Here is a 288,358-nt window from a genome sequence, read left to right on the forward strand (position 1 = left end):
TTTAGTACCTTACTCCTCATAACTTTATATTTTTATTTTGCTTGGTTTTTTAAAGCCAGAACATTTATTGCTTGACTAATCATTGAAATTCTTAAGATGAACTGGATACTGCGACAGTTGCCCTCTTGGGTTTAGGTGTTGCTCCTCACGGAATCCATGCCTGAATCTGCTGTATACAGATTTTAGGTGCTGCATTCGACCAGGCCCGGTGGTATTTCGTCTTTTAGCTTTAGCACTCCAGCTATACTTTCTCTTTGGTTTGGCAGGACAGCCACATTTGCCGCAGGCTGACTTCTGAAGGTGGCAGGCTTTAGAGCCACAGCAGGGGCACAGCGCGTGCATCTTATTCCGATGCTTTCCAAATGATGGCGTTCCCTCTGTCATCTTGCTTCTGCCCAACTTTCTACATTTTTAATATTAACGTTAACAATGTATAAACACTTGAATAAAAAATTGCCCTCTGGAGATTTTATTGTAATCAAACCATAGTTTTGATAGTTAAGCAACTCCTGAGCTTTAGTTTTCTCACCAGCACAGTGAGGGGTGGACTCGAGAGCCTCTTCTGGTTGTGGTTGGGGCCCCCGCGAAGGAAGAACACGGGGGATCAGCTAGTAAGCTCCTTAGTCCGTCCTCAGCTTCAATACAAACCCTTTCTGATTGAAAAAGTGTCAAAACTTGGCCTTAATTACCTAAAAGCTTTTTATATAAGTTCCTTAAAAGATTATTTATAGTAAAGCCATTTAATATCATTAAGGTAATTCCATGTGCATTAAAAAAAAAACAAACTTATTTTAAATTCCAGTGATGGCTCAAAATGTCAGTCCTACTTTTTTAGGTTCCACTTGCTTAAAATAGTATTTAAAATAAAAATTTGAACCAAAGGGCCAATAGGAATTTAGAAAAACAAGTGTGGATAGAAAATTAAGAATGTGTAAAAGTCCTGTAACTAAATCCTAATCAGTAACATAATCCTATCAGTATTATGGAGAAAACAAAGTTATGTAAGCAGCCTTTAGCAAAAGTGCAGATAATAACCTCAACCCTTTTTTTCTAGAATTGGAGAAAATGACTTAAAGCTTTAATTTTTATTATGAATGTTCGTGTATTTTAAATTTTTAAAAGGCCTTACTTTGGGAGAGATATGGGGGTTTCTAAAATATATAGAATAATAGCCTATCTTTGTTTTTTATTATACATGATAAAGTTTTAAATTTGTATGTAGTGAAATGTAGAATTCCCTGCTCTGTGATTCCTTTTAATCTTTGCCTAGAACGTAGATCCTCATTCATTTCTCATTCATTTAATTAATCTCTTTCATTTATTTAATAAATATTGAACAGTTAATATGTGAGAATGTTCTAGGTATACATCAGAAAACAAAATAGACAATATTTCCTGCCCTCTTGGACCTTACTTGTAGAGGAAGTAGACAAAAAAACATAATTTTTTTTACTTTTTTTTAAAATTTAAATTATTTATTTATTTTACTTTACAACATTGTATTGGTTTTGCCATATATTGACTTGAATCCACCATGGGTGTACATGTGTTTCCCATCCTGAACCCCCCTCCCACCTCCCTCCCCATCCCATCCCTCTGGGTCATCCCAGTGCGCCAACCCCGATCATCTCGTATCATGCATTGAACCTGGACTGGCGATTCATTTCACATATGATAATTTACATGTTTCAATGTCATTCTCCCATATCATCCCATCCTCGTCCTCTCCCACAGAGTCCAAAAGACTGTTTAATACATCTGTGTCTCTCTTGCTGTCTCGAATACAGGGTTATTGTTACCATCTTTCTAAATTCCATATACATGTGTTAGTATACTGTATTGGTGTTTTTCTTTCTGGCTTACTTCACTCTGTATAATAGGCTCCAGTTTCATCCACCTCATTAGAACTGATTCAAATGTATTCTTTTTAATGGTTGAGTAATATTCCATGGTGTATATGTACCACAGCTTTCTTATCCATTCGTCTGCTGACGGGCATCTAGGCTGCTTCCATGTCCTGGCTATTATAAACAGTGCTACGATGAACATTGGGGTACATATGTCTCTTTCAATATGGTTTCCTCAGTGTGTATGCCCAGCAGCGGGAGTGCTGGGTCATATGGCAGTTCTATTTCCAGAAAAAACATAATTAATAAGTATATTATATGACATGTTAGAAGGTAATAAGTGCCATGAGGGGGAAAAAAGGTAGCGCAGAGTTATGGAGATCAATAGTGAGAGGAGGTGGGCGATTGTGATTGTTAACAAGGGAGGATCAGAGTAGAACTCATTAAAAAAGGTGATATTTGAACAAGATACTTAAAGGAAGTGAGTGGATAAGGCACGCAGATATTTGGGGGAAGAATTTTCTAGGTGAAGGGAAATAACATGCACGCAGTTTCTGAGGTCAGAGGTTGCCTGGATTGTTGAAGAAACAGCATGGAGTCCACCATGGCTGGAGCAGAGTGACAAGGTGGGAGATTAAGAGGGGTAAGGGGACTCTTGTGAGATACTGTAAGGAGGTGAATAAAACGGGAGCCATTAAAAGACTCATAATATAACTTGGGTTTTGACAGGGTCACTCTAGCTGTTCTTCTGAAAATGACTGTAGGGGGACAAGAAGAGAAGCAGAGTAACCTGTTAAAGGATGATTACAATAATCCTGGCAAGATGTGAGGGCGACCCGGGTCATAGTGTGACGGTGGAAGTAATAACAAGTAGTCAAGTTTTGGATATATGGTGAAGGTAGGATTCCAACGGAAGAATGGATTTTTTATCAGCTGAGATGAAGAAGACTATGAGTGGAGAAGAGATGGATAAAATTAGTTCAGTTTTTGACATCTTAAATGAGATGCCCATTTGATATTACAGTAAGTCCCTTTTGTACACACAAACCTTCAAGTTGAGGACTTTCAAAAATGTGATCATGCATTCCATCAGTGCCAGGCATGAATGAAATTGCAGCTTGCCCTCCATGAACTTCCCTGGTGGCCAGCTGGCAAAGAATCTGCCTGCAATGTGGGAGACCTGGGTTCGACCCCTGGGTTGGGAAGATCCCCTGCAGAAGGGTATGGCTACCCATTCTAGTATTCTGGCCTGGAGAATTCCATGGGCTGTATAGAATGGGGTCTCAAAGAGTCAGATATGACTCAGCGATTTTCACTATTCACTCTGTCTCCTAGGCTGACGATCCTTCAGGTCTACCATCTCCCACCTCTTCTCCCTCCTCTAGTCATCACTCTTCTTGCCTGTTCACTTGATGCCAACCCATATAAGTCAGCTGTTTTACTATACTACTGTACTTTTTAAAGCCCTGTACTATAAGGTTAAAAATATTTTCTTTACTTTTTGTGCCTTTTTATGTATTATTTGTGTAAAAATATTAATAAACCTATTAAAGTACAGTACTATGTGTTAGTTGGGTACCTCTGCTACCTTTGTTTGACTTACAATTAAGCTGGATTCACAAACACTTTAGGAACTGAACTCCTTGAATGTAGGGGACTTACTATAAATGACAATGTGGAGTATTGTACTGGACTGAATAGCATCCTCTCAAAATCATGTCCACTCAGAACTTCAGAATATGGCCTTATTTGGAAATAGGATCTTTGCAAATGTAATTATTTAAATTACATTCATCATACCGGATTAAGATCAGTTCTAATCCTGTGACAGATGTCCTTATATGAAGGTGAGGTGAACACACAGGGACACACAAGGGACAGTACAATGTGAGGACAGAGGCAGAGACTGGAGCGACGTGTCTATAAATTATTAATAAGATATGCCCGAGATTGACTGCAAGTACCAGCTGCTCTGAGAGAGACAGAGCAACTTCTCTCTCAACGCCTCCAGCAGTCAACCCTGCTGATACCTTGATTTCAGATTTCTGGCTTTCTGAACTGTGAGAGAATAAATTTGAGTTTTATGCCACCCAGTTTGTGGTAATTTGTTAGGGTAACACTAAGTGAACAAGTGAAAACATGAGTAAAGTTTAGGGAAAGGATCTGGACTGGAGATAAAAATTTGTGTATTGAAATCATATAGATAATATTTAGAGCCTTGAAATTCAATTTCAAGTAAATGATATAATTAGGCTGGGGAAGAGATCCAATTCTGAGCCATGGGGTCTTCAACATTCATAGTATGAGACGATGAAGAGGAACCAGGCAAAGAAAGTGACCAATGCAGTAGAAGGAAAAGCATGAGTGTGGTATCCTCAAGTTAAATAGAGTCCATTTAGGGACTTCCCTGGTGGTCCATTGGTTAAGAATCTGAGTTGCAATGCAGAGGACATGGGTTCAATTCCTGGTTGGGAAACTAAGATCCCATATGCCTCAGGGCATCTAAGCCAGCGTGCCACAACTGCTGAGCTTGTGACCCGCTAGAGACCCCACGTGCTGCAAATAAGACCGGGTGCAGACAAATAAATAAACAAAAGAGTCTATTTAGATGGAATACCATCAGTTAAAACAAGCAAGATGAAAAATTGGAAATTAACATTGAATTGATTGATACAGTGGTCATTTGGCAAATTTCATAAAGAGAGTTTTGTTGAAGTGCTGGCAGATAAAGCCTGATTTGAAATGGATTTAGGGGAGAATGTGGGGGAAAAACTGTAAACAATGATTGTAAACAAGACAAGCAGCAAAACAAAGTAATTTTGTTTTAAAAAAGAAGAGTCAGGGAATGGGTTAAGACTCTGCCCTTCCACTGCAGCAGGTGTGGTTTCATCCCTGTCAGGGAAGTAGGATCTGACATGCCTCCTGGTGCAGTCAAAAACAAACAAACAAAACAAGAAAACAACAAAAAAAAAGAGGAGTCAAAATAGAGTTTATGGGAACATGTCAATAAGTGGGGTCATGAGAGGACTATTTTAAAACTAGAAAAATAATAGCATGTTTATATGAAGAAGAGAGTGATGCAGAAGAGAGATGAAAACTCATCCATGTAAGAAATGTAGGGAATGAGTGATGTCCTTGGATAGGGGAGAAGGGATGATATCTGGGACAATACGGTCCAAACTGGTAACAAGGAACGACAGCTGGCTTCTGAGCACTTGAAATGTGTCAAGTCCTAATTGAGATGTGCCGTAAAGCATACAATACATACCAGATTTCACAGACTTAGTATGAGCAAATGAATGCAAAATATCTTGTTAAAAACTTTAATGTTGATTACACATTCAAATGATATTTGGGATATACTGAGTTAAATGAAAGGTACTATTAAAATTATTTTCACATATTCTTTTTACCTTTTTTATATTGGTACTAGAAAATTTTAAATTCCACATGTGACTCACATTACATTTCTTTAAAAAAAAATTTTTTTTTTTTCATTTTTTGGCTGCATTCTGTACATGTAGGATCTTAGTTCCCTGACCAAGGGTTGAACCTGTGCCCCCCTGCTTTGGAAGCATGGAGTCTTAAACCACTGGATCACCAGGAAAGTCCCTCACATTACATTTCTATTGGATGAGCTGCCCTATGGTTCAAGTGAAGGAATTGCCCCCGGAGAGTAGCAGGACAATTTGTCTCAAATAATAAGAGCGAAAGTAGAGTATAGGGGGAAAACTGCTGGCTGGTGAGTAGAGGGGGTGGTGGGAAACTGAAATAGCTTCAGTTTTCCCAATGAATGAAGAAACAAGAGTGTCCATAAATTGAGTTCTATTAATTTGTATTGAAGTCATTTTGGTATAGAATATAAAGCAAGAATCTAAATAGATTTTTTCCCCTCAATAATGACCATTTGTTCCACACCACTTATTGAGTAAGGTTTCTTCCCCTTTGATGTGTGATGCCCTGCTTTTCATAATATAAATGCGATTTGTTTGGGAGATATCTGTTTCATCAATCTGAATAGGCTCATACCCATCCCATATTGATTTAATTATTATAACTGTTGAAGGGATTCAGAACATGACACTTCAAATATGCCACTTTGGCGTATTAATTACTTTGAGTTGAAGGCACTTGAGAAACACAGATACATAAGGGGTTCTGTGCTCTCCTATTTTCTACCTAAAAGCAGGTCACAAAATTTCCCAAGAGAAAGGTGCCCTCACTGTACCAGGAAGAGAAGATCATTCATAGACTGGAAAGCCAACACCGAAATGGATCTGTATAAACCTACTGAAATAACCCTGATATTCCATTAATTTTCCCCATATACTTCCTAGTCACTTTCTCACAGCTTATTGTCCCCAGCCCCCTTTGTTTTGTCACTTCCCCACAAATTTCTTGTTTCTTTGTTTAAAAGCATATAAGCTCTCAGTTCTATTTCTTTTTCTTCATGAGACTCCCAGGTACATGCAAAAACAGTGAATACAATTGGTATGTTTTTCCTGTCTGTGCCAGTTTAATTTTCAGATGCAGGCACAGATCCTGAAAGGGTAGATGGAAGTTCTTTCTCCCCTATACTCTATAATATGCTCTGTATGTTAGGATTGTCTCTATCCCCCCTTCTTTTTCACAAAAGTATATTCTTCAGTATACTTGCTTGTTGTATAATTCCAAATGAAATTTTAAGATGTTTTTCCAAGTTCCAAAAATTGTAAAGTAGAGATTTTTGCCTCAGTTCAGTTCAGTTCTGTCGCTCAGTCAGTTTTGTCAGTTTTGTCATGGTGGAGAGTTCTCACAAAACGTGGTTCACCAGAGAAGGGAATGGCAAACCACTTAAGTATTCTTGCCTTGAGAATCCCATGAAGAGTATGAAAAGAGATTCTGCCTGGAATTACTCTAGTTTAGAAAAAGTGACATCTCTGTAATATCCTGTTTTGCCATTCAGTATCTTGGTATACCTTTCATTTTCTTCAAATTCATTTTCTCTCTCTGCAATTTTATAGTTTCCCTCATATAGGTGCTACACATTTCTTTATATTTCTTGGGATTTTGATTTGGTGCTTGTTATGACTTTTACAAATGTATCCTTTTTTCCCCATTATGGTTTCTATTTGGTAAGTTCTGACGGACTGGAAAGTGCTGAACTTTTGTATCTGAAGCTTGTATTTACTCTCTACCACTTGTCAATGACCTGTTATGTTCCATGAGGAAACTCAGGTTAATTAAAGTATTATTTTAATAGTTTTTTAGTTGATTTCCTGAGGTTTTCTCTATATGCAAATAAGTGATCAGCATAAAATGATAACCATGTCTCTATCTCTTCAATAATCACATCTTTTACTTCCTTTGTCTTCTTTCAGGGCAAACTGAACATCATTTAAACCTCTTTTAATCTCTGGGGCACATCATTATGGAGATAGCAGTAGTGATAAATTATACTGGGCTGTTCTACTCCAGGTTGAAACTGCTGCCACTACTGTTAATTTCTCAGGTATCACATCTGTTGTAGTCACATCTGTTGTAGTCTACCTTGCTTATTCTGTAGCTTCTAACCTGATAAATAATAAATTGTTAAAACAATAGGCTTAATTTTAGACTACTTTCCCATCTGGGTGGGTGGAGTGTTTCACTGGAAAGTGGTGTCCCTGGCAGCAGTTTTATGTGCAGAGACACCTTCCTGCTCACTCTAAACACTTTAAGTTATCAAAAGCACGCCCTCTGGACAAGGGAATGTTCTTGTACGACTGTGTTTCATTGAAAAATCACCAGCATGTGAGTTAGGAGACATGGATTCCCAGTTTATTAATTTGCAATAATTTGTCACTTCATCCTTTGGGTTTCTCATCTATCAGATGGCTATGAGTAGGATATTATTGTATTAATATTGTCCATTTGTACAAATAGTATGTCACAGGTTTCTAAACTTTTTTCACACACATTATTCATTTTTTCCTTCTAATAACCTGTAAGTGATCAGATCAGGGACTATCATTCCCATTTTACAGATGGGAAGACTGAGCACAGGAAGAGAAGTTCACAGGGAACTGGGTTGTATAGGAGACTGTTGTACAGACTCTAAGTTTCTAGATGTTGAGCCTGACCGAGAACCTGTTTTCTAGTTCACTGTGTTCTTTGGATGAAAATCTTTAAAATCCATCAGAGCCTATTCCTTTAGTATGTCTAGTTAGCTGGTAAATCTACCATTAGTAGACCTGCAGACTTGCATGGGGATATGCAGGACATGGTTCCCCCTCCAGCACCCTAGACTGGGGTACGCCTAACCTCATTATAGATCCTTTCCAAAACACAAACTAGTTCCTTATTCTCTGGGCCTGGGGTCTGGTTTTACTGGGAGTGTGTGTGTGAGGAATTTAGGGCCAATTGAAAAGTGGGAAGGCACAGTCCTCAAGATAGTCCTCTCTTCTGACACCAACTGCAAGTTCAAGGGGCTCCCCCAAACCACCCTCTGGTTTGGAATTCTCTAGAAAGATGCACAGAACTCACGGAGAAGTGGTAGATTCACAGTTATGATTTATAACTGGAAGGGATACATACATTAAGATTAGCCACAGGAAGACACACAAAGAGCAGAGTCTAGGAGGTTTGAAATGCAGAGCTTATGTGCTCCTCTTTTCTCTCTGGGGAGCCAGAGGCATAATAATACCAACATGTGATGATATGCACAGAGTATTGCCAACCAGAGAGGCTGAGGTGTCTGGTTTTTACTGAGGTCCATCACACAGATGGTAGCTCAACTTGTAGCTCAATCGGTAAAGAATCTGCCTGTGAGTCAAGAGACCAGGGTTCGGTCCCTGGGTTGGGAAGTTCCTCTGGAGAAGGGAATGGCAATCCATTCCAGTATTCTTGCCTGGAGAATTCCATGGACAGAGAAGTCTGGCGGGCTACAGTCTGCGTGGTCACAAAGAGTCGGACACAACTGAGTGACTAACACAGTCCACAGTTCACATTACATAAATGTGATTGATCAGTTGCCCACGTGGTCAGTGTCCAGGTTCCTGATCCTGGGGAACCCAAAGCCTCTGCTCTGAGTCCTGCGGTTGGTCATTCTGGTGTGGCCTGCCCCATCCTAAATCACTTTATTGGATGATCTACTGCCCGCAGAAGAAGAAAGACATTGGAAATCACCTCCCAGCAGCTGAGGACAAAGGTCAGACCTTTTGCAATGGAGGTTAATTCTTCAGTACACAGGGCAGCTGACAGCTCTTTGCTTCCTGTATAATGAAGAAGAGCGCTCAAGAGCTTCAGCTCAGGGGATCAGATATTTTTGAAAGAGAGTTTGCTTTGGCTGTGCCTGAAATGCTCTGCTCTTCAGTTCTCCAAGGGAAAATGAGCTCACCCATCATTAAAAAAGCCCTTAACCAATCAGTAGCACAAACAGCATACCCCAGGAGACCTCAGTTCTCTAATCAGCAACCTGAATCACACTGAGGAAATTGCCCTTAATGTGTCATCCAAATTTTATGTAGACCGAAATGTTTCATTTAAATGTAAAACAAAGATAACAGAGTGTATCTGAGTGAAATGTGCCTCTCTTCCAATAATGCTGCTCTTTCCCTAACACTCACAATTCGAACCCCACTGAGAAGTTACCCTACATCACCTTCCCAGCCTGCAAAACTCCCACCAGAGAAAGCCAACTCTTCTTGAAACATTTTTCCAGCACATATCTCCAGATATAAAGACTGTCAGTCAATGACAAATAACCAACTTGGTAACAGGCCCTAGACTAGCACTGTGGAGAACACAGGGGTGAATCAGTGAGGCATCCTGCCCTCCGAGATCTGGCAGTCTAGAAAGGCAAGGAAACACACAAAAATGACCTGAGGGTGGAGGGAAAGGTGTTGCCAAATAGACTCACAGGGAAGGGAAATAACTTCTCCATCAGAGCCTGGGACTCAGGCCCATGTCTTGTCCTTTCTAAGGCAGAGAAGTCTTTCTCTGTGACCTCATCCTGGAACATCTATTTTTCTTTGCAACTGAAACCAAGCCGTGGACCTCACAGGACCTGATACTGAGCAGGGCCCTGTGGGGCTCCTGGGCACAAAACTTTTCTGTGTCCCTCTTTTCTTTGATTATAGAAAACAGTCTTCATTCAGCTTCCATGACCTTCCCTGAGTTCTAACTGGTAGATTCAAGCAGTTGTTAATTAAGGAAGGGAGGGGAGGAGAGACCAGGGAGAAACAGTCAAGAGCAGTCCTTGGGTAAGATCCTGATTCTCCATCTATGCATACACATATAACAATATCTTAGGGTTATTTTGCAAACACTGAAACCCCCTCCAGGTGGGAGAAGTTAATGATTAATGATGGTAGGATGCCCACAAGTATATAGATGCCAGACCAGTTGGACCTGAAGGTTGAAAATTCTCACTCTTACCTACCTCACCACCAACCCATCAGAAAAATGTTCACCATCTGATCACTCCCTCTTTGAACAATTACTATAAAACTTCTCACTATTTTTGTGGCTGAGTTCAAGCTTGCTCTTCTAGCCACATGATAGGCCAATAAAATAGGAGAGGAGGTATTGAGGCAAGGAATATAAGTTTATTTGGAAAGCTGGCTGACTGAGAAGATGGCAGACTAATGTCTCAAAATAGCCATCTTATCAAGGTCTGGATGATAGTTTCTTTTATAGAACAGAGAGAGAGAAGAGGTGAGAAAGTAAAGTAAAAAGGCCATGAATCTTGCAAAATTGGAGGGTGTGTGTTAATTTCTTCTTTTCTGCAGCCATTCACAGGTGGGCTGGGTCAGACTGTCTCTAACAAAAGCACTTTAACAGTCAGGTAAAGGTGCTGGGTTCTCTGAGGCAGGCCATTATGTGTGATTAAAATAACAAAATCAACAAAAAGCAAAGAATAAAGTTAAAGAAACAGATCCAACATGGAAGCAGAATTGGCTTTTCCCAGCAACATCTTCTCCAAACTGGGGCACACAGTTTTGAAGGCATTAGCCTGCTTTGGCTGGAAAGTATATTCTTTTCTACCTCACCAAAAACTCTGTCTCCGAGATTCAATTTGACATCAGTGTAAAGAGAAGTTGAGTTTTCAACATCAGGCCTCACTGAGGTGTTTTTCGACAAAAGCACCTCAGTGCCCCCTGTTTCTTGTTTGAAGATAAAGGCTGTAGTCTCCTTGGTCTTTCCTGAGTTTCAAAGAGTGGACTTAAGCAGTTGCTAGTTAGGGACTAAGAGAAGGCAGAAACAAAGGAAAAGCAGTCAAGAAACAATAGTTCAGTGATAAAAAGGGTCCTAGTTCCTCCTCAGGGGAGGAATAACAATTTGACACATATCTGAATTGTTTTTCAGGAATGAAGGCCCCTACACTCAGATGGGAGGATGGTGACTTCCTGCTAAGCACAAGTAGAGAGACCCCAAACTGGCTGAAATCAGGCTGATGATTAAAGAACAGTCCCAAACCATCACCCTGTTATCTCATCACCAACAACCAATCAGAAAAAAGTCATGCTCCTTGAATCCCTCACTCCAAATGTTCTTTTTAAAAGTCCTTCCCTGAAAATCACCTGGGAGGTTGAGGCTTTGAGCAAGAGCTGCTTGTTTTCCTTGCTTGACATCTGCAATAAATGCTGTGCTTTCCTTCACTACAAACTGGTGTTGGTAAATTGGATTTTCTGTGCAGCATATGAGTGGATCCAGGTTTGCTTTTAAATCGAAAGCAGGCTTCTTTTTGGAAATTCCAGCCAAAAAGTCCAAGACACACCAATTCTATTAGCTGGAATATGTTTCCATTGGGAGTGGGAGTGAGTTAGGTTTTCTTAGCCATGCATTTCTTCTGCATCTTCAGGGTGTCAACAGTGCCTGTGGTGGAGGGCTTAGCACTCAAATGCAATTGGACTAGGGTTGAATGTGATGCTGAAAGCCTACCTTCTCTATATGCTGATGCCAAATCAAATCTTGGAGACAGAGTTTTTGGTGAAGTAGGAAAGGATAGCTTCATTACTTTGCCAGATAAAGGGGGGGCCACAGTAGGCTCATGCTCTCAAAACTTTGTGTTCCAACTTGGAGGAGATAGTGAGAAGTTTCATATAATTGTTCAAAGAGAGCATGATCAGCTCATGGACATTCTTCTGACGGGTTGGTGGTGAGGTAAGTAGGAGTCAACATCTTCTATCTTCAGGTCCAACTGCTCTGGAGTCTACATGCTTGTGGGTAGCATATCAGTTCAGTTCAGTTCAGTTGCTCAGTTGTGTCTGACTGTTTGCAACTGTATGGACTGCAGCATGCCAGGCTTCGCTGTTCATCACCAACTCCCGTAGCCTATTCAAACTCATGTCCATTGAGTTGGTGATGCCATCTAACCATCTCATCCTCTGTCATCCCCTTCTCTTCCGCCTTCAGTCTTTCCCAGCCTCAAGGTCTTTTCTAATGAGTCAGTTCTTCATATCATTTGGCCAAAGTATTGGCGTTTCAGCTTCAACATCAGTCCTTCCAATGAATGTTCAGAATTGATTTTCTTTAGGATGGACTGGTTTGATCTCCTTGCTGTCCAAGAGACTCTCAAGAGTCTTCTCCAACACCACAGTTCAAAAGCATCAATTCTTCAGTACTCAACTTTCTTTATGGTTCAACTCTCACATCCACACATGACTACTGGAGAAATCATAGCTTTGACTAGATGGACCTTTGTCGGCAAAGTAATATCTCTGCTTTTTAATATGCTGTCTAGGTTGGTCATAGCCTTTCTTCCAAGGAGCAAATTACTTTTAATTTCATGGCTGCAGTCACCATCTGCAGTAATTTTGGAGCCCCCCAAAGTAAATCTCTCACTATTTCCATTGTTTCCCCATCTATTTGTCATGAAGTGATGGGACTGAATGCCAAGATCTTTGTTTTCTGAATGTTGAATTTTAAGCCAACTTTTTCACTCTCCTCTTTCACTCTCCACTTTTCACTCTCCACTTTCATCAAGAGGTTCTTTAGTTCTTCACTTTCTGCCATAAGGGTAATGTCATCTGCATATCTGAGATTATTGATATTTCTCCTGGCAATCTTGATTCCAACTTGTGCTTCATCCAGTCCAGCATTTCACATGATGTACTCTGCATTTAAGCTAAATAAGTAGGGTGACAATTTACAGCCTTGTTGTACCCCTTTCCCAATTTGGAACCAGTCTGTTGTTCCATGTCTAGTTCTGACTGTGGCTTCTTGACCTGCATACAGATTTCTCAGGAGGCAGATCAGGTGGTCTGTTATTCCCATCTCTTTAAGAATTTTTCACAGTTTGTGGTGATCCACACAGTCAAAGACTTTGGCATAGTCAATAAAGCAGAAGTAGATGTTTTTCTGGAACTCTCTTGCTTTTTCGATGATCCAACGGATGTTGGCAATTTGATCTCTGATTCCTCTGCCTTTTCTAAATCCAACTTGAACATCTGAAAGTTCATGGGTAGCCTATAATTTGTCATTAAATTCTCCCACCTGGAGGGGGTTTCAGTTCCAGAAAAATAGCTCAAAGATATTTTTGTGTGTATCCATTGATGGGGAACTAGGATCTTGCTTCAAGGCTGCTCTTGACTGTTTCTCCCTTGTCTCATATCCCCTCTTTTCCTTATTTAACAACTGCTTGAATCTGTCCGTTAGAACCCAGGGAAGGTCATGGAGGCTGAATGAAGGCTGTTTCCTGTAATCAAAGAAATGAGGAACACAGAAAGGCCTTGTGCCCAGGAGTCCCACAGAGCCTTCCCAGTATCAAATGAAGCCCTGGAGCTTTCTCAGTTCAGCTGCCATCATCTTTGGGGAGTCGTGGAAGACAGAGAGTGTGTGTTTCTAGAAAAACAAGATGCAGCACTGAGCTGTTAGCAAAGACACTCGCTTCTCTGTTTGCTTAATGGATGATAAAATTAAGTTCAAGGGTAAAGAGAGAACTGTTTTACTTATTAAATTCCTCGTTAAAATTTGCATATTAGACGACCTTTCTCAAAGGCCACAAAATGGTTTCATTTTTCTAGTAAAATAAAATGTGGTTAAGGTGGATCTGAAGCGGTGAGGAGCTACTGCTACTATTAAAAACAAGAGACCCAGAAGCCCTGTCTCAGTACATAAGCAAATTGTGGGCAGTCGCTTAGCTGCTGCCTCAGTTTCCCCATCTGTCAAAAGCAGCCCAGAGCTCTGGACACCTACCCCATCCCCACATCAACCAGCCACAACTTTTCAATGCTGTCATTTCCCTCCAGATCAGTCTTTGTTCTTTTGTTTCTTTGTTTCTTTTTTCTTTTTTCTGCGATTAACACTGCTGTGGACATGTGCTCAGGTGCTCAGTCATGTCCAACTCTTTGTGACCCCATGGACTAGAGCCCACCGTGATCCTCTGTCAGTGAGATATCCTAAGGAAGAATACTGAAGTGGGTTTGAAGGAGGAAACAGACAGAGCTGGACTCCGTCTTAGGCCAGGCTGCGAACATTAGGCTACACGCATGGTCATCCTCCCAATGGACTCTGAACTTTGTGCCCGGTGTCTATAGAAATGGCCTCCCAATGGAAAACCAGACCCCCGGGATCAAAGAGCCTCAGGACTTGTACTTGGACTCTCCATTGCCTAAAAGAATATGCTAATTATCTCTGTAACAGAACAAGGTTGTAAATTCCATTATGTTTATTGGGATATGACCACAGGCCTATTGATAAATATCCACTGTTTATCTAGTCTTGAGACAGATGAATCATGGGTTAGCTTTGATCGTATCTCTCTTTCACCTTGTCCAGACTAGTTTCAAGGAATTTGGGGAGGTGGGTTTGAGCAAGTACACTTAGGGTATATAAGGTTTTCACAAAAACTGGTCGGGGTCCTTGGCTAAGAGGAGACTCTGCCTTGGGCCCGCCAGTGTAATAAACTGCACTCCACTATCTGCATTGTCCTTCTGAGTGAGTTTGTTTCCCGGAACGTGTGGCTACAACAGGTTGCCATTTCCTCCTCCAGGGTATCTTCCTGAACCAAGGATTGATTCTGCATCTCCTGTGGCTCCTGCATTGGCAGACAGATTTTATTTTTTTTACCACTGAGCTACTGGGAAGCCCTTAACATTGTTACTACTGCTTTATTTTTATTAACATTTGTCTCATTGTCTTTTCCTTTCCCTTTATTTTCAGTTCTAAGACATGGCTGACAATGTGCTTCCTTCCCAGGGCTTACATTCAGCTTTCAAGGATGAGCTGGCTACTCACTCAACCCTGTAAATGAACTGGTCCTGTTATCTAAAATCTCGGTTCCTCTCGGTGGGTGAGGAGCCAAGGGACACGACCAAGCTAAAGCACAGGAGAAGGAAGGGTTTATTACTACTTGCAGCAAGTAAGGAAAACACTAAGGATCGTTCCCAAAGCAATGTCTCCCAGACAGCAAAACTAGGGAAGTGTTAAGCTAAGGGAACATCCATATTCATGAAACGGCCTGAGCAGAACTGGGGCCAAGGTCAATAGAATCCAGCTTTAGTTGACTGAAGTCAGAAGGGTCAAAAAGGACTTCACAGGTGGTGCAGTGGTAAAGAGTCTGCCAGCCAATGCTGAAGACATAGTAAATCTGGGTTCTGTCCCTGGGTTAGAAAGATCCCCTGGAGGAGGAAATGGCAAGTTACTTCAGGATTCTTGCCTGAAGGATCCCATGGACAGAGGAGCCTGGGCCATTTTCTCCTCCAGGGGGTCTTCCTGACCCAGGGATCAAACCTGCATCTCTTATGTCCCCTGCAATGGCAGGTAGGTTCTTTACCACTAGTACTTGGGAAGCCAAAGCTAAGTCTGTTACTATTACTTTGAGCAGGGAGAGAACATCTGTAGGGGTCCTGGGCCTCAGTCTGAGGAGATGGAGAGAGGGAGTTCTGGGGCTTATGCTTGCTGATGTTGGGAGGGGAGTGATCCAGGGAGCTGGGCTTGCTGTCAGGAAGCTGGGATATTCTCTGATGATTATTTCAATAGGGCAGGCTAAAGGCAGCCTACAGGTGAAAATGACAAAGAAGCACCGTCCCTAATATTAGCTTGGGGCAAGGATGTTTGTATTTTGTCTGTGTTCACACTTGATTGCTGTAGGATCTTGTCCATATCTTGATCCATCACGATCACAGAGGACCCTTGTCTGATGCCGCCTTTTGGTGTGGTTGTTGGCCTTCAGTGGGAGAACAGTAAATCCTTGCTGTCGTTGTGGCCAGCTGAGAGCAACTCCAATTCCACTCCCCAATATCAGGGACTGCTTTCTCCCTTCTCAGCCTGGAGGGGCTTTGTGTTGTCTTCTGCCCAAGTTCATCCCTCCCCATCCTCAGAGCTGGAGAAACAGGAAGTGAACAAAATGGAAGGTGGTGCTTATGGTCAGGAAGCAGCCGTGCCCTTGCCTGACCTTGGCTGGGGATGCTTCCTTACCTGTCCCTCCTGACTCTCCTAGGGTGCCTCACTTCCATCTGGCTCCAGCAGTCCTCTGTCCTTCCTTCTTTTCTCAACCTCAACCCTACCTAGACTTCCCAGGTGGCTCAGTGGTAAAGAATTTGCTTGCCAAGGCAGGTTCCATCTCTGAGTTGGGAAGATCCCCTGGAGGAGGAAATGGAAACTCACTCCAGTATTCTTTCCTGGAAAATTCCATGGACAGAGGAGCCTGGTGGGCTACAGTCCATAAGGTCACAAAGAGTCGGACCCAACTGAGTATACACACAAACCCTATCCAGACCAGATAGAGACATACAGAGACCAGTGATGGGGTTCAGGATGCCAACCTCAAAATATGGCTCCTTCTTATATTAACTATTTTAAGCTGAAAAAGTTTGAGAAAATGGCCCAAACAAGAATGTTACTCAGCTCCTTTCCACCTCACCCTGCTTCCTTGAGACAGGCAAAAAACTCTCATGTGAGACATTCCCTCCCTGTACCTGGAGGAGAGGAACACGCTTGTCTCCAAAGCAAGACAAAAGGATGCCAAGGAGAATCCTAACAAACAGGTCTTGCTGAGTTTCCCCAGTTACTACACTTACCTTGCACTTCTTGCCCTATCCTCTTCCATGACTGTCCGTTCTTCTCAAAGCCAGCACTGAAACACTCAAGTCTAGCTCTTTCCTTGGGTCTTCAATTCCTTACAAAGACTTCTGTGTCCCATAAAACTTATACTAAATACATTTCTATACCTTTTCTCCTGTTGATCCGTCTTTGCCAGTTTAATTTTCAGACCCAGCCAAGGACCCTAAGAGGGCCCGGGAGAACTTTTCCTTCCCTACACCAGAGACAGCTTTCTCCTCTCTGACTGCTGCTGAAAGTTTGGCTTCTTTGTACTCCGGTGCTGTATGGAATCTCAGAGACAGAGTTTTGGGTGAAGTAGATAGAGTTTATTACTTTGCCAGGCAAAGGGGACCACAATGGGCTAATGCCCTCAAAACCATGCATTCCAACTTGGGGAAGATAGTGAGAAGTTCAATAATAATTGCTCAAAGAGGGTGTGATCAGCTTGTGGACATTCTTCCGATGGGTTGGTGGTGAGGTAAGTAGGAGTCAGCATCATCAACATTCAGGTCTAACTGATCTGGGTTCTATATGCTTTTGGGCTGCCTGCCACTCATCCTTAGCTTCTCCCACCTGGAGGGGATTTCAGCATCTGCAAAATAGCTCAGAGGTATCGTTCTGAGTATTCACTGATGGGGAAATAGGACCTTGCTCCAGCACTGTTCTTGACTATTTCTCCCTGATCTTGCATCCCCTCCCTTCCCTAATTAACAGCTGTTTGAATCTACCCATTGGAACTCACAAAAGGTCATGAAAGCTGAATGAAGGCAAACCATCAAAGAAATGAGGAACACAGAAAGGCTTTGTGCCCCGGAGCCCCACAGGACCCTGCTCGGTATCATAACTGTGGATGCTGCATGCTTATTATGGCCGTAATCCCATAGGATAGCCCCTAATCATTTGGTAACTGCTCTAAAGGATTGGTTTTTCCAGTTGCACTGTAGGTCTTTGTCGGACTGGTTCTTTTTCATCATTCATGTCTCAACTTAAATGTGACCCTGAGGAAGGACTTCCCAGCCCACCTTAAGAAAAATATATTCACCCCTAGGCATTCTCTCCTTTAGAGTGTGCATTCAGTTCAGTTCAGTTGCCCAGTCATATCTGACTCTTTGAGACCCCATGGACTGCAGCACGTCAGGCCTCCCTGTCCATCACCAACTCCCGGAGCTTCCTCAAACTCATGTCCATCGAGTCAGTGATGCCATCCAACCATCTCATCTTCTGTCTTCCCTTTCTCTTCTTGCCTTCAATCTTTCCCAGCATCAGGGTCTTTTCCAAAGAGTCAGTTCTTTGCATCAGGTAGCCAAAGTATTGGAACTTCAACTTCAGCATCAATTCTTCCAGTGAAAATTCAGGACTGATTTCATTTAAGATTGACTGGTTTGATCTCCTTGCAGTCCAAGGGACTCTCAAGAGTCTTCTCCAACACCATGGCTCAAAAACATCCATTCTTCGGTGCTTAGCTTTCTTTATAGTCCCACACTCATATCCATACATGACTACTGGAAAAGCCATAGCTTTGACTAGACAGACCTTTGTTGGTAAAGTAATGTCTCTGCTTTTTAATATGCTGTCTAGGTTGGTCATAGCTTTTCTTCCAAGGAGCAAGCACCTTTTCATTTCATGGCTGCAGTCACCATCTCCAGGGATTTTGGCCCCCCCCCAAATAAAGTCTCTCACTGTTTCCACTGTTTCCCCATCTATTTGCCATGAAGTGATGGGACCAGATGCCATGATTTTAGTTTTCTGAATGTTGAGTTTTAAGCCAGATTTTTCACTCTCTTCTTTCACTTTCATTAAGAGGTTCTTCAGTTCCTCTTTGCTTTCTGCCATAAGGGTGGTGTCATAAATGTTTGCGTGCTCAGTCGCTAAGTCGGGTCTGACTGTTTGCAGCCCTGACTGTGCCTGCCAGGCTCCTCTATCCATGGGATTCTCTAGGCAAGAATACTGGAGTGGGTTGCCATTTCCTTCCCTATGCAACATTTTCTTCATTCATTGATCACTATCTGAAATGATTTTTACTTATTTATTTTCACCAGCCACCTGAATGTTAGTTGTTTATAAAAGCACTATTTTGTCTGTCTTGTTCATCCCTATATCTCCAAGATCTATTTTTAAATATATGATTTTCTTTTCTAATTTTACCAAATTTGTGAAGTTTTAAATTATAAACTGGAAAGAATTCTTCACAGGGTTAAATTCCTGATTCTACTGTTTTCTGAAGAACTTAATCTGATGAGGCTGAAATGAAAATAACAATTGTGGGGAGAGGAAGCACTGTCAAATAAAATTTTCATTTGCTTATTTAGGTCTTCCCTTTCCTATTACTGTCTAGAGTGATTTTTTATAGTTTTTTGTGGTCAGGAAGTTCTATTTTCATCAGCTGACCCTGACCTCTATATTGATTCAATTCAACTGCTATTTATCAGGAAAATGTGTACAGAGTTCATAGCACCAAACCAGGCAGGGGCCAAACCATGGACAGAGTGTCTCTGCTCCTGAGACAAGGGGTCTTATCATTCATGGGACCCTTTATACTTTCAACAAATGATTCTTTTGGCCTTTCAATTATCTGCTTAATTGTTTAGCTTTTGTAAGCATTCAGTATCTGTGAGTGGGGAAATGGTTGCAGATAGTTTTGAGATGTGAAAAATCTCACCTACCTACATCAGTTTAAATGGTTCTAGGTTGCAAAGTACTAAATATGGCTGTTTATTCATAAAAAACAATAAAATAGAACTCTATATACACAGAGAAATGGGTCTGGAAGTTACCCAGAATGCTCTCTGGGAAAGAGGCAAGACTTGAAAAGGAGAGTGAAGGCTTTTCCTGTGAAGTGTGAATTTTTTTCATAGTCAGAATACTTTTGTATGTTATTTATATAATTAAAGTAATTTTAAAAAATAAGTGTGTGAGAGGAAAATTCATGTTCAATGTCCTATTTTCAGATTCTATACCAAGGTTGAAAGTGAGAGATCTCAATCTCAATGAGATAGTACACAGTTCCATGAAATTCACAACCAGGAGAAAGGAGCGAAGTGATCCTGGTGGTCTTTAGTGATTCTTTTTTTCTTTTTTTTAAAGTGATTCTTTTGTAAGAAGCTGTGTGTTCCCAGGAGATGTTTTATTGATGACTCATGGTCCGCATCTCATTCCCCAAGCACTTTCAGTTCCCTGCTGAGACTTTCCATGTCTTCCCCGATGCTGCTTTCCCCTACTCTACAAAGCTACTATCTTGTACCACTGCCAATTTGTGACCTTTACTACTGCTGCTGACCAGACATTAATGGGAGGTCAGTTTTCATTTTTGTCAGTCATCTTGCCAGCCAAGCCCCTAGGATAGGCTAAGTCACTTCAGTCATGTCCGACTCCTTGTGACCCTATGGACTGTAGCCCACAAGGCTCCTTTGTCCGTGGGATTCTCCAGGCAAGAATACTAAAGTGGGTTGCCATTTCCTCCTCCAGGGGATCTTTCACAGCCCCGGGGACTGAACCCACGTCTCTTATGTCTCCCGCACTGGCAGGTGGGTTCTTTACCACCCAAGCCCCTATCTCCTCCTACAGACACTAGGTGTACCCTCAGCTCTTCTGGTGACTAGACCAGCCTGAAACCTTAACTCAAGGGCGGTCAAGACATATAGCCTAGTTCACTGTCCATGATACTCTGGCATGAAAAGTCTTTCCAAACAAGAATCAGCTAGCTTCAGCTATCTAACTTCCAGGAATTAGAATTAAGAAACATTGAGAGAAGGGGCAGCTTGCAGTGAGAGCTGTTCAGCTTATGTAAAAGCAGGAGGCTTTGAAGTAAAGCAGAGGCTGTGAGAAGCCATGAGCAGGCTGACCTCGAGAGGAAGCAGAATCGATGGGCACACGGACGCTTTAAGAAAACAACAAAATTCTGTAAAGCAATTATCCTTCAGTAAAAAAAAAAAAATTAAAAAAAAAAAGAGAAAATATTGTGAGCAAATGTGGGAAAGGCAATCAACAGTGAAAGAGAACCAGAGTTGCCTAGAGGAGCAAATCTGCAGACAGTAAATGCGGCATGTTCCGGAAGACACAGAAACTCCATCACCTGACCTCCCAGAAGGCTCTTGGCATGTCCATGAGTTGCTCATCGCAGTCTCCTCCAGCCTGGCTCTGACACTATTCACACCTTCCTGAAACCGGGGTGTTCTGCTTTTCTGGGGTTCTCTGAGACTTGACCATGAGGCTGAAATCACTGTTTCCTCATTTTTATAGGATTAAATGTAGCACATTCTTCATGACTTGAGGTGATCTGAGTCTTTGGAGAAGGAAATGGAAACCCACTCCAGTATTCTTGCCTGAGAAATCCCATGGACAGAGGCGCTTGGGCAGGCTACAGTACACGGGGTTGCAAAGAGTCAGACACCATTTAGTGACTGAGCACGCACGCGTGAGTCTTATTCTCCAAATCTAGAGAACCTAACTCAAATGGTCCCTTTGCCCCTCAGCACAGAAGGTGGAATGAGCAGCATGGAAAAGGCATGGTCTTCCAAACATATCGGTCTGAGCTGCAGGCCAGCATCTGCCAGTGTGCGCTGTGGAGGCTTTGGGCAGGTTACTTACCTACTTTTAGTATTTGTCCTTCCTACCTGGAAATGCCTGTGGCTCAGGATTGCTGTCAGTCCCAAGAATGGTTATGTCAGGGGCTGGCATGATGCCCCACACCGTGCTTGGTACAAGTTCATGCCCTTCCTTCTGTCTAAATGCTTCCCTTCTTGCACAATAAAGCCCCACCCACCCATGGCCCTTCAGGGCAACAGCTATAGCTAAAATTGTCTGCTTCCTGTCTTCCTGGGTTCTGCGGTTTAACTCTTTTGTGCTCACATACTTAAAGAGTAAAAGTCAGTCTGGTCCAAGCCATAAACATAAATTTGAGGTCAGAGTTTGGGCCCATTTCATATGAGAGCTACCGAGAGTTCATTAGAAGAATATGGTTGGAAGACCACTATAATCTAATCAGTTTCACAGGGTATTGGGGACAGGGAGTTACCTTTTTTACACCTACCCTCAGTCAAGCTGCCATCAACAATTTCTGCACAAGATATGCCAAGATCGGAGGACCACAGCACTGTACATGATGAACTGTGGCACAGAGTGATTAAATCACAGTTTATTCCAAATTTCACTTATTTAGGATTTACAAACGTATGATGATTTTTGAACAGTGTGATTAAATACTGTAAAGATGGTGTTTAACTCACTTGTATGTGTTGGGGGGTGGGTGGGTGGGTGGAGGGAGTCAGTCATGTTTGGCTGTTTGTAACCCCATGGTCTGCAGCCCTCCAGGCTCCTCTGTCCATGGGATTTTCCTGGCAAGAATACTAGAGTGGGTTGCCATTTCCTTCTCCAGGGAATCTTTCAGACTCAGGAATCAAACCCACTTCTCCCAAGTCTCCTGCATTGCAGGCAGTTTCTTTACCACTGAGTCACCCAGATCTTAACTAGGACTAATTAAGATTTAATCTAAAAGTGTCTCCTGTATGGGGCCTTATTGTCCCGCTCCTAGACAGGGTTAAGGATTTATGGGCAAGTGACTCAACAGCTGCTCTGGCTCTCCAGAAATCAGCAAACATCTATAAATCTTGCTGAGCTCCAGCAGAGTATTACTATGCAGAAAAATATACGGTGGTATTGTGTATATGGTATAGCCAGATTACCCTAAAATCATAACATTCAAGACAAATCTAAACATATATTCTTCCTGAGAAACTAATCTGCCTGTTTTCCCTGCTTGGACCTGTTTTTCCTGCAAACTTTCTGAGTGTAATTTTTTTTAAGGGACCTGTATAAATCTCTCTGGAGCTGTTCATTCTAAATTCTTTATTTTCTAGCAATCTCAAAGAAGTGGCTTTCTGTGCCCTGCTGACCTCCTTCTCTCAGAACAAAACGAAAGAAAACATAGACCAGAAAACTGAGCATCCTCAAGAATCTAACTAGGCAATGTGAAATATGCACATTCCACAAGTTCCATCAGTTATTTCTTAGGCATAAAAGACAAGTGCAAGTATTCCACCAACTTAAAGATCTGCCTTAAAAAATACAAACCACAGCATCAATAATTCTCTAAGGACAATGAAATGAGGAAATCTTTTATGACAAACCAATGGGAGAACTTGGTAGATTGTTCGTTGTCCTTCCTACCATGCACAAATCTTCCCCCTAAATACATGCTGAGTCAGGGTAAATCCCAGTTTGAAAAGACAATAACACACCTTCTGCAGGAAGTTCACTATGACTCTCAGCTAAGTGATGTAAAATTAGACAGGGTAGAGATAAATCTAGAACTGAAAATAATATTTCCATCCTCTAGGAACCTTGTCATCTACCATGTAATATATACGTATGTTCTGTGCCTTTGTCTAGATAGTTGAGCAGAACTTGTATAAATCAGTAAAAATGCTGTTAATTTAATAGATAAAATGATGGACTGACTTTTCAAATGGAAACCTTTTCTGTGAGAAGTTTCGTATCAAGGACAATCCAAAATAGCTTGCTTAGGTTGCAACACAAATGCCAGTACTCAAGGGGAGAATATGCCTCAAGAAAAGGTCAAGTTAAACTTGAAGAGTTAAGACATGGCATATAATTACCGTCTCCCCATGTGGCATCTAGTTGTCACAGAACTACCATCAGACAAGATAATAGATGGAAAGGAACACCTGAAAGGGGAAGAATCAAAATTAATGAAATTGTTCAATAAATAGAATGATGAGAATGCTGTCTTTAGCAGTGTCCATGAATCCAGTGTCACACCACGAATCCAGTGTCATTATAATGTTATGCTATATAAAATCCAGTTATGTCTCATGATTAAATGACTTGGGATGGGGACTAAGACATACCATTTTCTCTATCATTTATAAGACATTTTTCTTCCATCACTGTCATCATTCAACATTGAAGAAATAACTGTGTGTTTCCTAAGAGGAGGAGCCAGGAGGGCTACCTTCTAGCACAGTAAAAAGTGTCACCCTACTGCTTCAGGTCAAAGTGTTTTTTATTTTCTTTGAGAAAAGACCCATTCTGTTCCCTTTGGCTATCTGTCCTGGGTTTGGTGTGCTTCATGGGACTCTCATACCTAAAGTGATTCCTGACCTTACATATATTTTCTACTTTTCTCAGTTCCTCCAGGACAGTGCTGAGCAAGTTCCAGACATTGACGGAAGTGAAATCAATCAAACATCCCATCACTCAGGCTCTCCTTTCATGATTAAGGATGTTTTCCTTCCAGAATCCTAACTCTTCCTTTTCTGTGTCTCATGAAATGGTAACATCATCTTTCCCATCAAGAATCATTACAGTAAACATGATGGATTTTTTTTTTCTCAGACAAATCACCCTGAGTTTTTCTCTGAAGTCCCTTTGTTTTCTTAGAATTCTTTTGTGTTCCTTCAAGTAGCCTTAAATAACTGAGTGGTATGTATGCCTGTTTATTGTGTTGTCTCTCTGGCACTCATCTTGTTTCTTCTTGGAGCTCCTTTTGAGCTCAACAGTCTCTATACAGAAAAAGTCATTGTGTGTGGATAGACACGCTGCCTGGCATGATGAAAAGCTCTCAGAAAAGACAGCCTTTATTTTTCCTCGGAAATTAATCTGTTTAATTGTAATGCCATCATTTTTTAAAAACAGCACCTCCAGGAGACAAACGGTATGAACTAAGCACTGCTTTATGGAGTTTTAGAGTTGCAAAACATTCACAAGACTGATTATAATCTCCAGAAAACTAAAGTTCAGAAAGCAGTTGTTGGCGTCCAGATTGCTTTACTTCCCCTCCATTGGATCATGTAGAACTTGCCTATTCCTCCTGAGGGTCCTTGGCAAGACCCTCTTGTTCATTCTTCTCTGACTATGTGTGGTTATTAATTAATTAGTTCTATTATGTATTAATTTATTCACTCAACACCTCCTCCCAAACCCTGCTCCTCATTCCAGAAAGGATTTAAGGTAGATTGCCATCATTCTTGTGGGAAAACAAGACGACTTCTCTGTTCCTTGGCGTTTTTTCACAAAGCCCTTGTCCCCAAGCTGGCCTTCTGCTCCTTATCTCTCTCACCTAAGAAGCAAGGCCTGGTCTTTGGAGAAGGGCCCTACTTTTCTCCTCTAAGGCAGTTTTGAAGTATCTGGTTGAACAGTGGCCAGAATATGACTTGCTCTCTGTCTAATACTTCACTTGGAAGAGAAATGGTTTGTATCTCCTTTGAGTTTAAAATCCCATATACAAACTATCTAATTTTTTAAAAAATTGAAGAAGGACTTCCCTGGAGGTTCAGTGGTTAAGACTTCACCTTCCAACGCAGGGTGTGTGGGTTCGATCCCTGGGTCAAGAGCTTAAGGAGCAGTCAAAAAATCAAAGTACAAAACAGAAGCAATATTGTAACAAATTCAATAAAGTCTTCAAATTCAATTCACATAGAAAAAAAAATTCTTTGGGAAGAAACTAAAAAGAAGAAGAAATTTCAAGTAGCTGTTGCATAGAGGCAGATTAATTGTCCATGCATTTAAAATGAATCCAAATCATGACAAGAAATATCACGAACTGGGCCCATGAGAGCTTGTTTCAGAAATGGAAACTGATAACTAAAAATGTATCCATACATTTTCTACTTATATTTGTTCATTTCATGTGTGATGCTTCTAGACTGTCTGCCATTACAGAAATAGGTGATTTTTTTTCAACCCTTTCAATTGCCATAGTGAATTTTAAATTCCTCCCATCTGTGATCCAGCCATACCATACAACTGTTTCTCATGTCCTTCTGTCTGCTTTAGGAAAAAGCCTCTAGTTTTCCTGGGGATGTTTTTCCTATAGGAAGAATTCAGAGAGAAAATAACTCGGTTGATAAACGTGATCAAAATGGACCTAGTCTTTGCCATATGGTGGGAATTATGGAGAGATTCTTTATCATCCTATTATACTCAGCTGTTGTTTACTTTTTGTGAATTGAATGTTGACAGTTATAGTTTGAGGGTTTTTTTAAAAACAGCATATGCTGAACAAGATAAAATATTTAGAACAACTTACTCTGGACTTAGCAATTATACTACATTCTTCCAGCCCATGTATGACTAAATTAGAACATTTAGTAATGTTTGGAGACAACTCCTACACTTTGTAAGCACCAAGGGAAAAAAATATAATTTATTTAATTGGTTTTCATTTGAAAGGGAAATAACCCCATTTCAAGCATCTCAGTGTTAGAAAAGGCACTGTGTATTCCCCATGAAAATACACAGATGCTCATACATTTGGGAAATTAACATATATCTTCCACAAGGAAACATATGAAGGTTATTTCATTACATTACAAGCATTCCTTTCACCCACATGTTTTTGCAGAATCACTGCCAGTCACCTCACCTTCCCCTCATATACTCTTTACAGAAGCCCTGAACTTCAGACCAGAGATGAGGCTTTTAAATTATCCTTGGTTTCCAGTGTCACCATTGACAGACATCATTGATTCAACAGGCATTTAAGGAAAGCCTCCTCAATTGTGCCAGGCCTGTGCTGGGCACTAGGAATCTGAGATGAACTCAGTGTGATCCCTTCTTCAAAGACCTCTTGACTTAAAGGCAGAGTCAAGGAAGAAAATGCACAATTATAATGCTGTAGTGGAGAGGGGGCACAGACAGACACCTCAATCAGCCAGAAAGGGAAATGATGGCAGTAGGATAGTAAGAAATATTACCAACAGCAGGCAATGTTTGAGTGAGCAAGGTGGAGAGAGAAGCTTCATGCAATGATACCCCTGACTCAAAGGTTCAGGGGCAGGAGAAAGCGCCCTGAGTCAGTGATCACTATTAGTTCATTGATGAGCTGAGGGAAGAGGGGAATCAGACTCAACAGTTAGGCGCAGAGCAGATGGTGTTGGGTTTTGCATTTGGACTTTACCCTGAAGGCAGTGGGGAACACATGAAGAATTGTGAAATTTCTTTGGTGTTCCATCTGGGAGGCTGGTGAAGAGCTGAACAGAGGGCAGTCTATGCTATATGAACCTGAACCAGCACTGTGGAAAAGGACCTGAGTGAGTGCTCAGGGTGGATCAAATCTGTCTGATGTGTGGGAAATCTTGTTTGCAGGAGAGCTTAGGTAGAAACCCTGGAGAGGAAAAAAAAAATTGCTGTGTCTCTGTGGACTTAAAAATGCACACCGTGAGAGATGTGAGTTAAGTTTTATCTGGGGCAAAATGAAGACTGTAGTCTGGGAGACAGCACCTCAGATAGCTCTGAGAAACTTCTCCAAAGAGGCAGGGGGGACGGACAGTATATATGAGATTTTGGTAAATGGGGAATACATGCAATCCAGCACATATTTTTTTTGTAGAAATTTCTGCTCATCTTGTGAAGCTTCTGCTAGTCATGAAAAATAGTCATCACCTTGAAGGATTTTAGTGCTTTTTTAGATATGAGAAGATATAAGAATTGAGCTCATAAAATCAGCTTCTGAGAACATCTAATTATCTGAAGACCTGTTCTGCCAGTTTTCTTCTGAGCAGAGTGCTTCATTTCTACTTTCCACCCTGAACTCCTTCAGGGGGTGTTGAAGGTCAGCAGCTGCAGCAGCACATGATTTAATCCTTGTAGATGTAGAAGGTAAGCACCCATGGCAAGTACCAATTTGTAGTTGACAAGGCCCCCTCATGGTCATAAATTTGACCATGCTTCGGGAGGTATTTTACAACCATTTTATCCTATATTGCTGGGAAGGCTCATTTTTGGGTTTGGCAAAGGTTTTACTGAGAAACCACTTAATGTTTGTTATTGGACTACGCTTTTACAGTCAAAGATATTTGGACACCTGTCTTTTAATACGGTCTAGGAAAAAATTCCCTTTTGCTTTATCTTTTTATATTTAGAGTTATATTATTACATTCATTGATTGCATACAGAACTGTGTATTTGATTAACTGCTTTAAATTGGCTAGTCATCATTATTTTCATTGGAGGTTTAGTTACACATTTGGCAATGAGAGAAACAACATTCATGAAAAATAGGCAAAGTACAAATAATATAGCTAGCAGTGTTATTAAAGTTGTAAGTAAGAGTTAAGCCAAAAACTTTCATTAGGTGTAACCCAGTATATTCTTATGTTATTTGACTTAATCCAGTGGGAAATTATATACTGGCACTGTTCATAATGTTCTAGCCCAATTTTTTAGTGTGCTAGGCTGTTGATTCTTAGTATAATTTAATTGTTCCCAGGATAAAAGAAGCCTTAAATTATAAATGACCATAGCCTGGTGTTAACTACATAAATCTATTCTATAATTATGCAATCCAGCACATATTTTTTTTAAACCTCTATGTAATTGTGAGAGGTTTTATCTTTTTGACTGAATTTTTGCTTGTTGCTTTTATTGAGCTTGAGTTACTTAGAAGAAAATTCATATTATGGCCAGAGTCAGAGCAGGTATTAATTGGCCAGGTGAGAGGATTCCACCTAGTAATATTAAGAGTCACCTGAACAGGACTGAGCTGTTTTGTAAAATAATTTTTTAAGGGTGATTTAATTAGAGCCTTGGAGTGGAGAAATCCATCAGGGTAATCTAGAGGTACTAGATGCAGGTAATTGGCCAAAAACCAATAATTGGGTTGGTTTTTAAAACTAGCACAGGATCACATCCATGATAGAAAAACATCTGATTTATATGCAAAGGTCTAAGAAGTTAACAAAACATTACGAGTGATCAGACAAATCAGGTTCAGCATTTTGGGTAAGGTGCTTACTTTTGATGTCTTTTTTTAAATTTCCCTCTGTTCTGGTGCAGGTGTAGCTTTCTTTGAGCATTATTTTAAGGTAAGTTTGAGATCAGCAATTCTCTTTATAGACCAGTCTGGGATAGTGGCCTTTAGAAATGAGAATTAATTCAAGAGTCAAGTTCCCTTCAGTTTTACTGTGCATGAGCTAGTTAAGAGCACCTAATAAAGTTTTCTATCCAGGTTGGATACAGCCCATTTGGGTATATATAATTCCCTGTTTGCAGGTCATGGGCATCTGATTTTTATACAAAGATTACTGACACAAGGTTTAGAAACAAAAGAGTGTTGGTTTTTTTTCCAAATAATTTAATTAACTTTACATTAATATAGCATGATAGCAAGGAACTATCTGGGAAGTGAGTTAGTAAATACAGATCTTCATTAACAAAACTGGAATTTGACATTTATTGAAACAATCTTTTTTAAAATTAGCCTTATTTTTACCAGATATATTCAACAAATTAAGACTAATTTGTTGCAAAATAAGTTTGGCTTACAAATTTAATGTTTATTGAAATGTAATTTTATAAAAATAACACTTTTACCAAATATATTTAAATTAAGACTAATTTGCTGCAAAATAAGTTTGGTTTAAAAATTTAACATTTATTGAAACCTAACTTTTTAAAAATAACACTTTTACCAAATATATTTAATTAAGACTAATTTGTTGCAAAATAAGCTTGGTTTAAGAAAAAAACTTGACCTGATAATCTATATAAATATAGTTGATTATATAGGCTTTCACCCTATTAAATTTTTTAATAAGGAGTTTTAAACTGAAGCTTAAAAAAAAAAAAAACCTCTTAGGGCTAGGAAGCATACACCGAGGGCTTATTACATGTTTTACCTACAGATCTAAGTGAATTTCTCCCTTTACAAAGTGCTCAAAAATCCCTTGAGGTTTTTGTACCTGTTGGTGAGGTAGCTTTCCTAATTTATCTGAGAAAGTTGCTGAAAACCTAAGAGTTTACAATCTTTGGAGGGAGCAGATAGAGAAAAAAGATTAATGTCTTAATTTTGCTTACAAAAGTATGATTACCAGATTACTATAAGTCGTAATTAATTTGAGGGGAAGGTTTTCCTTACATCTGGAAAACACAGATTCAACCCAGTAATTATTTAGACAGAAACCATAAAAATTATAACTATTTTTACCAGTGTACTCAGCCCTTTTGTTAGCTTACTTTTTCTTAACAGTTTATGAAGCCATCAGGTTTCTCATTAGGATTTTTAAATTTCTTACCCAGTTCAGCATTATGGTCTGAAAGTTAGAAACTTATATTTATTTAAAAAAATTTTTTTGTTAATCTTTTTGAAGAGGAAGCGTTTTTTTTTGCAAAGGCATCAGAATAAAACCATAACTGCATATCAACAAAAAACTTAAGTCACATTTAACTTTAATTACAATACAATCGACAAAGTAACTTGGTTACCTGCTGTGATTTACAACACTTGCAGATAATAGCTAGAATTATGACTGATAACATTTTACCAGGATATGTCAGCATTTTAGGAACTCCATATAAATTTTAGAATATTTATATTAATAACGTTTACCATACAATATAACCTGAGAAGATTTATTACTCATTTGACAATACTTCTCATGTAATTTAACATAGCAAATGAACCTAATTAGTTTAATATCTCTCATTGGGATGTTTCAGGAGCACTTTGAAGCATCCCAAAGTTAGCTAGAGGTCAAAAAGACTTCATTAGAATTGGATTTAGGAAACCTTGTCAAAGAATATTAAAAGGATTTAGAACAATTAGTTAAGATCATAAGTTACTGTAAAATAATAGTTATTTACTTAGCCAAAGTAACAATAAGAGATTTCAAAGGTATATACAGAGCAGCTAGCTTAAAAGTAAAAAATTTAAAATCTGATATTAAAGGCAGTTGAACATTTTAAGAAAACTTGTACCATGCACAAACTTTTTTTTTTCGGGGTCCACTTTCCACAAACCTTTTTGCAACCATCACTTAATTTGCCCATCCAAAAACAGTCACCTATAACTCAAATCTATTTCCTTCTTTTAAAATAAAATGCAATTCCACTCCTCACACCTTCTTTACTGAAAACACAAATCCTACTATACTTAAGGAACCATGAACTGACCTTTATATTAGCATTTTGTAGATTGGTGAGCATAAATACCAGTGATAGTTTAAAAAAATTTTTTGCTTTCTTACAGAGAACATCTTAGGATGGCACCAAACATATTTATTAATAGTTGAAATATCTCCAGTTTTTCTGTAAGAGGAAGCCAGTATATAGTAATTAATGTTTTGTATCTTATTTTATTTGGGAGTGACCTAGATGTTCAATGGGCTTCCTTGGTGGCTCAGAAGGTAAAGCGTTGGTCTGCAATGCTGGAGACCTGGGTTCGATCCCTGGGTCGGGAAGATCCCTGGAGAAGGAAATGGCAACCCACTCCAGTACTCTTGCCTGGAAAATCCCATGGACAGAGGAGCCTGGTAGGTTACTGTCCATGGGGTCGCAAAGAGCAGACATGACTGAGCGACTTTACTTACTAGATGTTCAATAAACTTCCTTTACTTAATTTAGCACAGCCCTAGAAATTTAATTTAGCAAAATTTAGAGAGACTAAATAGAAATCTTTAAAGCATAATTATTTTTTAGTAGAAGTTATTTAAAGCTTTTATTTTATTTACATTTTCTGTCCTTAAAAGTTTCTTTACACTGAGTTTCTTTCCTTGCTAACAAAATTGCAACAGATATAATAAGATTTTATTTAGTTATGCTAAACCTAGGCACAATGAAAGTATTATAATGGATTATTATATTGATGACTTTAAAATATGTTTATATTAGATTGACAAACTTTAACATTAATACCAGGTACTAATTTAACATTGGATATTTTTCAGTTTATATGAAACTGAAACTTATTTATTTTAATTTTCTTTTTTTTTTGGTAAAGACTTTTTATTTTTTCTTAATATATATTTATTTTATTGAGGTATCGTTGACTTGCAATGTTTCAGGTATATAGCAAGGTGATTTACTTACATGTGTGTGTGTGTTAGTTGCTTGAGTTGTGTCCAACTCTTTGCGACTCCATGAACTATAGCCCACCACGCTCCCCTGACCATGGAATTCTCCAGGTCAGAATACTGGAGTGGGTAGCCTTTCCCTTCTCCAGGGGATCTTCCTGACCCAGGGATCGAACCCAGGTCTCCCACATTGCAAGCAGATTCTTTACCATTTGAGCTACCCTGGAAACCCCAATTCAGTTACACATATACACATATATTATTTTTGAAATTATTTTCCATTATAGATTATTACAAGATATTGACTACAGTTCCCTCACCTATAAAGTAAACCTTTGTTTCTTTTTGCATATCTATTTTTTTAAAATGAGAAATCTAGCATTCTATTCATACTTTGTCAAACAAGCGGGATCAAAATGTCATAAATTTTTCAGCTAGGCAGAAATTCATAGTTTTTTCTAAAATATATATTATATACATACTTTATATATATATTTGTATACAAAAGCTTTTTTTTACTATTCTTGATAAAGGCTTGAGTAAGAACGTAAAAAAAAGAAGAGATGGAGAAATTGAAAAAAATGAAATGGGAGCACTGAATATGAAAGAGGAAAAGTGAAACAAGCTAGATAAAAGTAAAAGATCATCATATAGTCCAGTTGTTTTTAAACATGGTTGCTCACTAGAAACACATCTAGAGCTCTGGAGAAAAAGAAGCAATACCTGGGCATTTGTATTTTTCAAAAAAAATTCTGATACGCATATGGGTTTTAAAAAGTGACTATAGGTTTTTCCATTATATCCTAGTTTTGGTGATACAGAGGTCTAGACTTATTTTTCTGTTGACCAATCATGATACAATGGTCTTAAGTGATTAATAGTTACATAATCACAATAGCAAAAAATGCTTATCGGTTTTCACAATAGCCAGACAAAAAATAAAAAATAATTATGATTACAAGCCATAATGGGATAATGATTAACCTAACAATATAAAATACTTGCATACAATTTGGGAAGTCAAGCAGAGTGATGTGGTAAATGGAATTGCATAAATGCACATGTATTCATCTCCCCAGCCAGTCTATGTCCTTTGGTTGGTGCCTTTGGTAATTATCAATGTGTATCCCATTACAGTTTTCTTAATTGTCTTGAACTTATTTTCTGTAGGTCTTTTCCATCTCTTGTGTTTCCTGTCTAAAGAAGTTCCTTTAACATTTGTTCTACAGCTGGTTTGGTGATGCTGAATTTTCTTAACTTTTGCTTACCTGGAAAATCTGATTTCTCCATCAAATCTGAATGAGAGTCTTTCTGGGTAGGGTGTTCTAGGTTGTAGGTTCTTCCCTTTCATGACTTTAAATATATCATGCCATTCCCTTCTGGCTTGTAGAGTTTCTGCTGAGACATCAGTTGATAGCCTAATGGGAGTTCCCTTATATGTTATTTGTCGTTTTCTCCTTGTTGCTTTTAACATTTTACCTCTGTCTTTATTTTTTGTCAGTTTGATTACTATGTGCCTTGGTGGGTTCCTCCCTGGGTTTTTCAGCTTGAAGTGAAGTGAAAGTCGCTCAGTCATGTCCGACTCTTTGTGACCCCGTGGACTACACAGTCCAGGGAATTCTCCAGGCCAAATACTGGAGTGGGTAACCTTTCCCTTCTCCAAGGGATCTTCCAACCCAGGGATTGAACCCAGGTCTCTCGCATTGTAGGCAGATTCTTTACCAGCTGAGCCATAAGGGAAGCCCAGTTTTTCTTTTATTTACAATTTTCTTATATTTTTTTCAGCTAAATTTTCTCGTATTTAAAATTGTTTGATTTGTAAATGTTTACTTTTTTCTAGGCCAATAAAGTTAAGCTCATTTACAAATTAACTTCCGCAATACTGTCCAAATGTTAGGGGAAGAACACTAACTAAAACCGCCCACCTTGGCCAGGCACCATAATAACAATTTGCATGAGTTATTTTATCACAGGAGTTCCTAGTAAGGAACATGGAACTGATACGCCACCACCAACTAGAAGAGTTCAGGAAAGGTCAAAAGGAGACACCATGTGTCTGACCACCTCCCAGAATCCTTCTTGCTGCATCCATCTTGGCTGAGCAATGCATGTGCCATCAGGAAGGACTCTTGAGTCAGAATGACTGGCCAAAGAGAATCCAGAAACTAATTCCATTATCATCAAACCAGAGACTGTGAGCCATGAGGCAGAGCAGTTCTCCTGGGTTCCCTTACCCCACTGCTCTCCACCAGGGTGCCCTTTCCAATAAAATCTCTTTCTTTGTCAGCTCATTTGTCTCTTCAGACAATTCACTTCTGAGTGTGAGATGAGAACCCACTTCTGGGCCCTAGAAGGTGTCCCCTATCCTGCAACACAAAGACAAAGAAATACACATACTGAGACATACATATATTCAGACAGACACGGCAAGAGATTTGGCTGTATTTTTTTAACTTAGTTTTGAATTAGGTATCTTAATATAAAACTCACTAACTTATAAGAAAGATTTTAAAATGCTTTCTCTGTTCTGTTTTGCTATTTTCAGTTTTAGGATTTAGAGATGGCCTGGGTGGCACAGTGGTAAAGAATCTGCACGCCAATGCAGGAGACGCAAGAGATGTGGGTTCAATCCCTCCCCTGGAGAAGGAAATGGCAACCCACTCCAGTATTCTTCCCTGGAAAATTCCATGTACAGAGGAGGTCTGGTGGACTGTAGTCCATGGGGTCGCAAAAAGTGGGACATGACTAAGAACACATGCACAACTCATAGATAAGATAAGTGATCATGTTCTCCTCATTTGGACTTATTCCTTTAGGCATCTGTGTGTGGGTGTGTGCCCATGCTAAATGTTGTCTGACTCTTTGAAATACTACGGGCTGAAGCCCACCAGGCTTCTTTCTCCATGGGATTTCCCAGGCAAGAATACTGGAGTGGGTTGCCATTTCCTCCTCCAGGGGATCTTTCTGACCCAGGTACCAAACCCACATCTCCTGCATTGGCAGTTGGATTCTTTATCACTTGAGCCACTTGGGAAGCCCATATTCCCTTAGTACATACATACATATATATATATATATATTTATTTTTTTTTCAAGCCAACTTTCTCTACTGGTTGGAATTAAACTGGTTCCAATCAGTAGAGAAAGTTAGCTTGAAAAAAAAAAAGGAGATCAGTCCTGGGTGTTCATTGGAAGGACTGATGTTGAAGCTGAAACTTCAATATTTTGGCTACCTGATGCAAAGAGCTGACTCATTTGAAAAGACCCTGATGCTGGGAAATATTGAGGGCAAGAGGAGAAGGGGACGACAGAGGATGAGATGGCATCACTGACACAATGGACGTGGGTTTGAATGGACTCCGGGAGTTGGTGATGGACAGGGAGGCCTGGCGTGCTGAGGTTCATGGGGTCGCAAAGAGTCAGACATGACTGAGTGACTGAACTGAATTGAAACTGGTTGGGGGTTGGTTAACCTTTGACTGACATTGTGCACTTATATTGGTGCAATTAAAGGTTGATAACTTTTATAGATACCCCCTTTTCTCTCTTTTAATGGTTCTGAAAAGTTGGTCAGCCAGTGTAACAAGCATTAATGTGTAACACAGACCAACCTAGATTGTTTTCTTTTGACTAGAGTAGCCAAATCCTCATCTAAGCCTTCTAAGAGGCAGACTAGTAGAGGTGATGGAATTTCAGTTGAGCTGTTTCAAATCCTAAAAGATGATGCTGTGAAAGTGCTGCACTCAATATGCCAGCAAATTTGGAAAACTCATCAATGGCCACAGGACTGGAAAAGGTCAGTTTTCATTCCCATCCCAAAGAAAGGCAATGCCAAAGAATGCTCAAACTACCACACAATTGCACTCATCTCACACGCTAGTAAAGTAATGCTCAAAATTCTCCAAGCCAGGCTTCAGCAATATGTGAATGGTGAACTTCCAGATGTTCAAGCTGGATTTAGAAAAGGCAGAGGAACCACAGATCAAATTGCCAACATCCACTCGATCATTAAAAAAGCAAGAGAGTTCCAGAAAAACAGCTACTGCTTTATTGACTATGCCAAAGCCTTTGACTGTGTGGATCACAACTGTGGAAAACTCTGAAAGAGATGGGAGTACCAGACCACCTGACCTGCCTCTTGAGAAATCTGTATGCAGGTTAAGAAGCAACAGTTAGAATTGGACCTGGAACAACAGACTGGTTCTAAATAGGAAAAGGAGTACGTCAAGGCTGTATATCATCACCGTGCTTATTTAACTTATATGCAGAGTACATCATCAGAAACGCTGGGCTGGATGAAGCACAAGCTGGAATCAAGATTGCTGGGAGAAATATCAATAATCTCAGATATGCAGATGACACCACCCTTATGGCAGAAAGTGAAGAACTAAAGAGCCTCTTGATGAAAGTGAAAGAGAGTGAAAAAGTTGGCTTAAAACTCAACATTCAGAAAACTAAGATCTTAGCATCCAGTCCCATCACTTCATGGCAAATAGATGGGGAAAGAGTGGAAACAGTGGCAGACTTTTTTGGGGGGGCTCCAAAATCACTGCAGATGGTGATTGCAGCCATAAAATTAAAAGACGCTTACTCCTTGGAAGGAAAGTTATGACCAACCTAGACATCGTATTAAAAAGCAGAGACATTACTTTGCCAATAAAGGTCCATCTAGTCAAGGCTATGGTTTTTCCAGTAGTCATGTATGGATGTGAAAGCTGGATTATAAAGAAAGCTGAGCACAGAAGAAGTGATGCTTTTGAACTGTGGTGTTGGAGAAGATGCTTGAGAGTCCCTTGGACTGCAAGGAGATCCAACCAGTCCATCATAAAGGGGATCAGTCCTGGGTGTTCATTGGAAGGACTGATGCTGAAGCTGAAACTCCAGTACTTTGGTCACCTGATGTGCAGAGTTGGCTCATTTGAAAAGACCCTGATGCTGGGAAAGATTGAAGGCGGTAGGAGAAAGGGACAACCGAGGATGAGATGGTTGGAGGGCTTCACTGACTCAATGGACATGAGTTTGAGTGGACTTCGGGAGTTGGTGATGGACAGGGAGGCCTGGTGTGCTGCAGTTCATGGGGTTGCAAAGAGTCGGACACAACCAAGCGACTAAGCTGAACTGAATTAAAGAGGCAGACTTAAGCAAAGGATCATTTTGGTGGTTAGAGAATGACTTAGATGTCATGTCAGAATATTGCTTCAAAGTTTTTGTTTTGTTTTAATCTTCCTTTCCTGGGGACAGGGGAGCAGCAGGAGGTAGAAGAGTTGGGAGAGATAAAAAAGAAAGAGACAGCATCTGGCCAGGCAATTCAGATTGAAGAAAATATGAGAGTGAGAGACAGAATCAGTGACAGACTGTTAGCAGCCTTTTTTTGTTCTACAGTTTTAAGAGAAGCTTCTAGATACCAAAGTAAGCATTCCATCCAGTCTGTTTGACATTATGACCAGCTTTTTCTAACTCTGTACCCGTAAATATTAATTTTGGAATATCAAAAGAACTCCAATTTGGTCATTTTTGGTTGGGATCTCTTTTAGTATAATTTCCCCAAATAAGTAAGTACTTGCAAGTATAAGTTTTGTACATACATAACCCTGGCTGAGGTTTTAGTTAAGAGGCTGGCTTTCTGATGCCCCTTGTAAAAGCATCAGATCAGCCTCTTAAGTGACCATTCAGCACTGACAAGTCAGTCTCCTACAGCTGAGCAAACCCTGGTATCTTTCAACCAGCCTCCACCAGTATATTTTAATGGAGTGGGTATTCCTTGGCCAAGCCCAAGCCAGTATCTTTCCCCTGGATGATGGGTGGGGGTGGTATTCTCCTTGTATCTTTCATGGTATTCTCCTTGTATCTTTCAACCAGCTGGTCATGTAGTCCTCAGTATTTTTCAACCGAACCCCATTCAGTGTTTCCACACTGACTTTCCACACTGACTTTCCACACTGAGTTTCCACACTGACTTTCCACACTCAGTGGGTATGCCCCAGTATCTTTCAACTGGGCCACCTGCAGTATCTGTCAGCTGAGAAGAGGGCAGGTTATCTGCTCCACTACCAAATAAAACTCAGGATCATCAACCAATACGGGAAATCTGAGAACCAGGAGATACTTACACAGTTTGTCTGGAATGTCCAAGGAGGCAGATGGGCAGATGGTGCGAAGGCTCTAGTTCCTCAAAGAATTTAGGTGAAGGGAAGTCCACTCTGGGTCCCTTCGTCAGTTGCCATAACTGTTGACTTAAAGGAAACTGCAACATGAGAATTGCGAGTTAAGCTTTATTTGGGGCAAAATGAGAACTATAGCCTGGGGGAGCAGTTTCTCAGGGCTATCTGAGATGCTGTCTCCTGGACTCCAGTCCTCATTTTGCCCCAAATAAAACTTAACTTGCAACTCTCACACTGTGCATTTTTTAAAAGTTGACATTCCCTTTCCTTGCTGCTATGGCTGGGTTCCATGACTACAATGGAAGGATGTATTTTGCTCTAATAACAGTTGATTATCCAGCACTTACTGTGATCAGACCTAGTGCTAAGCACTTTTCATCGAAGGGGATCAGAAAATGCCAGTTTGGTATAAGGATTACTTTGAGCTGAAAGCAACTGAGATGCAGCAGATGTGGAAAGACTTCTCTGTTCTTCCTTGTCTGCCTGAAAGCAGGGCACCAATTTCCCTTTATGAAGGTGTCCTCCCCCACCAAGAAGGGAAGAGTGACTCTAATCTCTGGAGATGGAGAGTGACATCGAGATGAGTCTGCATAGACAGACCTTATTAAAACACCCCTTATCTTCCGTTAGTTCCCCCATATATCTCCTAGTTACTTCCCCACAGTTTATCATCCCCTGAAGCTCAAATCTCCTTTCCTTTGTTAAAATGGGTGTATAAGACCCCCAAGTCTAACCAATTCTTTGAGTTTCACTTCTCTTCTGTGAACTCATGTAAATATTAATAAAAAATTATCTTTTCTACTTTTAATCTACTTTTCATTAGTTTAATATTGCACAGCCCCAGGCAGTAAACCTAAGAGATTAAAGGAAAAGGTTTTCCTCTCTGACAAAATACATCATCATGTCTTTGAATCCTCATCCCTTTCAGTAAAGAAGGTTCTATTATCCCAGCATGAAAAGTGAAAGTGAAGAGTGTTAGTAGCATCTGACTCTTTGTGACCCCATGGACTATAGTCTGCCAGACTCCTCTGTCCATGGAATTCTCCAGGCAAGAATACAGGAGTGGGTTGCTATACCCTTCTCCAGGGGATATTCCTGACCTAGGGATTGAACCTAGGTCTCCTGCATTGCAAGTAGACTCCTTACCATCTGACCGTCTGAGCCACCAAGGAAGCCCCAGCATACTGATACAGAAACTGACCTAAGAAATGTTAAGGAACTGAACCAAGGTCAAGTAGCTAATAGGGAGCAGGTCCAGAATTAAAAGACAGGTCTATATGACTACACAGCCTGTTCATCTAACAATTATGCTGTAATCCCAGCATGATGGAAAGATAGTCTAACAGTGCCAGTAGACACAGATTAGGGTGCCAGGAACCCTGTAACCTAATACTGTCCTGCCACTATCAACAATAAAGTTAATCATGTAAATGTTTGTGCTGTTTTCTGTTCTATTATTGTTCAGTCACTCAGTCGTGTCCAACTCTTTGAGACCTCATGGTCTCAAAGCATGCCAGGCTTTCCTGTCCTTCACCATCTCCCGGAGCTTGCTCAAACTCACATCCATTGAGTCGGTGATGCCATCCAACCATCTCATCCTCTGTCATCCCCTTCTCCTCCTGCCTTCAATCCTTCCCAGCGTCAGGGTCTTTTCCAATGAGTCAGTTCTTCGCATCAGGTGGTCAAAGTATTGGAGTTTCAGCTTCAGCATTAGTCCTTCCAATGAATGTTCAGGACTGATTTCCTTTAGGATGGACCGTTTTGGTCTCCTTGCAATCCAAGGGACTCTCAAGAGTCTTCTCCAATACCACAGTTCGGAAACATCAATTCTTCGGCACTCAGCCCTCTTTATGGTCCAACTGTCGAACCTGTACATGACTAAATTGCATGAGATAAAGTATGGCTTTGGATTATGGGCTGAATTTTATTTCCTCCAAAATTCTTATGCTGAAGTCTTAACTCTGAACACCTTAGAATGCTATTTGATTTGGAGATAAGATCTTTAAAGAGGTAATTAAATTGAAAGAAAGTAATCGGGTGAGTCCTAATCTAATCTGACTGGCATCCCTTTAAGAAGATGAAATAAAGACACAGATTTACATAGAAGAAAGACCATGTGAAGACAACCAACTATACACCCAGTGGAGAGGCCTTAGAAGAAATTACTCCCGTAATACCTTGATCTCAGGCTTCTATCCTCCAGAATTGTGGGAAAAGAAGTTTCTATTGTTTAAACCAGTCCATCTGTAGTACTTTGTTATGGCAGCCTTAGTAAATGAGCACAATCATATAATCTATCTGCCTTATCAACACACACTTTTAAAATTCCTGTTATGTCCTAGGCACTATTCTAACTTCCTTTATCTATCTTGAAATAGCAATGATTACTACCTTCCAGTAGTGAGCCCACAAGCCAAACCACAGATATTTAAATTCTGTGGTTACAAGAAAATGAAACAGAGGTCCTTTCAGTTCTGTTAAATGCAAAACAAATACCTATGCAACCAGGTGTGGACTGCAAGGGCTGCATTTGACATGAACCAAGGTGGTCAACTGCTTTAATTTGAAAAAGGAAAAGTAAGCAGCAGATCTCCTGCTGATGGCTTTATTTTGAGCAGGTAAATACTCTCTTCTTAGCGGGTAACTCAGTTGGCTCAGACTTAACAAAACTGCAATGACCAACTTACTGTTTGCATGCGCGCTAAGTTGTTTCAGTCGTGTCTGACTCTGTGCGACCCTATGGACTGTAACCCTCCAGGCTCCTCTGTTCATGGGATTCTCTAGGCAAGAATACTGGAGTGGGTTGCCATGCCCTCCTCCAGGAGGTCTTCCTGACCCAGAGATCTCTTACATCTATTGCAATGGCAGGTGGGTTGTGTTTTTTTGTTGTTGTTGTTGTTTTTTATCACTAGGGCCACCTGGGAAGCACCCAACTTACTATTTACCCAATCTCAAAGCACTAAGCCACTGAAGGAGGCCCCATGGAGAGCCATCTCTGATAGAGAAGATGAGAAGAGGGTCAACTGAACTCCCCAGCTTATGTGGAGAAGGTTCAGGAGAATGTTGTGGATGAGCTGAGGTGGGGAGAAAAGATGAAGAGAGACACATTAGCTATGGCAGGAGAGAAATGTAAAGAAATGGTAGAGACATTTAGAAAGGTTTTTTGGTGTGCGATGTTACAGCCTAGAAATCTCTTCAAGAAAATTAGAGATAACAAGGGAATATTTCATGCAAAGATGGGCACAGTAAAGGACAGAAATTGTATGGACCGGATAGAAGCAGAAGGCATTAAGAAGAGGTGGAAAGAACACACAGAACTGTACATAAAAGATCTTCATAACCCAGATAACCATGATGGTGTGATCACTCACCTAGAGCCAGACATACTGGATTGTGAAGTCAAGTGGGCCTTAGAAAGCATCACTACGAACAAAGCTAGTGGAGGTGATGGAATTCCAGTTGAGCTATTTCAAATCCTGAAAGATGATGCTGTGAAAGTGCTGCACTCACTATGTCAGTAAATTTGGAAGACTCAGCAGTGGCCACAGGAGTGGAAAAGGTCCGTTTTCATTCCCATCCCAAAGAAAGGCAATGCCAAAGAATGCTCAAACTACCGCACAACTGCACTCATCTCACACACTAGTAAAGTAATGCTTAAAATTCTTCAAGCCAGGCTTCACCAATATGTGAACCGTCAACTTCCAGATGTTCAAGCTGGTTTTAGAAAAGGCAGAGGAACCAGAGATCAAATTGCCAACATCCACTCGATTATCAAAAAAGCAAGAGATTTCCAGAAAAAGATCTATTTCAGCTTTATTGACTATGCCAAAGCCTTTGACTGTGTGGATCACAATAAACTGTGGAAAACTCTGAAAGAGATGGGAATACCAGACCACCTGACCTGCCTCTTGAGAAACCTGTATGCAGGTCAGGAAGCAACAGTTAGAAATGGACACGGAACAACAGACTGGTTCCGATTAGGAAAAGGAGTACATCAAGACTGTATATTGTCACCCTGCTTATTTAACTTCTATGCAGAGTACATCATGAGAAATGTTGGGCTGGATGAAGCACAAGCTGGAATCAAGATTGCTGGGAGAAATATCAATAATCTCAGATATGCAGATGACACCATCCTTGTGGCAGAAACCAAAGAAGAGCTAAAGAGTCTCTTGATGAAAGTGAAAGAGGAGAGGGAAAAGTTGGCTTAAAACTCAACACTCAGTGCTCACTTCTGCAGCACATATACTAAAAACTGGAACGATACAGAGAAGATTAGCATGGCCCCTGCGCAAGGATGACATGCAAATTCATGAAACGTTCCATATTTTTAATCCATGGCTGATTCATGTCAATGTATGACAAAAACCACTACAATATTGTAAAGTAATTAGTCTCCAACTAATAAAAATAAATGGAAAAAAAAAAAAAAAAAAAACCCTCAACATTCAGAAAACTAAGATCTTGGCATCCGGTCACATCACTTCATTGCAAATAGATAGGGAAACAGTGGAAATAGTAAGAAACTTTATTTTAGGGGGGTTCCAAAATCATTGCAGATGGTGACTGCAGTCATGAAATTAAAAGACACTTGCTCCTTGGGGAAAAAAAGCCATGACCAACCTAGACAATATATTAAAAAGCAGAGACATTACTTTGGCAACAAAGGTCGGTCTAGTCAAGGTTATGGTTTTTCCAGGAGTCATGTATGGATGTGAGAGTTGGACTATAAACTGAGCACCAAAGAATTGATGTTTTTGAACTGTGATGTTGGAGAAGATTCTTGAGAGTTCCTTGGACTGCAAGGAGATCCAACCAGTCCATCCTAAAGGAGATGAGTCCTGAATATTCATTGGAAGGACTGAGGCTGAAGCTGAAACTCCAATACTTTGGCCACCTCATGCAAAGAGCTGACTCTTTTGAAAAGACCCTGATGCTGGGAAAGATTGAAGGCAGGAGGAGAAGGGGACGACAGAGGATGAGATGGTTGGATGGCATCACTGACTCAACTGACATGAGTTTGAGTGGACTTCAGGAGTTGGTGATGGACAGGGAGGCCTGGCGTGCTGCCGCCCATGGGGTCACTAAGAGTCGGACATGACTGAGTGACTGAACTGAACTGAACTGAACTGTGACATACAGATTCCTCTTTAATCTGTGTACAAAAACATTAATAAAGCTCTTCCTTGTTGAAGGGTGCACTGGCTATCAGCCTGTTGACTCTGGACCCATTCCCTGCCTGTGCTCTCTCTGACTGTCTTGAGCTATGAGTTCTAGGCGCTCTTGACCACCAACTCTATGTTGGGTTTGCCGGTGAGAGGCACTGGTGGAGGTTGGGGTTTGGGAAGAAAGGAGAAGTTAAGGTATTTCTCACCTTTTCCTCTGTATTGGGAGGCATGCCTGGCAGCAGCTGCAACTCCTATATATTAATAACTCCAGCTCTTGCCCTAATAGAGCCCTGATGATACTAGGGTTTACTGAGTGGTCCCAGCTCTTGGGCTCAGGTAACACTCCTTTTCTATTTGTTCTTCTAGCCCAAAGACAGGGTAGTGACTTCCCCGTTGCTAATTTGGGAGCTGCCTCATCTACCTAGGTTAATCTTTCAACCCCTCTAAGACTTTTATAACTAATTCCCTCTGTTTAATGCCCTCTGTTTAATAACCCTGGTGTGGATTTTCTTTTCCTGGAAGACCCTGATTGATACAGAGGAGAGACATCTTTTCCCTTGGTTTCTATAATGAGCATTTCTCTAAACACAGGCTTTGTCTCTCATTGCCCCTTTACTTATTCCATTCCTGGGACTCTGGAGTGAGTAATCTGATTATAATTTTGGAAGAGTCACTGGGCCCGTCGGATCAGTTCTGATTCTTCGTTTTCGGAGTGAGTCTTCCAAGAGAACACAATGTCTCTCTGTACTGAAAATCTTGCCTGTGCAGGCCTGCTCTGGTCCAGTAAGTGTCTGCCTATGGGCAAGTCTGTCTAGTTTCAGCCCATTTGACCACCTGACCTAAAGCCTTGTCTTCTAGCCTGGTCTCTAGAAGTAACAGAGGCGATTCCATTTGCCTTAACTTTATTTCCTCAACTTGCTCCACATGGGAAAGAGGAATACTGTTTATTGAAGCTTCTTCTGAGACCCTAACATTATTCATCAATTGTTTTGGAACTGAGTTTATAGAGTTCTTTTTTTTTTTTCCTTTAAAGATGCTGCAAGACCTAGAGGTGTGGGCACCTGGGCTTAAATGATTGGCCAAAGTTCCCCTCCTCAGCAATTTTTCTGAAACTCTCCAGTTGGACTCACATGTGTTCCTGAATCAGCCCTACTTCTTGCTCACTTCCTGACTTTGCAGTCCCTCACCTGACAGGTCTAGAGTGATGCCATTGAGCGAGAATATATTTCATAATGCCATGTTGATGTGTCTGTCCATGAAGTTGGAATCCCACCATATGTTGTTGTTGTTATAAGCAGAGTCCTACTGTATTTGGGTGTCAGGAAAGCTGACATCTAGTGTAGGCTTCTCCTGATTTCTAGAATCACCAGTACACTGAACTCCCAATACTAGAGTCCTGCCTCTCTTACAACATGTTCTCCTGTAGTGGTCCCTGTTGTTCTGCCTGTAACCTAGCTGCTTTGGAACCATCAGTACACTTTGAATACATACACACATGCACATACACCCTTAATCCCATAGGGCATACTTTGTTCAAGTCTTTTTCTTCATAGACTTCTCAGCTCCCATGTATATCAAGGATGCAAATACATGAACCAGGGATTATAATCTCCAAAATTCACTCTCCAGAACTATATCTGAGTCTCAGCCATGACCTCTTGTCTGTGTATGTTTTAAAACTTGAGCCCCAGGAGAAATGTCCTGCCTTCTGGATACCCCTTGGGCTCTTTGTCTATTTCCCATTTTATTTGATAAATTTACAGGAGTATAGTGGAAAAAATATGAGCTCTTGGAATAAAGTCAGAAAAGACTATCTTACAAAAAGAGCATATTTCTTCACAGTTTTATTTAAGTCCCATGGTGGGGCCAGCCTTCCAGGTCAATAGGTAGCTAAACTGAGGAACAGATTAGTTAAGGAACCCTTGTGCACCACTGGTGGGAATGTAAATTGGTACAACCACTATGGATGACAGTATAGAGAACCCTCAAACAATTAAAAATAGAGCTACCATATGATCCAGCAGTTCCCTCCTGGATATTTATCTGAAGAAATGAAAACAGTAATTTGAAAAGATATATGTACCCCTATGTTCATTGTAGCATCATTTATAAGAGCCACGATATAAGAGCAACCTAAGTGCCAATCAATAGATAAATATATACAATGGAATATCACTCAGCTATAAAAAAGAATGAAGTACTGCCGTTTGCAGCAATGTGGACAATTTAGGGAGGATTATGTCAAGTGAAATAAGTCAGACTGAGAAAGACAAATACTGTCTGATTTCACTTATACCTGCAATCTGGAAATAAAACAAATGAAAAAACATAAAACAGAAACAGAGTTTTCAATACAGAGAACAAACTGTTGGTCTCCTGAGGGGAGGGAGGTTGGGAGAAGAAAAAAATATGTAAGGGAGATTAAGAGGTACAACTTTCCAGTTGCAAAGTGGATGAATTACTAGTATAAAATGCACAGTGTGGAGAACATAGTAATATCTGGGTAATATCTTTGTATAGTGACATCATAACTAGACTTACTGTAGTGATCATGTTGAAATATAGAGTAGTATCAAATCACTATATAGTGTAACAAGAACTAACACAGAGTTGTAGGTCATCTATACATCAAAACAAAACCAAACAAACCCATATAAAAGGAAATCAGATTTGTGGTCATCAGAGATAGTGGGTAGGAGGTAGAGGGAAGGGGAATTGAATGAAAGCAGTCAAAAGATATAAACTTCCATTAAAAGACAAATAAATACTAGGGATGTAATGTACAACATGATAAATATAATGAACAATATTGTGTATTATATATGAAGGTACTGAGAGAGTTAATTCTTAAGTAGATTGATAAGAAATCTGGGGTCTCTGAGGAGGAAAAAAGGGTCTGGGGCTCTCAAGGAAGAGAAAAGGACAAGTGTTTTTTTCCTCTAAGCACTGAGCTAATGATTCCACAACAAAACAACTCATCTAGCTGAAGGATATGTTTTTCCTTAACCTCTGTAGCAATGATTATATAACAGCATGTATCCTGCTTGAGGACAAGCTTCTCCTTCTTAAGACCCTTCTGACTAACCCTGTCATCTTAAAATGCATGTAATGGGAGTGGGTCTGGTAAGACCTTTACAACCTTGAGATAGTCTTTTGATTTACTGCAATAACCAATTGTGAAAGTATACAGCCCCCTTGCTAAGACTAGCAAGGGGGGCACTCTCCGTCCCCCTTCTGATGTCTATGTCAGAAACTTTCTCTGTCCCTTTTTCACTTTAATAAAACTCTGCTACACAAAAGCTCTTGAGTGATCGAGCCTGGTCCCTGGTCCCGAAGCTAAAGCTTCTTCTTTGGAGATCACAAATCCAACATTGTAAGCTATCAGTACTAAGTAAATCCTAAGAGCTCTCATCAAAATGAAAATTTTTTTCTATTTCTTTAATTTTATGTCTGTATGAGATAATGGATGTTCACTAACTTATTGTGAGAATCATTTCATGATATAGGTAAGTCAAATCATTATGCAGTATACCTTATACACTTCTCTATGTTGATTTCATCTCAATAAAACTGGAAGAAAAATATTCACAAAATGTCAAAAAAAAAAAAAAAGAAAGAAAATCCTCCCAAAACAAAACCTTAACCACAAAATAACTATCACACTAAAAATAAAAAGGTTTTACTAACACGAGATATCTAGTTAATGTTTAAATTTCTCCAAATTTAATTTTTATTGGTATTTGATCAGATTAGGATCCAAATATGATGCATTACATTGCAATTAGTTTGTATGAATCTTTTAATGTATAGTTTCCATGTCTCTTTTTCTCTTTCTCATTTTTCTCAACTAACATGTAAAAGAAATTAAGTCTTGTATGTTCATTTCCCCACAGTCTGGATTTTGCTGATTGTGACCCCATTGTGTCATGTAACATATTCCTTAGGTCTTCTGTTTTCAAAATGATTTGATTTAAGAATCCTGAAAAGACTTGATTTTTCTAACAGAGAACACTTCTTAAGAGGTAATAAGCTGTACTTCTATTAGGAAGAGCCTGTACATCCCTTTTTGAGAAGTTTCATCCTTTGATGATCATGGCTTAGATTATTACCTTGAGGGTGTCAAAATTATAATATTCTATCACTCATTCAGCTTCCCAGGTGGCACAGTGGCAAAGAATCTGCCTGCCAAGAGATGGGGGTTCAATCCCTGGGTTTAAAAGATCTCCGAGAATTAGAAATGGCAACCCACTGTAGTATCCTTGCCTGGAAAATCCCATGGACAGAGGAGCCTAGTGGGCTACAGTCCATGGCGTTGTGAAGAACTGGACACGACTGAGCATAGCCCAGATCACTCATTCATTTATTAGTTGAAGTTCTCCTAAAATGAGACATTTCCCCTCATCTGTTATTATCCTGAAGTACAGTTTATCTATAAAGGCAGGATAAATGCTTGATTCTTCATTTGCTATTAAAAAAAAAAAAATAGAAGCCTGGTTCTCTAGCACTGTCCAGAGGTTACCAGGGAGGGTGTCTGTTGTGGTTGTTTTATTTGATAGGTTGTTTCTGAACATAGACTCTGAAGCCCAATTCTCTGGGATCAGGATCCCAATTTAGCTGTGTGACTCTAAGCTAGGCATGTACCCTCACTTTCCTTATTTGTATATTGGAAACTTAAAGATGTCTTCCTTCGTCACGGGGTTGTTCTGAGGATTAAATGAGAATCTACATAGCACTTGGAAAAATGTTTGTCAGCCCAAATATAAGTGTTCCTGATCATTAGTGCTGTTCTTATTATATTCAAATAGTCTAGAGTGGATTCTAGGCAATGGTATTTTGTAAAAGGTCCCCAAGTGAAGCCAAGTAGGGAAACCACAAGATGGTGAAGTTTAAAGAGATAATGTTTACAAAGCAGAGAAGATGACTGTATTTGTTTTTGGGTGTTTTTAGAGTTAAGATTAGGCTCAGGGTTAGAGTTTTGTTTCTAATTTTAAAAGACAGCCTAGGAATTAATGCCCTGCTCCCTTCTTCAGTGTAAACCTAACAGTGTAAGGTTTGACAAGCAAATTAACATCTCCAAACCTCCAAGTTCTCAAGGGAAATAAGATTAATGACAGGGCAGGGCTCATGGAGTGGCTGCGAGGATCAGTGATCCTGCACAATGCCTGGTTTGTAGGAAGTGTTAGTGGTGATGTCAGAAAACTTCACCAGAGACCACTGTCTGTGCCCAAATGACACTCCTCTCGCTGCCTAGATCTGTCTCTCCATAGAACTAGTTTTTCTGCCTTTTCACCATTTCTTTATTCAAATAAAAAAAGCAAGCATTAAAACCTTGACAAAAATATATCCCACAAAAATAGTTGTACTAGAAACTATTTCATGTTCAGGGCAATGAAGAGCTATATAAACTTATACTCCAGTAATTCATAGTAGAACATTTTAATTTAAATGATAGTTTAAAAGAGAGAATCTTCAGGGCTCCCCTTGTGGCTCATGGTAAAGAATCTGCCTGCCAATGCAGGAGACACAGATTTGATCCCAGATCCGGGAAGATCCCACATGTTGAAGAGCAACTCAGCCCTTGCACAACTATTGAGCCTATTGAACCAAGAGCTCAGGCACCCCAGCGCCTCTGCTCTGCAACAAGAGAAGCCACCACAATAAGCCTGAATATTGCAACTAGATAGTAGCCCCCACTCACTGCAACTAGAGAAAAAGCCTGAGCAGCAATGAAGATCCAGCACAGCCAAAAATAAAATAAGTAAATAAAATTAGTTTTTTAAAAAAGAGAATCTTCAAATCGGCTAAACACATAAATGAAGGCCCTTTGAACACAAGTCCAGATGGATTTTCTGTTACCTTATTTATACTTCCTGACTTATCAGATCTTTCTTCCTTCCGCCTGTTGCATAGCTTTATTTGTTTTGGTTATCTACACACTATAAACTTGGCATTTCATTTGAGATGCTGTGTGCTTTAAAAGAAGGTATTTTGTTTTAAAATAAATTAAAAAAAAATAAAAGAAGGTATTTTGTTTTCCCAATATCCTAATTTGTCATCCATAAAGACAACAGACAAGACAGTCTTTAAGAGACAGATGTTAAGGGATGAATTATTGATCAAATCATAAGCAAGTTAGAAGATGAAATAATTTGCTAAATCAGTTTTATTTGAATATTTTCCAAACTTTTCATCCTCCAACCCTAGACATGTATCAGTAAGAGAGAAAAATGCCATATACATAGGTGGAACCAACTAAAATAAACAGAGGCCATATTTTTTTAAGGCAGTGGTTTTTAATATGGAGATCTCTTTTACAGCTTTCCATCCCCATGGGTCCTATGCTTTGAAAAAAGCAAACACACCAAACTGCACTTATCAATATTTAATTTATCTTCCCATTTTTTATTAATCAAAGTCATCTATAACTGCAAACCAGAACATCCAATTGGTATGAGACAACCTAGGTTACTACACTGAATTGCTATAATTCTAGCTAAGAGCAAGAAATTATTTGAATGGAAAACATCTTTAATATGAAAACAGACATTGTGTTTTCTCCCCCAGCACGAAGAATGGAGATAGGAATCTTGATATTCAGGGTCCTTTAATCTTTGATTCCAAACTCTGATAGGCAGAATGGCCCCCAAAATGTCCCCACCCTATTCCCCAGAACTTGTGAATGTTAGATTTAGTGGCAAAAGAGAATGAAAGTTGCAGATGGAATTATGGTTACCAATCAGCCGATTTTGAGATAGGGAGATGATACTGGATTATCCAGGTGGGCCCAATGTAATCACAAGGGTCCTTAATTAAATGTGGAAGTGGGAGTCAGAAGAGACAGTGTCAACGTGCTGTGATGTGTTATGAGGTGAGAGACACAATCGGCCTTGAGTCTTGAAGATACATGGGGCCAGGAGCCAAGGAATGTGAGCAGCTTCTGGTTGGAAAACGCAAGAAAGGCAAGAAACTGCGAGGACTTCCCCAGTGGTCTAGTGGCTAAGGCTTCAAGCTCCCAATGCAGGAGGCTTGGGTTTGATCCCTGGTCAGGGAACTAGATCCCACATGCCACAGCTGAGTCCGCATGCCCAACTAAAAGCTCTTGCATGCTGCAACAAAGATTGAAGATCCTGTGGCCTCAAGTAAGACCCAGCAGAGTCAAAAAAAAAAAAAAAAAAAGGCAAGAAACTGGATTTTCCTTTAGTACCTCCAGAGAGGAACGCAGTCTTGCTGACACCTTAACTTTGCCCAGTGAGACGAATTTCAGGCTTCTTGCCTCTGGAATCATGATACATTTATGTTACCTTAAACCACCAGTTTGTGGCAATTTGTCATAGCAGCCAAGAAAACTGCTACCCAATCTCTTAAATGTGGAATCTAATCTCTTTCCTCAAATTATTGACCTCTACTCTCCTTATGAGTCCTATGTTCTGGGCAAAGTGACCTCATCAGCGGTGTGCCTGGGCAAGCTTTTCCATCCCCTCTGGATTCTTTTTTATGCTCTCCCTCATAAGGATGTCACTCCACTTCATTGCAGCAGAGGCAAATCCTGTCCCTCTTTCAGGATGCATTTCAGATGCCTCCCCTGCTACAAGCTCCATTGTCTGCCCGTTGCCGGCAATCTCTCCTTCCTTTGAAATCCTGCAGTGCTGTAGTTGTCTCTCCCTGCCCTGGCACTGACTGCACTTTTTCCTGAAATAAACTTATTCATTCACATACTGTATCTTCTCCACCAGATTTTAAGTTCTTTGATGACAAGGCTAGTGTTCGACTCATCTCTAAATCTTCCATAATGTTTAGCCCAATACTTTATGTCCTATGAACTTTACATGTAATCACAGTCCTGGTACTAGTGGTAAAGAATTCACCTGACAGTGGAGGAGATGTAAGAGATCCAGGTTCAGTCCCTGGGTCAGGAAGATCCCCTGGAGAATGAAATGGCAACCCACTCCAGTATTCTTGCCTGGGAAAGCCCATGGACAGAGGAGCCAGGTGGGCTACAGTCCATGGGTCACAAAGAGTCGGAGTCCATGCGGCTGAGCACACACACACACACACACACACACACGTGTGTGTTTTTAGTAGCTCAGTTATGTTCGAGTCTTTGTGACCCCATGGACTGTAGCACACCAGGCTCATCTGTCCATGGGCTTTCCCAGGCAAGGATACTGGAGTGGGTTGCCAGTACCTGTGCATATATGCTTGTATGTATTTATGTGTGTATATACATGTATGTGTGTATATGTGTATGTACATATAGGTAAACGACATTATAGAATGTCATATAGGACCGTATGCCCTCATAAGAGTAAAAGGAAAAAGAAAACTAAGGTTTTTCACTAGCTGCCACACAAATGGCAAGCATCCCAGACACATCGTTTGTAGGAATAGCCTAAACCCTTGTCCCTTCACAGAACGGTTATCGAAGAATGGATGAGTTACTCAAAGTTAATCCCCTGATGGAGGCGATGTGGGGTAAAAATGGAGAGCTGTGCCTGAGAGACCCCTGCGTTCGGGAATTGGATCTGAGCAAACAGAGGAAGGGGAGGTCCATGAGCAGGAGTAAGGTCTTGGGCCAATACCATACTTTTAAATTTTATTTGGGATTCAGCTATCCTGAAATTGCATTTCAGAAAAAAATGCAAAACGTTTTTTTTCTCCCATGCAGATGTTGATCAATATCTTTCTAGGAAGAAAGAATCTAAGAATGAAACTAAAAAAGCCACAACATCAAATAGCTGATGATGCACTTGGCTTGTACATCTGTGAGACAGGGCCATTCTTTTAAAAATAATAAATGTTCGGTTTCTAAGATAAAGAGGTAGCTTTGTGGCACTCTAAGTTCCAGTTCTGTGAAAATAGAAAATTGTTGTTGTTCATATTTTGCCTACTAAAGCAATTACTTTAACTATTTTTTTCTAGCTTTTGTCCTTCTAAAATAAACATTAGGCCCAAGAATACACATCTCTCCAAAGACTATTCTAATTCTGGTATAATTTTAGTTCTTTTCCTCTTAAGAGTCAGGAAATGATAGATCACAAATGCATTTTTAATTGTTTTTTATTCCTGTATGTCAGACATTATGCTGAGTGTTTATAGATATTCTGCCATTTAAAGCAAGCTAACAATTGCTCCCTGTGTTCATAGCAGCATTTTTTCAATTACCAAGATATAGAAGCAACTAAGGGTTCAGTAACAGATGGATGGATACAGAATATGTGGTATATAAACAAAATGGAATACTATTCAGCCACAGAAAAGAAAAAAAATTTCCCATTTGCAGCAACATGGAGGAACTTGAGAGGGCATTATGCTAAGTGAAATAAATTAGACAGAAAAAGAAAAATACTAAATGCTATCACTTATATGTGGGATCTAAAAAACACAATCGACTAGTGAATATAACAAAAAAGAAGCAGACTCAGAGATACAGAGAAGAAACTAGTGGTTACCAGTGGGGAGAGGGAGGTGCAAACTACAGGTGCAGGAGAGGCTACTAGAATGTATTGTACAACATGGGGAGCAGAGCCAATATTTCATAGCTATAAATGGAGTGTAACCTTTAAAGACGGAATAAAATTTTTTAAAATTAAAAAGAAACAAGCAATTCTGTGAGGTAGGCATTCTTATTTTAAAGTTTAGGAAGTTGAGCCATAAAGAGTTTAGGTTCTTATACAAACTCTGATCACCAGTAAAGGCCACGAGACTCCATGTAACTCAAGGTGTCTACTCCTTCAAGCCCATGTTCTTGACCTCAGTCCCATCCAGAACCTCCCTGCGGGCTACTTACCAGGCAGAGGAAGCAGCTACATCCTTCTTGTGCCCAGAGGTCAGTGTCTAACCTTAGATATTAGAATTTAATGAAATTCCAGGGCAGAACTTTCCAAATTTTTGGACAACAATCCATAATAAGAATTAACTTTTAACACCTAATCATAGAAAACACACATTTTGAAACAATATTATTACTACTGCATAACGAGCTCTGATATATTTTATTCTGCTCTTAAGTTTTAATAATTTTGGTCAGGTACCACCAGATTGTTATCATAATTCACTAATAGGCTATTACCTTTATTTTAAACTATGTAGTACATGGATAGTTTACCTTACACAATTAATTACCTTAATAAAAATATGTTTATTTTTGGCTGTGCTGGGTCTTTGTTGCAGTGCAAAGGCTTTCTCTAGTTGCAGAGTGGGGGCTACTCTCTAGTTGTGCTGCAGTGAGAAGCCTGCTTCTCTTGCTGAGAAGCACAGGCTCTATGCCTGTGGGCTTCCGTAGTTGCAGCAATCAGGCTCAGCTGTTCTGGCTCATAGTCTTAGTTGCCTGGTGACACGTGGGATTGTCCTGGACCAGGGATGGAACCCGTGTCCCCTGCATTGCAAGGCTGATTCTTAACCACTAGACCAACAGGGAAGCCCCACAATTACCTTTCTGAAGAGATATTTATCATCTTAGGCAAGTTACTTAATTTCTGAGTCTCCAGTTTCCTCATCTGCAAAATGAGAAGACTGGACCAGATTTGTGACTCTTAATCCTGACTGCACATCAGTAATGTTTAAGAGCTTTTATATACACTTTTGTCCAGGTTTTTGCGCCCAGAATCTCTCATTTAATTGTTTTGGGGTGGGGGCCTGTGTACTGGTTTTTGCTGTTATCTTATTTTTGCTTTTTAACTCCCCAGGTTATACCAACTAGCCACCAAATTTAGGAATTACTGAATTAGATGATTGCTATATTTTCTTTCAGCCAAAAATGTTAGACTATTTTGACTGGTGAATGGGCTCACATCCAGCAGTTCTGTGTACATCAGGGTGGGGTCACACACTTTGTGCATTTTTAACAAATACCTGAGTGATTCTGATGTGAGTCATCTCAGAAACACTGCTCTGAGTCATTATCTCACCAACTCTTTATTGTTTCCTCAGGCCAGCACTTACCAGGGCCTGTGGCCGGTGCTCTGAAATGTTTGCTAAGTGGCTGCCTCACCAACCTGCCTGGCCACTCCACCGTCCTCTGCCAGGGCCATGGCTTCATGACTGTTTTCCTCTGTTCTTTGATCCCTTTTCTAACTTGGCTCGAGTAAGATCACATTCTCCGCTTTCTCCTATTCCAACCGTACTTATGTCTTTCAATATTAAAAATACAGCAACTAAATTCAGTATTTTGTATTCACCTATAATGATACTGAGCAGGGTTCTGGGGGGCTCTTGGGCACTAAGTCTTTCTGTGTTCCTCATTTCTTTGGTTACAGGAAACAGCCTTCATTCAGCCTCCATGACCTTCCCTGAGTTTCAGTGGGCAGATTCAAGCAGTTGTTAATTAGGGAAGGGAGGAGCTGCAAGACCCGGGAGAAACAAATTCTCCAGGGCAGTCCTAGGGCAGGGTCCTCTTTCACCTCGGAGGTGAAATACACAATATCTTTGAGCTGGTTTGCAGATACTGAAATCCCCCGGCAGGTGGCAGAAGTTAAGGATGAATGATGGTAGGCTGCCCACAATCATGTAGACCCCGGACCAGTTGGACCTGAAGTTTGATGAAGCTGACTCCTACTTCAGTTCAGTTCAATTCAGTCAGTTAGTCGTGTCTGACTCTTTGCGATCCCAAGGGCTGCAGCACGTCAGGCTTCCCTGTGTATCACCAACTCTTGGAGCTTGCTCAAACTCATGTCTATTGAGTCGGTGATATCATCCAATCACCTCATCCTCTGTCATCCCCTTCTCCTCCTGCCTTCAATCTTTCCCAGCATCAGGGTCTTTTCTAATGAGTCAGTTCTTCGCATACAGTGGTAGCTAAAATAGTAGGATGAACTTGGACAGATCTTTAATTTTATCTAACAAATATTTTATAGTGTTAACTATGTGTCAATCACAGCTGTTAAGACTTTATAAATACTAACTTTGTTGATGTACATAATCATCCTATGAGGTAGGTGCTACCATCCTTCTATATTACAAATTAGGACCATAAATCCCACTTAATTTTTGTGGCACTGATACTTATTTTGAAGAGCATTATTTTTTATTTTAAATTATACAGACTTGGACATAGTATTTCAGTTAATATTTTATTTTTAAATTTTTATTGAAGTTTAGTTGATTTACAATATTTTCAGAAGTACAGCAAAGTGACAACTGAATATATATATCTATATATATTTTTTGTTGTTTTTCAGTCACTAAGTGGTGTCTGACCCTTTGTGACCCCACAGACTGCAGCACACCAGGCTCCTCTGTCTTCCACTATCTCCTGAAGTTTGCTCATATTCATATCCATTGAGTTGGTAATGCTATCTAACCATCTCATCCTCTGTTGTCCCCTGCTCCTTTTGCCTTCAGTCCTTCCCAGCATTAGGGTCTTTTCCAATGAGTGAGCTCTTTATATCAGGTGGTCAAAGTATTGGAGCTTCAACTTCAACAACAGTTCTTTCAAAGAATGTTCAGGGTTGGTTTCTTTTAGGATTGACTGGTTTGATCTCCTTGCAGTCCAAGGCACTTTCAAGAGTCTTTTCCAGATTTTGATCAATTCTTCTGAGCAATATAATGATATCAATATATATTAATCCTGAGAATACACACACATATATATTCTTTTTCAGATTCTTTTGTTATAGGTTATTACAAGATACTGAATATAGTTCCCTGTACTATACAGTAGGTTCTTGTTGAATTTATGTTTACTAGTGTGTATTTCTTAATCCCAACTGTAAATCTGTGAATCTGTTAATCCCAACCATAACTGTAAGTTTGTTTTCTATAAGTCTATTTCTGTTTTATAAATAAATTTATTTATACCATTTAAAATTTTTCATTAATTAATAGTATGAGATATGAAATAAATTTAATTTGGGGGGTAGCCTGCTACAAAGAGATCTCCTATAGATAAAGATTTAGCCTCTTCCACTATTAGAGGTTTTTAAGTGGAAACATGAAAATATAGTAATAAGGAATTACTTAATAAAGCATTCTTAATTCACCCAATAGTAATTTCCTTGAATAACTTTACAGAATATGACTTTTTTATCTAGATGTTTATCCTCTAGTCATGAAAATTTAACGTATTGTCCCACGAACATTTTTATTAACAAATATGTATTTGTCAATAAACTAATAGTGTATCATTTGCTAAGTTACATAGACAAGTGAACACTCTCACACTGATGTGTAGTCATTTATTTAAGTAAGATACAATACCAAAATGAAGATGACTTTACATGCAAAGAACTTATTGTCCATTTATTAACTAACATATTGGATAGGTTGTATAGTCTTACAAACTAATCCCCAAACTTTGTCTCCCTTCCATCTGCAAAACCAGAACCATTTGTCCAATGTTTGCAGTTTCATCTCCACCTGGTCTATATCCTTGGTGTTGTTCTACTGTGAGCTCATTTTCCAATATTGATATTGGGGCTTTTATTGGGTTGTTTCAAATACCTGGCTTCCATCTAGAATCACATTTCAGATGATCAGTGTTATGGCTTTTCCTGTGCAGACACAGGATCTTTGTCAACAGAGCTCTAGCTGATTGATGGAAGGTGGGGTGGGCAAAGGGGTCTGAGAATAAAGTCCAGTTGTATCCATTATCATGTCTTATGGTGACCAGGCTTTTCTGTAGGAAATGTATCTCAGAATAAGCAGATAGCACCCGTGGATGGAGAAAACCTCTTCTTTACAAAAGAATGCTGAACTAAGAAATGTGTAAGCAATGGTAAGACTAGAAAAGTCACTATTTTTCTACCCCTAATTAAATCTCCTTTTCACGTAAGAATCATCCACGTGTGCTAAAACCATTTAGTGAAAGATTGATGAGGAACTGGAATATTGACTTTGCACCAATTCATTACTCATAAGACACTTGCTGGTTGCAAGTAGGAAAATATAACAATTTTTTGGCCACACCTCACAGCATGTATGATCTCAGTTCCCTAACCAATCCCCCTGCATTGGAAGCACAAAGTCTTATAACCACTAGACCGCCAGGGAAGCCCCTGAAAAACAGAACTTTAAAATGAAGGCATCCGACTGTCACTTTTTACTTGGTGCTCAATCTCAGCACAGAATCCTGGGAACCATCTTATATCTCCACTGAGGCTGTACAGTTTGAAGCTCACTGCCTTGCCTGTGAACTATTCTACCAAAAATACTTAACTTGTGTCTAAATCAAGCCTTTGGATCTAACATTTACTTTATAGGAAACATAGGAGATGAAGTAAAAGTTAAATGACATCATGAAGAAATCATTAGACTACCTCAGATAACAGAATATTCTGCAGGACAAATGTTTTCAATGAGTCAATGTCATGAAAAAAACAAAAGAAGGGAGTGTTTGGGTTCTCTTCTAGAGTAAAAGAAATTCAGAGACATAACAGCTAAAGCAATGTTTGATTCTTAGTGGGTCCCAATCTGAACAGCTATCTCAGTTCAGCTGCTGTAACCAAATTCAGGAGTTCCACCTTGCTTGCAGGGCATGTGTTCCAAGACACCCAGTGGGTATCTGAAATTTTGGATAGTCCTGAATCCTATATATACTATGTTTTTCTCTATTCATACCTATGACAAAGTTTAAAAATTATAAGTTTACAAATTGGGCACAGTCAGATAACATCCAAATTGCTAGCATTATTCCTTTTGTAGTTTGCACCATTGGTAAGTAAAATAAGAAACACTTGAACACAAGTACTGCAACAGAGTGACAGTTGATGTGATAATCCAGACTGCTACTGAATGACCAACGGGCTGGATACACTGGACCAAAGGATGACTCAGGTACTGGGTGGAGTAGAGCCAGGGGAGTTGGGGTTGGATGAGAAACTTCATCATGCTAATCAGAGGGGCACACAATTTAAAACCTGATTTAAATCTTTAAAGACCTGCAGTGCCAGGTCTTAGCTGCAGCACATGGGATCTTAGCAATCTTTGTGGCATGTGGGATCTAGTTCCCTGACCAGGAATCAAACCCGGGTCCTCTGCATTGGGAGGATGGAGTCTTAGCCACTGGACCACCAGAGAAGTCTCCCACACATGTTTTTTAAAGATATGAAAATGGTCTGTGATTAAATAAATCTTGGAAATCTATATTAAACACCTTTAACCAAGTTTACTTCATACAGAACTACTCAGAGCCTCTAATACATTAAAAGCCATTTCACATGGCCTGACTATAGAATGAACTCTTTTGTAAGCATCCGTGCCCATAGAATTCATGAGGAGTAGAGACCATGGCTCAAAGGGACATGTTTTAGAACATGTTTCTTTAAAGATTTATCAGTAAAGACTTGTGAAAAATTATATTTGTAAATTAAGAATGCAGTGATAATGGCTTTCCTTAAAGTTGTGACATTGAGAATATCGTTTCTAGTTTATAGCAACACACATACGGGAGTAGAAAAACAAGGGTAAATTCTTTCTCTGATATGATCTAAGGTTTCAAAACAACTCACCTTGGAGATCTGTGAACTGAAGTTTCCACAGATAGAGCTGCTGCTACGTATACCTCCGGAACCTAATATGAAAATTGCCTCAGGCTGTCAGGCAATGCAGGCGGTGGGAGGTGGGGAGGTGGATAGGGAGTGATGTGGGCCGGTGGGTGGAAACAAGAGCTCTGTGGCTGACCAGGAGCAACCAGGCTGATCCTGATCCTACAGGAGGATGTAAGGTTCCATTTGTTTTCAAATGCTGGGCTTTGCTTTGCTTATACTTATGGAAAATAGAGTTACAGCTTTCAAGTTTTGGCTTTTGGTATAAGGTCTTACTATATCTTATTATAGAAGATTGTGAGAAATATGCTGCATGGATGTTAATTTCATCATTAAATTTCCTTTTTTTTCCCCCAGAAAACTTGAGACAAGAGTCAAATATAAAGAGCTGTCATTTCTGGAGACTAAAGATTTGGCCAAATGCACCCTTAATTCTAAGTCTTAACAATAGGGCAATAATTTCTCTCATAAATGTTGAATAATTTTGGCTCTTTTCACCAGACAATAGCTTGATTGCATTGCATTGCATTTCTTGTCTTAAGGAGTAGGAGGACAATAGCAAAAAATGGGCAAAGAAAAAAGCTCGAGGCTGGAAGATAAGGCTAGGGTATGTATGAAATTAACTGCAAGCACCCACTGAAGGCGCCCAGTGGAGGTGGGAAGTCCCAGGGGTGTTAGCTTTCCAGATGACTTAGGTAAAGTTATGGGAGAGTTCCATAGAAAAGTAATCAAATACAGCCTCAATTCTGATTTAATCACATTATTACTTAAGGATACAATGTGAAGTGATTGTATTCTTGAACATTTAACCAAACATGCTTGAACATCTTTTTCAGGTACCACACTAGTAGCCATTTGGAATTCAACAGGTGAAAAAGACTCCTGCAGAAGCTAACAAGCAAGCAGCCGCTGATGCCCCTGAGTGGGGAGCAAAACAAAGGAAAGAGAGTGTGTTATGATGGTCTAAATAGCACTTTTAGATTAAATGGTCATGGACGACCTCTTAGGAGATGACTTGGAAGGTGCAGGTGGAAGAATGAAGAGTTAGATATCCAAAGAACTGGAGGGTAGAGGATGTACAACATTCCAGGCAAGTGCGAAGACCCAAGTTACAGAAGAGCTTGACATGCTATATAAACAGAAAGAAGTCTTATGTGGTTGACAGTGTAAAGAACAATGAGAGTTCTGGAAGATAACACTTCAGGGACAAACAGAAGCCTGATCATGTAGGACAGCACAAGACATAGTAAGGATTTTACTCTGGGATAATGGATTTGGACTTTTGAGCTCCAGAGCTGGGAGGGAATAAATATGTGATGTTTTAAGCCACCACCTTTGTCATATTTGTTACAGCAGCCATAGGAAATACAGGTGGGAAGAAGATTGAATTTACGTGGACTCCCAGACGTCTAAGAGAAATAGGACTGTTAAGTGATTGATGTCATTTAATTCACAACATAGTGGATTCATCACTGAGTCACTGTCTGGTGCTCAGCATTGTATATCTAAGAACTCATTCTCCTTGATTCATCTGTCATGATCGGATTAAGGAGGATGAAAAATATTAACTCACAAAAGAGATATAAACCACACCACCAACTCATTGGCTTATTCATGGAAGTAGAAATACTAAATGCATCAGTTTACTCAGATCAGCAGCTAACTGCTGCTTGACTTTGCTTGGGAGTTGTAAAGCCAGAATGATGGCAATGAGCTCATTTTATTGCTTAAAGTTACCAAATCTCATAGCCTGCTGCACTCATCTCTATGGGATGAGAACTTTACACTGGCCAGACGAATCCAATCTCTCCTGACTATGTCGAGACATTCTGACAAATTCTGGCTTGTAGAATTTTCTTTGTAAGAATTTGTAGAATCTTCTTTGTGAAGTCCTCAAAGATTCCTTCTGAGTGCACCACAAGGATTAAATGTCAATTTACATCATCTCAGGTAGTCTCACCAGGAAAAAACATACTTCACTTCATCTTTCACTCACTTACTCTTTCAAGAAATAGTATTCAGAGCTTACTAAATGCCAGATACTGCACTAGGATTTCAGACACAAAGTAAGCTAAAAGCCCTATTTTTATTTCAGTGGATTAAGAGTTTCTATATATTTCTTCTGTAAATACCAGGTCTCACTCATGTGTTAAGATTTCATGAACTCCATTTTTGCAGAATAATGTTTCCTTACCCTCATTGCCAAATTTAGGGATGATCCAACTGAGGACCTATAAAGCAGTCAAGTCAATTCAATGAAAAACCCTATAATCTGGACAGTTTTAGTTATGTCCTATTTTGATCATTTTATCTAAGTAGTAATATTTCACTATCTAGAGTGAAAATTTCAATCTCAATAATTTTTGCATTCCTACAAAACAGAGAAGAGATGGTTGTGGCCACCTGTGCAATTTTCAAGAAAGGGATTTGTACACTGGCTGGTGCCTTGCAACTCCTCGTTTTACTCTATGACACATTGCCACTGAGTGTAACTTAGTTTTTTCAAGTCCCAAACTAAAGACTATTCAAGAAATCAGAAAGTCACAACCATGCCATCCACTCTGGTTGACATACAAAAATTACCTGCACATCTAGCCAATAAACCTCTGGTTATGGAACTGTAGGGGTTTTTCATCATCTCTTCCATAGGAAGACCGTGTTTGGTAAACTTCCCTTCTTGGTTTGCTGTGGTATAAATCAAGTTTGAAAATTCATATAAACTTGAAACTAGTATAAACTACAAAGGAGTAGTGGAGAAGTGATTTTTCTGGGTGACCTACAAGAAGTCACTCAGCTCCTGGCCTCAGTTTCCTTGTTTGTAAGTGTTAAATTTTATGTCTTTAGTTTTCTCAGTTCTAAGATTCCATGATTTTTTGAGACTCTCTGGTAAATAGCACCACAAAAAGTTAAAAGTTATTTCATTTATTTATAAGGAATCAGATCTATTTTATGGAAACCCTTTGGTGAAATTCCATTTTGAGTAGTTTTGAGGCCATAACCATACAGTAGATATTGTCCCTGCTGTTATGAAGTGTTCAATAGAAGGGAGAGGCATCATTAAATACAAACTCAGGAAATCCACAATGACTTTTATGAAAACAACTTTTTAATTTCAACTGTATATTTACAAATAGACAGAGAATAAGGAGAGGGAAGGCAGGAATGATGCCTGGCCACCTCCCAGGCATCTGGGAGTGCAGAAAGAGGCCATGGACAACATATATGTGTCAGACTGATCTTCCCTGCCATCATTGATAACAAAAGTGGACAAAAGGCTTCAGTGAAGGAGGTCAGTCTATTTGGGAAGAGGCAGACCATGTTCAGTCCATGTGCGAGAGGAAGAAGGCCCAAGTCAGTCTATTGAGGTCTTGGCTCTTTATAGGCTGAGGCCCTTCTCTTGGAAGTTTTAGGCCGCCTTCTCCAGGGCATGTAGGGGTCAGGGGGATGGTACCTGGGAAAACCCCTATGGACCGCAGGGACCCGTTGCTCATAACAGGGTGGAGGGAAGTGGGGCATGGGCGGCTGGGGACCATACGGAAAGTCACCTTGGGCAGCAAATTCTGTTTGGGTAGATGGGGGAACATCTGAATATAAATAGTTAAAGGTGAACTGATCCGATTGGAAAGTATGGTCTGAAGAAAAACCGGTATCCTGGGGGCAGAATGGGAATGGGGGCATCACCTGGTGAAAGGGGATGGGATGAGGTTGCGGGGACAGCAGTGGAAACAGGGGTGGGCGGGGAGACGGCGTGGGGAGCAGGGGTTGGCGCCCCGGGAGAGGCAAAGGTCTGGGCGGAGGGCAGGCCGGCTGATCTCCGTAGACCAGGGGCTGCCTCTCAAGCCTCCGGCCAGGTCTTCCTCTCCCAGGGCCATCCGTGATCCACCTGCCCACTGGGTCTCGCTGGGGCAGCTCTACGCCCCAGGCGTCGGCCACGTGGGCCAGCAGGAGCTGGGAGAGGTGGCGGTGTGCGCGCTCGTTCCAGTGCACTCCGTCCGTCTGCAGGAACTTCCCCGTGTGGCGGCGGAAGTGGAAGTGCAAGTCCAGCACATCGAAGCCGTGCTTCTGGGCCTCGGCAGAGCTGTAGAAGTTGGCTTCGATCACCCGGCTTTTCACGGAGGAGGATGCTAACCGGATCTCGGGCGGGACGAAGCGGTTGGTGATTCTGTCGCCCACGGGCATGGCCGTGTTCCACACCAGGAGGCACGACTCGGACAGCACCTGGCGGAGCTGCCCGAAGAGCCTCTCCAGGTTCCGCCGGTAACTAGGCCAGAAGTCCTTCTCGTACCTGGTGATGTCCCAGAGGCACGAGTTCATGATGACCAGGTCCGGGTGGTGCTCGCCGGCCTGCAGCTCCTCCAGCACGTCCTCCAGGTAGTCGTTGTACACGCGCGTCAGGAAATAGAAGCGCACCAGGTGCTGGCCGGAGCAGAACTGGCGCACCTCGCGGTAGTGGGTGCCGTTGTGCATGCGGCCCAGCTGGCCCCCTCGCACCAGCTTATCCTGCTCAAAAGTGTGCTCCCCTTTGGCCTTGAGCTGGCTGGGTGTGAGCAGGCAGTCCTTCTGCAGCAGGAGCACCAGATCCTTGTACACAGCCCTCTGGACCGAGTCCCCCAGGACCACCACGAACTTGTTGTGGAGCAGCTGCCGCACTTCGGAGGCCAGAAGGTGGACCATGACGCCGGTACCGCCTAGCTCCTTCCGTTCACTCAGCGGGTCTGCGGAAGGCTAGGATAGAAGGAAGAGAGCGCATGGGAGGGACCCACCTCGCGCAGGACGGAAGCAGGAAGGTGGGCCCGCCCCGGGAGTGGGCTGGAACTCTGGCCTGGGGCATCTGAAAGGCGGGGCTCCACTACCCTCCGCCCAGAGAGAGGGGAGCCTGGAGTCAGAAGCCCTGGTTGGCGCAGAGGAAGTTTCTGCCTGAGACTTGACTTTGAATACCCAGAAAACCCAGGTCCCATGGCCAGGAAGGGCCCCGCCCTCCCCGGCTGGAGATGCCACTGCCAAAGACTCCCCATCACCCGCCTGGAGACATCCCGGATGCCTGACAAGTGGACAATGGTTAGGCAAACTCTGCAGAGGTTAAATAATGAGAATGATGATCAAGCAAGAACACAGAGCGTGATATACTGTTAGCCGAGAAAGTTACATACCATATATGTGGCCATATCACTGAAATGGTGTAAAATAGATATGAATGCTAAGCTGCTTCCCACCAGGCTCCTAGGGAATTCCCTAGGCAAGAATACTGGAGTAGGTTGCCATGTCCTTCTCCAATAGATATGCATAGATAACATTGAAAGAAAATACACAAAACCAGCTTTAAATACGATAGTAGGATCATGGGTGACTTGCTTCCCCCCTCCTGTTATTTGTAAATGTATTTTACATGGTCTTAAAATCAATTTTAATAATAACTTAATGTTTCTCATCAATGGGACTTGTAAAAAATAAAATTTGAAATAATTCACAAGTGCTTCAGCTGCAATATTCTTTGTTTTTCATTTGAAGGAAATTGGCTTTGGCGTAAGAAATATATTGAGCTAAAGGTCAATGAGACTCAATAGAAGAGTTCTCTGTCCTTCCCTCATGTACCTAAAAGCAAGATATAAATTTTCTGAGGAAGGTGACCCTTCCCCCACCAAGGAGAGATGAGTCAAGAAAGAAGACAAGGAATTGTCAATACAAAGATGAGTCTGCATAAACAAACCTTACTAAAATAAAATAGCCCTTATTTTCCTTTAGTAACCCCATATATCCCCTTCTCCACACTTTATTATCCCTTGAAACACAATTCCCTTTGTTCTCTGTTAAAATGGTAATATAAGCCCAAGTCTGTCTAGTTAAAACTTTGAGTTCCATTCCTTTTCTGTGAACTGTTGTGCACATAGATATTAATTAAAAAACTGTATGCCTTTTCTGTTAACCTACGGTAATTTTATTCACAGGGTGCCAGATACTAACCCTAAGAGTATAGAGAAAAAGTTTTCTTCCCCAGAACACTGAATAAGCTATTAAAAGTTGTGAAACTTGTCTTCAGAACTTCAGATTTAGTTTATCTCAAGCTGCCATTTACAGCTATATCCACTAATGAATAAAAGGTGGAAACACATTAAAATACTACTAAGTGTCACATGGGGAGGAACATGGCACGCCCTTCACACACTTACAAAGAAGTTGTTAAAATCTGCTGTAGCTTGATAGTTGTAGGCTATCATGCATTACAAAAAATTTTAATAGGTGTGGTGGATAGCTATTAATAAATTACACATTTGGTTTTTAAAAGCTATACTCGTGGTTTTAAATGAGTATGAGCCCAAAAATAAAAACATGAAGATGGGTAGAATACAAAAGTGTTCCCCTAAGAACAGTTACAAATATTGCCTTATTTGAATCTTCATTCAAAAACATTTGCTATCAAATAAAAAGCTTAAAACCAGGATTTTGCTCATTGTGGTACAACAAAATTAAACATAATTAAACTCCAAATCCCACTGAGGCTCAGGCATATTCTCTAGTTTATATTCACTTATTCATCCAACTCACACTTACTAAGCACTCACTAAATGCTCTCTCTACATGGGGCTCTCCTGGTGGCTCAAGGTAAAGAATCCACCCACCAAGCAGGAGACATGGGTTCCATCCCTGGATAGGGAAGATCCCCCGGAGAAGGAAATGGCAACCCACTCAAGTATTCTTGCTTGAGAAATCCCTTGGACAGAGGAACCTGGCAGGCTCCAGTCCTGCTGCTGCTGCTGCTGCTAAGTCGCTTCAGTCGTGTCCGACTCTGTGCGACCCCATAGACGGCAGCCCACCAGGCTGCGACGTCCCTGGGATTCTCCAGGCAAGAACACTGGAGTGGGCTGCCATTTCCTTCCCCAATGCGTGAAAGTGAAAAGTGAAAGTGAAGTCACTCAATTGTGTCCAACTCTTTGCGACCCCATGGACTGCAGCCTACCAGGCTCCTCCGTCCATGGGATTTTCCAGGCAAGAGTACTGGAGTGGGGTGCCATTGCCTTCTCTGGCTCCAGTCCAGGGAGTCGCAAACAGCTGGACACAAGAATAACAAATGCTCCACATGGGGGATATAAAGATGCGTAAAACCTGGTCTTGCCTTTCAGGAGCAGATCAGATATATTCATTGATAACTGTAATAGAAAGTTGAGAATGCTACAGTGTTAGTCGCTCAGTCATGTCTGACTCTTGCAACCCCATGGACTGTAGCCTGCCAGGCTCCTCTCCAGGCAAGAATACTGGAGTTGGTTGCCATTTCCTTCTCCAGGGGACCTTCCTGCCCCAGGGGTCAAACGCAGGTCTCCTGCATTAACAGGCAAATTCTTTACCATCTGAGCCACCAGGGAAGCCCATAGACAAATAAACAAAGGATGTGAAACTGGTTTGTAAACAGAGCTGGGCTGCTGGGGCGATAAGGAATCATGTCTGTGCACAAGTGTGCCAGGGTGTCTGTTCATGTCCAGGTCAGGATGTGGGTCTGGAGGTCTGCCAAGGCAGAGTGAGATGCAGGCAGAATGGGGCACTGAAGGCGGGCAGTCAGGAGGAACCTTTGTATCTGTATCTGTCTTTGACTGGCTGTGTGACCCTGGGCTAGTCCCTGCCCTCTCTGGTGCCAGGGTCCTCTCGCGTACAATGACAGTCCTGGATTTCGTGTAGCAGACACTCCATTTCACCTTCTAGGCCAGGCAGGGCTGGTCCTCTGTGCTCCCTGGGATTCAAGTGTGCAGTGAGGAAGAGAGTCGAGAGAGAAGAAATCATCAGAGAAGGGTTGGAGTACAAAGGAAATGTGGAAGAGGGGGTGTACAGAGCATCTGGAGGAGCAGACCCAAGGCCCCCTGAGCCAGGACGGGAGGCGGCCAGAGGCTCTAGGTCGGCTACCTTCAAGTGCCATGAAAACAGAATAAGCAGGTGCAGTGGACTTTTAGGGATCTTTGCAAACAGGACCCCTCTACCCCAGACCCAAGTCTCCAAAGTGTAAAGTGAAATTTTTTCCCAGTGTTTTCAGGGTTCCCGTGCTTGCTCCCTGGAAGAAAAGCTATGACAAACCTAGACAGTGTATTAAAAAGCAGAGACATCACTTTGCCAACAAAGATCCGATAGTCAAAGCTATAGTTTTTTCAGTAGTTGTGTACAGATGTGAGAGTTGGAGCATAAAGAAGGCGGAGAACTGAAGAATTGATGTTTTCAAATTGTGGTGTTGGAGGAGGCTCTTTAGAGTCCCTTGGACAGCAAGAAGATCAAACCAGTCAATCCTAAAGGAAATCAACCCTGAATATTCATTGGAATGACTGATGCTGAAACTGAAGCTCCAATACTTTGGCCACCTGATGTGAAGAGCCAACTCATTGGAAAGGATGCTGATGCTGGCAAAGATTGAGGGCAGGAAGAGAAGGGGGTGACAGAGGATGAGATAGCTGGATGGCATCACCGACTCAATGAACATGAGTTTGAACAAACTCTGGGAGATGGTGAAGGACAGGGAAGCCTGGCATGCTATAGTCCATAGGGTTGCAAAGAGCTAGACATGACTGAGTGACATCAACAAACGCTACCCCAGTTCTATGTGCCCTCTCTGGGTTGGACTCTGGTCATACTGTCCTAGTCCCCTGGGGTAGAGGACACCATTCCTTTCCATTAGAATTCCCTCCCCTAGGGTGGCAGATGTGACAACCGAGTGCTGTCTCCTTCAGCAGTACTGTGTTTACATGGCCCAATATATTCCTTCTCTGAGTGTGAAGTGCCCTGGACTTGAACTCATGGATGTGAGTCAGATTCACTGCTTAAAAGTTGTGGAGAATGGAGGCACTTAAGTATATTTGTGAAGAACAATGCTTTTCATCTGTGATTTTCCTCATCTGTAAAATAGGACTTTTAGCACCCACTTCAGAGATTTGATCTGAAGAAGTGGTTAGAACAATGTCTTGATAAATAGGGTGGATATGAGTTACTATTTGTAAAGCAAGTTCAAGAACACTCGGATAATCATCTGTAAACGAGGGTTACACTATTCATGCTGTAAAGATCAAATGACAAGCAAGTGAGATTTAGAATAAAACAAAACTAATGTTATTTGAACAGATATGGATGCCAAATACTTTGCAAATGTTACCTGATTTGTGAGATAAGAAGGATCTTCAAGTGATGGACGTGAAGTGAAGTCACTCAGCCGTGTCCAACTCTTTTTGACCCCATGGACTGTAGCTTGTCAAGTTTCTCTGTCCATGGAATTCTCCAGACCAGAATACTGGAGTGGGTGGCTGTTCTCTTCTCCAGGGGATCTTTCCAACCCAGGAATTGAACCCAAGTTTCCTGCATTGCGGGTGGATTCTTTATCATCTGAGCCACCAGGAAGCCCACCAGAGAAGATTTAAAGCTACTGATGGCAAACCGTCCCTGTGGGAGATAGCCCTTAGAGCTGAACCCCTGCAGTCTGAACCCAAAAGCTCAGGCTCAGGTCAGGGAGATATTTGAGGGCGAGATGGAAGAAGAGTGTTTCAGTGTTTCATAGACAGGAAATCCTTTGGGCTTCCCAGGTGACTTAGTGGTAAAGAATCCGCCTGCCAATGCAGGGGACTCAGGTTCAATTCCTGGGTTGGGAAGATCCCGTGAAGAAGGGAACGGCAACCCACTCTAGTATTCCTGCCTGGGAAATCCCATGGACTGAGGAACCTGGCGGGCTACAAGCCATGGGGTCACAGTCAGACACAACTCAGCGACTCAAGAGCAGCAGCAGCAACAGGTAATTGTTTATCTGCCTGCTCAGGGGAGATGATCCATGTGATCTTAGGGGCTGGGGGGCTGCAAGTGAGGATATAGATGTTGGGTTGATCAAAAAGTTCCTTTGGGTTTTCCAAGGCTGTTGTGGACAAACCTGAAGGAACTTTTTGGCCAATTCAATAGATATAGACATGATCTCAAGCAAGAGACCTGCAAAAATTAAAAGACCTGGGTTCTAGAATAACCAAAACAAATTTCTACAGATTTCAGAGCCTCACAGTATTTGAGAAATTCTGGCTGCCTTATATGCTGACCAGTGAACCTACCTACCCAGATATTGTTACAAGGGCTTAGAGCCAAAATCAAGCAAAAATGTCCAGCTAAGAATTTCTTGCTGTTCTTCTGCAATGTAACATGCAGATTGGACTGTAAGAAAGAAGGGAGGAGGAAGTGACTGGGAAGAAACATTCCAGTTAGAAGCTGAAACTGAAAGGAAATTCATGAAATTCTTGATAAACTTCCTGTCACAACTGTAACAGGATTAACAAATCAGACCTCCTCAGGACCGTGGGAAAAAATCATTTAAACTAAGATGTCAAGCATTAAAAACAAAACCTAACAAAAACAAAGTAATTTTTTCGGGGGTGGAGTGAATGAAGAATAATCTGGAGAGCTGAATCTTCTCTGGCCTAAAAAAAAAAAGTTGGCAAGTTTCATTTTCAAAGCTCCTTTGATTTATAAAAATGAAACAAAAAAGAGATTTGAAAACTATCGGTTCAGTGATTTTTTCTTTGCTTCAAACTTGCAAAAACTTAACAGCTATTTTATAGATTAATTGACTCGTCATTAAGGAATTTATTGAGAACTAGATATAATGCTAGGTGCAAGGAGTATAGATATAAAAATGCAGTCTCTTTCAAGAGGATGGGTAAGAGAGTGGACACATAAAAATATCACTTAGAACTGATGCATATAAATGAAATATCAAAGCTGGTATGAAGAGTCAAGGAGGAGGGAGGAGGAGATAAATGGATGATCAGTGTAATCTGTGAGTCCAACCTCAAATTAAAATCGATTTTTAAAAGTTTTATGATCATTCCTCAAATTTTAATTGTAAGTAGTTCCATGTTTTTCTGTTTTTAAAGTAAAATTTGGGCTTTGGCTAATGCTCTGACAGAAATATACATTATTAATGGCTACCATTGATGCTACAATAAATTATTTTGAGGCATCTTGCTTGGATTTCTGTTCGGGGATAATTAATTTTTAATGGCTTCATAAACCATCATTTATAAATCATTGACTATTGCTTTATAACTATCACAAACCGAACACACAGCATTTGGTTTTTTATTAATCAGTGTGTTGTAGAAATTAGGTTAGTCTTTTTTCTTTTCTTACTGATTTTTGGTAACAGGAAGAGTGGCAAAGCTATATAGGCCAGTTACTCCAGAGACCCTACGAAGAAGTCTTAAATCACAGAGGAAATCACTAACAATTAGGATGCTGTCTTGATTAGCTGTAGAAGTACTTTACCTAGTTCAGAAGTTTCTTGCACATGACCAACCATCTTAATGCAACATTGTACTAGGCATATTAAATAGATCATTTCCTCCTAACTGCATTTTTGGTGATCAAATAAATCTATGTTTGAACTATCCAAGATTCCCTTAAATGTTAATAGAACAGATGGTGCAAATAAAATTATTTTTCGTCAACTCACCAGTACCGCATACCAGTTCTTGATATTTGTTTAGTTTTCTAAGTGGAATTTAATGTTGTCAAAAATTAAATTGGTATCATGTCAAGTTTTCAAAGAAAAGAAAAGCAAGAGATTCAAACTTCTCTTCTGAGGACGGGGATTTCTCAAGAGACTGACCTTTTGATTTGGGGCAAGTCACTCCTCTATAAACATGAAAATGGAAATCATGCAGTCCTATTATTTTAAAAAGTGGTTTTAGGTGAAATTTTTAAAGCTATATGAAAGTACTGTGAAATACTATGATAAATAAAGCAACAGAAAGTTGTTTTCCAAATAGTAACCATTGGGTAGACCGATTTTAATGCCCCACCCCCACCAACCTCATGTCCAATATAGGCCTTAGCTCTGCAGTTCATTAATTCAGAAAAAATATAGAAAACACTTTGTATACCTTGGTCTGTGAAGCTGTCATTCTGTAAGTTTGGCCACCCCCACCAACCTCATGTCCAATATAGGCCTTAGCTCTGCAGTTCATTAATTCAGAAAAAATATAGAAAACACTTTGTATACCTTGGTCTGTGAAGCTGTCATTCTGTAAGTTTGGCTCACATCCTCCAACAACCCTCATGGCTCCTCTGCCCCATCCCAACACATATGTCATAGGACCCATTATTTCTCACTTGGCTATTGAGTTAGTTATATACCACAGCTAAAATCTCAGAAACTTATGGTATAAATGGAAAATTGAATTTAGACTAACGATCTTCAAACTGGGCTCCACGTAACCATTAAATTCTCCTTGTGGAGGCAAAAATCTCTGTGGACACATTCAAATTTGTATCCATACCATCTTCACTGGGCCACAAACTTAATTTGTGATTTTTTTTTTTTGTAATAAAATATCAACAGAAGAATTACACACATTTGAAGAGTTTGAAAATTGCCAAGTTTAAAAATCCTTAAGGCAGCATATTTTTCGCATAGTAGTAGTCTAATATAAAAAATTTTCAATGGACTATACAAAGAAATGCAGGAAACCTCCTTTATGCATGAAATCCTCACTATTAGGTTCATAGTACCTGATAGGCAGGTAACGTCTATAAAAGCAAGAAATAAACTATGGAGACTTTATTCAAAGAGCCCCATTAAACAAACAAAAAGTAACAAACAAACAAAACCCACAAAACTTGTGTTTTACCAAAGACTAGTCTAAAGTGAAAAAAAAAAAATCAGAGCAAAAAAATCAAAGCAATTCAAATAAACAAAATATGGTTTCAATCATGTACAGCCATTGACAAGCTTCCACATTCTGGTCTCGAACCATTATTTAAACCACATTTGCTAATTCTCTACCGATTAGTCCTTGAACAGGAATGAGAGACACTGAAAGCCAGTGATCCCGCTTTCACTTCCAGGAGAGGACAAAGTCAGAAGTGGACTCTGGCCTTGAACGGCCGTGTGCTCTGGGATGGCTTCCCCCTCCCCCACCCCATCCCCCCCCATCCCCCCCCCCCCCCCCCCCGCGCCACAATATTTTCTGTTGTCAAACCGGGGTAACAGCCCCCCACATCACTCCATAATAGTGAAGATGAAAGATCCACGTCAGCGTCCATCAAGGGCCTAGGACAATACCAGTCTTGCATTAGGCACCTTTCAACCCTTAGCACACCTCCTCCCCTGCGGAGAACTCTAAACCTCTGAGGACAGCTGGCGCGGGCTCCCTCCCTCACACTTCAAACCCACAGCTCCCTTCCTCCCTCCTGCAGGGACCAAGAGGTACCTCCTCCGGTGCGAAGGCGACCCCTCAACTCAGCCGGTCTCCTGCATCCTCGGGCACTTTGCTTCAGGAGGTCCCTCAGAGAGGGGAGAATTGTGCATTCCACGTTTTCTTCCCTCTCCCTGGGCTGGCTCCTTTCTTTAAACCTTAAACATATTCTAGTTTCTCGCTTTAAAAAAGAAAGGAAACTTTGACTCCACCTCCAGGACGGTCCTATCTTTTGTTTCCCCTCCAAGGCCACTTTTTACAAAGTTGTTTGAACTGGCTGTCTGGGTCCTCACCTCCCACTCACTCCTCCGTTTACTTGAAATTTGGCTTCCAGCTCCACCAAAGCGAAGAAACGTTTGTCAGCAGATCCCCAACGATTTCCTTGTTCCTTTCAGCGGCTGCTTCTTGGGCCTTATCGCATCTATAGCCTTCCCAGTTCCCCGGGGCTGGGGCACTGCGGAAGATTCCCCTCTGTGACCCTGCCCGAGTCTGACACCGTGGCCGCCCGTCTCACCTCCCCCAGTGCATCCTTTGCGAGTTTCTCTTTCTCTGGCGATCCCCAAAGGTCGGTCTTTCTCAAGGCCCACTCACTGGCTCCCTCCTTTTCTTCAACATTCTTTCCCTCGGTAAATTCATCCACGCTCTCAGCGTCCACCCGTAAGGTGAAGAGAAAGCCCCCTTTGTCCCCACAGTTCTGGTTTACCTGTTTTTCCAGCCTAGTTGTTAATCGCCACCCTTCTCCTAAAAGTCCTAGTTGGGATGGAAACAAACGAGAAAGTCCCCATATCACTTACTATTTGTAGGCAGATGACTCCGAATCGGTGCCTTAAAGCACAGAGGCTGAGAAGGTGGGCCCTTGAGTCAGCCCCCTGGGTTTAAACCCTGCTCCACTCCATTAGACTCTGAGACCCTGGGGCGATAATGTAATCTCTCTGCACTTAAGAAATCTTACCTACAAAACAGGAATACTACAATGGACTTCTTTTAGAATCGAGGGTTAAATGAACACATGTGAAGGCCTTTGCATAAGGTCTACCATATTTTTAAATGAATAAATTTAGCTATCTCAAACTTGTCTCGAGTTCCTGACGTTCTAGTGAGTAGAATAAGGTGAGTTCAGGTGAGATTTCCTAGAGGGGGGTGGGGCAGGGGAGGAGCAAGAGGTGACTTAGTCTGTGTGGGCCTTTTATCACTTGTAAATTCTCTGGATACCACTATCCTCCCATCAAACTGTAGCTGAATTCCTCACAGAAGACTCCTGTGACCTTTGAACAATCTTTCCAAAGGTAAATACCGATCATCCATGGGAATGACGGTGGTCTATTTTTCTGTGCACTTTCAGAGAACTGCTATATAATTTATGCTTAACATTGGCTGGGGAATAACTTGGTGGAAATAAACTCTGCTTCTAAAATGCTTGGGTCAAGTCATTTTTATTTTTCATGACTGTGGCCATTTCCACCATTCCTAAAACATCAAAATCCTTCAGTGAGTGACAACTTGGATATGGATCAGCTCAACAGTTTCTTGGCAATCAAAAGGAGAAAAAAAAAAGATGTAATTTTAGAAAATAGGAATGAGAATGTTGCTCTATATTTTAGGAAACTGAGCAGTTTCATCTCTTTTAGATTTTATGGCTAACTTTTCTACTTTCCATAGATTTCTGATAATCCTTAAGGAAGTGTGTCTTACTTTGAAACTTTTCAAAATAGGAGAGATTTTGTTTTATACATGTTTTCTCATATTTCTCAATTTCATATCTTCATTTTCATCTGATACACTAACCTAACTACAACAGTTTGCATTTATAGACTTTGTTTTTTAACCTAGGAGATGATCCTTCCTTCTGAGCATCTTTTCAGAGCTTGTGGATGAATTACAGAGCTCATGTATACCCAGAGGGCTTTTTCTTACCCGTTCCCTGCTTGCTCTGTGACTCAGCATTGTGGTCCCTAACCCCGTCCTCTCCTGAAATTCTGTTCCTTCTTTAAGACCCAGTTTAAGATTCAGTTCTGTCTGAGAGCCTTCTTTAGTCCCAGAGAGAAAAATTCCCCCCTTCCTCTGACAGACACCTCTGTTTAGCCCTTGGTTCTGGCTTCCCTGGTGGTTCAGATGGTAAAGAATCTGACTACAATGCTGGAGACCAGGGATCGATCTCTGGGTTAGGAAGACCCCCTGGAGAAGGGAATGGCTACCCACTCCAGTATTCTTGCCAGGGGAATTCCATGGACAGAGGAGCCTGGAGGGCTACAGTCCACGGGGTTGCAAAGAGTCGAACACGACTGAGTGACTTTCTGCCTTATTGTATAATTAACTGTCCATGTGTCTTTCTACTCCAGTACATCCTAGTCCTGGGGGGCAGCAATGGGTCTCACCTATCCTTGTACCCCTCATGGACCAGTGTCTGAGGCAGAATATGGTTATTACCCATTGAGCATTTACCCTGTGCAAGGCCTCTTCTATACTCACGACCTAGTGAAGAAGGAACTATTATACCCATTTTACAGGTAAGTAAACTGAGGCTTGGAGAAGTTATGTCAATCATCCAAGGCTGAGAAGAGACAGCACTCATCCCTTATGGACAGTGAATCTTCTGCTTGATTAGATAAACATAAGATTTTGTTTTGCTTGGCTCAGATGGTAAGGCGTCTGCCTGCAGTGCGGGAGACCTGGGTTCGATCCCTGGGTTGGGAAGATTCCCCTGGAGAAGGAAATGGCAGCCCACTCTAGTACTCGTGCCTGGAAAATTCCATGGATTGAGGAGCCTGGTAGGCTACAGTCTATGGGGTCACAAAGAGTCGGACACGACTGAGCGACTTCAGTTTCACTTTCACTTTCTATACCTATTTAGTGAAATCAAGAGGAAAAAATAATTTTATCTAAAAAAAAAGTTGCATGTAGTTTCCCTTTTTAATTCTCTGTTGATAAACAAAGCAATGCTGAGTGCACAGCTTTAATTTTTCTTTGTGAAAACAGGACAAGTATGAAGTCAACCTAGTTGTTTTTTACCATTTAGAGTTAGCAATTCCTCTGAGTGAGTCGGTGGGAAAGTCAGGGCTGCACTAAATCTACATTTGTGTTTCAAATGTTTCTATACTTACACTGACTACTCTAGATTATAACTACTCTAGATTCAATGGTTGAGTAAGAAGTTTCCATGATTGTAAAGGGTGGGGGTGGGGTGGGTTGCTATTAATGACTAAATTACTTTCAACTGATGAACAGGTTGGATATTGAAAATTCTGTCTCCAGGAAGGGCCACAGAAGCCCATTTAACCAACGATGAAAGCACTGGTCTGAGTCAGCAGGCCAAAGGTTTCTGCCACCACCAGTGCTGACTTTACCTCTGTGTTTAAGCCTGAAATAGGAGAAATGGCCCCTGTGTTCTCCTAGGGAGATTGTCCAGAAGAGCTTTTAAAATGATATTATTTTTATTATTGCTGTTGGTATTATTTTTTAACTGTATTATCTCATATTCAGATACTAGGTTTCTATGGGGAACAAAGGTTTTGAATGGGAAAATGGCATTCTAAGAGCCAGATTCTGTCTGCTTCCTACCAACACTATTTGGTAGAAGCTCTGGGTTCCCACTTCTCTACATGGGATTTCCCTAGGTTTCAAGCCCAAGGCTGGGAACAAGAGGAGGGACCAGGTGCAGAAGGGGAGAGGGCCAAGGGAACTGAACCCACCACCACACCAGGCCTTTCCCAAGTCCTGCTTCCCTCCTTCAGAGCTGAGTTTGGGCCTAAGAGTTTGCTCCCACTGTGTGTTCAGCATTTAATCCCGTATCCCTCATTAACAAAACTAACGGCACTGCCTACCTCAGGGTTAATTGTGGAAATGAAATGCTCTGTAAACTCCATGGATGTTAAATGTTATTCTGAGTCATCTCAGCATATTTGGGGGATGGGACTTAGCAGTTAAAGAAACTGTCCAGTGAAATGAAGTTTTATCTTATTACTTAAAAAACTTAACTTATTATTTAGTGACATTGTTTAGTACCCTCTCAACAGTATGCTCAGTGTTTTGTCTCCTCTATTTATTCCTCTTAAGACCTGGATAAAATTGGTACTTCATTTTCTCCATTTTACACATTCAAAAATGAAAAGATTGAGTCATCTGCCCAAGGTCATCCATTTTATAAAAAGCAGAGCTAGGAGTCATAACTGATGCCAAGCCTTTGTGGTCAACCACAACATACAAGATTACACAGACAGTAGAAGCCTCATCTCTTTTCTCCAGTTCACAGCTCACTGTTTCTCTGCACTGTATGCTTTTAGAGATTTAGTAGCTTATCAGTCACGCACCCTTATTAGACAATATTACAATAATAATAGTTGTCTCTTTAGGACTCTTCAGTTAAGTGGAGGTGGGGCGGAGTAGATTGGGATGGTGAGTCCTTCCTATACATTAAGTGCCCCCAAAATGAGGATCCTAAGAAAGGCTGGTCAGAAATGTGAAATAGTAATGCTTAAAATAAAATGGGAAAACTGAAAGTACTTACTGATGAAAGTAATTGGTGATTTAGAAATGTGCTTCTCAGTTGGTCCTAGATCTTTTCCCTAGAGAGATTCCTTTTTCGGCTGGAGGTTGACGTGTCAGGTTGCAGAGCCCAGAGGCTGGGCTGCAAGGCAGATAAATTCACCTCTGGGGGCTGCTCTGTTTGTGAGCCAGCGTCTGGGGAGAGGAGGCCATTTCCGGTGGCATCTGGAGCAAATGACACAAATCAGCACTTTCTTGCGTTAGGAAGTGGAAGACTAATGACAGAAGCTTTAAGAACTGGGCAAATACGGAAACAAACTGATAAGTAAATCAAACTAGAGCTTCTTCCTGAAATTTGGCTCTTAGCTTGCTTTCATTTCACATTTCTAAGTAATTTGGGTGCAATGTCTATTGACTCTTGCTTTGTTTCATTTTAACGATTCAAACTCTGGGTTCTTATCACACTTATTTGTGTGGCTTGTTCACAGCTGGGAAAGCTATTAGACGAGGAAAGGGGGAAAGAGTGAGGGGACTGGAAGCGGAAGTGAGAAGAGCGATGTGAGAAATGATGAGAGGAAGACTGGTCCCTTTTCTAATTAATTTTTTAAAGTCAGAATCCTGAATTTTTGCATGGGGGCATTAAAGAGTTTACAAGCCGCTTTCAAATCACTTCCCTTGCTCCTCCCACCTCCTGTGGGTGGAAGGATAGACCATTCCGGAGCTGCAGAAAGCAAGGGGTCTCGGCCACAGGCCTCTGGTAAACACAAAAAGGCAAAGCCTCCTCTCCTGCTCCACTGGAAACCAGCAGGTGACAGGAAAGGGAAATAGGAAGTGGTTCTCTGATTGATAAGATAAAGCTTGTTTTGTTTGGGAAGGATCTGACTTGGAAGAGGAGGAATATCACTTGTCCTACAGATGCCAAGAGGAAAGAGAAGGAAGAAATAAATCAGAAAAAAGAAAACAAACAAGAGGAAATGAAGTTTTAGAAGTTTTCTCCCAATAGCAAACCTTATAAAGTATGTCAAACACTTTAGGATAAGGTATCTCTCCATTGCTTTAAATGGTGTAAGATACCTAAAGAACAAGAGTAACAGATTCCAAAATAGTGCTGAAATAATGTCCTTCATCCCTAGATTTTTTAAATTCTATGTTTCAGGTAAATTGGCCTGTTAAGTGATGCATTTATCTTTTCTTGAAAAATACTACTTCACTTCACTGACTGCTCAATGTATGTCTTAAAATTAATCTCACACATTACACTTTGTTTTTATCCTGTTTTCTATAGCCACAAATCAAATTATTTAACACTTTTCCCATGAATTTAATTAGAATCATTATTGTGTCTCAAGGCAGGGGTGTATCTAGAACCCACCTGATAACTTCTGTATTTTAAACTTCAGAGTGGCTTGTGACATCACTTTGAAAATGTGCCATTATTTGATTCTAGCTATTCTACAAATGAGTTCCAAATCTAACTTTAGTATTTTAAAATTCAGAGTAATCTGTGATATAACTTTGAAAACTTGCCATTATTTTGAGTCTAGCAATTCTGAAAATGAGTTGCAGATCTTTCCAGTTCTCTAAATTCCAGCTAGTGTGTACATGGTAAGAATAAAAGAACAATTTAGAGGATGACTAAAATTCACATAATCATCCTAAGACCAGAGAACAGAGGAGCTGTAATAATGCAAATGCTAATCTCACTTGCACTCTTTAAATTCAAAATGAATATTTTTGAGACCAAGCAACAGATTATTTCCCACAGATTTTCTTACTTCCAAGAACTTATTATGATATATGGAGAGAGTTACAATTGCTGTTCTGGCCCCATTTCATGTTCTGTAGCTCAGTGAGCTGGCTTTCTCACCCAGCTTTTTCCTAAAAGATAATGAGAACTATGCATGTATAATGTTTTACACTTAAAATGTGCTATCTCACAATAAATCCTGGTTTACAAAGTATGGCAAGCTCTTATTATCTTCACTTTGCAGATGGGAAACTGAGGCCCTGGGAGAGCTGAAATGACATAAATCACCTCGCTGGATCAGCCCAGGATAGAGCACACCTGACTGCAGGCGGTCATCTTCATGGCCCTCTGGGGGGGGAGTCAGACAGGGCATACTGTCCTCATTGCCATCCTTACATCATTTTGCTTGTTTCTAGAAGCTACTTAATGCACAGCGTGCAAAAGTTCAAAAGGTGTATGAGTGAGAAGTAACTTTTCCTCCCTTCCTTGTTCCCTAATCCCTTGTTCTTTCTAGAAACAATACTGTCACACCTTCTTGTCTGTACTACCAGAAATATTCTATGCAGATATTCTATATCTCTCTGAAATATTTCATTCTCTTTCTTCCTTTTGAAAGAGTCAACTTCCATTTTTATTAAAGGCTCTGGAAAAAATACAAACGCCACTTACAACCGATGGTAAAATGCAAAAAATCTGGTAAATCATAGATTGTTGCAAGCACTCAGATGTTTGAAATGCCATAGAAAACTCGAGATTCACAACAGCCTATAAAGAGAGGTGGGCTACTGTCCTCTTGGGTTTGGCCCTGATATCCCATCTGGGGACCACTCAGAAACCTTGGTCTTGATTTGTGATGTGGTAATTGCATGTCTTTTGATGGAGAGGCCTGGAGCCAGAGCGATGATACTATGAAATAAAGTGAACTGCCGGATGTCTGACTTTGGGGCCAAACAGACTTGGGTTTGAAACTTGATTCTTTCACTTTGGGAGTCACTTAACTCCTCTGTGACTCTGCGATTTTCTCTTCTGTGAAATACAGATAATAATAACCACTACATAGAGGCATGGGTTTAATAAGAAAATAGATCCAAGTACCAGGTACACTGCCGTGGATAGTAAAATATATCTATGTCATTAGCCATGGCTTATTTTATTCAGTCTTTCTTTCACTCATTCATTCAAAATAATTGTGGTAGGCACTGTATGAAGTGCTGGGCAGAAATCACTGTGAATAATACAGGGGGAAAAAAACCCAAAAATACCTTGCCCTCATAGAGTTTGATCTTTGTGTTGGGGGAGGCAGGCAACTAAAGAGCAAGTGAAATAATATGTTAGATAAAAGAGAATAGGAACATGATTGCTGGATGGGGCAAAAGTAAGGACTGTGGGTTGGAATTTTAAATAGGGTGGTGACGGGGTTCATGACCTCTACCCTAGAATGCAGCACCTTCACGTGTTAAATATTTTAAGCAAAAGAATGTGAGAAACGGCAGGTGCCACCCTTCCCCACCCCACCCTGAAGCAAGTCTTAAGACCCTGTGTGGGAGAAGCCCTCTCCATTTAAGAAAGGAGCATCCTTGGACCTCCCTGATAGTTCAGGTGGGAAACAATCTGCCTGCAATGCAGATCCCTGGGAAGATCCCCTGTGGAAGGGAATGGCCATCCACTTCAGTATTCTTGCCCGGAGAATTTCACAGAGGAGCCTGGGGGCTACAGTCCAAGGGATCGAAAAGAGTTGGACATGACTGAGCGTCCTAAACGTACACAGCATCCTTATCTGTGAAGACAAAGGGACCCCGAGGAATTCCAATAAACAGGGCTGGCTAAGTTCCCTCAGTTCACTGCCCTTTGTCCTATTGATCTTCAAATCCAGTTTGAAAACATTCAGGCCTATTCAATGGATGTGAGTTCAAACAAACTCTGGGAGATAGTGAAGGACAGGGAAGCCTGGCAGGCTGCAGTCCTTGGGGTCTCAAAGAGTCAAATTGCCCCAGTGAGGGAACATCAGCAATCCTCCCTTTGGGTCTTCATTTCCTTAGAAAGGCTAATTTGTAACTTTTCTCTTGTTAGTTTGTCTTTTGTTATGGAGATCCTGCTAAGAACCTTGCAATGGAAGTAAACAACCTTGGTCTGGAGGAGGCTGCCTTGAGAAGTTGAGGGTGGGGATGGCGGGGATGGAGCAAACCTTGTGGAGATCTGGTGGGAGGAAGCTCCAAGCAGAGAGAACAATAAGGAAAAGAATGTGACTGGGCTGGAGAAAACAAGGGAGGAACATACAGGAGATGGACTCTCTTCACACTGAGAAGAAAGAGAGGCAGATGGTGATGGAGTCCTTGGGCCTAGAAAAGAAATCAACTGTCTCAAAGGCCCTTGCTGAATCATCTAACCTCAGGGTAAACAAAACTGCTCCGGAACTTAGCGCCTCCTGCCCAGGGGACTTACCACCCCCTGCCTAAAACCTCCCACCCCCTCTTCAACTACAAATGCCATCTCAACTAAAGGTTACCGAAAAAGTCCCGCCTGCCTAACATTTCCCTTATCGCTTCCACAAACATCCCTTTACAGATGAAGCCTCCCTGATCCCTTTCACACTCAGCCTGGTCCTTAGGCCGACTGTTGCCCCTCCTTGCCTGAATAAAGGTAACCTACCTCCGTTGAGGTCGTCTCCTTTTCTGCCTTGGCCCGAACTATACCTCACAGATGGGAATTCCCTGGTGCTCCGGTGGTTAGTTAGGACTCCGTGCTTTCATGCTGAGGGTGCAAGGGAGGGCTCGGGCTCCATTCCTGGGGGGATCCTGGAGAACTAAGGTCACATAAGCTACGTTGTGGGGCAAAAAAAGTCAGGGAGGGGGCAGATTATGAGTCATTGAAAGGACCTGGGCTTGTTATTTGAAAGCCATCGTAAGGGGCTTGAGCAGAAAATTAACACCCGTCTTAATAGGACTGGGATGTGAGGAAAAGCAGCAAGAACAATTAAGGAAGTTACCAAGTAATGCAGGAGTTGAGGCTTAAACCAGAGTGACATTAGCCAAGGAATGAGAAAGGATCAGATTCTGGATATATTGTGAAAGCAGAGGTGACAGGATTTGCGGAGAGCGGATGGGGTGTGAGAGAAGGGAATACAAAGCTAGCTCCATGCCTCTTGGCCTGAGCACAAGAGGGATGAAGTTACTGAGATGGAGAAGCTCTGGGAGAAACAGGTTTGGGGGAGGGGTGGATGGCTTGTTCCCTTTGAGATTCCTTGTACGCATCTAAAGTCAGATGTGGGGTGGGGATTTGGCACTGGGCAGAGAGGACTAGTCTAGAGAGAACAGTTCGGTTTGGGTTTGGATGCCGTCTCCAATGGAGATGGTGAAGCTACAGAAGAAAAGAGGTCTGAGAATTCCTGGGAGGTCAGGAAGAGGAGAAGGAACCTGGAAAGGGCCTGAGAAAGAAGGGTCAGTGGCAGTAAGAAGAAAGGATGAGGTCCTGGAAGCCAAGAGGAAAACGTGTTTCAAGGGAGGAAGGATGGTCTCAGTCAGAGATAGGTGATAAGTGGGATGTTTGACCATTGGCAGGACATTGGGTGACCTAGACAGTGTTGGGGACAGCTGCTGATTAGAGTGGTTAAGAGAATGAGAGGAGAATTAGTGGCAGTACCACCCTCGAGGAGTTAAACTATAAGTAAAGGGAAACTAAAGATGAGGGGAAGTGGGGGATGAGAGATTTTGTTTCTTTTAAGATGGGAACAACAGGAGCGTGTTTGTACACTTACAGGAATGATTCCTTAGACAGGGGAAAAGATGCTGCAGGAGGAATGGGAGAGAATTCTGGAGCCATTCCCTTGAGTTGGTGAAAGGACTGGTCTCTAGGGCCCAAGTGGAGAGGTTGGCCTTGGATAGGACGGTGGACATTCAACCAAAGAAATGCCAGGAAAGACCCAGGATGTGGTGAAGGCGCCAGCGGGTAGGGGTTTTCCTGACTGCTCTTTTCTCAGGGAACTAGGAGCAGGGGCCAGGTCACCAACGGAGAGTGAACCTGGGGAGGGTGGTATCAGAGGTCTGAGGATGGAGAAGTGAAAGTGAAGTCAAAGTCACTCACGACTTTTGCAAACCCATGGACTATACAGGCCTTGGAATTCTCCAGGCCAGAATACTGCTGGAGTAGGTAGCCTTTCCCTTCTCCAGTGGATCTTCCCAACCCAGGAATCAAACTGGGCTCTTCTGCATTGTGGATGGAGAAAACGGTATGAAATAGTCATCTGGGGGATGAGGAGGCTGTCTCCTCAATAGCATGGGGGCCCACTCAAAGCTAGGAGCCCTTACTTGAATGGACTTCCTTGAGTGGCTCAGACTAAAGAATCCACCTGCAATGTAGGAGACACAGACAGGTTCAATCCCTGGATCAGGAAGATCCCCGGGAGAAGGAAATGGCAACCCACTCCTGGTAAATCCCATGGACAGAGGAGCCTGGAGGGCTACAGTCCATGCTCAACAGGGGTGTTTGGTTTTCTCTAGTCTGTTTCAGCCACATTGGGTGCAGGTACAGAGTAGGCAAAAATAATATTTAGTCAAATTGGAGTTTTGCCTTTCAGTTTCTGTTTATATTAATGTGTCATTACAAATTTATAATTTGTTTTAAACCATAATTTATTTAAAAGCAAAGTCACAAAAGCCCAATATTATAATTTAGTGAAAATATTCTGAATATAATGGCAGAAATGATCTTTCTTTAATAGTAACAATTTTTAATAGGTCTGGCTGCAGATTAATTTAGACTTATCTCTAGATGAGCCATTATCATTTTATCTACATTTTCTATTTTAAGGAACACTTATTTTTCTTATCTTATTGGAACGGAGTGTTTCAAATGGGCTAGAAATCAGCCCACTAAATACTTACTTATAAATGCACTTATTTCAGCCAGCTGGCATGGCGTGTGTCTGTGTACAAATCAGTGACTGGCTACCTTAAAAAAGAGGACCAAATTTGGCAAACCACAACTCTATGTGTTTTCTTCACTTGTATGATTTGAAACAGTATACATTTTTGATCATTTCTCTTCAAATCATTTGCATTTAGCGCTTTCAAGCACATATGAATAATTTGTTTCTTTGGGGTCACAAAGTCTTCTCAAAGTATGTTAAGAATTTTGAGACTGGATCAAAACTTCTCATGAGTTGAATTTAGTAACTGAACAAATTCTGCACTATTCTGCACTAATTCAGTACATGCAAGCTTTTGCATTATAGAGGAGCAAGGCCAGAGTTGCTAGAGTTTGGGAGCTTACAGGTTGACAAGAGCCCAATTTGTGGTTTCACCAGGATGAGAAAGCAATGGAATTTATAAAGACCTCATTCTGTCAGGATTGCTTTAACTTTTCTGCAAACCTTCTTTAGAATTTTTGTTTTATGCAATTTCTCTATTCTGCTCCAGTGTACCTTCATAGTTCAGAGCATGGCCTTTGGAGGCCAAAGAAATGAGTTCAGAGTCTGAAGTTTGTAATCTGTGAGCTGAGTGACTTTGGGAAAGTTACTAACCTCTCTGTCCCAGTTCTGCTTGTGGAGATTGAATAGACCAAGGGCTAAGCAGAGTGCTTAGCAATTAGTCTATGCTCAGTTTATTCTAGGAATTAGTACACATACATCCATGCTTTAGTAATACAAAATAATTACTAAATTATCCTAATAAATTAGCAGTATAAAAATAGATTTTTAAGTGGCTAACCATGGAGTTTGGACCAAGGACTTGGCCTCCTGAGTCTTGGTCCCCTAGTCCCAGAGCCATGGTCCATAAATTTCAGGAAAAATAAAAGGTTATAAACCTTTTCACAAAGAATAATTTAATACACTAGGAGGATTGCATCTTGAATTATTTAGCAATATGCCCTACCTTTAAATAGTATTAAACTTGATTAGAAGATCACTGACTTAGTTTTCTGAATCTAGTGTTTTTCCTTCCCCACCCCCTCTCCCCCCCTCATGTTACCATCTTAACCATTTGCAGTGCAGTACTGTGAAGTATATTCACACTGTTGTGAAATAGAGCTCTAGAACTTTTTCGTCTTACAGATCGGAAAAACTCTATCCATTAAACCATATATTTCATTCTGCTGCTCTTCACAGCCCCTGGGAACCACCATTCTACTTTTCTGTTTCTGTGAATTTGGCTGCTACAGACACCTCATGGGCTTCCCTGGGAGCTCAGCTGGTAAAGAATCCGCCTGCAATGTAGGAGACCCTAGTTCGATTTCTGGGTCAGAATGATCACCTGGAGAAGGGATAGGCAACCCACTCCAGTATTCTTGGGCTTCCCTGCTGGCTCAGCTGGTAAAGAGTCCACCTGCAATGCGGGAGACTCCAGTTCAATCCCTGGGTTGGGAAGATCCCCTGGAGAAGGAAAGGGCTACCCACTCCAGTATTCTGGCCTGGAGAATTCCATGGACTGTATAGTCCATGGGTTTACAGAGAGTTGGATACGACTAAGCGACTTTCACTTTCACTTTCGGACACCTCATAGAAATGGAATCACACAGTATTTGTCGTTTTGTGTCTGGCTTATTTCACCTAATATAACATCCCCAAGGTTCATCCATGTTGATGTAGGTGAAAGGGTTTCCTTTTCACAGGCTGAATAATATTCCACTTCCACTTCGCTAAAGTTCACCAGATCACCATATCTGTAAAAGCACAGTTTTGTCCAAACCCAGGCCAGCTCTTGAAGACACTCATTTTGAGATGTTTAAGTCAGTTGACTTAACTATTTATTGGTGACAACAAAATTTCCTTTCCACAATCCATGTTGGCATAAACTATGCAAATACAGAAGCTATATTTTAGACCTGCAAAATGCTAAGAGCATCATTTTTTTTCTCACCCAGAGAGGCTGGCAGAGAGTCCCCTTTTACCTTTCACAATCATCATCTGTGTTTGAAAATTTTCTCTTTAAAATGGCTTTTACTTTTCAAGTTGTCATATTGGAGGGGGCTATTCACAACACTGTCAGTTTAAAAATACCTGGGTATTTTGGGAATGTAAGCTGGTGTAGTCACTACCATGTGATTCAACAGTCTCATTCCTGGGCATATATATAGATAAAACTATAATTTAAAAAGATACATGCACTCCAGTGTTCACAGCAGCACCATTCACAATAGGCAAGACATGTAAACACCCTAAATGTCCACTGACAGATGAATGGATAAAGAAGATGGGGTACAGATACACAAAGGAATATTACTCAGCCATAAAAAGGAACGCATTTGAGTCAGTCCTAATGAGGTGGATGAGCCTAGAACCTATTATACAGAGGGAAGTGAGTCAGAAAGAGAAAGATAAATATCGTATTCTAACGCACATATACGGAATCTAGAAAAATGGTTCTGAAGAATTTATTTACGGGGCAGCAATGGAGAAACACACATAGAGAATAGATTTATGGACATGGGGAGAGGAGAGGAGAGGGTGAGATGTATGGAAAGAGTAACATGGAAACTTACATTGCCATATGTAAAATAGATAGACAACGGGTATTTGTTGTATGGCTCAGGAAACTCAAACAGGGGCTCTGTAACAACCTAGAGGGGTGGGACGGGGAGGGAGGTTCAAAAGGGAGGGTATCTATGTATACCTATGGCTGATTCATGTTGAGGTTTGGCAGAAAGCAACAAAACTCTGTAAAGCAATTATCCTTCAATAAAAAAATAAATTAAAAAAAGACTATGTGGTACAGCTACAGAATGGAATACCACTCAGCCATAAAAAAGAATGAAAAAATGGCATTTACAGAACCATGGATGGACCTAGAGATTATCATACTAAGTGAAGTCAGAAAGACAAGGACAAATACCATACGGTATCACTTATATATGGAATCTAAAATAAGACACAGACAAACTTATCTATGAAACACAAACAGACTCACAGACATAGACAGCAGACCTGCAGTTGCATCAGGGTGGGCTGTGGGGAGGGATGGATTGGAAATTTGGGGTTAGCAGATGCAAACTATTATATATAGAATGGGTAAAAAGGGAGATCCTACTGTATAGCACTATATTCAATATTCTACGATAAACTGTACTGGAAAAGAATACGAAAAAGAATGTATATATATGTATAACTGAATCACTTATACAGCAAAAGTTAACATAATATTTTAACTCAACTATACTTCAATAAAACAAAACTTATTTTTTTAATGCATGCTTTTAAGTGGTGTTATATGTTAATTCTAAGACTGGTAACATTATTTGCTGAAACCAAAATGCTCACCCTTCATCTGTGTGCATGGAAGATTATGGATGCAGTAATTTATTTTCAAAACTATCTGAACTTGGTCATACCACATTTATAGAGGCAAGCTCTAATATCTTAAATATTAGATATTTAAATATTAACTGCAAAATTCCTGACCATGAAATTGTCTTCTTATGGAAGGTAGAAATTGCTTAATATTTTTGATGCATGCTACTCATTCTTTCCTTTTTTTTTTTAAGATAAATCTCGATGAGTGCCTCCAGAGCCAGGTGCAGTGCCTGATACCAGTGGGTACAAGGTTGAGTAAAATATAGTCTCCTTGTTCAGGAGCTCCCTGTCAGTCAGGGAGAAACACAGAAGCAGAAGATTATAATTCAGTGCTGGAAATGCGGTTACAGCCCTATGTTAAGGCATCATTTCTATCACTGAAAAAGGATTTGAAACATTTTAATGAAGACATGAAAATGACTGAAAATAGCAGTGTGAAAAGTGGCTTCCGGTTAGACTCTCTTCCGAAAGACATTTGCTTTGTAAGATAGAGTGCCCCAAACAGCATCATTTGTTTCGTATGTCACTTGTGCATCACTCTTCCATTCTACCAGTAAAATGGTAGACTTTTAAATATTTTTCCAAATTATCATTCACAAAAATCACGCTACTGGTTACTTCTCCTTGCCTTCCTTTCTTTCTCCTTTAGGCGGTTTCTTTCCTTAACACATTTTGTTGTTGAATCTCTGAAATACATTTAAATAAATGAAAACGGAGAACTACAAATTGCTCCTATTTCTCTGATGTTCACCAGTTTAACCTATGAGTCATATGTCAACATTCTGTTTTCTTTGTCATGATTTCTAACTGTTGTATAACTGTGGACTTAGTCACTTGGTATATTGGTATCAGAAGAAAAAGATTCTGTGTTTATGTTCCATATATGCATTTATTCTTGGTGATGGAAGCTAATTAAATCTCAGAGTAGTTTTAAAATACATGACAAAAATTGCTAAGAAGAAATCTCTCTTTGCTGCTGGTTGCATAAACTCTGAGAGTATGCAAGGATGCAATTTAAAATCAGTTCTAAATTAATGATCTTATTCCCCAAGTGTGTTGTTCTTTTCAGTAAGTGAAGCCAACATTCACTTAATTGCTCCACGACGGAAATTACAAGGTCATCTGTGATTTCTCCCTTGCCTTCATCCACCTAGAATAGAGTAGATTCTACCTGCTGAACCACACTTGGGTCAGCCCCCTGCTCTCCCAACAGCCTGGACCTCAGCTCAGATCTGCAGTCCTGCTGTGCCTTCCTGATTTATCTTCCCAGCTATATTCTTTTCTTCCTCTGCTCATTCTCTGACCTCCTGTCTTTGCTGTTTCTAAGATGTAGATCATACACTTTCACTTCCCTTTCATAGGCTGAATTTAACCTGCTAAATCGTGTCAACAATTTTCTGAAATCAGGCATGTTAGCCAAATACATAGTATTACTTCCGTGAGGCATGCAGATCCCAAAGTGACAAGGCATCTGGGTTTCTTTCCTTATATCACAAGAATAAATAATAAGGGACACTTCCTGAGTATACTGTTCTGAGTACTTTGAGTGGATTAATTCCTTTTACAAAGTCAACAATAATAATCACTGCCATCATTTATCAGGAATCTACTTTCCATCCAGACATGAGGTGTCCATTAGCTGTCACCTTTTACCTTGCTTTTTTGGCCATGAGACATAAGGGATCCTAGTTTCCTGGCCACAGATTGAACCCATGCCCCCTGCAGCGGAAGTACAGTCTTAACAGAGAAGCCCCAGTTGTTCTCTTTTAAACCACTCTGCAGGGTGAGTTCCTATCTCCGGGAAGAAGATGAAATGAGGGGAAGGATTTCTTAGAGGGTCAGGTGTTGCCCCCAGGCCAGCCAGCTAGGAAGTAGCAAGGTCCAGAGCCAGCCCACACACCCCCAGTCCCTGCTCCCTGCCCACCCTCTGCCCTGGGCACTGTACCACTTACATGCCTGTAGTGGTGTCGCATCAAGGAAGGTGATGGGGATGGAAATTAAAGCACTGTGACCAAGACAGGCAGGCTGCTTTGACTTAGGACCTGGGGGAACAAACCTGGCGCTGATCTGACTTCACCAAAAAAGTCCCTCACTTAACGTGTCACTGTTTTGGTTTTGGGCTTGTGTCTGGTTACGGCAGGCTCAGAAGTCCCGGACCTTTGGTGGAGGCATAGAATGTTAGCCTCCAGGATGAAACTGTCTCTTGCAGAATGTGCTTAACCACAGACAAAATTTTAGGAGGAAGTAGGCTAAGAAAAATCTGCACATCTTGCCTGTCTGCTGAGGCTGTCAAACAAAACTAGATGAGGAGCTTATCATGTCTTTAAGTGGGAACCCCCCACCCCACCCCCAGATGCCTTGTCTGAATAAACTCGGTGGATGCCTTAAGAACCAGTGGTGTATCCTTCATGGCGGGGGACCAGCTCACCAGCCTGAGGTAAGTTTTACCTTGGCGCTGTGTCTGCTGACGAGGAATGCATACTTACAGGTTCAGGCAAGGACGAGTTCCTTATTGTCATGTCCAGCCATGGCTTAGTCCCAGAGGAGGAAGGAAGAGAGGTCAGGGGGCATACCACACTGTCACACGTGCTAAGAGGAGAAGAAGGCAGTGGGAGCTCCTCTTGGCCACTTGCCGACCTGCTGGGTCACCCTCCTCCTATCAGGAGGGAGACGGCACTTCCGTCAGCGGGCTTGGGTGGGGGCAGCACCTCAGCCAGCTGGAGAGCGTGGCCCTGTGGCCTCAGGCTGCTGGGGAGCTGGCTCGGGCTTCCTCTTTCGTGGAGCTAATTACACAGAGTCCCGACCCTTTTCTGTGTTCCGGGTTGAGCCCGGCTGCCGGCTCCCCACTTCATCTCAGCCAATTCCACCCACTTCCTCAGACCAACGCTAGGATTTGGGGACAAAGATCTAAACTAATTTAGCCCTCAGTTCTCACTTCTGCTGTAAGTCGTTTTTCTTGGTGTTTGGACCACAGGAGACCATTGAGGACCTGAAGAGATTTTCCCCTGAAGGTTCTCAGCCAGAGACCACCAGGGTCACCTCGGTCTACAGCTTCTCATCATGAGCTTTGGGTTCTCTGTTTGCTGGCATCCCATTCAACGTCCTTGCTGACCTGAGCCGGGAGACATTTTGTCCGGATGCAAATGAAGTTGGCTCCAGTTCTTCTGGATCAATCTATCAAAGTCCCTGACCATTAGGACAGACATCTAGTTACAGGGGAGCAGACACTGCTAAGCTAGCTAGTCCCCTGGAAAGTGCTGGCATTTGGGGACACAGAGGGGAAGGTTGATGACTCCACTCAAATCTGTTTTTTCACTTTCTTTTCCAACATACCAGGTCCTTTAAAAAACTAGGATTTTTAAAGTAATGAATATAGAGTGCAGAACATGAAAATACAGTTTTGCCTTGTCTCCAGGAGGCTAACAGAATGACCAAGGAGAGAAAATATAGAGTAAAACACCCTAGAACTTATGCCATCTATTGATCATATTATGGTTCACATTTACTAAGACCTGTTTCTGTTCCTCTTTCTGTCTGCTCCCTCCTCTCTGATCTCCCTTTCCTTCATTTTCATAAAAAAACCATTGGCTAGGGAAACTTCCCTGGTGGTCCAGTGGTTAAGACTTCACACTTCTACTTCAGGGGGCATGAGTTCGATCCCTGGTCATGGAACTAAGGTCTGTATGCCACACAATGTGCCCCTCCCCCAAAAAGCACTTGGCTAAACAAATTGCTTATTATAACAACCTATGCTGTGCTGTGCTAAGTCACAGTCAGTTGTATCTGACTCTGTGCATGCTCAGAGAAGCATGCTCTTCTGTCCACAGGATTCTCCAAGCAAGAATACTGGAGTGGGTTGCCATGCCCTCCTCCAGGGGGTCTTCCTGACCCAGGGATCGAACCTGTATTTCTTACGTCTCTCTTAAGTCTCCTGCATTGGTAGGCGGGTTCTTTACCACTAGTGCCATGTGGGAAGCCCATAACCATCTACATCTAACTTCAATTACAAGGAAGGTGAAATGATTAGGGAGGTAACTGAACTGGGGCTCAATATTTTGTAGATTCAATAGATAGTATTCACTATATAGTATTCAATATATAGTATTTACTGCTAAATTAGGAGGAAATGTTATGGCTTGACTGTGGAAATTGGCTTATTTGTAGACAATGAGGCAAGTAAATGAGGAAGAGAATTAGAGCCATCAGAGCCTTTACCTTTAAACGTCTGACCAGCCTGTCCCAGTCTGTAGGCTCTGGGGGATTAAGGAAACTAGGCAGCAAGTAAGGACAGGCTAATCCAGAGCCTGCTACATACTCCAGGAGCACTTCTATGCTTGAGAGGTATAAGCTCCAGTGGCTATAGGGATTAGATGTGAGATGGAAGAGGATGAAAGAGCAGGGTCTATTCTTTGGATGGACACCCATTTTGCATGTTAAACATGTAGGAATAGTCTTTGTTTCCTCTAAGAATTGTATAGCCAGCCCTCTCATTTCATGTGTTCCATCTACACCCATGGATTCAACCAACTAAGAATAGAAAATATTATTAAAAAAAAAAAAAAAAAGAAATTCCTCAAAGTTCCAAAAAATAAAACTTGAATGGCCCACAAGCTGGCAGCTATTTATACAGTATTTACATTGTATTAGGTGTTATAAGTAATCCAGAGCATTTAAAGTATATAAGAGGATGGACATAGGTTATATGCAAATACTATGCCATTTTATATGATGGATTTGGTATCTTCTGGGGGTCTTGAAATCAATCCCCTGTGGATACCAAGTGACTGTACTGTACTGGGGAAAAAAAAAATTCTTGAACCTCTTAGATCTCTTATTTGCCACTTCTGATAAATATATAGGCTCAGAGAAATACCCCTCTACCATAAGGAAAAAAACAGAAATGAAAGTGTAATGGCAAAGTAAAAACTTAATATGTAGCTTCAGTGTTGGAGACATTAGGGAATAGTGGGGATTGTGGCATGGAGAACACATGTATCATCTAAAAGGGCAGAAGCCACTTCGCTCTAGCAGATTGCTTCATGAGAGAACAGGGCTCTAGTATCCTTTTTTTTTTTTTTTAAACTTCTGTATAGATAATGAGGGAGTCAAATTTGAGAAAATATAGAATCAGACCAAACAGGAGCAGTAGGTAGAAGACACAGGAACAGTGAGGACTGCAGGAGTTATAAAAGGGCCAGAGAGAGAGAATTTTGGAAATATTCTTGCCTTAGAAACAGACACTTTACTTTCCCTTCCAGCTGTAGTAGAAAGCAGTGACAGTTTCCCAGGCAACATCCAGTCTGGCATAGCCTGATAACTCGTGTACTGTTGCAATGCAGCATAATTTCTTGATAGGCAAATTTTGGCACCATTTCAGAGTCCTACCAACCCAAGAATGGAAGGTGAGATACTGCTATTGGGTAGCAATTCCCTGTTATGACCAATTTTAACCCTTCTGTTAAGTTTAGAGTTCTTAATGGATTCTCATTTCTTTGTCTTTGTAGTTCACAGAAATCAAATTCCCAAAGTCTGACTGTCACATAAGAATCTTCTACATGTTTTTATCTGTGGTGCTTAAAACAAATATATATATAATTAGATATTTATAATACCAATATGATGCTCCAATACTTTGGCCACCTCATGCGAAGAGTTGACTCGTTGGAAAAGACCCTGATGCTGGGAAGGATTGGGGGCAGGAGGAGAAGGGGATGACAGAGGATGAGATGGCTGGATGGCATCACTGACTCGACGGGCATGAGTTTGAGTAAACTCCGGGAGTTTGTGATGGACAGGGAGGCCTGGCGTGCTGCGATTCATGGGGTTGCAAAGAGTCGGACACGACTGAGCCACTGAACTGAACTGATGTTGTAGTTGATCTAAATGGATTTTAATATTTTAAAATAAAATTTTAATATTTCTTCACAGTTGGGTACAACTCAGTGGCCTGTTTTCAGGTAGAGTTTACTCTACCAAGTTTACTCAGAGACGAACTTAAAAATATCTGTTTTCTTTGTTAAGGAATAATAATAGTAATAAAATACTGTTATGTGCTTGTGGTCAGTTGTGTCCAACTCTTTGCAACCCCATGGACTGTAGCCCACCAGGCTCCTCTGTCCATGGGCTTCTCCAGGCAAGAATACTGGAATGGGTTGCCATCTTCCTGACCCAGAGATCAAACCTGCATCTTCTGTGTCTCCTGCATTTCAGGTGGATTCTTTACCCCTGAGCCACTGGAAAGCCCTAATAAAATACTGTTAGGGCAGTATTAATAACCATACTATCTAGGACTTTAAAAAACCTTCCAAGTAACTTCAAAAGAATCTATACTTTGTTTTTAAGAACACTGCGGAAGTAGAATTTAAGTGAATAGCTGTGCTTTTTAATCTACATCTCATGGGCCCTTTACTGTTTAACTGTCATTATTTTTTCTATCTACTGTCTAACAAGCTGAACTGAGATGGACTAGAGTTATTGGTCTAACACAACAGGGGAAAGCTATAGGCATGTTGTTTCCTGAAGTCAACAAGGCAATTGGCAACACCTATCATTGTAGCGTTGTATATAAGAGGGAGAAATATGCATGAACTAGATGATCGCACATTTTAGGGCATTCACAGTCATCTACATTCAACATATCATGCAACAGTGATTTAGAAAATAGTGAGTGATCAAAAAAAAAAAAAAAAAGAAAATAGTGAGTGGGAATCTACTACGGACTAGGCACAGCTCTAGGTCCTACAAGGATAGGAGTGAATATGAATTTTTTTGTAGAGGACATTGAGAAGCAAACAGAGGTTTTAAAGAAGAACTACACACACACACAACACTATATGTATAAATACATATATAATTAAAAAACAGATAACTCTAGACTTGAGTAGAGAATAGACTTCATTCTCAGTGGATAATGCAATATAAAAATAATTTTGAAATGTCATAGGTGAAAAATGTTAATTACATACAATGATATACCAAAATATATTAATAGGCTATTAAGTATAGAGTTCTCATATACACTCCTCCCATCCCCAAAGATTCCCCTATTATTAAATTTCACATCAGTGTGGTTCATTTGCTATAACTGATGAACCAATATTGATATATTATTTTAATTATAGAAAGAGAAAAAGAAAGTGAAGTCGCTCAGTCATGTCCAACTCTTTGCCACCCCATGGACTGTAGCCCATCAAGCCCCTCTATCCATGGAATTTTCTAGGCAAGAGTACTGGAGTGGGTTGCCATTTCCTTCTCCAGGGGATCTTCCCAACCCAGGGATCGAACCCAGGTTTCCCACATTGCAGGTAAATGCCTTACCATCTGAGCCACCAGGGAATTTTGACTAAAGTCATTACTTTACCTTAGGGTTCACTCTGTGTTGGATATGCTATGGGTTTGGACAAATGTTTATGTGCATCCATCATGTTTCATGGTGTCATGTATTATCATGTATCTTCATATCACGTATGCATCATTACAGTATCATATGGAATAGTTTCACTGTCCTAAAAATTCTCTCTGCTGTACCTAGAGCACATCCTCCTCTCCCCCAGAGGCCTTAGCAATCACTAGTCTTTTTATTAGCTTTATAATTTGCATCTTCCAGAATGCCATATATTAGTAGTTGTAGTCATTCAGTAGGTAGTCTTTTCTAATTATTAGGCTTCTTTCACTTACCAATAGGCATTTAAGGTTTATCCATGTCTTTGTGGCTTGATAGTTCATTTTATTTTATCGCTGAATATTACTCCATTTTATAAATGTAACACAGTTTGTTTATCTATCCACCTACTAACGGACATCTTGGTTGCTTCCAAGTTCTGGAAATTATGACAGAGCTATTATAAATATTCAAAAGCAGGTTTTTGTGTGGCCATAATTTTCAACTCATTTGGGTAAATACCAAGGAATATAAATAATGGATTGTGTGGTGAGACTAAAAAAACTAAAAGTTTAGCTTTGTAAAAACTTTGTAAAAAACTCCCCTAGTCTATGACTTGTCTTTTTAATCATTTAAGAGTGTCTTTTGAAGAGCATACATTTCCCCCACCCCATAGTTTTTAATTGTAATGAAGTTCTAGTTAATTTTTCTTTCATGGATTGCACTTTTGGTGCTGAATCTAGAAACTCATTGTCAAGCATAAGATCACCTAGATTTTCTCCTTGGCTTATGACCCATTTTGAGTTAATTTTTTAAAAAGGTGTGAGATCTGCATCAATTCCTTCTTTTTCCCTTTTCCTGTGGATGTCCGGTTTTTCCCGTGCCATTTGTTGAAAAGCTTATCCATTGTTCACTGAATTGCCTTTGTGCCTTTGTCAAAGATAAGTTGACTAGATTTGTAGGGGTCTATTTCTGAGCTATTTATTTCATGCCATTGATATATTTTTGCCAATTCCACATCACTGTAGCTAGAGTAAGAATTAAATTTAGATAGTGGCAGTCTTCAAGATTTGTTCTTCTTCAGTATTGTGTTGGCTATTCTGGGTCTTAAGGTTCTCCACATGAACTTTAGAATCAATTTGTCACTAGCCACAAAATAACTTGCCGGTATTTTTATTAGGATTGAGTTACATCTATAGGTCAAATTGTAAAGAACTGATATATTGACAATATTCACTCTTGTATCCATGGAATATATCTCTATTTATATAGGTCTTTTATTTCTTTCGTTAGAATTTTGTAATTTTCATCAGGCAGATCTTGTATTTATTTTTAAAGACTTTTCCTTAAGAATTTCTTTTTTTTTCCTTTTCTTTTGTAAATGGTGCTAATGTGAATGGTGTTTGTTTTACCTTTCAAATCCAACCATTGTGAATGGGTTTTAGATTTTTTTCAAATGTGTTTTCTACATTTATAGATATAATCATATTATTACATTTATCCTGTTGATGTGAGGAGTTACATTAATTGATTTTCAAATGTTGAATGAGCCTCATGTACCTGGAATAAATCCTACTTCACCGTGGTGTGTATCTTTTTATACATTGTTGGATTTGATTTGCTAATATTTTGTTGAGAACTTTCACATCTATGCTTATGAGATACACTGTTTTCTTTTAATGTTTTTGTGTGGTTTTGCTGTTAGGGTAATGCTGAACTCAAAGAACAAGTTAGGAAGTATTCCCTCAGCTTCTATTTCCGGAAGAGATTGTAGAGAATTGGTATTATTGCTTCCTTAAATGTATGGTAGAATTCACCAGTGAATCCACCTGGGCCTGGTAGTCTCTCTTTTTGAATATATTAATTACTAATTCAATTTCCTCAATCAGTTCAGTTCAGTTGCTCAGTCGTGTCTGACTCTCTGCAACCCCATGGACTGCAGCACGTCAGGCCTCCCTGTCCATCACCAACTCCTGGAGTCCACCCAAACTCATGTCCATTGAGTTGGTGATGCCATCCAATCATATCATCCTCTGTAATCCCCTTCTCCTCCTGCCCTCAATCTTTCCCAGCATCAGGGTCTTTTCAAATGAGTCAGCTCTTCGCATCAGGTGGCCAAAGTATTGGAGTTTCAGCTTCAACATCAGTCCTTCCAATGAACACCCAGGACTGATCTCCTGTAGGATGAACTGGTTGGATCTCCTTGCAGTCCAAGGGACTCTCAAGAGTCTTCTCCAACACCACAGTTCAAAAGCATCAATTCTTCGGCACTCAGCTTTCTTTATAGTCCAATTCTCTCATCCATACATGACTGCTGGAAAAACCATAGCCTTGACTAGACGGACCTTTGTTGGCAAGGTAATGTCTCTGCTTTTTAATATGCTGTCCAGGTTGGTCATATTTCCTCAATAGATATAGGCTATTCAGACTGTCTGTTTCTCCTAGGTATGAGTTTTCATTGATTGTGTCTTTCAAAGAAATGGTGCATTTCATCCAAGTTATCGTATTTTTGGGGGCATAGAGTTAATACTATTCTTTTATTTTTCTTTTAATGTTCATGGGATCAGTAGTGATTGCCCTTCTTTCATTTCTGGTATTAACAGCTTGTATCTTTCCTTTGATTTCATATCATTCTATTTTAATGTGTAATTTTTATTATAAGTGAAAGCAGATATGTTTTCATATAGCCAGTTTTGGGGCGTTGTTTTTGCTTTTCTTTTGTTGTACTATCTGGCATGTGGGATTTTAATTCTTCAACCAGGGATTGAACCCATGCCCCCTGCAAGTGGAAGTGTGGTGTCTTAATTGCTGGACTGCCAGGGAAGTGCCCATACAGCCAGCTTTATTTGTTTTATAAGCTGTACAATGTATGTACTTTGCTTTTCTCTTTTATCCAAGGCTATGATATATGAAGTGTTTACCTTATGCTCTCTCATTCACGTTGCAAATGTTTTTATCCCAGCTTGTTATTTTCCTCTTAATTTTATGTTCATATTTTTTCATGCATAAGCTTCAGATAAAGTCTTTCAGTATTTTAAAAATTGTTTCTTTGTTATCACTGTTGTGCTAATAAGTAATACCTAACAGTCACTAAGTATTTACTATGCATCAGGCATTATATATTTACCTATATTATCTATGTTAAACTTCAAAGGATCCTGTGGTAGGTACTATTATCTCCATTTTATGGAAGAGGAGACTGAGGCACAAAACAGTGAGTATGTAATTCCAGGTAAGCAGTGCCAGGATGTGAAGCTAGACACTCTAATACCAGATGTGTGTTGTGTGTGTGTATGCTCAGTCATGTCTGACTCTTTGTGATCCCATGGACTGTAGCCTGCCAGAGTCCTCTGTCCATGGGATTTCCCAGGCAAGAATACTGGAGTGGGTTGCCATTTCCTTCTCCAGGGGATCTTCCTGATCTAGGGATCGAACTTGCATTTCCTGCATTGGCAGGTGGATTCTTTACGACAGAGTCATCTGGGAAACTCCTAATACCAGAAACTCAGCTCCTAAGCTTTACTTTTTCCCAGAGAAGTCCTGCCAGTTGAGGATGGTATGATCTATCTATATTTTTAATGGTATACATATTTTTAAAAAGAACACTCATAACCACTCCTCTTTTAAAATGTCAAGATTTCCCAATTTTATAGCATAGAGCTATATGTCACAGCTCTTAAAAATTTTAAAGAATTCATTTATTTTGGAACTGGAATTGATACATTATGTACTTTGATCTTGTGGGAAATTGGATTGATAGAATATTGGAAGGTGTGAGATAAATTGAGACAAATAAAACAAGTAAAAATTTTTTAAAGGCAATTGCTGTAAGAAAAAAGCAAATGATTAAAAAAAACAAGAATGGTCAGAGTACACACAACATTAAGTTGTAAATGCTATTTGCATGGACATAATAAAGTGAAAAATGAATATTTAACTGCACAAGAAAAGTGAATGAAAGGTGAGGAAGTGGAAAATGGAGAGAGTAGAACAGACAACTCTAGTTTTGGGGAGATGCTATTTTCTAAATGAATTTAGAAGAACAGTCAGAGGAGGAAGAAGGGAATATCCTTACAGCCATTAATATTTTGATGGAGCTGAAGATAAACATAATGAATATGGAGAGAGATTATTTCACTTTCTCATGATCTCCATTTTTTCCCTTGACATAGTGAAAAGAAAGTGAAAGTTGCTCAGTCATGTCCAACTCTTTGTGACCCCATGGACTATACAGTCCATAGAATTTTCCAGGTCAGAATACTGGAGTGGGTAGCCTTTCCCTTCTCCAGGAGATCTTCCCAACCCAGGATCGAACCCAGGTCTCCCGCATTGCAAGTGGATTCTTTACCAGCTGAGCCACCAGGGAAACACAAGAATACTAGAGTGGGTAGCCTATCCCTTCTCGGTGGATCTTCGCAACCCAGGAATCGAACTGGGGTTTTCTGCATTGCAGGTGGATTCTTTACCAACTGAGCTATGAGGGAAGCCCCCTTTAGACATAGCTCTGTTTCAAAAAGATTTTTTAAAGTGTTCTTTTTTTTCTCTCATTAAAGAATACATCTTCACCTGATAAATTAAATACATAATGCTAATAAATAATTCACAATACTCAAATGAAGACAATAACTTTAAATGGAATTACAAAACAGAATGCACAGTGTTATTTTTGAAGAGAACAATTTCATATACTATCAAGTTTTGCCACATCGTACCTTTCCCTGTCTCATTAAAACCCTAGCCATATGTCACTGCTTTCCCATCTAAGGAACATCCGATCTTTTAATAGCACATGGAACTCCTACCAGAGTGACCTTTCTTTTTGGCAGGTCATCTGACGATATTAACTAGAGTACTTTCTTCCCAGAAGAGCAGGAAACCTTAATATTCAGAGAAGCTTTATTGTTCAAACGATCTGAGCAGACTGCCAAAATGACTGACTTCCTTTGCTCTGAAGAAGTTTCTCTTGTGTTTGCAATAAGTAGATATCAAAGGGACATTTATGGGTCTAAGCAAGTTCCAGTACTTGTAAAGAGGGCCACCCTTGAGATGAGCCGGGCAGTTGGGAGACAGATCTGTTTCAGGGGCATGGGAGGAAGTTTTCTAAAGGATGCTGGCAGCAAAGGGCCAGCAGCCAGAACTACAGGGAGGTCTTAACGTGACCAAGTATCCCTACCTGTGACAGATCACAGCCAGAGCATATCAGAAGCATGTGATAGTCGAGATCAAGGTAGGAAGGCAGGAAACCAGGAATGCAGTTTAGAGCAATCTAGGCCACAGCCCCAGAGAAAATGAGCAATGAAATGAGTTAAAAACAACTCAGGAAGGCAAGTGCAGTGATCAGAACTGGGTCCCCAATGGCAAACTCTGAAATAGAGTGGTAAATGAAATCAATAAACAAGGGTAGAATCTTGGAAACTATCCAGTTGCCTCATATGACTTATAGGACTAGAGAAGTGTGCTGATCCTCACACCAAAATTTATGTTACAAGGTGAAAACACAATTCTAACTTCCCAGTGAACCATGATTTAAGCTCCACAAGGCTGAGTGCATGGAAGTATGTCTTTGTCTCTAAAGGAGATTATAACAAATGCTTGCAATTTAGAAAAGTCACCCATAATTTTTAATATTTTTTGTTTTTGGAGGTAAGCCAAAATTCCAAATCTATACTATCCATTGCAGTAATCGAGATGAGTGAAGGAGGTGACGATGGAGGGAATGGGGATAAGGAGATGAACTGAACAGTTACAGGAGGGGAGTAAGGGATGGGCAAGGATCACAAGCAGGGAAGTGCTGTAGAGAATGGATCCTTGGTGTTAAAAGATAGACTGAGGCATATTCAAATTTCTTAGCTTCTTTGAGCAGAAATCAGAACGGAGCAGCACCAGGCCAGAAGCAGTTGAGACCTCCACCAACAGGGGCTCCAGAAAAGACTTTAGAGAAGGAAGGTGGAAACAAAGCAATAAATTATTGGTTGGCTATAGATTGAAGCCTCATTGGCTCCTTGTGATTGGTTGTCCTTTGGTCTTGATTTCATAACCACAAGGCATTTACAGGCTTTGATTTGGGTTTGCTTACATAGGCAACCATTGGCATTGATGCCACCTGTCTTAATGATTTCTCTGTAGAGTTAATTTAACACTGGTTTCTGGATGGTCTCAGACAACTGAGTGAACAAGGATGCCAGCACAGAGTAGGAAAAATCTGATGCTTGGAGTCAAAACCTGACCAGTTCTGTGTGAACTTGAGCCAATTACTTAACCTCTCTCAGCCTTTATCTGTAAAAAAAAAGAATAATTCTACTTACAAAGTTGTTATGAGAACTAAACGAGATCATACCATTAACTTGACACATATATTGAGTGTCATATTAATTGCCAAATCCTGAATTCAAAGTCCAGTGTGCTGGAAGAGACATGCAAAAGCAATCAACACGCTACAGAGGGGCAAGTGATAAGTGCTAAAATATCAGTGTCCATGGAGTGTTCAAGGAGCCCAGAATCAGGCACGCACTGCATGCAGATGTGGGGAGAGGGGACTGGGTATTTGAATGAGGCTTGAATGAATATATTCAACCAGAATGTATTTCCCTTGTGACCTTGAACAAATTAATCGCCTCAGTTTCCTCATTAGAGATAATAGCAACCATCCCAAGGAGTGATTATGAGGGCTAAGTGAACTAATTCCTGAAGAATGCTCACTACAGGGCCTGGTATATAGCAAGTACTCCATCAACTTGGCTGTTTTTTATTAACATTATGCCTATGGAGAACTCTGGGAGTCAGCATCTCTGATGAACTCAATGATATATCAAGGTCACAGCTAGTTAACAGCAGAGACTAGACTAGAGACCAGGTCACAGTTTTATGCTCAAAATAGAAGTAGAGTTCTAGACTCATCCATCCTGCTTTTTCTCCTGGAGATTCTAAAGAGAGTGCTGTAACATGGAGACTTTGGCAACTGTTCCCAAAGGGAAGTTCTGAAAGAAATCACGTAACACTTGAATAAGCTCATATATAAAAGGATTGCCCACTTTGACAGACAATCAGCCTGCAGTACATATAAATTCACTTTTTCTTGTACTGGACATCTTTGGTTTTGCTTTTGTTTTCTTTTTTCCCAGTCTACATATTTTTCTTATTTCAATCTTCTAACCTCATTCTCTGAAGCCTGTTTGATTTTCATATCAAAGGAAAATTAAAGCTGGAAGAATAGGTTCTACTTGTAATCAACATCCATTCACTGTCTATTGTGGTTCAGAAGCTCTTTGCCAGGACTATGGAAAGAGGCAAAGAATAGAAAGATAGCTTCCATCTTTGAGACAGTTATCATTTTAAGTAAACCAGATCTATAGGCAATGAGGAAACAACTAATTCTAGAATAACGTATAGATATTCCGTGATCATATGGGGTAGGTTGGAGACAGTCAACTGGTGTTGTATTGGGCAGGAGCTAATGAGGATGTATGGAGAAAAAAGAGTCGTGTCTTTGCCAGTGCTGTGCTGGGAATTCTGTATAGCATCTGGATGATTCTGAGTCAGCCCTAAAGCAAAGAGAAAGGCAGGCAGTGGTTTTCATTAGGATCACCTGGTAGGGACAAACAAACCTGCACCCAGCCTCCACCCTCAGAGATTCAGCTTCCTTCTGCCCTGGGCAGGGAGCTCAGGTCTCCGCACTTTATGAAAGCTCCCAGGTGATTCTACATTCAACCAAGGCTGAGAATCTCTGCATTGAGGCAAAGACTAGATGTCTGTATAGAAAGCTAATGCCTATGAGAGTGTTTCCTAAATCATACAATACTGTGGGAATAAAGTCTCATCATTGTTTTTCTGTGTGGAGTTTATACCGAGAGAGTTCCTTAAATGACATTGAACTAGTGTACTTCAAGTGTGCTGTTTGTACACTTCAAGCAGGATTAGGAGCGTACTGTATTGAAGCAGGCATGTGGGTTTGTGGGGAGGAGGGGGAGGGTGACCAAAAGAAGGGCCAGGCTAGGGCTGGAGGAACTGACTCACGAGATCGCTTCTGTGGATTCCAGGTCTGCAGCAGCAGAAAGTTATGCCCAGGGCTTGCCAGACATCTCCAGAGCTTTCTGTTTGGAAATTTCAAGGAGGCTTAATTTGTCGTGGAGCTAGTTGATGGGAAAATGCCAAGCTGGAGAGAAACAAAAGATGGGATTCAAGAGTTTGATTCATAGTCCATGGTCATTAAGTGGTTGCTGAAATGAAGACAAAACATGGGATGACAATGTAGCAGTAAAAAGAAGAGATGGTCTAGCAAATTAGATCAGCCTGTTTGGATTTGATGCTTCTAGCAGCAGAAAGCCACCATGTAGCCTTGAATTGTGTTTAAGGACCTATAAACTACTGAAAACTGAAGAAATAAATGTGTCCCAGTTTATTCATCCCTTAAGAGGACTTTAAAGATGAGTATTTTCATCATGAGAATAGTGGTCACTCTAATGGTTTATTTAGGCAAGATTATGGACTCTTGTTTTCTGAACAGGGTTGCACCTTCCAGTTAGGCAGGCTGCTCATGGCACAAGAGATGGTCCTAACAATAGAGTTGGTCCTGAAATCCGTCTGTCCGGAGCCACTAGGGGTTCACACAAAGGCACCCCATGGAGTAGTGGCAGCCCATCTCTAAAAGTCTGAAGACAGCATATGCTCTTCTGCTCAGGCAGCCTCGTAAGGTCGCTTCCTGACTCAGGTAGGAAGCCAATGATGTGAAAAATAAAGTGGAAGAAGAGGAGAAGAATGATCAAAATGTAAGAAGAAATGAAAAAGAACAGTAGAGTGAAGTCCTAAGATAAGTAGAGACTCTGCTTACATCTTCTGTGAGTAAACTCGGAGGCAAAGTTCACCATGACCTATTAAATGGCAGAAATGCAAATGGAGGCATTTTGCAATAAGAAGCAACATGAATCTGGGGCCTAAAATCCAGGGATTGTATAACCAGGCCTAGAAAAAGTCCATTTTACCAGCAATAAGTCTCTTTTTAGGGAGAACATGTAATATGAGTATGTTTCCAATGTTCGTTTTGCATTTCTTTTCGCTTTCACCCCAAATCCCTTCCTCCCCAGCCCACTCCAGCACCACAGTGGGACAGGGTGGCTACCGCTTATGTTCCACGTGTTAAGTTTGGATGCTGGATTTCCATATGATGTTCACATCTGCAGCACTCTGCCACTCTCACCTCTAGCTGCCAACTCTTCTGGTACACAGTGAGAAAAGGAAGTCCTTAACTCTCACAAACAGTTTGGTCTTGAAACTATCTAAGAAATGTCTCAAGTTCCTTTCCATTTCTAAGGAAAGCAGAATTTGCACACTAGAAATGCAGCTCACAATACCTAAGCAAAGAATTCCATCAAGATAAATCAGGTTAGTTCAAAGGATATTTGCCTCATGGCTCACAGTATATCTCATGCTTTTCCAAAGACCAAGAGGGCCTGTGGTCACCCCTCTGGATTCCTATCCCTAAGAGGTTTTTGCATGGAATATCACTGATTCTTACAGTTCCAGCTGAGGAATTTATAACATGATCTGTTTCCCTTGGGATTAGCCTTTAAAAATTTATTTCTTCAGCCAACATTTAATACATTCCCCAACTGTGTTAGATGCTGGGAACACAAAATTCACTAAAGAATGGCTACTGCTTCCAAAATCCTTATTTAGTAAGGGGAGACAGACATTTAATTTAATAAATGCCACAAAATGCTCTGGTGCTGTGAAAGATGTTATGTCTGGGAAAGAGAGGGGACACAAGGGTGAGGAGCAAACGGTGGAAATAAAGTATCCGTGGGTCAAAGAGCTTGATGCAGATAGAAGGAAGAAAGATGCAGGTAGATCCAGTTGACCAACTGAAGTCCTATCCTTGGAGAAGGTGGGATGAAGTATAGATCCAGGTAGAAGAGGTGGCAGATGGGGCCAGTGGAAATGTAACCCATGAAGCCACAGTCTTTACAAAACTTGACCTCCACAGGATGAGTCTATAATTCCCAGATATGCCTGCAAGGAAGCCGATTTAATGTTTAAGAGGAATTCCAGAATGTTTAGAGTTGGGGGTTGCTTGGGAGATGGAATGCTCAGAAAACTACTCCCCCATCACCTCTGGTCCTTGGAACTGAATTCCTGAGCATGTTTAGTCTCTGTCTTAGCTGTGAAAAAATAGATTTTAAGGCACTGATTTTTAAACATTTTACTGTTTGAGGCTGGATTTAACTCTTTAAGCCTGCCACTGAATGAAGATGAAAAATATATCTCATCTCTATACGATGCTGCCAACAGTTAGAACAACATCCTTGTTTCTCTCTTTCTTCTTTACTGTCTCCCTTTTTGTAACTGGATTAATAATTCCCTTGGAATAGGGATAGGAGATTTTCATTAGTACCTGATCATTTCACCTGCCTTTTCTTCCTGAGATTTCCAGTTCCCTGACACTTGATTTTCTTTAAAATTTCCATCCCTCCCTCAGTTTTTCACATGCGCCCATGGTCTGTCTCTGCGAACACTAACCTTCACTTTTCTAACTTCTTACCTGGAACCCTCTACCTGGATCCCTTACCTAAATTTTTCTTCTTTCCATCCATCCTTTCTTTCTTATTGAAATAGAGTTGAAATACAATATTATGTTAGTTTCAGGGTACAATATAGTGATTCATTTAAATACATTATGGATGATCACCACAATAAGTCTAGTAACTATCTGCTCCCATAAAACACTATTACAGTACCATTGGTGATATTCCCTATGCCATATAGGACATCCCCATGACTTATTTATTTTACTAGAAGTTTGTACCTCTTAATTCCCTTCATCTATATTCATCTATTTAGCCCCATCCCCCCTCTGGCAACCATCATTTTTTTTATGAGTCTGTTTTGGTTCTGTTTTTTAGAGTCCACATATGAGTGAAATCATATGGTGACTGTCTTTGAGTTATTTCACTTGGCATAATATCCTTTAGATTTATCCATGATGTTGCAAATGGCAAAATTTCATTCTTTTTTATGGGTAACATTCCAGTGTGTGTGTGAGTGTGTGTGTGTGGGGGGGGGTGGGGGACATCTTCTTTATCCATTTCTCTGTGGATGGACATTTAGGTTGTTTCCATGTCTCAGCTATTGTAAATAATGCTGCAGGGAACATAGAGGTGCACGTATCTATTTGAACTAGTGTTTTGTTTTTCTCAGGGAATACACAGATGTGAAAATGCTGGATCATATGTAGTTCTATTTTTAATTTTTTGAGGAATCTCCATGCTATTTTCCGTGGTGGCTGCACCAACTTACAATCCTACCAACAGTGAGGCTTCCCTTCAACACATCTTCATCAATAATTATTTTTAGTTGTCTTTTTGATGATAGCCATCCTGAGACATGTGAGGTGATATCTCACTGTGATTTTTATTTACATTTGCCTGATAATTAGTGATGTTGAGCATCTTTTCATGTGTTTGTTGTCCATCTATATGTCTCCTTTGGAGAAATGCCTATCCTTTGCCCATTTTAAAATTAGACTTCTTGTTTATTTGTTGTTGGGTCATATGTTTTCTTTATATATTTTGGATATTAAATCCTTTTTTGGATATGGATGCAGATCTTTTTTCAAGTGCTATTTGTTCTTTTGGATTGATTTCTTTATCATTATGTAATACCTTCTTTGTCCAGTCTTTGTGTTAAAGTCTATTGTGTCTGATATAAGTAGTGTTACCCCAGCTTTCTTTTCATTTTTATTTACATGGAATATCTTTCTCCACTCCTCACTTTCCATCTGTGTGTCTTTAGATTTGAAGTGAGTTTCTTACAGGCAGCATATATGTAGGTCTCTCTCTTTATTATTATTATTATTTTCAGCCATTCTATCTCTTTTGGGAGCATTTACTCCAGTTGTGTTTAAAGTAATTATTGATACATATATTATTGCCTTTTACGGTCATTTTGGGGCCATTTTGCTTGCTTTTGTAGTTCTTCTGTTCCTTTCTTCTTCTCTATTCTCATTCCTTATTATTTAATAACTATCTCTAGAGTTACATTTGGATTCTGTTCTCTTTTTTTTAAAGAAATTATTTTTTTAAAGAATTTATTTATTTGACATGTACACACTGTTGCATTTATTTATATTTATTTTTGGTGCTCTGGTCTTAGTTGCTGCCTGCAGACTTTCTCTGGTTGCGGAGGGCAGGGGTTACTCACTCATTGCAGTGCATGGGCTTCTCATTGCGGTGGTTTCTCTTGTTGCAGAGAACGGGCTCTCGCTTACGAGCTTCAGTAGTTGGAGCATGTGGGCTCAGTAGTTTCGACTTGCTAGCTCTGGGGTACGCTGGCTTCAGAAGTTGCAGCACAGGGGCTCATTAGTTGTGGTTTGCAGGCCCTAGAGTGTGCAGGCTTCATTAATTGTGGCACATGAGCTTAGTTGCTCTGTGACATATGACATGTTTCCAGACCAGGGATCAAACCCGTGTCTCCTGCGTTGGCAGGTGGAGTCTTATCCCCTGCATCACCAGGGAAGTTCCTTATTTTCTGTTTATCTTTGCAGGTTGTTTTATTTGTGGTTATCATGAGGTTCATGAATAAGAACCAATATATACAGAGAGATATCTCCTTTAAGTTGATGAGCTCTTAAGCTGAACACATTCTAACAGCTCTACGTTTTTAGTCCGTTCATTATGCTTTACATTTTTGACATCATATTTTACATTAAAAAATTTTTCTGTATCCTTTAACTTATTGTAGGCATTGATAATTTTACTACTTCTGTTTTTTAACCTTCCTACTATCTTTATAAGTTGCTGACCTTTACTATATGTTTGTCTTTACCAATGAGACTTTTCCTTTCACAGTTTTCTTATTTCTAATTGTGGCCTTTTCTTTTCTGCCTAAAGAAGTTCCTTTAATACTTCTTATAAGTCTGGTTTAGTGGTGCTGAACTCTTTTAGCTTCTGCTTGTTGATAACACTCTTTATCTCTCTTTCAATTCTGAAGGATAACCTTGCTGGGTACAGTATTATTGGTTTAAGTTCTTTCCTTTCATCACGTTGAATGTATAGCTCCTCTCCCTCTGGTCTGCAGTGTTTCTGCTGAAAAGTCAGCCAATGGTCTCGTAGTACATGCTAGGGCGCTTCAGTCATATCTGACTCTTTGCAATCCCGTGGACCATAGCCCGCCATGCTCCCCTATCCATGGGGATTCTCCGGGCAAGAATACTGGAGCAGGTTGCTACGCCCTCCTCCAGGGGATCTTCTCAACCCAGGGATCTAACTCATGTCTCTTACATCTCCTGCATTGGCAGGTAGATTCTTCACTACTAGTGCCACCTGGGAAGTCCAGTCTTGTGGGAGTTCCCTTGTATGAAACTTGTTGCTTTCTCTTGCTGCTTTTAAGATTCTCTTTTTATCTTTCACATGACATTTTAATTACAAAGTGTGTTGGTATGGTCCTTTTTGGGCTCATCTTATTTGAGACTCTGTGCTTCCTGGACCTCAATGTCTGTTTTTTCCCCCAGATTAGGTAAGGTTTCAGCTATTATTTCTTCAGATAAGTTCTGTGTGCTCTTATGCTTCTCTTCTCCTTCTGAGACCCCCATAATACAAATGTTAGTATGCCTGATGTTGTTCCAGAAGTCCCTTTAAGTACTTTTTAAAAAATTTATTTCTTTTTTTCTGTTCTGTTCAGCTTGGTTGATTTCCATTAATATGTCTTCTATATCACTGATCCATTCTTCTGTTTAATCTAATCTACCTTGATTCCCTCTTGTGCTTTTTGATTTGTTTTTTAATTATTGTATTCTTCAGCTCTGATCTGTTCTTCTTCTTCTTTTTAATGTATTCTGACTGTTCTTTAAAATTCTTACTGTGCTCATCCATTCTTCTCCTGAGATCAGTGATGATCATTACCCTTAATATACTGGGTAGGTTTCTTATCTCATTTCACTTAGTTCTTTCTCTGAGGTTTTATCTTATTCCTTTGTTTGAAATGTATTCCTCTGTTTCCCTATTTTGCCTGGCCTCTTATTTTATTTCTGTGTATTACGCAGGTCCATTTCATCTCTTTCTTTTTTTAAAAAATGATTTTATTTATTTATTTTGGCCGTGCTGGGTATTCATTGCTGCTCAGCCTTTTCTCTAGTTGTTTCTGTGTGGGTTTCTCATCGTGGTGCCTTCTCTTGCTGCGGAACATGGGCTCTAAGGTGTGTGGACGTTAGTAGTTGTGGCACGTAGCCTTAGCACTTGCACTTTCTGGGCCCTAGGGCACAGGCTCAATAGTTGTGACACAGGCTTAGCTGCTCTGCAGCATGTGGGATCCTCCCGAACCAGGCACGGGACCCGTGTCTCCTGAATTGTCAGGCAGATTCTTTACCACTGAGCCACCAGGGAAGCCCCCACACTCCCATTTCATCTCTTGATCTTGGAGAAGGAGCATTATGTGGATGAGGTCCTATTTAAAATACACTCATATCCACTAATACCTGGCGTTAGGACTTCACCATACCATTTTGGAGGACACAGTTCAACCCACAAGGCTTTCTGTCCTTGTCACTTTATCTTCTTGGAAGTAAAGTAGCTATCTTATGACTATGAGGCTGTAAGTATGAAAAGAGTTTACAATCTAAAGAGAGTGGAAAGGAAAGCTAAGGAAACAGCAGGTACCTAAGAGCATCACAGCACAGTCAAACTACCATTTACTTCTAGACCTCTTGAACTATCAGAAAATGATTCTGAGCCATTAAGTCTCTGTCAGGTTTTCCGTCACTTGTAGTAAAAACCAGGCTAATGGCTACGCCAAGATTTCCCTAGTTCATGACAAAATTAGAAAAATAATTAAGTTAGTAAAATTTTTATAGAGCTAGGCTCATTTAATATAAAGGATTTTAAACATTCTGAAGTTAAATAATTCTCACTTTTTTGTTGTTAAAATATCCTTTCTTTTATGAAATGAAGGTGATTGTCGAATGTTATTTGTTTTTAGCATCCTTACTTGGAGAAGGAAGGAAGAGAGGGAGGGAGGGAGAAATGAATGAATGTGTGAATGAATGAGGGAGAAAAAATTTTGGAAATATAGTCATTCTTTAATTTTCAAAAATTCTTTACATTTTGCTTTGGAAATCCAAAAGTCTGAGAAGAATGCTGCTGAACTTTCCTTGAAACTAGAATTAGTGATGTGCTGGCGCCTCAGGCACAAGTTCATGAGAGTAGATGGTTAAGTTTCCAGAAGTGGCTTAACATCACCTTGGTAACTTAAAATCTGACATGGTGGGAGTATTTACATCATAGACATCTGCAAGTACTATAAATCCAGTCCCCTTTCCCCCAGCTGGTTGTCTTCCAGCGCCATATTTCCCCAAACCTGCCTCTTACATGAGTCCAGGGGATAAGCATGCAAGGGACAATTCATACCAACTAAAACACATATGAGACTGAGACAGACCTAATTTACCAATTTAAAATTTCATAATGTAAAATATCCTGTGCCATTGCTTGTTGAGTTATCTGACAGTCCATTTCCCTCATGAAAATATTAGCTCTGCTTTGGAAGGAACCACATCTGTTCTATTCACAGTATCCTCACTGCCTGTCACAGCACAGTGGGCTCTGGGGTTCTCATTATCTTAGGAATCATTATCAGATATCCCACAGTCACCAGATGCTTAGGGAATCAAAAGTCATCGTAACATAAGAATATTTACCAGCGAGGGGTCTGTAGGCAGACAAATCCTTGTCCTCACCAGGTGCACATTCTAAGATGACTGAGTGGAAAATGCAAGTTAACAAAAGTACCATGTAATTTCAAACAGCAGAAGTCATGAGACTGTGAATTTTAAACAATCTGCTATAATATATGTTCAGTGAAACACTGGTTCAGTGGAAGACTGAAGAAACTTTAAATGATTCTGCAGCCAAAACATGTGGGGAATTTTAGTTAAGCCGAGTTAAGTCAGTGTCTTTATTGCTAAACTTCTCAGAACCTTTAATATGACACTGTGAATCTTTTTTTTTTTTTTATTAATTTTTATTGGGATATGCTAGCTTCTGCTGTAGAGCAAAGTGAGTCAGTTGTACGTATACATGTATCCCCTCTTTTTGGATTCCCCTCACATTTAGGTCACCACAGAACACCGAGGAGAGTTCCCTGAGCTAAGCAGTAGGTTCTCATTCATTATCTATTTTACACACAGTGTATCAATAGTGTATATATGTCAGTCCCAATCTCCCAATTCATCCCACCCTTCCTTTCAATACTTGATGTCTGTACATTTATTCTCTACATCTGTGTCTCTATTTCTGCTTTGCAAATAAGATTATCTATACCATTTTTCCAGATTCCACATATATATGTTAAGAAGCCCACATTTGTTTTTCTCTTTCTGACTTCACTCGGTATGACAGTCTCTAGATCCATCCATATCCCTAGATACTGTGAATTTTCATTGTGCTTATGAATCTTTACTTTGACCATGAAATCCATTTTTGATGTATCACCTATAATTAGTGTTCCGTCACCTATAAATTGTCATTGTTGTTCAGTCACTCAGTTGTGTCCAACTCTTTGCGACCCCATAGACTGCAGCATGCCAGGCTTCCCTGTCGGTCACCATCTCCCGGAGCTTGCTCAAACTCAATGAGTCCATCGAGTCGGTGATGCCATCCAACCATCTCATCCTCTGTCGTCCCCTTCTCCTGCCTTCAGTCTTTCCCAGCATCAGGGTCTTTTCTAAGGAGTGAGCTCTTTGCATCAGGTGGCCAAAGTATTGGAGCTTCTGCTGCAGCATCAATCCTTCCAATGAATATTCAGGATTGATCTCCTTTAGGATTGACTGGTTGGATCTCCTTGCAGTCCAAGGGACTCTCAGAGTCTTTTCCACACCACAGTTCAAAAGCATCAGTGCTCAGCCTTCTTTCTGGTCCAACTCTCACATCCATACATGACTACTGGAAAAACCATAGATTTGAAAAGACGGGATTTTGTGGGCAAAGTAATGTCTCTGCTTTTTAATACGCTGTCCAGGTGTGTCATAACTTTTCTTCCAAGCAGTAAGCGTCTTTTAATTTCATGGCTGCTATCACCATCTGCAGTGATTTTGGAGCCCCCCAAAATAAAGTCTGATACTGTTTCCACTGTTTCACCATCTATTTGCCATGAAGTGATGGGACCAGATGCCATGATCTTAGTTTTATGAATGTTGAGTTTTAAGCCAACTTTTCACTCTCCTCTTTCACTTTCATCAAGAGGCTTTTTAGTTCCTCTTCACTTTCTGCCATAAGGGTGGTGTCATCTGCATATCTGAGGTTATTGATATTTCTCCCAGCAACCTTGATTCCAGCTTGTGCTTCATCCAGTCTGGCATTTCACATAATGTACTCTGCATATAAGTTAAATAAGCAGGGTGACAATACACAGCCTCAATGTACACCTTTCCCAATTTTGAGCCAGTTCATTGTTCCATGTCCGGTTCTAACTTTTGCTTCCGAGAGGGTAACAAGAAGGAAGGCCAGACGTCCTTAAGTGGCAGGAGGAAATAAACTGCAAGTGGCAGACAAATTTTTTTTCCCCTTCTTTACACAAAACTAAAAGAGGCTTCTTTTAATTCTGTGTTGATGACACCTGGTTCTGCCTTGAGCTAACCAATGTGTTTTTCCTATGGAAATATGTATCTTAAGCTATGCTAATAAAACTATGTATTTGTTTTGGAATTTGCCTTTCCTTCAAAATGGTTACACCTAAGACTAACTTTTTTTCTTTTCTCAAACCTTGGACTAATAATGGCTCCAAAAACCAGTATTCCTATCAATTGTTTCGTGGCCAAGGGATGACACACCACATGTTATCCTATCTCAAAAATGCATATTGTGTGCGAGGGGCCTGGTGAAACTCCCTCAGCCTTGAGGTGTCTCTCTTATCTGACTAATAGCTTTCTAACAGATATAAAACACTTTTCTAAAAACTAGCAAGGAGGCACTTGTTCTGTCCCCTTCTGCTGTCTAGGTCAGAAGCTTTCCCTATCTCTATTTTACTTTAATAAAACTTTGCTACACAAAAAGCTCCAAGTAGTCAAGTCTCATGTCTGACCCCAGATCGAAATCCTCTCGTCCAGTGGTCACCAATCCCAGCGTAACACACACCTTCTACTTCTTCACCTATAACTAGTTTCCTAATTTTAGAACACATAAATACATTGTCATCTCAGATTTCTTGAAAGGTTTATACCAGTTTCCTTGAGAGTCGCTTCTATTAGGCATTAAAGCAAAATGTATTTAGGAATCCCACCCCCAGACAAATTACAGACATTTTCTATGTGTATTTTGTCCATCTTTTTACAGACACAGAATGAGATGTGAACACTTACCTACTACAATTTTAGAGTATAGTAGTTGTAGGTACTCCATTCTTCCTTAATTTGGAAGAGTTCACTCTCTAATTGGGTAATTAACACTGCCAAGATATCAGATATGTTATTTAATCACATTTTTAATTTCTTTATGTTAACTTCCAAATGGTATAATGAGTAAAAACCATCTTTTCAATCACGACCAGAAAGAGAGAGACCTCAAGGCCATTTTAAATTCGCTTTTGTGGCAACCCACTCCAGTACTCTTGCCTGGAAAATTCCATGGATGGAGGAGCCTGGTAGGCTCCAGTCCATGGCGTGTCAAAGAGTCAGATACGACTGAGCAACTGCACTGCTTCAGGCAGACCTGAATGCTCTCCATCCCAATAAGACACAGACATTCCATTTCCATTTCCAATCTCTGCAGTGATGAGCATCAAAATCTCATTTATTTACATGGCCTCATTTTTTCACATCCTTTTAGACAACTGAATAGTTCTGCTCCTAAGGCAGCTCAGTGTACTGATGAAGAGCTGAGGCCCTAGACACAGCTTGGGTTCAAGTTCCAGCTCATCCATTACTAGCTATGTGGTTGTGTGCAAGTTACTTAAGCTTCAGTTTTCTTCAACTGTGCAATGGGAATAACAGCAATAACATCTGCTTCCTGAGTTTTGAAATTCTTAAAAAAGATAATATGGATAAAGTAGTCAACATTGTATTACTGTAACTTTAGCTCTGCTAGACTTAGATCTATTGGGGATAGTGACTCACTGCCATGCACCTTTGATTCTTGAGTCCTCTCTTCCTCAACTAAGTCAAAGAAATAAATTCGGTGCCTCTAACATCTCTTCAGTAGGGGGATCTCCCAAGCTTTCATCCATTTCACCAGCTCTTCTCTGAAGGAGCTTCGTTTCACTGGTTTTCTTTAGTTTTAGTATTTCTAACTGAGCTCAGTGCTCTGAAAAATGCCTGCTTAGAGAAACAGAACCATTTGTGACTTCAAAATGCCTCAAACTGTTCTTTGAAAAGATTTGTGAAGACTTCAGCCTTTCCGTTGTCAGTGGGAGTGGACTATTATTAGCATCCAGTTTTGCACGGATCTTCTTGGATTCAGTTCTGATTTTGAAGGGGGGAAATTACAGGATGTTTCTCATGACAGGACTAAGATCGCAGAAGGGTTGGAATGGTTGGTAATGATGGTCTGTCTTCTGTTTAGTGCTGACAAAAAGTTGAGTTGTTTTACTTTTTTCTTCAGGAAAGGGAATAAACTAGACCAAGGAGGTTAAAAAAATTCCAGGTTTTTAAAGAATTTAGAGATCCAGCATTCTTTCTACTGTATATGGTTTTTCTATCTCACTGTACTCAATCAAGATAAATATAGTGGAAAATATCTTCACTAACCAGAACCCAACTCCCCGAAACTATGATTTAAATAGACTAGAAACATAAACTTCATGAGAAAACATCAAATAACATCAAGCTAGCTGGCCTCGGTGATTAATCAAAAATCGAGAACAAGGATATGTCTGTGTATAAGTTGTCAGTCCAAGTTCCTATTCCTTATACATATAACACTGTATCAAAATTTAATTTCCATGAAAGAAGAGAAGTTTGTTTTATTTTCTGTTATGCCCTCAGTCTCTAGGAGACTACTTGGTACATAGTAGGCATTCAGTCAGTATTTATCAAACAGACTGATGAATGAATGAAAACAGTATGTTTGGTGCTAAAAAGATGGGAAGTGATGGTCTGAGATTATGAAGCAGAGGTATTGCAAGGTCTGTAGTAAACAACATAATGTCTGTGATGTTGGGATGGAACTATAACTCCTTAAGCAGAGCAGCTGACTTATAAAGCATTGAGAAATATACCGACAAAGTACTGACTTTTTAAAAGAAATGGTTAACCAGAAATATTATTTCATCTGAACAGTCCACCAATTCCAAAACCTCTAGTTGAGGTTTAAATGTAAGAATAACAGTGCAGACTTTGCATTTATTAATACTACTTTATGAAAGTCCATCCTTCAACTAGATGGATCCTTCACCAGATGTTCTGATAAGATTTGTTGTTCCCTTGTTTCAACTTTGAGAGGAGGCTATTTCAATTTAAGCTCCATATTAATTTTCCTGCATTTAATTGAGACTAGCTAACATTGGCACAGAGGTCCTATCTGAGCCTTTCTGAGATGCAGAAGATGAGAAGCAGAGAAGGGAAGATGGCGATTAGGATCTAAACTGTGGTTGCAACATCATGGTAAACTGAGCGAGTCCTTCATAAAGCAAATTATGGCAATGTTCCCATTTGTAATTTGTATTGCCTGGATACAACTTTCTATCATTAATCCTTCTTTACTTTTCAAAATTAAAAATGAGAGACAATTGCCTTGGGGGCTTTTGTAAACAATGGTATTTGCATTTTTACATCATCCAGCATAAAGAGAGTCAATCTTTCATTAACTTCATGAGTACATTTGAGGTGCCTTCCCCCTCTTCTAAATTTTCCTCTATTTTTTGAGATGTTGGCAGAGCTCTATGGGATATCAGACTGTTGCCATTGCATTATTTGAAAGTGTTGTTCAGTTGCTAAGTCAAATCTGAGTCTTTGCAAACCCATGGACTGTGGCATGCCAGGCTCCTCTGTCTTCCACTGTCTCCCTGAGTTTGTTCAAATTCATGTCCATTGAGTTGGTGACACTATCCAACCATCTCATCCTCTGTCAACCCCGTCTCTTCCTGCCTTTAATCTTTCACAACATCAGGGTCTTTTCCAATGAGTTAGCTCTTCACATCAGGTGGCCAAAGTGTTGGAGCTTCAGCTTAAGCCATCAGTTCTTCTGATGAGTATTCAGGGTTGATTTCCTTTAGGGCTAATTGCTTTGATCTCCTTGAAGTCCAAGGGACTCTCAAGAGTCTTTTACAGCACTACGATTCTAAAGCATCAATTCTTCAGCACTCAGCTTTCTTTATGGTCCAACTGTCATATCTGTACATGACTACTGGAAAAACTACACTTTTGACTATGCAGAACTTTGTTGGCAAAGTCATGTCTCTGCTTTTTAATATGCTATCTAAGTTGGTCATAGCTTTTCTTCCAAGGAGCAAGCAGCTTTTAATTTCATGGCTGCAGTTACTACCTGCAGTGACTTTGGAACCCAAGAAAATAAAATGTGTTACTGTTTCCACTTTTCCCCCATCTATTTGCCATGAAAAAATGGGACCAGATGCCATAATCTTGGTTTTCTGAATGTTTAGTTTTAAGCCAGCCTTTTCACTCACCTTCTTCACTTTCATCAAGAGGCTCTTTAGGTTCTCTTTGCTTTCTGCCATAAAGGTGATATCATCAGCATATCTAAGATTGTTGCTATTACTCCCAGTAATCTTGGTTCCAGCTTGTAATTCATCCAGCCTGGCATGTCACATGATGTACTCTGCATGTAAGTTAAATAAGCAGGGTGACAATATAGAGCCTTGTCATACTCCTGATCTAATCTGACCTCATCAGTCTGTAGAATTTCCTGTAGCAGCACTCCATCTTCTCAAAGAGAAATCTAACATCCCCTCTCCCAAATTGCCCCTGTTTATTTTCAGTTCAGTTCATTTCAGTTGCTCAGTCGTGTCCGACTCTTTGCGACCCCATGAATTGCAGCACGCCAGGCCTCCCTGTCCATCACCAACTACCAGAGCTTACGCAAACTCATGTCCATCGAGTCAGTGATGCCATCCAGCCATCTCGTCCTCTGTTGTCCCCTTCTCCTCCTGCCCCCAAACCCTTCCAGCATCAGGGTCTTTTCCAATGAGTCAACTCTTCGCATGAGGTGGCCAAAGTATTGGAGTTTCAGCTTCAGCATCAGTCCTTCCAATGAACACCCAAGACTGATCTCCTTTAGGATGGACTGGTTGGATCTCCTTGCAGTCCAAGGGACTCTCAAGAGTCTTCTCCAACACCACAGTTCAAAAGCATCAATTCTTCTGTGCTCAGCTTTCTTCATAGTCCAACTCTCACATCCATACATGACCACTGGAAAAACCATAGCCTTGACTAGACGGACCTTTGTTGGCAAAGTAATGTCTTTGCTTTTTAATATGCCATCTAGGTTGGTCATAACTTTCCTTCCAAGGAGTAAGCATCTTTTAATTTCATGGCTGCTATCACCATCTGCAGTGATTTTAGAGTCCAAAAATATAAAGTCTGACACTGTTTTCACTGTTTCCCCATCTATTTGCCAAAAGTGATGGGACCAGATGCCATGATCTTAGTTTTCTGAGTGTTGAGCTTTAAGCCAACTTTTCACTCTCCTCTTTCACTTTGATCAAGAGGCTTTTTAGTTCCTCTTCACTTTCTGCCATAAGGGTGGTGTCATCTGCATATCTGAGGTTATTGAGCAATCTTGATTCCAGCTTGTGCTTCTTCCAGCCCAGCATTTCTCATGATGAACTCTGCATAGAAGTTAAATAAGCAGGGTGACAATATACAGCCTTGACATACTCCTTTCCTGATACGGAACCAGTCTGTTGTTCCATGTCCAGTTCTAACTGTTGCTTCCTGACCTGCATACAGGTTTCTCAAGAGGGAGGTCAGGTGATCTAGTATTCCCATCTCTTCCAGAATTTTCCACAGTTTGCTTGATCCACACAGACAAAGGCTTTGGCAAAGTCAATAAAGCAGAAATAGATGTTTTACTCGAACTCTCTTGTTTTTTCCATGATCCAGCGGATGTTGGCAATTTGATCTCTGGTTCCTCTGCCTCTTCTAAAACCAGTTTGAACATCTGGAAGTTCACCATTCACATATTGCTGAAGCCTGGCTTGGAGAATTTTGAGCATTACATTACTAGCATGTGAGATGAGTGCAATTGTGCCGTAGTTTGAGCATTCTTTGGCATTGCCTTTCTTAGGGATTGGAATGAAAACAGACCTTTTCCAGTCCTGTGGCCACTGCTGAGTTTTCCAAATTTGTTGGCATATTGAGTGTAACACTTTCACAGCATCATCTTTCATGATTTGAAATAGCTCATCTGGAATTCCATCACCTACACTAGCTTTGTTTGTAGTGATGCTTTCTAAGGCCCACTTGACTTCACATTCCAGGATGTCTGGGGACCCCCAAAGATGTGCTTCACATTTACCTACGGACCCGCCTGTCAGAAACAGTTATCCCATGGCATGGCATCTACTGCGCAGTCTTCCGTTGGCTGCACTTACTCATATTGTTGACTCAAGTTCATGTGCCTGATGCACAGGGAGGTCAAACAAACTGAAATGTCGGAGTTTGGAGCAGAGAAAGATTTATTGCAGGATCATACAAGGAGATGGGTGGCTCATGTCCTAAAAAAACCCTGAGCTCCCCAAGGGTTCTGGCAAAATACTTTTTAAAAGCCATGTTGGTGGGCAAGAATCACAGGCTATGTGCTCAGATTGTGCAGGGTTCTCTGACTGATGGTGAGGTAACAGGGTGGTGTCACCAGGGTTAACATTATTGTCCTTAGGCTCCAGGAGGCCTGGGGCTATGTGCTTAGGGTCATCAAGTAGTTAACACCTTTCATCTGTAAAACATTTCAGGAAATGTGCATCAAATACTATTAGCCAGGTACTTCAGAGAGGAATTAAAGCAGTAGATATTCAGGAAGGCCTGTCCTGGGAAGACCCCACGGGGTCCTTACAATGTCTTTGCCTTTCTACTTCTGTACACTTAGTCACTGGGCCCTTAAGGAGATATGATTACATCCGGAGTTCTTCCAACTCTGGCTTCCACCCTCACTCAGCATGTTACAAATTCTGTCATAACAGTAATTCTGTCAGTATGTGGCACTCATTCCTCAGCCAGAATTGTTTTGAAAACATTCCCTAAGTTTCTAGTTGCCATTCCCCTCCCAACTCCCACCCCCTGACTGGGGCTAAGACATCACCTCGGGCAAAGAGGCCACAATGCTCATCTCTTCCCTCTCCTCTGGCGTTCGCTCTCCAACCAAAGTCAGTCACAGGCAGAAGCTCCATGGGCCTCCCTGGTACAGAGAGCTTTAGTGTAAATGGGGCAGGAGCTCCGTGATGTGATGGGATGAATGTGTACTCTAGCAACTGGTTAAATGCTCTCGTCTGTAAGGAAGAAACCCTTTTTTCTCTGATTTCTGAAGTGATGAGACAAAACCTAACCACCTTGGGCTCCACACACCATTTCCTTCAAGGCACCGCCCAGGGGAGTGCCGCCTGCCAGCCCTTCCGGTGTCTGGGGCGTAGTCGTTCCTTTGTTGAATATAAAGGGTCTTTGTGGAAATTTTTCTTAGGGACAAGGAGTTCTTCACATGCCCCCCAAGACTAGGATTTGTATTTGTGTGGTGCCCTGCAACTGGCAGCATCCCTTTTTCTTTCCCAGTGAGCCATGAGGAACAGCTCGTCAGTCAAAGCGGCTCTCCCTGCTCCGAGGCTCCTCGGAGTTCAGAGCAGACACTGCATCCCAGATTGCTCTAAAGGGACAGTCTCTTTGTTTTCTCTCCTCCACCTCTTTCTTTACTCAGCTTCGATTTCATTTTCTTGCTATTCTCACTGGGGACAGCTTTGACTTCTCTTCCTCGTGTTTTCCTGATTTTAGCTGGTCTGGGATCCAGATGCTTTTTAATAAGGAAAAATACTGAGCAATAATATTATTTAAAGAGTCATTGGCTAGGACACACCAATATTAAAAGGAACAAACAGATAGGTTTCTGAATTCCCAAAAGGAATTTCTATGCACTAGCAATGTCTGTGACCCAACATTTAAAAACCATAATATTCTAGATAATGACCAGATAAAATTATGAGGTTTGGCTCCTTTGGAAAAAGCCCTTGAACTAATTTAATTCATGCCTATGAGGATACCATGCAAGTTAATATTGATTTACTAACTCAAATAATACAAAAGTCCAAGAGTGAATAAATTTTCATTGAACTTGGTTTTGTTGCCCAGATATTATGGGCAGTTGGCCCACTCTGCTTCGAGGATAAAGTAATGTGAAAAAAGAAAAAGAAAATTTAATTTTTGATTCCTAATCTAAAGCCAGTACCATGTTAACTGTAAATATTCCACTCAACTAAATTCAAAACTTCTCCACAATTTGTTATTTAATCTCCTCTAATAAACATCAACAAAAACAAAAACAACATCAACAATGCAGAACTGGAGAAATTTGAGGAGGGTAATAAAGGGGCCTTTTTAAAATAATTCTGTTACAGTAGCTAGATATATAAAGCTATGTGGCATATAGTTATACATGATATGTGATAATAACTTTCATTTTTGGGGTTTACTATATGCCAGATACCTTGTCAGACCTTTACTTACATTATCTCATTTAATCTATGCAGTAGTATTTAAAAAAATTTTTTTGGAGTATAGTCAATTTACAAAGTTGTGTTAGTTTTTGTTGTACAGCAAAGTGAATCAGTTATACATATATACGTATTCACTCTTTTTTGGATTATTTTCTCATATAGATCATTACAGAGTATTGAGAAGAATTCCCTGAATTATACAGGAGTTCCCTATTAGTTTTCTATTTTATATATAGTAGTGTGTATATGTCAATCCTAAACTCTCAATTTATCCTTTCCCCCATCCCACTTTCCCCCTAGTAACTCTAAGTTTGTTATTGTGCAGTAAGTGTGTTAGTCGCTCAGTCGTGCCCGACTCTTTACGACCCCATGGACTGCAGCCCACCAGGCTCCTCTGTCCATGAGATTTTCCAGGCAAGGATACTGGAGTGTGTTGCCATTTCTTTCTCTAGGGGATCTTCCCAACTAGTTTTAATATTCATTTTATAGATCAAGAAGCTAATGCTCAGTGATATGAAGAACTTTCCCAAGTTAATACCATCTGTTAGTGGCAGGATCAGGATTTGAACCTACACGTTTGACTCCAGAGATTATACATTTAACCCGTGTGCTATGAGGCAGGTGGAGAAGGCAATGGCAACCAACTCCAGTACTCTTGCCTGGAGTATCCCGTGGACAGAGGAGCCTGGTAGGCTGCAGTCCATGGGGTCGCAAAGTCAGACACGACTGAAGTGACTTAGCAGCAGCAGCTATGAGGCAGGAGGAGAAAGCCACTTAAAAAAATAAAAGATTAAATCTTAGTAAACGCTCATAAAATTGTGGTGTTGGAGAAGACTCTTGAGAGTCCCTTGGACTGCAAGGAGATCCAACCAGTCCATCCTAAAAGAAATCAACCTTGAATATTTATTGGAAGGACTGATGCTGAAGCAGAAGCGCCAATACTTTGGCCACCTGATGCAAAGAGCTGACTCATTAGAAAAGACCCTGATGCTGGGAAAGATTGAAGGCAGGAGGAGAAGGGGACGACAGAGGATGAGATGGTTGGATGGCATCACCGACTCAATGGACATGAGTTTGAGCAAGCTCTGGGAGAGCCTGTTGTGCTGCAGTCCATGGGGTTGCAAAGAGTTGGACACGACTGAGCGACTGAACAACAAAAATTGTCACATTCATTCAAACTAGCTAAGAATCTGAAAAAGTAAATGCTGGAAAAGATGAGAAGCCAACAGTAAGGGGGGTTGATGTATGCCAGGACCGGTGGGTAGAGTACACCAAAGGGCAACAGCAGAGAGCACAGAGGAAGCAGAAGTCTGAGGGAGCCAGGAGAAGGGTGAGAAGGGCAGGAAGATGCTACTGCTGGACATCACATAGAAGATGGTGGGAGGGCTTGCAGGGATAAGAGGGCAACAGGAGTACCCAGAGCAGGAGCACGCACTATGGCAGCTGACTGCAGATGTTCATATTGATGCTTTATATTTTCTAAGAATTCCCCGGGTCAATGGCTGTGTGTGCTCAGTTGCTTTAGTTGTGTCCAACTCTTTTCAACACTATGGACGGTAGCTCGCCAGGTTCCTCTGTCCATGGGATTCTCCAGGCAAGAATACTGGAGTGCCATGCCCTCCTCCGAAGGATCTTCCCAACTCAGGGATAGAACCTACATTTCTTACAACTCCTGCATTGGCAGGCAGGTTCTTTATCACTAGTGCCACCTGGGAAGTCTCCCCATGTCAATAGCTAGTCCCAACAGAACCCCTCTAGGCTATATGGCCCTGGAGTGGGATTAGGCAGCTTGGGGCACTAAACTGAGGCAGAAGGAGAATCACAGCGTCTGTGCAGGAGAAAACAGTGACTAAAGGCTGCATTTTACAGGTTCCAGGTAGAAAAGTACCAGAAAGTATGACATTCAAGGGGCTTTGCTTCTTCAACCCCGTAATTCTCACTACTTCTAACAGAGTTCTATTAGATTATGCCCACATGTCCCCCAAGAGCAAAATCCAGCTCCTAGAGACAGCTCAATCTGAGCCCACAAAAAAACACTTTCTTAGCTACATTGCAAATGACAGGGCCCCTTCTCACTCATTAAATTCAGTGAGTCAAAAATTATTCAGTCATATACATATCATGGGTTAACCCTCATCTATTGCCACTTTACTGCACATGTTCTAATTGCGAATTTTCCCCTTGGAATGTAGTACTAGAAACTGCATGTTTCATTCTATATGTGGCTTGACCAGCAGGGAATATAATGAATATACTACTTACTTGTCATTTAAATTGCATTAGCATTGTAAGCTGCCACATCACACTGGTATTGAGTTCATGGCCATTGAAAACTACTAGATCTTTTTTACTTAAATAGCCCCTATCAAGCCAGATAGCCATCTTATATTTGTGAAAACTCAGTTAAAAATAACTTTTAAAGGGTTTTTTACCTGCTACTTTTGTTAATTTCTTTGTGGTTTTTAATAGCCCGACACTCCAAATTGCTGAAAGCAGGTTGAATTTCAGCCTGTTTATGACATCAAAATCAATGGTTTCAGCTCTTCAGACTTTGTGATAACCACAGCTTTGACAAAATTTCTTCTATGTCTTCAGTAAATTACATAATTTTCAATCAAAATCAATAGATATTTTATCAAACATATGTCCTGAATTAGCCACTTTTCTAAACGCGAGGATGAAGGAGATGTATTGTAGATGTATAGATGAACTAGATAGAACGAGTACCCAAGAGGCTTGCGGAACTTGGAGGAAAAGGCATGAGTACAACTAAGTACAATACGATATGAGTAAAGTCCTATGAAAGCACTGGAAATTAGTAATTTACTGAATCACTTTAGCCATTATTTCAGTTTCTTATACACAGTTGTCCATTGGTATTCATGCGGGCCTGCTTCCAGGACCCCACAAATCCACAAAACCTGTGGATGCTCAAGTTCCTTATATAAAATGGTACAGTCAGGTCCTGTGTATTTCCAGGTTCTGCATTGGCAAATATAGGAGAATCAACTGTAGGCCATCTTCACTGAACCTGTTCTCAAATTTCCAATTGGTTGGTGTGGTACTAATTCAACCTGAAGCTAGGTCTGCATGAAGCAACTAAACCAAGTGATTAATGCAGACATCGTCACACCGAGCTGAGCACAGTAGAACGTGTGAATTCAAATGTATTAAGAATGTTGATGCACATGACCAATTCATTAGAGACACACAAATATCTCATCATATCAACACTTTCTGTGACTTTAAGACAACAACAATGAGAAAGATAGTGCATAAGACAGACGTGTCTCACATATGCTGCCTCTTCTAGGATGCAAAGATAGCAACAAGAAAGCAATAGAAAACAGACTTCCACCTGCAATGCTGAACGGAAGCCTAGCCAGTGGCTCACTTACCACATCTCTGTATCTTGTAGCCAGCCACCAAGCATGGTCACACAATTTTTGGTAGCTGAAGCTAGAAGAATTTATTTGGGTGGTTTGACTAATTGTTCCTTTCTCTTATCTTTCAGATGGAAGGAGGAAGAGGAAGAGGAAGAGGAAAACTTTCTGTCCACACTTTTAACTAGGCTGCCAAGTCTACATTGGGCTTGTTCACATTTACTAACGTCTCAGCAGGGACAAGAGATTACCTATTCAGTTGTGGGGGCTTTTGGTATTTTACACTAAAAACAGTGACTCAAACCTGAATATAACCGAAAGAAGAGAGATCGGTTCCATAGCATCTAGACTCCAATCAGAGCTTTCTTTTCTCTTTTGATACCCTCTGCCCTGCATGCATGCATGCTAAGACATTTCAGTCATGTCTGACACTTTGCAACCCTATGGATTGTAGCCGATCAGGCTCCTCTGTCCATGGGGTTCTCAAGACAAGAATATTGGAGTCATTGCTATGCGCTCCTTCACGGAATCTTCCCGACCCAGGGATCAAACCCGCATCTCTTATGCCTCCTACATTGGGAGAGTCTTATGTAGTCCTGCTCAGGCTGTCTCGGCCCCCTTTCCTGAGACAGGCACCTAACTATGCCTTCCCCAGCTGGGACCCCAGGCTTAGACCTTTTCTGGGCTGTGTGTGAGGTTGGTGGTCCCCTTAGCCAGGAGGCAAGCCAGGGCTAGCAGCCCAGAGATTTTCAATTGAGTTTGTCTGTCTTGCTTTTTATTTCCTTCCCTCCCTCCCTTGCTTCCTTCCTAAGTCATTTGAGTATTTTATTACTAATGTTCAAAACTCAGTTCTTGGCCAATGCAAGTATGAAACACAATTTTTGAAAGATGTAATAAAGATGAAGTAAACTGTTCATAGAGAGCCAGTGAAGCAAATGGAGTCAAGGAGTTGAAAAATGGTGCTGGAACAGTTGGACATTGATATGCAAAAAAAAAAAAAGAAAAGAAACTTGACTATCCCTTGAACCATATATAAACATGAACTCAAAATGTATCATAGACCTGAATGTCCAATGTAAAACAATAAATGTTCTAGAACAAAACATAGGAAATATCTTTGTGAGCTTGGATTAGTCAAAGACTTTTTGGATGTGACACAAAAGCACAAATAAAAAAATGAAAAACAAACAAACAAACGATTAATTGGACTTCATCACAATTAAAACCTTTTCTTTGAAAGACACTTAGGAAAATAAAAAGACTAGCTATAGACTGAGGGAAAATACTTGCAGAACACATAGCTAATCAAGGACTTGTAGCCGGAGTATGTAAATAACTTTCCAAAACTCAGCAATAAGAAAAAAACGACCCAGTTTAAGAAGGGAGGGGGTCAAAAGATTTGAAAAACTTTCACCAGAGATGATGTACAGATGGCAAGTAATTATGTAAAAAGAGATTCACATAAAAAGATGCTCAACATTGTTAGTGATTAAGTGTGAAAGTGTTGCTCACTCAGGCCTGACTCTACATGACCATGAACTGTAGCCCACCAGGCTCCTCTGTCCATTGGATTTCCCAGGCAAGAATACTGGAGGGGGTTGCCTTTCTCTCCTCCAGGGGATCTTCCCAACCCAGGGATCAAACCCTAGTCTCCTGCATGGTAGGCAGATTCTTTACTGTCTGAGCTACCGGGGAATTAAAACCATAGTAGCGATACCACCTCTCAGAATGGCTAAAATAAAATTAAACAAACAATATCAAGTGCTTAGGTAGTTGCAAAGCAACTGAAACTCATGCACTGTTGTGGAGATATAAAATGCTATAGCACTTTGGAAAACAGTTTGGTAGTTCCTTACAATATTAAACATATACTGACCTTATAATGCAGCAATCCCTTACTAGATATTTACTCTGGATGAATGAAAATCATATTCATCCAAAAACTTGCACTCTACTTTTATAGCAGCTCTATTTAAAATTTCCAGAAATGGGAAACAACATATTTTCAGGGTAAATGGATAAACAAGCTGTAGTACATCCCTTATGATAGAATACTATTCAGCAATGAAAAGGAATGAACTGTGGATATAGGCAATGACAAGAATAATTGTCAAGTGCTTTGTGGTAAGTGAAAGAAGCCAGACTCCAAAGAGCACATATTATATGAGTCTATTTATGTGACATTTTAGAAAAAACAAAACAATAGCAACTGAGAACAGATTAGTGATTGCCAAGGTCTGGAAGGAAGGAAACTGACTACACAGGGGCACGAGTGAACTTTGTGGATGTCAGAAATGTTTATATCTTTATTGGGGTGGTAGGTGGGCTTCCCAGGTGGCGCTAGTGGTAAAGACCCTGCCTGCCAATGCAGGAGACCTAAGAGAGGCAGGTTCAATCCCTGGGTTGGGAAGATCCCCTGGAGGAAGGCATGGCAACTGACTCCAGTATTCTTGCATATAGAATCCTGTGGACAGAGGAGGCTGGCAAACTACAGTTCATGGGGTCACAAAGAGTCGGACATGACTGAAGTGACTTAGCACTTAGCATACATGCACAGAGTGGTAGTTATATGTGTGTATACATACATAAAAATTCATTAAGCTGTACCTTAAGATTTGTGTATGCTCAGTTCAGTTCAGTTCAGTCACTCAGTTGTGTCTGACTCTTTGTGACCCCGTGAATCGCAGCATGCCAGGCCTCCCTGTCCACCACTAACTCCTGGAGTTTACCCAAACTCATGTCCATTGAGTCAGTGATGCCATCCAGCCGTCTCATCCACTGTCATCCCCTTCTCCTCCTTCCCTTAATCTTTTCCAGCATCAGGGTCTTTTCCAATGAGCCAACTCTTCGCATCAGGTGGCCAAAGTATTGGAGTTTCAGTTTCAACATCAGTCCTTCCAATGAACACCCAAGACTGATCTCCTTTAGGATGGACTGGTTGGATCTCCTTGCAGTCCAAGGGACTCTCAAGAGTCTTCTCCAACACCACAGTTCAAAAGCATCAATTCTTCAGCTTTCTTTATAGTCCAAATCTCACATCCATACATGACTACTAGAAAAACCATAGCCTTGACTAGACGGACCTTTGTTGACAAAGTAATGTCTCTGCTCTTTAATATGCTGTCTAGGTTGGTCATAACTTTTCTTCTAAGGAGTAAGCGTCTTTTAATTTCATGGCTGCAATCACCATCTGCAGTGATTTTGGAGCCCCCAAAAATAAAGTCAGCCATTCTTTCCACTGTTTCCCCATCTATTTGCCGTTAAGTGATAGGACCAGATGCCATGATTTTAGTTTTCTGAATGTTGAGCTTTAAGCTCAACTTTTTCACTCTCCTCTGTCACTTTCATCAAGAGGCTCTTTAGTTCTTCTTTGTTTTCTGCCATATGGGTGGTGTCACCTGCATATCTGAGGTTATTGATATTTCTGCCAGCAATCTTGATTCCAGCTTGTGCTTCTTCCAGCCCAGCGTATGATGTACTCTGCATATAAGTTAAATAAGCAGGGTGACAATATACAGCCTTGACATACTCCTTTTCCTATTTGGAACCAGCCTGTTGTTCCATGTCCAGTTCTAACTGTTTCTTCCTGACCTGCATACAGGTTTCTCAAGAGGCAGGTCAGGTGGTCTGGTATTCCCATCTCTTTCAGAATTTTCCACAGTTTGCTTGATCCACACAGACAAAGGCTTTGGCAAAGTCAATAAAGCAGAAATAGATGCTTTTTTGGAACTCTTTTGCTTTTTCGATGATCCAGCAGATGTTGGCAATTTGATCTCTGGTTCCTCTGCCTTTTCTAAAACCAGCTTGAACATCTGGAAGTTCACTGTTCACGTATTGCTGAAGCCTGGCTTGGAGAATTTTGAGCATTACTTTGTTAGCATGTGAGATGAGTGCAATTGTGCGGTAGTTTGAGCATTCTTTGGCATTGCCTTTCTTAGGGATTGGAATGAAAACAGACCTTTTCCAGTCCTGTGGCCACTGTTGAGTTCTCCAAATTTGCTGACATGTTGAGTGCAACACTTTCACAGCATCATCTTTTAGGATTTGAAATAGCTCAACTGGAATTCCATCACCTCCACTAGCTTTGTTCATAGTGATGCTTCCTAAGGCCCATTTGACTTCAGATTCCAGGATGTCTGGCTCTAGGTGAGTGATCACACCATCATGATTATCTGGGTTGTGAAGATCTTTTTGTACAGTTCTTCTGTGTATTCTTGCCACCTCTTCTTAATATCTTCTGCTTCTGTTAGGTCCATACCATTTCTGTCCTTTATTGAGCCCATCTTTGCATGAAATATTCCCTTGGTATCTCTAATTTTCTTGAAGAGATCTCTAGTCTTTCCTATTCTATTGTTTTCCTCTATTTCTTTGCACTGATCACTGAGGAAGGCTTTCTTATCTCTCCTTGCTATTCTTTGGAACTCTGCATTCACATGGGTATATCTTTCCTTTTCTCCTTTGCTTTTTACTTTTCTTTTCACAGTTATTTGCAAGGCCTCCTCAGACAGTCATTTTGCTTTTTTGAATTTCTTTTTTTTGCGGATGGTCTTGATCCCTGTCTCCTGTACAATGTCACGAACCTCCATCCACAGTTCTTTAGGCACTCTATCAGATCTAATCCCTTGAATCTATTTGTCACTTCCACTGTATAGTCATAAGGGATTTGATTTAGATCATACCTGAAGGGTCTAGTGGTTTTCCCCACTTTCTTCAATTTAAGTCTGAATTTGGCAATAAGGAGTTCATGATCTTAGCCACAGTCAGCTCCCAGTCTTATTTTTGCTGAATGTATAGAGCTTCTCCATCTTTGGCTGCTAATAATATAATCAATCTGATTTCAGTGTTGGCCATCTGGTGATGTCCATGTATAGAGTCTTCTCTTGTGTTGTTGGAAGAGGGTGTTTGCTATGACCAGTGCGTTCTCTTGGCAAAACTCTATTAGCCTTTGCCCTGCTTCATTCTGTACTCCAAGGCCAAATTTGCCTGTTACTCCAGGTGTTTCTTGACTTCCTACTTTTGCATTCCAGTTCCCTATAATGAAAAGGACATCTTTTTTGGGTGTTAGTTCTAAAAGGTCTTGTAGGTCTTCATAGAACCGTTCAACTTCAGCTTCTTCAGTGTTACTGGTTGGGGCATAGATTTGGATTACCATGATATTGAACAGTTTGCCTTGGAAACGAACAGAGATCATTCTGTCGTTTTTGAGATTGCATCCAAGTACTGCATTTCGGACTCTTGTTGACTATGATGGCTACTCCATTTCTTCTAAGGGATTCCTGCCCACAGAAGTAGATATAATGTGTATGTTACTGAAGCAAATTGTTTCTCAGTTAAGACATTTAAGAAATGAAGATGAAACAAAAATATTTTCAGATAAATGGAAACAGACAGAATTTATTGCCAGAAGATCTGCTCTGAAATATAGCTACTAGATGGAAACTTGGATCTTCAGGAAGGAAACAAGTGCATTGAAAATGGTGAATATGAGGATAAATATAAATACATTTCCTCAGTTTTCTGTTCATTTAGCTTTAGGTGGGGGTAGGTTGAATAGAAAGCACCTTCGCTAAGAAGAGGGTCGGTGGGGGGATTTTTATAGGAAACAAGGAGAAAGCCACCGAATCAATTAGGGATTCCGAGCTCCTTAAAATTTGGTTCTAGCTTAATGCCATGATGCAGAGTAGATTCAAACTAGGTCTTCATGATGCCAAATTACATGGTGAATAAAACAAATTTGAGTCAATTTGTCCCAAACACTGCTAGTTGGCTGTTTGGTGTCTATGACTTGCTGTATGCATATATTAAAAAATGTTGTTAGGTAATTATAACTTCTAAGCGACCCACTCTAATATTCTTGCCTAGAGAATCCCCATGGACAGAGGAACCTGCTGGCTACAGTCCATGGGGTTGCAAAGAGTTGGATACGACTGAGCAACTGAACGGAACTGTCCTCTGAGGCTTACCCCAGTCACATTTCAGAACCCAAACATTTCTGCTCTGAAGCAAAGGGCTGTCAGATAATGCTTTGTATTAAATATGGATTAAAGGATTGCACTGGATTCCCCTAACACTTGTTGAGCTTCTATTGTTTGCTGGACATCATGCTGGACCCTTTCTTATATATATTTATTCTACTTCATTTCGAAAAGAATACTCTTTAATGCAGCTGCTGAATTTCCCACAGACGGCTTCCTCGGTGTTTCAAAATATATGAAAAACCCAAGAAGTATTTGTGAGGCTTTTGTGATCAATATTTAAACAACTGGTGAAAATTGTGTCTCTTATTTGGACATTCCTTTTTTCTTCTTGGGCTTCCCTGGTGACTCAGAGGTTAAAGCGTCTGCCTGCAGTGCAGGAGACCCGGGTTTGATCCCTGAGTCAGGAAGATCCCCTGGAGAAGAAAACGGCAACCCACTCCAGTATTCTTGCCTGGAGAATCCCTCTCTACTAGGGAGGAGCCTAGTAGGCTACAGTCCATAGGGTCGCAAAGAGTCAGACACAACTGAGCGACTTCACTTTCACTTTCATTTTTTTTTCTAGTATCTCGGAGATCAATCCTATTCATCCCAAAATAGTGACTGTGAATCTTCTTTGGCAGGATGGCTCAAATCCCATGATAAATACTGACATTCTGCCCCACCTCCCCCACCATGTTCAAAGTGGGGGGATTTATGTGTTTGTGCACAAAGTTAAAGAAACAATAAATAATTCTGAACTTTCCAAAGGATACTATAAATTATATATTAGCTTTAGGGTGGAGGGTACCAGTTTACAACTCTTCTGATGGTTGGTTTCTTCCTTCTACGACATGCCATAGTTTAAATCATCCAATTTAAAGACTGATGGGTCATTCTGAGCCCCTTGCTCTGTCTTCCATACAGCTCACTCTGACTCAGAAAAAGGCAAAATTTTTAGTGCTGTCTTTCTTCACTCTTTCAGTTCCTTATCCTCTCTTTACTGCCCTGTTTTATCCACTGTCTATTTCAACGACTTATCTCCCCTGCAAATCGCCTCTACAAACACACAAATACAATTTGGTGCTTCCCAGCTTTGTCTGTTTCAAACTGATTTCGTTTGGCCACCTCCTCAATACCTTCCCCCCCGTGACACGCCTGTGTCTTCTGGGTTCTCAGGAGACAAGTCCTCCCTTCTTCCATACCACCAGGAAAGGGAGGAGAGGAGCTCTCTGTATGCCACTCCTCACCTTCCCCAGACATGATCTCCTAGCAAGAGCTCTGGAAGAAGGCAATGTCGTCTCCATCTTCTAGGACGAGGGTCAGAAAGGATGCAATTTGCCCAAGTTCACAAAGCCAAGCAAATGTAGGATTGAGATTTACACCCAGGTCCTTCTGACCACAAAAGTCATGCTATTTCACTATGTTATCCTGTCCTCTATGACCTATGGGATCACACTCAAAGTTGATCAGTCTGGCACTCATATATATTCTAGATCAGGATCCAGTTTTGTGCAGCTAGTTTTATATTAGCCCAAACTCCATCCAGGCTCTTGATTTATGTCTTAAGGTTTCCCTTTCGGAATCTTTCATTTTATGCAAGAAATAGTTGAGATGAACAGAACATTATTTCAAATTCTCTTACTAGAATGTACTGTAAATCACCAGCTGTCTGGACTGTGGCCAGTAGCCATTCGACCATACTTAATTCAGAGACTGTTGCTATGACATGTTTCTGAGGTCAGCTACAAGTTTCCAGGCATCCATATTTTAATTCCTTCAAGTTTTGGGCTGCATGCATTAAGGAAAAACAAAGCTGGACCTTAGTTGAAGGTAGTAAGAATAGCTTTTCTTCAGTAACTACTGCAGTGGGGGGAAAAAGACTTCGGTAGAAAACCAAACTCAACTCTGATCCACGTAGGGATGTAGAGATGGAGTGGTCACTTGAGTAAAGTCAGGGAAGTGAAAAATTACAAAAAGCAAGTGAGGCGGTGGGGGTGGATTAATGTGATTAGGCCACCTGGGATTATTAACTGGCCCTGTGGAAGTGAGACTCTTACCTTCCCACAGACACTGGAGAAAAGGGTCCCTATTCAGGTATTGGCTGGAACAGATGGTGAATTCTTTAGTCAGCCTTGAATCTCCCCAGACAGGAACTTAAGGGGGACTGTGTCATTCCAGGAACATGGCCTTGAGCTGTTAGAAGACATGTCAGTGTTTGTTCAAGATCTTAGTGTGGGGCGGCGGGGGGGTGGGGTGGGGGTAGACCAAATCATTTGTGATGAGAGTAGAGAACAGTTTTCAGATGTAACCTAAAGAAAACATGCCATAATAATGATCTTAATATATACAGCTATTAACATATGATTTCTTTTTGTCACTAAATTTATAATTTCACTTACTAATATAAAGTCAAATGAATACAACACATGAACTATGTAATTGAGTAAAGGACTAATTGCACATTTTGCCCCAGCAGCCCCTGAAAACATTCCTAAATAACAGCATAATATGTTCATAACCGTATCCAAAAGAGCCCGGAGTCAGCCATCTGAATCAGTCTTTTAAGTGGAGGAGCAACGTTTTGTTGGTGTATAACTCAAACAGTCTACTTTTACCCACCAACTTCAACAAAATCAAGGAATTAGTCATAAAAGCCTATAAACAGGCACTTGAACAAATGAATAAGGAAAGGAATTTATGATTCCTTTCACTGTAGAAAAAATATTGAAACAACTGACAACAAATGATCTATGTTCTCTCTGAAGCTGTTAAAAGAATATATGCCAACAGGCTGGATGCGAGGGGGGGTTTGGGGAGGAATGGATACATGTATATGTAAGCCTGAGTCCTTTCACTGTTCACTTGAAACTATCATAACATTATTAACCGGCTATACCCCGATTCAAAATGAAAAGTTTAAAGTTTGAAAAAAACAAAAAATAAAATAAAAATAATATGTGCCAAATTACTTATCAGAATGTTTTTCTGGTACACACACACACACACACACACACACACACACACACACATACACTATATACATATATACACACACACACATTTTTACACCTATATGAAAATGTGGAAACCTCCATAAAGCTAACAAAAATGAAAAACAATTCTAGAAAAATTGCCCATCATTCATTCATTACTGGTTGTAAAACTGTCTTATCTTTGCAGTAACAAGAAGTATTAGATGGAAGAATATGTTATAGGAAAAGGAATAAATTTCACTAAATCACATATTCCCCTGGTGAGGTTGGTTCTGCACTATATGCTAAAGGTTCAACAGGAAAAAAAAAAAAAACACCTCATCTTAGTACAGATCACATTTGGACTTAGATGATGGCAGTAGATCTGGGAGAAAACTGAACAAAGCGGTTTGGGGTAGGAATTTGCAAACCAGTAGTAAAATACCTAGTACCTGGAACACAGTGGGCATTCAGGTATACGTTAAGTGGAGTTTTCAAGGTATGTATTTTGGCCACATGTAAATAAAGTATTTAAGATATTGAGTGATACTTACATTTTAAACTGTTGAATCACTCTGAACAAGCATCTGTTTCAAAGAAATGATAAAGAAAAAGAACCTCTGTTTGTTCAGTTGCAAAGAACCCAAATTAATAATATCATCCTTTCTCACTGTTGCACAGAAGCACTGAATTTAATTGGTATTCCTGGCACCAAATCATCCCTCGAAGAAACAGAGCTGAGACCGGAGAAAGAAGCCAGAGTGTCCTGTAAAGAGCCAACTGAAGCTCTTGGAGTCAGAGCCGGCAAGTTTAAGCCCTTATCACAGAAGAAGCACCCCTAGCTCCAAATCAAAGTTTAATTAATCTCATTTAGCACAGGACTTAATTTTGTTTATCTGGTTTCTCTTCCACAAGCTAGAAGGGTTATACACAATGTTAATTTCCTGGGGTAGAATTTTATAGCCATCAAGCATTAAGAAATAAGAGGTCCCTCTTTGGGGTTTCCCTGGTGGCTCAGACGGTAAGGAATCTGCCTATAATGCAGGAGACCCGGGTTTGATCCCTGGTTCAGGAAGATCCCCTGCAGAAGGGAATGGCTACCCACTCCAGTGTTCCTGCCTGGAGAATTTCATGGACAAAGGACCCTGGAGCGCTACAGTCCATGGGGTTGCAAAGAGTTGGGCATGACTGAGCAGCTAAGCACTGGAGCCTATTTTTATTCTGAGTCCTGTATCAGGACTTCTGCCTCTGTCCCCCAGTTGCTTCCTTTGTATAATTGTTTATATCTCTAGTTTCTCTTGTAGGGTAGGTACTTACTATGTCCAATTAATGTTTGTATTTCTTGTTCATTTAAAACTTTTCCCCAAACCTTGACACGGGGTATACAATAAATGCTTGTTAAACACAATGACTCAAAACAGAGAATGAGAAGAGTTGATGCCCTGTTGGATGAAGCAAGAAGTCACATATGGTGGGTGACCATGTAGGAAGAAACTAAAATCAAAGCACTGATGTATGAGGAAGCCCAAACGCAAACACGTGGAGCCCTTCTGTGTAAGAAGAAAGAGCTCCAAGTACGCAGAGCTCAGAGCCCTGGGGAACTGCATGAAGATTCAGAGGCTGCGGCACCTGCTGCTCAGAATCACCAAACGGAGTCTTCCCAAGGTTTAAGTGAGGAGTTATGTGATGGGTTTACAGAGACAGGGGGGAAATGAGATGTCATTTTTCTATCTATCAAATTAGCAAAGCTGTTTTCTTAAGATCAAGCCCACTGCTGCTAGGGCACAGTAAAATGGGTATACTTATAAACTGTTGCCCCTTCATGGATCACAGCCTTGATGTGGCGACAAGGCTTGTATAACTCCATGAACTATGAGCCAGGCTGTGCAGGGCCACCCAAGAGAGAAGGGCCATAGTGAAGAGTTCTGATAAGACATGGTGCACCAGAGAAGAAAACGGCGACACACTCCAATATTCTTGCCTAGAGAACCCCGTGAACAGTATGAAAAGGCAAAAAAATATGATGCTGGAAGATGAGTGCCCCAGGCCAGAAGGTGTCCAATATGCTACTGGGGAAGAGTGGAGGGCAATTATGAACAGCTCCAGTAAGAATAAAGCAGCTGGGTCAAAGCAGAAAAGATGCTCAGTTGTGGATGTATCTGGTGGTGAAAGTAAAGTCTGATACTGTAAAGAACAATATTTCACAGGAACCTGGAATGTTAGGTCCATGAATCAAGGTAAATTGGACCTTATCAGGCAGGCAATGGCAAGATTGAACATCAACATCTAAGGAATCAGTGAACTAAAATGGAGAGGAAGGGGTGAATTTAACTCCAATGACCCTTATATCTACTACCATGAGCAAGAATCCCTCAGAAGAAATAGAGTAACCCTCATAAATAACAAAAGAGTCAGAAATACAGTACTTGGATACAATCTCAAAAAATGACAGAAAGATCTCGGTGTGTTTCCAAGGCAAACCATTCAACATCACAGTAATCCAACTCTATGCCCAAACCACTGATGCTGAAGAAGCTGAAGTTGACCGGTTCTATGAAGACCTACAACACCTTCAAGAACTAACACCCAAAAATACATGTCTTTTTCATCATAGGTGATTGGAACGAAAAAGTAGGTAGTCAAGGGATACCCAGAATAATAGACAAGTTTGGCCTTGGAGTACAAAATGAAGCAAGGAAAAGGCTAATAGAGTTTTGTCAAGAGAACATGCAAGAGAACACAGTCATTGCAAACACCCATTCCCAACAACCCAAGAGACGACTCTATATATGGACATCATTTGATGGTCAGTACCAAAATCAGATTGATTATCTTCTTCGGAGCTAAAGGTGGAGAAGCTCTATACAGCCAGCAAAAATAAGACCTGGAGTTGACTGTGGCTTGGATCATCAGCTCCTTGTTGCAAAATTCAAACTTAAACTGAAGAAGGTAGGGAAAACCACCAGGCCATTCAGGTATGACCTAAATCAAATCCCTTATGATTATACAGTAGAAGTGATGAATAGATTCAAGGGATTAGATCTGGTGGACAGAATGTCTAAAGAACTATGGAGGTTTGTAACACTATACAGGAGGTAGTGACCAAAACCACCCCAAAGGAAAAGAAATACAAGAAGGCAAGTGGTTGTCTGAGCAGACTTTATAAATAACTGAGAAAAGAAGAGAAGCAAAAGTTAATGGAGAAAGAGGAAGATTTATCCAACTGAGTGCAGAGTTCCAGAGACTAGCAAGGAGGTATAAGAAGGAGTTCTTAAATGAACAGTATAAAGAAATAGAGGAAAACAACAGAATGGGAAAGACTAGAGAGCTCTTCAAGAAAACTGAGGATATCAAGGGAACATTTCATGCAAGGATGGGCACAATAAGGGACAGAAACAGTAAGTAGAAGAAATTAAGAAGAGGTGGCAAGAAAACACAGAACTATACAAGAAAGGTCTTAATGACCTGGATAACCACAATGACATGGTCATTCACCTAGAGCCAGACATCCTGGTGGGTGAAGTCAGCAGGGTCTTAAGAAGCACTGCTAAGAACAAAGCTAGTTGGAGGTGACGGAATCCCAGCTGAACTATTTAAAATCCTAAAAGATGATGCTGTTAAAGTGCTGCATTCAGTATGCCAGCAAATTGGAAAATTCAGCAGTGATCACAGACTGGAAAAAGTAAGTTTTTATCCCAATCCCAAAGAAGGGCAATGCCAAAGACTGTTCAAACCACTGTACAACTGCACTCATTTTACATGTTAGCAAGGTTATGCTCAAAATCCTTCAAGTTATGGTTCAACAGGATGTGAACCAAGAACTTACAGATGTACAAGCTGGGTTTCAAAGAGGCAGAGGAACCAGATGTCAAATTGTCAACATTTGATGGATCACGGAGAAAGTAAGGGAGTTCCAGAAAAACATCTACTTCTGCTTCATTGACTAGGTTAAAGCCTTTGAATGTGTAGATCACACCGAACTAGAATATTTTAAAAGAGATGGGAGTACCAAACCACCTTACCTGTCTCCTGAAAAACCTGTATGCAGGTCAAAAAGCAACAATTAGAACCAGACAAGGAACAACTGATTGGTTCAAAATTGGGAAAGGAGTATGACAAGGCTGTATATTGTCACCCTGCTTATTTAACTTAAATGCAGAGTACATCATATGAAATGTTGGACATAAGCTGGAATCAAGATTGCTGGGAGAAGTATCAATAACCTCAGATATGCAGATGACACCACCCTAGTCAAAGAAAGTGAAGAGGAACTAAAGAGCCTCTTGAGAGGGTCAAAGAGGAGAGTGAAAAAGCTGCCTTGAAACTCAACATTAAAAAGATGAAGATCATTGCATCTGGTCCCATCACGTCATGGCAAATAGATGGGGAATAAAATAGAAACAGTGGCCAGATTTTATTTTCTTGGGCTCCAAAATCACTGCAGATGGTGACTGAAGCTATGAAGTTAAAAGATGCTTGCTCCTTGGAAGGAAAGCTAAGGAAACCTAGACAGTGTATTAAAAAACAGAGACATCACTTTGCCAACAAAGGTCCATATGGTCAAAGCTATGGCTTTTCCAGTAGTCTTGTAGGGTTGTGAGAGTTGGACCATAAAGAAGGCTAGGCACTGAAGAATTGATGCTTTTGAATTGTGGTGCTGAAGAAGACACTTGAGAGCTCCTCAACCTGTAAGGCTATCAAACCAGTCAATCCTAAAGGAAATTGACCCTGAATATTCATCAGAAAGACTGTTCTGAAGCTGAAGCTCCAATACTTTGGCCACATGGTGTGAAGAGCCGACTCACTGGAAAAGACCCTGATGCTAGGAGAGACTGAGGGCAGAAGGAAGACGGGGTGACAGGGAATGAAGTGGTTAGACAGCATCACCGGCTGCATGGACATGAATCTGAGCAAACTCTGGGAGGTAGTGGAGGACAGCGGAGCTTCGTGTGCTACAATCTACGGGTGTGTAAAGAGTTGGACAGGACTTAGTGACTGAACGACAACAACATGAACTCTTGGGTTGTGAAAATAGTTTTGCTTTAAAAATCTTTATATTGTTTAAAAAACAACTTTTAAAAGTTTTAACCACAATGCAAGATGCTTGCAAAAATATATGACATGGGATGTCTACTGAAGCATTAACACTATGAAATAGAGAAAGACTCATCAACAAAGATTCGTAAAACATAAAATTGGAATATTTCTACATAATATAAATGTATGCATATGCATTAAAAGGATGCATGTGCACATGAAAGGATATAGGTTAATGTATTAACAGTGGATGGTAGGCTTATAAATGGCTTTTACTCCTTCTTTATGATCCTGGTTTCTACATTTTCACCAATAGATAGGAATTCATTTACTAATTAGAAACAAGAAGAAATTTTCTATGTGTTTGTTCAGGGGTAGGCTTTAGCTATATGTAAAATTCATTTACATATAGAAAGCCATTCCTTGACCATACTGTAAAAGACTTGTAGGAAAGTTCTGCGATGTTATGCTGCTATATGCTGTTTGCTAGGTCCTTAAGAAGATAAAAGACATGGTCCCTGTCCTCATGGAACTTAGACTTTACGAGGAGACAAATTTTCACCCTAACATTTACTGAATATTCCTTGGTGCTAGGTATTTAACTTAGAGTATTTCATTAAACCTCCATGATGATTCTTTGAAGTAAATATTTTTCTTCTCATAGGAGAAGTTGAAGCTTAAAGAGGTCAAGTGACTTGCCCACAATCACAGCTAGTAAGTAATACAGGAGAGCTTCAAACCCAGGCAGAGCAGTTCTAGACACTCTTCAGCAAGACTGCCTCAAACAACTGTAATAAAGGAAATACAAGCTAGTTCAGTTCAGTTCAGTCACTCAGTTGTGTCCGACTCTTTGCAACCCCGTGGACTGCAGCACGCCAGGCTTCCCTGTCCATCACCAACTTCTGGAGCTCACTCAAACTCATATTCATCGAATCAGTGATGCCATCCAACCATCTCATCCTCTGTCCTCCCCTTCTCCTCCTGCCTTCAATCCTTCCCAGCTCACTCACTCACAGGCAGGTCTGGCTCAGTCTCTGTGGGGTCTCCTGGTGTGCACAAGGATTTGTGTGATCCCTCCGAGTCTCTGGTGGGTATGGGGTTTGATTCTAAATGCAATTTTGCCCCTCCTACCGTCTTGCTGGGGCTTCTCCTTTGCCCTCGGACATGGGGTATCTTTTTTGGTGGGATCCAACATTCTCCTGTCGATGATTGTAATTTTGGAGTTCTCGCAGGAGAAGATGAACGCACGTCCTTCTACTCCACCATCTTGTAAACTAGTTATTGTTTACAAGTTTTCCCCACAGTCAGTCTCTCCCATCAGGAAGCTTCCATGAGCTTCTTATCCTTCTCCACCAGAGGACAGACAGAATGAAAACCACAATAACAGAAAACTAATCAAACTGATCACATGGACCACAGCCTTGTCTAACTCAAAGAAACTATGAGCCATACATTGTAGGGCCACCTAAGATGGACGGGTCATGGTGGAGAGTTCTGACAAAACATGGTCCACTGGAGAAGGGAATGGCAAATCACTTCAATATTCTTGTCTTGAGAGCCCCATGAATAGTATGAAAAGGCGAAAAGATATGACATTGAAAGATGAACTCTCCAGGTTGGTAGGTGCCAAATATGCTACTGGAGAAGAGTGAAGAAATAAAATACAAGCTAGGATGGAGGTAAATACAGAGTGTTACTGGAACACTTAGGACATGTTTCTAACTGATAGTGGAGAAAAGGATGGGGAAGGCTTCCTGGAGGAGGTGTCATTTTCATGGAGTAGAATGTTTAAAGGAGTTGGGGTCTATAGATACAAGCAGAAGAAGCCATATGTACTTGTACTCAGAGGGCAGAGACAACAGGGCACACTCAGGGAACGCACTTGGCTCCTTACGGTTGGAGCAAGGGTGCAAGGGGGTATGAGGATCCAGTGAGCAAGGCTGGAACCTCAGAACAAAGGGACATTCTTGCCTAATCCCACACTACTGCACAAAGTAGAATCTTTTTTTAAGTTTGCACTAATGGGTAAGAAAAAGGGTTAAGCAGGCTTTAAAACTCCCATGCTTGTTTGACTGATTACTGCCATGGTAACCCAGCGGCAGCCAACACTTTTCAAGGCCTCTTCTTTAGATACAATAATAAACAGTGATAAAACATTATCTCAAGGCTTTATATTTTTGCCATCAGTTAAAATCCTGTTCTTGGCTATGGTGAAGATTTCTTCAAATCACAACCAAAAAAACAAAAAAAGAAAGAAAGAAAGAAACGGGAAAGAAGAGCAAAGAGAAAAGAAAGCAAGAGAGAGAAAGGTATATTTTTAAATAATGTACTGGAAATGCTTTATGCATATGCTTTAAGAATTCAAAGCCCTTAACATTTTAAGCCCTTGAAAAGGCCAAAAACCTTATGAAGGCAGAGAGTTCTGAAAGGGCTTTCTCCCTCCTAAGAATGAAGACTTGACAGAGGATAAACAATGACACTGCATTTTGTAGCTTCGCAGAGCATTAGCCTCATTATGTCTGTAATGATTTCTGTGGAGGTGAACAGCCACCCCCTCACCCTTCCTTTCCCTGGTAACTCTTGCTGAAAGAGAGGAGCCCAATCTCCCCATTATTGCTGTGTGACAGCTGTGTGATGGGTGGGAACCTGTTTCTAAAACAATCCACAAATATTTAGATTTGGTACCATTCTGAAAGCTACTCTCAACTCAGGCAGCTTCTTCTAAGAGGCAACTCCTTAGAGTAACTGGGCTTCTCAGCTGGAGAGAAGACATAGCTGGGTGCAAATCTTCACTCCCACTCCTTCTAGCATCCCCCCCTTCAAACCTTACCTAACCTCTAGGAGCTCAGTTTTCCATTTTGTGAATGGGTTTTCTACCTCTTCTATGCAATAGAGGTAGAAAAGTAGAGTTAAAAGGTCTGGGGCTCACGAATACACACATGTATCTTCTACAACTGGTAGCTATTATTATGCATTTAGAGTCACTAACTCAAACAATATGTTAGATGATAAAACACAAATAGCTTAGGCAAAAAGTTTGTAACCCCTAATTCATGTATCATAGTCCATACATTCTTAGCTATGCTGTTTCTCGTGTTTCAATATTTCTGAAATTGGGATGTGTTTTAACAATTGGCAATACGTTTTCTTTCTTAGAAGATCACAAAACAGTGGACCATCTTACTGTTGAGGAAGTCTGAGATTAGATGGTTAGGTAGTCCCTTTCAGCATGTGGAGCGTTTGACTCTGGTTCAAGGCCAACAGATAAAAGGCGGCTAGCCCTTACTCCTGTTCAATAAATCTCTGACAGAGAAGATAAGATTCATGGCAAGGACCTATCTCATCTTTCTGAGCTGTTGCAACCTGGCAACACATCTGTTCCTAAGAGAAGACACATCAGAATCATCCATCTATTCAGTCTCCTATGGGATCCATGCCACCTGCAGCACCTTTTGGTATCTCTTCAACTGTCCTCCCCACCACATAAGCTGCTGCTAAAACTAAACGAAATATAAAAAGACTTAGTGCGAGATTTTCAACGCTCTTTTTAAAATGAAACCCGGCAAGAATGTGATGAATGTAATTTTCCAGGCTTGTAGAAACACGTTTGAATCATAGCAGCAAAGCTTACTGTTGGGGGAAGAAGTAGGAGAATGCTCATGTACACACACACATATACAAGGATCCCTCTGTCCCATAATATGGAGTCCTGCCTGAGGACTTCAAGAGCCCCCCAAAACGGCGTTCTAAGGGAATGTAGGTGGGTGGGACCCTAGAGTAGCTGGTGTCACCTGTTTCGGAAAAGGAGATGCACAAATGCACACATGCACATACACACACACATACATACACGTTCTTATAGGTAACAGAACCAGAGTGTGAAATGGGTTAGGAGGTACTTGCCTGGAAAACCAATCTGCAAGGGTGCTAAAATATCACTGGCATAAATCAGAACTAGGAGACCTGCTAATTCAGGTGCTTGAGAGTAACTCTACATGGTGGCTGAAACACAAGTTGGTTCTGTGCCCACTAAAATAGACTCTGACTTCTAGGATAAATAGTTCAAAAACAAAAACTCCCTACAGGTGCTAAACTTGTTTGAAATGTGTATTTGGGTGGTACTTATGGGCCAATTACATAGTGCAACTATGGGATGGAGCACCAGTCCTAACATCCCATGCCTGAAAGTAGGACTTGGCATCAGTAAGTTCAAATGACTATCAAGAACTCCCAAGGGCATGAGATTTCACCTTCCTTGAGAGCTAGAGAGTTAGCCTGCCACTGTTTCATGGACGCTAGTTGATGATACATGCAGTCTATATGTATCAGATGGTTTGGAACAAAGAGCAGTCAATGCCTGGCTCACAAGAGGTGTAGAAATGGGAAAGACCCTGGAGAACTGTCTCCCAGCAACAACACAGCAATGTCACATAGTGGAATATAGTAGAGTCATTCCCACTCCACTAAACAAATATAGTGGACAGTATATTAGAACAAATGAAACATATACTGAAAGAAGGTCCGTGTGAAGAGGCACAGATTACAGCCTGCCTAGGAAGTTCACGTGGTCCAGCTCTGGTCTGGAGCAGGGCAGGCTAAGTCTTTTCATGGGAATGAACTTGAATGAAAGGTCAATTCATGGAGAAGGAAATAGGACAAAGGAAACAATGAATAGTTCTTTTTCCTTTTTATTCAGAGACATTTCTATTATGTAATTCAGTGTAATTCAGTGGGAAGAATAAAGTTGGATGCTTAAAAGAAGTTGGAAAAATCTCAGTCTAAAGGCAATGCAAAGTTTCAAAGTTCAGCTATGAAGAGTTGTTCTTTTTCCTCTTTCAGCACAGATGGCTTTCTCTTTCTTTTGGCTATTGCTAGAAGTTCCTGGTCCTTGTGTTATACTTAAAGGACTTGAGTTAGTGGATAACCAGTTATCAGATTTGAGATGACTGGAACTCCAATCATTTTGAATTTATGTATCAAGTTATCTGGGGCTTCCCCAGTGGCTCAGATGTAAAGAGTCCGCCTACAATGCAGGAGATGCAGCAGACGAAGGTTCGATCCCTGGGTTGGAAGGATCCCTTAGAGGAGGGCATGACAACCCACTCTAGTATCCCCGCCTGGAAAATCTCATGGACAGAGAGGAGCCTCGTGGGCTCAAGTCCACGAGGTCACAGAGTTGGATACAACTGAAGTGACTGAGCACGCACATATGCATCATGTTATCTATAAAATATATACAGAGAGAACATTTTGTATAGTTTTAAAGTGTGTAATTAAACTTTAACTTCAATTTCTAAATTCTAAGCATTTTCTCCTTTTCCGAGAATTAGTACATTTGGTTACAGTCCTCTATGTAAGTCATTTTCTTTATAACTTTTATTAACTGGTAGTCTAATGTTATTTGAGAAGGTCACATTGATACAGTAGTCCTCTCTCAGCAACTGTAGAGGTTGGTTCCAGGACTCCCCTGGGATACCAGAATCTGTAGATGCTCAAGTCACTTACAGAAAATGGCATAGTTTTTGCATATAGCTTAAGCATATCCTTCTTATACCTAATACAGTATAACTGCTATATAAATCACTGCTAGCACACGGCAAATTTAGGTTTTCCTTTTGGGGATTTTCTGGACTTTTTTCCCCAAATATTTTCAATCCACAGTTGGTAGAATCCACAGATATGGAACCTGTGGATCTGGAGCACAGACTGCACAGTTAACTAATTTTCAGACGTTTTTCCAATATCTCCAATTGCCCTCTTTCAGGTCCAAACTTCAATTCAGGATCCCATATCACAAGTAGTTTTCATGTTTCCTTAGTCTTCTCCAATCTGAAACAATTCTTCAGTTAAAAAATAAAATTTCCATGACCTTGCTATATTGAAGAGTTCTTCAATTTGAGTTGGTTTAATGTTTTTTCCTTATGATTATAGAGATTACTCATTTTTGTCAAGAATACTACAGAAGTTATAATACATCTTCTTAGTGCAGAGGTTTATGATGTCAAGATGCCTCATAATTGATGATGTTGACTTTGATCCTTTGGTTATGATTTCTCCACCATAAAATTATGATTTTCCCATATAACTAACAAGTAATATCTTGTAGGGAGATACTTTGAAACTATGCAAACATCTTATTTCTCATTATAACTTTGCCCACTAATTTTGCATCTATCAACACTGCTAGCCTGCAACAGTTGTTACTGTTTACTTTGATGTTTACCAAAAAGTGATTTTCTATTTACATTTTTTCCCCAGCATTTATTAATTGGAATTCTACTATAAAGAATAGCTGAGTAATTTATTTATATTAGTTCATACTCAGATACATTTATTTTATTGTCTTGCTCAATTTGTTCTATATTTGGCCCTTGGTAGCTCCTTCAAATTGGCTCCTATGGTATTTTGACATACTCCCACTATTTTTTTAAAGCACTGCCATAATTTCTGGGACCAAGATAGTCCAGGCTCATCCTTTATTTCTCCCCTCCAGCCCTGGAATTGACCATTTTTCCGAGGATACTTGGCTCCTTTTATTAGAGAATGATGGCTAAAAATAAAAACCTGTGGGTGTCATGTGTGCTCATTATTACTGGGTGTCATCACTTCCAGGCCCTTTCAGCAAACAGAACTAGGGTATATGGATAAAGGTCCGTATAGTCAAAGCTATGGTTTTTCCATTAGTTATGTATGGATGGGAGAGTTGGACCATAAACAAGGCTGAGTGCCAAAAAATTGATGCTTTCAAACTACGGTGCTGGAGAAGACTCTAGAGTCCCTTGGACAGCAGGGAGATCAATCCAATCAATTCTAAAGGAAATCAACCGTGAATATTCATTGGAAGGACTGAAGCTGAAGTTCCAATACTTCGGCCACCTGATGAGAAGAGCTGACTCATTAGAAAAGACCCTGATGATGGGAAATATTGAGAGCAGGAGGAGAAGGGGGTGACAAGGATGAAATAACTGTTCGATGGCATCACCGACTCAATGGACATGAGTTTGAGCAAACTCTGGGAGATGGTGAAGGAGAGAGGCCTAGCATGTTGCAGTCCATGGGGGTCACAAAAAGTCAGACACAACTTAGTGACTGAATAAAAACAACACACACACACACATATCTACTTATCTATCCCTCTATCTATCTCATCTAGAACCATGATTCTCATTGGTATCCCTGATTCTAGTACAACGTGGCAAGTTTCCTCACAGCCCACCCACCACCCCCCGCCTTTGTAACTTCTTTCTCCTTGGGTCGGGAAGATCCTCTGGAGGAGGGAATGGCAACCCATTCCAATATTTTTGCCTGGAAAACTCCTTTGGACAAGAGGAGCCTGGAGGGCTACAGTCCATGGGGTCGCAAAGAGTCAGACATGACTGAGTGACAAATACACACACACACTCTCTCTCTCTCGCTCTCTCCCCTTAATTAAGATAACTCATTCTCATTACCTCTGATCTAGACATTAAAAAAAAAATTCATTTATTTAACCGCAGGCTAATTACTTTACAATATTGTAGTGGTTTTTGCCATGCATTGATCTGATCCTGAAGCTGAAACTCCAGTACTTTGGCCACCTCATGCGAAGAGTTGACTCATTGGAAAAGACCCTGATGCTGGGAGGGATTGGGGGAAAGGAGGAGAAGGGGACGACAGAGGATGAGATGGCTTGATGGCATCACCAACTCGATGGGCATGAGTTTGAGAAAACTCCGGGAGCTGGTGATGGACAGGGGGGCCTGGCGTGCTGCGATTCATGGGGTTGCAAAGAGTCGGACACGACTGAGTTACTGAACTGAACTGAACTGATATGAATCAGCCATGGGTGTACATGTGTCCCTCCTCCTGAACCCCCTACCCTCCTCCCTCACCATCCCAGCCCTCAAGGTTGTCCCAGTGCACTGGCTTTGAGTGCCCTGTTTCATGCATCAAACTTGGACTGGTGATCTATTTCACATATGGTAATATACATGTTTCAATGCTATTCTCTCAAATCATCCCACCCTCACCTTCTCCCATAGAGTCCAAAAGTCTGTTCTTTATACCTGTGTCTCTTTTGCTGTCTCGCATATAGGGTCAACATTACCATCTTTCTAAATTCCATATATATGTGTTAATATACTGTATTGGTGTTTTTCTTTCTGACTTACTTCACTCTGTATAATAGGCTCCAGTTTCATCCATCTCATTAGAACTGATTCAAGTGCATTCTTTTTAATAGCTGAGAAATATAATCTAGACATTTATTTGTACAGTTTTATAATGCACATAAAGTAATTTGAGAGTTACTTAATCCATACTTTTGTGAAAAACAAATTTAACAATTCAAATAAAATATTTCTGCATAGTTCTTTTTGCTTTTACCCTAATGGAATATGATGGCTAATTTTATGTATCAATTTGACTAGGCCATGCATGGGGTAAGAAGATATGATTTCTAGGTTTGTCTGTGAGGGTATTTCTGAAGGAGATTAACATTTGAATTAGTAGACTGAGCAAAGCAAACTGCCCTCTCCAGTGTGGAAGCCAGATGCAATCTGTTAAAGGCCTGAACAGAACAAAGAGTTGAGAGAAAGAATTCTTCCTCATTGCCTATCTTTAAGCTGACTCATTGGTTTTCTCCTGCCTTTAGACTGAGACTCAGACTAGAACTCACAGCATCAGCTCTCCTGGTTCTTGGACCCTTGCACTCAGACTGGACCTATACTGTTGTTTTTCTTGGGTGTCCAAGTTGTGGTCTATAGGTCCTGGACTTCTCAGCTTCCATAATCACATGAGCCAATTCCTTATAACAAAGGATGGATAGATAGATAGACCTCATGGTAGCTATCTATCTGTATCTATCTTGTATTGATTCTGTTTCTCTGGAGAACCCAGATTGCTAATATTCAGTATATAGTCAAAATACTATCTTCCAAAATCACTTAGGTTAATACTCTTCTTTTGTACTCCCTTCACTGTGGTTCTATTGTTCATCTGTAATTGTACATTTCTTACCTTTTATATTCCTTTAAAAAAGTGAGATCATTTCTGCACAAAACCCTCTAGGACATTCCCTCTCACTCTAAGTCAAATTGGAAGGCTTTTCCTGACATAAGCCGCACATGGCCTAGCCTCCTGATGCCTCTCTGACTTTATCTTCTTACCCTCCAAACATTTGCTCACTCCTGTCCAGTCACAGTGACCCCCTTGCTGTCTGCCAACACCCCCATCTGCTCCCATCTCATCACGCTTGCGTGTGCTCTCCTGCAGACATCAGCATGGCTGAGGCCTCACTTCCCTCGGGTTCCTGAAGGCACTTTAACTACCGATTTCTTTGTATCTCAGTTATAAGAATGTCAGTTCCTTAAGGGCTTTTTTCTGTTCACTGCCATACTTCCTGACCTAGGACATTACCCGGAACTTAGTAGGAACTTCTATATATATATGCATATGTATATATTTGCAGGGCTTCCCGGGTGGCTCAGACAGTAAAGAATCCGCCTGCAATGCAGGAGACCTGGGTTTAATCCCTGGGTAGGTAAGATCCCCTGGAGAAGGGAATGGCTACCCACTTCAGCATTCATGCCTGGAGAATCCCCATGGACATAGGAGCCTGGTGGGCTACAGTCCACAGGGTTGCAAAGAGACATAACTGAGAGACTAACAAACATACATATATTTTTGTATATTTGTACTGAATGCTTGTTGAATTAACCTGCTTTGTGTTTCTTTAAGAAAATATCTTCAGTACTTTAGATGTCAATGATGAGTGTCAACTGATGATGAATTGCCAGCATAAGGACTAACAATCTGTATTTCTGCCTCACAATCATGTTCCAGTAACCGTGCCAGTGCAGACTGTGATTCGGTCTTATTCATTAGAATGTTTGCCTTCAATATACTCCTCCACATCTCTTCTAATAGCTGCCTGTCCTTATATAAAGGAAATATGTTTTTTTTTCCCTCCAAATTCTCTGCAATAAACATACATAATTTTAAAATCAGAAAAAAAAATAGAAAAGCTATTTAAACAAGCAGCTCATAATGTTAAAGTGTTAAGTCCTCACCGTAGAATTATTCTGATGCCCTTCCCCTCTCTTCATGCTCCTGAGGAATCTTTTCGGCAGACAGACTCCAATATCAACTTTTAAAGCATCTGTCTGAGAAAATGATCCTAAAGCATATTTGCTCCTACAGATAGGCCACCTACTATTGTGCAAGCCAGCTTATAACAAGACAGTTATCCCCAATCATTTATTAGGGAGTGGCAGAATAAGGAAATAATAACAGATAGGAGAAAGTATGAGGCTACTATTGTGCCAGTTCTCAGGCAACCTGACAGAGAGAGAGAGAGGTGCGAAGAAAAAGCAGCTGAGCGCAAAGGCAGGTGAGGATGTCAACATCTCTTCCTGCATTGACACTCAATGACTTGGGGGGAGCACTCTGGAGGGCAAGCACTTAAGAAAAGTGAAATGTATGCTCTGTTCTAGGTTTAGCGTGTTTGGAAGCCAGATACAAAATACCAAATTATGAAAGCAATTGAGTGAGGTCTCAGCTGAGAAATAATAGCTGGCAAGTTGTTTCCACCACTTTAGAAAGCAGATTTATTTCTGTAAATTGAAAAGACGGGGAAGAGCTAAAGGGATTGTTAGATTCATGGAATCTTCCACTGAGTTCCATGGGGGAAGATTCTCAGCAAACTCCATTTCCAGATGGCATGTTACCAAACCTTAAGGTGTGTGGACAGTGGAAAATGAGAGGGGCCAGGGGAAGAGAAAAAGGGGACAGAAAGCTCTAATTGTGTAAAATCTCGTGGGATAAGGAAAAGACTCTTAAGGGGAACAGACGTTGAAAACCGCTGTGGTCTGTCTGGTAACACAGAAATGTCTGAGATTTAAGGAACCTGAGTCAGCTGCAGGAGAATCTGGCCAGTGAAGTAGGCACACCTGAATTAATGATGAAGAAATCTGTGAAACAAAGTAGAGGGTTTTCTCTTAGGGAGAACACCTGGATAAAAGTGGGAAAATAGAGCTTATATGGGGCTTCCCTGGTGGTTCAGTGGTAAAGAATCTATCTGCCAATGCAGGAGACACAAGAGATGTGGGTTTGATACTTGGGTCTGGAAGACTCCTTGGAGGAGGAAATGGCAACCCATTCCAGTATTCTTGCCTGGGAAATGCCATGGACAGAGGAGCCTGGCGGGCTATAGTCCATGGGGTTGCAAAGAGTCAGACACGAGTTAGCATGAGCACAAGAGGTTATGTGAGCACAAACACAGCTCTGCAGGGCTTTTTTTCTTTTCTTTTTTTTGGCTGTGCCCACACCATGTGGGATCTTGGTTCCCCAACCAGGGATCAAACCCATGTCCCCTGCAGTGGACCACTGGACTGCCATGGAATTCCCCAGGACTGTTTTTTTTTTTTCCTTCTCTCAGGAATCAATTAGTTCCAGGAAACTGAGGCAACACAAATGACGCTTGGGGTTCCCCATTAGGACTAGGAATTTCAGAAGCTGCAGAGAACTGCCTCTGCTGTGCTTTCTACTTGGGAATTTGCTACAGCAGACAGCTCTGGTTGCCTATCCAATAGTGAAACCCTACTCAGTGTTTCCCTGATGGCTCAGATGGTAAAGAATCCACCTGCAATGCAGGAGACTAGGGTTCGATCTCTGCATCAGGAAAATCCCCTGAAGAAGGGAATGGCTACTCACTCCAGTATTCTTGCCTGGAGAATTCCACGGAAAGATGAGCCTAGAGGGCTACAGTCCATGGGGTCCCAAAGAATCAGACACGACTGAACGACTTTGACTTTGACTTTGACTCAATACTTTCCAACCAACCCTAAATTTGACCCTGAATGGTTTTCCAAGAAACCATAGGCTTTAGGTAATGCTAGTCACACTCTAAGTCCTGTGTTTGATTATATTAACCCAGCGGGGGGAAAAAATTTCTTTTTCTAACAGTGATTGGGAAGAGGCAGTTTTGGCCGGCAGAATAGAGGAAGCTGATAAAAGAGGTTTCTGGGAAAGGTTTCTTAACTCTCTAAGAGACACAAGGAAAAGTCTCATTTTTGTGTCTGCATGATAGCAACGGAACAACAACAACAGCAACAGTAACAACAATGGAATGTGACAATATGATGCCTGACCTTGCTATAGCCAGTTTTTCCTTTGTTTTATCTTTAAAATGTGTTTTTTTAAATTTTTATACAATTTCCTAGTAGCTCAAGCAGTAAAGACTCCGCCTGCAATGCAGGAGACCCAGATTCGATCCCTGGGTTGGGAAGATCCCCTGGAGAAGGAAATGGCAAGCCACTCCAGTACTCTTGCCTGGGAAATCTCATGAACAGAAGAGCCTGGCGGGCTACAGTCCATGGGGTTGCAAGAGTCGGACACGACTTAGTGACTAAATAACCAGCACAAAGGTTACGTTCCACTTAGTTACTACAAAATATTCCTTATCTTCCCCGTGTTGTACAACACGTGGTTGTAGCCCATCTCACACCCAGTAGTTTGCACCTCCCACTCCCCGGCCCCATATTGTCCTCCGCCCCACACCACACACACATACGCACAGTGGTAACCACTGTAGTTTGTTCTTGCTGCAGCCATTTTTTAACCATCAGGAAATCTAACCAACGTGTCCAAGATGGAAGAAAGAACTTGGGTTTTTTATATTGTTGTCAAGGTGCCAAATTGAACAATCCTGGGGCTGTGTTCCTTTTGGTGAAGGAGGAAACAGACAGAGCTGGACTCCGTCTTAGGCCAGGCTGCGAACATTAGGCTACACGCATGGTCATCCTCCCAGTGGACTCTGAACTTTGTGCCCGGTGTCTATAGAAATGGCCTCCCAATGGAAAACCAGACCCCCTGGATCAAAGAGCCTCAGGACTTGTACTTGGACTCTCGTTGCCTAAAAGAATATGCTAATTATCTCTGTAACAGAACAAGGTGGTAAATTCCATTATGTTTATCGGGATATGACCACAGGCCTATTGATAAATATCCACTGTTTATCTAGTCTTGTGACACATGAATCATGGGTCAACTTTGATCATATCTCTCTTTTATCTTGTCCAGACTAGTTTCAAGGAATTTGGGGAGGTGGGTTTGAGCAAGTACACTTAGGGTATATAAGGTTTTCACAAAAACTGGTTGGGATCCTTGGCTAAGAGGAGACTCTGCCTTGGGCCCGCCAGTGTAATAAACTGCACTCCACTATCTGCATTGTCCTTCTGAGTGAGTTTGTTTCCCGGAATGCGTGGCTACAACAATAAGAGATGATAAATCCATTAGCTGTTTCAGTCATGTTGAGTTGAGGTTTTTGTTGCATGAGTCCTACCCATTTCTTATTCTAATGATGAAATTTTGAACATGCTAGCAAGAGAATCCTTACTTCAGAGTAGATTGTTAAGGCCTCTCTACCTTTTACTCTGGAGGTCTCCCAGCGTGAGGATGGTGTGATGCTTCCAGAAGTGAGAAAGGTCCCAGAGTCAAGACAAGATCTCCCAACACCGCTAGGATCTAAGGCAGACCTTTCTGGTTCCGGTAACCCACTGCAAACACTGGAATACCCATTGGCTCAGAGGACTGATGCATGGACCAGATTTAGAAAGTGGTTCACATTTGGGCTGAGTCTGCCTCTGAGTTGCCTCTGGTTGTGCTCTAATATCTTCAGGAGGCCCAGACACTATGCCTCAGCTTTGCAGTAGAGAGTTAGCTCAGTAGAGTTGGTGTGCTCAAACCTTGCACATTCTGAAGAAAGGATTGGCCTTAACTGGCCCCTGGGAGATAACCTGAGAGCCCTTGGAATATCCTTGCTGATAAGAGAATCTTGGTATAACTGAGACCTTGAGTCATGTCAGATAGTTTATGTTAACAGGGTGATTCATGGAGAACGCCTGCGTTGTTGACCTGTGGCCCTGAGCCAGGAAGTACCAGTGTGACCTGTGGAAGCTGAACATTGGGTGGTTCAGGTCAGCCACTCAGGTGCTCCACGCCAATGTGACTGATCTCCAATGACAACCTTGGACACTAAGGCTCAGGTGGGCCCCTTGGTCGGCGATGGTACTTTGCGTATTATCACATATTGTTGCTGGGAGAATTCAGGGCTGCCTGTCTAACAACCCTGAGAGAGGACAACTGGAAGCCCATGCCTAACTTTCCTTGGACTCTGCCCTCAGCCTTCACTAATTTTAATATGTATCCTTTCATTGTAATAAACCAGTATGATGTGTGTAACAGCTTTTCTGAGTCATTCTAGATCAGTGGTCCCCAACCATTTTGACACTAGGGACAAGTTTCATGGAAGACAATTTTTCCGTGGACTGGTGGCAGGGGGTGGAAGAGGTGGGATGGTTTCAGTATGACTCAGGCACATTACATTTATTGTATACTTTATTTCTATTATTATTACATTGTGATATATAATGAAATAATTATACAACTCACTATAATGCAGAATCAGTGGGAACCCTGGTTTTCCTGCAACTAGACAGTCCCATCTAGGGATGATGGGAGACAGTGACACCCAAAGTGCATTGCTTATGTCCAATCTACTTACTTGCCACCACAAAACCTGCCACTTGAAGCAGCTTAATTGTCACTTGCCACTCACTGATAGAGTTTTGATATGAGTCTGAAAGCAATTGATTTATTATGGTCTCTGTGCAGTCAAACCTCTCTGCTAATGATAATCTGTATTTGCCACCACTCCCCAGAGCCAGCATCACTGCCTCAACTCCGCCTCAAGTCACCAGGCATTAGCTTCTCATAAGGAGCACACAACCTAGATGGGGAGCAGCCGTAAATACGGCAGCTATAAGTACAGCAACCTTCACTCACTTGCCTACCGCTCACTTCCTGCTGTGGGGTTTGATTCCTAAGAGGCCACGGACTGCTTCTGGTCTGTGGTCCAGAGGTTGGAGACTCCTGCTCTAGTGAATCACTGAACCTGAGGGTGGTCTTGCAGGATCCCCCAAACTCCTGCTACACCAAAATTAAAAAATTTGTTTGGGAATCTCTTAGATTCTTTTCAGAGTCACATCTCAATTCAGTATTATACTGGGTTAATTGGTTTCCTGGAAAGAGCACTGGGACACAGCAGACCTGAATTCACATCCTGGTTCCATGACATGGTGGTGGCGGGGGGCCTTGCAGGAGGCACAGATCTTCTCTAACAGGCCCTCTTTTGCCAAATGGGACATCTGCTCTATTACAGTGGGTTGTTTTGTGGAACACATCAGATAATGCATGTGACAACTGCATGGATGTTTAATTGTTAGGCATTCTATATACTTTTAATACTAGACACAAAACTGGAATCTTAATAGCTAACATTGAAGGCTGAATTTGTGCCAGACATTTTCATACAGTGACTCATTTAATCCCCACTCTACCATCAGTCTCATGTTATATTTGTGAGAAACTTTGTGAGGAGGATATTAAACAACCTTTCCAAGGCTCTATAACCGGTAAAGAGCAAACAGGAACTGAAAACAGTCTTCTGATTGCAGAGCTCAAGTGATCAACCAGTTTACAGTGAAATTCCATCCTTTCAAGTACCTCCAGCACATTCAATTCAGTCTCTTAAATATGAAACTCCTTAGAGATGTGGAGTCTGACATCTGAAAGTACTGAGAATGTCTTCGAAACCACCCCTAGATCAAGGTCACTTTAGGAAACACACCAGTCTCAAGAAAGTTGTGTTTTATTCTGGGTAATGATACTTAGCAAGTAAACATATGTAAAATTTTGGCTCAATTAGGGACATACCAGTCAACAACATTATAGGAGAAGGGGGACTTATTGCCTTTGCTCCTTTTTTCTGTTTATCCAGGGTATTTTGGACAGATTTTTCTTTTTGTGTACAACTGCCACAATCATGACAAGGGGAAAAATCTGTTTTATCATCTGTCAAATATGTGAAGCATTTTCCACTGTCTTCTGACATAACTGAAGTCTCGATTGTGAAACATTTTCAGTATTTCAATCTTGGTTATGTTTACTATGTGGGCCTAGATATCACTGCATTTCACTGACTAAATGAGGAAAGAGGTTTTGGGTACAGATATTAATGTATAAAACAGAGTTGAAAGTGACAACATATTTTGTTGTTACTGACACTCTACTACAAATTTCTTGGCAGTCCCAGATGCCAGGGGCATAAGCGACTACATAAGGTCAAGAATCCTTCGGCTTTCAAACCCACCTGTTAACCAGAATTAAAAGCAAATAGATTTTAAAACTCTCTACTTATTTAAAATGTATTACTGATTTGTTTTGGAATCTGTGCTTTGCTGCATTATGTGTTGAAAATGTTGTCAGGCATAAAATTTCAATGATTATGATGATGTAGCAGAAGCGAAAGTGTTCTTTTTCAGAAAACATCAATGAACTACTGAAAACATGGACTGTTCAATAAATAAATTCCTTATGAACATGGGCTTCCCTGGTGACTAGTGATAAAGAACCCATATGCCAACGCAGGAGACATAAGAGATGCGGGTTCAATTCCTGGCTTGGGAAGATTGCATGGAGAAGGAAACGGCAACCCACTCCAGTGTTCTTGCCTGGGAAATCTAATGGACAGAGGGCCCTGGCAGACTACAGTCCACGGGGTCGCAAGAGTCAGACAGGACTTAGCAACTAAAACAACAAAACAACATGCAGTAACCTAGCTAGGTGAGCTTGTCAGAAGGAAACAAGCAGAGAAAGAATGTTACTTTCCTTTTCAGGCTGAGGTTTTCAAACACCCTGGCTGGATGAATTTTGACTAGGTTTTGTTGCAATAAGAGTAGTAATTTTAATACACCTATGTACCATCATGCACACACAGGTGCCCCTACGTATATTCCCGTCACACCACACCACACCACATGCATATATACACAACACATACACACATCACACACATGCAGGACTTCTCCACAAATGCACCACACACACCACACCACACATACCTTCCCTCTCACACCAAGCACCTCTCCTGCACTCTTCACAAATGCAGTCTGGCTACTGGCTACCCCCGACCTAATTTCCAACTCTCTCTTCCTGATTACTGTACTTCAGGTGCACCCTCCTCCTTAGCACTTCTTGAACATGCCAAATACACTCCTGTCTTTGCATCTGCAGTCTCCTCTGCTGAATTTCTCTTTCCTGGACTTACTTTCCTGGCTTACTTAGCTTTCCTCAGAAAGCCCTTCCCTGATCCCATAACCAGGGTAGCACACAGATTTTTGTGTTGTCTCAAATGGAGAAGAAACTTGTCCAAAATTACACAAATCATTCATTTATCCATTCAACAAATATTTAGTTAACTTCACGTGCCTGACTCTGTTCTAAGTACTAGTTATCAGAAGGGTATAAAAAGGGGGAGGAAACTCACATTCTATTCAGGGAGATAGGTAATAGACAAACACATAGTGTAATGTTAGTAGTGATAAATGCTTTTTATAAAAAAAAGAAAACTAGGAGGGAGGAAACAGGAGCCAGATGTAAGAAAGAGCCAGGAACAGTTGAGAAACATTATCCCAAAGGCACATGTTAAAACATCTGTTCATTCAAGATGGTAGCCAGGTAATAGGCTAAAATATGAATACAGAAGGTTTAGCAAGAGGCTCTGTTGCATTTGAAAAGGAGGCATAGTTTCTGAATCGAACTTCAAGGCAAGAATAGTATAAAAGACCCTTAAAAGGTCTAATGACTTTCTCTGTAGCAATAATTGCAGTTAAGATAATGGTGGAATCTGGAGTGAATCCATTCAAAACACAGTGCAGAACAAACTGCCACAGATACTCTTGTTAATGTCAATTACTGATAGTGACTCGAGCTGACTTGGAATCCAGCGACACAAAAACATCTGAGAAAATAATCAACAGTCTAAAAGGGAGCCAGGCTACTGAAAGGTGGGAAGTCAAAGGTGATCATGCACAAGGCAGGATCAAAATCAGACTACTCATCTAGGAATGTCCCAATATATGCTCATTCTGGAAGATAATACTGCACTGGCGCCACCATAAGATGCGGCAAAGTCATATAAAGGCTAAGAATGAAGACAAGATCTAAAAAAAAAAAAAAGACCAGAAGCAATGAAAAATAACCTCTTTCTCTCCTCATGCTTGAGGTTCTATAAAGAAGATAGGCACTAAATAGAAACATCTGAGTGTGTGGGTGCACCTATGGCTGTGGGTGCATGTATGCACACGTGCATGTGTGTGCGTGCATGCGTGTGTGTGTATGTGTGTGTAAAAGAGAGGAAGGAACAGACATATTTTGGAGGAGTACCTACATGCTTAATGATATGTCCTGTCTGCTTTGTCCGGCACATTTAACCCAAATCATTATCTTTTTGAGAAAAGAGTGGTAGCCTGGACTTTTGTGCTACATGAACCTCCAGAATGAGAACTGCTTCTCATATCATCAGAATGGGCAATTTCAACAAAATAGGCCATTTGCACTTAAATTACAGGGCCCTCTTCAGTGACAAGATTTGAGGGTTTCTGAATAATGTTTCAAATCTCTGAAGTGGCTCAAATCTCTCAGCTTCAGTATAAACATCTCTGGGTACAATGTAGATTTGGGGACTATATAATCCTTGTAATGTTAAGCATTAAAAAGATTCCTTTTTTGAAAGACAGAAAAGCTTTCCCTAAATGTTTAGGAATTAGAACAGAAGCATCTTAGAAATAATTTTTTTTTGAGCTTTTATATTCGAGTTTATTCTTCATTTAACTTTTAAACACTGCTATAGTTGAATTATTAAAGCAAAAGCAAGTAGTGAGCATATTATGATTATAGTCCTTCACTCAATCACTACTGCAATAAAACCCCAGCAGTGAGTGTTATTCACGGGCCTACTAAGAGGTCTGACACTGAACACCACCCCGAGGATGATGTTCATCATCCTCATATGCTTCTCCATTGTAATGGTGCCATCTTTCCTGATTTGGATCAAAGTTCACTAATTCTACCTGGTCCATTTCATCAGTCTCTTCTACTTCCTTCCTCTCAGGCAGAAGTTTTTCCAGCAAAGAGAGTTTATCAGGATAGAGAAAGCCATTCTCAGGAAAGTTTACCTTAAATTCAATGATTAGGCGACCCCTTTTATATGGCCTACTATAAATTGGCATGCCTTCATTTAGCACACACTTGATATCTCCATGCTTGACGATCTGACCTGGATGAGAAGTGATGACTATGGTTCGGTTGTCAAGAGTAGATACTGGCTTCTGGAAGCCACACAACGCCTCAACCAGCTGTATGTCCATACACATGAAAAGATCTTCTCCTCGTAGAGTAAAAACAGCATGGTCCTTCTGATCTAAAACAATGATAATATCTCCTGGCTCCAGTCCTGGTTCTTGGTCTCCTTCACCATGGAATGTTATCTTCTGGCCATCTTTCATGCCTTTGTCAATATGAACTTCTAGAATTTTCTTTTCTCGAACTATCTTCCTTCCGTTTGCAGCTTTTACATCTATCTTTAGGACTGATCCGCTCCCCATGGCCCTGGCACTCCATGCAGACAGACCGAATTTGCGGAACCATTCCAGGTCCTATCTGATGAATTGTTATTTGCATCCCAGTACCTCGGCAATTGGGACAGCATTCTACCGCTCCTTTCTTACCACCTCGGCCTTCACATTTGTCACAAATCACATTCTTTTGCAGAGCTAGTTTTCTTGTTGCACCATTATATAAATCTTCTAAAGTTACTGTAAGTTGATGCACAACGTTTTTACCTCTCCTCTCTCTCTGCATCCTGCCTCCTCCTCCGAAAAACATATCAAAGATGTCCATGGGGGAGCCAAAACCACCACCTGCTCCACCTTCTTTAATTGCCTGTTCTCCTCCTTTGTCATATAATTCCCTTTGCATGAGAAAGCACTTCGTAGGCTTGAGAAATCTGTTTCAACTTCTCGCCTTCATTTGGATTCTTATCAGGGTGGTACTTCAAGGCCAGTTTCCTGTAAGCCTATTTCAATTCTTCTTGGGTGGCATTGGGTTTGACCCCCAAAACATCATAGTAAGTGGTTTCTTTCACCCTTTTCTACAGCCGGTGAGCGGGCCGATGCCGGTGTCGGGGAATGGGAAGGAGCGCGTTGCTGTGCGCAGCTCGGGCAGCCGCCGCTCCTCCGCCTTTCACGGAGCGTTCTGGAAAGTTCCCAGAAATAATTTTTATATAGAAATTTATCTAATAGCACTAAATATTTCATTTCCCATAACAGACCAAACATTTTTGAAAAGGGCTGTTTTGAATTTGTTGATGATTCTAATTCTGATCATTCCTATATTTGAAGATGTATATTGAATACAATAACATAAGAAGTGAAAATGTGCACATTTAATCAAAATATGCCATTGTTTAAATATGAAGGAAATAAAATGAAATTAAAGCAATGTTGATAACTATTTCATGAAAAAAAAAAAATATGTACTAAGTTTTGTCATCAGTACCACAATTTTTCACAAGCCAGAGAATAATCAGGAAGCCAATGAGACATTGTAGAACATAATCCACAGATCTGCTATTATTCAAGTTAAAGTAATTCAGAGTGTTGTATGGATTACAAAATGCTTTACCATGAATTCTTTTTTAAAACTGATTTTTACTGGAGTATAGTCACTTTATAATGCTGTGTTAGTTTCTACTGTACGGCAAAGTGAATCAGCTAGACATATGCATATGTCCCCTCTGTTTTGGATTTCCTTTCCACTTAGGTCTCCATAGAATACTGAGTAGGGCTCCATGACTTCTTTTAATTTACAAAATGTTTTATTTGATATGTGGAAAGTTATTATTTTCATTTTGGAGATGAGAAAACTGACACAGAGAACCCGAAAGAGCTTCCCAAGCTTCCATGGCAAGAAAGAGACAAAAGACAGGTCCAGAATCTAAGCTTACTGACCCTAATCATGACAACCATCCTTCAACCTGCCTGTCCTGCTCTACTAGGCCTCATCTTCCAGTGCAAGTTGATACTATTTTGACTTAAGGAATTGCTTAAAATGATTTTACAATGATACCAAGATGCTCAAAATAGAACTTAAAATTTGCCAGAAACATTACTTAAAATTTGGAACATTCAGGCTTCTGAAAGATATTGGAGAGCTACATGAAAGATACTCTCTGAAGTTGTGGTGTGTACATTTTATGCAGATTATAAAGGCATGAATATTTGGTTGCTTTCCCAACTCTGATGGATCAAATTTACCTTGGGGACATCATACTGCCTTCTTACTGCTTACTTATCCTTTAAAGTAAGTGATAGTTTGGCTTTTGTCATCTCCCATATCTCATTTTTAAGTGGCACCAGGCTGAAATTCTTTTTTTTTTTTTTTTTTTTTAAAGAGGGCTTAATAATTCCATCTGCTAAGAGGAAGGAAGATAATAATTTATTTTTACCATTAAAACTTTTGACAGATGGATAGCCTAATTTTCTTGATTTATAAAGAGCTCATTCAGATAAATTAAAAGGTGAGCAAACCAGTAGAAAAATGGATGAAAGACATGACCATGAATCTTATAGTATAAAAACACAAATGGCCAATAGATATATGAAAGATGCTTGTAATAAAGGAAATGAATAGCAAAACAATGAGGTACCTATCTACTCGGGGGAAAAAAAAAAGTTGGATAGTACTCACTCCTGGTGAAGGTATGAGGGGGAAAAAAAGTCTTGAATCCTATTGATGAAAGTGTAAATTTGAATGCCCTTCTGGGGGCAATTTGTCATTATCTCTAAATTGCATATATTTTTTAAAGGAACAATTCTATTGCATGCATCTTACTATATGAATATATTGATGGAAGTTCATCTAGATCTACGGGTCTCACACTTCATTAATTACAGCATTACTTTGGCTTCCCTGGTGGCTCAGATGGTAAAGAATCTGCCTGGAATGCAAGAGACCTGGGCTCGATCCCTGGCTTGGGAAGATCCCATGGAGAAGTGAATGGCATCCCACTCCAGTATTCTTGCCTGGAGAAACCCATGGACAGAGGAGCCTGGTGGGTTATAGTCCATGGGGTCGCAATGGCTTAGACACAACTGAGTGACTAACACTTTCACTTTCACTTTGTAATGGCAAAAACCCCTAAACAACCAATTCTTATCAGTAGAGAGTTGGTGAAATAAAAAAAAGACAAATCAAAAAAAGGAAAAAAAAGAGATAAATCCTGGTGGTCCAGTGGTTAGGAGTCTGTGTTTTCACTGCCAAAGGCCTGGGTTCAATCCCTGGTCAGGAAACTAAGATCTCCCAAGTCTCCAAATCCATCAATCAGTCAATCCATAGATGCAAATGTGTGTGCATGTTCAGTCACTCAGTCGTGTCCAACTCTTTGTGACCCCATGGACTGTAGCCCACCAGGGTCCTCTGTCTGTGGAATTTTCCAGGCAAGAATACTGGAGTGGGTTGCAAATACTGGTCACTAAAAGATGTAAATATGTATGTGGAATGATTTTCAATATTTGGCAATAAGTTAAAAAAGAAGTAAAGAGATGTGAATAGTATGATCCCTATTCAATAGGTTAAAAAAGAAAAACATAAAAATACACATGAACACTTGCACATGTGTATATGTATAGGCCTCTGTATATGCTTTTGTGCCATGGGTGAATTACAAGATACTATTCAATAGCAGTTACTTTTGGGGTCAAAGATTGGGTGAAAGAAGAAAGTGATGTGGCTCAGTCATGTCTGACTCTTTGTAATGCTATGGACTGTAGCCCACCAGGATCCTCTGTCTTTGGGATTTTCCAGGCAAGAACACTGGAGTGGGTTGCTATTCTCTTCTCCAGGGGATCTTCCTGACTTGGGGATCGAACCCTGAATCTCCTGGATTGCAGGCGGACTCTTCACTGTCTGAGCCACCAGGAAAGCAAAAGATTGGATGGGAAGGAGTCAAGTTAGAAGAGGAGATTTTCATTTTGTGTAGTTTTTGTCCTGTTTTAGTTTTGCATTTTCTAACCAGACATACGTGTTATTTTGTCTTTGGTTTAAGTGTTAGTAAGAGAGGTCTTCTCTACAATTATCTGAATTGGAAAAAAAAAAGAAAAAAGGAAGGTAGCAAAAAAGAAAAGAAGGAAAGCATTCTATGTTGATAAGGAAAACAAACATATAAACAGCTCTATCTACAAAGTAAATCTACAATCTCTCCTGTCCTAAGTCTCCTTTTTATTTTCTAAATCTCCTCTGTATTTTCCCACAACATATTTTCCCACATGATAGGCACAACATGCCCATCAGGTTCTGGAACACATCCTTGAGCATCTGAAGATATTCTCACTTTTGGATTGACCATTCACATTGTGAAACAGTCAGGGATCTGCTGGAAATTTAGATTTTGAAAGTCACCACAGGATTTCCTTTCTTTTCCTTTCCATGATAACTAAGATGCCTGCTGGGAAGCATCCTAAGCTAGAACTGTGATACTGGTCTTCAAGGAAGAGTGGTGTACTTCATGTGCAACAGGATTTTATTAGTGGAAACTCTAAGCCACGACAAGGGCTGTCTGCTTGACCAACCTGTGGTCAAGCTCCTCTGATGCCTCTTCTCAACTGGACTGCAACGTTGGCCTGTAAAACCCACAGATTCTCTGCATGAGTGATTTTGTCCACTCTGGCCCTGCCCTTCCCAGCACCAAGAGACTGAAGCAAACACTAGTACAGTTTCTAACAGCTCCAGCCTGCAGCCTCCTTAAATTATCTGCCTGAAAAAGTCCAATGCTTCCAAGAGAATTTACTGTTTGTTACTGGCTAAGAGGGTGGCAGAGGATGGGATGGTTAGATGGCATCACTGTGGACAAGAATCTGAGCAAACTCTGGGAGATAGTGAAGGAGAAGGAAGCCTGCTGTGCTGCAGCCTATGGGATCGCAAAGAGTTGGATACCACTTAGCTACTGAACCACAAAACCTGGTAATAAGCAGACAGGCTCTTGCACACTCTCTTGGAGAAGATACTTTCTTCTCTTAGTACAATCCCGACTTGAGAAATCATGGCCCTTGAGGTACCTGGAAAGTGTGTTTGCTGATGTCATGTTGTCGTACTCAGTTTAACTAATCAAGAATGAATTCCACGTGTGTAGATGTATAAATAAGAGAAAACAGTCAGAAAATGATTTTTGTATCTTAGTGATTTAAATTAACTGTGTACTATTTTATGGAACTACACATAAAGAAACATATCCTCTAAAGTCTCCTTTATAAGAAAGATAGGGAAATTAATTTTAAACTGTCTTCTTAAGCTTTAAAGATGAAAAGCTTTAAACACCTATAAAAGTAGAAGAGTATATACTCATCAGTGTTATGGGATTACCATATTGTCACTTCATTTTTCCCCCCTGAACGTACTCTATTTCTAATGATTTGTTGCTGTTCAACTGCTCAGTCGATAATCTTCAACAAAAGAACTTCTAACTTATATTCCAAAGATGTTGATTGTGTGCCAGCTGGGTGTGGTTCTCCTTTGGTACTAATGCTGTTATTCAACTTCAAGAGGATATTACTTGCCAGCCTTAGGTCATGGTTTGGGTTTTTTCCCCAGTAACAAGAGGACTGAGTCCCCTCCAGGTTCCCTTCTAACTGACAGCACAGATTCTGACACAGTTGGGTATGGTGAAGAGTGTAGTTAAGACCATCTGGAAATTGACTTGCAACACACTACAACGACTGAACTGACTTCACTGTCAGTTGAAGGCTGCCCCTTAGCCTAACAACCTCACATAGATCATGTGTGTGAATGTTGTTTTCCTGATAATATAAAGATGGCTTCAAGCTTTGAACTATAAATCCAAGGGTAAGTCATTTAATTCTTCCTTTGTACTAGGACATTTTTATAGGGGTATTTATGTCAGAAGGAAAAGTCTTACCACAGTTATATTAGGGCCTTATTTTTAGTTTGATAAACTAGGTCCAAGCTCCAGACTGCAGGCTTAAGCACACATAGGAATAAAAATTAATTAGTGCAATATGTTTATGGCATGGTTATTTTTTCCCATAACAATGTTTATGCATATCCACTTCAATAAATCAAGGCTCCATCTCAACTGATTGTTTAGAACCTCCTATGCAAATAAGAGCTCATAAAAAAGAAAGGAGTGATTAATTATTTACTAATGTGACGACTGGCAGCCAGTTATTGTTTTATTAAAAAAGAAAAGACATTGGAAAAATCTCAACGTTTCCACTGTTGTTAGTTGTCCTTGATGCCAATGACTTTCCACGTAAAGTTCATTATTGCCCAGGACACTTACTTTCACCCCAACTTCCTCATTTTTCATGTAAATATGAAGTAAAACACGACAAGAAGGTCAGCACAATCAGGAAATTGAATAAAACTGGAAATGAGCCACGGAGAAGAAAATAACCCATGTCCAAGGTGCTCCTTCCAACTGTCCTCCCCTTCTGCTGTTAGCGGTTTCTGCAGTGCGAATTCTCTGGTGTAATCCTAGTCAGGACACATGACGCACACAACCGCAAACATTCACGCTAACAATTAAGTTTCTAGGAAATAAAACTAGTTGAATAGTTTTCTGCTTAAACCAGAGACACACTGAGATGTTCAGAGGAAGAAAAGGAAGGCTGTGGTCCTGCATCAGTTTAACAGGGCATTTGAAGAGCATTCTGAAGAGAAGAATCTGTGTATCTACTCAGTCTATGGTGTGGAATGTTTAGGAGAAAGTTTTAGATAATTTCGTCATTTTAACAAGTAACAGTGGCTTGACATTTTATTGAATGAATCAGTCCTCTTTTAAGTAAGTTACAGATATTGGCATGTCCCAAGTCATAGAATAAGGATATGGTTCCTCAGTTATAATTGTAATTCATGTTTATAAATACCATCAAGCTGCCTTCAGTTTAAAAAAATTTTTTTCTTGCCAGATGATCATTCTATGCTACAGACATGGATTGTGCGCCAGCTGGGTGTGGATCTTCTTTGGTACTGACGTTATTATTCAACTCCAAGAGGATGTTGTTTGCCAGCCTCAGGTCACGGTTTGGGTTTAATTAAATAACTGGAGGGCTGAGTCCCCTCCAGTCTCCCTTCTGACAGCACAGTTTCTGACATAGCTGGGTAGCGTTGGGTAGTCTTCATTAAGACTGAGCATAACAAACACAATTGTTATGATAAAATAAAATGTATGCCTTGATTTAACATAGAAGGAATGTGTGCGATAGCTGTGATGCATCCTACATGGCTGTTAGCATAACTGATACCATCTTGGGCCCTTAAAGTTTCTCCTTCCTTCCATTGACCTGATCCAGGACTGTACTATGTAGTAAATCACTTCTCCAAAGCCAAGAGCTTTGTAGTTAAAAGATAATGTTTAATAATCATTAGGACCAGATGGCTTCTATTCTCTGTTAGCCCCCAAACAATGATGAAAATCTTCGCTGACCTATTCCCAGCCCTCACGAGACTAGTGACTCATTCATGAATCTTGACTTATGAATACACGTCCCATTTCCAAGTTCCTACCCCCATATGCTGGGTTAACTGCAAAATTGTCCTAATGGCTCCTTGACTGTTTGGCGTGCATTTGCAAATGTATCCAGATCTTGGTCTGTTGGATCCTCATCCCAACTTTTGAGTAAGTTACCCTATAAAAAATCTGTCCATTGATTATACAGAGCTGCCTGCCTCATTTTTCCATCGCAAGATGCCTTCTCAGTTCAGTGGACACATCGTTTCCTCTGTCCTCCAACACATCCCCATTGATCACAAGTAGTTAACTGGTAATGCAACTAGCACTTAATATAGACTTTTCTGTATCTGTAAACAAAATCAACCAAGACAGCTTTAATAATATGTGGCTTTTAACCCTTTGAATTTGTAATCTACTTGTTGGTATAAAAATTTTTATCCTACTGATGAAATAAATATTTAAAATCATAATTAAACACTTTCTCATGATAATATCTAAGACAAAAAAAAACCTGGGATTAAGAAAGTAACGTTAAATAACCTTGTTCTATTTTCTTGTTACCCTTCTCAGAAGCATTTTATAGAAAACTGGGTAAAATACTTCACTGATATTTTATATTTCATTGTATATCTTAGCAACATTTATTCTTTAAAAATAAAAGTGTCACTAGTTTTAAAAAATTATCCAAACAAAAGTTTTTCTGTTCCTATAGTTCAGTGGCTCTCAATTCACTATGTGTTAACAAAGGAAGGTTCATTTCAAGTAAAACTTTACTTGAAATTCCAACATGTAAAAATGAACTATATGAAATTGCTATGGTTGAAAAAGGGCATGGGGAGCCTACCTACTAAGCTTTTCCTTTGGGCAAAGCTTAAGGCTTCCTGCTAAGCATGTTGGGAAACCACAGCTTTAGCCCATCATAAGGATGTTTGTTCTTTATGTGGCACCAAGCAAGTCCAGTTGGTGTTCACCACGCTGTGGGACAGGGCTGTTGTGATGGACAGGTGACGGCTCATGCCTGCCAGATACAGGGCCTCCTGCCTTTACCATCCATGGTAAAGGATGGTTGGATGGCATCACTGACTCAATGGATGTGAGTTTGAGCAAATGCTGGGAGATAGTGAAGGACAGGGAAGCCTGGCGTGCTGTAGTCTATGGGGTCACAAAGAGTTAGACGTGGCTTAGTGACTGAACAACAACAAATTGTTGATGTGAGTTGAAATCTATTTACAATACCACTTCAGTAAATATTTTGAATGGAATCATCTATTTTTCTGCTTGGTTAGTAGAGTATGTAGGCAGGTCTTTGGTTTCCAATATTCTCCACGGTGTCTGAAGCCTGCAGCTGAGGTACCAGAGCTGGTGCCCCTGGGGGAAGGAGAGTGAGGCCCAGAGTGAGGCTGAACAATTGAAGTCCAAATAAAGGAGGAGCTATTTCATCTTTATATCTGTATTGAAGTTCTGATAAAATTTTATTTGATGGAAGTTTTCTACAACTGAGAAAACAATTTTTGAAATCACTAAATTATACCTCATCATTTGGATCGGAGTCTTCATACACAGCATTTAAGTCAAGCAAAATAAATTCTGTTACTACAGTGAAATTAAATTAGAAATCAATAACAGAAAGATAATTAGAAAGTACCCAAATGTTTGGAAATGAAATAACACATCTCTAAATAACCCCTGGGTAATAAAATAAATCAAGGGAAATTAGAAAGCATTTTGCACTAAATGCAAATGCAATCAAAACATATCAAAATTTGTGGGATGTAGTGGGATTTAGTTGACACAGTTATTAAAGGATAGTTTCTAGAAATAAAATGCCTGTATTCAAAAAAAAGTTTCCAAAACCATTGACTTCAGTTTCCACTTTAAATATTAGAAAATAAACAGCAAAGAAAACTAAAAGGGAGCAGAAGAAATGAAATAATAGAGATGACAGTGAAAATCAGGGAACTGGAAAACAAAAATAAGAGAGAATACGAATGAAACAAAAAAACCCAGTTCTTTGAGAAAGTCATTAAAATTGATAAACACTCTAGCTACTCCAATCAAGAGAGAAAAAAATGAGAGAATAAATAAGTGACTAACATTAGAGCCGAGACAGGTAACAACACTATGGAATCAGTGGATAGTGACAAGGATAATAAGGGAATATCATGAAAAACTTTATGCCAATAAATTTGATAACATAGATGGAATGTATGAATTTTTCAAAAGACACAAACTATGAAAGTCGATTCTACAAAAAATAATAACCTAAGTTATCCTACATCTATTAGAGTAATTGGATTTAAAATTAAAACTTTCTTACAAAGAAAACTCCATGTTCACATGACTTCTCTGGTGAATCTTAACAAGTGTTTAAGGAAGAAATAATATTAACACTAATTCTACAAAAAATTCTTCAAGAGAATTGCACCGCAATATCCTTCATAAAACTTAGTGTCAACACTCTTAACAAAAGTTTAGTAAATTGAATTCAACATTACATAAATAGCATAATACATCTTGACAAGTGGGGTTTATCTCAGGAATGCACAGTTGTTTTAATATTATAAACCAATCAATATAATTAACTGTATTAATAGACTAAAATGAAAAGCATCAGATCATCTCAGCAGATACAGAGAAAACATTTGGCAAAATCCAACATACATTCCCTGTTTAAAAAATACTCAGAGTAGAGTATAAATAGGACTTCCCCAATGGCTCAGTGGTAAAGAATCTGCCTGCAATGCAGGAGACATAGGAGACACAGGTTCAATTCCTGGGTTGGGAAGAACCCCTGGAGGAGGAAATGGCAACCCAGTACTACAATATTCTTGCCTGGAGAATTCCATGGATGAGGAGCCTGGTGGGTTATAGTCATAAGGTTGCAAAGTGTTAGACATGACTGAGCACACACGGATGCAACTTTAAAACTGTATGTATAAAGACGCTCACGGTAACACCAAAATGTCTAACAGTAGGAAAATGGTTTAATAATAATGTATTCATAAAATATAATTATCTTACAAGCATTAAAATATTTTCAGAAGAAATTAAATAGCACAAGAAGAGTCATGTTACAAGGCAAATGTTAATAAAAAAGAATTCAAAATTACAAATAAGCATTATCATGATAATCCTGATTTTATAAGTTAAAATATAAAAGAAAACAGGAAGAAAACTGTTGTTTAACACCTATGATTCTTTGAATCTATGGCTTTTGACCATCTATATTCAAGTTTGTTCTTGTTTTCTTATATGTGCCTATCTTTTTCTTGAATATAAATTATAGTAAGGGAGGGGAAAAGAACTGACATTAATTTTTGGATATCCTAGTGGACTTATAGAATTTCAGTGCACTGTTTAATTGATTCTAATGAAAGTATATATATATACTGTGCTCACACACTGTTTAGAAGGAATCATGCTAGAACTCAAATAATGCTGTCATACCTTAACTGCAGTGTTTAGAAACAGGAAAGCATTTTTAACCCAATAAAAGAAATTTTCTTTTTTCTTCTACAAGAAAATTTCTTTTAGCACTAATTGTAACGGAATATGGTTCCCTTTGGGCTTCCCAGCTGGCTCAGCTGGTAAAGAAACACTTGTCAACGCAGGAGACCTAAAAACTGTGGGTTTGATCCCTGGGTGGGGAAGATCCCCTGAGGGAGGGCATGGCTTCCCACTCTAGTATTCTTGCCTGGAGAATCTCATGGACAGAGGAGCCTGGCAGGTTATAGCCCATGGGGTTGCAAAGAGTCAGACACAACTGGGGTGACTTAGCATGTGAACGAGCATGGTAGCACCTTGTTTTGTGGGAAACTATTTGGTCAAATAACCTAGGCTACAACATAGCTACAATTATTCTAGAGAGTAAGATTTCTCAGTCAGCAATGTTAAATTCTTCATTCTAATCTAATGACCCAATTTTCTATATTCTGTTTCCTATACTGTGCTATGCTTCCCATGAAACAAAAATGCCTCCCACTAATGAGAAAATAGGAAAATAAAATGGGCGTATGTTATTTGCTTTTGATTTATGGGGTTATAATCTCCAGGTCAGTAACTAATTCTTTTGTGACTTCTCAAAAATGGACAAGACATTTCAGAGCTCTTAGTAAATCTGTAATCATAGGATAGATTTTTGAAAAGACTTGCTCTGTATAGCCAAGCTCTTACAAAGGGACAAGATAGACTTATAAATCATTTATCCAAGCACCAAGGATTGTAACCATCTCCAAATTCTCATTTTCCAGATCCGAGGGACATAACTAGAACCTACAGGGAAACCTTGAGGAAAATGTTCATTTTCTAAAGAAGAATGACAGATGCTGAGGGCAGAGGTTGCAAGGAGAGAAACACCATCAATCTAACCATATATTTCTGTACCATATATCTTGACTAAAACATTAAGGTGTTACAAGATGTTTAATGACTTTCTATTCCCGAGGACACAAGGAAAGCATTTGTTTTTCACACTTAACAAAATGTGGTTTGAGCAATTATGATGTAAGTCACACCCTGACAAAGTGAAATACTAAGTTCTGGAACCAAGTAAATGTGGTTGGCTTTCTGCCCATCTTCAGGGAAACATTATGTTGGCTCCAGTTACAGATGAAGCACATTTTCTGTGGTGTAAATACTTAAGCCCATGGCAAATCTGCTGTGATACTTTAAAAAAAAAAAAAAAAAAGAGGGCCAGTGTGGTTCACTAGATTATACATAGTCCTCCAATAGAATGCTTATTATGCCAAGTGAAAAATGCCTAATTAAAAAAAAAAAAGATGAGACACATTTAAAATGATTATTATATACTAAATATACCCATTTTATTGTTTCAATTAATTATAACTTCACTGAAGACTGAATTATAATCATACCCATTTTACAGATCAAGATAGAAAAAAGTTGAAAGCAGCTTTTCACAATTTGTCTTGACAGAGTCAAGACAGATGCCTAAGTCAATGGTGCTCTTAACCACTTCTCTACCACCCCCAGTCAGCAGGAACTTCCTGAGACAGGCTAGCCAACTTAATTAAAATATTCTCTTTGGACATTCAATTAGACTAAATTGTTGTATTAGACATTGCATAAGAACATGTTAAGTATGCATTTTTGTTCTTGTACATTAAGTAAAAATTACAAAGGAAGTTTTCTTAAAAAACAAAACTCCAATATTTTGCAGTTACTAAAAAATTGAAAATACTGGGCTTCCCAGGTAGCTCAGTGGTAAAGAATCCACCTGCCAATGCAAGAGACCCAGGTTTGATCCTTAATCCGGGAACATCCCACATGCCACAGAGCAACTAAGCCCATGTGCCACAATTACTGAGCCTGCGCTCAGAAGCCTGGGAGCCAAAACTAATGAAGCCTTCATGTCCAAGAGCCTGAGCTCTGCAAAAAGAGAAGCCTCTGCAATGAGAAGCCCACATTGCAAGTAATGAGTAGCCTGCTTCAACTAGAGAAAAGTTTGAGCAGAAACAAAGAGCTCACATTGCCCCCCCCACCAAAAAAAGATTACTATGTGCTTCAGTTTTATGTATACATACATACATACATACATATATACATATATAAATGTATGTATATATCTTCTTTTTCAGATTCTTCGCCATTATGTGTTATTACAAGATATTGAGTAGAATTGTTGTTAAGCTGTCAAGTCGTGTTCAACTCTTTGCAACCCTGTGGACTACAGTCCGCCAGGCTCCTCTGTCCATGGAATTTCCCAGGCAGGAATACTGCAGTGGGTTGCCATTTCCTTCTCCAGGAGATCTTCCCAACCCAGGGATCAAACCTTTGTCTCCTGCATTGGCAGGCGGATCCTTTACTGCTGAGCCACCAGGGAAGCCTATTGAGTAGAATACCCTGTGCTATATAGTAGGCCTCCGCTATTCATATATTTTATATCGAGCAGCTTGCATGTGTTAATCCCAAACTCCTAATTCAACCCCTCCCCCACCTCCTGCCCTGATATTTGATGGTGTTCTTTGATGCACAAAGGTTTTGGTTTTGATGAAGTCTAAGTTATCTTCTTTTACTTTCTGGCTTGTGCTTTTGGTGCTATAGCTAAGAATCCATTGCCAGATATGAGGTCATAAGAATTTAACCCTATGTTTTCTTCTAAAATTTTTATGGTTTGGTGGTTTAATCACTAAGTCATGTCTGACTCTTGTGACTCCATGGAGTGTAACCTGCCAAGCTCCTCTGTCCATGGAATTCTCCAGGCAAGAATACTGGAGTGGGTTACCATTTCCTTCTCCAAAAGTTTTATAGTTTTACCTTTTTAGTTTAGGTCTTTGACCAATTTTGAATTAATTTTTGTATATGGTGAGAGGTGAGGGTCCAGCTTCATTCTTTTGCATGTGACTATCTAGGTGTTCCAGTACCATTGTTTGGAAAGATTATTCTTTCTTTTTGAATTGTTTTGACATCCTCGTCAAAAATAAGTTGACAATAGACACATTGGTTTATTTCTCGACTCTCAATTCTATTCCACTGATTTATATATATGTCTGTCACTATACAATGCCAGTACTGAAGTTTTTCAAAGAATAAAATTTTATAAATATTCATGATTGTCACAGTCCAGGACCTCACAATTCCAATATTTTTAATAAAAAATTACCTAGCCTTGAGATTGGCAAATTATTTGGCTCAAATAACCCAACTACCTATTAAGACTTACACTATATCATTAGAGAACTGTTAAAAAGTCACCTGCTTTCTACTATGTTTAGGATGAAAATATATATGACAAAAATAAGCCACATTTTCTGATCTGACTGTGCTTTTCAAAAATGAAAATCTCAAAATAAAGTATATTACACAATTTTGGCACCAAAAACACAGACCAATCTAGGCCAATCTATTTGTGTTTGTTGTACAGATTAAAAATTAAACCTTGGCTCTTTTCATAATAAAGACGTCACCTTACCCAAACTGTGACCTATAAAGCATCTCCCTCATTACATTTATTTGCAAACTAGAAATAATTCAGGTGTTTTGACAGACTGTGTACCTCTGCAAAGGGAACAAACAATTATTGGTGTGCACAGAGCTTAGTCAACGTCACTTTTGTAGTCAAGACTTGTCACACAGTGGTTGTGTCAGTAAATATTTAGATAAAAGAATTTTGCATTTGCCTTCTGGATACTTGGCATCATGTAGACTCAAAAAAAAAAAAATCTTATTAGTAAAGATTATTTTAAAATGGAAACACTGAGAGAACAACATCATGTTTTGAAACAAAATGCTGAAGAAATCAACTAATAAATCACGGAATGATTGATTCAGAAATAGTTTTGTATCCTACATATCTTATATATTTAAATTTTGTTAATATAATTAATAAAGATTCATAGTGTGTTACTTTAAAGGAATGTGGCTTTACTGATGTTTAATAAAAGTTAAGGACTGTTAAGAACTGAATTGTGTCTCCCCAAAATCCATGTGTTGAAGCCGTAACCTGCAATGTGACTATATCTGATGACAGGGCTTGTGAGGAGGTGATTGATACAGGTTAAATGAGGTGGAGCCCTAGTCCAGTAAGGCTGGTGTCCTTATAAGAAAAAGAACAGACACTAGAGCTCTCTTTCCACCTTGTGAGGACACAGCAGAAAGACAGCCATTAATGAGACAGGAAGAGAGTCCTCACCAGAAACTAAATCACTCAGCAACAAGATATGGACTTCCCTGCCTCCCAGTAGGGAGAAATACATTCCTGTTATTAAAGTCACTCAGTCTATGGCAGCTTGCTATGGCAGTCCAAGCTGACTAACACATGCTCTTACTGCTGAAAACCAGTCTATACAATTTCTTGGGACTGGACCCTAGCATAGCAGTTCACACTGTATATACAATAGTTTTTCACTGAAGTTACACATAAAAGGATTATAAGAAGATGTAAGAGGTATAAATCTGAAAGGGATTCTCCCATCCACTAGAGAAAATCATCATGTCACTTAGAGAATAAATGCTTTCACATTAGATTAATACCAAAGTGAAGACGCTCAGTCGTGTCTGACTCTTTGTGACCGCATGGACTGTAGTCTATCAGGCTCCTCCGTCCATGGGATTTTCCAGGCAATAGTACTGGAGTGGGTTGCCATTTCCTTCTCAGGGTATCTTCCCGACCCAGGGATCGAACCCGGGTCTCCCTCCTTGTAGACAGACGCTTTACCATCTGAGCCACCAGGGAAGTCCGATGAATACCAAACTTGATCTCTAAGGTGAATAAGGAGATTCAATCCGTACCACATTTTTAGTAGCAAAGAAACAGATTATTCCATAACTGAAATCTTTCTGGAAGAAGGAGAGGAATAAGAATAAGGTTAAGCAAAAGAAGACTAGGAAGAAGTAGAAGAGAAGGAGGAGACCAAGAGAGAAAGGAGAGAAAACAAATAAAGCAAATAACTTTGTTTCTTGTTGGTTTGTTTGTAAATATCAGAGGGCTATACCTTGGAAAAAGTTTAAAAGTACACTGACTATTTAAGCAGAAATATAGAAAAGCTGATTCAATAATATTAATGCTGTGCATACACTTAGGCTGAGAACTTAAAAATGTTTCACATGAGATCATGCGTGGTTGACATAAAAGAGCCCCAAGACTGGATATTTTTAAAGAAATTTAATCAATACTAAGAAAAATAATTTTAATCCTAAAAAAGGATGCTATTTCTGGAACTTCTACAATGTACTTGAATGAGTGTAAACCGAGGAAGAATATTAAATCATCAAAACTCTGGGAGCTAAATGCCATTTAAAAGTTCTTTAAAATATTAAAGATTTTAAATACTCAGCCAAGTTGTCCTTAAAAGGAATTTAAGACTGTACAGGTCAGTTGAATAAAACTATCCTACATACATTCCTTAAAAGCTTTATTCATTCATGTGTTAATCCATCTGCTTACCAATTGTTCTGGGAGACTTTGGTTAAATTCCCCCTCAGAGACCTGACTCCCCTAATACCCAATGAGTGAGAAACATTATCTTCTTCTGTGAGAAACAACCAGGATTAACAAATGGGATCTGTAATTGCATTAAAGTTTCATCAACACATTTCTGGAGGACATTAAAACGTATGCTACTTGTGATAGAACTTATGGTCCTTTAATATTCCCACTAAAACTCTTTCGGTGTCCAAGAGAGAGGCTTGATCCTTGAGCTCATCTCCAAGGAGGTTAGAGAATTCTGAATAGTTATCTTAGACCTCATCATTCTGCCAAGAGGAGGTAATCAGTGTTGACAATACCTTCCTTTTTTTGAAGCAGTTTCTAGTTGTTCCTTTTGAGCATGACTCTATGGCTTTAGAACAAACCTTTCTGTTTCCCCAGAAAATTACAAAATGGAAAGTGCAAAAAGTCACAGACATTGAAGGAGTGGAGGAGAATGGGAAGTCAGAAGAAACCACACCAGCAGAGGCCAGAATCCAGAGCAGATATCACCTGAAAGTGGTTCAATATTGGTTTTGCTGGAGAGTAAAGGAGCACTGTGGGCTTGCCAGATGGCGCTTGTGGTAAAGAACCCTCTTGCCAATGCAGGAGACATAAGGCACGGGTTTGATCCCTGGGTTGGGAAGATCCACTGGAGGAGGGCATAGCAACCCTCTCCAGTATTTTTGCCTGGAGAATCCCATGGACAGAGGAGCCTGATGGGCTACAGTCCATGGGGTCACAAAGAGTCGGACACGACTGAAGCAACTTAGCACGCACACACACACAAAGGAGCACTAGGAGAAGACTAACTGTTCCCTGATCCTTACGTCTGAAAATTCCTCTATCATTATTACGCAGGTTTCAAATTAAGCCTAATCCAGAGAAGTTTGACCCCGTTGATTTTCACAAGGTCTTAAAACCACCATCCATTTGTTCACTTATATTGTATACTAATACAAACACATATTGTTAACCTACATGCCAGGCTTTACTATGCTCCTTAAAATAAACTGGTAACATCATATTATACTTAGATCACAGGGATTGAGATTTGGACTGACTTATTGTGCAATATTTCCTCTTTATTATTTTTGAAGATGATATCAACTTTAGAGTAATTTAAAGAGTTTTCACTTGCACAGTCTAACATCCTAAACCTTCCTCTCACCTGTATCTTCAGACTCGGTGATCATACTTTGCTTCATGAACTTCAGGAAACATGAAAGAAGATTCTCTTAAAACTTGCTGGGTCTTGGAGTAAGATGCTCACAATGGAAAGCCAGATGTTGGCACGATCCAGCTCTTAAAAGATTTACCTTCAGGCCTATTGCTTGGTGGCAGTCTCTGGTAATAGGCGCCTCCATTCCTGCTGTACCTGGAGGGCTCGGTGGCAACAACCTTAAGCCTTCTGAGATAAGAACATTTGCTTTTTTCTTGACAAACTTGTACTGGTCAAGTGACAACAGGAGTAGAGTGGAAGCAGCCTCTGCTAATCCAGGGCAATGTAATCTTGAGCTGGAATCAAGGTCTGTGCATATATCCTACGGGCCCGACACAGATGTATTCCCAGGGGTAATGTTCTCTGTCTCTTATTCAGTGTGCTAAGGAGACAGAATAGAGTCTAGAGAAAGCCGCATGTCCAGTTTTGTTGGACCAGACCGTAATTAGCTGAAAAGCTTCTGTCTAGATCTCCACTTCTAAGTCAGAAGCCGCCTGTGGAGGCAGAAGGCTTTCATGTGAATCTAAGTTCATCACTTACTATTGGGTTGGCCAAAAAGTTCCTTTGGGTTTTTCTATATGAACTTATGGAAAAGCCCAAATGAGCTTTTTGGCTGGCCCAATAATTATCTGGGCCCCAGTTCTGTCGTGTGTCAATTGGAGGAGATTAGCATCTGTCTCCCAGGTTTGCTATGAACATAAAATGGTAGAAGACAAGCCTCAAAGTTAACAGTATGTGGTGGGCGCTCAGAAAGGCATGCTGAATCTGAAATTTGGCAGCTACTCTCTCCACGGAAGAGTATCCCTCTCTTTATTTTGGCTTTGTGTCTCTTCTTACCTCCAGCAAATCTTCAGTAAAATTACTAAAGTCTCAAGCTTAGTTTTTTCCCTTGTAATTGGAATCACAGGAGAAGGCAGAATTATACAAACATACAAAGAGCTCTCTGTGTGATTCTCAAAATAAAATACATGACTCTCAAAAGCACATGCTTAAAAAACCATTCCATTTTGAACTATCCTTTGAGCACGTGCATTTCCTCTGCCTACACGTCCCACAAATTTCTGATGCCAACTAGAAGGTAGTTCAAATCTGATAAAAGTTGACTGAAGCCTTCCAATCTTTCTCCTTATTTTGGGGGGTTGGGATCAGGATCAGGACAGGACATAAGGTAGGAAGTGTTACCAGCCTGGATTAGTGCAATGAAAAGGATGAAAGCTGAGTGAACAATCATGTATGGACAAGTCTTGGTGTCCTCACTTCTAAATTAGGGGTAAAATGCCTAATCATATGAGGGATGTGAGAACTGAACTAGATAATTCATGAAAGCTGCCTAACGCAGTGCCAGATAAAAAGTGTGTGTTCAAGTCAGTTATTTTCACTCCTAAATTCAGAGATGTGCCCATCTTCTGAGTTCCCACAGCCTTCTCTTTCCCATGCATTTTGTCCTGATCTGCATTATAATAACGGAATAGACATCCTCTCCCTGGTCCTTAAGGACAAGGACTCTGTCGGATTCCTCAGTACATTCCAGAGAGCTAAGCCAGTCATGAAAAACATTTACTTATGGAATGAATAAGACATCCCATATAATTCAGAGGGTCTGTGTAGGATTTTAGAGAAAGCTAGCTCTATTTGCCAGTTATCAGTATTAGACTGTAAAGGCAAATGTGCCAAAGAGCAGCAATATTAGTTAAGAGGAAGGGGAAGGATTTTCTACCTGGTTTTGCAGCCAGCAGGGCAGGAGGTTGTGCCGGGGGCAGATCAAAGCCTGTCTCTTTTCCAGGAAGCTCACTGAAGACTGAGGCTCTCTGCTGTAGAAATGAAACCTAAGTCTCCTGGGTGAAGGGAGCGTGTGTGTGTGCGTGCTCCGTCACTTCATTTGTGTCCAACTCTGCGACCCTGTGGACTGTAGCCCACCAGGCTCCTCCATCCTTGGGATTCTTCAGGCAAGAATACTGAAGTGGGTTGCCATGCTTTCCTCCAGAGGATCTTCTTGATCCAGGGATAGAACCTGTGTCTCTTGCATCTCCTGCATTGCAGGTGGATTCTTTAACGCTGAGCCATGGGGGAGGCCCCATTGAAGGGAGAAGGTACTTGCATATTCCAGTACTCTCTGGAGCCCAGGGTAGAAGGGGGACCCTTTCAAAAGGCATAAGAGAAAGGAAAGTATTATGTCTGTTATAAATATTGGCAAGTAATGGGACACCACTAACTTTTCAGTTAAAGGATTACAACATTGGGAGATATCCTGGTAATGTACTCTGAAGTGACTTTCTATGAAGAAAACACAGATTTCTATTTGCTAACATCTAACACATAGACTGTGACTAAAATCACTAGATAAACTTTCAGCCAAAATTACTATTTTGTTAAATAGAAACCACAATGGATGTAATGAGTAGAAATGGTTGCTTCATTTTCTGCTCTAACACCATGGAATATGGAGGGATATATTCTCCTCCAAGACAGAAACCTAATGAATTACAGTGAAATGTGCCTCGAGACTCCTACTGAAATAGCACTTAAAAAAAATTCTATAGCAGAGCTTTCAGAATTTAAACAATCATGACTGTATTTGAAAGGCGTGAGGAAATGAGACTACTGTTCATTGGACTGGAGGAACTGATCTCCTGTAGCAAGTTTGGCAGAAGTGTCTCTTGTATAACAGAGACTTCATCAAATAATTCCAGGTTTATGCTGGGCTTGGTGCAGTGTTGGCCACATAACAAGTGTTAAATAAAATAATAGCAACATGTGACATGGGAGCCTGATTCTCTCATTCTTGCTGCTAAACCCACATACCAGATGGTTATACACACCCGTAATCAAGTGCAGAGCCGTGTGGGTTGGGGGCTGGTGTGGCAGCTCTGAGTCAGACCGGCTGCCTTTTCTCTCCCTTTTGTGGAAGAGCTTCACGACCTCCACAAACAGTTATGAGGAGCCGTGCTGAGGTCCTTGAGAGCTCATAGAGCCTTGTACTCTGCTGCGCTTTAGTCCCTCGGTCAAGTCCGGCTCTTCTGCCACCCCATGAACTGTAGCCTGCTCCTCTGTCCATGAGATTTCTCAGGCAAGACTACTGGAGTGGGCTGTCATTTCCTTCTCCAGGAGATCTTCCCAACCCAGGGATCAAATGTGAATCTCCTGGGTTTCCTGCATTGCAGGCAGATTCTTTACCCTTGGAGCCACTGGGGAAGATTTGGATGGGTTCACACAATTCCTGAGTGAGGCCAGTTTCCCTCAGCTATGCACAGAATATCTTATCAGTACCTCTTATCATTGAGAGAAGCAGCTTCCTATTAAGATCTGTAGCCACCTTGGCTAGGACAAGTACAATTGATTGTTTATGAGTACTTGAAAATATCAGCTCTCTAAAAAACCTCAACCTTGAGGACACTACACTGAATGAAATAAATCTGTTATGAAAGGACATATACTAAATGATTCCACTAACATGAGGTCCCCAGAATAGTCAAATTTATAGAGACAGAGAGTAGGATGGTGGTTGCCAGAAGCTGGGGAAGGAGCAATGGGGAGTTATTGCTGAATGGATGCGGAGTTTCAGTTTTACAAAATGAAACGAGTTTTGTGATGGCTGCACAACAGTGTGAATGTTCTAATGCCACTAAAGAAAGTGAAAGTGAAAGTCACTCAGTTGTGTCTCTTTGTGACCCCGTGGACTATACAGTCCATAGAATTCTCCAGGCCAGAATACTGGAGTAGGTAGCCTTTCCCTTCTCCAGGGGTTCTTCCTAACCCAGGGATCAAACCCAGCTCTCCCGCATTGCAGGTGGATTCTTTAACAGCTGAGCCGCAAGGGAAACCCTAATGCCACTAAACTGTACACTTAAAAATGGTTAGAATGATAAACTTCGTTATATGTATTTTGCCACAATTTAACAAAATATAAAGACATGTAAATTAATTGAAAGATTCACTGACATAGAAGTCAAATTTATGGTTACCAAAAGGGAAAGGGCAAATTATTGTTGTTCAGTCACTAAATTGTGTCCAACTCTTTGCGACCCCATGGATTGCAGCATGCCAGGCTTCCCTGTCCTTCACCACCTCCTGGAGTTTGCTCAAACTCACGTCCATTGAGTTGGTAATGCCATTCAGCCATCTTGTCCTCTATCTCCCCCTTCTCCTCCTGTCCTCAATCTTTCCCAGCATTGGGGTCTTTTTCCCAGCATTGGCATCAGGTGGCCAAAGTATCACAGAGAGAAAATTAGGAATTTGGGATTAACAGATACACACTACTATGTACAAAGTGGAAGAACAACAAGGACCTGCTGAATAGCACAGGGAGCTATGTTCAATGTCTTGCGATAACCTATAATGGAAACGAATCTAAAGTTTATATATAGAGAGAGAGTTGAATCACTTTGCTATGTCTTAAACATTCTAAATCAGCTCCACTTCAATTAAAAATAAATATAAAAAGATATATACATATAAATAAAAATCTAATAAGCATTCATTTCTTCTGAGGGTCAGTGAAAACCATAGAGATGCTCCTTCTATCATAAAAAGCCAGCAGAGGCATGTTGAAGCATTTAAGAGGCGGCCCTTCACAACACTCTTTTGTGGGGGAGCTGATTCTCCCTAGAGCGAGTCCTTCTAGGTCAATGTGATACCATCTTCATCTTTGTGTCCTTGTGGCTCAAAATATGAGGTTCACAGTGTCCCTGGGTTTATATTACTAAGATAACCCAAATGCTAAGTGGACTCTTCAGTTCTACCAAAATTTAATTAAAAAAAAAAAATCAGACTGCTTCTAAAGCAACTGAATTCAGTGGGAGGAAAAATGCATTTCTCTTTGAAATTTGAAGTTATATAAGTCAAACTTCAAAGAACATGAGCACATTCTTTCATGCTGCATTTTTTTTTTTTTTTTTTTTTGGTGGGTGGGGAGCTGAAGAGCTTAAACCTTTGCTGCTCTGACCTCATGTTTCACTGAAACTGTGTAGCGTGGGAAATCAAACTTCACACTGGACCAACATCTGCCATGCATTGGTTATTGACTCACCAGAGAGCAGCCTGGTCAATAATTACCTGAAAGAAAATGCTAGTTTGATCTAAAAATGAACCTTGTGTTTTCATGATCAAAGCAGCTTCTCAGGGAGAAGTGTACCGCACATTGATTTTACTCCCAAATGGAGATGCAGAAGGCTCCCGAAACCTTCCTCACTTTCACGTGAGGCTGCTTCTTTTATATTTATAAGTCTCTGTCGTGTAGTCACGTCCGACTCTTTGCGACGATATGGGCTGTAGCCCGCCAGGCTCCTCTGTCCATGGGATTCTCCAGGCAAGAATACTGAAGTAAGTTGCCATGCCCTCCTCTAGGGGATCTTCCCAACCCAGGGATGGAACCTAGGTCTCCCACATTGCAGGCAGATTCTTTACTGTCTTTAGCCACCAGGGAAGCCCTTATAAGTCGCTACCAGGCAATAAAGAGGAGTGTTATGGAGCATCTTTTGTGTCTTCAAGGTCTTGTCTCCCCAGTGGCACTCAAGTACGCAAGTTCCTTGCACAGAAAGTATCATATTTTGTTAGTCAAGTTGGGTCAGAGTCGATACTGGACACATTGTCCTTGTTAACTGCAAGCTATTACCCAATACTTTCTGGGTGAAATGTGCTTGCAATTCATAATCAAGTGATTGGCTGAATGTCTATTGTTTATTGAAGTGGATCTTAATGCAAACACAACTTCCCTCTTCATTGACAACCTTACCTGCAAAACTCACTTTACACGCTCTAAACTCAACCAGGTGGGGACAGAAGAAGTGGTTGTTGGCCATCCTCTGAATCAGTGATTGACATGATGTCTACTTAAAAAATGTTTTTTATTGCAGTAAAATACACACATACATAACATTTACCATCTTAACCATAAGTGTGCAACTGAGAGGTGTTAAACACATCCATCACGCTGGGCAGCCAATACCAACATCCATGCACAGAACTCTTTTCATCTTGCAAAAGTGAAACTACGTACCCATTGAACAATACCTCCTCCCATCCCCAGCACCCCCCTAGCCCCTGGCAACCACAGTTCTACTTTCTGTCTCTATGACTGCAACTATGCTAAGTACTTCATGTAAGTGGAATCATGCAGTTTTTTTTTCTTTTTGTAACTGACATTTAATGTAGAAAATGCCCTCAAGTTTCATCCATATTGTAACATACAAAGAAAACAGAATTTCCTTCCTTTTTAAGGCTGAATAATATTCCATTATATGTATATACCACATTTGCTTATCCATTCTTCTGTTGATGGACATTTGGGTTGCTTCCACATTTTTGCTATTATGAATAATATTGTTATGAACTTGAATGTGTGTTTATCTACTTTTTAGCTCAACAAAAGCCCATAGTAACAATTCATTTAGAGGCATGAACACCATAAGAGGATTTGTAAAAGCAAAAGGATTCATGAACTATTTCAGCCATGAGCAAATATCCCTCAAGTCATCTGTTTAAGCCAGTTCTAAACTCCATTGCATTATGTGGAAAATAAAGTAGAATCTCCATTTTACTTGGTTAAAAGTCACTCAAGGGTTCTACACACTGCTCAGTTGTTTTAGGATCATAGAAATGTTTACTAGAAGGGATATATATACAAGACCATTTAGTGATTCCTATTCTTCGTTGTCCATCAGAAGGCTCTTGATAAAAATACTGATGCATAGATCCCATGCCAGAGATTCTGATTTAACTGGCCAGTAGATAGGCATCAGTAGTTTTCAAAGTTTTTCAGGTAACTCATGTGTAGCCAGAGTTGACAATCACTGATACAGCTTAATCCTCCTCCTCACTCCCATTTAGAGAGAGAAAGGGGAACGATCTGCTGAAAGTAATACAGAAACTGGTGGAATGATGCAAACAGGAATTTTAATATCCTAAATCTAGTACTCTAAACCTCTTGAAACTTCTTTATACAGTACTCTGCCTTCAACTCTGATCTTTACAAAGTGCGAACACATAAAGTACTATCAAGTGGATGATTTTTATTCAACCAAGAAAGATTTAAATTGAGATTAAAGCCAAATTGGCAAGTTTATTTTCGTTTTCATTTTAGTATCTGAATGGTGATGAATCCAAAAGATGAAAGGATTCTGGTTATTACCAGAAATCTGCCAAAGAAAGACAAAGTCTGTGTGGGCTTTGAGGTATTATACACTCTTAAAAGAGGTTCATCAGAGACAAAGTTTAAAGCAGAGGAGAAAACAGAAATGAAATAACAGGAGAGATTCTAAAGATGATGATATTCTGCTATAAAAGTCAAGTAATGGAAATCTAAGAGGACATACAAATGGCCAATAAACATTTGAAAAGAGCCTCAGTCTTACCAGTGGTCAGGAAGCTGAAAATTAAACTACAGCTTGATTTATCAGATCAGGAAATGTGAAAAATGGATAACATGCAGGGCTGGCAAAGATATGGGGAAAAGGGAACCCAAGGCATATTTGGGACATGTGTTGCTTCCAAACAGCCTCTGAGGAGGAATGTACAAAAGGTCCTGGCAAGGAAGTCATTGGGAAAGATCCACGGTTCTTCATTAACTCCATTATTTTGCCTTCTACTCAGATCCTCGACAAAGAGAATACCAAGGAGGGAGTTCCTTGCTTTGAACCAGTCTTCTGTTGCTTTTTCCATGCTTCAGATACAGGAGACTTAAATTCCTATTTCCAACTAAGTGAGTTTGAATTCATTTTGCTCCATGCTGTTGATGAGTCCACATTAATACAGAAAGTAAGCTCTTCATGTAAAAGTTTGTTAGGTGGACTGGGCTGCTGGGGCATATTTTCTAATGAACCCACTGAAGCTCTAATTTTCTTTCTCAATCTCCTTGAAGAAAAATTTCTGTACACAAAGTACCTAATGCTTGTCTTAGGTCTTTGCTGAGTGTGTATGGATCACTGCCTGAGAAGCTCAGCAGTGTTTGGGCTACTCTTCCTCCCAGGTGCTCTTGCATGCATCCAGAGCCCACTCCAGCAATGGAGTCTTCTCAACTGCAGAAAGCAATGCTCACCCACTCCCCACCCTGGGCTCCTCGTCACCAGGTTGCAAGTCCTCAGGTTCTATATTCCTGGGTGGTAACCCTTCAACCACTCAGCTGCAGGCTGTGCGTCTCACACTATTTCTTGAGTACCTGCTGGTACCAGGCTAGCACTTCATTCTCTCATGTTTGCATTTTAACCTCCAACAATCCAGTAAGGTAATTATTATTTTTATTCCTATTTACATATGAGAAAGATGAGGTTTAGAGAGTTCAAATGTCTTTCGTGAGGACATGTAGCTTGTCACTGACAGAACAGTGTCATCTGCATGTAAATGAGTTTTGAGGAGTGAAAACATATTCTTCCACCAGTCTCCTCTTATAGGAGACACTGTGTGTGAACACATCCCCGAGGTACCAGCTAATGTGTGGGATGCTGACCCCAGGCTGGTGGCTCCAGTGACCAAGCCGAGATCCCTGAGCGACCTTCACTGGAGGGAGGCCGCTGCTGTCGCTGCTGCCCCCTGCTGGAACCTGGTCTCTCTGCCAAACTGAATTCAGGGGCCATGCCACGCCTGTCCCTGATGCTCTAACTTGGATCCATTGCACCCTCTCTTCCTTCTGCGAAAATGGTCAGAACCTCAGGGAGTTTGCCCCCAGTATATCTTCTGAAATTGGGACCCTAAAGGCTGCCAGCTATCAGTTCCCCCTGTGTCCTTCTGGGAAGAAGAGAGAACAACCTCCTTCCTCCTAGAGCAGAATATTTGCAATTCTGTCCCACAGACTGTCCCAGAAAAGCAGGTAATGTTCCACGGAGATGAGCAAGACTCGGACTCCACGAAGATCCCTAGCCTCCAGGGAGAAGGTCGGGGGTGGAAAGGGATAGTTAGGAAGTTTGGGATGGACATGTACACACTACTATATGTAAAATGGATAACAAAGATCTACTGTACAGTATATGGAGCTCTGCTCAATGTTACATGGCAGCCTGGATGGCAGGGGAATTTGAGGGGGAATGGATACATGTATATGAATGGCTGAGTCCCTTTGTTGTTCACAGGAAACTAGCACAACATTGTTCGTTAATTGGCTATATCCCAATACAAAATAAAAAGTTAAAAAAAGATTCCCTGCCTCTTATATGATGCAATATGGTAATTCCTTTGACACCTGGCATGGGCATTCACCAATCAGAACTTCCGGAATCTCTCATGACTATGAATCAACAATGAAGACTTGATCATCAAGACTGATGGCATCCCCTTCCTCCCACTGACCTCAGACAAAGAATTTGTGTACTTTGTGTACAGAAATTTTGCTTTAAGGAGATTAAGGATGGAAATCAGAACTTGAATGGATTCATTAGATGATATTCCCAGGCAGCCCAGCCACCTTAAGACAATTTTACAGCATGAAGTGCTTGCTTTCTGTTAATGTGGACTCATCTTTAGCAAGTAGCAGAAATGGGCTCAAATTCACTTAAGCTGGAAATAGGAATTTACAGTCTGTATCTGAACCATGGAAAAATCCATGAAGACTGATCCAAAGCCATGAACCCCCATTGGGATTCTCTTGTCTTTGCCTCTCTCTGCAGGCTGGCTTCACTCTGTCCAAGTTCAGAGTTGCCAGGGGAGAACTTGAGGGGAGAAGGGGAATGAGCATAGAAAACAGCATCTCAAACTCACATCCCCTCCCCTCTAAGACCAATAAGGAGAAAGCCTTCCCAGCAGCAAATCCTGGAGAAGGATTCAAATTGTCCTCTTTTCGATCACATCATCATTTCTGAGAGCTTCAGTGGGCTTTGTTACCATAAGAAATAGAAATGAAGTGCTGGGCAGAAAATGAAAAATGGCCATTACAGTAAAATGAAAATGTGTTTGTAAGATTTACATTTGTTTTGGTTTTCATCAATTTTAGTTTTTTAAAAAATAGTTTAAATAGATTCCCAAAGAGAGAATCCTAACTAATAAAATTGTAACCATTGGAAATTAGATCTTAACTTACCTGTATTTTTTTCCCATTTTTTCCCCCCTTTATCCCATATGTCACTATTTTTAAGTTTATTGTATAATCATTTGATAATTGCTTGTCTGCCCAACCGGAATGTAAACTTCATGAAGGCAGGGATATTTTTTTTATTCACCATGATTTCCATAGCACTTAGAACATTCCTGGCATAGAGCTTGCATCCACCACATCCCGTGAAGGGCTGAATAAAGAATCAACTCAACCTTTTCTAGGCTCAATGTAAGTCACCACCAGATGATTCCAAAGTTAGCTGAAGAATCATAGGTTAAGAAACACTGGCAGAATGAAAGAGGAAGTGAGATGAATACCTGGAGTTAGAAGATCCAACTAGCTTCACCATTTATGGTCTGACAGGCAACTCCCAGAAGAGAAACACGGTAATACCGAAAAACAATGATCTGATGAGCTAAACATTAAAAACTTAAGGTGGTCATAAAAGAAAAAGGTTCAAAATTCTAGCTAATTCTGAAAAATTTAAAGTTTACAGAAAAAGCTAATATTTATAACATGTGAAAAACCAAATTTGGCTTAAGAAACCTACCACCTATCATTATATTTCTATTTGGTCCAATTTTTGGATGGAAATACCATCAAGCCAGACATCCAGAGAGATCTCATTACTGGCATGTGTTTTATGGAGCAAAACACTCACGAAAACACACCACTTGGGTACTTCAGTGGGTTGTGCTAAAAATTATAGCCTTTCAAAGACTCTTGAATACACATGCTCTTGCCCTATGTACACTTTAATAAAATACAACTGTTTGAGTTTCTGTTAATTAAGCTGACAGCTTCTGGTGACAGAACTTCCTGTGCCTGGGCCAGGCCAGGCCACTGGCTCCTCAGTGTGGCTGTTAACATACAGAGAGAAGCATGTTAAGAAAGGTGGAGAATGGGGAATTTTGAGGCTGATGGGTACCCTGTAGGAAACCAAGATTTCTGTGAGGTCAGAGCAGGGGCCCAATGATACTGTGATTTATAATGGGAAATACATATTTGGTCTTTTTCCCCATCCCTGACACAGGGCTCCTAAAACCCTTGTAAATTCATCAGTGAGAGGCACACTAGGGGCATCTTTCTTTCTAATGGGGCGACTCTGGGTGGCTCCTGAATGGAGACTGGTCACCAGAAAGAGCAAGCCATGAGTAGACGCTTTGAATTTTCAGCCCACTCCACCACTTCCCTAGAGAGGGAAGCAGGGCTGGAAGTGGAGTTGATCATTGATCTTGTTATGTGAGGAAGACTCCACAATATAAAAGCCTACTCATATAAAAATAGTAGGGGGCTTGAAGAGCTTCCAGATAGGTGAGCATGTAGAGATGAGGGGAGAGTGGCAGCCTTGGAGAAGGCAAGGAAGGTCTGCACTCTTTCTCCATAGCTTGCCCTAAGCATTTCTTCCATTGGGCTTTTCCTGAGTTATATCCTTTTATAATAAACTGGTGATCTAGTAATTAAACTGTGTCTCCAAGTTCTGTAAGCCACTTCAACAAATTAGTCAAATCCAAGGAGAGGGTAGTTGGAATCTCAATCTACAGCCGATGCATCAGAAGTCCAGTTGACAAACTGGACACGTGACTGTCATCTGGAGAAGACGAGTGGGAGGTGGGGGGTGGCAGTCTTGTAGGACTGAGCCCTTAGCTGTGGGGTCTGATGCTATCTCCAGGGAAACAGTGTCAGAACTGAGTTGAGTTGTAAGACCTCCAGATGGTGACTGAGAATTGCCTGGTGGTATGGGCTTCCCAGGTGGCACTCGTGGTAAAGAACCTGCCTGCCAGTGCAGGAGAAAAACCAAATTTGTGGGTTCGCTCCCTGGGTCAGGGAGATCCCCTGGAGGAGGGCATGGCACCCATGCCAGTATTCTTGCCTGGAGAATCCTGTGGACAGAGGAGCCTAGCCAGTTACAGTCCATAGGGTTGGAAAGGGTTGGACATGACTGAAGCAACTTAGCACATACACACACACACACATACATGGGAGACCCCATCCCACGTTGGAATTGGTACTAGAATCATCTTAGGCCCCCATGCCCCTCCCGCTAGAGGCTCATATGGAGGGGAGGGGGCAGTGATTGATGCATGTGACTTCCTGGCAGGCAGCTCCATGCTTCCCTCCAAGGATCTGGGATGACAATCAGTGTGGACACAGGTGATCTCAGGGCCAGCATTTTGCTGATGCTTCGTCACCTTGCCTGACCTCAAACACCAGTTGAGAGGGCTGGCCAGGACAGTTTCCCATACGAATCCACTTTCCATCCCACCATGTAAACACCTCCACGAGCCAAGGCATGCTCAACACAAGGATTACTTCACAATGAAAGACTTAATTCCACGAACAGGAGAAAAAGTATGCAGTAAGGAGAAATGTGAGGAATTTATCTGATGAAAGAGTTCTTGACTTTAGAAAGAGAAAATGGGAAGCACCAGCTCTTCCGCGTCAGCAATAAAATGGCCTTTGGGGATTCAGGAGGCAAAGCAGAAAGAGCTCAGACCATGTGGCAGAGCAGTTACCTTGAGTGATGGGTCTGGTGCACACAGCTCAGCGACTTTCCTGGTGGATTGCCCTCTGGTTCCGTCTCCCTGTCTGTAAAAGAATGAAAGGTTATCTAAGTTCTCATCCAGGTTTAATTTTTTGACTTTCATATAAGTTTTTCAGTTAAAAATGATAACACTTGCTAACTGTTATCATTGTTAGGATGTTTTTCTACTCTTTAAGGGACAATATAGGGAGTATTTTCCAACATTGATGGGGGAATGAAATGACTACGAGACTGTACTTGTCTCATTAAGGCGACAAGTCATAGCGTGTTCTTTCAAAAGACACCTGTATTTAGTCACTCTCAATCACTCGTGCTCTACTCACTTTCCCCTTGTGACCTTTATTCCTCCGGAAGCAGTTTTAGAGCTGCTTCTTATAAGAACCTTTTTTTAAAGGGGAAAAATATTCTTCTTACACAAATCCAAATAGGATTTACTAAATGATAAATTTGACTAAAGCATTGACAAAATTGGGCTTCCTTTGTGGCTTAGTGATAAAAGAATCTGCCAGGCAGTGCAGGAGACAGGGTTAGATCCTTGGGTGGGGAAGATCCCCTGGACAATGGCAACCCACTCCAGTATTCGTGCCTGGGAAATCCCATGGACAGAGGAGACTGGTGGGCTATAGCCTATGGGGTTGCTAAAAAGTCAGACATGACTTAGCGACTTTTAAAACAACAATAAAAATTGACAAAATCAGTTTTTAAATTCAGTGCTGAGCAGTGGTCTCCATCAGTTTTGCATAGAATCATATTAGTAACCCAGTGTATCTTATTTTCTTTTTCATTCCCAGGTCATAGTTACCCCAGACCCCAGGCTCCTCCCACCAAGCTTAGCTCCTCCCATTACACGTGCACATCACAACACACTTTGCTTCCACACTCCAATGTCTTTATCCTGACTGTAGGATAAAGTCTACAGATTGGACTCAACCCCGGAATCCATTTGCACTGGTTCATGTCTGGCTGAGCACCCCAGCCACGATTACTCCCTTACACAGTTCGAGGTCTTGTCTCTGGGAAGATTCCCAGTTCCAGGCACACCCCAGGCCCGTCCCACTTTGCCCATTCTCTTTACTGACTTGGACCATCTTCCCTCCTTTTTTCTGGAATTTGAATCCTATCAGTTTTTCAAACCCCAGCGGAGATCCCCTTTTCTCTATGGGGCTTTCCCAGAACTCTGCGTCTTGGAGTGCACTGTCCTTACCTTGTATAGCCCACTGCCTGGCGGAGCAAGAGAAGCTACCTCAGTAGTCTCGAAAGTAATTCCTCACAGGGCTGTGATCTCCTCAGCAGGGCTGAGTCCACTTTAGTCAGCACTTAAAAGCTTACAGGCCCCCTAAAGCACGGTCAGGTGAGATAGGACTCAAAGTACAAAGGCACCCTGACGAGTCTCAACAGAACAGGACTAGGAGGCCCAAAGGTGAGCCAACCTCCAGTGAGATGAAGAACCCCAAGAAGGCCAGAGGCACCTTCTCTTACCAGATGCAGGCTTCTGAGTCCTGAATACAGTGTCCTTCTGTTTTTTACCACCGGCTCCTTCCCCCTCTCTCCTAATCTTTTGGAGTGATTAGGAGGGGATTGGCAAAAGTTGAATTCCTTAAGACCTGGGTTTTTTCTGCTGAGCCTAAGGCAATTTAACCTAGTTCTTGTCCCAGTGGGTCAAAGTGACCCACTGTGACCCAGGTGTCAGCAAGTCTCTGCAAGTAGCGGTTTGATGGAGGCCTGATAACCACAACATTCAGAAGGTGATTTGCTCAGGGCGATAATGAACGTGACAACATAATTCATTCACATTGTTATCTTCTTCTTTTTTTTTTTTTTTTTTTTTGCCACACCACACCATGCAGGATCTTAGTTCCCTGACCAGGGATTGAACCTAGGCCCTTGGTGGTGAAAGCATGAAGTCCTAACCACTGGCCCACCAGGCAAGTTCTCCAATTCATTCACATTGATTGAACTCTTAACCTGTGGCAGGCCTTCTTGTTTGCACCTTTCATTCATGCATTTAATTCTCACAGCAGTTGTCTAAGTTGGACATTATTCTCTCCCTTTTACAATGAGAAAAACTTTCATGTCCAAAGGTGAGCTGCCTTCCCCCAAGTCACACAGCTAGTGAATGGCAAAGTTGTTTTCATTTAGGGGAAGAACCTTAGCTTAACTTACTTTACCATAAAACCAGAGGAGAGAAACTCACGTGTTTGCAGGAAGCAGAGTCCTCAACACATTCCAGACTTCTCCAATGGGACCTCTGGGATCTCAGGGCCTCTCATTACCTGAAACAAGAAAACGGCAAAAGTTTAATTATTCATTTTCCATCACCCTTAATGAGGGGATTAACTGCCATGTGAAACAAAAGGAAATAGTCTGACCTTCCAGGCTGTCAGGAAGTGATAATTAACTAAAACCTCTAGTCAGTGGAAACAGACAAATGAAAGTGTTTTACCGATCTTGATGCAAATGAGCTGTCAGGGTCACTAATTGAAGTCACACAATAGAGCAAAGACAATGAAAAAATAAACACATGCCCCAGATAGACATTTTCTGAAGCACAGTTTGTTTACAGATGCTCTTCAGGAGTTTCCAAAACTCTGCTGACTCACCTTATGTCATAGGGTTTTGAATATCTTGAAGGGGTAGGGTTTGCAGGACCCTAGTTTGCTGGGAGGGCAGCAAAGGGGAGGCTGTGTGCATGGGGGGGTGGGGTGGAGGGAAGTTGTCAACTAAAATAATCAATAATAAGAATAGAAAAGAGTTTTATTTAAACCAAACTTGCCCAGAAGTCAGCTTCCCAGATTATCCTGGAAAAACTGCTCCAGAAAAGCAAGGTTTCCAGCACAGTTTTTTTATCTTGTCAGAACAAAGAACATTAAACAAGCCAGGGTTACATTTTTTTCAAGGTTTTCAAAAAAAAAAAAAAAAAAAGGAACAGACCAGCATGTACACAATGAGTCAGTATGGCCTTGGCTCCTGGGAAGGCAGTCTTCTCATGGAAGGAAGACCAGAACTGCATCCCAGGATGAGGGGCATTAAGCCTTAATTTTTAACATGGACATTCTTTACCTTTGGTCAATGTGCCCTTTTCCTTAATAATTAAAGTCCATGTGCAGTGTACGTTTGATAGGCCACAAACAAGCTATTTTGGTTAGCCTCAAGTTTAAATTAAATCATGGGTAAGCCAGAATGACTTCCCCAAACCTCAACATGTGAACATTTCTTAGAGTCTGTTTAGCCTCAGATCTGAGGAGCATCAAGTAAGTGGAGACTAATTTGGAGACCTGCTCATCCCAGCCTCAGGATCAACCGGTTGGTTTTTCATGACTTGGTTGATTGGTTTGACCAAAAGTTACTGCAGGAATGATTCATGGAACCATTCTGCTGCACGGCATGTAAACACAGCCTTCTAATCTAGACTTTAGCTATTAAAATGGTCATAAATAGCTGCAAATTACTACTGTTGCGTAACTGGTGACTTCATCATGGCTCTGGCCGAGCAGACGGAGCCGCGTTCCAGGCAGTGCTGCAGGGCCCGGCCGGTCCTCAGCCTGTAACAAGTGCAGCCTGGTAGGTGTGACACGGATGACAACATGGCATCTCCTTGTTCCAGAGTAACACATTTTTCAAAAGGCCATCAAGCCTTCAAAGCCTCACACATGCTGCATGATATATAAGTATATAACTGCCCCAAATATGGCAAAACGAGTCACTATTAATAACCCTAAGAGTCATGGGGATTTGGGCAGTCCAGTTCCTCTGCCAAAAGTTAAGAATGTTTGCTCAGTGTTTTGATTTTTTTTTTTAAACTCTGTTCTTGATTTGCTTCAGTACATTTCCTATTTAGCTACTCCACTGAGTCTATGTCAGACTTTACTGTGACCTTTCTAGGACATGCCAATGAATACAGGATGGGAACAGAAGGCCTTTTAAAGCTATTGGGGCTTTCAAAATCATGTCTAGTAAACATTTTCCATTTCTCTCTACCATAGTGACTATCACCGTTGCCATATATGCAGAAATTGCTAACGGGCCAGGGAAGAAACCCCCTAAGTTACTTATATTGATTATAATATTGTACCATTAACTATTTATTGAACATTTATTCTCACCAGACAGTGTTTCTATACATTGCTAAGCTTCTCATCAACCTTCCAAAGTGGGTGTTATTCCTACTTCACAAACCAAGACTCAGACATTAAGTAACTGCCCTGAGCTGATATGCAAGTGACTCAGGGCTGGAATGCAAACTCAAAGCTCCTTGACTTGAGCCATATGAAACTGCCAGTGGTCAATCATTTCTGACCATCATCAATTTTATGATTTAGCCCATTACATGTTGGTTCTGAATGGAAATTTAGAATCTCCTTCTGATATCACCACTCATTTGAATGGAACTATTTCAAAGCAGAACTGAGAGGAGAGGGAGGGGAAATGGTCAAATGATCTATTTTCCTTCCACTGATGATTATTATTATGACAAGTAAAGACATAATGTGAAACTGCACCAAAAAAAAAAAAAAAAAAAAAAAGGGTAAAACATGTCAAAAGCTCTCTGTTCTACTCACATTCTATGATACATTCTATCTAAAAATCCCCACATGGAAATATGCTCATCAGACTTTTCCAAGCACTGAAATGATTTCTAGCATTTAAAAGCTAATGATGTTAAGATACAATTTTGATGTGCAGATCAAGTGTTTTAGTAAGCAGGTAGGCTATGAGTCTATAATACCTATATATTGAAAAGATAATTTGGCAAGAGCAATTAAAGTTTCTTGGGAATTACCAGAAAGTCAATAGCATAGTGACTTAGATAGGAGCTATTGTCTAAAACAAATTATTTCTCTGAGTTTTTTTATAAATAATTCATAATAAACTCTTCCTTTTAATTCACAGCTTTCTCTAATGATAAAGTAAGAAAAGGAAATATTATGGCAACCAATAATAATTATTGCATTTAATACAAGATAGCTACTGAGTAGTAAATTGTTAAATGCATCATAATTGGGATGTTTAGTGTCACACGTTAGGGTCAAAAGAGAAATAATAAAAAAAAAGGTTAGTCTCAAGGCAAGGAGCCTTAGAGTGAGATTTCAGTCAAAGGAAGAATCTCATTTTACTGAAGGGGAAACTGAGGCAGAAGAAAATCAAATTAAATAGCAGAGCCATTCAACTCATTGGCAATACCTCAGTGACAAGCATTCAGTTCTCTTCTCATTAATGCTTCCCCCCTCTAAAATCACAGTCTGGCTCTATGTAATATTGTTTATTGTACTCTACATTTCTTTTCCTTGAAGATATCTGGAACAAATAATGAGATGTGCCTAACAAGTTAATACATTAAAATGAACTCAATATCCTGGGTGATTATATTCTAAGATGGGATAAACTAGATTCTTACTGAAACAAGATGATCAAATAACTTTAAAAGTAAATTCCTCTAGATCTACTACTAGACTTCAAAGTCTGATTGGTCTTTCTCATGGCCAGAAAAAGTTTCCTTTCTATCTGACCCTTTTCAGACTCACTGTTTACCTGTCATATGGGAGGCATCTGATTCCAGATACTGGAGGATTTAACATGACTCAAGGTTTTGAATCAATATTATGAATAGAAGTCTGAAACATCACCAAGTTTATAATAGCTTTACCATATTACTTGTGAACCAAATGACACAACCAAATGGGATAAGTACCCACAATGAAAGAATTCCTAATATTTCTCTAAAATAATGATAAACATATAGAGAAAGAAAAGGGAAATAAGTGTATTAACTGATGGATGAATAATTCAGCTTCTACATTAACAATGACTCAGTCTGTAAAAACTGGCATGTTTACAAAATAAATCATACTACTGGAGCAGAAAAGACAGGCACATAATATGCAAGTGAACCAAACATGCTCACAAAATAATTTTCTTTTATTTCCATATATGATTTTCTTGAGTGTTCTGAATATCACTCTGGCCTTTAATGACATGGAAAAGAGAAATAAAATGTTAATGATTGCTAGAAAAAACAGTCCTTTATGTACGAAAATAACTTGCCTTAAAGAGTATTTATGAATAGCACTGGATTCAAGAGTTTCTATTAATAATCCTTCATTGGCCATAGGTCAAGTCTGTGAGAATGGCCCCCTTTCCAAGGAAGGAGTGGAAAAAACTGCACAGCGTAGCCCTTCCTTAGGAGGCACTGGGTTTATGTGCTGACGCCTGCATTGATGAACATGTGCTGAATGTCCTAATTGGAAATTCAGTTTTATGACTGGTAGGTAATGGACGTGACCTTGTGGATTTATGAACCGATGTTGGGAGTGTACGGATGGAACAGGAGCTTGTGCTGGCTCAGAAAATCCCTTCAAATACCTATATTGGCCTCATTAATCATGACCTTGTGACTATGGCTGGGCCACCTCTAAATCTTTTCCTGGGCTAAGTAAACTCTGCTTTCCTGTCTTTCTCATCCTCTTCAAACCATTCTAGCAAAGTTCACATGAAGTCCACAAAGAGTAGCAAAAGGGGAAAGGAAAGTTTCTTAGAATGTCAGTTCTGACACTCTAAAATTTAAGAGAGGTGGAGAAAGAGTATTTGTTCAATTTATGTATATGACCAGTATCCATCCAAGTGGATGCTATAGGGGTCAGCCTTCATAAAGTACATTCATATACTAAGGTGTCAAGTATGCATAGATGGTGAGGACATAATCCTTTCCTATTATCAGGCACTTACAATTTGATAGAAGAGTTTTGTATGTGTGTGAACGTGTGTGTGTGTGTGTTGTAGGGGAACAGAAAAATGTTTCTGCATAATGATAAGCAGCTCTTTTAGGCAGAGAGCATGGTCAGCTACTGAGATAAAAGAACTTGCTCTGGGAAGATTCCTAAAATATATTCTAACTGATGCCCAAAATGGTATTGGGAATTATTATCCCTTGGATTCTAACGCTGCATTCTCACAGAAGTGCTTTTTAAAGATATTGCTGGAGAAGTCAGACAATTTGATATAGTAGAGTTTTTCAGGTCATGTTCTTTCCTCGCAGGAGAGAGAAGGACTGCACCAAAGCAGGGAGCTGGTTGGGAAGAGGCTGTTGGTTGCCAGGAATCTAATCTCATGTGAATTAACTCAAATGAAAAAGAGGAGTTACCTGTAAAGATAAAACTGGCAATCTTATGGACATCCAGAGGCAGGAAGCAAAGTCCAGGTGGATGTCATAGCAACCTAAGCTGGGAACTAGACTGTCAGTGGGTCTCTGATTCTCTCTCTCTTTTTTTTTTTTTTGCTCTTTCTCTTTTGACTCTTCTCCCTGTTTTTGAGCATATCTAATGCCTTCCCTCTAAAGAGTTGGCTTCCTCTGATTATTAATAATTTGGCTTTCAAGTAACTCTGGCTGTATTTGACTTTGGCATGCACTGGTGCCAACCTCAGTCCAGACTGGACGTGAGCTCTGAGCAGGAGCCCACAGCCACTGATGGCCATGTCTGTAATTCGGTTCAGATCCTGAGAGAGTGGTTCTCCATGAGGCTGCTCCTGGTCTATTCAGATTGGGGCGAGATGGACATGGGGTGGGGTCAGGGCCACGGAGGCCTGTCCTTTCCCGCAGAGACTGTGAACAGCAGCAATTCTCAGAGGCAGGAACTGGGGAGAAGGCACACGTGTCCTGCCGAGTGTCAACCACTACTCCAAATCAAATGTTTCCTTCTCACAGTGTGGCAGGGGGCAAGCCTCAGTGGAGAGGAGAGGAACCCTGTCTGCTATGACACAAAGCTGAGCAGGACAGCATTTGGAGCATGGGTACTAATGTGGTTTCTGAGTCTGCATCCTTTTCTCCCTCGACCACAAATTTAACAGAAGGTAATTGCTGTTTCAGTGGTGGTGCTGCCCTCGCTGTGAATGGGGCCAAGAGAATCTCTGGGTAAACTGAGGAGACACACACAGCTAGATAAGTAAGCAAGAAGGTGCTAGTTGCTCGGTCTTGTCTGACTCGTTGCGATCCCATGGGCTGTAGCCCGCCAGGCTCCTCTGTCCATACAATTCTCCAGGCAAGAATACTAGGGTGGGTTGCCATGCCCTTCTCCAGAGGATCTTCTCTACCTAGGGATCGAACCCAAGTCTCCTGCATTGCAGGCAGATTCTTCACTGTCTGAGCCACCGGGGAAGCCCCCATGCAGCTATATACTGAGGTACTTTTCATTAATTCATTCTGTTAGTTAATGTTAGTAAGTACCTGTTCTGCCTTGTGCTAGAAGAGCAGGAGAGCTCTGTATACGCCAGAAGTTTATTTTATTAATGGTTCTTTGGGGTATGTATTTGTTGACTTTCCACTTTATGCAATCTAGATATCACCAGTGAGAAGTTTCCAAAATACTCTTGGGATCTATTGTTTCTAAAAATTTCTAAAAGCAAAATATTAATAAATACAGATATATAATCAAGGCTCATTACTGGTTCTTAAAACTAAGTTCAGTCCAGTGCCTGGAAAGAAAAACTAAGCAGAAAGCCTAAAATAAACATAATATAATCCACCTCACTTTCCCTTTCTCGCTTCTGCATGGATTTAATGTGAACTTCTAACTGGGAGGAAACTTACTATGTTTGCTACAGGCAGATGTTTATGTGTGTTTTGAGTTTTCAAAATCTAGATAAGGAGCTATAAAAAGAAGGAAGAGGGTATTCATTTAAGAAGTTGTCATTACATTGTATGTTTTGAGGGGTGTATTTTCCAGAGCCACACTTTTCTTTATAGACATATGAGTTATTTTAGGTATTCCTAGTTGATACAATAGTCAGAAACCTGAACCAGGCATCAGGGGATTTGGGTTCAGTGTAAGGGGTGTAAATCTAAACGAGTCTCTTTCCTCCCAGGAGCCCCACTTTTTTGTCTTTTTGGCTTATCTATCCAGTTACTGGGGGCTTCCCCAATGGCTTAGAGGGAAAGAATCTGCCTGCAGCGTAGGAGATGCAGGAGACTTGGGTTCGATCCTTGGGTCTGGAAAATCCCCTGGAGGAGGACATGGCAATCCACTCCAATATTCTTGCCTGAAAAATCATGTGGACAGAGGAGCCTGGTGGGTTACAAAAGGAGAAGTCAAAAGAAGGGGTGGCAGAGGATGAGATGGTAGGATAGCATCACCGACTCAGTGGACAGGAATTTGAGCAAACTCTGAAAGATAGTGGAGGACAGAGGAGCCTGACAGGCTTCAGTTTATAAGGCTGCAAAGAGTCTGACACACTTAGTGATTGAAAAGTGAAGTGAAAGTTGCTCAGTGGTGTCTGAGTCTTTGCGACCCTATGGGCCTGTACAGTCCATGGAATTCTCCAGGCCAGAATACTGGAGGGGGTAGCCTCTCCCTTCTGCAGGGGATCTTCCCAACCCAGGGATTTAGTGACTGAACAATAACACAATCAAGTTATTAGCAGTATCAACTGAGAGGTAAATGTTAACCCTCTTTGAAAACTAGAGAACACCATTCAGTAAGTATTTGAATTTGACTGAGTAAATTCAGAACTTTACTGAAAAATCAGTATTATTGCCTGACCTTGACACTAAAGTTGTCTTACCCAAACTTACAATCTATTTTTGGTGATTATGTAATCAAAATTCCATCTCAAATATATTTAAACTAACATATTTAACTCACATAGTGGCTGCATTACAAGTCTATTTTCAGAAAAGAAAAATGCTGGAAGGAACAAAAAACATTGAAAAGGATAAGTACATGAATATTTATAAATTCCTATTAACTGTGCAAAACAATAATTTTAATTTTTTTGGAGAGTAAAATCTATGTAGAACTAAAATGCAAAACAAGAACAGAAAAGGCAGGGAGGTTAAACAGCTCGAAAGGTTTAAGGATATAAAAATATCAGAGGAGTGGTAAAAATAATAATTTCTATAATTCTGTAATAAACCTATATGTTGTAATCTCTAGGATAACTATTATCAGCATAAGAAACTAATGTATTATTTGTAAGTTATTAGAATAAAAACATTCAATAGTTTAAAATTTTTGAATAATCTAAAAAAGGCAAAAAAAGAGGGAAAAAAGCATAAAACAAGGAGAAAAGGAATATGAAAGAGGAGAGCCTAGTAGAAAATGAAAAATAAGATAATATCTAGAACCTAATTATGCCAGCAACTACAAGGAATGTAACTGAACTAAATTTGAAGTAAAAGACTATGACTTTCAGACTAGGTTTAAAAAACCCAAATGCATGCTTTAAATATATTAACAAAGAAATGTTTAATGTAAAAGGAAAGATAAATATATCATGCAACACTAACAACAACGAAAATAATTATATAAATCTACCAGTATCAGGCAATGTGAACTTTAAAGCAAGAAATATTATCAGAGATAAAGAGAGGTCAGTCCAATAGGAATATATTACAGTCCTAAGTTTCTATACACCCAGTGTTTCGAAATAAATCAAACCAAAATGGACAGAATGAAAAGGAAAAATGTTCAAATCAACAATCACAATGGGCAGTATTAGCGTAACTTTCTCAACAGCTGGTAGAATAAGCTAAAAATAAAAAATCAGTAAGGATATAGAAGATAATAACAGTATAATTAGCAAACCTGATTTAATTGCTTTGCACATAAAATTACACCTACTAATGACCATTTCATATGCATTTCAAGTGTACATAGAACATTTATTAAAACCAATGTATTGCAATATCAGTTCAGTTCAGTCGCTCAGTCGTGTCCGACTCTTTGCGAACCCATGAACCGCAGCACGCCAGGCCTCCCTGCCCATCACCAACTCCCGGAGTCCACCCAAACCCATGTCCATTGAGTCAGTGATGCCATCCAACCATCTCATCTTCTGTCATCCCCTTCTCCTCCTGCCCTCAATCTTTCCTAGCATCAGGGTCTTTTCCAGTAAGTCAGCTCTTCACATCAGGTGGCCAAAGTATTGGAGTTTCAGCTTCAACATCAGTCCTTCCAATGAACAATAGTCTCAGCAATTTCAAAATGTTGAAATATTTAATAATATCTTCTCTGACCACCTTGAATTGAACTAGGGATTAATGATGAAAACAGAAAAAAACCCAACTTATTTATGTATTAATCTCAATAAACTAGAAAAAGAGTAGCAGTCAAACCTAAGGAAATAAATGATAGAGATAAAAACCAAATCAAGGAAATAATAATCCAACGTATATAATACAGAAAATCAACAAACTCAAAAATTGGTTTTGAAAAGATTAGCAAATGTAATAAAACCAAGACTGATCAAGAAAAGTAAAAAGAAACCCCAAAACCAGCAACAACAGCAATGAAAGGGAGCTATCACTATAGATGGCACAATAAAAGCATGCTAAAAATAACTTTATTCAGAAAAACTTAACAATTTGGGTGATAGAGACAAATTTGTTAAAAAACACAACTTACCAAAGCTGAGAGAAAAAGAAATAGAATATATGACTCTATTGTATGTTTTATGACTCTGTGTATGTTTTAAAAATTTGAACCCATTATTTAAAAGCCCTTCCCCAAAGAAAAATCTAGGTCTAGATTATCAATGAATTTTCTGAAAATTTAAGGAAAAATAACCCTTATATAATTTAAACAGAAGCAAAACTTCTCAGACTTTAAAAAAATAGCATAAACTTGATTTAAAAACTCTGATAAGCATTCTGAGAAAATTGCAAACCGACCCTTCTCATAAACATTGGTGAAAAATTCTTAACAAAATATTAGGAAATCAAATCCAGTGATATAGTAAGCTGAGTGCTGTTTAGTCTGGGTTTGCAAGTAGGTTTGACATTTAAAAATCATAAACTTAGTTAACCACATTCACAAAAAGAGTAAAATCACATAGTCATCCTAAAGGCAGAAAAAGTTTTAGATAAATTAATTCAACATTCACTTGTGATGAAAATTTTTAGCCAACCAAGAATAGGACTTCCTTAATGTGATAAAGAATATCTACAAATTACCCACAGTAAACAGCATTCTCACTGGTAGAATACTGAAATCTTCTCCTTAATGCTGGGACTAGGTTAAGCATGCCCACATTGTAACTGGGCTTCCCTGGTGGTTCAATGGTAAAAAGTCAGCCTGCCATTGCAGGAGATGAGAATTCAATCCCTGGGTCAGGAAGATCCCCTGGAGAAGGGAAAGGCAACCCATTCCAGTATTCTTGCCTGGAGAATCCCAAGGACAGAGGCACCTGGCGGGCTACAACCCATGGGGTCACAAAGAGTCAGACACAATTTAGCAACTCACAAAACAAAACAACAAATAACTAGAGGTCTAGCCAGAGCAAAAGGCAAGTGAAAGTGAAAGTGGCTCAGTCATGTCTGACTTTTTGTGATCCCTTGGACTATACAGTCCATAGAATTCTCCAGGCCAGAACACTGGGGTGAGTAGCCTTTGCCTTCTCCAGGGGATCTTCCCAACCCAGGGATTGAAACCCGGTCTCCCACATTGCAGGCAGATTCTTTACCAGCTGAGCCACAAGGGAAGCCCACAAAAGGGAAGGGGAAGAAATAAAAATCATGGAGACTTAAAAGGAAGAAATGAAACTGTCATTTTTAGACAATAAGATCATGTACATAGAAAACTTCTAAAGAATTTATAGATAAATTCTTAGAATTAATAAGAGAATATAAGAAGGACACTGGACATAAAATCAAAATACAAAAATTAACTGCTGTAGAATGAATGTTTGTGTTCCCTCCAAAATTCGTATTTTGAAATCCTAACTTCAACGATGAAGGTATTCAGAGATGGAGTCTTTGGGCTCTGACCCCATGACCGGAATTAGTGCTCTTACAAAAGTGTCCAGAGGAATCCCTGACCCCTTCTACTACGTGAGAACACGGAAAAAAGCCACTGTGTATGTATGAAGAAGATAGCCCTCACCAGACACCAAATCTGCCGGTACCTTGATCTTGGACTTTTCAGCTTCTAGAACTGTGAGATATAAATTTATGTTATACATTTATAGCTCAGTGGGTAAAGAATCTGCTTGCAATGCAGGAGACCCTGGTTCAGTTCCTGGGTTGGGAAGATCTGCTGGAGAAGGGATAGGCTACCCACGCCAGTGTTCTGACCTGGAGAATTCCATGGATTGTATAGTCCATGAGGTCACAAAGAATCGGACACAACTGAGTGACTTTCACTTTCATAAGCCACCCAGTTTATGGTATTTTATTTAGCAATCTGAGCTATGACATAAGTCATATTTATTTGTATATACTGGCAATAAACAAATATAAAATAAAACATTTATAATATTATCCCAAAACTCAAACACTTAGAAATAAATTTAATTGAAGATGTACAGGACTAACAATTACAAAATTTTATTGGGAAAAAATAAAGGAAAGCTAAACAAGTGGACTTGTTATGGATCGGATGACTCAGTACTACAAAGATATAATTTTCTTCAGATTATTACATACTTCCATGCAATCTCAACCAAAATCCAAGATGTGGGATTATTTTTTTTCCCAGCAATGTACAAATCGATACAAATCAATTCTAATATTCATATGGAAATGCAAAGGCCAAGAAAAGACAAGCTTTTCTTGAAGAAGAACAAATATGAAGGACTCAGACTATAGCAGGAACTATTATTATAAAGCTATGGATAATCAAAACTGTGTGATACTAGTACAAGAACAGATAACTGTCCAATAGAACAGAGCCACATATATATGATCACATGATTTATGACAAAATGGCCATGAAATTCTGTAGGGAAAAGGGTCTTTTCAATAAATCATGCTGGGTCAGTTGGACATCCATATGGAAAAAAATGTTTATTGACTTCTACTTCACATTATACGCAAGAATCAATTCCAGATGTGTCTTAGTCCTTTTGGGTTGCTATAACAAAAATATCATAAATTTTGACATCTGGTGAGGGTCTGCTTCCTCATTCATGGATGATGTTTTGTTGCTATGATCCCACCTGGCAGAAGAGGATCTCTCCTGAGTTTAATCTCATTCAGGAAGGTTCTGCCCTTATGAGCTAATCATCTCTGCAATGCCCCACCTCTAATACCACTACCTTGGGGATTAAGATTTCAACATATGAGTTCAGGGCAGAATACAGATATTCAGACCATAGCAATATCAGATTGGAGAGATAAACTGAAAGATAAAACAATACCCTTTTAGATGGAAACATTTTCATAAATTTGGACTAGGCAATGCTTTATAAAATAAGAAATAAAATGTGAATCACACAGTGGAATAAAGGTCAGCTTTCATTCCAATCCTAAAGAAAGGCAATGTCAAAGAATGTTCAAACTACCACACAATTGCACTCATCTCACACTCTAGTAAAGTAATGCTTAAAATTCTCCAAGCCAGGCCTAAGCAATACGTGAACTGTGAACTTCCAGATGTTCAAGCTGGTTTTAGAAAAGGCAGAGGAACCAGAGATCAAATTGCCAACATCTGCTGGATCACCGAAAAAGCAAGAGAGTTCCAGAAAAACACCTATTTCTGCTTTATTAACTATGCCAAAGCCTTTGACTGTGTGGATCATAATAAACTAAAGATTCTGAAAGAGATGGGCATACCAGACCACCTGATCTGCCTCTTGAGAAACATGTATGCAGGTCAGGAAGCAACAGGTAGAATTGGACATGGAACAACAGACTGGTTCCAAATAGGAAAAGGAGTATGTCAAGGTTGTATATTGTCACCCTGTTTATTTAACTTATATGCAGAGTACATCACGAGAAACGCTGGGTTGGAGGAAGCACAAGCTGAAATCAAGATTGTCAGAAAAAAAATCAATAACCTCAGATATGCAGATGACACCACCCTTATGGCAGAAAGTGAAAAAGAACTAAAGAGCTTCTTGATGAAAGTGAAAGAGGAGAGTGAAAAAGTTGGCTTCAACTCAACATTCAGAAAACTAAGATCATGGCATCCAGTCCCATCACTTCATGGGAAATAGATGGGGAAACAGCGGAAATAGTGGCTGACTTTATTTTTGGGGGCTCCAAAATCACTGCAGATGGTGACTGCAAATTAAAATTAAAAGATGCTTACTCCTTGGAAGGAAAGTTATGACCAACCTAGACAGCATATTAAAAAGCAGAGACATCACTTTGCCAACAAAGGTCCGTCTAGTCAAGGCTATGGTTTTTCCAGTGGTCATGTATGGATGTGAGAGTTGGACTATATAGAAAGCTGAGTGCCAAAGAATTGATGCTTTTGAACTGTGGTGTTGGAGAAGACTCTTGAGAGTCCCTTGGACTGCAAGGAGATCCAACCAGTCCATCCTAAAGGAGATCAGTCCTGGGTGTTCAGTGGAAAGACTGATGCTGAAGCTGAAACTCCAATACTTTGGCCACCTCATGTGAAGAGTGGACTCATTGGAAAAGACCCTGATGCTGGGAAAGATTGAAGGCAGGAGGAGAAGGGGACGACAGAGGATGAGATGGTTGAATGACATTATCGACTCAATGGACATGGGTTTGAGTAAACTCTGGGAGTTCGTGATAGACAGGGAGGCCCGGTGTGCTGCGGTTCATGGGGTCACAAAGAGTCAGACACGATTGAGCGACTGAACTGAACTGAACATTCAAAAATACGGATGAAACTCTCAAGCACAAAGTTGAGCAGTAAGAGCCAGACAAGAAGAGTATATATTTCACGTATATAATGTGTTATAACAGGCAGAACAAATCCAGAAGTCATGAGAGTGGTTATCACTGGGCAGTTAATGACTGGAAGGGAACACGGGACCTAGTGGGTGCTGGCACATGTTCTGTTCTTTGATTTGGGGGACTCTGCCCCTGTTTTGTTAATCCTCTTCTCTGTGCACTACACGATTCTTATCTCAAACTGTCTTTGCTGGAACTTTTTTTCTCCAAAATTTTTGGACAGACCTCAGTTTCTGCCTGTGTAATTATTCAGTTTACTTTCAATATACATGATGTAGCATTGTGTTTTATTGAGGTTCTGCAGAATGCCTGCTTCTCAGGACTATTTCTGGAGACTGACTTTTTTTTTCCCTCCAGGTAGTTCCGTAGCTTTCTGAGAACTCTTTCTAATAAGAGTTCTGTGTTCTCTGTCCATCTGCCTCTCTTCTACATGATCACCACTCTGCCTTCTTTATGATGTTGTTCTGCTTTTGCTATTCTGTTATTATTATACTGTTGAAGAAAGAGGAAGAGATCATCTTTAATAGAAATAGTAATTTTCTGATTGGGGTAGCATCATGATGCCACTGTATTTCTTGTGTAATTGAAGATTTCACTGATTAATGGCTTCAGTAGCCTGCCCAGGAATGAGAGTTGTGTCCAGCCAACCTGAATATGTGGTCTTGTTGACAGACATACCTCTCTTACGGCAAGAGGTTTGTTATGCTGTAATCATTTGGTATCACTCAACATTAAACTCATCAAACTAACTACACTTCTCTATTATTTCACACTCAGCAAATTTGTTTGTGATTATAAACTTGGCTTTTCAAACTTTCTAACAGGCAGAGTTCTGATCCACTGGATGTGTGCTTTAAATTCATAGATAGGTATTCTTTTGGCTTATGTTATAAGCCATTCTCCACACATCAAATTAATGCAGGGGCATTAAAAATATCAAGCTTGAAGCTAACATCTTGGCGTATGTTGATATTATCAAGGTAGTCTATCTGCAGAAGCCACTGTTCAGCTTTCCTCCTAGACATACCCTGTTGTTGTTGTTCAGCTGGTAAGTTGTTTCCAACTCTTTGCAACCCCATGAACTCCAGCACACCAGGCTTCCCTGTGCTCTACTATCTCCCTGAGTTTGCTCAAGCTCATGTCCATTGAGTCAGATGCCATTCAAACCATTTCATCCTCTGACAAGCAAACAAACATATATGATATCAATCAGGTCAATATTATTGTGCTTATGAAAACAGAATTAAGGTTCTCAGTGCCTTCCCAGAAAAGGGGATTTAGGAAAGAGGAATTCAGATGTCCATAAATTCTAATAAATATCATTGAATAAGAGAAAAATTCCACTTTGGAGATCAATGTGGACAGCTGCCACCCTAGTTTGTTTTTCCATCATCTAGCTGTTTCTCCAGAGGAGGAAATGTCAGTGAGCAGACTCATCCTCCAGCAACTTGTTCAGATTTGCACACCACCTCTCCTACACAAACCTTCCTTCGTCTCCTACTGTGCATTTCTATCACAATGCAGGAGGCAAGCAGCAGCACGTCAAAACTGCTCTCTGGAGAGTGATGATTATTGTTTTTCTAATTTTGTTTTTCCCTATAGTTCAGAACCCCTCTGGGGACTCTCCACTGTGTCACTGACATTGTCAGTCATCTCTCCTAACTAAAGGTCTTCACCCAGGATGCCCTCCGTAACCTGCCAGCTTGAAGTCCCCTGGGGCTTTGGGCAGCCCAGGCATGCAGACTGGCGGCTCGTTCCCATCTGCAGCAGCTGAGAGCTCCGTGGAGAGGAAGGCAGGGCTGGGCCAAAAGCAGGTTCTCCAAACAAGGACCAAATGAGGACCCGCTGTGCCCTGATACAGCCTGGCTCAGGGGAGCCACATAATTAGTACAAACATCACTGTGGCGTGATACCTCTCCAGCTCTGTTTATTTTGTACATAAACCTGGCTTCGGTTCCACTAGGTTCAACAAACATTTGTTAAACATCTGTGCTGTGTCCGATCACTTCCAAGGCACAAGGGCAATAAGGATGAAGAACACACGCATAGGACTCACTCTAATACCCTTTTACAGCTTTAGAGCTCCCAAAGCACTTTTCACATGACTCATCTCCATCAATCTTGTGAAATCAAACAGAGTATACATGGGTACTGCATTTCCATTTCTCAACTGGGAGAGTTGAGAATCTGAAAGACTTGGTCAGTTCCCTAAGATCACACAGTTAATAAATGTTAAGTTCTGGCACCAGAACCCAGGGATTCGAGTCTTTATTCAATGCTCAATTTCACCATATTGTGCACCCCCCCCCCCCCTTTTTACACATGGTCATTTGGCATACAGTTAGAGGATGTTTCAGACCGTTTGCATGTGCCAGGAAAGAGAGACTACTTTTCTGGCTTATAATTCTCCATTGTGAATGCCGTGGATAAAATGAGCCAGAAGGATTCATATTGTTGTTTAGTCACTAAATTGTGTTCGACTCTGGTGACCCCATGGACTGTAGCCCGCCTGGCTCTTCTGTCCGTGGGATTTCCCAGGCAAGAATACTGGAGTGGGTTGCCATTTCCTTTTCCAAGGATTCATACTATCATTGCTTTATTCTGAGAGATCATTTTCATCCCTGACCACTCAAATAGTTTCTTCTAAATTATGTTTTTGTGTGCGTCCAATTCAGTTTGTTGAATCAGCTACTTAGTTAACAAAGAAATGATTGACTTATAACTAGAAGAAACGAGTAAGACCTAAAATTCTGCTTGTACTGGAATTTTCAATGCCCAAAGTACATATTTTCTGTTGCAAATATTTTAGCTCTTGGTTATATCCAATTTGAAATTGAAGTATATACTTTCTTATATGCTATAATTATTCTAATAACACTACAAATTCCTAGAGGAGAGCAACCATATCATGGGTCTGGGAATGTGGCCAGAACTAACAATATTTGCTGAATGGAATTTAAATTATGGCTGACCATTCTACTCCCTAACAGGAAGTATCAGAGCTAATGGTTGAGATCACAGTGGGACAGACTTGGGTAAGAGATCTGGTTTGACCAGGAATCTTGGGCAAGTTAGGTAAACCAGCTAAGCTCTACTGCCCTCCTTAGAAGATGGGGCTGTTAATGGTCATCTTGTAGGATCTTTGTAAGAATTAAATGAGAAGCCTGGTAGACACTGAGAATGAATGCTTGGTCTTATTATCAAGCCCGCTTCCTTGGATCTTTCCAGAGGTCCTTCTGTCTTCCTCCATTTAAATGCAATTTTTTTTTTTTTCCCACTAGCACAGACCAAAAGGTCAGAGTTCCAGAGCCAATTATTACTCATGGAGCATCCACCACAGAGGGCCTTGTATTTGCTGGTTATATAATAGAGTGTTTATTATATTCTCTCAATTTTATTTTACTCTATTTTGTGTAAATGTTGACTAGCAAATAATGATTGCTTCCAATCAGATAGTTCCTTGAATAATCATATATCACCTTTACAAATGTATGATAAATTAATTACTGCTACAGGAAATCATGTTTTTTTTTTAAAAGATATAAAATTGGATTCTGAATGCTTCATGTAGTTCTCTAAACTGAGTTTGTTAAAAATTATCCATATTTTTCAGAGAGATAAAATTAGCCCCAGTTTTGAGAAATATAACAGCATTTAAGAATTCAATTAGATGATCCCTTCAGGCTAATAATAAGCAAATGAAAACTAGAGCACCTACCATTTATGACCAAAATCATAAAAGGAACCATAATGCTAGATGCATGGCTTTAAGACTGAATTTTATAAAGCAAATTTTCATCGGCTTATTTCATTCCTAAGGCTGAGAATTCAGAGTATTAAAAAAAAGAAAAAAAAAAAAGGTCTGTTTATTTCTCTTGTTACATAATTATGACAAAGAGAAAATCATCTTTTGCAACCTTCTCAGGTTACCCGCAACAAATGAATTTATTCTTTCAGCAGAAATAAAGTTACCAGTAAGATTATAAATGGGCTCCCCAGGTAGCACTAGTGGTGAAAAACCCACCTGCCAATGCAGAAGACGCAAGAGACACAGGTTTGATATCTTGGTCAGGAAGATCCCCTGGAGTAGGAAATGACAACCTGTTCCAGTATTCTTGCCTGGAGAATTCCATGGACAGAGGAGCCTGGTGGGCTACAGTCCATGGGGCCACAAAGAATCAGACACTGTTGAGTGATTGAACACAGAAGATTATAAATGACATTCTCTTGATTCTTCACAGTTTTTCTGCATCTTCCACTTTTTCTACAAGGAGTACATAGGATGAGGAGTACATAGGATGAGGAAGAAAGATTCTTAGTTGCTACTTTTATTTTTGTTTCTCAATGAAAAACCAGTGCTGTGTTTTCGGGGCAGGGGACCAGGCTCCCTGCCAAAGGCTGGTCTAAGAATGTGTTATGAGAGGAAAGGATTCACAGCTGCTGGGAGTTGATACAACCAAGAATGTTGAATTGCAAACCTGGGAATGGGGATGACTGGCCAATAAGAAATATGTAAGTGACTACATGTGCCTAATCCTAACGTAGCTTGTGAGTTACAGCAGCTCGCATGTATTGCTAACATTCTCAGATTAACAGACAGCACCCAGCACTTAGCAGACGCTCAGGAAATATTTGCCAGATAAATGACAGCCGTGCTAAGAGGGGACAGCAATTATAGCACCTCAAATCAGGGGAAATCAGAGTCACTTCCTGCGCGAGAAGTCAGAAGAGTGTTCGCTCTCTGAAACTGAACTGTTAGTCGCTCAGTCGTGTCCAGCTCTTTGCGACCCCATAGACTGCAGCCCGCCAGGCCCCTCTGTCCATGGGATTCTCCAGGCAAGAATACTGGAGTGGGTTGCCATTTCTTCCTCCAGTGGATCTTCCCAACCCAAGGTTTGAACCTAGGTATCCTGCATTACAGGCACCTTCTTTCCTGTCTGAGCCACTAGGGAAACTAGAGTTGCTGAATATTAAGTTGGAGTCACAAAGAAGAAATACTGATGCATATGACTTAATCGTCAATAACTTGAAACAATGCTAAGTTCTCACTGTAATTTTTCTTATCACAAAAGCATTGCAGAGAAATAGAAAATGCAGATAAGAGAAGAAAAAATTTAAAACCACTGTTATAAGTATATACTCTTTCAGACGATCTTCTATACATATGGATAATTCATATACATGTATATTTTCTTTTGTAAAAAGTGGAAGAACACTTTTTGGTAATTTTTTGTTATGTCACAAGAGATATTTCTCTGTTATGTTATTTTTAATGACAATACAGCACAATGCTGGATGGATGCACAATCATTTATACACCCACATCCTAGTTGGACATTAAGGTTGAATCTTTGTTTTTTTTTCCTTTGAGAAATGATGTTGCCCCTTTGTGATCGAATACTTAATAAATTAAAGTGATGTATTTGACTATAGGCAACTTGCTCTCAGTTACTTTTCCTGAAACAGCAATGACTGACATCACTGGGGAAAAAGAGGAGTTTGTGTGTACCCAGTGCAGTGATAACTGACCCAGAGGAAGGAACAAAACCCAGATGGGCTCTAACTGGCTAGTACCTCTGTTCTAATCATCTGTCTTCCTGGGGCCTGGGCAACAGCAGATCAGAAAATCAGATTCATGTTTTGAAGTTAAAAGGAACTTAAGAAGTCATTTTTGTCATATCCTTAATTGATTCTTAGGTTTTATGGAGAGATGAAAGCATTTTTGCCCAGGACTAGAACTTAGATTTTTCTTAACTCAGAAAGCTGTTAGTTTTCTGTAATCACACAGGGGCTTGATACTTTCATAATTGAAGACTCTGAATAAGTAGAACTTTGGGTCTCAAGGTTGACAATAGCAGGAGCAGACGGCCCATGTGTAAGCTCAAGTGCAAGAAAATCAGCTATGTATGACTTTCAAAGGGATGATCCCAACTGGTTCTACAACCTTTAGCTAGAATACCCCATCCAAACTTGAAAATAGTATGCTAAGTGAACGAAGCCAGACACAAAGGCCACATCTTGTATGATTCCATTTATGCGAAATGTTTAGAATAGGCAAATCCATGGTGACAGAAAGTAAATTAGTGGTTGCCAGGGGCTGGGAGGAGGGAAATGGGAATGACCGCTTACTGGGTCCAGGGATTCCTTTCAGGAGTAATGGAATTATTCTAGGATTAGACACTGTTAAACACACAACAGTATATTTTCGAATGGTCAAAATCATGAATTTTGCTTATGCAAATTTTATCTCAACTAAATGAAAAACAACATCAACAACAAAAATTCTATCCAGTCCATGTCAGTGAAGACAGGCGATAGAACAGATGGGGGTCGAGGGGGCTGGTGGTTCAGTGGTTGGGACTCTGTGCTTTCACTGCAAGGAGCAAGGGTTTGATCCCTGGTTGGGGAAGTAAGATCCTGCATGCTTTGCAACCTGTCCCCACCTCAGCCCCCACCCCCACCCCCCAAATAAAGGGAGGAGCAAATGGGTAAGTGGTGATTGCTTAAATAGTTGCCCCACTGTGGGCTTTCCCTGGGGAAGGCATGTGGGTACTTGGTGCATGTTCCATCCCCACTCCCTGCCCGATTACTAGCTTAGGGAGATCCAAAGAACCCAGCCACAAGGTGACCCATGCCACCTGGAGTTCAGAGCACAGGGGAATCTGCATACAGTCAGAAGCACAGTATCAGGTTCAAGATCTGGTTCAATCACAAATCTTGGAGAATTTACAAAAACCAACTGGAGCAGGCCAAAAGGTTGTGGAGCGGGGTGCACTTGCAGAGCTGGTGGGCAACGTTATGTGTTTTCTGTGACCTAAGCTGCAGTCACGTTGCAAAATCCCTACCAAGAGGGCTGTCCCTAGAGTGTACTTTCAGCAGAAAGCTTCCACTTGCTACAATCAGGCCCCTGCAGAGCTAGATACTCTGGTGAGCTGTCCCTGAAAACCACTCAAAAGTCCTCTCAGGTTAAAAAGAAAAAGAAGTAACTCTATTATTATTATTTTAATTTTTAGGCCACTCCAGGCAGCATATGGGACCTTAGTTCCCTGACCAGCGATCAAACCCACACCGCCTGGATTGGAAGGCAGAGTCTTAACCACGTCATCACCAGGGAAGTAAAAAAAGAGGCAACTTTAGCTAGTGTCCCAACTATACCTGATCACCGGATGTGTGCTGGAATTAAATGAGATACAGAATGTGAAAGCCCCTCATAGCATAAAGTTCTATCAAAGTGTTCATGATTAGTAAAAATGACTCCAAATTATCAAATTAGCTCTATAACAATTTTTGTCTCCTAGCTCTAATTCCATAAGTCTTTGATTACAACCTGAGAAATTCTAGAAATCACAGGGCTAGAAGACCCCTGAGATTTCATTTATTCAAATCCCTGCCCCCAAGCAGGAGCTACTTCCAACCCCAGCCAAAGGACCACACAGGCTAGATTCAGAATCCCATCAAATATCAACCTACTTTCTACTATCCTGGAGTCATTACTGGTCAAAAAAAAAAAACACAAAAAACAAAACTGATAGATTGTGCCATGTAGAAAAGACCAGAGAAATATCTATCCGTCCTATTTTAAACTCCTGAGAAGGCAACTCAACCATCTGTCTTGGCAACCCATTCTAAGCTGGAACCACCCTGTCAAAAACATCTCTTTTGGTTTAATCTAAATACTTCAAATGGAGCCTCAAGCTAATTTTGTCCCATTCCATTTTCAAATAATTTGGAACACAGTTGTTTACCATCTGAGTTATAGGATTATACAATATCACTGGGTTTTGCTGAGCAATAAATGAAATAACGCATATAAAACACAGAGCTCGTATCTGACACAGAGTAATAGCTCAATACATATTTGTTTATTATTACTATCACATATACTAGGATTCTTGTTTCAAGTGACATGAAACACAACTCAAAATAATTGAGGAAGAAGAAGCGGAAGAAGAAGAAAGGAAAAAGAAGAAGGGATGTGGGTATAGAATGTAATTAGAAGGGAAATAAAATTGTTCAGTGGCCTTCAGGCACTACTGGGTCCAGGACTCAAATAATGTTCACAGGGCTCCTCTTTCCCTCTCTTTACAAGCATCTGAAGTATAGACAGCAGGAGGGCAATGAGCAGATTCACACTGCCTAGGATAGGTTCCTCATTCACCAGTCAATTCATCAAAAATTCCTTCAAAGACAAGTAAGTGGCAAGCACAGTTCCAGAAACTAAGAACAGAGAAGTGTTCAAGATAAAACATTTCACCCTTGTGGAATATACCTTCTAGTGGAAAGGTTGGATCTGGTAGAAGAAGAAGGGATTCCAGAAAGATAAAACGTTATCCTCCACAAAGGAAGGTCCCACCTTATACCATCAAGATCAACTGTTGGCCTTCTCTCACCAAGTCAAGTAAACCCACCCTTTTCAAAACTCTTTTCCTCTTGGTAAACGTGCAGAATCCCCAAAATCAGGTCTTCAGATGGGTAAATAAACTTGCCTGGGGATTCTCAGTACATTTAGTTTATTTAGGCTGTGTAATCTTTGCACAAAGTTTCTAAGATGCGCCTGCAGCCCTAATAACATAACATTCTGCTTCCATTTTCAAAAGCTGCTTTTCTTTTTAGACCTTTTTTGTTTGAAATACAGGTCTTTCTCCCATCTTCAGTGTTTTTTTTTTTTTTTTTCCTTTGAATAGGATGTTATTTAGTAAAATACTGCAAAAGCCTGGTCATCTATTAGTCGTTTAAAAAAGTGTTCCTCTGGGTAATTTTAATCTATTTCTCTGTGTTAATCATTCTAACTGTAAAAATGAAGCCCTGGACACTAAGTTTTTTTTTGAGAACCCAAAGAAATGTGGCCTAAACTTTAGAAAATCTCAACCTCCGCCTTTCCCCTGGGAACTTGCAGTAAGAAATGTTTCCTGAAGCATTTCAGACTGTATTATGATAAACTTCAACTCTTCAGAAAACCAAAACTAATCTGAATCAAGCTGCTGTCACCTGAAAAACCTCAATTTACCAGGGTTATATCAGATTCATTCCACAAACAGTCTAGCTAAATTAGTGATGCACACAATTCTATTTACGTTCGATGCTGGCCTAACAGATCTGTGCCACCACATGAATCCATTCATTGACAATGTAAAGGCCAACGCGCAGTAACTCAAGGTGACTCAAGTGTGTGTGTAGCGGGGCCAGGAGTTGGTCGTCCACGTCATCGCTTCTATTTTTCAAGTACTATTACAAGTTATGTGCCCTGCCCCCAGCTGTTTTTTTCTCAAATGGTGCATTTCAATGTCCCTGTCCCTTCTGCTTGGGTTAGTATCTCTTGTCAGGGCAGTAATTTAGTTCTTTAAATCCGGATATAATGTATAAATGGGTCATTTGGCTCAGTTAAACCCCATCATTAAAATTGATCTCCGAATTAAACAAAAATGGATTTTTAATCGAAAAGCTCATCAGCTCCACCCCCTGTCCCCTCACTTTGCCCGGCCTTGTCCACCGAGTCCCGCACCTTTCCTAGGCTAGGTTGCCTCTTGGGAAAGGATGAAGAACCTCGGCAGACACCCCTCCCAGGATCAGTCGTCAGGCGCGAACACATTTTGGAAAAAACAGAAAACAAAAAACGGCTGGCTTTGGGTTGTTTTTTTTTTTTTTTTTGCTTTTAAGCTTAGTACTCTTATCTTTGCCTTCCAGGCGGAAGGTCAGCTCCAACCCTTCTTTCCTGCGCTTCTCCTTCGCGAATGGGGCACGATCCCTGATGCTTCCTCCCGAGTTAGGAAAGGGACCGAACTTCCCCAGGAGGTGCGCAGCGTCCCCGCGGCGCTCTCGTGGTTCCGTTCCCCCAGTAGGAGACCCTGTTGCACCGGAGGGAACGGGCCGGATTTTTCTGCTTACCCCCCGCCCCGCTTGTGAGGGCGGAGACCGAAGCCGGCTTCGGTGTTTGTTTTGCAAACCTGTAAAACCCACTGCACTTAGCGCTGTGCGAGGCCCCTGGGCCTTCGCCCAAAGAAAGGCAGCGATAAGAGGTCAAGGAGCTCAGCGGACTCGGCGGGAGAAAGACGCGACCCACGCGGTCGCGACACGTGGGTCTTCAAGGCTGCGACCTCTCGCTCCCGGGCTGGGCGTGTCTCTTAACCTCCCTCGACCCCACCAGCCCGCGGGTCGGGGCTGGGCTCGCGGATGCGGTTGGAAGCAGTGCGCGAGCGCGTCCTCACCCCGGGGGGCGCGAGCCCGGCCTCCGGTGTGGGTCCCCAGCCCCGCCGCGCGGCCGCTCTCCCGGACCCAGAGGGGCAGGAAGAGGGTGGCGGCGGGGCCGCGGGGTGGGGGTGCGCCGGCCGCCGCTCGGATTGGCTGCACCGTCGCCCCCTCCCCGCGCCGCGCGCCCCCCGCCGCGCGCCCAGCCGGCTCCCGCCCGTAGCCCGGGAGCAGGTTCACGCTGCAAGGAGGAGGCGCAGGGGCGGGACTGGTCTCCCCGCCCCGCACCCGACCCCGAGCGCGCGGGGATAAAACCCGGCCGGTGGCGCCGGGGAGCCGGGGCCCTGCTGCCTCCCGTGAGCGGAGAGGCGGGGCCGGGTCCGATCCGCTTCCCGCGCCCCCGCCCCTCGGACCCGGCTCCAGGAGCCGGGCGCCCCGCGCGTGGGCACGCGACGACCGGATCGCCCAGGCGGTACCTTCAGCCGAGCAATGAAGAGAGCCCGGGAGAACCAACCGGAGCCGGTCGAGACGTTTCCTGCGGCCGGGGTTGCTGCTGCTGCCGCCGAAGCGGCGGCTTGAAACTCCCCAAAGTTGCGAGCCAGCGAGAGGCTGCCGCCCGCCGGGAGCAAAGGGGAAAGGAACTCCTAAGATGCCGGAGTGACAGACAGAGACAGACGGACGCACAGACCTGCAGAAAACACCACGTCGGCGGCCTATCCCCGGAGCCCGTGAGCCGTCCCAGCTCTGTGAGTTGCTTTCTGGACGGGTGGCTTGCTAAATATTTCCCTGTAATTGTTTATAAGACGCGTTTGTTATTTTTGTATCTCCTGGAGAGAGAGAAAAAAAAAACAACCAAACGCAACAACGCAGGGTGCACCTTCAAAAACAATTGAGTTTCTGATAATGAGAAGGTTGTGCCGATAGAGTGGAACTGTAAATGCCTGTAAGCAGGAGTAACCCAGGAAAAATTGGCTTCTAACATAGACTCCCCAGTGTGAAAAAACCCTCCTTTTAAAAAGTTATTGGAAAGAAAGCCAGATATTACTCTTAAGGGTTAACTAGTGCTAGTGAATCTTTTTTTTTTTTTTTTAAACCCCTCTTTAAATATTGATTGTTTACCAGGTTCACTGGTGGGAGGCTGAGCTGGTGGAAAAGGCGCCTGGAAGAGACTCAGAGGCGACCATAATGTCTTTACGTTTACACGCATTGCCCACCCTGCCTGGAGTTGTCAGACCGGGCTGCAAGGAACTGCTGTGTTTGTTGGTTATCACGGTGACTGTGAGCCGAGGCGCCTCCGGGGTGTGCCCCACCGCTTGCATCTGTGCCACTGACATCGTCAGCTGCACCAACAAAAATCTGTCCAGGGTGCCTGGGAACCTCTTCAGGCTGATCAAGAGACTGGATCTGAGTTACAACAGAATTGGGCTTCTGGATTCTGAGTGGATTCCAGTATCGTTGGTAAAGCTGAACACCCTCATTATTCGGCACAACAACATCACGAGCATTTCCACGGACAGTTTTTCCACCACTCCAAATCTGAAGTGTCTTGACTTGTCATCCAACAAGCTGAAGACCGTGAAAAGTGCAGTGTTCCAAGAGCTGAAGGTTCTGGAAGTGCTCCTGCTTTACAACAATCACATTTCCTATCTGGATCCTTCGGCGTTTGGAGGGCTCTCCCAACTGCAAAAACTGTACTTAAGTGGAAACTTTCTCACGCAGTTTCCCATGGATTTGTATGTTGGAAGGTTCAAGCTGGCAGAACTGATGTTTCTAGATGTTTCTTATAACCGGATCTCCTCTTTGCCAATGCATCATATAAATTTAGTGCCAGGAAAGCAACTGAGAGGTATCTTCCTTCATGGAAACCCCTTTGTCTGTGACTGTTCCCTCTACTCCTTGCTGATCTTTTGGTACCGTAGGCACTTCAGCTCAGTGATGGATTTTAAGAATGATTATACCTGTCGCCTGTGGTCTGACACTAGGCACTTCCATCAGGTGCTTCTGCTCCAGGATAGCTTCCTGAACTGCTCTGACAGTATCATCAATGGTTCCTTCCGTGCCCTGGGCTTTATTCACGAGGCTCAGGTCGGGGAAAGGCTGATGGTCCACTGTGATGGCAAGACTGGTAGGGCAAATACCGATTTCATGTGGGTCGGTCCAGATAACAGAGTGCTGGGGCCCGGCAAAGAGATGGAAAACTTCCATGTGTTTCCCAATGGAAGCCTGGTTATAGAAAGTCCTCGTTTTGAGGATGCTGGAGTGTATTCCTGTGTTGCAATGAATCGACAACGTCTGTTAAATGAAACTGTGGATGTCACAATAAACGTGAGCAATTTCACCATAAACAAATCCCATGCGCACGAGGCATTTAACACAGCGTTTACCACTCTTGCAGCCTGCGTGGCCAGCATTGTTTTGGTACTTCTGTACCTCTATCTGACACCGTGTCCCTGCAAGTGCAAACCCAAGAGACGAAAAAATATGCTAAACCAAAGCAATGTCCACGCATCTATTCTCACTCCCTGCCCTGATAGCGAGGCCCCCACTGATGAACGGAAGGCAGGGGCCGGGAAAAGAGTAGTGTTTTTGGAACCCCTGAAGGATACTGCAACAGGGCAGAATGGGAAGGTCAGGCTCTTTCCCAGCGAAACGGTCATAGCTGAGGGCATCTTAAAGTCCACGAGGGTGAAATCCGACTCAGATTCGGTCAATTCAGTGTTTTCAGACACACCCTTTGTGGCGTCCACTTAATTTTGTGCCTGTGTTTGTACTATGTAGTGATTGAATCTCTTTATATTCAACTTTGTGTGTGGTCTGCAAGAATAAACAGCACGGCAGAAATGGGGTTGTTCTGTGTTTCAGAAATAAAACCAAAGGGTCTCTTTCACTGGTTCATAGGAAATGTGGTAAAGCACTTAGGTTCATGCCAGAGAAAGATGAAGTTGTATTTCAGAGTTTAAGTTCTAGATAATACCTTCATCTTTAGCACCACTGATAATTTCAAAGCTGGCCTGGAGGCGATGTGACTGACACTGTCCTTTCACTCAGGATTCTTGAAAGAAAAGCTAAATTTTAGGTATTAGAGATTTTACTAACTTATTGGGACCAAAGTTGAGTTATGTTAAAGAAAAGTGTTCATTTTTAAAAGATGCAGAAGGAAGAACCAGCAGCAGCTGTTTATAAAGCACAAAGTAAAGTTAGATTTGGGGATACTTCAGTTCATGTTATCATTGCAGACCAGAGTAAATAGACAGTCGTGATCAAATTTGCTGAGCAGTGCCACATCGCATATGGTGTTAGAGAAATAGTACAGTAAAGGTACATTTGTTTGACTGTCTTCTTTCCATTCTGTACATCTCCTATCCTTGTACAAAAGATCTTATTGAAAGTTTAAAGCCATCATTACTTGTTGCCATAAATATGTAGGTGTCAATGCCAAAATGTCTGAGTAACTTCAGCGTTTGTTCTAGGAGACTAGTTATTTGTCTATATGCTTGTGTGTGTATAAGTCTCAAATTATATAAACTGTTAAAGAGATGCCACTATATTGTACTTTGGACATTTGAATTCATGTAAATACATGTGTTCTGCGACTTGATGTTCTGTTTTACTTGGATATTTAAAAATATAAATCTCAGATGTTTTATGTGATCTGATTGTGCTGCTTTGTGTTAAGCACCGTCTATTGCAAATTACTCTCCAAATTTCTTATACAGTATAGAGGTTTTTTAAAGAGGGAAAAAAGGCTACGGAGTGTCCTACCCAGTGTATACCTTCAGTATCCCATTTTACCTGATACCATTATGCACTTCAGCCAGGTTTGAATGTCACTTAAACTCTGAATTTGGTACATGTAGGAGCCTCCTTATTCCCATCTCTACTGTGAGATAATCAGCTACCCACTTTGGACCTAGGTTTTCTCAGCTATGAAATGAGATTTCAGAGGTTCCTTCCCACCCTGGAAGTGATGACTTCCTGGTGGTCTTAGCTCCATCACAGACTTGCACTGGCTTTCTGAAAATACACCACATACTGATAGAGGACAGGAATGGGATTAGGACAGACTAATGTAGTACTAGCTTAGGTCTGAAGGACTATGATTTTGGATTATCAAGTCCAGCTGCTTTACTTTCTCAGGGATAAATGAAACCCAGAGAGGACTGTGGGTTGTCTAAGGCCACACAGTGAGTTAGTGACAGGGATTCAAAGAGAGCTCAGTTTCCAGGTTCTTCTGGTGAAGATAACAGAGTCAAAAAGTGGCTATATTTTAATGATAAGGATGGTGAAATAGCCAAAGAATGAGGCAAAACAGTGGTCAGAAAAAGACAAAGGAGAATGAATCAGGGATGTGTTGTCACCGGGGCTGAGAGAGAAGATAATTAAAAGATGGAGGTAGGCCACAGTAACAAGTATTTGGAGAACTGGAGAATGAGATGAGGAGGGAAGACTGACTTTGGTAATGGTGGTTTTGGGGGAACAGTGGATCCTTGGTGACAGCTTGGCAAGTGCCAGGCCAAGCACCTAGTGGCAGATACTGGTCAGCTGTGGGTTAAGGAGTGGGCGAGTGGTCAGGATGTGTGCATAGGAAATAGGATAGGATGTTACCTGTTGCTCAGTTGACTTGACAGTTTCTTATTTCCTAGTTGGTGTTGAAAACACTGCCTATACCTTTAAAACATAGACCTCACCTGTTCGATAAGATCCTTCAGTCCCAAGGATATTACAGGAAAACATTTGATTCCAGTTCCTGCCATTTAAGAAATTAGGAAGAATTCTGTGATCTCTGTGATCCTTAAAATTGTTACTCTTTCTTCATTCATATTTGGATGAAGAGATGCTGTGGTTCATTCAGGGTCACACAGGGAGTCAGGACACAGGGGGAAACTCCTGAACCACAGACACTTCAGCAGGGGGAAGGGCTGCCTCCAGGGGCCATGATCACCAGGATGCTGAGTGTGAAAGAACATGGCCAGCAGTGGGGTTGCAGAAGATCTCTGAGTTCAGCCTTTTCTGGGCCAGATCTCTAGGGTCTTTCAACTCTCAAACCCTTGATCCTAGGAAATGCATGTTGCCTTTGGCAAGGGACCATGGTCAGTGCTGGCAGTGGGGAGTTTGGAGAGCCTGATTTTGGCTGGTCCTAATCCTGATTCTTGGTTAAAGGATGAGCTGAACTGAGATCAAAACTAACGTATTTACAACTCAAAAAAACAGGCATATATACATATACATGTGTATATATATGGATGTATGTATGTAAAACTGAATCACTTTGCTGTCATCTGAAACTAACACAACATTGTAAATGAGCTATATTTCAATAAAAAATAATGCAAAAGCAAATCCTGAATGCTGCAAAGCAAAGCTTTGTTTTGGACTGAAATATGGAGGCATGGTGATGTAAAAGCATAGAACTGAATGCTATGCTGTGAAATTTTAACTTCTTAAGTGTATCTTTTCTTTTTTGGTGGGGTGGGGAGGGTAGAAGCCTGGGGGCTTCCCAGGTGACACTAGTGGTAAAGAACCTGCCTGCCAATGCAGGAGACATGAGACTCGGGTTTGATCCCTGGGTCAGGAAGATCCCCTGGAGCGGGCATGGCAACCCACTCTAGTATTCTTGCCTGGAGAATCCCATGGACAGAGAAGCCTGGTGGGCTATAGTCTGTAGGATTGCAAAGAGTCATGTCTGACTCTTTGACATAGCATGCACATAGAAGCCTGATCACATGTATTTTAAATGTAGGAACAGAAGTGATCTGTGCATTATAAATTTGTTTCACTCAAAACTTTTATATAATTTTCCTTCCAAGTAATAATTTGGATTTATGTACCTGGGTTATTCTTTTAAGGTACTTAGTATTTTTTATTACTCAGTTATGAGAGAAGTGGATACTCTGGAAAAATCAAACAAAGATCACATATCTGAAATTTTCCTGGGCTTACAATATTTTTTCACTATAATTATAAGATACTAAGTTGATGATAACACTCTCTATTAACCATGAGTTACATTTTAAAATATACTTTCAAGACCTATTATCTGAACTAATGTCCTAAAACATTAATTTATAGTCGACTTCTGCATGAATCCTCACTGTTTGGCTTAGAGAAATTTAAATATGTTTATTTTAGCTTTAGTTACTTGATTTATTTGCCTGGAAAACACTTTTTTTTGTTTGTTTTGTTTTTCATTTCTCTAAATAAACCTTTTTCTAAAATGTTAATCAGAAGGGGCATAGGTGAAACTTACAGGGGTGGAAACATAAGAGGGACAAGAAGATATGCTATCAGTCCAGATTCTAAAAAGACATCTGATTTGGATCGTCCTGCTAAGCACTGTTAAAACAGTATACAGCCTAAACACCCTCCAATATTGCTGGCTTTTCCTTGGCTATGACTGCTGCTTGCTGATTGTCACCTTTTAGTTTCATCTGCTTTACTGAGCAGTAAGTAGGTCTAAATCAGAGCATCTCCATCGGATCACAGGGGAAAGTTAGATAAACAGGGGTTTCTATTAGCTACCCTCTATACACTCCCCAAACAGAAGTTCTGGTTCAGGCCATCTAGGGTAAGGTCTGCATGTGATTATTTTTTTCCCCCTAAATAATTATGCTTCTACTTATTTTGTTGAAACATACCGCTCCACCGCGCCCCCTTCCCAAAATGAGGCTATAGCAAATAGTGTGTTTGGGGCTAGGTCAAAATACATTATTATTACTTGCTAATAGATTTGTTAATAAAAAGAAGAATTAGTGCACACAAATTCTAATATGTTGAGGAAATGAAAGAGTTTGATTCTCTGTTACTAAATAAACTCTAGAGTAAATTGTTGGCTATAATTTATAATTTATGATTTTCTAAATTATGAAACACAGAGTAATTACTTTGAGATCGGTAGATCTCTGATTCTTTCATTTTTTTAAACTATTTTTGGCTTGAAAGCAGCAACGACAGATCCGGTTCATGACAATGAGCTTTGGGGCTTTCAAGTTTGATTAGATCGTAGTAACGTGAAGACATATCCCAAGGATATCTGAGTGCAGATTTCAGCTTCAGAGAACAAACTTCTTTGTTTTTTTCAGTATATTATTAGAATACTATTTTTAAAAGCGAGTACTGAAATTCTTTTCATTGTTCTCTATACCTCTTTGCCCAAGAACCAGCCCCCAAAGCCATATTTTTTTTTAAATTTTTTATATGAAAGTTAGTGTGGAAAGATGATGGTAGTTCGCCCTTGCAAGTATTATTAGGTGGTAATACATAAAATGTAGAATCCAAAACTCTTATGATAACCTCCTGACTGATTCAGAGGACTGCTTACAGAACCATTATTATTTGTGAATTGATTCCAGAAGGGGTATCCTCTTATAGTGAGGGTCAGAGCAAACAGTATGGAAACACAGATCCTTTTATAAATTGTAAAAGGTGATATATCAATATATGTATATATTAAATATTAAGTTCCCTGCGAAGTGCCAGACATACTGTGAGAGATGGTGCTTATTATTCCTCATCACAGAATCTCTGAAATGGAAAATATTACCACCCCCTTCATTTCAGACAGGAAAAAGAGGCTTAAAAGGGATAAATAATTTTCCCAGGTGACTCAGTTAATAAGTCATTTTCATCATGAAAATCATTTAAAAAATATCTGCACAGAACTCTTAGAGATGTTCTACCAACAGAATAACTACATGATGCACAGGTCATAAGTAAACTTTTATAAAAGTAATTAGCGCTCCCAGCAAATCTGGGAGAAGAATGGAGTGTCGGGATCAGAAATCATTCAAACATAATAAAGGTAGAAATTATTGTTTTTTCCCTTAAAACACAACGTGTCACAAGTAGCAAAATTAGAAGTCCATCTGAAAGGATTTGGTCTCATAGGTGAAACCTCCCCAATCTGCAGGGTCTTTTCATTCTGGTTGCTCTTCACACATGAAATTGCTTAATATGCAAAGCAGATATCTGCTTTATCATTATAACTGACACATTCAAGATTTTTAAATGACTAAGTGCTTAAAATCTTTTTAAAATTAAAAATGGTCCAACTTACAGGACAAAAATATCTGATATAAATGTTCCTGATAATTTATTTTAAATGTCTGGAAGAATGGTGGAGGTAACTCAAACCCAGTAGGGGATATTTTCAACCAATTTTCAAATTAGATTTCTAAAAATTATTAAAAAATTACCATGTAAGGTAGCTTCACCAGCTTACCTGATTAAATTTCTCTTTTGGGTAATATGTCAACAGAGTATCAAATATCAAGAGAATTTTGCACTGTCTATCAGTGTTGGAGGACAGAGGGAACAAAAAGTACCCACCAAACTGAGAAGATATCTTGAGACAGAAAAATGAGGCAGGCTGCTCTATATACAGTGGATTGGTTTTTTTATAGGGTAACTTACTCACAGGGTAGGATCGGAATCCAGCAGGCAACTATGCAGAATCAGAGCCACACTCTGCACCTCCAAGGGGCCACTGAGGCAATTTTGTTGTTAACCCAGGGTATGGAGTAGGTGCTTGGAAACAGGACGTGCTTTCCTCAGTCAAGATTCACAAATGGGTCACTGGTCTCATGGGCGCCAGCAATACGTCAGTGAAGGTTTCCATCATTGTTTGGGGACTAACAGAGCATAGAGGCCACCTGGTCCTAATGATTTTAAACAATGCCTTTTAAACTACAAAGCTCTTGACAACAGGGAAGTGATTTACTGTACAGCACAGTCCTGAGTAGGGTCAAAGAAGGACAGGAGAAGCTGTAAGGACCCTAAGATGGCGTCAGTTATGCTAACAGCCATACTCTAAGATTTTGGTGTCATGGAGTCAAGTGTCATAAGATCAAGGGTCAAACCCTTGATGATGAATGGCCAGTGGTAACCAAGAGAAGATTATTAAGTATTTCTAGGAATTGTGAAGGCCATATGTGCTATATAATAACTACCCTATCCCCTTAAGGAAGATTATAATACAACTGAGATGAAATGCAAAAACCTGAAACAATTCAAGAGTAAGAGTTGATTTGTCTACTAGTGATCAAACTGGCAAATAGGAGATGAGAAATGGATGATAATTAGCAGATTGCTTTACCCAAATGAGCTAATGTGACACAGGCTTGAACCCTAGATAGCCATCCCACAGATGCTCTGAATGTTATCATAACTGGGATCCTTACCCCCAGAAAGGTCATACCTTAAGGAAGTGGTTCAAACTAGTTAACAGTATTCTAAATTTTATGTCATAGACTCTATTTGACTGTTCATCTGTTATCATTTGTGATCAAATCTAGAGGAGAAAGAGACTTTAATACTTAACGCTGGTCCTCTATACTCACAGCTCCAAACTTCACCTGCATTACAGTTAGGATGAAGACTCTGAAATGTCCTAGCTATCTTGAGAAATGCGAACGGTTACAATAATAACAGTTTGTATATTTTGTCTTATACCTATGAGAAAGTTATTATTTTTACATCCATTTTACAGTGGGAGAACTGAGGTACAGTGGGAGAACTGAAGCTTAAAATGATTTGTCTAAAGAGCATTGGATCATTGAAAAAGCAAGAGTTCCACAGAAACATCTACTGCTTTATTGACTAAACCAAAGCCTATGACTGTGTGGATCACAATAAACTGTGGAAAATTCTGAAAGAGCTGGGAATACCAGACCACCTGACATGCCTCCTGAGAAATCTGTATTCAAGTCAAGAAGCAATAGTTAGAACCAGACATGGAACAGACTGGTTGGAAATTGGTAACGAAGTACGTCAAGGCTGTATATTGTCACCTTGCTTATTTAACTTATATGCAGAGTACATCATGAGAAATGCTGGGCTGGAGGAAGTACAGGCTGGAATCAAGACTGCCAGGCATAATATCAATAACCTCGGATATGCAGATGACACCACCCTTATGGCAGAAAGTGAAGAAGAACTAAAGAGCCTCTTGATGAAAATGAAAGAGGGGAGTAAAAAGGTTGGCTTAAAGCTCAACATTCAGAAAACTAGATCATGGCATCTGGTTCCATCACTTCATGGCAAATAGATGGGGAAACAATGGAAACAGTGGCTGACTTTATTTTTGAGGGCTCCAAAATCACTGCAGATGGTGATTGCAGCCATGAAATTAAAAGACACTTACTCCTTGGAAGGAAAGTGATGACCAACCTAGACAGCATACTAAAAAGCAGAGACATTACTTTGTTAACAAAGTTCCATCTAGTCAAGGCTATGGTTTTTCCAATAGTCATGTATGGATGTGAGAGTTGGACCATAAAGAAAGCTGAGCACTCAAGAATTGATGTTTTTAAACTGTGGTGTTGGAGAAGACTCTTGAGAGTTCCTTGGACTGCAAGGAGATCCAACCAGTCCATCCTGAAGGAGATCAGTCCTGGGTATTCATTGGAAGGACTGATGTTGAAGCTGAAACTCCCAATAATTTGGCCTCCTGATGTGAAGACCTGACTCATTGGAAAAGACCCTGATGCTGGAAAAGATTGAAGGTGGGAGGAGAGGGGGATGACAGAGGATGAGATGGTTGGATGGCATCGCCGACTTGATGGACATGAGTTTGAGTAAACTCTGGGAGTTGGTGATGGACAGGGAAACCTGGCATGCTGCAGTCCATGAAGTCGCAAAGAGTTGGACACGACTTAGTGACTGAACTGAACTGAAAGAATGTATATTAAGAATCAGAATTTGAATCCAGTTGTCTGGATCCATCCAGAACTCAGCCTCATAATGTCTGTACTGTAATATACTACACTCTACGCTTTCCAGCTCCATAAGAGAGCTTTACTCATCATGTCCCCTTTGCTGCTAAGTCACTTCAGTCGTGTCCGACTCTGTGGGACCCCATAGATGGCAGCCCACCAGGCTCCCCAGTCCCTGGGATTCTCCAGGCAAGAATACTGGAGTGGGTTGCCATTTCCTTCTCTAATGCATGAAAGTGAAAAATGAAAGTGCAGTCGCTCAGTCGTGTCCGACTCTTAGCAACCCCAGGGACTGCAGCCCACCAGGCTCCTCCATCCATGGGATTTTCCAGGCAAGAGTACTGGAGTGGGGTGCCATCGCCTTCTCTGCATGTCCCCTCTGTCCTCCTGCTTATCTGGCCTCAGGTGACCTTTCCTCCAGTGTTCTGGCTCTGCCTTTAAGACTCTGAACCCTTGTCCATCTCTCTGGCACACGCTGCTTTGACCCTTAACCAGTGCTGGGCTTTTATTGTTCTGTCTCTATTCAAATTCCTCATCTTCCTGACCAGATCCTCAGCTGCTCAATGAGATGTCGTCTATCTCTTTATTCAGCATCTAGCCCATGGTAGGTGTTGGCATGTCTTAGCTGTTCAATTATATTCATTCAAAACACGGTATTGAATACCTAATATGTGCCAGTCCCTGAGCTTGACTCAGCGATCAACAACCATCCAGCTGTTCCCAGTGTTTGAAGAGAGGCAGAAACACAGTTTTAATGAGGCAGTTAAAAGGCAGTGCCCAAAGGCAGGGAGGTCAGGGAAGTCTCCTGGAAGAAAGGATACCCCAGCAAAAGTTACAAGGAAGTCTATGATTGGAGAGATCTGGTTAGCTTTCCACAGCTGGACGTATAGACAGGGTGGACGGAAGGACAGTGAAAGTACCCTGGGCCCTGAACGTTCAATCAGCAGCTGAAGGAAACAGCACTGGCGTCCTAGGAAATATCCTGCACTATGCTCTTCAGTACCTCGCTCACTTGGTCCTCTGGATGTGGCCCAGTGTGAACCTTCCTTATTCCAAATTCCACCCTCAATGAACATGTAGCTGCAGCATAGGCCTATTTCATAGTTCTTCAAGAAGGATGCATAGTAAATTGACTCATGTAAAGGCTTATACTGTATTTTACCGGGCTAAAAAGAGTTAGAAATGTTAGCTTCTCTTGTGTAACAATGTGGGCGTAGTATGGTAATGGTGAAATAATGCTACTTAATTCAGTTATCACTCTATAGACCAAGGAATATCTCAGAGCTAATGTTTATCCAAGCCTCACTGTAATTAAATTCACATTGCTAGCCTAGATATTGATTTGACTAAGCTGGTTTAATAAGAGTAAATGATTTGGATGGGAAGAGAGAGAAAGATGCAATTTTCAAGGGAAAAGAAAAAGAAAGACACAACAAACTGGCCTGCAGAATTGAATTACAATTCTGGCTGCTTACTGAGCATTTGTGTGCATTTTTGCCTCAACTCTGCCTGGTTAAATACTTCTCCAAAGCTTTCATGCTTGAATGAGTCTGTCTAGAAGTCTAGACTTCAAGAGCTATGCACAGGATTTTCTTTTCTTTTTTTGTTTTTTCCAACATATTCATTTTTCCAAAGAAAAGGATCTTGCCCGAGGTACAAACATAATGAAAGGTCTGTGATGTGAAAGTCTGAAAGAAGTTGTTTATTTTTTTATGTGTTCTCAAATTTTTAATATTCATACTTAATTACAACCTTAGGGAAGCCTTGAGCTCTCAATCTGACCTACTTCAAATCAGTGGAGAAAACAGTCATATCTCCCCTAAGCAGCCATTTATAATAACTTTGACTCTTTCCTAAAACCCAGAGGAAATGTCTCTCTTGATCCTGGACCAAGTTTGTCAGGAACTATTTGTGTTAATAAATCTTATTCATGTAAGGATTCAATCAAAAAAATCATATCATTAATCATAATATATAATTTGAATAAGGAACTTATAAAGAACCTTAATTAGCTATTAGTGTGAAGTGATTTGAATGACAAATGTGTTACTGCATTTTTTTTCTTGTTTAATTGGTCAGTGTTACACATCTTAGGTATTTGGCAGAATTTTGGAAAATGAAATTATATGCAGCCCCGTAGAGGATCTGGGGTGTCCATAAGGAAGTCGGTGTAGGTATTGCTGTTTTCAGTTCAGTTCAGTCACTCAGTTGTGTCCAACTCTTTGCAACCCCATGAACTGCAGCACACCAGGCCTCCCTGTCCATCACCAACTCCCAGAGTTTACCCAAACTCATTTCCATTGAGTTTGTGATGTCATCCAACCATCTCATCCTCTGTCTTCCCCTTTTCCTCCTGTCCTCAATCTTTCCCAGCATCAGGGTATTTTCCAATGAGTCAACACTTCACATCAGGTGGCCAAAGTATTGGAGTTTCAGCTTCAACATCAGTCCTTCCAATGAACACCCAGGACTGATCTCCTTCAGGATGGACTGGTTGGATCTCCTTGCAGTCCAAGGAACTCTCAAGAGTCTTCTCCAACACCACAGTTCAAAAGCATCGATTCTTCGGTGCTCAGCTTTCCCTATAGTCCAACTCTAACATCCATACATGACTATTGGAAAAACCATAGCCTTGACTAGATGGAACTTTGTTGACAAAGTAATGTCTCTGCTTTTTAATATGTTGTCTAGGTTGGTCATCACTTTCCTTCCAAGGAGTAAACACCTTTTAATTTCATGGCTGCAATCACCATCTGCAGTGATTTTGGAGCCCCCAAAAATAAAGTCAGCCACTGTTTCCACCGTTTCCCCATCTATTTGCCATGAAGTGATGGGACCAGATGCCATGATCTTAGTTTTCTGAATGTTGAGCTTTAAGTCAACCTTTTCACTCCCCTGTTTCATTTTCATCAAGAGGCTCTTTAGTTCTTCTTCACTTTCTGCCATAAGGGTGGTGTTATCTGCATATCCGAGGTTATTGATATTATGCCTGGCAGTCTTGATTCCAGCCTGTGCTTCCTCCAGCCCAGCGTTTCTCATGATGTACTCTGCATATGAGTTAAATAAGCAGGGTGACAATATCCAGCCTTGATGTACTTCTTTCCCAATTTGCAACCAGTCTGTTATTCCATGTCTGGTTCTAACTGTTGCTTCCTGACCTGCATATAGATTTCTTCAGAGGCATATCTGGTATTCCCATCTCTTTCACAATTTTCCACAGTTTGCAGTGATCCACACAATCATAGGCTTTGGCATAGTCAATAAAGCAGAAATAGATGTTTCTGTGGAGCTCTCTTGCTTTTTTGATGATCCAGCGGATGTTGGCAATTTGATCTCTGGTTCCTCTGCCTTTTCTAAAACCAGCTTGAACATCTGGAAGTTCACCGTTCACGTATTGCTGAAACCTGACTTGGAGGATTTTGAGCATTACTTTGCTAATGTGTGAGATGAGTACAATTGTGTGGTAGTTTGAGCATTCTTTGGCATTGCCTTTCTTAGGGATTGGAATGAAAACTGGCCTTTCCCAGTCCTGTGGCCACTGCTGAGTTTTCCAAATTTGTTGGCATATTGAGTGCAGCACTTTCATAGCATCATCTTTTAGGATTTGAAATAGCTCAACTGAAATTCCATCACCTCCACTAGCTTTGTTCGTAGTGATGCTTCCTAAGACCCACTTGACTTCACATTCCAGGATATCTGGCTCTAGGTGAGTGATCACACCATCGTGATTATCTGAGTCGTGAAGATCTTTTTTGTACAGTTTTTCTGTGTATTCTTGCCACCTCTTCTTAATATCTTCTGCTTCTGTTAGGTCCATACCATTTCTGTCTTTTATCGAGCCCATCTTTGCATGAAATGTTCCCTTGGTATCTCTAATTTTCTTGAGAGATGTCTAGTCTTTCCCATTCTATTGTTTTCCTCCTTTTCCTTGCATTGATCGCTGAGGAAGGCTTTCTTATCTCTCCTTGCTATTCTTTGGAACTCTGAATTCAAATGGGTATATCTTTCCTTTTCTTCTTTGCTTTTCTCTTCTTTTCTTTTCACAGCTATTTATAAGGCCTCCTCAGGCAGCCATTTTGTTTTTCTGCATTTCTTTTTCTTGGGGATGGTCTTGTTCTCTGTCTCCTGTACAATGTCACGAACCTCTGTCCATAGCTCATCAGGCACTCTGTCTATCAGATCTAGTCCCTTAAATCTATTTCTCACTTGCACTGTATAATCATAAGGGATTTGATATAGGTCATACCTGAATGGTCTAGTTTCCCAGAAACCCGCCTGACAGTCGGGAGACTCAAGAGACTAGAGTTTGATCCCTTGGTTGGGAAGAACCCCTGGAGTAGGAAATGGCAACCCCCTCTTGTATTGTTGCCTGGAAAATTCCACGGGCAGAGGAGCCTGGTGGGCTCCAGTCCATGGGTCCGAAAAGAGTCAGATATGACTGACTACGTATTGCCTGCCTATCGTGTTGAGGTGGCTGACTAACTCCCCTGCTATTTGTCACTGAGAGTATTCTCTATTTCTGTTCAGTTTGCAGTACCACACACTTGGGGAGAAAGGAGAGGCATCTAGCAGTGTCAGACATCCCATACATCTCTTGAATTTAGGGCCGTTGCCAGGATTCCTGCCAGGCAACGAAGCCTCTTCCCACAGAGTCCTAAAGATTTAGAGGAGATGGCGGCAGAGGCATTTATGGGAAGTTTTTCCTGGCTATGTTTTCATCGCCTCTATTTATTTTTGGAGAATGCTTGGAACATGTGTTTTTATTTGCTATCAGACCACGTTAAAGATACTCTACTTTGGAAACTTGCCCTCCAGCCCCACTCCACTCTGTCTCTCTTAAAGGCATTCTTGACCCCTGGAAAGTGCCAGGTGTGGAGCACTTTACTATCTATGGGCATTCCCACGCAATGTGTTTGTATTTGACCTAGAAATGCTTTCTGGGTGGTTGCATAAATGTGATTCTTCCCATAGTCTTTCTCATTTCAGTCAAAGGCAACCCCATCCTTCAAATTGCTCAGGCCCCAAACTTGGTGTCATGTTTGATTCCTCTTTGCTTTCATATCATAAATCAGCGTTCCCCAACCTTTTTGGCACCAGAGACCAGTTTTGTGGAAGACAATTTTTCCATGGACCCCAAGTAAAGTGGCTCAGATAGTAAAGAATCTATCTGCAATGCAGGAGATTGGGGTTTGATCCCTGGATCAGGAAGATTCCCCTGGAGGAGGAAATGGCAACCCAATCCAGGATTCTTGTCTGAGAAATCTCATGGAGAGAGGAGTCTGGCAGGTTACAGTCCATGGGGTTACAAAGGGTTGAACACGATTGAGTGTTCAACTCATCCCCCATGGGTGGGGGATGGAGGATGATATCAGGATGATTCGAGCATATTACATTTATTGTGACTTTATTTCTATTATTATCATATTATGATAATTTGTTAATGCCAGCGATGGGGAGTGGCTGTAAATGCAGATGAGGCTTTACTTTCTTACTTCTTGCTGTGGGGCCTGGTTTCTAACTGGTTCTGGGGATTGGGGACTCTTTCCCTATATTTATAACATCAGCGGAAAAATGCCCTTGGCTCCACCTTCAGAAATAGCTGGAGGAATCTGACCTCTTCTCATCACCTGCACCCCATCCTCACCCCAGCACCCTCACTTGATCATTATTGTACCCCACCCCCATCTCCCCACTCCCACCTTGTCTTCCTGCCTTGTCTGTTCTTAAAACTTCAGGCCACTGTGACCCTTCTGAATCATAAGCCAGCTCCTGTCCTTCCTCTGAACTCAGTGTGGCTCAAGCCCTGACTGCTGGAGGCACACGTGGGGACATGGAAAACGCTCTCAGGCCTGGGCTCCATCTATGGAGACTTGGATTCGCTTGGTTTTATTTTTTATTTTCTTTTATTTTTTTGATTCGCTTGGTTTTAAAAGTTCCACAGGTGACTGCAGAGCCATGGCTGAATCCTCAGGAAGATCTTCCAGCCTTCCCCGCCCTCTGCCAGCTCTCTGGCCTCATTTCCACCGCTCTCTCCCACCCTCACTCTCTGCACCCTCTCTTAGGCCTCCCTGCTCACCAAGAATGCTCCCACTTTGTGCTTGGAATTCTCTTCCCAAGTCCTGCCTGACTGGCTTTGTTTGCCTCATCCAGATCTTCACTCAAATGTCACCTAAGCGAGGCCTCTGACCGGTTGATTTATTTATTTATTTATTTTCATTTATTTTTATTAGTTGGAGGCGAATTACTTTACAATATTGTAGTGGTTTTTGCCATACATTGACATGAATCAGCCATGGATTTACATGTGTTCCCCATCCCGATCCCCCCTCCCACCTGACCAGTTGATTTAAAATCAGATCCCCTGGACTGCCCAAGCCCACCCTCCCTCTCCCTCTCTCCTGTTTTATTTTCCTGCCTTGCCTTCATCACCAGCTGACATCCCTTGTATTTTGATTGTTACTATGGAGTTCCACGAGGGCAGGAATTTTTAGCAGGTTTTTTGTTTTTTTTTTTTTGGAGTTGTGTTCCTGGTGCCCAGAATAGCAGAAATAAATATTTGCAAATAAATATTCAATGAGTGAAACACATGCAGGAAGGCGCTGTAAGGCTGCCCACCGAGGTGAGGAAAGGCCAGGACAGGCAAACGGTGCTGACGACGATTGGCTTCCCTGAGGCACGCTTTCTATTTTGTCCCACAGTTTGTGACCTTCTTCTTCACCCCCAAAAGAGCACGAGAAAGGCTTGGCCATATTACATCCAAGTCCCATTTCAGATATTTTCCTTTTATTTAAGGCATCCTGTTTGGTGTTTACAGAACGATGTCCCGCTGGGCGCAGGAGAAGCAGGAAGCAAGCCTGTCTCTTCTCAGCACCTTCTGACCGGGTGAGTGATGCCAATTAGTGGTGTGTCAAGGGCCTGAAAAGAATCAGACTGGGCTTAAAAGGGATCAGGCAGTAAGCCTGACACAGATTTAATAAGCTGTCTCCTACCTTTGGAGCAGGTTTTTAAAAAAATTTTTTTTGAACCTACTTCCATCAAGAGGCATCCCGACTACTTTGGTGGATACACAGCAGAGATGCTATACTTACTAAGTGACTCCCGAGTGCAGTCGAAGATGACCTCTGGGGGGGTCATGTGGTCCAACAGGCCAATTAACTCTTCTCCTTGTCAATACAGGGAAACTTCCCGCAACTCCCATGGCAACGTATTTTCTGCATTAATTCCTGGTATGAGCAGAAAGTTACCTTACCACAGAGAACACCAGGCAAAAGGAGAAACCTGAAAGGCGTGGGGTGGGTGACACGAGGCTTGATCACTCAGAAAACCCGCCTATTCCAGGGGACGGTCAACTGTGTGGTGGCGGATGGGAGGTGGTGAACTTGAAACACAAGATGACCTTGATGATCAAAGATGGGGCTGGGCCAGTGGCTGCCCAGGGTATGTCGCCCCTGCGCAGTGACCCCTCCTCCGTCAGTGTCTTCCAGAATCTCTCCTCCTTCCTTCTCTGCCTGGACTCTTCTTTCTGCTCCATTGAGAGTTTGTGTAATACTAAAACCGAGAGAGCAGAGGCCTGTGCACTGCTTTTGGGAGATGATTACTTCTCTTGCCATTTTATACTCTATATTGTTAAAGCACTTTTTTCAGGTCTGTGCCATGTCATCAACTTAATTTCTGGTTATTAATACTAACATTGAGGAATAAGCAATGATGATCCAAAATGAATAGCTAACATTTGGTGAGCACTCGCCAAAGCACAGCCACTTTTTAAAGTGATTTCCAGGTAATCCTCCTAACGACTTCTGAGTTAGGGATTACTTTGAAAGCCCCTGGCCAGGTCTCAGACTGAAGCACAGAAATTTAGAAACTTGCCGAAGGTCATCCAGCGGGTCAAGGGTAGAGCCAGTGCTCATACACATTTCATTTAATCTAGGCAACGCCACACTGAAGTAAGCACTGTGAAGCCATCTTACCTAGGAGAAAATTGAAAGAAGTGAATTACTCACCCAAGGCCATATGGCTATTAACTAAGAAGTTAAGATCCGAACCTGTTTGTCTCGCTTCAAAGCCCTTGGCTGTACTTTAATTGGTTTCTTGGGTAAAGCCAACCCTTTTTGATTCATTATTAATATTCTGAATTTGGTATTACCATAAGTTTTGCAGCAAGCAGGCATCCAGATATCCCTAGGTATTAGGTAAAAGGTCCATCATTCTTAGCTTCATTTTAAAAACAGCCAGTCATCAAAGTCTGAGTAGCAGCATCTTTGAGTTGAAAAGAACAATGACTCTAGGCACCCGAGACGGGTCTGTGGCTGGGCACAGTGCCAGGTTCTTGCTGATAGAGTGCACAGAAGTGCACCTCCTCTGTGAGGCAGGCATCAAAAGACCCATTCTCAGATGGGAAAATTTGCCTGAGGCTACGTAACAAAGCTTGCACATAGCTGAGAGGGGATATGATTTTATATCCCTCTACCAAAGCACATGGTCCTCTTTCCACCTGTGGTTTGTGCAAAAGCCGTGTGCTGCAGGGTAACCCAGGTATCTTAGCCGCATCGTTATTTTTTCTTTATAACAAAAGAACTAAGGATGCTTGTCATTGCATTGGGGCGCTTTTGAGTGTGAGTCCCTTTCTGGGCTTGTCTGAATCCGTCTGACAAGCAGCAGGTTGTTCACTGGTCTCAGGTAGCCATCTCAGGAAAAATGCTACTATTGGCCACTAGGAAGTCTCTTGAAAATTGAAGATATTCATCATAAACCTAGCTTTTCTGTTGGGAAACAATTCTGACACAAACTAGGTCTAGGAACACCTGGATTCCTGGGCCAAAAAGCAGATATGGAATCCATTTGGCCCACAGGCCGTTCTTTATGCTCATGGATGGATGAAGTTTATTTATTCATTGTTTTAAATGTTCATATTCAATTCATTTTCTGGAAACTTCCAGAAAGTGTTTATTGACAGCTGGATAAAAATCAACTGAATTTGTCCAATAAAAGTGTTTCTGAAAATATAAGCAGCATCTTTTTCTTCCCATGTCCCTCCCTGCCTCCCTCCCTTCCTTCCTTCCTTTTTCTCTCTCTTTTTAAATTAAATCACTACATGTTTAATAATTACTTTGGTTCTAGTCTAGAAAAGCTTTAGTACTACTCTCCTAGACTAATCTATTCGTTAGAATCTCATTTTTGGACTCTGCTAACATATGCCGTTTAGTCTGAAAACACATTGTGTTTTATCATTCAGTTCCATTTCTAATGCTAAATTCAACTCATTACTATCACTAATCTTTCTTTTTATAATTTGTTTTATTGTACTATAGCTGATATACAAAGTTATTAATCTCTGCTCTACAGCAAAGTGATTCAATTACACATACATGTGTATACATATATTTTCATATTCTTTTCCCTTATGGTTTATTACAGGATATTTAATATAATTTCTTCTGTTATACGGCAGGACCTTGTTTATCCATTCTGTATATAATAGCTTGCATCTGCATTCATCCTAAGGGAGATCAGTCCTAGGTGTTCTTTGGAAGGACTGATGTTGAAGCTGAGACTCCAATACTTTGGCCACCTCATGCGAAGGTTGAAAAGAACCCTGATGCTGGCAAAGATTGAGGGCAGGAGGAGAAGGGGACGACAGAGGATGAGATGGTTGGATGGCATCACCGACTCAGTGGACATGAGTTTGGGTGAACTCGGGGAGTTGGTGATGGACAGGGAAGCCTGACGTGCTGCGGTTCATGGGGTCGCAAAGAGTTGGACATGACTGAGCGACTGAACTGAACTGAACTGAATTCTAAACTCCCAATCCACCTTTCCCCCACCCCTCTCTCTCGGTAACCACAAGTCTGTTCTCTATGTCTGTGAGGCTGTTCCTGTTTCATGGGTAAGTTTACTTATGTCATATTTTAGATTCCACATTTAAGTGGTATCATATGGTATTTGTCTTTCCCTTTGTGACTTATTTCACTTTGTATGATAATCTCTAGGTCCATCTATGTTGCTGCAGATGGTATTATTTCATTCTTTTTTATGGCTAACCACCTGTCTTTCTTTAATGGTATCCAACCAGTAGAGATCTCCTTTTCTGTTTCCTAAAGTTGCTGCCTTGTCAGAGCGAGAGGGAAATACTCACGTTAGGTTCACTCGACCTCCTTTTCACTAACTCAAATATTCCTTTAGATATCATAAAATATCCCACAATATTGTCACAATCCACATTCAAAATCATGATAGCTAATATTTGATATGTTCCTGAGAAACAGTTATATGACTTAAACCTGGTTTACAAAATATGTAGATCATTAGCACACTATACTCAGGGTTTGTTTGTTTTCAGGAACAAGATGGATTTGTTGACTGACTGACATAACCCAGTGGAAGTCCTTCCATCATTGTAGGTCTGAACCTTTAATCCAGGCATTCCCATTCTCAGTTCATTACTTTAAAAGCCTTTAAGAATAATAACAGCATCTGTAATAACTCAATCTTTCCCAGCCTCAAAGTAGTTTTAAAAATTAAAAATCACTGGCTTTAAAAATTAAAAATCACAGCCAGTCACAGATGATCTGTACCATTGAGGGGAAATGTTCCCTAATGCAAGCCATTTATTTTTGTGACACAAAAGGCATCCTTCCCTGAAGCATCTGATAACCAAGGTTTGACATGATGGAACAACCTCTTAAACAGCATATTGGTTTCTCTGGAGACAAATTTTTGTAACATATTCTTTTCTTTTTAAATAATGACACATTCTCTCTAATATATCCTATTTTTATTGGTTAGATTCTTCTATAAGAATATGATTATCTTATAATGGTACTGATATACATTTAAAAATTAAGCACTCAAACAGGCACTGGCTTCTGGGTAAAGATGAAAGTAACTGATAGTTATCTTTTAAACAGTGTTTCCTAGGTCAGTCTATATCTCAGTAATTTTCATAGCAGAACATTAAAATTGCGGTTCTTAAAATTATTTTGACCTGCTCCCTCAGTTTTCTTGACTTCTCTTCTGGCAGAGAGTGAGGTGGCATTGCTATGACCTTGAGGTTTCAGTCAGTCTTTTAAGATCAACCATATAAACTGTCACCTAAAAATAATATTAAAAACAGTTCCTTTCACTTCCCATTTAAGTTTCCTAAACTGTATTAGTCTGAAGAAGGGAAATTAGAGGCAGAACCTAATTTTGTCTTGCATAAAACACATTTAATGGTGCAACCCTTTAGGACTGCGCTCAAAATCCTCCTTAGATTGCTTCCAGGCAATTTTTCCAGTGTTCATGCCCACAATTCTCGCTCAACAATGCATTCCAATATGGCCTAGTCAGGGTCCTAAAAGAGGCATCCAGAATATTCTCCCTGGTATTTTCCACTGATTTATAGTCTATTAATCCTAAAATGACTTAGTAAAAATCTCACTTCTATGAAACCATCTTTGACTTCATTCAATCATATGTGAAAGTAACATTTTCTGAACCAGTTCTGATTTAAGCCCTCCTTTAAAGATTCCTTTGAAGCAGAGAAGGCATATTAATTTAATCTGCATCTAGAGAAGATCTTTATGGGAATGATGCTGAGATGGATTGGGTGTGGAGAAGACAAAAATGGAAGTAGGGGGACCAAGAGAGGACTTTGCAGTGGACCAATAGCAAAAGCAGGACAGGTTTTTTTTTTTTTTTCCCAAGCTTTAAACTGTTTCTTTTGCATTGGGGTATAGCTAATTAGGGGCTTCCCCAGTGGCGAAGTGGTAAAGAATCCACCTGCAATGCAGGAGACGCTGGTTTGATCCCTGGGTCAGGAAGATCCCCTAGGAGGAGGGCACAACAACCCACTCCAGTATTCTTGCCTGGAGAATCCCATGGACAGAGGAGCTTGGCGGGCTACAGTCTATAGGGTCGCAAACAGTTTGACATGACTGAAGCAATTTAGCATGCACATGGCCAATGAAAAATGTTGTGGTAGTTTTAGGTGAACAGTGAAGGGACTCAGCCATACATATACATGTATCCATTTTCCCCCACAGGACAGTACTTTTTTAAAAAAATTATTTTTAATTGATGCATAGTAAATAAACAAATTTTTAATCATGTCTTGGTATATACACACACAACTGAAGTGCAAAAAAAGCATCATAGAATAATACCCTTAGCATTATGCAGCCTAGTGTTTTGTATTATTTACTATTCCACTTACTTGTTTTATAAAATCATCAACACTTTAATTTAGTCCATACTAAGTATACATTCTCATTCTAAGTCAGTTGTGGTTCCACTACATGTTGTCTTCACCCAGGACCTAAGATGTTCTAGATTCTATCTAGAACATTCCCATTTCTTGTGGCACATGAAGAAACCATATACTGGTTTGTAAGGCTTCTGCCCCAAATGAAACACATTCCACTCACATACAATGGAAGCAAGTTACTGCAGTTTTCAGGACTTCATTGATTGAAATTAGACAAATCATTTCTAGCTCACATAAGGGTAATAATAAAGATATGCACAAAGTATATTAGAATAACAAAGAAGAGTGGTCATACTGAGTCCAGAAAAGCTTTCCTAAGGATGTAATACCCCATGACAATCCTTGGGAGCATGGGTTTGTGAGATGGAGCATAGGTTTGTGAGGTGAAGTGGAATGGGAGGAAGGGGATTCCAGTTCAGTTGGAGGGAGTAGCATGGGTGAAAGCCAAGAGATTTGAGAGAATCTGATATTTCAGTACCAGGAGTTTGGTTTTGCCAGAACCATAGTAGAGGATGGGTAGAGAGGTAGGAACTCTACAAAGGGGACTCTAGAAAGATAGGCAGAAGTCAGATCCTGAAGATGCCCAAGTCATTTCAACATTATTCTGAAAGATATAAGATCAACCTGTGGATTTCAGCAGCTTGAGTGATAGGAACAGATGTGTACTGACGGGTAGCAGAATATGCCACTCCCAAAATGCCACTTGGGCATAAGGATTATTTTGTGCTAAAGGCAATTGAGAAGAAGCAGATACCAGAAAAGCTCTCTACTTTCCTCCTATTTATCTAAAACAGAACATAAATTCCTGAAGGTGTCCCCCTCCCCTTTACCAGGAAGGACAGAAGTTAAAATGACTGGAAACAACTCTAAACCCTCATTAGCCCAGAGCCAGTATCAGAGGAATCTACATTACAAACTTTGCTAACTAGTCCTTATTTTCTATTAGTTCTCCCATAGTTCTCAAAGTCCTTTTCCTTTGTCTTGTGATTTCACTAAAAATTTATAGTTCTTCTGTTAAGAAGTGATGTAAGCCCAAATTCTAACCAACCCCGTGAGTTACTCATCACTGAGAATTCCCATGTATATGCATGATGTACATGTTGATACACTTCTGTTTGTTTTTTTATTGTTAATCTGCTTTTATTAGTCTAACTTGCAATATATGAACCTAAGAAAGGTAAAGACAATTTTTCTTCCCCTGCATAATTTAGAAAGAGCTTTCTGACTGTAGTGAGGAAGGAGTAACTGATTAATTAGGGTACTATAAGAAAAACCCAAGGAAGAGATGATAAAGATTGAATTAAGATACGGTGATGGAGATGGAGAAGGGGCTATAGTTGGGAGACTTTAAGATGCTAGGATTGACAAGATTGATGCCTGATTAGATGAAGGAAGATTGAAGAGAGCATCAGACTTATTTTCTGATTTATAGTGTGGGTGGTATAGTAAAGGATGGTGCCAATCTCCAAAATGGAGGATATATTTGAGGGAGAAGAAGATGAGTTTTGTTTTGGACATGTTGAATATGAGTAGCCTGTAGGGCATCACAACAGAAATGTCTGGCACAAAGATGAATGAAGATGCTTGGAACTCTGAAGAAAGAACTGAGCCAGAGATTTAGATTTTGGTGATGAGTCCACATTTAGTTAGTAGTTCAAGCCGTGGGAGTAGAAGAAACAGATCAGAGAATATCTAGCAAGAGAAGAGAACAATATCTGAGTAGCTGGAAGAACAAGAGCCAAAAGAGGCAAGAGCCAAAGCAGAGAAGGATGGTATCACTGATGCCAAGTGAGGAAAAGGAGATGGTTTCCAGCAGAGCCAAATACATCAGAGAGATCAAGGAAGAGAAAACTCGTGAATGTTCACTGGATTTAGAAACAGGTGACCTTGGCAGAAGCAGTTAAGTGGAGGAGGAAGGCATATGGAAGTGGGCTGAGGAATACATAAGAAATAAGGAAGTGCAGACATCTCTTTCAAGAAGTTTGGATGCGAGGGAAGGAGAACAAAAGATAAAGCCTGAGTTATGCCGAGAGAATGCAGAACCAAGAGCCTTGAATCAAGAAATTCAAAAGATGTGGGTATATTTAAATACTGGAGTGGAAAAAACAGAAGAGGAGAGAATGAATACCTAGTTGAGACGGCATAAAAATAGCAAAGCAAAGGTATGAGACAGAAGGAAGGGAAGGAGGGAAGAAGGAAGGGAGGGAGGAAAGAAAGGAGGAGGGGGAAGTAGGGAGGGGGGAGGGAGGCAGGCAGTGAATGCATGGAGCTGCATGGTGCGGATAGAGGGCTGTCTCTTCAAAGAAGAGAGGAAAGAAAAAAAACAAGATTTGGAGGACTGGGTAGGGAGTTGAGGAAATCTTTTCCTGAAGATCTCAATTTCTAAGTGAAATAGGAAAGTGACAGATTGGGGAAGAACTTAAAGAAAGTTGAGAAGATTTGAAATATTCATTGGGATTGTAAGGGAGGAAAAACTTCCTCTACCCTCTTAGGTTCATTCACTGATTCTTATGAATTAAACCGACAAAAGACCTAATAGCAAGAGAAAAGACAGATTTTTATTCACACACACAGAGAAGTTCACAGAAAAAAATATATGAGTCAGGGAGGTGATTAGAATTTGGAGCTTATATACTATCTTATAGGGGAAGGGGAGATGGAGGAGGGGAGACTTTTGGGGACGATAAATGGGCCCTTTGGTGACTAGATGGCAGATATAATAGTTTTATGACAATGTCTGCTTAGGTGGTCTCTTATCTTGGTACCAATTTCTCTTCTCTAGTGCTAGGAGTCAATCTTGTCTGAGGGAAAGGGATTTATGACAACTGAATTCTTTTGGGAGGCTCTGCTTTTGGGCAGATAAGCAGAGTTCAGGAAAATATCTCTTCCTGAATCTGTTGATTCTCAAATACCTTTAGCTCAAGATAATTTTTTTGAAAAGTGGCATATTCTGGACCCCTACATGGAAAATAAGATAAAGATATAACTAGGGAAATGCAGAGATTTTTCAAATTGAAGAAAACAGCATGTCTATACATTTGTGTACTTTTTTCCCCCAGCAAGACCTAGCAGGGTAGGTGTAGGAGCAGAGAAAGTGGACCCATGTTTAGTTTCTCCACATTGGTGGGATGGGAGGACCAGGGGTTAAGGGGGTTCAAGGTGCTCATTAGCCTCGGAGTGGATGACTATTCACTTAGCAACTGTTGGTAATAAGATGGTATTGTGGTCTGAATGCTTGTGCTCCCTCCCCCCAAATTCATATGTTGAAGCTCTAATGCCCATGAGGCTCTATTTGGAGACAGAATCTCTGATGATGTGATTAAGATGTGATGAGGCCATAAGACGCTTCCTCCTTGGAAGACAAGCCATGACAAACCTAGACAGTGTATTAAAAAGCAGACATCACTTTGCCAACAAAAGTTCATTGTCAAAGCTATGGTTTTTTTCAGTAGTCATGTATGGATGTAAGAACTGGACCATAAAGAAGGCTGAGTGCTGAAGAATTAATGCTTTTGAACTATGGTGCTGGAGAAGACATGAGAGTCCCTTGGGCAGCAAGGAGATCAAACCAGTCCATCCTAAAAGAAATCAACCCTGAACATTCATTGGAAGGACTGATGTTGAAGCTGAAGCTCCAATACTCTGCCTACCTGATGTGAAGAGCCGACTCACTGGAAAAGACCCTGATGCTGGGAAAGACTGAGGGCAGGAGGAGAGGGGGATAATAGAGGATGAGCTGGTTGGATGGCATCATCAACTCAATGGACATGAGTTTGTTCAAACTCCAGAAGATAGTGAAGGACAGGGAAGCCTGGCATGCTGCAGTCCATGGGGTCGCAAAGAGTCGGACATCACTGAGCGACTGAATAGGCCATAAGATAATCCTTATCTGATAGGATTAGTGTCCTTATAAAAAGAGACACCAGAGAGCTGTCTCTCAGGCACACACAACAAAGAAAGTCCTTGTCCTTTCATGTGAGGACAGATGAGAAGGCAGGTGTCCACAAGCCAGGAAGAGAGCTCTCTCCTGAAACTAAATCAGCCTAAACCTCGATCATGGAGTTCCAGCCTCCAGAACTGTGAGAAAATAAGTTTCTGCTGTTTAAGACACCTAGTCTCTGACTTTTGTAATGACTGCCGTAGCAGACTAATTCCCATGGACAGGGAAAGAAGTGCAGACAGGTTAGGCAGAAGAGTGGAGAAACACTGTTAAGGGTGTTGAGGAACGAAGCAATGACTGCAGTGTGAGGAGGGGAACCTGCAGGAAGGAGTGTCTGCTAGAATTTGTTAACTGTCGAGGAATAGCGGCTCCAGGGGATGACAAACTCTAGGATTGTAGCTAAGTGGTAACAGAGGAAATGGGGTTGTGACAGCTAAGAACTGTGAGGCTAAGGTTTGGAGATCATCTATGCGGACTCAGAAGTCACCTAGGCTGATGACGGGACCTGAGATGAGAAGGATGTATGAGTCAGGAAGAGAAATGCTTGCTGCTGTAACAAGTATCCTCACATTTCTGTGACTTCCCCCAGTAAAAGTTTGTTTCTCTCTCATGTCACAGTCCAGTTTCGGTCAGGCAGCTCTCCTGACAGTTCTGCTCCAAGCAGAGACTCAGAGATGGGTATACCTGTGTGGTGGTCATTCATTTCCAACAAGTATAGTCTGATACAAAATGTTGATACAAAATGTAGAAAAGATAGCACGCGTGCATGCACGCACACACACACACATACACACACACACACACAGAGAAACCAGCATCTCACTTATGAATATGGATGAAAACATTTAAATATAATGCCAGTGGTAATTAAAAAAAAAAATGCAGCATGACCCAGCAGAGTTTATTTTAGGAGTGAAAAAGAGAGGGTCTTTCTACATGGGCCTGGCTGAACTGGATGGAATGGAAACATTTGCTTTGCTCAACCTTCTGTATCTCATCCAAACACTTGTATATCATAAAGTCAGAAATAGTGGCCCTCCACTTCAGCAACCAACAATGACGTAAATCCGTGAAGACACTTCTCTCAACTGAAATGCACTCTAGGAGTAAGGAACTTCTGAGCACGCAGGACCCCAGGCTGGGTGTTGTTTAGGACAAGAAGTTTAAGACAAGGTTTCTCTTCTCCTAGAAAGCTAAGAAAAGATGCAAACAACAAGTGTAAAGGCCCAGTAGCCAGACAGTCCATGTTTAGAGTTGAGAGGGAGAGAAGATAATCTCCAGGCCTTGTCTGTTGCAGAGAAACCAAATCATTGCATTTTCTCTCTGGGGCCCTGGGAGGCTGCCTTTCCCAGCCCACACTGCTTCTGGGAGGAGTCAAATAACAGCTCTGGTCCCTGGAATAAGGGCAGGAGTGATACAAGCCACCATTAACCTCGGCCCTTAAGTGTTCTTCAGGGTTCCACTCTCTCTCCCCTGTTTGTACAAAGAATAAACAAATGTCAGTCTTATAGACACACACCCACTCCAAGAGAAAAAAAAAAGCCAAATAGTTTTCCAATCTCCTATTTAAAAAAAAAAATATTTATTTACTTGGCTGTGTCCGGTCTTACTTGCGACACACATCTTTGATCTTCATTGCAGCATGCAGGATCTTTAGCTTCAGCATATGAACTCTCAGTTGTGATGTGTGAGCTCTAGTTCCCTGACCAGGGATCAAACCTGGGCCCCCTGCACTGGGAGAGCAGAGTCTTAGCCACTGGACGAGCAGGGAAGTCCCCCCCCTCCCACCCCCTCCTATTTTCTTAATCTATTCATTCATTTAAACAGTGTTTGTTATCTGCCCATTATATGTCAGGAGCTATACTCTCATGGAGCTTACATTCTAAGCTGACTGGCAAATTCTAGGGGTTTTTCCATTTTATTTTGTTATTCAGAAGTCCCTTATCGGATTTATTAATTCAGTTTTCTAATTACTTAATATCACTCTTCAGCCTCATTGCTTTATTGTTCCCTCCTTGCCTTAAGATTGTTTTGTTGCTTTAAAAAAAATTCCATATCTTGGCTAATTTTTCATCTCTTAATAATAACAGTATTTAAGGGTACAAATGAAATCATTTCATGCACACATTTAAAGTTTGTTAAATTAACTGAATACCTGTGAATGAATATTCTTCAGTATTACCAGTTCTATGACTTACACAGAGGATGTAGTCAAGTCAGAAAACTGTCTGCAGGAGTTCCAAAACTCAGGCAGAGAACACGTGAATGATTTTAACATTTTCTCAACTATTGATAAAGGAATGAAAAGCACTGTTTGTTTTTTAAAAATCAGTATGATCAATATACTCCACGAGTGATTAAAGGTTTTATCAAGATGTGGTTTTTGCTTTCATTTTAGAGCCAAATTTCTATATTTACTTATAAACAGTCCCTTATAGCTCAGTCGGTAAAGAATCTGCCTGCAACGCAGGAGACTTGGGTTCAATTCCTGGGTCGGGAAGATCCCCTGGAGAAGGAAATGGCAACCCATTCCAGTATTCTTGCCTGGAGAATCCCATGGACAGAGGAGCCTGGCAGACTACAGTCCATGGCGTTGCAAAGATTCGGACACGACTGAGCGACTAACACTTTCACTTTCTCTTCTTAATGCATCTTTATCCACTCAGACTGCTAATAGAAAGTCCAGCAGGAATGCATCACAATCAGTATGCTACACAACACTCCTGGCCCACCTGTGCTTATATCACCCGAACCTCCTTCCCTCTCAACAACAGCAAAAAGTGTAGAAACAATAACTGGCTTGCTTTTGATGAAGCTTCACTGGTAAGAATTTTCCACAGTTTATTGTGATCCACACAGTCAAAAGCTTTGGCATAGTTAATAAAGCAGTAATAGATGCTTTTCTGGAACTCTCTTGCTTTTTTGATGATCCAGTGGATGTTGGCAAGTTGATCTCTGGTTCCTCTGCCTCTTCTAAAACCAGCTTGAACATCTGGAAGTTCACCATTCATGTATTGCTGAAGCCTGGCTTGGAGAATTTTGAGCTTTACTTTACTAGCGTGTGAGATGAGTGCAATTGTGCGGTAGTTTGAGCATTCTTTGGCATTGCCTTTCTTTGGGGTTGGAATGAAAACTGACCTTTCCCAGTCCTGTGGCCACTGCTGAGTTTTCCAAAGATTGCTGGCATATTGAGTGCAGCACGTTCGCAGCATCATCTTTCAGGATTTGAAATAGTTCAACTGGAATTCCATCACCTCCACTAGCTCTGTTCATAGTGATGCTTCCTAAGGCCCATTTGACTTCACATTCCAGGATGTCTGGCTCTAGGTGAGTGATCACACCATCATGATTATCTGAGTCGTGAAGATCTTTTTTGTACAGTTCTGTGTATTCTTGCCACCTCTTCTCAATATCTTCTGCTTCTGTTAGGTTCATACCATTTCTGTCTTTTATTGAGCCCATCTTTGCAAGGAATGTTCCCTTGGTATCTCTAATTTTCTTGAAGAGATCTCTAGTCTTTCCCATTCTGTTGTTTTCCTCTATTTCTTTGCACTGATCACTGAGGAAGGCTTTCTTATCTCTCCTTGCTATTCTTTGGAACTCTGCATTCAAATGGGAATATCTTTCCTTTTCTCCTTTGCTTTTTGCTTCTCTTCTTTTCACAGCTATTTGTAAGGCCTCCTCAGGCAGCCATTTTCTTTTTTGCATTTCTTTTTCTTGGGGATGCTCTTGATCTCTGTCTCCTGTACAATGTCATGAACCTCCGTCCATAGTTCATCAGGCACTCTGTCTATCAGATCTAGTCCCTTAAATCTATTTCTCACGTCCACTGTATAGTCATAAGGGATTTGATTTAGGTCATACCTGAATGGTCTAGAGGTTTTCCCTACTTTCTTCAATTTAAGTCTAAATTTGGCAATAAGGTGTTCATGATCTGAGCCACAGTCAGCTCCTGGTCTTGTTTTTGCTGACTGTTTAGAGCTTCTCCATCTTTGGCTGCAAAGAATATAATCAATCTAATTTTGGTGTTGACCATCTGGTGATTATTTATTGACTATGCCAAAGCCTTTGACTGTGTGTATCACAATAAACTGGAAAATTCTAAAAGAGATGGGAATACCAGACCACCTGACCTGCCTCTTGAGAAACCTATATGCAGGTCAGGAAGCAATGGTTAGAACCAGACATGGAACAACAGACTGGTTCCAATTAGGAAAAGGAGGACGTCAAGGGTGTGTATTGTCACCCTGCTTATTTAACTTCTATGCAGAGTACATCATACGCTGGGCTGGAAGAAGCACAAGCTGGAATCAAGATTGCTGGGAGAAATGTCAATAACCTCAGATATACAGAGGACACCACCCTTATGGCAGAAAGTGAAGAGGAACCAAAAAGCCTCTTGATGAAAGTGAAAGAGGAGAGTGAAAAAGTTGGCTTAAAGCTTAACATTCAGAAAACTAAGATCATGGCATCTGGTCCCATCACCTCATGGGGAATAGATGGGGAGGCAGTGGAAACAGTATCAGACGTTATTTTTGGGGGCTCCAAAATCACTGCAGATGGTGACTGCATCCATGAAGTTAAAAGACGCTTACTCCTTGGAAGGAAAGTTATGACCAACCTAGATAGCATATTAAAAAGCAGAGACATCACTTTGCCAACAAAGGTCCATCTGGTCAAGGTTATGGTTTTTCCAGTGGTCATGTATGGATGTGAGAGTTGGACTGTGAAGAAAGCTGAGCACTGAAGAATTGATGCTTTTGAAGTGTGGTGTTGGAGAAGACTCTTGAGAGTCCCTTGGACTGCAAGGAGATCCAACCAGTCCATCCTGAAGGAGATCAGTCCTGGGTGTTCATTGGAAGGACTGATGCTGAAGCTGAAACTCCAGTGCTTTGGCCACCTCATGTGAAGAGTTGACTCATTCATTGGAAAAGACCCTGATGCTGGGAGGGATTGGGGGCAAGAGGAGAAGGGGACGACAGAGGACGAGATGGTTGGATGGCATTACTGACTCGATGGACATGGATTTGAGTAAATTCCTGGAGTTGGTGATGGACTGGGAGGCCTAGCTTGTTGCGATTCATGGGGTCGCAAGAGTCGGACACGACTGAGCGACTGAACTGAACTGAACTGGTAAGAGTCAAAGAGCTGAGGTCACTGGGAGAGCTGGCTAGCGCACATAGTGAGTACTTAGTACATTTTTGGTGAATTAACCAAACAATTGAATTCTGACTTCACGTCACCTGCTCCTTCTACTTCATGCCCTCACAGCTGTGAGGCTCAAATGAGAAACACATGAAAGAACTTGGCAAACTGCCACGTTAGTTAATGCGCCTTGGCTTCCCTGGTGGCTCAGACGGTAAAGCGTCTGCCTGCAATGCGGGAGACCCGGGTTTGATCCCTGGGTCAGGAAGATCCCCTGGGGAAGGAAATGGCAACCCACTCCAGTACCCTTGCCTGGAAAATTCCATGGATAGAGAGGAGCCTGGTAGGCTATAGTCCATGGGGTCGCAAAGAGTCGGACACGACTTGGCGACTTCACTCACTCACTGTGACCCTAAGGCGTAATGCTCGACAGCACCACCAGAGGGCGGCAGCCCCCGCTCTACTGCTGTGAAAAGCCTCAGTGAGTACTTTTTACATGGGAAAGGAAGTACTCTTGTTCTATCTGCTGCTGCTGATGCTGCTGAGTCGCTTCAGTCGTGTCCGACTCTGTGCGACCCCAGAGACGGCAGCCTACCAGGTTCCTCCGTCCCTGGGATTCTCCAGGCAAGATCACTGGAGTGGGTGGCCGTTGTCTTCTCCCTTGTTCTATCTAAAGTTTATTAAAAGGATTTTCTTCTCGGTACTCTGTAAGATCCCCCAGATTTGACCTCATCTTTCAGTTCATTTCAGTTCAGCCTGTCATTCTTGTCCGACTCTTTCTGACCCCATGGACTGCAGCATGCCAGGCTTCCCTGTCCATCTTCAACTCCCAGACCTCACTCAAACTCATGTCGTGGAGTCTGTGATGCTATCCAACCATCTCATCCTCTGTCTTCCCCTTCTCCTCCTGCCTTCAGTCTTTCCCAGCATCAGGGTCTTTTCCAATGAGTCAGTTCTTTGAATCAGGTGCTGTAAAATGGCTTAGAAAGTGAGTCACATTAGGGTCTCACCCATCCCCTGCCCAACAGATAGGACTGCAGAAAATGTTTATTTCTTCCTTAGGTTAATCAGCTTTGGAGAAATAGATCAGTGGATCAGTGGTCTGCAATGGGAGAAACATTGATGTGTGCCTTTGTTTCCCTAAACATTATAGGATAAATTATCTCCTGGAACATAATCTCATGAAAATAATTAACACTGGTTCGGCAATTGCTTTGTATCAAGCCCTGTTCTTATTGTTTCATGGGAGGGAGGTATGATAATTATCTCCATTTATGCATGAGGAAACTAGCAAAAAGAGGTTAGGTATTTAGGGTAAGGTTGTGCAGCTAGGAAGGGGAAGAATAGTTTTGGTTCAGAAAGTGTACTCTTAACCACTGAACTATGCTACCTTTCAAAAATGATGACTTTTCCCCAAATTCCATAATTGGAGCTAGATTCCTGGGGCAGTTTTGCACCCAAGTCTGTACATGGCTTCATACTGAAGGCATGGTTTATTTTCAAATTATCAGAAGGATTCCTAGTAATTCAGTTTGTAAGGAGCAAAGTCTGAAACGCAAGGCAGACACTCATCTTCGTGTGTGGATGCTCAATTGCTAGGTCAGTGTCTGACTCTTTGCAACCCCATGGACTATAGCCCACCAGGCTTCTCTCTCTATGGGATTTCCCAGGCAAGAATGCTAGAGTGGGTCACCACTTCCTCCTCCAGGGAATCTTCCCGACCCAGGGATCAAACCTGTGTCTCCTGCATTGACAAGTGGATTCTTTACCACTGAGTCACCTAGGAAGCCCTAAGAACTGGGGGCTGATATTAAATGGGGCATAACCTTCCATGAAGTTGAAATTATGTAGCTGAAATTTCTTCTAAGGGGAATCATGACAGCTTTCAGAGTAGATCGTTACAGACTTTAGAACTCTCTCAAGAATGTTAGGGACAATGTTCTGTGCCTCACTGACTTGTCTGAGTCTCAACTAGCAGAGCTAGAATTTGAATCCAAGGACCTAAAATTCCCAGTGCCAAGTGCAGAACTCTTTATAACAAAGCTTCCCCCTTCACAGTAAAATTCTCTTTCTTCCTGACTGTCTTCCAGGGCCTTCAGCATTCACGAGAGAGAAGAAAATGGAGACATTTCCCTCAATGTGAACTTAGCAAAATAGATAAAAGAGCTTGCCCAGATCCCCATTCTCTTTAATAGGGTTTTGTGCCTTTCCTTAGTTCCTTCTGTTAGTGATCAGATGAATGTTTCAGATTTGTGTCAAGCATGGCAGAAACTCTGAGATTTTGCCTACTGGCAAGCTAACTAGTTCACCTGCTGAAGTTTAATGGATGCTGGTAGAAAACCCAAACCTCCTGAGTCAGAGACAAAGGACAGTTCATTATTCATAGCAAAACTGTAGTTGCCAGACTCTTAGCATTTTTTGCACCAGCTCCCTAAGCTCCAACTTCCAAAGGGTAATAGGAAAAGACCAGATGATACCTGTGAATCCAGCAGATTGTGTCCCAGGAGAACTCTGACCCGAATCTTCTAGAATGGGCAGTAAACATAACAATTCTTTGCTCCAGAGACCTTGTATTCATCATATTGGGGGGCAGATTTGCCTGTTCTTTGCTCCCATGAGAAACTCTGTCAAGGTTGTTCTCTGCACAAGTATCTTTGAATAGATTGTCTGCCAAAAAAGTCAATCATTGCCTCTATTTGCAAGATATGCAGAGTGGTTGAGAGACCCTGGAGCTGGCCTGAGGTCCATGGATAATGATTTCCTAGTCACGTGAATATATTAAAACCAACCCTATTCAAGTTACTGAATGTTCTGCTATTTTCAAAATGCCTAAGTTAGCTGAATTACTCGACAATCAGGCGTGAGTTTCATGTTGTTTCAATAAAGCCTTGCAACAAGGAAGCTGATTTTTGACCCACTTGCTCAGTACTAATGGGAGAATCCTGGTAATTTTTAAAATTATTTTTCTAAGTATTTCATTCTTCCAACAAAAGAAAAAAAAATATTCCCTTTAACACACAAGGGCACGTGAAATATTTTCTTGTTTAGGAAACGTCACGGAGCAGGAAGGATCAGTGATAACCCGATTTCTTGGTACCCAAATCAGCAACACATATTTTCATGTTCAGTACAGCATTTGAGAGGTACTGTCACATTGATATGTGTAAATAACTCCCAAGTACAGTAATCATTTATGTTAATATAGTTCTCTTTATGATAAGAGAAAAGATACCATCATAAGTATTAAGAGATTAAAATCCTATGTAAATAGTTTTAATTGATGATTAGAATTTCAGCCGTTTATGCAACAATTTCTTTTCTGTTTCTTTTGTTGTTCAGTTACTAAGTCGTGTCTGACTCTTTGCGACCCCATGGAATGCAGGATGCCAGGCTCTGTCTCCCACTATCTCCTGGGGTTCAAATTCATGTCCACTGAGGTGGTCATGCTATCTAACCATCTCACCCTCTGTGGCCCCCCTTCTTCTTTTGCCTTCGATCTTTCCCAGCATCAGGATCTTTTCTGTGAGTCAGCTCTTCTCATCAGGTGGCCGAAGTAGTGGAGGTTCAGCTTCAGCATCAGTTGTTCAGTGAATATTCAGGGTTGATTCCCTTTGGATTGACTGGTTTGACCTCCTTGCAGTCCAAGGGACTCTCAACAGCGTATTCCAGCACCTCAGTTCAAAAGCATCAATTCTTTGGCACTCAGCCTTCTTTATGGTCCAACTCTCACATCCGTATATGACTACCGGAAAAATCATAGCTTTGACTATATGAACATTTGTCAGCAAAGTGATGTCTCTGCTTTCTGTTTCCTAGTTTTGAATAACATCAGCTACCGTTTGTATGCAACTTATTATTCAGATAATTTGCATATTTAATCTTATTTGAATTTTAATGACCGTCTATGAAGGAATGAGACACACCCAGATTCAAATCTACCTGCCTGGAAATTTGGTATATTTCTATTGCATTACTCTGCTTTATTGTTACCTGGCCCACCTCTTGGCCTGGGGTATGGATTTCCAAGAAGATCTGAAAGCATTTTCCTCCAGCTCGCTAAGTCAGTTGCCTGTCTCCTTCACTTGGGCACGCTGGCATCCTCATCCGTGTTCACTTCTCCACAGCTCAGGAACATCATGGATCTTAGAGATGGAAGGGATCCCAGGAGTCCCCAGTACCAGAGCATCCCCAGTGGATGCCCATCTGCTTTCTGCTTTGATGGTTCTTTGGTTGGAAGCGCTTGTAATTAGAAATTTTAAAAATGTTGCTCTCTGCTGTCATTTTGCAACTTGCACACATTGTTCCACGTCTGCTCTTAGTTTACTTCTTCTTCTAGAAGGACTTCTCATAAAATTCAAGAAAAATGTGTCCAAAGAAGTATGCTGAAAAAAGGCAATAATCCAGGAAGCTTTTATGTTATATCTTTATGTATATTATTAAATATTAAAATATAACTGCTCACTTCTCAAGCACTGATTCAGGTTAAATCATGTCAAGAAATTACTCTAAATCATTTGCCACTGGAAGGACTGGGGGCCGACGTGAGAGAGATGCTGATTGGTGCTAACCTACTTTCTATGATGCATTGAACACAATTGTTCAAGTTTGTAGCTTCAACAGAAACCCAATATTGAATAAATATCCTGTAAGCATTTTTAAATGCTTCAGGGTGACAGTGTCGTTCTTACTTGCATTTTTACTTTAAGCTATCCGGCAGATTTGGTGGGTGGTCCAGTAAATAATTGTCCTCCCAGAAGCCACCATCTATAGCTGTTAACAGTCCTTTCTGTGACCTTTAGCTCTGAACCATCTACTTTCTCCAACTGAGTGCTTTTTTTCCACCTCAGATACACTCCGATCCAGGACAAAGTACCAAGAAATTTGAAAGTATCATTTAGGAAAGTTGTTTTTTTACCTTGTACTTTAGAATTACACCTTTTTTTTTTTTTTTTTTTGGTATTTTAGGCAAGTGTAGTGGCCTGGATACTGTCCCCTAAAAATTCATGTTCATCCAGAACCTCAGAATGTGACCTTTCGGGAAATTGGTAGATTAATTAGTTAAAGATCTGAAGATGAAGTCATCTTGGATTTAGGCTGGACCTTGAATCCTATGACTAGAATCCTTTAAAGAGGAGGAGAGGACACAGGGAGACCTGTAGAGAAGAGGGAGATGTAAAGATAGAGGTAGAGACGGGATAATTACCAGCAAAGGACCACCAAGGGTTGCTGGCAGTCACTGGAAGTAGCAGAGAGGCATGGAATGATTTTTTCCTTAAAGGACCCAAGGAACCAACCCTACTGACACCTTGATTTCGGACTCCAGTCTCCAGAACGACAAGAGACTACATTTCTGTTATTTTCAACCCCTGAGTTTGTAGCAATTTGTTATGATGGCTGTCCTAGGAAATTAGTACAGTGCTATAACAACAAACAATTTAAAACTGATGACGCATAAGTGTTTATCAATAAATGGTGTCCTAATCAAACAAGATACTTTGAGAAAAGGAAGAAGGAACGGCTGGAGGGTGTTACTAAGTCTGCAGATGGGCTGCTGCCTTAATTAAAAAACATCATTCTTCATAAATAGAGCTGCCTGCTGTGTTCTCTCTGTTATTCTCCACAGCCTGACCACCTTGTATTGAGGTGATTTGTCTTCCTCAAGGGCCTTTTCTTATTCTCAGATGAGGCTCTGTGTCCTAGCAGAGGGGCTGGTGCATGAGTCACAGTAAGTACTCAGAAGATACAGGGACATGCATCCAGGTGCAGTCCTCATGGGCACCTGTTCTCCTGGCATAATTATTAATAGTGTCTTCTTTCTGGATGTAGAGAATAGATTTGTGGTTATCAAGGGGGAGAGGAGTGAGGGAGGGAAGAATTGGAAATTTGAGGCTAACAGATGCAAACTATTATTTTCATATATAGGATGGATAAACAACAAGTTCCTACTGTATACCACAGGGAACTGTATTCAATATCCTGTGATAAACCGTAATGGAAAAGAATATGAAAAAGAATATATATATATATATATATATATATATATATATATATATATGTATAGCTGAATCACTTTTCTGTACAGTAGAAATTAACACAACATTGTAAGAGCATTGTGTTGTATACTTCAATAAAATTAATTTAAAAATATCAAATAGTGTTCTCTTTTATATTCAGAACTGTCCCATTTGGATGAAAAGCTATCCTATTGATTTATGCTTTTGCACATATAGAATAGATGATTTTGGAAATACTGTTATGAGTCTATTTGAAAAATGGCAGAGCCAAGAGTTTCCCTATCTTTACTCATTTTTATTGTAAAATTCACACATGTAATTAATACACCCAGAATAATCCTATTAAAGTGAGTTAGAGCATGTCTTTTCACTGCCCCAAATCCTTCCATTCCTTTTCATCTCTCTCTGAATGACCACAACCACAATCCTTACAAGTCCCCACATGAGCTGACCCATTTCCTCCCTGATCTCACCACCAGGGTCTTGTCCAATTGCCCTCCTTGCTGACACTCAAACATACATGTAGGCTACTGAGTCAGGGAATTTGCATTTGTTACTGATAAATACATCAAAATTTGTGGAATGTAACCAAAGCGGTATTTGGGTATTCACAGACAAGCTAAAATAGAAATGAGAAAATAGAAAATCAATGGCCTAAAGTTAAAACTCAGTTATCTAGAAGAAAACCACAAATAATCCCAAACACAGTAAAATAAAGGAAATAATGATGATAAATTTACAAATTAATGAAATTAAAAGCCTATAAAGATGATCAACTATAGATCCAAAGTGGCTGTTCTGACAATTTTCAGCAATAAAAAAGAGAAAGTATAAGTAAACAATACTAGATATGAAGAAGTGTAAGCTCTCAGGTCATGTCACATGCATGCTCAGTCATGTCCAACTCTTTATGACCCGGGGATCAAACCTGTGTCTCCTGCATTGGCAGGAGGATTCTTTACCACTGAGATAACAGGGAAGCCCCGTGTAGGCTCTATGAGGGATTTTAAATCATAGGAAAATAAAATAAGCAACTCATGACAGGAATTTTGAAAATATAGATGAAACAAGCATTTTTAAGAAAAATATAAATAACCAACACATGACTCGAGAGAAATTTTTGAAATGCAAAAATACCAATATACATTAATGAGAGATTGGGAATCAGACTTCAGTCAGTTCAGTCACTCAGTTGTGTCAACTCATAGCGTGGGCTGCAGCACACCAGGCCTCCCTATCCATCACCAGCTCCCAGAGCTTACTCAAACTCACGTCCATTGAGTCGGTGATGCCATCCAACCATCTCATCCTCTGTCGTCCCCTTCTCCTCCCACTTCAGTCTTTCCCAGCATCAGGGTCTTTTCCAATGAGTCAGTTCTTCGCATCAAGTAGCCAAAGTATTGGAGTTTCAGCTTCAACATCAGTCCTTCCAATGAATATTCAGGACTGATCTCCTTTAAGATGGACTGGTTGGATCTTCTTGCAGTCCAAGGGACTCTCAAGAGTCTTCTCCAACACCACAGTTCAAAAGCATCAATTTTTCAGTGCTCAACTTTCTTTATGGTCCAATTCTCACATCCATACATGACTACTGGAAAAACCACAGCTTTGACTAAATGGACCTTTTTTGGCAAAGTAATGTCTCTGCTTTTTAATATGTTGTCTAGGTTGGTCATAGCTTTTCTTCCAAGGAGTAAGTGTATTTTAATTTCATGGCTGCAGTCACCATTTGCAGTGATTTTGGAACCCCCCAAAATAAAGTCTGTCACTGTTTCCATTGTTTCCCCATCTATTTGCCATGAAGTGATGGGACTGGATACCATGATCTTAGTTTTCTGAATTAAAGTGTTAAGCCAACTTTTTCACTCTCTTCTTTCACTTTCATCAAGAGGCTCTTTAGTTCTTGCTGTCTGCCATAAGGGTGCTGTCATCTGCACATGTGAGGTTATTGATATTTTGCCTGGCAATCTTGATTCCGGCTTGTGTTTGATCCAGCCTGACATTTCACATGATGTACTCTGCATGTAAGTTAAATAAGCAGGGTGGCAATATATTCCTCCTAAAAAAAAGTCAGTAACAGAAGGCTTTATAAGCCAATTGTACCAATCCTTTGGGCTCCCAGGTGGCACAATGGTAAAACATCTGCCTGCCAGCACAGGAGACACAAGAGATGCAGTTTCGATCCCTGGGTCAGGAAGATTCCCTGGAGTAGGAAATGGCAACCCACTCCAGGATTCTTGCCTGGGAAGTTCCATGGACAGTGGAATCCTTTAAGGAATAGAGCATTTCTATTTTATATAAACTGTTATAGAAAAATAGGGATATTTATGTTATACATTTAGTATAATCTTGATAATAGCATAGTATATTTACCCAGATCTCCCACACTACAGGTGGATTATTTACCATCTAAGCCACCAGGAAAACCCAAGAATACTGGAGTAGATAGTCTATCCCCTCTCCAACAGATCTTCCCAACCCAGGAATCAAACTGGGGTCTTCTGCATTGCAGGAAGATTCTTTACCAGCTGAGCTACCAGGGAAGCCCTGATAATAACAAGAGTAATTAAAGATAAAACTTATAGGCCTGTCATACATATGAACATTATTTTTATAAACACATTTGTGAATCAAATCTAGCAACATACAAACCCAGAAGATATGAAATGTTCAACGTTAGAAACACATTAATATAATTTACAGTATTAACATTGTAAAGAGAAAAAATTGTATGATAATCCTAGCAGATGTAAGAGAAAAGAATTCGATGAAATTAAATACTCATTTTTTTTAGTTTTAAGAAAAACCTAACCCTTCTTAACAAATATGAAAAGACAAGTTCTATCAAATATTTATTAAATGAAATCACAATTTAAAAAAAACTCTTAGATTTCATAAAAAGAGAGAATAGTCCCCAATTCATCTTGGTATGGAGAATAATCTTGATGTTAAAACTAGATGAGGACAGTGAAGGGAGGCAAAATATGCTAGCCCAAAACATGCCATTTTGACTTAAGGATTATTTTGAGCTGAAAAAATTTGAAAAACAGCAGATATAAGAAGGACACTTTGAAAAAAAAAGATAATGAGCTAAAAATTCCCTCCCTGTAGCAAGAAGAATTATTCTTATCAATAGAGATGAGGAGTCAAGGTGAAGGGAAATTTGCACAGACCTTGTTAAAATCACTCTTATCTCCCTTTTAGTCTCTCCATATATTTTAGTTACTTTTCCACAATGATCCCTCTGTGTGCAATCTAGAATAGAACACTTAAGCATAGCCGCATCTTTGGGTCTTCATTTTCCTATGGGGGCTCCCATGTACATGTATAAATCTGTGTGCTTTTCTCCTATTTATCTGTCCTACATTTAATTTAATTCTCAAGTCCAGTCAGAGACCCTGAGAGGGTAGAGTTAAAGTCCTGCTTTCCCAACAACAATACTAAATAGCAAATTTACAGTCTAACTTCATTCATACACATAGATATAAAAATTCTAAACAAAATCTTATAAAACTAAATTCCATAATCTATAAAAAAGTAAATAATTTATGATTAGATTGAAATCATTCCAGGAATACAAAGCTGATTTAATGTTGGAAGGTAAAATTATGTTTATTTCATATGTAGTAAAGCATCTCCCGTGATAGTAAGGTCATGCTTAAAATCTTGCATGCTAGGCTTCAGCATTATGCAAACCAAGAACTTCCAGATGTCCAAGCAAGGTTTAGAAAAAGAAAAGGAACTGGAGATCAAATTGACAACATTCACTGGATTATAAAGAAAGCAAGGGAATTTCAGGAAAACATCTATCTCTGTTTCATCAACTATGCTAAATAAAGCCTTTGGCTGTGTGGATCATGAAAAACTGTGGAAAGCTCTTAGAGAGATGAGAATACCAGACCATCTTACCTGTCTCCTAAGAAACCTGTATGTGGGTCAAGAAGCAACAGTTGGAACCGTGTATGGAACAACTGATTGGTTCAAGATTGAGAAAGGAGTATGACAGGGCTGTCTGCGGTCACCCTGTTTGTTTAACCTGTATGCTGAGCACATCATGGGAAATGCAAGGCTGGATTAGTTACAAGCTGGAATCAAGATAGGCAGGAAAAATATCAACAACCTCAGATATGTGGATGATGTCACTCTAACAGCAGAAAGTGAAGAGGAACTAAAGAGCCTCTTGATGAGGGTGAAGGAGAAGAGTGAAAGAGACGGCTTAAGACTAAATATTAAAAAAACTAAGATCATGGCATCCAGTCCCATTACTGCATGGCAAATAGAAGGGGGGAAGGTGGAAGTAGTGACGGATTTCCTCTTCTTGGGTCCAAAATCACTGCGGATGGTGACTGCAGTCATGACATCAGAAGGCAATTACTTCTTGGCAGGAAAGCGATGACAAACCTAGACAGTGTGTTGAAAAACATTAGACATAATCCTGCCAACAAAGGTCTGTATAGTCAAGGCTATGGTCTTCCCAGTGGTCATTTATGGTTGCGAGAGCTGGACCTTAAAGAAGGCAGAACACCAAAGAATTGATGCTTTTGAACTGTGGAGCTGGAGAAGACTGCTGATCGTCTCTTGGACAGCAAGGATGTCAAACAAGTCAATCTTAATGGAAATCAACCCACTCAATTGGAAGAACTGTTGCTGAAGCTGAAGCGTCAGTATTTTGGTCATCTGATGTGAACAGATGACTCATTGGAAAAGTTCCTGATACTGGGAAAGATTGAGGGCAGAAGGAGAAGTGGGCATCAGAGGATGAGACAGCTGGATGGCATCACTGATGCAATGAACATGAACTTGGGCAAACTCTGGGAGCTGGTGAGGGACAGGGAGGCCTGGCATGCTGCAGTCCATGGGGTCACAAAGAGTCGGACATGACTGGGTAACTGAATAACCACAACAACAATGAAGACTGTAAACTTTCCCCCAAAGAGGTCTGGCCTTTGTCCTTAGCTTCTGGGAGATAATCTCTAAGCATTTGGACTGTAGTGCTTGATAGGAATGTCTTTATTTGCTTGGGAGCTTTCGCTAACTGAATAGTCTAACAAGGATGATTAAGGGTAGAGAGTGACTACACTGGAAAATGGGGACGAGAGACTGAAATCAATCACATGGGTGATCAGTCCTACTTATGTAATGGAGATCCCCAAACCTGGACACCAGGCTCAGTGAGCTTCCCCGGTTGACAGTATTTTGTGCACGTTGTCACACCCTGAAACTGGGAAAGTCATGCATCCATGATTCAATCAGAAAAGGACAACAGAAGCTCTGTATTTGGTATATCCTGGACTCTACCCTATGTTCTTCTTGACTGATTTTAATCTATCAAAAAATTATCAAATCAATCAAATGATTTTAATTCTCCCCAAATTCCAACAACACAATAAGCTGCTTTCAAAACTTACATGGAATAGCAAAGGACCAAGAATCACCAAGACACTGCTGAAGAAGATGGGGTCTTCTACAGTCTTATGTCAAGATTGATCATATAACTGTGGTAGTTAAAGCATGGTGTCTGGCACAGGGATTGATCAATGGAACAGACTAGAGACAGAGAGGAATAATAGACCTTTATATATATATGAACAACAGTCAATATTAAGGAAAGAAAACCCAAGAATGAAGAGGGAGAAAGGAAAGGAAAATGGTTGAAGAGAGAAATAGTGGTCTCTGTATACATTTGACCATGGTCAAAATTATCTTCCTTAATATGTAAGAAATGGGGGGACATTGAGTGTGACCCAAGTCACAGTTCAGTTTTCACACCAAGAAAGAGGGTCAAAAGGTAATTTGTGGGGCCTGCTACAAGATGAAACTGCAGTGCCTCTTGTTAAAAAATATTAATGATTTCAAGATAGTGGCAGCAAATAATCCAACCAAATGCAAGACCCTTCTAAGTGTGGGAACCTGTGTGACCACTGCACATGTTACATGCCCGTGAACCCAGCTCTACCAGGAATATTCTACAGATGGCTCTTCAGTGCAGAGTTTGAGTAATGGACTATTTGGAATCATATATGCATTGCTGTCAACTTTGCACATGTCAACTAGTGTGAAAAAAGTGCAATTGTGTCTGTTTTCACTTACAACTATACATAGTATATTCTCTGGAACTAGGGTAAAGAATTTTCTTCTTTTTCTCTGATGTTAACTCAAACGCACTGTAACTCAATACCTCATTTAAAGTTTCAACTCAAACAGTTGCAGAGCATAACCTAGTTCTGAGTACTTTAAATTTTCTTCCATTACTCTCATAAATTTTCTATTGTTTGACATTTTCCTGTGGCACTCATTTTCAAAGTTGAAAGATTAATAGGACATTTCATCAAAGTAATACCAGGTTATTTTATTTTAGGTTGTTTTTATTGTCAAATAGAATAAATCTGTGTCTAAAATTATAAAGATTATAATATATGAATCTGAATAATTTGTAATGCCTAAAATTGATTTTCTATACTGGAATACAGTTGAAGCATACTCAAAATTAGTCTTTATAAATTAAAAAAAAAAAACTAACATACATGAAAGAAGATATCTTGAAAAATATAAATGTATAGAAACTTCTAGTACATCATTTTGAATCTTCGAAAGACTGACTGGTTGCATTCTTATTTATTATTATAATAGGCAAAATGCTTCCACTTGAACTATAGAAAGTTCACAGTATAAAGATATGTGTGTGTTTACTCTGTGGCTCAGTTTCATTGTGACCCCGCGGACTGTAGTCTGCTAGGCTCCTCTGTCCATGGAATTTTCCAGGCAAGAATATTGGAGTGGGTTGCCATTTCCTACTCCAGGGGATCTTCCCACCCAGGGATCAAACCTGCCATCTCTTCTGTCTCCTGCATTGGCAGGGAGACTCTTTACCACTAAGTCACCTGGTTGAAGTTAAAATATTCACAAGTGTTTGGTAGTTTGTTATACCCAGACAATGCTAATGGGGCCATTCAGGGTAAAATCTATTGCAAAGTAAAAATTTCAAGTGGATTCTTTCACCTCCGCATGAACAATTCAGCTAACTTTCAGAGATGTATTAAATGAATGACAATAATTGCTTTCTTTTTACGCAGTTACTTTTAAAATGCTGCAGAGGATTCCATCATTGATTTCAGGTCAAATCTTTTTTCAAGGTTTTCTCACTGGAGATCTGCCTGACACCACAGCCAGAGTTTTTAGGAGTTAAGAGTGAATGAGGAAATCTGCATTTGCTATAGTTAAATGGCCCCTATTGTGAGTGATTTTATTTGACAGCATCGTAACTGATTACCTGGAGATTTGAACGGATAGCTGTCCCTTCAAGAAAAATTCAATTTGCAATTTACATTTTCCACAGTTCTTTCTGCCAGCTAACACACCAACTGCAGCTCTTTGTTCAGCTCTGAAAGTTACTTCTAATGTGAAAAGAAACAGCCTTAAACCTTCTTCAGGATGATCATACTTAGTTACCAACAGAGAAGGATTGGGCTCTATGACTGAGGGCAGAGTTGGTACATGGGAGTGGGGAAAGAATTAATGAAAACCCAAAGGCCCACAGAAAACTGATAAACTTTTCAATGACAGGGGCTGGTCCCAAGAATCATGGATTAAAATAGCGGAGCTTTATTGACTATCACCCAGGTTCACTTAGCCTAAGGCCTGGCACACCTGCTTCCTCCCTGCCACAGTCTCTGCTTGTCAATCAGTCACAAGGCATCCACGTTTCTGTCTTGTTTATCTTTTGTTTTGGTTTGTTTTTGATAGAAAAATTTATTGGCTGTCTGATAGCCTCTTGTGATTTGCTCTTATTCATTTTTCTATTGGATTGTATCTTTTTTCTTATTAATTTGTAGATGTCATTTATAATTTGGGATAAGGTTTTAGCCATTGTTTGCATTGCAAATGTTTTCTTGTCTTTGGGCTTCCCTGTTCATTCTTAAAGGTATCTTTTGGTGAACAGGAGCTTTTAATATCAGTGTAATAAAATATGTGATTTGTGCTTTTATGGTCACTTTATAATTTGCAATTTTTATGTTATGCTGTTTTTAAAGTCCTTCTCTACTCTGAAATCGTGACGATATCATGTTTTCTTGAAGTTCCTTCATTTTTTTCTTTCACATTTATAACGGAAAGAAATCTGGATATATGTTTATGGTGTAAGGTAGAGGTCAGGGTTTTTTTTTTTTTTTCTATGTGAATATTTAACTGTCCCAATATTATGTTGAAGAGATCTTCCTTTCTCCCATTGTTCTATAATACCACCTTTTTCATAAATAAGATGTTTCATTGGTCTATTTCTATCATTGTATACTGTTGTTCAGTCACTCAATCGTATCTGACTCTTTATGACCCCATGGATTGCACCACACCAGGCTTCCCTGTCCTTTACCATTTCCTGAAACTTTCTCAAACTCATTTCCATTGACTCAGTGATGCCATCCAACCATCTCATCCTCTGTCATCCCCTTTTCCTCCTGCCTTCTGCCTTTCCCAGCATCAGGGTCTTTTCTAATGAGTAGGCTCTTTGCATCAGGTGGCCAAAGTGTTGGAGCTTCAGCTTCAGCTTCAGCATCAGTCCTTCTAACGAACTTTCAGGGTTGATTTCCTTTAGAATTGACTGGTTTGATCTCCTTGAAGTCCAAGGGACTCTCAAGAGTCTTCTCCAATACTAGAGTTCAGAAACATCAATTCTTCAGTGCTCAGCCTTCTTTATGGTCCGGTTCTCATATCCATACAAGACTACTGGAAAAAACAGCCTTGACTAGACGGAACTTTGTTGGCAAAGTGATACCTTATACCATTTTCTTAATTTGTACAAATTTCCTGACAACTACAGCTTCCTAGTCTTGATAATCAGGAATCTGGCTTTGTTGATGTTAAAAAATTTCTTGACCATTTTTGGTTCTTGAATTTCTAACTAAATTTCACCTTGTAAAGTTTAATAGTAACAATAATCAAAGCAGGTTTGCTTTAAATATATAGATCCACCTGATATTATTCTTTTTTCTGTTTTAAGGATTTTTTTTTAATGTGGACCATTTTTACAGTCTTTATTTAATTTGTTACAAGATTGCTTCTGTTTTATGTTTTGGGTTTTTGGCCTTGGGGCACTGGACCAACAGGGAAGTCCCTGATATTCTTTTTTTTTTTTTCCTGATATTATTCTTTACAATTTTGATTCCTCTAATCCATGAATATATTTTCCATCAATTATTTAGATATTATTTTATTTGTTTTAATAATGTTTTATAGTTTTTTTGGCTTTGAAGTCCTTTGTTAGATTTATTCTTTATATTTGATATTTTTGAAGTTATTATAAATGGTATCTTTTAATTTGATCTTTAAGTTACTAATATATAGAATTTAAATAAATTTAAAAATACTGTTTCTAGAGACTTTTCTAAACACATTTATTGTTTTAATTTGGCTGTGGTTACTTTTCAGTTGTCCCACTCACATAATTATATCATCTGTGAATAGTGATGTTTCATTTCTTCATTTCCAATAATAATGCAGTTTATTTATTTTTCTTTCCATACTGCACTGGCTAGGACTTCAATGCTGTATGTTGAATAAAAGTGAATCTGTGTCTTGTTATAGGTCTCAAAAGAAAACTTTCACCATTTTACCATTATTACATTCATTAAATTTGCTTAATAAATATCTTTTATTAAATTTATTAAATTAAGAAAGTTTCCTTGTAGTGAAAGTTTGCTAGGAGTGTTTGCTTTTTTAAAATAATTAATTAATTAATTACTTTGGCTGCACCAGGTCCTAGTTGTGGCATGTGAACTCTTAGTTGCAGAATGTGGGGCTAACTTCCCAACCGGGAATCAAATCTGGGCCCCTTGCATTGGGAGTACAGTCTTAGCCACTGAACCACCATGGAAGTCCCCCGGAGTGTTTGCTTTATAAAATCATGTATGGACATTAGATGTTTACCAAATGCTTTTCCTGCAACTATTGAAATGATGTGTGCCTTTTCTTTCACTCTACAAATGCAGTGAATTACATTGATCTAGTTTTCAATGTAAGACCAAAATTCAAAATTGCATTTTTGGAAAAAATCCAATTTGGTGGTGCCAGTGGTAAAGAACCTGCCTGCCAGTGCAGGAGATGTAGGAGGCACAGGTTCGGGCCCTGGGTTGGAAAGATCCCCTGAAGAAGGAAATGGCAACCAACTCCAGTATTCTTGCCGGGGAAATCCCACGGACAGAGGAGGCTGGCAGGCTACAGTCCACAGGGTCACAAAGAGTTGGACACAACTGAAGAAGCTTAGCACACAGAGCAGTACCGTCATGAAATACTACTTTTTGCATATTACTGGATTTTCTCTGCCGCACTAGAATATAAGTTTCAAGAAGGCAGAGGTTTTTGTTTGTTTTATCCACTGCTGTGTTACCATGGAATATTTGTTGATGAATGAATGAATCCCTCAGAATTGTGTGTTTTCTATTCTGCCTGTGAATGGAGAGCCCTGAGCTCTGGGTGGGGTGGGGTGGGACTTTTCTCCTGGCAGTGCAAGGGTCACTTCTCTGCAGGACTGGGCACTACATTCACTCCACTTTCTAGAGAGCATATATCCAAACAACTCTGGAGTTGTATGTCCTTCTTTCATGGTTTCTTCCCAAAGCCACTCTGCTTCCTTACCTATCTCCCTGTCCTTCCTATGTGTTGAGACCCCTTACATTTTATACCCAGGATTTAGCAGATCAATGAGTCACTTGCTCACTGACTTCCAACCCAGCTTACCCAATGGCACGAAACGAGGAGAACAAAGACCAGTGTGTTGTCAAAGAGCACACAGATATCTATTTTCCTCCATTATAAAGCATAAGAAATGTTTTAGAATGTTAAGCATTTCATTTCCAAACATTTTTAAGTTAGTGAGAAAAAAAATCTCATTTAAAAATGATCAATGTACCATGAAGTTAACAAGCTCTTCTGGAACAAAAATGACATAAGCTATATTATGGTTTCTTTACTGCTGACAGTTTGTAATTATAATTACAATTCTAATTGTGACAAACTAAATCCATAAACAAAGCACTTGACCTTAAATTGGCTTTAGGTTATAGAGCTCTGCATGACTCTTCTGCCACTCCTACATTTTTCTCCTTGAACTTTTGCCCTAGGGGTTTTGCAATTCATTCCAATTATCCAATAAACCAGGTTTTCCTGACAGTAGATGTACGGCCCCTTCCCTCCCCAACACACATGCACACATGCTCTCTTTCTCTCCTCCTGGAACAGTTTTTCCTTTCAGCAGCTTCTTTGGCCAACTTCAACCTTTCAGAGGCCTGAAGCATCACTTCCCACTTCCACTCTTAAAAACCATGCCCCTGTGCTATTTTATAGCCCCTTGAATTTTTCCTATCATATTACTCATTAAATGTCATTTACTTGCTTCTCTTCTCCAGAAGCTATGAACTCTTAGGCAAGTGTCTATACTATCTTTTTCACAGTTGAATCTCAAGGGCCTGCAGTACGACCTAGCACAAACCAGGGTTCAATAAGTATTTATTGAATGAATGAGTGAACGATTAAAATTTTAATCTGTAATATTCCTGAATTATTAGTGTTAACCATGCCCCTATCTAAGCTGATTTAGAGTTGGTTCCAGGGATCTCAGAGCTCCCTGGTAGCTCAGCTGGTAAAGAATCCTCCTGCAATGCAGAAGACCTGGGTTCGATCCTTGGGAAGATCCCCTGGAGAAAGGAACTGCTACCCACACTCCAGCATGGGTAATTCTCCATCCTGGAGAATTCCATGCCAGATAAGAACAGTTGGGCTTCATTGGTGGCTCAGATGGTAAGGAGTCCACCTGCAATGCAGGAGACCCAGGTTCTATCCTTGGGTAAGGAAGATCCCCTGAAGCAGGGAATGGCAATTCACTCCAGTATTCTTGCCTGGAGAATCCCATAAACAGAGGAGCCTGGCGGGTTGCCGTCCAAAGGGTCGCAAGAGTCGGACATGACTGAGCCACTAACACTTTCACTTTCCAGGGGTCTTACGTCTGTAGCTTGAAGAACTGCTGAGAATATAATCTCCCTCTGTATCAGGAGAGGTGACTTAGTGTCTGAAGGCTTATAAGTGGGAGGGATGGGGGAGGGGGTGCCATGTCCCGAGGACTTTTTGGGCTACAGTTTTGGGCTACTGAGGTGACTACCTAGAGTCCAGTGAGAGGCAGACTGTCTGAGATGAATCCTCACTCTACTACTTATGAGTCCCATGACTTGGGCAGTTAACTCAATTTTTGTGTGCCTTAGCATCTCTCATAAAGTGGTTGTTAAAAGATTAAAGGAGTGTAACACAGTGGCTAAAGTACAATGAACGCCTAAGGAAGGCCATCTTCCTATTTGAGAGTAAGTTAGGGGATAATCGGGCTTCCCTGGTGGCTCAGACGGTAAAGCGTCTGCCTACAAAGCGGGAAACTCAGGTTCGATCCCTGGGTTGGGAAGATCCTCTGGAGAAGGAAATGGCAACCCACTCCAGTACTCTTGCCTGGAAAATCCCACGGACGGAGGAACGTTGTAGGCTACAGTCCATGGGGTCGCAAAGAGTCGGACACGACTGAGTGACTTCATTTTTTTATTCTTTTAGGGAATAATTGTAGTGCTGGCATCCCTGGAAGCACCTTAACTATACAGGGAAACAATATCCTGTTTTTCTTGGGGGCAGTGGCAGTGACTGATGGCTTGATGATTTCAATACCTTCTGTTTACTGATGACATTCTTCATCCACACTTCTTTGATGAAGAGACCAAACGGGCTAGCGTGCTTCTTTTTGCCAGTTTTTCTTGCTCCTTCTCTCTGGCTAGAACATGGACAGATGTGATATTTTGAAGTGTAGCAGCTATTTTGCAATCATAAGGCAATGAGCATGAAGGCAAATGCCTCCAAGCTAAGGATGGTGGAAGGAAAGATGGAAACGCCGGGTCCCTGATGGCATCGTGGAGCTCCTGTACCAGCCCTGAACTGCCCACCTCTGCTCTTGTCTGAGAAAAATAAACTGTGGTGAGGGATGGTTGGGCTTTCTTACTTTGAATGGACTCCTAATGATGGGGACAGAGTAAAGCGACAAAATAGGTGATTAAATAGTTAATCCCATGAGGGAGTTATAAGTAAAAAAAAAAAAAAAAGGAGATACCTGTAAGTTAATGATTATTCAAGAAAGCAGGTTTACTTAACTACAAAACCAATCAGGCTTGCTTAGCAATAAAACCAGGCAACAGAAGCACAAGACATGCCCCCAAACAATAAAACAATGGTGCCATGAGACTCACATCCTGCCCGTCTGAGCTCAGTAAGTTAATGATCCCTAGGGCACGCTCTCTGCACACATAAAAAACAGTAAACTGTGCACCCAGCTTCACCATGTAGGGGCGAGAAAACTCCCCTGCCCAACCTGCAGGAGGAGAATGACATCTACTCAAGAAAGAGAAAAAAGGTTTTCTCCTCTCCCCACTTTTCCTTTGATTATAAAACGGTAGCCCAATAAGTTCTCAGGGGATGGAACTCCCTCCCCTTACCCTCCCACTTATAAGCCTCACAAGCATCCTGTTCTAATAAATCACTTCTTGTCTTTCACTTTGTCTCTTACTGAATTCTTTTTGCACAGAGACAAAAAAGACTAGGCAGAGCTCTTCAGAGCCCCCCAGACAACACCAAACAGTACTGACAAATACATACAACCTGCAGCCTGAAGCTTTAGACCATATGAGCATCAACAGTATCTTACCGTTACTAGAGTGTCTTATCATCGCTTAATTTTCTTTCTTTTCTACTAGACCTGAATTCCTTGAGGGCAGGAATCTGGCTTATTTATTTATTTATTTGCAGCATGTACTATAGTAGATGCTCAGTAGGTATTCGATGAGTGAGTGAATATATTTCAATGGATGCACTGTGATAAGTGAGCTTGCAAATCAGGAACTGGTGCTTTGATCCAGCCAGGAGAAGGGTGATGCTTTGTTGAGAAACCAGGTGCACCTTGAGAAATGAAGGCTCACGAGCCATCAGCTGAACACTTGTGGTTTCACTTATTTCTGGATCTTTTATGACAAAACAAATAAAGCATACTAAAAACACAAAAATCAGACATGTTACCAGATAATGAAAACGTATGCTCATCTCAGACATAGAAATAACCTTAAGAGGAGGAGTGCTGGGAATAACAAAACACAGAAAAGGGCAAAATAATTTTTCTCTCCTTAGTCTTGTGGCAGCTCACTCATGAAATGGAGCTTTATTTTGCCAGATAAATCTAGACATGTGTATTTTGAAGAATCTGGAACCATGACTGATAAAGAAATGCCCCGTCTTGACCTTACCTGCTTCACTCCGGCTACATTCACCCAGCTGCCTTTACAGAAGTTTACTTCTTGGGCTCTGTCTCTCCTCTCCCGCCGTCCCCTTTGCCCGAGGACGATTCCATTTTCTCCTCTATCATGAGGCTTCTGCTGAACCAATTTGCCCAGAACCTTTCTGTCATTTGCATTTCAGCTGCCCACTTCTCTGTTTAGTTTCTATTTCAAAATGCTTATGCAACAACTTTGGGCCCGCTGGGGTCTTTTGATCCTTGAAGATTTTAATCAGGCTGGCTTGAGTCCCTGTTTTCCGCCTTGTGGAAAATCTGGTGTCTTCTCCAAGATTCCTCCTCATTGCCAGGAGTCTCACCCGGGTCCCAGGGACACCCGTGCCTCCTACTTCCTGCTGTGATAAGTCCTGCTTTTCATTCTGCCCTCGTGCTTACTCCTTATCTCTACTTCAACCTTATCTCAGCTGTGGAACTCTGGACCTTTGCTTAATTTGTATTTTCTGTTTTGAATGAGCCAACAAATTTACAGCACTATATGTGACTGCTTCCTTCTAAGTAACATGTGAAACTCTTGTGAATATGTATTGGGTACCTCTTTTGTCCCTGGCATGACATTTTAAAGACCCAGTAAACTAGGTAATGGGGAGGGACTGTGACCGAGGGAGCCACAGTCGCTGGCCCATCAGGGAGGCGGGCAGACCAGAGGGGTGTCAGTAAGGGGAGGCAGAACTATGGGCTATGAGGGGCAGCAACTCTCTGTGTCCTATACACGGGCACATGACTTTTTGTAAAAAATTCTGTGTAGTATTGTTTCTTATGCTGATCCATGCAACTGAGTTGCTGCCTCACTCAAATTCACTATCTCTTATAAAATGAATTCCTTTACTATAAAATTCCTGCTAAAAAGCTCCAATCATTGGGTCATCATTGGAAAACAAACTACTTGTATTAGTACCTGAAAAAATCACTCACATTGGAGACAAGTGGTTATTATGGTCTGTACCTGTTTGTTCCCAGAGAGAAAAATGCTGCTATGTTAGGGGAATAAAACTTCCTTCTGTTAAGCAATTAAGTAGACACAGGATATATATTATACTCTTGTATGAATTCCATTTTTCTGGTTTTTACTCATCAGCAAGATCATCCTGCCAGATCATACACAACCTACCTGCACTGATCACTCCGTTTGAAATGAGAAATTTCTGGATTTAAGGCGGGCTTTAGGGCCCTCTAGTGGCTTCTTGACCATGAAATAGTAAAATTTACTTTTAAGCTGAATGAGAGGAAAAAAAAATCTCTTTCAATTTGCTATATATACCAACTCTCAGAGGCTTTAAAGACATATTGTAAAACTTGTGGTAGCTCATATATTTCTCTCCTTCCAAAATGAAATGTGTTACTGTTTTTGCATTCCCACAGTAGTTATGTATGAAAATAGCTCCTTGCTGAAGGGTATCTTATGACAGAAATATAGAATATTTTCTTATTTAGAATTAACACACTCTACTAGTGCAACAACACTTTGTAAGATTTATCTTACTCTTTTAATTAGCACATTCAAATGTGGACACAGTTATGACTCATATGAGTTTTTGGATTTTTGAGGAATGATAAAATTTTGGCATCTTGTGGGTTTGTTATGAGATTTAACCTATCCTGACAACTAAGAGAATTTTCTGGCACCAACCCCTGTGCCTTTCTATTACATACAGTTTGAAAGAAGTCAGCCTAGAGCCAGCCTCACATTTAAGTGATGTGGATGATTTAAAGGAATAGCTACAGATTTCACTCAATTCAAAATTCCTGAGCTGATAAAAGATGGCTCCCCAAATATCACCAATAGAAACTGTTGATAAGACAAGACTGCATTTATCATTTACCCCAAAAAGGGTGACCACCACCTCACAAAGCTCTACTATTTTCTTGGAGCTGGGGAAGACGAGGAAAGAATTGATTGAGAATTAAAAGGATGATGTAAGGCAAGTCTTTCAAAATGGGGCTAAGGACCACAATGCAACCATTCAAGATTATTGGAAACATCAAGGCAAGGGGTTCAAAGATTCTTATGAGCAAACTTTCTGTTCATGTTATTCCCTGAAGAGGTGATGGGTCTTTGGGGAAGATCCTGTAATGAACAATCAAGCAGAAGACTTCTGGAAAAATAATGCAATGCTGATGAAGAGAGAGGAGTAGCAAAATGATTCTGCTAGATAGTGGGTGTGGTTTTTGTTCTTGATGTGCAGACCAAGTATCAGAGTAGACAGTTTCAGTTCTTGGTGGCCTTCCATAATTAAGGTGCCTTCATGGCATCTAAGCAATATTCCCTGTTAAAAATACAAATACTCAGAGGAACATCATATCAAACTACTATAAACATTTTACTTTTTAGAAAGACTGTGCTTCAGGATTGTTTCCCATTAGGAGATTTAAATGGAAATAGTTCTCTGAAGGAATAGATGTAGTTTTACCAAGTTCTGATCTTGGTAAAAGATAGAACTTTTTCTAGCACAAAAAGTTGGCAGGTAGGTAGGATGTCAGAGTTCAGGATCACAAGGCACTTGTGCAGAACACAATGGCTTCCCCAAACCAAACTCAGATGGTTAAAAATCTGCCTGCCATGTGGGAGACCCAGGTTTGATCCCTGGGTCGGGAAGATCCCCTGGAGAAGGGAATGACAACTCACTCCAGTATTCTTGCCTGGAGAATTCCATGGGCAGAGGAGCCTGGCGGGCTACAGTTCACGGGATCACAAAGAGCTGGATACGACTGAGTGAATAACAAAGAATGTTATGAAAGATGCAGTGAGTGGAAGACAACATATTGTCTTCAGTTTGCTCTGGGTAACCTTCATCCTCTCTGTGATAGAGTTCAATGTCTGACCCGTAAGTGCCTGATAGGAGAACTAGCAGGACTCCTGCCTGATAGCTAGTATGATGACTTCGTGTAGGTCTGACAGCCCCATCTCTGAGGTTAACATGTTTTATCCAGTCTCAAGTAAGTTGGGTTTGAGAGAGGAAGGACACAAAGTGTCAAAGAGAAAAGTGCATCAGATACTCATTAAAATGGCAAGACAGAGTTTATTTGAGGTACTGCAGTAGAGAAGAGAGACTTCAATACAGAATTGAGCTCGATTGCAGAAACAGTAAGGGTTTCTGTGGAATTACAGCCAGGGGACAAAGTGGATGGAAAAGTAATAAGAGAGACTTGGTGAGAAAAGGGAGGTGAGGGAAGAGGGACATGATTAGGTATCAAAGATGGGGGATTATCTTCAAAATTTTTGTATTTCTGGCATCCTATAACAGGTGAACACTTATGATTAAGCTGACTTAGCAGGTCAAGGACAAGGCCCAGTCAGGAAGAATGCTCAGAAGGCTCAAGTTGGTTAAGGAGATAGTCCTTGTCAAAGATGGGAATACTTGAAGATAATATTGGGATTGAGTGGATGAGTGTAGGGACTCCAGTAGTGGTGAGCCCAGCTCCATCTCCCTTTGCCAGAAGAAGGATAACCTCCAGCCTAAATGCTTCCACATCCTCAGAGCCTTGCTTGGTGTTAGCAGTTCCCAAGGTTACAAGGCCAGCAGTAGGAGGGAGCAAGAAACCATTGGGTCTATGGCAAATGAGGCTGTCAGCAGAGGCACTGTGTTTGCGCGTACTTTAATGGCATTAATTTATCCACTGTAAATATTTGAAATACACTACAATTTTATAACATTCCTTTGTCGTTTTTCTTTTGTTAACACATATCAGGGGCTTCAGTATATTGTGAGTAGTCTGCACCTCTCAGCCTCAGAGAGGCCCTTTGAGGATGGTTTCTAGAAGACTCTATGCATCAGTTCATATGGATTCCAAAAACCCCAAACATCTGAGAACTAGTCAGTTATCCACCTCTTACCACAATCCTCTCCCCAATCCATCCATGAAGAAACTAACCATGGGGTGCCCTGGAAAGGCTCTGACTTGAGGACTTCGAGACATCAGCATGATGATGGCATTTAAAGCCACACACCCAGATGAGATTGCTTGAGGAGTGTGCCCAGGTGCAGGGGGAAGTCCTAGGTGGAGAACCTGGGAACCTCCACATCCAGAGCTCTGAGAAAGGAGAATCCAGCAGAGGAGGTGATGGGGGAGGGGAAGGGGAGGAGGATCACCGATGGTCTAAAAAAAATAAGCCATTTCATTACTGGCTCTTCATGAATTCAGAGGCCACTCCTTTCACAGACACAGATCCCTCTTGGAACTATTGATTCCTCAGTTTCTGCCTCACATACTTTACACAGAGCATATATGTTAAGTATGTACTTAACAGACAGACCAGCAGTAACCCTAACCTCAGTTTGGGGATCTATCTTCTGACCTAGCACAGTGGGGATAGGACAGAGTTAGGCACAAATATTGAATTATATTCATTTTCTGTTATAAATCAGGTTTTACAAGTTACCATTTAGATATTATACCAGAGTTCAGCACATGACATAGGAGGAATCACTTTCTTGAAATCGGCAATGTCGTGAGATCTAGAAAGCCACAAGGGAGGAAATGTGGGCTTTCCATCACCTCCCTTTCTCTTCTCTTCACTCTCCTTTGCTTCACCCATCATTACATCTCTCCCTATCCTTCAAAGCCCTGGCCAAATCCCTCCTCTATTAAGACTTTCCTGCCTCAAATTCACGTTAGCTTCACTTTCCTATCATTTGTTATATCCCTTCTTTTGTCTTATATCAATCAATATCAGACATTTTTTCTTAAAAAAATTTATTTGCAACCAAAATATGTTTAATTTTAATATAAATGTTAACCTATTTTAAAAATAGTTCCAGGACTGGAGGGCATTTTGATTTCTGTCCAGGGAGAAACTTACAACATCTGAAAGGCTGGTATGATTCAGCCCTGAAAGGAAAATCTTTCAATGTGGCATTTGTCAGCTTCAAGTGCCCACAAAGGACAAAAGCTTCCACAATTCCACTCCTCAAAGGTGGGCTTCTTAAGCATCAGAGGAAATCCAAGGTAATAACAAGTGATTCTGTGTGCAGTGCTGGAGAGAATCTCTCAGTCTAGGGTACAGACGCTTCTGAAAAGGAATGTGGAGACCTCATATACTTGATACTGGTGTCCTTGCTATGCTCTGGTTTTAACTGGGAAGAATTTTAATCATTTCTTGGATCAGTTACCCAAAGCAAATGAAAGGGTCAGTGTCTGAGAACTAGACAGTTATTTGGCATTTAACAACTAGAAGAAGTGAGTTTTGTTATGATCTTTTTATAAAGATCATTATCCCAAAAGGAAATCAATCACATCATCTTTTGTCACTTTGACAAAAATACTACTTTTAAAAAAAGTGAATAAGCAAATGAGGGGTATCTTTTCTTTCTTATCCATTCTTTTAGAGACAGCGAATAGACTCAGGCAATGGAAGTGCTGGTTGGTAAAAAAAAAAAAAAGCTTGTGTTAATGAAAGGCTTTTTGTTTGTTGATTTGTTTCCCTGGTGGGTACCATCTTACATATTTTCTGTATTCTTTCTCATAAGATCTTGTCAACTGCAAACTGGCACTTGCTGTGGGTGCTTGCCATCTATCTCTACAAGGATTAAATCATGTATTCCTGCAGCTGCTGACCTTCAACACTCCCTGAAAGAGTTCAGGGTGGAGAGCAGAAATAAGGCACTCTGTGTTCAGGAAAAAACTGGCAGAACAGGTCTTTAGATAGTTAGATATTCTCAGGGGCTGATTTTATGAGCCCAGTTCTTGTATCTCCTCCTATAGAGAAGAGCACTAAAATCAGGGTGATGACAGTTTCTTATGACTAATAGAAGCTTCGTGAGACCAGCAGAAACTTTCTACAAAAAATATGTGCTTGATTGCATGTACTCCCCCTTTGCCAAAGTCACAACCCCCGCCCCCCCCAACCCTCCAACCCTATCTCTTTGGAGCAGTTTCTCAGAGCTATCTGAGGTGCTATCTCCCAGGCTGCAGTCCTCATATTGCCCCAAATAAAACTTAACCCCCAACTCTCACATTGTGCATTTTTTTCAGTAGAAAATTCAAATGAATCAAAGGGTAGCGATATACGCTTTCCATTGTCCAGTTTTCCCAAGTTTGGTGCATGTTCAGTTTTTCAGTCACGTCTGACTCTGTGATACCCTATGGACTGTAGCCCACCAGACTCCTCTGTCCACGGGGATTCTCCAGGCAAGTATACTGGAGTGGGTTGCCATGCCCTCCTCCAGGGGATCTTCCCGACCCAGGGATCACACTTGTGTCTCTTATGTCTCCTGCATTGACAGGTGGATTCTTTATCACTAGTGCCACCTGGGAAACCAAGTCCTTGTATCCTTTTCCTCACAGTTTTGTCCTAACCCTATGAAGAGAACTCAGGAATAGTCAATCACTTTGTCGCAACTTTAGCACAGCCCATCAGACACTGTAGCAAAGAGCTGTGGCCAGCCTGGAGGAGGGGCTGCTGTGGTTCCAGCTCACAACAGCTCATGGTGTGCATATCTTCCAACTTCTTGTTTGGTGAAATGGCCATGGTGGGAGCATTTACATCACAGAAATCGGCAAAGGCTGAATTAGGGATTCCCCTCCCCCTACAAATGAGGTAGTTCATTAACACACCACAGATAAAATATCAGAAATATTAAAAAAAAAAAAGACCTACTTTCAGGTGGCTGAAAGGGAGAGAGAGAGAAAGAAGTTTTGACTACTGAAGAAGTGAAATGTTTTTGAATTCCACATCTATTTAAAATGTGGGTTGAGCCATATGAGGCCTTCCCTGCTGGCTCAGCGGTAAAGAGATCACCTGCAGTGCATGATGAAGGAGACACAGGTTCGATCCCTGGGTTGGGAAGATCCCTAGGAGGAGGAAATGGCAACCCACCTCAATATTCTTGCCTGGAGAATTCCTTGGACAAAGGAGCCTGGTAGGCTACAGTCCATGGGGTTGCAAAGAGTTGAACATGACTGAAGAGATTTAGCACAGCTAAGTCTTCCGATTTTCAATAATTTTTGACCTACAAAAATGGCAATTTTATTTTATGGCTACGGCATGTGGGATATTGGTTCCCCAACCAGGGATCAAACCTGTGCCCCCTGCATTGGGAGCACAGAGTCTTAACTTCCAGACAGACAGGGAAGTCCCCAAAATTGCAATTATTTTTCCACCGGTGGCTCAGACAGTAAAGAATTCGCCTGCAGTGCAGGGGACCTGAGTTCCATCCCGGGGTTGGGAATAGATCCCTTGGAGAAGGGCATGGCAACCCACCCCAGTATTCTTGCCTGGAGAATCCCCAAGGACAGAGGAGCCTGGCAGGCTACAGTCCATGAAGTTGCAAAGAGTGGGACATGACTGAAGCAACAGAGGACATGCGCTGGACTTGGGGAAAGTGGACAATGGAAAGCAACTAAGCACAGCTTAGGATAAGAGGTTGCAGGGAACAGAAAATACAACAAACAGTGGCTTAAATAAATAAACGCTTGTGTCGTATAACGGGAGATGCAAAGCAGCCCAGGGAGGAGATGGCTGTTCAGTGATGCTGTCAGGGACCAAGGATCTTTCTATATTTCTTTCCTGTCCTCCTAATAAAGTCACCTTTTGTTTTCGTACTTGTCATTTCATGATCACACTTGTCTGCTGTGCCTCCGGGCACCATGCATCTGTCCCTGGCAGAAGGGTGAAGAAGGATAAAAGGCTATACCCATCAAGTTTCCTCATGTTACTCAGGAAGACAAAAATTTTCCCTGAGGCCCCTCTCAGAAGAGCCCATTTGCATGTCATTGGCCAAAACTTGTCACATTGACACTCCCAGCTGGAGGAGAATGAGATACTAAGACAGATTTAGACCAACTGTGATTCATCTCTGGCACTGGGGTGGGGACTCACTGTCTCTGAGAAGCAGAGGTCTTAGCAGCCACCTGAGAATAGTGGGGCTACACTGGTTGGGAAAAGTAGGGAAGGAGTAGATATTAGGGGGACAGCAAATGGTATCCATCACAAGTCCCTTCTGGTCAGGAATCTAGACATTTTAGATTTTTAACAAACTAGGACAAGATCTTCCATTTCTTGGTTTAAATGTGTAAAGTGCTCAGAGTGTATATACTCTTCTACACTGATTGCTTAGCATTGTGCCTAGTTAGCCTGCCGCTCAAAAAACCACGCAGTGGGTATGACTCAGTTTTGCAAGATTTATATGATTGCAATATTACAATACATTCTTAAAGCTCAGTCCCCAGACTTTGGTCTCTGCTTCACAGTGGTCTGTTTACAGCTATGAATTGTGAGCTCGAATCTTTCTTTGATTAAGAGCAACCCTGACTAAGGTAGAATCAATGATTTGGCACATTGGTTTAACAGTTGAAAGAAGATAAAGACATAACAGATGTTACAAATCTTTCTGAAGAAAAAGCCCAATGCTGGTTATCTGGAAGAAGCTAGAAAAAACGAAGTACACTATTCTGTTGTGATGATTATATCCTTGAAAAAGTCTGACGTGGCATTTATCTACCTTGGCATTTAAGAATCATGTTACTCCAGTGATTGGTAGTGTTGCTCTGCAATAATGGCTGGGTCTGTCATCAAGTAACCCCAAGGAATATACTAGTTAACAGTTAACTACTGTTTATGCTTCATTATGGGCTTTACGGGTAGCTCAGCTGGTAAAGAATGCACCTGCAATGCAGGAGACCCTGGTTAGATTCCTAGGTCAGGAAGACCCCTTGGAGAAGTGATAGGCTACCCACTTCAGTATTCTTTGGCTTCCATAGTGGCTCAGACTGTAAAGAATTCCCCTGTAATGCGGGAGACCTGGGTTTGATCCCTGGGGTGGGAAGATCCCCTGGAGGAGGACATAGAGACCCACTCCAGTGTTCTTGCCTAGAGAATCCCCATGGACAGAGGAGCCTGGCAGGCTACAGTCCATGGGTTCACAGAGTCAGACACAACTGAGCAACTAAGCGCAGCACAGCACGTGTTTCACTATCCCATTGACTGATTATGGCAACTTGGCTGGCCGCTGTTGAGAAGCATGGACAGTGTAGGCTTTTATAACATGGTTCTCAAATGCCCGGTCACATATACAAGCATAAGACCCAGAACCAGACACACATAGGTTCTACCCAGATGAGACCCTTTACTGGTAGTGTGACTTGGAACAAATCACTTAATGACTCAGCCTTTTGTAAAATGACTGTTTTGTTGTTATGACTAAAGGAAGCAAAGGAAGAAAGTGCTCAGGACTTATTGTGTGTGTGTGTTCAGGGATCGAACCTGCATCACCTGCATTGGCAGGCAGATTCTTTATCACTGAGCTCCCTGGAAGCCCTAGTGTATATTAAGAACTTAATAAGGGGGAGTTGCTATTTTCCCATGTCTGTTTCCAGAATTTTCTGAAATGATTATGTTTATAATAACTGTCCCTTTAATAATAATAAATATGACTTTTATTATAATAAATGCTGTTTCAAGGACCAATATGCAATAACTACTTTTCACACTTCTAATATTATCTATATGTGCTTGGAGAATATGATTTTGCTTTCTTCTCCTTTTATCTTCAACAGCAAAATCCCTCATTCTTTCATAACTTACCTCTGGAAAAGTATGTAGCATGAAAAGAATCTTCTATCACTTTGGAATGGTTAGAAAACAAGGCATTTGGCATTTATAAAGCTACAAGATAAAAACCAATATCATTATCTCTCATTATTTATTCATTACACAGAAGGAATAATGCAATATATGGTTATAATTCAACAAAGGATCAATTAAAATGGTGGGCTTGACACCATTCACATTGATCCCTATAGGTTTGGTCCTTTATAGATAGAAAATCACTTTAAGTCCAATCACCCAGAAAGCCCAAATATTGTTTTTTAAAAATATTCAAACTATACATCTGTAGGGGGTTCCTTGGTGTCTCAGTTGGTAAAGAATCCATCTGCAATGCAGGAGATGCAGGTTTGATCCCTGGGAGGGGAATATCCCCTGGAGAAATGAGTGGCTACCCACTCCAGTGTTCTTGCCTGGAGAATCCCATGGACAGAGGAACCTGGCAGGCTTCAGTCCATAGGGTCACAGAGTCTAACAGGACTGAAGTGACAGAGTACACACAAGTTTAGGGTCAAGTTTATTTTATTTCATTCTGATTCTTGATATATTGCAGGTATAAATGCAGGTATGATTTGTCTATTATGACACAGTAAGTTAACAAGCATGTTCACTTGCTCCAAAAGCTCCATTTCTTAATTATATTTGCTAATAGGAATTTACACATAACCTCCTATGCATTTTTGGATGATTCAACGTTTTGCCATTGGCTATTTTAATAAAATAATCTTATCTCTCCAGTGGATCCTCTTAAATGTCATTTGAAGTGTTATCCACCTCAACAAAACCCAGAAAATATCACAACACGAACCACTAGATGGCGCACGAGCAGCGGTGATATGTGAACGTGACAGCGTTCGTTGCTCAATCGTGTGACTCTTTCGAACCCATGGACTGTAGCCCGCCAGGCTCCTTTGTCCATGGGGATTCTCCAGGCAAGAATACTGCAGTGGGTTGCCATGTCCTCCTCCAGGGGATCTTCCCCACCCAGGGATCAAACAGAGGTCTTCAGCATTGCAGGCAGATTCTTTACTGTCTGAGCCATCAGGAAAAAAAAAACAAACAAAAAAACAAACAATAGTTAGGCAAGGACAGCCAGCCAGTGGGGCACCTGTGATCCTATTATTATGAATTTTATTTTGATTTGAGATAGTTGTAAATCAGACCTTGAGGAACAGTTACTTGATAAACAGTGCTGTTTAAGTGCAAAAGTGTAGCTTCAGAAAAATGTTCTTTTCATTATAAAATGAACCTGGTTTTCATTCAGGCACTTCTCATAATTTAAAAAAACGAATCAGGTGGATCACTAAGGACCCTTTTCATGGAGTTCTCACACCCCCTCCAATGCTCCCTTTCAATCAATGCGCTTCCCCGTGGTTACTTTTATGAACCTGTTTCTTCGCTCTCTGGTCTGCTTTAATTGCTGCCTCTGCAATGTTTTGTTTTCCTTTATCTTGGCCCAGACTGTTAATTTCTAAAACCCATCAGCATCCAGTGGCTGTTAGGACCACTTCAGAGAACCTCAGAAGAATTATGCCTGCATGATTTTTAGCCCATATATTTGGTGCCGTTAAAATGTCATTTTTCCCTAGACTTCTATGATGCTGTGTCAAACATGAAATTAATCTTAACTGTACAGCGTTCAAATTTTGACATCTCAATACCTTTATTGAGATGTTAAAATAGAATTTTCCTTTAAATATGTCAATATAAAAGACTTACTACTTTCCTACATAGTAGCTTCCACATCAACTTTCATTATCCAGAGAAATGCATCTTTCATTTTATCATAGAAGTCAGTGGGAAGAGGAAATTTTTTGTATAGAAATTCATATTTACAGTCAGCTTTCAACTTTTTGATGTTTTCTTTCATCCAATAATATAATGTATACCCATATAATCTACTATTGTAGCCGCAATTTTCAAAAATATTATTTTGTCTCCCCATGCTCAGATGGTAAAGAATCTGCCTGCAATATCTATCTATCTATCTATATATGCATTCTTTTAAAAATATTCTTCTCTGTTATGGTTTATCACAGGGTGTTGAATATAGTTCTCTGTGTATACAGTAGGACCTCGTCGTGTGTACATCCTATATACATAAGCTTACATCTGCTAACACCAGCCTCCTGCTCTGTCCTTTCCCCAGTTCCCTTCCCCTGGACAGCCACCAGTCTATTCTCTAAGTTCGTGATTCTGTCTCATAGATAGGTTCATTGGTGTCATATTTTAGATTCCATACATAAATGATATCATATGGCATTTGTTTCTTTCTGGTTTACTTCACTTAGTATGATAATCTCTAGTTGTAGTTGCCTAACTAGTCTCACCTGCCTTGGGATCTCAATGCCTAGGACTGCCAGGTAGACTGGCTCACTCTGCAGGCTATTGTTTAAGTCTCCTCTCTTCCCCTGCACTTTGCTTGGGCAAAGATGGCAAAATCTTTCTCCACTGAGCAGAGCTCGTGCTGAGAAGGCCCAACCAGCCCAGGCCCACATTTCCCAGCCCCACCATCCCTTGCATCCAGGTTGGGTCATGTCTCTAGTTCTTGCTCACACAATATGAGTGGAGATGATGTGGGCCATTTCTTGACCAAGATGCCTAAGAACTTTCTCGGCACTTTTCCCTCTCCTTCCGCCAAGTAGATATTAACAAACAGGATGATGTTGGAAGCTGTGTAGAAGGTGGTGGAGATTCCATCAGCTTGGAGCTCTGAATGGTTGTACGGGGCAGAGTCTTCCTCCATTTCTATTTTTCCATTCCTGCCACCTAACCAGGAACATTTGTTTTGAATTTTATGTGAGTGAGAAATAAGCTTCTACTGTGCCAAGTCATTAAGATTTTTTTACACAGCAAATAATCTTACCTTAATTTATTTGCAAAAGCGATTTTCTTAACTGGAATGCTTTTTTTTCATTATGGAGGTGGGGGACAGAGACTATTTATTGATCACCTATTTTATGCTAAGGACATCATAATGGTAATAACTTCAGTGATTTATACATGGTATCATTATTAAAAATTTCCCCAGCTCCAAGAGCTTGTCATCATTATGTTACTGATACAGCTTTGATCGATACAGTCTATTGAGTAATTATGTTTAAATATAGACAATCTCTGACTTGCTTTAAAAGGCTCACCTGGGGACTTAATTCACTACTGGGTACTGGGTTGAGTAAGCTAAAGATTGATGGAGAAAATATGGGAGATGGCCACATGGCATTCTGAAATATTTAAGTCTGGATCTAGGGCAGACACAGGCTTTGGGCTATATATTGAGATAATAGAGAAAGATGAAATTGATAGAGTAGGCTCAAGATGAAGAATGATGGAATGGGAAGCTAAGAAATTTGGACTTTGGTCTATAAGGAATTGGTAGGGGGAGGATAGTCAAGTCACACGAACCAAACTCTGCTTTAAGAAGATATATTTGGCAATAGTATTAAATATAGCCAACTTACAAACTAAGAGAAGGTATGTATCCTTTTCTATATATGGCTGTGCTGCTTGTGGGATCTTAATTCCGCAACCAGGGATGGAACCCAGGCCCCAGCCGTGGAAGCTCAGAGTCCTAACCACTGGATCACCAGGGAATTCCCTAGAGAACATGTTCCGTTGTGACGGCATTGATTGTCCCATGCACTGTAGGATGGTAAACAGCATCCTCGGTCTTTACCAAGTGAATAACAGTAGGAACTCCCACGCTCTTCACTTGGGACAACCACCAGACATTGGGCATTGCCAAGTATCCTGCGGCAATGTCCCTATCCCCCACCCCTTGCTTTCATCAGAAGGTCCAGGTGGATGAGGCTGCATTCCTCCCACGATGCAACTGATCTTGGGACCACAAGGATATGGCCACCCATGGCCCATGCCCTCCCTTCTGCCGTATTCTAGGTACTCAGGACCCTGGAAGTCTTTGCCCAAATAGCTCCATTTGCCAAGTGGTGGTGATTGGGAGCCGGTGTGGACTGAGTTTGGCCTGGAAGCTTGGGCATCCGTGTCCCTGTGCCTCTGGGTCCTCATGGTACCGGATGGAACCAGTGCGGGAGGAGAAGGGGTGACTCCTGAAAATTCCCATGTGGGGCTCCAGGAATGTGAGAATTCTAAATTTGAGTCCGACCTCCAGCCATGGGCCCCACTGAGAAACTTCGAAGCGTGATGCTGGAGGTGGTGAGCAGAGCAGGGGTACCTTGTCACCAGAATTTTGGGCTAGCTGGCTGAGGTGGAGTGAGGAGAAACCTGAGCCGTGTGGGACAGAACTTCTGTGCCTCTTGCCACAGACTTGCAGATTGCATTTCACATTCCAGTTAGGGTAACTTGGGAGGAAGAAGTTGGGACTCTGAAATCACATGCATCTAGATCCAGCCTGATCCTGCCTGTTGCATCTGTGTGGCAGGTGAGTGAGGCCAGAAAAATTAGGGTACCTTGGCCAGGCAGAGAAGGAGGAAGGACATCCAAAGAGTGTGTGGAAAGGCACAGATGTGTGCAGAATGCTTGAGTGTTTGGGAGTTGTTTAGGAACTAGGAAGATGAAGGTGTGGATGGAGATCAGCATGCTGGGGAAAGAGCCGAGGAGTCTGCAAGGACCCCACACATGGGTCCTCAAAGGAGCCAAGACTTCCTACAGCAGCCACACAGAGCCTGGGGGTGGCTACGCAGAGTGGGTTCCATGGCTCAGCTCTGGATGGAAGTGGAGAGAAAGCAAAGACTAGGAGAACAGAGGGTTGTTTTTAAAATTCTGATGAGATGCTGGGCTGAACAAAGACACTGAGGAGGAAAATGAAGAGTGGAGAGATTCTGTGAAGGCTGAATTGCTCTTAGAATGACAGCTACTGATAAAACCCCGAGCATCTTGAAATATTGACACACGCTTTTGGCTTTTAAGGTTTTGACATAGAAGATTTTGGTTCTCACATGGGGACACACCAAATAAAACTTTCAAGCAGGGTTTAAAATTTTTATGTTCTTCTTCCTTTTCAGGATGACTTTGTAGACCTTTTAACTCCCATGTCTTTTTGAAAGTTTACACTTCACTTCTGTATGTGTGTATGTGTATACTTTTTTAAAGCAGTATATGAAACAGATTTTTTCCCCTAAAACATATGATATTAAAGGCAGAGTGTTCAGACTGAATGAAAACCAGAAAAGGTTCTAGTTGAAAGCAATAGGGATTCTGATGCCCTTGAAATTACTCAGCCTTCGTGTCTCCAGAAATGCCAACACAGACAACTCTCCATGTCACTGTCCCACAAGGCACTGGCCTGTCAGATCCAGCTTGCACACATAGAAATAATATATGGAAATGAGAGTCAAAAAGGGTATAATATTCCAATTTAAGTCAAGAGACCAAATTCTTTGGGGCTTCATTTTTGGGTAGAAAGATCATCCAAATTAAATATTAATTTGTATCTCTATACATCTGTCTTCAGCTATCTTCAAAGAAGGTAACTATTCTATATTTGGAAAGTTTTGACAGGCAGTTGCATTCACATTAACCTTGTGTTGCGACATCAGCAGGAGTGAGGTGTCTGTGAATTATTAGCATTCTTCTCTACAACTGGAAATTTCCATCTCTTCCAACAAGTTTTCAGGCTGTTTCCTTAGGGTCCAATAACTATGAAATGCCAATTAGATAACAGCAAACAATGGACTCACAAGGCCTGGAGGAATTCCAAATCATCTCGTGGGCTTGTCAGGCCTTCTTCTGGACAATGAGGGAAGTGTGGGTAATGCAGCAGCCTTGCTGAAGGGCACATTGTTTGGCACTGAGAGGCCTCTGTACCATATGTTTTGATACACTTTAAAGTTCATAGAATCAGGGCGTCTCGATTCAGAAGGGGTCTGAGAAGGTCATTCAAATCTGTCTTTCCTCTTCCCATTTTATCTCTATACAGACAAACACATTTAAGTCAACAAGTCTTTTTAAACAGTTACCCTGTCTAGAGTGCTGGAACAAGAATAAATGAAAGGAGCCATGACCTAAGCCTTTGCCTGGAGTGGGCAGCAAAGCCTTTTCAGAAAAGGTAGGAGGTAAAGTGGAAAATATTGTTTAGATTGCATCTGGGCAACTGTGTCAGGAGAGCATGTGAGGCAGAGGAAATTAGATGCAAGAATGTGCAGAGGCGGGAAGAACAAAGCCGGTCAGTGAGACATCACATCGGTGTGCAAGCCGGATCTGATAGAAAGTTCACAGAAAGAGGAGGCGCTAAGGTAAGGCAGGTCTTTTCCACTGAGAACTGATGAGTCTTTGGACTATTGTGAAAGCAACGGTGACTATCAAAGCTTTTTGAGCACGGGGATGAACAATAAACCCATCCAACAATCAAGGAATTTACTCATGGAAAAAGCAAAAGAAAATTTACTCGAGGAAAAAGATTGATTCTGATTTAAGAGAACCTATAGATCTGGTATTCCCATTAAGGCAGTCTGTAATGATGTCTTTAGCTTAGGCTTGATGAGTTTACAAACTCATTTCTAGGAAACACACCCTTTTGCCTGCCACTTGGCCTTATCACTGTCCCTTGTCAGAAATAAGGAGACGAAGCAGCCCTGGAGAATGGGCACCGAACATATCCTTTCAAGATGGTGCCAAAAAAGGGGTGTAGGCTAGATGGGGGCTGGTGTGTTTGTCTGCTCTGGAAGACTAATATAAGGCCCTAGACTGTTAGGCTTCAACAAGAAAAATTTATTTCTTACAGTTCTGGAGGTTGGGGAGTCCAAGATTAAGGTGTTAGCCCATTTAGTTTCTGGTGAGAGCTGTAGATGGCTCCTTCTTGATGTGTTCTCACATGCCAGAGAGAGAGAGAGGGGACTTTTCTTTCTGTTATTATAAGGCAAAAGTCCTGTTCTATCAGGGTCCCACCAATATGACTTCATTTAACATTAATTACCTCCTGAAGATCTGATCTCCAGATACAGTCACTTGGGGGTTAAGACTTCAATATGTAAATTTGGAGGGCACAGTTCAGTCCATGACTGTGGGTTATGTGTAGCACTGAATCAGTTGCACATTGGAGACTTTTCACTTATCTAGGATTTTAGAAACTTGATGGAAGTTGCAAAATCATCACTGTGGCAGGTAAGAAGGTTATACTTCCTACCACATTCTCTCACTATTTTGTCAAACTTTCCCATAATCCTAAAACTGATCAAGACTACTCTTTTGATATATCAAAATCAAGCAAATCATGACACATGATTAATGAGTTATTTTCAGATAAATGTATTATAACTATATGGAATTAAGTGGGCTGCTCAATCCTTGTGCATGCTCAGTCATTCAGTCCTGTCTGACTCGTGGACTGTATCCCACCACACACCTCTGTTCATGGAATTTTCCAGGCAAGAACACTGGAGTAGGTTGCCATTTCCCACGCGAGGGGATCTTCCTGACTTGGGGATGAAACCCATGTCTCCTGCATTTCCTATATTGGCGGGCAGGTTCTTTACCACTGAACCATCTGGAAAGCTCTTCTGCTCAATCTACCTTTTGCTGATGATAGTCTTGACTTAATTGATCATTGGCCATGTGATGTGCTGGGGTTTTGCCTCTCATTAGTCTCCACAATAACAGCATGACATAAAGATCTCCATTCCACAGATGAGAAAATTGAAGCATAGAGAATTTAGGTAACTTAGGTAATTTAAGACAGATTTAAAATTCAGGCTTGGACGATTCCCAAGTCCAGAAATTCCCCTGTACCATCTTACCATTCTTGATATTATATTGTCTTTTACTACATTGATGAAATAACAGATCAAAATGATATTTTCAAAAATGAAGAACTTGAAAGGATGGAGTTAACAACCATCAGAGTCACCTAGAGAGTTTTTTTAAATTCTGATGTAGTTCTTATCTTCCACCTTAAAACACAAATGTTTGAAGGAGACACAGACATAGAAAACAGACTTATGGACACAGGGGAAGGGAAGGAGAGGGTGGGGAGAATGGAGAAAGTAGCATGGAAACATATGTACTACCATGAGTGAAATAGAGAGCCAGTGGGAATTTGCTCCTTGACTCAGGGAACTCAAACTGGGGCTCTGTGACAACCTAGAGTGGGATGGGGGGGATGGGGGTATGGGGGGGTGGAAGAGAGGTTCAAGAGGAGGGTACATATTTATAACTATGACTGATTCATATTGCTGTATGGCATAAACCAACACAATATTGTAAAGCAATTATGCTTCAATTAAAAATAAATAAATTAAAAAAGCACAAATGTGCAAACCAGTGACGTCCTTGGTTCAGAGCCTCTAATTAATAATGGGGTTAGAAATCTTTATTTTATAAAGTCACTGAAGTAATCTAGCCAGTTTTGGGAGTGTGATGTCCCTCAAAAGATGTGTCCATGTCCTATTCTCTGGAAACTGAATGTGATCTTATTTGGAAGGAATCTTTGCCACGTAATGAAGCATCTCTAGATGAGATCATCCTAGATTATGTAGGTAGGCCCTAAATCCAATGACTAGTGTCCTTATATGGAGAAGGCAATCGCAACCCACTCCAGTACTCTTGCCTGGAAAATCCCATGGATGGAGGAGCCTGGTAGGCCACAGTCCATGGGGTCGCTAAGAGTCAGACACAACTGAGTGACTTCACTTTCACGTTTCACTTTCATGCATTGGAGAAGGCAATGGCAACCCACTCCAGTGTTCTTGCCTGCAGAATCCCAGGGACGGGGGAGCCTCGTGGGCTGCTGTCTATGGGGTTGCACAGAGTTGGACACCACTGAAGCGACTTAGCAGCAGCAGCAGCGTGTCCTTATAAGACACAGAGAGAAGAGAAGGCTGTGTAAAGATAGAGGCAGAGATTAGAATGATGCAGCCACAAGTCAAATAATGACAGGAGCCACTGGAAGACACAGGAAGGATTCTCCTTCAGAGAGAGTACTAACCTGCTAACACCTTGATTTCTGACTTCTGGCTTGTAGGATTGTGAGAGAATAGAATTCTTTTGTTTGAGCCACCGAAGTTTGTGGTCATTTGTTATAGCATTCCTAAGAAACTAATACAAGGATCTGACTTAGGTAAGAGAAAACAGCAAAGTAATTAAGGCAGGATTGAATGTGGGAGTGAGAGAGAAAATAATTGAAAATAATATAGGACATCTTTTTGCCATTTAGAAATGCTCACAATTTAACAGGCTATTTTGATTTTGATCTCTCACTGTTGGAAGCTCCATATATATATTATTAACAATCTTAAAAGTATTAAGTAAACTCTTGTAAATTGTATTTACATTAACTAGGAATGGTCATTCAAGTCTATGTAGTTAAGCCCATTGTGCATGTGGGATTTACGAGTCCTTTCAGGAAAAGATTATATGCCTTCCTTAGGTGGGTAGTGAAGGGGTTAATATAAGATAAACAAAAAATAAACAATTACCTAGAGAATATGTATCCATTAAGAAGATGTGAGATAAAGGGAATGGAAACAGTGAAAGTTACCTCTTTCAATTTGTGCCTCTGGAGGTGCAAATTCCCCTTTCTTCTATGCTTTAGCAAGCAGGGCTCCCGGTGATAAAGGCTTTCCCACTCTTTGGGAGACAGTCAGTGCAAGACATACAGGAACACTTCTATAGTTAACATGAATAAAAACAAGTAGAAGACAGTTGACTGTTCTTGGGCATCAATATAAATTGGTACAGCCACTATGGAGAACAGTATGGAAATTCCTCATAAAACTAAAATTAGAATTTCCATATGATCAGGCAGTGCCACTCCTGGGTGTATAGCTGGACAAAACTCTAATTCAAAAAGATATCTGCACCCCTATATTCATAGCAACACTATTCACAATAACCAAGACATAGAAACAAGCTAAAGGTCCATATGTCCATTGACAGATGAATGAATAAGGACGATGTGAGATTATCTATCTAACCACACAGTGGGGTATTATTCAACCAGAAAAAAGAATGAAGCCATGCCATTTTCAGTTACATGGATGGACCTATAGGTTATTATACTAAGTCAGAAAGAGAAAGACAAATGGGAATGATATCACTTATGTGTGGAATCTAAAATACGACACAAATAAACTTATCTATGAAACAGAGACACTCTCAAAGACATGGAGAATAGACCTGTGGTTACCAAGGGGGTGGTGGGAGAGCGATGGATTGGGAGTTTGAGGCTAGCAGATGCAAACTATTATATATAAAGTGAGTAAACAACAAGGTCCTACTGTATAGCATGGTACTGTATAGAGAATGTATATACAGGACTGTATAGGGAGTGATATTCAATATCCTATAATAAACTATAATGGAAAACAATATGAAAAATAACAAATATGTAACTGAATAACTTTGCTGTATGCCAGAAACCAACACAACATTGTAAACCAACTATACTTCAAGAAAAAATATTATGTCATCTTTCAAAGGACTCAGAGCTGTATGGCCATTATTTTTAATTGCATGTCAACTCAAAATAAACAAAAATACTGTGTATTAAGTCCTAGATTATTGACAATTAGAAAAATAGCCAACATCATGTTGGACCAATTCAGCATGATATTGCCTCTGTTTTACTTGTATTTTTGGCTATGAAAAGACCTCTCGAGATTACACTGGGATGTTGTTTTAGTAATGTATTAATTTGATTTCCCCAAATATATTCTAGCCCTGACATTTTCTCTAAACTCCAGATTGAGCACTTCTAAACTCATTTGACATCGCCATTTGGACAAGTAACCAAAAAATAACCGATTTCTTCCCCCAAACTTGCTCCTTCCTCAGTGTTCCCATTCACCCAATCACTCAAGTCAGAAACAGTAGAGTCATTCTACCGTCTTCTTCTTCTGGCAACCCCCTTACCTTCATCTAGATCAGATAATATTTGCTCAGTCTTCCAGAAACATTCTGAATCATATCACCTCTCTCCCCATCAGGCTGCTCCATCAACTGTTACCTTGGTTACTGTAATAAACTCTTTACTAGTCTCTGCTTCTGCTCTGCCCCCCACAGTTGATTTCTCCACCTAGCAACCAAAGTTTTAAAATACAAACCAAAATATGTTTAATAATGTTCTCAGTCATGTCTGACTTTTGCGACACCATGGTCTGTAGCCCACCAGGCTCCCCGGTCCATGGGATTCTCCAGGCAAGAATACTGGAGTGTGTTGCCATTTCCTCTTTCAGGAGATCTTCCCAACCAAGGGATCAAACCTGCATCTCTTTGTCTTCTGCATTGGCAGGTGGGTTCTTAACCACTGTGCTGCCTGTGTTGTATCTTTCCTTAAAATCCTCGAATGACTTTGAATTTAACATATAGGCAACTATTTAAATTGAGACCCTAAGTAACTACAGCTTCAATAAGATAAAAAGGCTGTTAATGATGTCTCCACAGGTCAGGAACCCAGGCTACTTCTATCTTATTGCTCTACTATGCATAGTTTGTAATCTTGATCCTCATTCAAGGTGGCTTAAGATCAACTCATCTGCTTCCAGGCCAGTAGGAACTGGAAAAGGGGAGGAGGTGCAGGTTTCCATCCCACTCACATTCTATTGGCCAGAAATTAGTTGTTACTGCACTTAACTGCAAGGGAGGCTTAGAAATATAATTTTAATTCCATGTGGTCATACACTGTGTTGGAAATTAAGGGTTCTATTACAACAGCAAAAAGTGAGAATGGATATTCAATAACAATATGGTAGAGTAGGTTGTGGTAATACATAGACCTAACTATGTTGGTAGAGAAGGAAATGGCAGCCCACTCCAGTGTTCTTGCCTGGAGAATCCCAGGGATGGGGGAGCCTGGTGGGCTGCCGTCCATGGGGTCGCACAGAGTCAGACACGACTGAAGCGACTTAGCAGCAGCAGCAGCAACTATGTTGGTACTCAACAAGATGGAAGTTAGTTTTGTCTCATAAAAGAGTTTCGGGTAAGTGAATATCAATTGATGTAAGTTTTCCGGATGTGCTCATCAGGTTTCCAGGTGGTAGAGGCTCTGTCATCCTAAACATGTGGATTTGAAGGTTGCCATCAACTTTTCTATCCCAGAGAGCAAGAAAGGAAAAATGGCACAGAGACGCACGGGTGGATCATTTTTATTGGCCAGCCCAGAAGTAGTTCACGTCACTTCTACTCACGTTCTATTGGCTAGTTCTCATTCGTATGACCATTACTAAGTGAATTGCTGTAAAATCTGGTCTGGCTATGTGCCCAGAAGGAAGAGGAGAATAGAAATTTGGATAAACACCTAGTAAACTTCCCATCTCACACAATAAGATCCAAAGTCCTAACCAGACCTAAGTGGCCCACACTTACAAAGTGACCCACAACTAACTTTCTCTAATCTTCCTTCCGCTGATTAACTCCAGCTTCCCCAGTCCTCTTTCTGTTCCTTGACCTTATCAAGTCTGTTTTCACTCCAGGGTGTTTGCAACTGCTGTTTATCTCTGTGGAACCATTCCCCCAGATTTCCACATGTCTCACTCCCTCCCTTCGTTGAGTTCTCAACTTAAAATCTATCTCCTAGAGAAACTATCTGTAGCCACTACTTGTATACCTTCCACATCCTTGACTATTTCCCATCAAAGCCAAGTACCTTATCATGCTTCACTTTTATTCATATAACTTGTTCATCTGTTTATCTATGGCTGGTGTCTACCCATAACCCATATTCATTTTGATTGTATTATCCATTTTATTCAGTTATATCCCTAACTGCCCAGAAAATTGCCATAGTAAGCACACAATAAATTTTTGATGATTTTAAGTAATTAATTAACTAAGACAGAAACCCTCTTGGTTACACGTAAGATTTAATTCACCATAACATTTTATGAACTAATACCTTTCCACTCTTATGAATTTTCTTTCTCCAAGAGCATTCTCCAGTGTTAATGTTTGCATCCCTTATTTGTAGAATGGAGGTAATCACATACCTATTTCCTAGAGTGATCATCAAGCTTACACAAGGTAATATATGTAAAACGCTGAGTTGTGTGTGGCATTTGATCACACATGCAGTGTGCATTCAACAAGTGTTAGCTCTGATTACTGCTGCAGCTGTAGCCACCTCTCAATTCCTATAAGGAACGCTTTCAAAGTACAGAAAAGGGGGAGAAATCTATTAATCATTAACATATTTCTAAAATATTTCCTAAATTTATGGGGAGAATTAATGGATCTAAAATATAGCTATTTGTTATCCTATGTTAAAGGGAAAAGTGAGCAAGTTCTGAATTGCCTTTCATCTGTTCAAACTATCTAGATTCTAAGTCTTTCCAGCCCCTGTTTGACTGTAATAATATAACAGTTTAGAATATTACAGCCATTCTTTCAACATGACCTACTGAAGAAAAAGCAGAACAAAATCCTGTGGGAAGAGTCTGTACTGTGTCTAATGCATTATTGATCACGACAGGGATTTCCATTTGGTTTTTACTTTCAAATTAAGAATACATTTGATCATAGAACTGACAAGTTGCATGTGCTGTATTCCAGTTCACAGAACCACTAAAGGAGACACAGTTATGCAAGCTAATCCAGTCTCTTGGATAATTCTTGTGAAAAACTATGATCAAAACAACCCATGTGAATAAGGGTCACCAGGAAATGGTTTTCGAAGATTAAAAGAGGCTGAGAGTATTTAGCTAGTGAAAATATTGAAGTAATTGTTTTAAAATAATCATCCCATTTGAATTTTGTAGCAATCATTTAAAAAATAAGCTCTTCCTTGACTCACTGGTGTAAATCTTTTCCATTGATGCTACTAAATAATTTCATAGGCCTTGGTAATGGGTTACCAATAGATAGGGCGGGTGGGTGGGTCTAGGTCTCCTTTACTGCTCGTTCTGGGCCTGGCAGTCTCTCCTTCCCAGATCTACCCAGAGAAGGTCAAAGGTTTTGTATATGATACCTTATGGGCATAGCATACAACTGCTGGAAGGAGTTGGGATGCCTGACAGTGATTGAAATGCAATTCCCATGAAAGTGCAGCTCATAAAAAATGGCACCCTTTCCCCTCCCCACCAGCACTCACCACACACAGTTTTCAGTACAATTCCCATTCCAGCTTGTACTTGATATTTATTACACGGTTACCCAACCTCCTCTACTTCAGGCTGAGTAGCACACTGCGAAATGCAGCCTCTAAATGGATACAGAAATAGAATTGATGAGGGAAAAAGAGAGAGGTTATGACTTTGGCTGGTTCAGATGGCAATTGTCCTTTTCTGGACAGTGGATTCCCTCGTCCTGAAGTTAAGGGCCGGCAGTGGGGCAGAGCCAAAGTCTTCCTCGTGCTTTGCAGCTGCTCTTGCCGTTTTGATTCAAAGGGTAGTATCTGTGCCACCCAAGAAATTGTTTCTCAAGCCCTTCCCATGAATGATGTCATTGGTGGAAAGTTGGCAAGGCTCCCTGAATGTTGACACATCTTCTCTGTGGTTTGCCATGCTGGTGCCACATTTTCGTCTCTCTGTATAATTTCATGGGTAGTTTAATAAGACATTGAGGAGGTATCTGTTAGGTATTGCTAAGTTGCTGCCATGCTAACCTGAAAGTTTTTCTACTTTATTTGATTTTGTTTTTTATTCAGAAAGATAAATGGAGCAGAATAATTGAATCTCAGGCTGAATAGGATCATAATGACCCTCTAAGGATTGATCTCGAACATTCAGTCTCTTTGACTGTTGGAGACAGTAAGGAAATTGGACACCATCTACTCCAAACCCAGCACTTTATCTTAGGGACTTGAAGGTCCAACAGAATCAGTGACTTGCCTGAGGACACAGCTCGCTAGAAATAGAGAACTGAGCAGGTAATCTATCAATTGGCTAATATTATTCTGTGTCACTTATCTGAATGGAAGCAAGGAAAGAGAAATAATGAATATTTATTATGGGTCAGGTCTGTGCCAGGTTTTATATATATATATTCTCTGTTTTTATCTTCATAAAAGTACATATTGTTATCCACAT

The 288,358-nt window shown here is 40.8% G+C and overlaps 2 protein-coding genes, 1 non-coding gene and 2 pseudogenes across 5 annotated transcripts; 2 read left to right on the top strand and 3 right to left on the bottom strand.

Annotated features, from left to right (window-relative positions):
• Positions 1-91: 91 nt before the first annotated feature.
• Positions 92-384, bottom strand: LOC136166114 (large ribosomal subunit protein eL37 pseudogene; annotated as a pseudogene).
• Positions 385-42,045: 41,661 nt separating this feature from the next.
• LOC136168002 (U6 spliceosomal RNA) lies at positions 42,046-42,153 on the top strand. Its single transcript, XR_010663169.1, has one exon. It is a non-coding gene; the product is annotated as a U6 spliceosomal RNA (small nuclear RNA).
• A 19,584-nt stretch (positions 42,154-61,737) lies between these two features.
• On the bottom strand, positions 61,738-187,920 carry PCED1B (PC-esterase domain containing 1B). 3 transcript variants are annotated; one of them, XM_065932158.1, is made up of 4 exons: positions 187,849-187,920; positions 185,626-185,698; positions 76,169-76,371; positions 61,738-63,193 (listed from the first exon to the last, which is right to left on the bottom strand). In XM_065932158.1, exon 4 carries the CDS (start codon positions 63,140-63,142, stop codon positions 61,826-61,828), a length of 1,317 nt encoding a protein of 438 aa, XP_065788230.1. In that variant the 5' UTR covers positions 63,143-63,193; positions 76,169-76,371; positions 185,626-185,698; positions 187,849-187,920; the 3' UTR covers positions 61,738-61,825. The 3 variants fall into 3 exon arrangements, with proteins under 3 accessions (XP_065788230.1, XP_065788232.1, XP_065788231.1); XM_065932160.1 differs by lacking the exons at positions 76,169-76,371; positions 185,626-185,698; positions 187,849-187,920 and adding an exon at positions 71,958-72,097; XM_065932159.1 differs by lacking the exons at positions 76,169-76,371; positions 185,626-185,698; positions 187,849-187,920 and adding an exon at positions 71,680-71,794.
• LOC136166115 (dnaJ homolog subfamily A member 1 pseudogene) lies at positions 155,329-156,659 on the bottom strand (annotated as a pseudogene).
• Positions 187,921-211,716: 23,796 nt separating the features above from the next.
• On the top strand, positions 211,717-216,776 carry AMIGO2 (adhesion molecule with Ig like domain 2). The gene is made up of 2 exons (XM_065934557.1): positions 211,717-212,219; positions 212,596-216,776. Exon 2 carries the CDS (start codon positions 212,659-212,661, stop codon positions 214,222-214,224), a length of 1,566 nt encoding a protein of 521 aa, XP_065790629.1. The 5' UTR covers positions 211,717-212,219; positions 212,596-212,658; the 3' UTR covers positions 214,225-216,776.
• Positions 216,777-288,358: the final 71,582 nt, after the last annotated feature.

The sequence above is a fragment of the Muntiacus reevesi genome, chromosome 4 (assembly GCF_963930625.1).
Source record: "Muntiacus reevesi chromosome 4, mMunRee1.1, whole genome shotgun sequence".
NCBI classification, from domain to species: Eukaryota; Metazoa; Chordata; class Mammalia; order Artiodactyla; family Cervidae; genus Muntiacus; species Muntiacus reevesi.

Coding starts and splice junctions, on each gene's coding strand:
- PCED1B (XM_065932158.1), bottom strand. CDS start 63,142: ATGGTCCACCTTCTGGCCTCCGAAGTGCGGCAGCTGCTCCACAACAAG.
- AMIGO2 (XM_065934557.1), top strand. CDS start 212,659: ATGTCTTTACGTTTACACGCATTGCCCACCCTGCCTGGAGTTGTCAGA.